Genomic DNA, 288,358 nt, shown 5'->3' on the forward strand with positions numbered 1-288,358 from the left:
TCCTGCAGCACTACTAGATAACTTTAATGTTGACTGCATTCATTTCAGCTTCAGTCCTGCACAAACACCGTGTTCAATATAAGTCTTACTGCGTTTAGGATTGGAATAAATTACAGGTCAGGATTGAAGTGCATTGAAAAGAGCTGTATGAAGAAGCTTGCACTGTGCTAGATATTACAGATATCTCTTTAAGTTGATGTTGCTGTTTTATCATGAATTAATCCAGAGTATTCAAAGTAGAATAAGACATCATAGTCAGGCAATCCTGTATTGCTCACTTGGGCATGCCAAATGCATGTTTCCTATCTCCTAAGTAAAGTCAGTGCTTCCAGATAAAGTCTTCAGTAATTTTCTGTTGTAGTCTAGATAGACTGCAGGTTTTTTTCTTTACGTGGGGTGGAAAAGTGTCACAATTAAGTAATATTACATTTTTTCCCCTCTTAACTCCTATCACTATGTTCACAAAACTCAGCAACAAAGACACAATTTAGCTTCAATGATGGTATTAGAATAGTGTCCCTACTTACAAAGTTATTGATCTTACCGGTCAACAGTCTCAAAATGGTAGAGCATAGCCGTTGATGAAAGTTAGAACATGCTGCCTACTCATATTCAAAAAATAGAGCTGTTGTGGGGTAAGAAAAAATTAAATGTGTGTCCAGCCTGAGTTTTCACAAAGCTTTATATAATACTTGCGTATCATTCTGGCATGTAACTTTACTCAAAGGCAGACAGTTCAGTTTGTTCCAAACACCATGCCATTGATTTTTTTTTTTAAGTCAAACTCTCCCTTGAGATTGACCCTTTTTAAGATGCTCCATAAATATTTTTAGTTGATGTTGAGTTTAATAAAATTGGCTGGTTATGTAATTGGGGGAGACTGTCATGTTCAGGAATGATGACTGAAAGGAACTTGTGAGTGCTGGCTGTTTGAGATTTATCTTTGTGAGCTAAAAGAAAAAGGTGTGTGGGGGTGGGAGGTGGAGAAATGGCCCTCTTCTGATAGATGACATTGTAATAACCTTCATTTGTTCCTTGAGAAATAAGTGTTTAAAGTAGAACGTTGTAATAAATGGTTCACTGCAACTTAATGCTCAGCAGCCTAATTAGTCAAATACCATGTGCTTACCTCTGCATGAAATAACCCATTTCTTTCCAGTTTAAAATTGGAACTTTGGATTCTGGAGCAACCAAAAGAGCTTTTTGTTGTAAATGACCACTGACTTTTTTTAACTCAAAAACAATGAAGGTCAGCATGGTATCCATAGAGATTGCATGTAGTTTCCTCGTTAATCCTGGTTTACCCCTGGAACAGCTAGAGTCACGTACTACTAAAATACTGATTCTCAATTTCAGAAGGAGAGCTTTTTATGTAAACTGAATGTGATTGGGTTTCAGTAACTGAGAGACCTTAAATGTGTCAGATACAAAGAATCTAAATGTGCAGAGGTCATACAAACCAGTTGGTTTGTATTATTTGGTGGGTGCTTATGCTTAGAGCCCTGTGTTTTTTGCAAATGCAAAATAATTTTGAAGTAAAACGCAACATGATTAAAATGACATAACAAAAAACTCACCTCGCAATGACTGCTCCTGTCCTGCAGGGCTGAGCCCAGCTCCCTTCAACAGGCATTTAAATCCTGCTCACAGGGTTGCAGCACTACTTGGGTTCGTTCGGGCTGCTCTACGCTCATGATGGGATGGAGATAGTGAGTGATTGGTGCTGTGATTCTGTGTTAGACAGGAGTCATTGCCAAGAGATGTGTGGGATGGGCTTGTTCTGCACCCCTTCACTCTCCTTGTCGCAGCACCTCTTTTCTTTTCGGGGGGCAACGATGAATGGAGAAAACCAAAGGAGTTATTCCCAAAAAATAAAATGAAGAATTATAAAGAGAATTTCACGGGGCTCTACTTATGCTCCTTTTTGTTTGTATTTTGCTTGTTGGATTGTAGATCTGTTTAGCTGTGTGACTGTCAATCATGCAGAATGAATATACACCAGGCTTGTAAAATACTTTTCTTCAAAATTCTCTTCAGCAGGAGTATGTAATGTGAAGTATCTGAATTGTTTTTTATTGAACACTGCTTTTAAAAGAAAAACATGATTCTAGACTAGATGCTAGACTTAATTTTGTAGCTCAGAGTTAATAGATGGTAGGGCCCGATCATATTCCCATAAGTAAATGGCAAAACTCTCATTGAGTTTTACTGACTGGATCTGGCCCGTCAGTCCTGATTCAACGATAGGTTGTGCATAGACTTGTGTACCTGCATGGAGCCCCATGGAAGTGCATGGGGCTCTGCGTGGGCACAGGAGTCTGCTTAGGTGCAATGCATTGCAGGATTGAGGCCTTAGTGACTCAGTAAAAATAACACCTCCTTATTCAGTATATCTGCTCCCTATGTCCATTGTTTTTTACTTGCTTTGAAAACAGAATTGAATTTTTACTCCTTGGGGAGCTCTTAAAGCTATGTCAGGGTTGGATTCAACACTCCATATCAACATTTTTCAGTTAACTTTTGACTGCACAATCTTGATTTTACAGGTGAAGATGTAAAAAGTAAAAGGACCCACTTGACCTTTCAAATCTCAGTTTCAGTTTGCAGGACAAGCAAATGAAAGTCTTGACTTAAACCAAGCAAATATAGGCTGGATGCGGAGGTTAAATAATACCAAAAGCATGTCTCTTCTTTTTGTATTATTATAATTATTTTATTTATAATCTTCTTAAGGCAGCTACAATTTAAGTTTTCAGTTCTGTCACTTTTTTTTTCCTTTTTTTTTTTTTTTGGTACTTGTTGCAATTAGGAAAATAGTGCAGGTGTTTAAAGGAAGTTGCATTCTTCGGAGAGCTCTGGGGAATGAAGGTATCATGAAGTAAACACTTTAAAGTACAGGGTTCACTTTTAAAAATTCTTTAGTTCACAAGTATTTTTAATTACAGATTTTGCTCCATAACTTAAATTTCAAGTGTTTCTTTTAGATAATTTTGATCAACAGCTGTGGTTTCTTAGCCTACATGAGCTTTCAGCAAATGAGGTGAAGTATGATGATGTAATCAGTGGAGCAATAAATCGGTTGCAATGCCATTTTATAAACTATCTGTTTTTTTCTTTTGAAGGTGATGCCCATTGCTGTGTACCATTACACAGTATAATACCACATATTGTAGTCTGTTGTTGTAAACATCCCCGACTGGAAGCTGTAAGAGAAATTCTAGCTTTCAGTCAGATGTTTGCTGCATCCGGCTATTCATGGACAACATCAGAAGGAAAAGATTAGTTATAAATATATGTAATGTTAAAACTAACTTTTTAATTTATTTATATATATGCTTGTGACTTTCGTCAGAATACATGGAGGAAAGAGCAGAAATCCCAGAAACAGTCTGTATTTTAAATTTTTTTTTAAAGTGGCTTTCAGTATAAAGAATAAGTGACATTTATATTTTGAAAAATGTAGAAATTGCTGTCCATCCCAGAGCCTATTTTAGTAACGTCCACTACCCATCCCAAATATAAGATAAATGTTGTCTTTGGCAAGTGCAGTGAATGCCTGGGTTCTTTTTATTGTCATTGAGTTCCTGCTCTTTTAGCCTTCCATGAAGCCTGTTTGCCATCCTGTCTGCCAGTTTGCATGAAAAAATCCTAAAATGTGAAGTCCATGGTTCTTAAAGGGAAATCCTTACCCCTCTCCAGCACCTTTATGATGGTTAAAATGGCCAAAGTGGTATAAAGGGGTCCTAAAAGCCCTGATTCTGATGGAAAGAATTCTCCCAGTTCAGGCACTGAACACTTTCTGGAGAATCCAGTTTGAACTAGTATATGCAAGCCTCTCCAGGTGGTTTACTTCTCTGGGGTGTTACAACCTGAGTGAAATTGCCTAATTGGCCCTCACTATTTCCAGTTCTGGAGGATCTGTGGTCACCTTACCCTATGGAATTATATACAGTCCTTGGCCCACAATGATACATAAACTTAATACAGTTAAAGATATTGCAGGAAATTTCCATATCTGTCACAGAGGTGTCACCTGCAAAATTCCTAAAAAGAAAAGGGGAGGGGGGACCAGCTTATTTGTGATAACTGGAGAGAGATGACACTCCTATCCATATCTGCAAAAGTGTTTTGAATTATCACTTCGAATACATGAAAATTGCTGTTGACAAAGTAGGAAAGAGCAAGCTGGGTTTTGATCTGGTAGCTGGTGATCAGACCATTTTTTCATCTTGAGAAGCTTAGAGCACCCACAGATTTCTTTTTAACTTTGATTTTATGAAAGTGTTTGATCGTGTTACTTCGAAACCTTCTGGAAGATCCTGAGACATAGAATTCCAGCAAAGATTTTTAATTTGATAAAGGCTTTGTATGAAGAGTCTACCCGCTCCATCAGGAGAGAGCAGAGACATAATGATTGTTACTGGCATAAGACAAAGGTGGATGCTATCCCCATTTCTCCATTGTCATAGACTTTGTGATGAGAAGAGCAATGGTTGCTGCCGAGCACTCTGGTATTGTTTGGGCAAGAGATAAGTTGGGAGACCAAGACCGTGAAAACAGGAGAGAATAGTGTCAATGCTGATGAATGTGTGATTGATGGAGAAGAGTACAAAAGAGCCGATGACTTCATTGAACTTGGAAATACAATATGTGCTAATGGCCGAAGAAGTGAAGGCAAGGATTGATAAAACCAGTGGATCATTTTCCCATTTTGTCAAGCATCTGGAAGAGTAAAAAGCGATATCTGCATGCTAAAGATTATACAGCTGTTGTCCTGCCACCACTTTAATATGCATTGGAGGCGTGGAACACAATAAGAAGCTCAATGCATTACACCAGTGTTGTTTAAGAACTATCTGGGGAATTCATTGGAATGATCATATAAACAACGTAGAAGTGTTGTTCGCATGGGTCAACAGGCTGTGGGCTCAATAATTAGACAGATGGATAGTCATGTTATCAGGCTACCAGATGGCAGAAATACAAGGGATTCCGCCAGGAGGGAAGAGAAGGTGTGAACACAAAAATGACCTATCTTAGGACAAACGAAAGGATGCTGCTGTCAAGGAGATGGCTTACTATGGAGTCAAACATCTTGCTGGGTAGTCAACAGTAGAGGAAAATAGGTTGTCTCATGCCGCTAAGCACAGGGGATTCTAAGTAAGTCGAGGCAAAAGGTAGAAAGTCTTACTTGACATGTATTTTGATATTAGACAAGGTGGACGAGGTAATCAATATTTAAATGTAAAGAACTCTCCTTTAAGCTTTTCCAAGCTTCTAGGTATCCTAACACATCAGCAAAATTCAGGCATGATTAAAATAACAATTTCAACAAACTCAGCTAGCCATCTATTAATAACTACTTTCCCACCTCTTCCCAAGGCTCTGGGAAGGAGGTAGTATTTTGGGTTCCTGGATGATTCTCTCCTTTTTCTTCCATTTACTTATGTGGATTCCTGATTTGAAGGGGGGTGGAGGTGGGAAAGGAGGAGTCCTAAGTGTCTGATTCTGTTACTTCTGCTTTTGTACCAGAGCAGTGTTTTTGGCTAAACTACTTCTTTAGCTCCCTGATTTTTTTGTTGTTGTTTTTTGCAAATTATTTTTTTTATTTCCTGACACTTGAGCAGATAATTCATCCCAGTTTCTCTCATTTTTGATTATTATGAGAGCATCACTCTCCCTCTCCTCAGCCTCTTTAGGTGTTCATAATAGTCCTCATACCTGCATAATGTCATTAGACACTGTCAGTATTACAGAGCTTGTATGATGCTTTTTAGTCACGATAATAAAATTCATAATGGTTTATTCATTGGAGCAAGGCCTATTGGGATCTCTTGTAGCAGTGTTGGGAAATCCAGATTGCAGGCATTGGAGAATTAATGATTTGCTAACATGCACTGAGTGATTAGATGTATCACATGGTTTTATTTCATTTCTGTTAGTTACTCTCAGGTCTCTTGTATCCAGCCATTGGCATGAAACATAAACAATCTAATAACTATACTAAATTGCTATTGATTAAATAGGCTTATTCGTAGTACTTAATGTTTATTCAGAGTTTTTACATCTTCAGAGTATTATGCAAACATAATTAATGAACTTCATTGTAATGATTTATTTAAATGAATAGGATCTGCCCAGGTTGGTAGCTTGTGGATATATTGAAAAATCTTTTGAAGTAATAAGAGTCTTGGTTTTAGGAAAATAAATAAAGGACACAGCAGTAAGGTTGGCAATCAGCTCTGTAGTTTGTTTTGTCCCTGAGTGTTAAGAATTTCAAAACAGTCTTCAGAGTAACAGCCGTGTTAGTCTGTATTCACAAAAAGAAAAGGAGTACTTGTGGCACCTTAGAGACTAACCAATTTATTTGAGCATGAGCTTTCGTGAGCTACAGCTCACTTCATCGGATGCATACTGTGGAAACTGCAGAAGACATTATATACACAGAGACCATGAAACAATACAGTCTGTTACTTAATTTTGCTATAATACTTGTGCCTACTAAGGTGAATTGAAGGCAGGGTTAGTCTTACTCTGAAACTATGCATTTTCTCCTAAGAGCCTTCATCATTTTTTATTTTTCTCTTGAACACAATCTTCTGTGGCCAATGGCATCGTAATCTTTCCAAATTTGAGGTGCTAGTGGTATTTTTGGTAATTTTAGTTGATATGACACTTAACTTCGTGACATATTTGTATGCATTAACAAATTTCATTGCAGCAAATACATCATACGAAATGCATTGAAAACAAGCTATCAGTCTTTAAGTACTTTTTAAACTGTAAAATATTTTTAATATAATCTATAACAAATCTGGCCTGAAAAATTTCATGTTAAAGATGCATTCTGCCGTTACAAAGCATCAAAATCTGGTGTTTGGTCTTGTGAAGAACATTTAAAATACAAAATAATTTGTGTCCCCGTTTGTTACCATGCTAAACAACTGGAAAAATATGGGTAACTGGAAATGCTGACAGGCCTCTCACTAGAGCACTGCTACTATGGGTTGGATAAGGGCAATATTTTTAACAACTGCACTACGAAACATGTTTCCAGGGAGACTAGAGACCCCCAAACTCTGGCTATGTTGATCTGTGGAGGGGGGCTAAGCACTGGAAAGCTATGGGGCTTGAGAGGATGGAGGACCATGAGCAAGCTGAGGCTTCGGTGAGTGATATGGCTGGTCTGTGGTCCCAGTATGTTTGATCACTTGCTTTGCTGACTGGATCTTGTTAGAATTTTATGTGTGACCATAGCACATGATGCAAGCAATGATCTGTGACTGCCTAATGAATAGTGTGCTAAATTAAAGTAAGAGCTGGGGAAGAGGCAGATCAATAATCGTACAGTATTCTGGTGCAGAAACGGCTTGACAAACTGTTAATTCTAGACTGTTGCAATGCGCTCTCCATGGGGATACATTTTAAAATCATTTGAAGACTTAACCTGGTAAGTGGCTTGCTCATTGGATGGGGCATCTCACTGGAAGCACACGACATCCAGTGCTCCAGGATCTGCACTGGTTGCTAGTTGGTCTTCAGGTGGAGGAGTTGGTTATGACCTGTTAGGCTGATCCCAGGCCAAGTAAGGCTTATCTAAGGGATCACTGCTCTCCCTTTTGCTGATTCCAGTTGTGGCAGTATAGTAGAGTGCTTAAGCTGGATCCCCTCCCCCCCACTTTTATTAAAAAAAAAAAAAAAAAACGGGGTGGATCACAGAATGTTCTCTAAGGCTGTGGAGCTTGCTCCTCTCTTCTCTCCCTCCTCCTAATCAGAAATAGCCAAATTTTGGTGTCTTGCTGGGCACACTATAAAAGATGCCTGTTTGAGAGAGGGTTTGGAGAAGTCTGAGAGTATACTTTGTGGATAATGAAAAGTAGGTAGGTAGGTGGCTGGCTGAGTTGCTGTGGAACTGATTGCTGTGGAATGCTGCTGAGACTTGATTTTATTCTATATTCTATATATATAGTGTATATTTAACTGCTGGGGAATTGGTGTCTCTATTTTCAGTCTAAAATAAATAAACCGTGCTGAAGGAGTAGTAATGTCAGTGCGCTCTGCTCCCACCCCCACATAGATTTGTATCAGTTTCTCATTGCTGGACAGCTGAGTGAGTGAGTGTATGCAGAGGAAAAAAATGAAAAGAATATGCAATAGGGAGGAAGAAAACCACACAGGGTGTGGGGGGAGAAAAGGAAGAATTGCCTCAAAAAGGGAGATGTAATGAATGAGAGACCACTAATAGCAGAAGGAAATAAATTGAAATGAAGAACACAGTAAGTTAATTTTTTATTAAATGTTGGATGCTACAGTGTGACAAATACAAATTGCTTCTATAGTGACAATGTTATCTTGTGTAGTCCATAAAATTATTTTAGAATTCCCTTCAGTTTATCAAAACTGCTTATGTATCTTGAAAGCTTGTATCATAACAGAATTTGGTCCAATAAAATGGATTATCTCACCCACCGTGTCTGTCTACTATGCTGGGACTGACATGACTACCACAACACTGTGTATGTACATACCTGACAGAAACTGTTCTGGTAAATTGAGTGAGGTTTTGGGAGAATCTTGAGTTGCCCTTAAAATGCTACCTAGGCCACTTCCAACTACCAGTCCAGGCCTGAGACAGGGGGATTGTAACATGGCAAAGAGGTCTGTCAGTTGGAACATAGAGTTAATTAGGCAGGTGCAGCTGAGCCAATTATACCCCTTTTTGAGAGCTTTCATTCATTGTAGTCCCATAATTTATCTGTATTTCTCACAAATATGGCATCCCCTTGTTTCAGTTTTTGAAAACTAACTGTATCAGAAATAATCATAAAAGTGAGATTATGGAAAGCTATTGAGTATCTGTAGCCTGATCTAGCTCAAAGGAACCTTGCTAGGTAAGTGTGGCAAGAGCATTCATCCCCAAGGGTTGTGAGGATCGCTTCTCCATTTCATGGACCCCTGTAGTCCAACGTGTGTGTGACTTAACATCCAGATGTCAAACGTGTGCTTTCTGATTTCTTAAGGAGTAATAACCCTATTGGATGTGTATTATGCATTCCTCCAAGATGTAGTTTACTTAATGTACTGAAGTTTATGCATCCAAAAGTGTGGCAGTGTATCTTGACTGCCAATGCAGTATTCGTATTGTTACTGATTTTTAGTTCATGTAAACATCCTACACTCAGCTGTAAAACATGGAACGGCTGGGAGGTGGATGTTTACTTCAACTGACTTGGAAAGGCAGCCTTCCTGAATAATCAAGTAACCTATTGGCAAGAAGAGACCTATGCAGTGGTTTGATTCAATAATATTGAAATAAGTTCTTCTACAGTAGTGAAAACCATAAAAGTATTTGTTGTATAAAAGCCTTAGTATTGCAACTCAAATGTTATTTGCCTATATGGTTTCACATATACTAGTCAATTTTTTTTGCAGTAATTGCTGGTTTGATTTTTTTAAAAAAAACATGCAAATAAAATTGAAGTAATCTGCCTCTGTTGTGTTTGGAAAATAGTTGTACCTGAATGTAGTTATTGTAAGGTAGATGAATATGGGTTTAAGTAGTTTAAACTATTACCGTTGTTGTACATCTGGCCTGTGGGAGTATTCCTGTACTGTCTCTCTGAATTATTTATATACCTATTTATTTTATTTTATTAAATACTTTAGTGTCATAGAGTCTAAAGACTACAGCGAGGTTGGGTTCTCTTTTACTGTTCAGAAACAAAAATGATGGTTCCTGTCCCAAAGAACTTAGTCTGAGACAAGATGGCAAGACAAGTAAGTGAGCTGGGAGTAGAGGAGATGGGTAACAAGTCTGATAGGGTGTGTGCAGTTCTGGGCCAGTTAGTAGTACTGGTCACAACTTGTCACCTACCCAATCATTGTCAGCTTTCAGATATACAAGAAAAATGCAAATCAAAAAAGAAACAGTAAGTTTTGTGATGAATTATTCAAATGTAACACATCCTTATCAGCCTTTCCCCTCCCCACCCCATTCCATAGAAACCTACATTTGGTGGCAGTCTGTGAAATGTCTTAGGGTTTGAAAGGAAAAAACAAGTGACTTCAGTTTCTTAAAATATAGGGAGTCCTCGGACTTTGACACAATTCGTTCCTGAGAATTGCGTTAAGTCGAAACCGCTTTTCCCATAGGAATCAGTAGTATGAAGGGGGGATTGGTTCCTGAACCAAGGCTTGATACACTATTTTCACCACAACAATCCAGTTTTTTTGTACTAAATGAATTATAGATGACTAATGTTGCAACATCAATGTATTTACTGTTCACTGTATTTTGTAAACAGCATTCAGATAAACTTACAAACTCACGTATGCTGCTCAGAATACTGGCAACACAGGCTCAGAAAGTCAGGGAGAATGGCGCACATGCTGAGCCTCAGCCAATCACTGTTCAAGCTTTCTGATTGGTTGAGCCTGGGGCTGGGAGCCAATCGGAAGCGACCCCTTACGGCACCGTACCAGTATAACGCAACCATGAAGTGATTTCAAGCAAACTTAATGCAAATTGAGCATCGTGAGGGCAAAACGGGCAGTCAATTGAAAAGCGTCGTAAGTGGCCTCCAATGTAAGTCTGGCGTTGTAAGTCCGAGGACTCCCTGTAATTAATATTTTGCATTATGGCAAGCCTTTTGGAAACCGATGACTGTTACTAAAAGCTGATTTGAAATATAGTTTCATAATTCAGCATTGGGAGAATGAGAGCAAGATGTAACAAGTTAAGAAGAAAAAAAATTACTTAAAATAGGTATAAAATATTTTTAAGATGTTCAGACTGATGGGGTGGGGTGTTGTAATGTAGAGGTAAATTTTTCCTAAAACGACACACATGAAATACTAACATTTAAAACTTGTATGCAGCTAATACAGCGGTTCCTATACTGTACACACATACATTGTGCAAGGATCACTGTTACATCTTTAGAAAGCTGTTAGGAGCCACCAACAAATTGTCACCCTAACAATCTTTCCACTATTTTATTTTTTACTTGTTTATACATATAGAATATTTGTGTGATTTGTGTAACATGCCTTTATTGCTGAGGTGTACAGTATGTCAGGAAACAGCATTAATTTAACTTTAATTTTAAAACCTCAATCTTTTAGGAAAGATCCATGACTTGGGCTCCTAGGTGCTACAGTAATACAAACAAATAAATTAACAGGAAAGTTTTATACATAACACTTTTCTTCCATTAGTGTGAACCAGAAATGAGCAGGGCTACACAACAGGAAGAAGGCATAAAGAGAAATGTATCTGATTCTGCTTGGAACTATATACACACTTTTTGAAGAGTCATAGTAAACACTTGCATTTGTTTAGATTCTCTTACAATCTCCAGTTTACTTCCAAACTGAAGTTTGTTTAAAAAAAAATCAGAAAAGCCTTTGTACACATTTGCTCAAAACATTGAATGTACTTTGTGCATCAGTTCACTCTGTGTGTGTGTGTGTGTGTGTGTGTAAAAAAAATAAAACTCTCTAACAAATACCTTATTAAATATATAAATTCTGGCTTTTTCCGTAGTTTATATTTGAATTAAGTGTATGCATTGGCTACAGAAAACAAAGCAAACTTAAGAGTTTTCTAAATATATGGTAAACTAGTGAAATATCAAGAATGTATATGAATTTCTTTGTTTCATGTCATGTTTGTTGTTGTAGCACATAGGACCCCCCAGTCATGGACCAGAACCCCATTGTGCTTAGCACTTGACAGACACAGAACAAAAAGACAGTCCCTGCCCCCAAAGAGCTTGCTTGTGTTACCAAAAAGTGAACAAATTTCCTTTGCCTATCTGTAGAATCATAGAAATGCAGGTCTGCAAGGGACCTCAAGAAGTCATATCGTCCAGTCCCCTCCTTCCCCCCTACACTGATGCAGGATTAAGTTTTCCTGGACATCATATACGTACTATGCATAATGTATATGTTGTGAACTTGTTTTCTTATGTGCAAGGCATAAAAGAGGTCTTATTCTATTAAGTTAAAAAAGAGACTTTAATTCATTACAAATTTTCCTTCCAGAAGCATAACTACATGCTTAGATTAGATGTGTATATCCAGAAATCTATGGAAGTAAATATTGTCATTCTTGAACAAGCTAGTGTCTGTCTAGTTGTGTTTCTTCCTTTCTGCCACTTGCTGTTTAAAAGAGCTGCCCTTGTGGTAGCTCTCAGTGTCAGAGATGACACCATTTTGCTGAGTTGCTAATGTATCTCTGGTACCCCCAATTTTTTCCTGTGTTAGAAATGTCCTCCAAAGGCTGCAGCACTTTGAAAACTCCAGCTAATAAGCTGGGTGATAGAGGTGACTCCAGAGGTGCTGAGATTGCTTATGCCTCTCACGTTGTTCCTTTGCTGGTTCTACAGAGACACCTGCTCTTGAAATACTTTAGTATCAAGACTCGTGCTCTGTTGTATATGAGGGGATGCTGTCACTACCCAACGTCCTGGGTGCTTGTTGGCTTTGTTACCCAGGCAAGGAACTATCATGACTCTTGGTGTGTATTTCAAAACTGTCTTAAGGGTGTTAAATTGTGATTTTGCCAGTGTTAGCACTTAAATGGAGAGCGGGGGGGGGGGGGGGAGTGATACTATTCAGTAAATATTTGGAGGTCACATTAGTTTCAAAATATTTGCTTCACAAGTCTTTAATTGTGCTTTTTATAGCACATTAATTGAAACAAATTTCTAATGGATCTGAAGGGGCTTAATTGCTGCATTTACATGCAGTCCAGGATCACTAAAAGGTACTGGAGTGAGGATATGCTTATTCATAGCAGCATTGTTAAGTGTAAGGTTCTGATTCAAAAAAGCTTCCTTATTCAGAGCAGCACATAAGTGCCATTGACTTAAGTGGTACTTAAGTACATGTTCAAGTGCTGTCTTGAATAGGGATAATTTTCTGAGTTAGGGTCCTTAGACAATAGGCAGCAGTTAACTTGAAAATGTAATTGGTTAAAGTGATGCTATTTTGTTGTCAGGAAACCCCTTTTGGGTTAGCAGTAAGGTAAGGGGATGAGCCACTTGACAAATGACCAGAACCAGGTGTCTGAGGCTGTGTGACCTTTTTAGTGGCAGGCCAAACATGTTCTCTAATGTGTTGGGGGAGAAGAGGGTTTAATGGGGAAATGAGCACTGCCTCTGATGATGATTTCACTTAGCTGTTATTGTTAGCATTTTAAATCTAAAGATACTCTGTGAATTGTAAACTTTGTTGCTGCTCTCTGCCAAAAACCCTGTTTGAGTATAATAAAATCTAAGAATACGTTATTTGTTATCTCATTCACCCGCCCTTTCATCCAGAATTTTTTTTAAACCACTTTTCACATTTACTGGCTGATGTTTGTTCTACTTGCTTACAATGGTGTACTTGAAACTTAAATAATAAAGGATCAAAATCTGGACTTGTGCATGCATTCTCCATTGATTTGTGGTTGTTGTACATATTTTGGGTCTTTAAAATCTGAAAATCCATAGATGACCATATCTCTTTAGCACACTAGTTATTCACTATTTTCTTTAGGGTCCATGTTGTGCTTCATTCTTTCCAAACAGAAAAGAAGGCACACACAGCTCACAAAATGAAGATGGGCAAATAATGGGAAGGGATACAAAACACATGATTAAGCTTCTTGCTGTCAGTCAATGAGTTTTACATAAGCATCATGGAATAGGTGGGTTTCAGTCATATTGGTTTTAAAACTGATCAAAGCTCTTTTGCCATAATGGTCTGTATATTCTGAGAAAACAGCCCAGTCTAAGCTTGTTTTCAAAAGCACAACTTGGAGAAAAACGCAATGTTAATCTTTATTCTTAGTTTTTCTTACAAAAATACCTGCATCATTGCCTTTTATGCATAATAAAAATCTGTAATGTGTCTGAGGGATTGTAATGTGTAAATCTGTAATGTGTCTCAGTGGCTGAGCTAGGAAATAGTCATAGAGAACATACTTAACTATGTTGTTGCCTCACAACTAGAGTTGGCTGTGTCAAAGTCAGATTCAAGACACTCAAAATTTGTCAGACCACTCTGTTTATTAGCAAAGCGCTTTGCCAGTGCACCCAGATATGTGAGCCTCCTGCAAAAGCTCAAGCTAACTTATTTAAACAGATAAGGGAAAACCAATTTAACATAAGAGACAAAAGGAAGCAGAAACTGACCAATATACATACATATCTTTTTTGCATACTAACGTTTACCGGTCTCTTAACTCAGTAGGAGCTCTAAGTTAATTAGTTTGAGGACCCATTGTCTCACGCTCCTTAATGTTTCTCTTCCTGACAACTATATTTCAACAAACCCTTCAAGCAGCATTTCTGTAATGAATTATAATTTCAATATAATTCATTTTACTTTCACAATCCCTCCTTTTGGTCAAGCTACGCAATGACCAACAATGACTGGGTTCCACATATCAATCGTTCTTTATCTCTTTGTTCATCAGTGATATTTAAAATCATCAAATTAGCACTCTGGTTTGGGGCAGCTATCTGTGTAGCATGCCTGACACAATTTTGGATACAACAGGAAAGTAACTGAAAACATACAAAAATTATTAGGATTCCAAACAGGAGAGTTAGGGCTCCCTGAAACAACCAGTTTCCTATGCCAGAGAAATTGAAAAGGTTACTTAGCCACTTCCATAAAGAACTTGGCTCTTTGTGGGGAAGATATGTGATTTGTTCTAAGTGGCTAGCACTATCTATTACCTCGTTGATGTTGTCTGGTATATATACACAGCAGTCTTTTCCAATGAGAGCACAAGTCCCTCCTTTTGCCGCCAGCACTATGTCCAATGCCTGACGGTTTTGGAGGGCCATCTGTCAGATTGCTCCTCTTTCTTTGGCCAGGACTCTTAAACTTTCTCCGGTTTCATTTGCCATTATTTCAACTACTGCTTGTAACCTTAGGAGCCTTTTTGCATGGTGTATTACTCCCCCTAATGGTATTAAGGAACCGCCAATAGCCTCTTTCCAGGTTAAGGGGCTTATGTTATTTACATACCATTGTGCATCTGTTAAGTCCCTTCTTTTTCGCCTGAAATTGTGGAGGCGTTCTCGAGGGAAGGTTCCTAGCACTTGGAATTGTGGGAAGAGTCAGGCGGGATAACAGATTCCTGACCAATTAGCTGGCAGTGTGGTATAAGCTCTGGTCCCACACACCCAGTGATGGCCTATTAAGGCCGGGAAGGGTTGGTTGCACCAATTTGTCATATAGGTATTTGCAAAGGAGGAGTAGTATCCCCCAAAGGGTACAGGGTAATTCTCTTTATGAGGAGTGGTGTTTGCATGACATTGAAAGATTGTATTGTTTTCACTAAGGTTATTGTAGGGGGAACATGAGATTGATTTCTCTGTTTGATCTCAGGTTGAGAAAAAATTCATATCTCCATGCCTGGCCCGCCACTTTTTAGTTTTGTTTGAATAATCCCATACACCATTGGCCACAATATGCTGAAGGCAATGGCTTTTCCCCAGATCCAGCCCTGTCCCATTACACATCCAACACCAATGACCTTTTCCCTCCACTACACTTATCCATTTAGATGCATTTATTCCCACCGCTTCCCAAGTGTCATTGTTGTTCTATATTTTGTTAAACGGACGAGGCCTCCAGTGAGGTCTGGGAACTTGAGTGGGATAGCCAGGACAGGAACACCAGTTTGAGGGTGGGCTGGGATGTGGCTGCAGACCCAGCAATTAGAAATATTAAGGGTCTGAGCTATCCACACCTGCTGCTGGATAAAAGAATTGTCATCGTGGTCTCCCCAGACCATAAGATACCAGCAGCTGAGGAACAGGCAGAGGCACATGTTGGAGGTAAGGCTCTTCTGGTTCCCTCAGTTGAGGTTGTCAGAACCACAGTCACGGTTTTACCCCCACCAGGCAGTAGGTGCTAGGCTCACTACTGCTTTTTTTTTGTTCGTCGTCTGCTTCTGGCAACCCTTACGAGAGCGTAGATTGTAAGGTATTGCAGACTGTTCCCCTACGTCATCTTCTGGAGTCAAAATTGACTCTGCGTTGTCCTGAGGTGGTGATTGGTTCTCTGGGGATGGTGCCTTCTTACACTGTGAAGCATGTATCCACGTTGCGATGCCAGATAGTTTAACAGCTGTCTGTGTAGTAAGCACTACCTGATGAGGACCCTTCCACCGGGGCTCCAAGGCATGCTTTTGATGATGGCACCGTACGTAGACCCAAGCACCTGGCTCAAGGTTGTGGCAAGCGTCGGAGGTGGGTTCCGTGGGTCAGGCAGCTCGAACCTGTGAATGGAAGTGACTTACAGCTTGCATTAGTCCCTTGCAATACCGGAGGAACGCACTATGAGTCAAGTTCAAATTTGGAACAGGAACAGTAATAGTAGTCATAGGGTGCATAGGGCATCCCATAACAATTTCAAAGGGACTTAATTTATGCCTTTGGGTAGCCAGGGCACTTAACAATAGCTAGGGCAGACGGAAGTAAAACTGCATGCAGGAGGGCAGCGATGTAGGGTCCGTTTTTTAATAGGGGTACTGGCAGAGGTAAGGAAAGCCCGAGTTTGCCAGAGGGTACCAAAGTCATGTACAACCCCAAAAGCGTAGTGGGAGTCAGTGTAAATGGTGGCGGAGCGTCCTCTGCCAAAAAGCAGGCACGGGTGAGGGCAACTAATTCAGCAACTTGTGCTGAGGTTACAGAAGGTAAAGGCGCAGCTTCCAGGGTTTCAGAGAGTGAAACTACAGCGTATCCTGCAAGGAACCATCAGTAAAGAAAACAAGGTCAGAGTTAGGGAGGGGACATCAGAAAGGTTAGAGCACAGGACGGTGACAGCAGACACAGTTGCAAGGCAGTCGTGGGGATCACCGTCATTAGACGAAGGAGCATGGTAGGGTTTAACTGAGAACAACGCTTTATGGTGATATATGAAGCTGATATATCATAAAAGTAAAAGTTCATACCTGGTAAGGCGGGCAGAGGAGAGGTGGCCTGTGTTACGTTGTAGCACAAGAGTTTCTACAGAGTGAGGGACCAGGAGGGTTAGAGGAGAGCGGAGAACAAGGGAATCAGACATTTCGACTAGGTGCGCTGCAGCAGCCACAGCACGCAGGCAGGGGGGTAAGCCTTGGGCAACAGGGTCTAAAGTGGCAGAGATATAAGCCACTGGGCGGTTCTTTTCTCCGTGCATCTGAGTGAGAACTCCAAGTGCACACCCAGATCGTTCGTGGCAGAAAAGGGTAAAAGGCTTAGACTAGTTAGGCAGCCCTAAGGCAGGGGCAGAAGCCAAACCCTGTTTGAGGGAAACAAAGGCAGAATTGGCCTTAGGGGGCCACGGCATGGGGTCAGGCACAGAGAATCGAGTGAGTTCCTGGAGAGGTTTTGCAAGGGAGGCATATTGGGGAATCCATTGTCTGCAAAATCCAGCCATGCCTAAAAACTTCTGGACCTGGCGTGGGGAGCGGGGTCGGGGAAAGCTAAGGATAGCTTGGACGTGGGTGGGAGAAAGTGCACGGGAACCCTGGGAGAGGAGAAAGCCAAGATATGTGACAGAAGCTTGGCAGAGTTGTAGTTTAGAGTGAGAAGCTTTGTGACCCTTATTTGCTAGGGCAATAAGGAGCACTAAAGAGTCAGTTTCAGAGGCAGACAATGAAGGGGACTAGAGGAGTAGATCTTCTACATATTGGACAAGTGTGGACCTGGACGGGAAAACAAGGTCAGCAAGGTCTCGGGCTAATGCTTGGGAAAAATATGACGGGCTTTCAGTATACCCCTGGGAGTTGTTGTGATCGCCTATTGATCCGATGCAAGGATGCCAGGCCAATTAATGCATCTTCCTCATTGTCATCCCCAGAATTTAACAAGGGGTTTTCTTCATCCTTTCCCACAATGAGATGGGAGTATGAAGGGGGATGGGGTCGATCCTGGTTTTCTTGGAGAATGGGATAAAGGGGAGTGCTCGGTCTGGTAGCGGGAGAGGAGGTTTCTAATAAAGCTTTTAACTTATCATTTGAATCTTTGAGAGAGGCAAGTTTTGATTCTGTCCACCTATGATTTGCCTCTTCCCACCACTGCATGAAACAATCAACCTCTCCTTTTGCCAATTTAATTTTAGGTTGGCCGAGTTTGTCTTTTAAGACGTCTACTCTGTCTTTGTCCCAAGATCCTAACAGTGGCCACTGAATTTTGGGATTCTCCTGAATTAGCCTAGACCATTTTTCCAGAAATTTACAGGAGTCTGGACCCTTCCTAAAATACATAAAATGAGCCGGCGTTCCTTTAGGGAACTGTCCTGACTTAGGCGTCTTGTTACCCATACAAAAGGACTTTACACACCAATCACACAAGAAGGAAAGTCGGGTTCGTCAGAGCGATGCCCGGTGCAACACACGAAAGGAGCCCACAGGCTACTGCCTCAATCGCCCTTGCTTTCACACCAAGGGTTTTTACCCAAGGTGCTTTGTGGCTGCGATTGTGCAGATTTCACTCACTCAGACTGTGGGGAGAGGAACTCTTTGGTCAGCCAATCCCCGGACAGAGACGGCACCCAGACTCAAACACACCACAGGGAAGATGGCTAGACACAGAGACAAGACAGTCCTCAGTCCGGACAAAACTCAGGAATAATTACCTGACCAGATTCCTGATGTCAGATCCCGGGATCCCTATCAGAACAGAGTGAGAACCAACAGGTTCGATAGCGTAGACTTCACTGTGGTCATGCACCCTTCCGTTCTGGCGGGAGGACTGCTCGGGCCAAATGCCCAGATGCCGGCTTGCCACGGCCATCCTAAGAACGGTCAGGAGTCACATGGCCCCAGTGAAGACGGTTGCCATCTCGGTTAGTCAGATTCAAGACTCTCAAAATTTGTCAGCTGCTCCTTGTGGACTGAGCCCACAGTAAGAACATTTATCAAAGGAGAGCTTAAATTTAGGCTCCTAAATTGGTTGAATTTCAGAAGTGTTCTGTTACTTCAGTGGAATTCTGCAGGTGCTCAGAAACTGAAAGTCAGAAAACTTATTTAAGTGACTAAAGTTAGGCAGTTTTTTCAAATTTTGTTGCTTTCAGTGATGTGAGCTAAACTGTAAAAAGGCACTTTCCCGGTGTGGACACACTTATTCCAGAAGTAGTTACACAGTTATAGTTTATGCTGGTATATTTTTCCATGTAGACAAGCCTTTAAGCACTATCCTAGTTTGAAATTTTTGACTTCTAATTGCACAGTCACTGGCAGAGCCATGATCAGAAATCCCCCCCCCCCCGCTCCCTTGATTCCAGTTCTCAAGTTAGAACTTTTATAAGTAATGTATAAAGGTGACCTACAGTGTGCAGAAATGGAGAAAAACAGAAAGATTTCCAATCTTAAAAGCTTGGAATTAATTCAGAGATCTATAGAAAGGTCCATATTGACTTCCTATGCAGAGCATGAACAATGTCAGCAGTAAGAAGAAAAGGAGTACTTGTGGCACCTTACAGACTAACCAATTTATTTGAGCATAAGCTTTCGTGAGCTACAGCTCACTTCATTGGATGCTGCTCAAATAAATTAGTTAGTTTCTAAGGTGCCACAAGTCCTGCTTTTCTTTTTGCGAATACAGCCTAACATGGTTGCTACTCTGAAACAATGTCAGCAGTGAAATCTTAAATCTGAGATGCACATCATAAAGCACAGGTGATGTTAATTTAGTGAAGCATTAAAGGAGGATTGATGCCATGTCAGTAACACAACTCATGGATTTGAATTGCAGCAGTACCTTTTTTTCACAAATAAGCTTTCGGTCTAAAATTACCTTAATTGTGTAGCATTCTAAAAGACTGCAGACACTTATGGGAGGAGAGCCAATAATAAGTGTGACTTGAATCTGAAGTGGAAAAGGCAACACTAACAATTATAACCTGAGGATGCTATGCTTTACTTTTTACTGCTGTCGAATGTTACTAGCTCCAACACTTCTCTGAACAGCATCAAGAGAAATGAGTGGTTAAAGGGCCCTGTCAAGGTATCTTGTCATCACTTTATGTTCACTGTTTAGTGCTAGATATGCAGAATTTTTTTTATAAATTCCAAGATGGATTTTTAACCCCTTAGAGTAATAAAAGCATTACTTTCATCCTCCCCACTTGCATACTGCTTTGATGTAAAATGCTTTTTCAATTTATTTTATTTAATTGTAGCACTGGAGTATTTTGCTTTAAGGAAAAGAATCTAGCAGAAGTAAAAAGTAGTGCATGAACTTTTCGTGCATAATTAAGGAAATGTAGTTCTGTCAGTTTGGATCAATCAACCTTTGATAGCATCTTTTTATCAGAGAAATAACTTCCTGTAAGCAATGTTATGTCTTAGAAATTGACCAGTTTAAGAGTTTTTTTAAAAAAAGTATATTTCAATTCTTTAGGAAGATAAGGCACATTTAAAACTGCAAAAAAAAAAAAAAAAAAAAACATTGTGGGAAACTAGGAAACCATGCTAAGAATTTCAAAGATAAATGTGCAATCATTGAGCCCAGTGCATTTTATAAGACCGAAGATCTAGATAATTCTTCACTAAATCTCTCTAATTTCAGAATAAAACACTAGTTGCAGATTTGAAACACTATCTAACAATCAGTGGAAAATTAACTTCCTATCTTATTTGTCTGATAGGAAATACCCAGCATTTATTACCGTAATTAACTTGTAAAAAGGAAGTGGTTCCGTTCTTCAGTTTGACTTCATTTAAGCCTTTAAATAATGTCAGTGGGGAAAGTTACACAGTGTTAAGTGAGATTTCCTAAAAACAAGATCAGGTCACTACTCTTTCCCTCCCTTCTCTGTCATCCCCCCCTTTACCCCTCTCTTTTCAGGGTATACCTGAGAGGTTTTTAAGAAGCTTCACTTTTGGTGAAAAATCCATTAGATGCTATCGCTGGCTGCTTTGTAAACAAAATTGATGTCATTGACAAAGAGCTGATAGTGTCCTTTTTGCTGTATTAAAAAAATGACAGTCCTTATCCTGAAGAGCTTGCAATCTAACAGAAAGAGGAGCTGGATTGTAACAGGAGGGAGCATTTAGAGAAAGTTAGATATGTAATTAATACTTTCACTTACCATGGAGTGTTGAGGATTAGAAATGCATTGACTGGGGTGTGTGCGAAGTATTATTTCTAACACTTCAGTCTAATGGTAGGAGAACATTTCTATTAGTCTGCTCTCTGAGAACAGAGCCTGAAAATTGCATGGGAGAAAAATAACCTTTAATTTTTCTTCCAATGTGTTCTAAAAATGCATAAATGAGTGACTATCTTAGCTTTGGTGTAATCTGTTATACTTCAGAAACTTGATGTTTTGCCTTCTTTGTCCAAGAATTCGTTTCATTTCCTTATCTCCCCCTCCACACACACACTCACTGTAGCAGATACAATCTTGCAAGCTGACCCATTTCTTCTGTCTTGCACAATATTTATCACAAGGTTTCTTAGTTCCTTCTTAACTAAGCAGAAAATTGACTTAATAGAAACAGAAATTAGTCAAAAATTAAAACCTTGAAAAATCAGATTTAAAAATAAATTTTGGACAGAGTGGATGTGCAATCTACATTTAAAATTCTAAAAATACAAAGGTGATGTATTACAAAAGTTGAGACCTGCACTCTTATGACTGAGTAGCTCCTCAATATGACAACTCTCCCCTTTACTAATTTTTACTTTATAATCCAGAGCTTGCACTTTGGGTATCATGTCTGTCTCATAGAATCATAGAATAACAGAGTTGGAAGGGACCTCTGGAGGCCATCTAGTCCAACACCCTGCCCAGAGCAGGACCGATCCCCAACTAAATCATCCCAGCCAGGGCTTTGTCAAGCCTGACCTTAAAAACATCTAAGGAAGGGGATTCCACCACCTCCCTAGGTAATGCATTCCAGTGTTTCACCACCCTCCTAGTGAAAAAGTTTTTCCTAATATCCAACCTAAACCTCCCCCACTGCAACTTGAGACCATTACTCCTTGTCCTGTCATCTGCTATCATTGAGAATAGTCTAGATCCATTCTCTTTGGATCCACCTTTCAGGTAGTTAAAAGCAGCTATCAAATCCCCCCTCATTCTTCTCTTCTGCAGACTAAACAATCCCAGTTCCCTCAGCTTCTCCTCCTAACTCACGTGTTCCAGTCCCCTAATCATTTTTGTTGCCCTTCGCTGGACTCTCTCCAATTTCTCCACATCCTTCTTGTAGTGTGGGGCCCAAAACTGGACACAGTAATGAGGCCTCACCAATGTCGAATAGAGGGGAACGATCACGTCCCTCGGTCTGCTGGCAATGCCCGTACTTATACACCCCAAAATGCCATTGGGCTTCTTGGCAACAAGGGCACACTGTTGACTCATATCCAGCTTCTTGTCCACTGTCACCCCTAAGTCCTTCTCTGCAGAATTGCTGCCTAGCCATTCGGTCCCTAGGCTGTAGCGGTGCATGGGATTCTTCCGTCCTAAGTGCAGGACTCTGCACTTATCCTTATTGAACCTCATCAGATTTCTTTTGGCCCAATCCTCCAATTTGTCTAGGTCCCTCTGTATCCAATCCCTACCCTCCAGCGTATCTACCACTCCTCCCAGTTTAGTGTCATCCGCAAACTTGCTGAGGGTGCAATCCACACCATCCTCCAGATCATTAATGAAGATATTGAACAAAACTGGCCCCAGGACCGACCCTTGGGGTACTCTGCTGGATACCGGCTGCCAACTAGACATGGAGCCATTGATCACTACCCGTTGAGCCCGACAATCTAGCCAACTTACTACCCACCTTGTAGTGCATCCATCCAGCCCATACTTCTTTAACTTGCTGACAAGAATACTGTGGGAGACCGTGTCAAAAGCTTTGCTAAAGTCAAGGAATAACACGTCCACTGCTTTCCCTTCATCCACAGAACCAGTTATCTCATCATAGAAGGCAATTAGATTAGTTAGGCATGACTTTCCCTTGGTGAATCCATGCTGATTGTTCCTGATCACTTTCCTCTCATCTAAGTGCTTCAGAATGGATTCCTTGAGGACATGCTCCATGATTTTTCCGGGGACTGAGGTGAGGCTGCCCGGCCTGTAGTTCCCAGGATCCTCCTTCTTCCCTTTTTTAAAGATGGGCACTACATTAGCCTTTTTCCAGTCGTCCGGGACTTCCCCCGATCGCCATGAGTTTTCAAAGATAATGGCAAATGGCTCTGCAATCACATCCGCCAATTCCTTTAGCACTCTCAGATGCAACGCATCCGGCCCCATGGACTTGTGCATGTCCAGTTTTTCTAAATAGTCCCAAACCACTTCTTCCTTCACAGAGGGCTGGCCACCTCCTCCCCATGCTGTGCTGCCCAGTGCAGCAATCCGGGAGCTGACCTTGTTCGTGAAGACAGAGGCAAAAAAAGCATTGAGTACGTTAGCTTTTTCCACATCCTCTGTCATTAGGTTGCCTCCCTCGTTTAGTAAGGGGCCAACACTTTCCTTGGCTTTCTTCTTATTGCCAACATACCTGAAGAAACCCTTCTTGTTACTCTTGACATCCCTCGCTAGCTGCAACTCCAGGTGTGATTTGGCCTTCCTGATTTCACTCCTGCATGCCTGATCAATATTTGTATACTCTTCCCTGGTCAGTTGTCCAATCTTCCACTTCTCGTAAGCCTCTTTTTTGTGTTTAAGATCAGCAAGGATTTCACTGTTAAGCCAAGCTGGTCGCCTGCCATATTTACTATTCTTTCTACACATCGGGATGGCTGCCCCTGTAACCTCAATAAGGATTCTTTAAAATACAGCCAGCTCTTCTGGACTCCTTTCTCCATCATGTTAGTCTCCCAAGGGATCTTGCCCATCAGTTCCCTGAGGGAGTCAAAGTCTGCTTTTCTGAAGTCCAGGGTCTGTATTCTGCTGCTTTCTTTTCTTCCTGTGTCAGGATCCTGAACTTGACCATCTCATGGTCACTGCCTCCCAGGTTCCCATCCACTTTTGCTTCCCCTACTAATTCTTCCCGGTTTGTGAGCAGCAGGTCAAGAAGAGCTCCGCCCCTAGTTGGTTCCTCCAGCACTTGCACCAGGAAATTGTCCCCTACAGTTTCCAAAAACTTCCTGGATTGTCTGTGCACCGCTGTATTGCTGTCTATGGTAGATAATTACATAGGTCCAATCACCATAGCAACTAGGTGTTAAAGGTATACATTTTAGAAAGTCAAAGTTTTGATCTTCAGTCTTTACCTCTGTCACCCAAATCTGGAATGTGCTCCGTTTCTCTGCAAAAATCAAAAACAAAAAAACCACTGGCCTAATTTTTGGTATCTGCTGTTTAGCCTTTACTTTTTGGAGAATAAAGTGGCTTATATTCAAGTTTTGGACCATTGAACCTTCCAGAGAGGCATGATGTCTAACTCAAATGGGTGTGCATTTCAAAGTCCTACCATCAAAGGTTGAATCCAGCATTAACTCCCATTGTCCTCACTGTGCATGAGCAGGACTACAACATTGTCCATTAGGCCTGATCATGCATCGAGTGAAGCTGGAGAGTTTCAGGTTTCAGTTTTTCAGTTTGCTTGAATGAGAGCGGTATTGGATGTGGAGTTGATATATTCATTAAACCTGTGTATTTAAATTATTTTTGGGATGACATACAGTTGCACAGAGGCTGTTCCTATTTTAATAGATTTACATTAAATATATAGCATTTTCTCTCACCTCCCAAATATCTGTAAAAAGAAACCTATATAGAACTCACCACTGTTTACAATAAACCTCACTACAGAGGAAATGAGTGATATTTTACAAATCCTTATTATTAAGCACAAATGTAGTTTTCAGAAAGCTGAACAATCAGATTCAGCTCTGTCAATGAGCGCGTATTAGTCTCTGCTTTTAGATAAATAAAACATAGTTGAGGTGGTAATTCTTTGTGCTTTATATAGCAAAGTTCGGGAAAATTTAAATGAATGCATTAGTGGTGTGGTATAAACAGTGGTTCTGAAACTTTTCTATACCGGGATGTCCCCTCACTGAGAGGGTTGGGGGTTGTGACTGCCCTATGTCTCTTCAATATGTCACTTGCGATCTTCAGCTTGAGAACTTGACCTATCCCACACCTGGGGAGAAGCATTCTGAGCAAGCCAATTCTGATCAGTGACATTTAGAAAGGGCAGCAGAGCTTCACTGAGCTAAGAAGGTCCTTGTGTTTGAGATTAAATATGCACTTCACAACTGCCATGGGAAAGCCACCAAATCACAGTGTGGAAGAGGAGCTGTCGACATTGAGTGTCTGCCTTTTCCCTTGAAGGGGCGTGCAATGGTATGCTTATGTGATTAACGATCACAACTTTTCAGCCTCATCAAATAACCTTTTTTTTCCTGTTCCCCTGGACTCCTTTTTTCTGCCAAAGCTTTCCTGAGACTAAATGGATTGGGGTGCGATAGACTACATTGTAGTCAGAATTCTGCTTCTGTATTTCCTGTGAGATGTTGGATGCCATCAGTTGCGAATAAACAGGGATGCCAATCAAACCCAGCTGTAAGAACTGATTGATGGACTGCATAAAAGATTCCCTCCCTCCCTCCCCTTCTCCCCCCATATCGTGTCCTGTCAGTGGACAACAGAACAAGTTCTCATGGTCCCACTCATACTGAACAAATGTTAAGTTAGGCAGAAACACAACAGTAGTTTTATCCAGGTACATTGAGAAATACTGGCTCCTGTGAACTCTTCTAAACAGCTGTTTCTCAGTGTTGGCAGCCATGTCATAGATTTGTCAGCTGACCACAACATCAGCGCGCAGAATTGCTTTTAATTGACTGGCGGCAGCAGATCCCAACATAACAGTAACGGCATCCAAGACATGAGATGCAATAAATGTTTCTGTAATGAGATGAGACTTGTCAGCTTTCACTATTCAGAATTATTCAAAGTCTTGATGTTCAAAGGTTTTCTTGTTTATAGCTTTGCCACTCAGTAAAACATTTTGAGTTTGTGAACCCATAAGCTTTCACTCGATGTGTTCAGGGGCATTCATTTGTAAAGATGGATACTTCCTGTCTAAATGACTTGGTACTCTGTCCTTCTAATGTGCATCCAGAATCCTCTGCCAACTACTAAGACAGTTCCTTAGAATCACTGCGGTAGCTGACACCCGTTCTGTTGCAGGCTTTTGTCTGAGACCCTTGAAAGGAAAGTCAAGCTGCAAACAATGGATCTACAAAAGAGGGAAAAATAAGAATGGAAGTGGGCTAATGACTGCCCTGCTGCCTGTGTCTGTAGATCAGTACAGGGAGCATGCACTGTACTCCAGTTAGCTTCCCCTTGGCAGCAAAGCTGGAGAGCAAGAAGCAGCTGTAGGCTGATCCATGGCAGGGAGACAAGATGTTGGGTACCTGCCTACAGCAAAATGGCAAATCCTGTGACAATGGAAAATGCCAAATTCATTGAGTTTCTATGTATGTAGCTCCCACTCCCAGTCCAGGAGTCCAGAAAGTTTTCTCTAGGAGTGTAAGGTTGCACATGCACACTTCATGCCCTCATGCTCCGAGAACATAAAGGGTGGTGCAACCCCTCCCACGCTTCCATTCTTTCTGATTGCCCTTCAGCAGAAATGTAGAACAAGTGTGTCTCACCTACATATCTAACATAGGATAGTTTCTGTAAATATTGGTGGTATTAATATTTAGTTCTTTCAGTATTTTTGTGTTTCAACCCATTTGGTGCTACAACATAAAAGTTCTGGTATAGACATTTTATTTACTTAGATGCCGGTTACTGGGACTATTCTGTTATGTCACAGCCTTGTTCCTCAGTTTTTAAATCTTGTCTCTCATGTGGGTCTGTGATTCCCCTCAAGGACAGACATGAGAAATGTGATACTGTTTAGGAGAGAGCCATGTTTCCTCTAAAAGTGGTGATATTTGAAAGCCTTGCAAGAAATGCACTCGGAAGGAAAGAGTCTAGACTTAAGATTTTCCTTATGGAAAAAGCTATGAGACTTGCCTCAGACTCAGAGCTTGAGAGGTCAGGACAGATCAGCCCCCTTGGAGTCAAGGCACAGTCCATGCTCTGGAAACTAGATAAGTCAGCCTGTGATCCAGAAGCTCAAAAAGACCTAATAAGTCCTTTAAAGACATGGATCCCCAGCTGAAAGTATCATTGGAACAGTCAGATACTGCTGCTGTGTGAGGGAAAAAAGAACATACTCCTCCCCCCTCCCCCCAAGTCAGCTTCTTGGCACCAGCTGGTGTTCTTGGTGATGCACAAAAGAATTCTGGGCAACAAACTCTGAAGGAAGATAAGGTAGCACTATACCAGTTGGCATCAAAAGTACAGCACCAAAGTCTCAACCCTCAGAACTGGCAGCTTCATTGACATTGGTGTATCCTCTGACTCAGGTGGCACCTACAATGCTGTCAGCAATGTTGTAGTCTACTCTTCCATTTCCAGCCCCTCCCCGCTGCTTCCTGGGCATCCAGATTGCTGGCTCTGAAAGCACCAACCTATTCTCCTATTCAGCCTATTCTCTGACAATGATCTCGTCTTCTCCTCTCATGAGGAGATTACTGTAACCCCAGATCTGGAGTCGCCCCTGTTTGGACGCATCTCTTCCTTCCTTAATCGTTTGTGTTAGAACATGGACCCAGGGTTCCAGTGATGAAAATCTCACTTTGCTATTCTGTTTAAAGGTCAGGAAAATCCTGCTATGCTCACACACGTGATTGTCCCTGCTGGGACACTTGCCCCTCCCCGCATTGGAGGACTTTTCATCTTCACCTGTCTCAAGCAGGAAACCATCTCCATCACACACATAACCCTTGCCCCCACTTTCTAGGGAGAGTAGCCAGCATAAGCTCTCATCTCATCTCAGGTCCACCTCAAGATTCCTCTTTTCCTCCCGAGATGCTAGCACCCTGGTCCTCAATGCCTCACCTTTTTGGCAGCCAAGCCTGGCCACACTGGACTTCCTTGGTCTCACCATCCAGGGCATCAGTTTCCTCCTCCCATTGAGATCTAGGGGTAGATCCTCTCAAAGATCCTTCAGAACCTGCCCACGCTCCTCTAAAACAGACAAACTCCGAGATTCAGCAACCACTGATGGAAGAGGTGGAGAAAGTACATCAGTAGGAATCTTTCTTCTCCCCCCCCCCACCCGCCCATCCCCATCTCCCAAATGCTTTTCATTTTTCTCTCCAGAGGAGGCCATGATGTTATTGGTACCTACAACTATAGATGACTTTAAGGCTTTTAATGAGCTTTTAAGGAAGATGGTGGAAATACTAGAAATTCCTCTGGAATAGGCAGGAAAATTCATAAAAAATTTGACATTTTACATCCAGCTACTCAAAACAGAGTGGCCCTAACCATTGATGAATGTATCATTGAACCTGCAAGGGACTTGTAGGCAACATCAGCTTCTATCTAAGCAATCTCCAATGAGCTGGATCGTAAATATAAAATATTACCTCAAGGATTTTAATTCTTCTATACTCCTCTGTCTCCATAATCTCTGGTCATCACTGCTGTTAATGAGAGATCCAGAGAAGCTCTAAGGGCCATACCAAGGGGAAAAAAAAATCACTGAAAGCTGGATCTTTTTGGCAGAAAAATATATTTCTTTGCTTCCCTCTAGGTCAGAATTTCAAACTATACTGGTCCAGTGGTAGGCCAAGTATAATTATATTCAGTGGGATAGAGCAGTGGACTTAATAGACAAACTTCTGGTTTTAAGAGACAAATTTAAATCAATTCAGGGGCAACTGATTGCAGAATCTAAAGTAGCATGCAAAGATGTTTTTGCTGATACAGGAGCAAGAGTGATGGCAAATGGAATTGTCATGAGAGGGGACTCGGCTATCTGCATGTGGTCTGCCCATGGAGGTTCACACAACAATTCAAGACTTTCCTTTTGATGATCAGGACTTGTTCATTACTAAAATGGGTGACGCATTACATTCATTAAAGGATCCTAGCACCACATTCAGAGCCTTGTGCCTGTATACCTCAGAAGAAGACACTACAGGCCGCATGCTCCCACTAGGCAGAGACCTCAACCATCTATCTTGGGCTGTTTCTACCATCAAAGACCTTCTGATCAATTTAGACAAAGATCAAAATTTCAGAAGATGTAGCCCTCTGCTTCATTCTCTGGCACCGTGAAGACAAGCCATGTTCTAAAAAAGCAGTTTTGATGCCACAATCGAGGATACTGTTCCAGCTAATGTGCATCTATATTGCTCTCCCTGTATCCTCCCCCTACACCTCCCTTTGGTTCTTGCCTTTCATTCTTCAAGGCTTGTGCTAGAGTTACTATGGGCCACTGGGTTCTTCAGTTCATCCAGGATGGTTATACCATTCAATTACAGGGTATCCCTCCTCCCAGCCCTCCCTCTTCAGAGATCTATCTCACAAAGTCATTATGTAACCGGAGAAACTCTCTGAATCATGTGTGGGAACAGAGTTGGTACCTTACGAATTCACAAGAATAAGATTATATTCCCCCTATTTCCTTATTCCAAAAAAGAAGGGAGGATGCAGACTCATTTTAAACTTCAGGCTCCTCAATGCATATGTTCATTACGTCGAGTTCCACATGGTGACCCTTACCTCTATTAAACCCTCCTGAAACCCATGGACTGGTTCAGTACCCTAAATTTATGGGATGCATACTTTCATTTACTGATTCATGAAGCACACAACAGATCTTCTACATTTTGTAGAAGCATGTAGTCATTATCAATTCATGTATTTCTCTTTTCCTCTGTACGGCACTTTGAGTTTCTAAAATGTGCCTGTCAGTTGCTGCAGCTGATCTTCACCATTTAGGAATACATGAATACCCTTACCTAGGGGATTGGCTGGTTTGAGGGACATCAGCACAGCAGGTAGAACAGTCAGTTCAACTAATCTTGCACCTAATTTCACGTTCAGGTCTCATAGTCTAAAGAAACCCTACGTAATTCCAATGCAATCAATAGAATTCGCTGGAGCGATCTTGGACTCCCAGAGTAGTGAAAACCTTTCTCGAGAGACTCCAGAACATCTATCACCTAAGTATCACAGATTCAAGCTTGCCCTTAAAAACTCAGTAAGGATCTATCTTCAGCTGTTAAGACGTGTAGCCTTGTTTACCTATGTGATGCCCTTTCCAAGACTCCGCCAAAGATCTCTACAGTCAGATCAAATGAGTACTTTTGTCCAAGTATTCACAGTTTATCTCTTCAATGGTGGCTGAATTCCAGCAACATGTGTCAGGGAAATCCATTTAAAACACCAATCCCTGTCGAGACACTGATCTCTGATGCCTTCAGGAAGGTTGGGTGGCTTACTGATGTAAGCAGAGTCAGAATGAGCTCTACCCTGACGTCGGGTGGTGAGCTGTGGAAAAGGACTTTAGGGACTGATCTCGTTTGCATGGGCACACCCACTCTGCCTAGCATGATGGACTGCTTGCTCAAATGGTCACTTTGGGATCCCCAGTCTCTTTGTTATTTGGGGTAGGAATAATAAAGTGGTGTTATCCTGGTTATGTGAATCAAGGACAGTAGAACTGTAGTTGGCATTTTATGACGGAGGGACTCGCCTTCAACTAAGTAACACTCGCTAGGCGAGGGACATGGGTTCCAAAGCCCAGTGAATTGAGAGAGGCTGGGGACAGGTATGTGTACCTAGCAGTGCGGGCCCTTTCTGAGGGCCCCAAACACTGCTTTGACCCCTCCTCTCTCCACGGTGTAATAATAGAGCTAATTTTGACTTAGGAGTCTTGTTAGGTGCTGCAGAGCTGAAATCACTGATTCCTAGGTTTAAGCAGTAGACCTACTTTGAGCTAGTGGTTCTGAGTGTGCCAGCACTGAGCCGAGCCGCCCGCCCCATTCACAGCTGAAATCAGTAAAGAGCTGAAGTTACTAAGAGCTGAAATCACTGAGAGCTGTGTTGTGTTGGGGGGGAGGGGGGCTGAAGACAAGTTGGTGAGTGGCTAGCAGGACAGCTGGCAGAGCGGATAGCAGGGCGCCTGGCAGAGAGAGTGGACGGCTGGCGAAGTCTGCAGCAGAACCCCACAGAGAGGCATGGCAATTGGCCATCAACCTGAGCAGCAGAGCGTGTAAGATGCTTCCTATACTTCCCCCCACTTCCACCCAGGCTGGAAGGTACTCTGTAGATGAACTTCTGAACTCCTGGGGGCTGCACTGACCAAGGACAGAAACTGTGGGAGGGGTGACTTTTGGGTTGCTGTCCTTACCCTGAGGGGAAAAGGACACTGGCATACTTACTTGGGGGTGGGTTTTTTGCTCATGGGTTGTGTTATGAATCCTGTTTGTGGTGTTCCCCCAGCATAATGCCTCATTGTTTCCCTCCTTTATTAAAAGGCTTTTGCTACACTCGGAGTCTGTGCTTGTGAGAGGGGAAGTATTGCCTCTTAGAGGCGCCCAGGGGGGTGGTATGTAATTGTCCCAGGTCAGTGGGTGGGGCTCAAGTTGCGTTGCATTATTTGCATTGCGTTATTGAAATGGAACCCCTAGATACTGAACCCGGCCCTTGTTGCTGCCAACTCTGGTGGGCAGAAGGGTTACACTTAGATCAGTTTCAGAGTCTCGGTACTTGGTCAATAATGAACTTGGTAGATCTCATAAATGTCTTGGAGGTGAGGGCTGTCCGTTTAACATGCAGCCTCCTTTCTCCAAATTCTAAAGGGTCAGTACAGGTATTAATGGGCAATTCTGCGGACATGTATTACATGACAGACCAGGGGGAGCAAGATCAGATGTCCTTCATCAAAAAGCCATCCTGCTATGGGAATGCTGCACTTTGCATCAAGTCAATATCATCACATTACACCAACTAGAAGAAGTCAGTGCCCTGGTGGATGAGCTAAGTGGGAAGAATGTACTATCTCATGAGTGGATATTAAAAGGCACTGTCCTCCAGCAAGTCTTCCAGAGATGGGGATTTCCTCAGGTAGACCTTTTTGCTACTGAAGATGACAAAAAATCTATAGGACATATACAGGGTCTTCCATCCAAACATTTCCCAAACGTTACTCACTGGTGGCAGCATCAAGAGCAGGACCCCAGATTGGCAGGGCAATTCTCAAGTCCTTATTCAGATCTCCGTGCTCTCGCTTCCAGATTGACCAAACTGCTGGCTAATCTCCATGAGTGAGATCCACATGCACACAATCGCTCATTGAATTGGTTACTATAAAATAAGTGGGGGGGGGAGGGAGGGATAGCTCAGTGGTTTGAGCATTGGCCTGCTAACTCCTTGATTGAGTTCAATCCTTGAAGGGGCCATTTAGGGATCTGGGGCAAAAATCGGGGATTGGTCCCGCTTTGAGCAGGGGGTTGGACTAGATGACCTCCTGAGGTCTGTTCCAACCCTGATATTCTATGATTCTTTCCATGGCTGTAGAATTGTTCAGTCTGCAGGGCCTTTATTTAAATGAATGGGGCAGTTCACATCTTAGGACTATTGTTTCAGCTTGTTTGCAGATTCAGGCAGGCATCACAACATTGGTTTATACTCTTCTCATTTTCAAGGTTATCTCTGCAACCATAAGGGCCTCCTGAAACCTGTACCTGACCCTAGAGGGTGTGACCAACAAGTTGAGAACCCTCTTATAATAGATTTATTTGCAAAAGTTTAGGATAGCTTCATTTTTATGAGGTGAGCAAGTCCTAAACAAAAGTCAATAAAACATTTTTCATTTCACAGCCTTAGCTATTTTATACTGCATAAAAGAAATTTGAGTTCTACCTTTTCAATTGGTACGATTTTTCTTCCCTGGAAAGCCAGTTGCATTAGTTACAATGTACATGACAGTGACAGAAAAATGACAACTAGCAGTTTTTTTAAAAACATTTAAATGTTTGTTTTGTGTTTTAAATGAATGAGATATAGTAACTCCTCACTTAAAGTCGTCCCGGTTAACGTTGTTTCGTTATGTTGCTGATCAATTAGGGAACATTCTTGTTTAAAGTTGTACAATGCTCCACTCTTACATTGTTTGGCTGCCTGCTTTCTCTACAGCTGGCAGACTCCCTAGGCCCCTCTCCCTCCTCCCCACAGTGCCTCCCGCCCACCAGCAGACCCCGTGGATCAGTGCCTTCCCCCTCCTCCACCCCCCCCCCCTGCAGCAATCAGCTGGCTTGTGGCATTTTGGAGGGAGGGGAGAGGAGCGAGGACTTGGTGTGCAGGCTCCCCCTGCCTCCGGAATGCCACAGCCATCTGATTGCCCCAGGCAGGGGGGGAGGGAGGGGGAGCCTGCATGCCAAGTCCTTGCTCCTGCCTCCTAAATGCCGCAAGCCAGCTGATTGCCCCGGGCAGGAGGGAGGGAGGAGGAGCGAGGACTCAGCGTGCCTCCCCCTCCCTCCCCTGCCTCCTGCCCGTGGCAATCAGCTGGCTTATGGCGTTTAGACGGGAGGGGGGAGGAGCGAGGAAGCAGCATGCGAAGTAAAGGGGGAGGAGGTGAGGGGGGAGAAGAGGCGGGTCAAGAATGGGGGCTTGGGGGAAGGGGTGGAGTGGGCGGGCTGAGGGTTGAGTTGCCCCTGGTGCTTGCAGAGTAGGGGAAGCTGCCGCTGTTGGGCAACATGCTTCTCCTAGCCTACACCACCTTAAGCCTCCTTGCCTGCCTCATCTCCAGTGCCAATGGGTGTGCCTGGGTAGGGTAAGGCAGGGGCACCTCTTCTGTTTAAAACTTATACCTCTATTAAATTGCTTGTTTAAAAATGTATATAATGCCTTTTGTCTGGCAAAAAAAATATTTCCCTGGAACCAACCCCCCCTCCACCCCTAGATTTACATTAATGCTTATGGGGAAATTGGATTCACTTAACATCATTTCACTTAGTCGCATTTTTCAGGAACGTAACTACAGCATTAAGTGAGAAGTTACTGTACAGTGTTTAAGGGTTGATGCCTGGAGCTAGAAGCAAATGCTTTAGGGATTCCTAGCTCTCCAGTTTAATATGCTAGGCATTCCTAGCCCTGTTGGTTCACAAAATATTGGGCTTTAAACCTATCACTGATCCAGAATTGACTGTTTCCAACACTGAATATTGTTTAATCCAATTCTAAATGCCTGTTTTTACCCCTACCTTATTTAACAGCAAATAAGACACTTCTTTGGAAAATTTCTCTTTTTGTTTTATTTTAAATGGAAACTATTGCATGCTGCTTGGTCATGCTGGAGGAGTTGGAGAGGAGAAAGACAAAGGTGGAAAATCAGTGCAGTTTATCACATGGTTGCACAAATGAAGAAACTTACAAAGATAGGTAATTATCTCACTTCTGTGAAGTAATTCTGTTTCTGTGAGGATAAAGTCATGAACTCTCACACTTGGGTCACATGACTCCACCATGAGTCATTCTAGGACATGTTCTGAGGGTTTTAAGATTTTTTTTTGAACTATTCAGGAACCTATAAACTGGCTTTAGTGATCTGCCATATTTCAGAGGTCCCAGAAATTCCAGCCAGTTCCCTTCAAAAGTGAGAAGCAAGAACTCCCTTAACTTTGAATTGCACATAAAATAAACAAGCATTTTTCCATCACTCTCTCCCCCCACATAACAAAGGAGTCCAACATCTCCAGAGAGGTAATGGGAACTAGGAGAAGTGAGTGCCCATATGAACCCATTATCTCATTTACATCCCCAAATTGAGGACAGAGGGTTGAGAGAGAATCCTGCACGAGGAGAAAGCAGAGGTACAAAGTAAGTAATTTCCCCTTCTCTGAACTTTCCACAATGCAGGATTCTCTCTGGTGGAGAGTAAGTAATTGAGAAGATTGTCCCATGAACAGTGTAAGAAGCACTGTAACAGGCCACATCCAAATCCAAAGGCCAAATCCAAAAAGCTGTCCCAGGATCTCTCCCTCTCTTGCTTTTTCTTTCAATTAAAGGGAGCTAAGATACTGTTGTTTGTATGAGGGTTAAATGCAACCAATTTGATGTATCTTGAAAACAAAACTGGAGAATTCTGGCCTGCTATAATAAGGAATAGGCTCTATTAAAACAAAGTGAAGCAGATTTCTTCCGAGAGACTAAATCCAAGCCGTAGTCCTTTATGAATGAATGAAGCAAGGACCCTCATGCTGCTTTGCTAGGTGAGGACAGAGTACACATTCCTCACTAGCATGTCTTTTCCTCAGTCATGAAGATGTCTGGTAAGTGGCAAACAGTTTTAGCAATGATATTTCCACCAGAACAAATCTGATCTACCCATCACTCCCTGACCCAGAGACAACTCCTGAAGATCTACCACAGACTGACTCATTGCATGAACATGTTATCCATCCCTGACAGATAAGTTGTGATCACAAATGTGTTGTGGGACAGACCCCACTCTCCACCCTCCAAGGCTTCCTGACATGAGGCACAACCGAATGTCTCCATGTTTGGTATAGAATATGGAAACTTCATTGATCATCTGACTCAAGACCTTTTTTTGAGAAACCAAGGGTAAGATTTTTCAAGCAATGCTACTTGGGTGCCTAAGCCATTGACTTTCAATGAGATGTAGGCGTCTACGTAAATTATTAAAATGGGATTGATGCTCCTAAGTCAGATGAATGCTTTTCGGAAAGTTTTTCTGTATGTCTGTGAAGGCTCTTAATGACTAGATCATCTTTGATATGTCTCCAAAAATTGAGTTGAATAGAGAAAGTACCCTCTGGCAGTGTGTGGTCTGTATTTTCTTCATATAGTTGAAACAAAACATTACACAAATCAGCATTCCTAGCTGGTACTGGCACTCATTATCACCCTGGTATCTGGGTGCATTAGAAGTGTGCAGTCTGACCTTAAATTACCCCATGTCTGACTGGTGAGCTCTAGAGTTTAGGGAAACTTGCTCTTACTGCTACATCAATGTTGTGGTGACATTTGACATTTTAAAATCCCCATAAAATTTTAATGCAAACAGTGTGTCACTTAAACCATCTTCCAGTGGAACTATAATCCCAAGAAGATTGACAAACTAGTAAAACAAGTTTACCACCCTTTGTTTAACATTACTTAGGCTATTAGTTTTATACCAAACAGTACATCACTTCACAATAAACTGGAGCATTAGTTCTTTCCCTTGTTCAAGGTATATAAAAAAGCTATATTTAAATATATTAAAACTCAATCCTGAAAGCAAGTGGAATCAAGAATGGAATCTAAATTTTCTATGTGAAATCTAACAGACAAACTAATCTAAAACACATACACTGGGGGAAAAAGGTGTTTTTTCCGAAGGGCTGTGTACCGTCCTCATTGAGCATGTATGCACAACTGTTTCAGTGGGAGTGCTACCTTAATCCAGAGAAAGTTTAAATTAGTTCTTGGTAAAGCAGAGATTGTTAAAGTTCACTGATTAATTGATTTGCTGTTGTAGATTCTATTATCTATCTACTACAGATAAGACCGTTGTAATCCTGTAATTTGCCATTGGATTCAACTGAACAATAACAAAATACATTTAGCTGAAATTTGCAACAATAATCACCTTGATATGACACATCTGAGCTGTAGACTCCCTGATTTTCTCTGCAAGAGAAGTAACAGGTACCATAAACAGATGGCTTGAACCATCCCATTCTAATCCCTAACACTTTTCCTGCGTGAGCCAAGAAAGAAGCCAACTCACTCTCCCAAGATGTATTGGTTCACCATGCAGGGTTAACTGGTAAATTATCATTCCTATAAGTTTTTACTAGTACAAGTCAGCAGATGGGATAATATATACAAGCAGCAGGTCTGTATAATAAGAGAGCTATTTTTACTTTCATTCTTTTGACCACAGCTGCTGTTTGGAGGAACTCCCTGTAAACATTTGCAAAACTAACTCATCCTCTAAAACTCTCCTTTTCTGTATGCCTACATAAAATTTAACAATGGTGTGGCTGCTGGTAAGCTGAGACCACTGCCTGTCATGCTGACCAATAGGTCTCATTGTTTCCTTTTAACTCGTCCATCTGTCTGTATCCATCTATTGTAGCTTATCTTTTACTTTGATTGTAAGCTCATTGGGGAAAGAGACTGTCTTGTTCTGTGTTCATACAGCACCTAGCACAATGGGATTCTTCATGACTGGGGCTCCTAAGTGTGATGGTAACACAAATAGCTGAGTCAAAAGGGCTAGTCTAAAATACTACTTCTCCTTTTATGCTTATGTAAGTGTCCTTAACACATGCAACACATTAGATATCACGTGGTTTACTTGTACGCTCTGTGTAAAAGCTGTTAACATATGGAAAAATGCTACCCTCCCCAGGGTGGACCTTGACCAGATAATACTTTTATCTGCTGACTCATACTAGTAAAAACTTATGGGAATATTAATTTACTAGTTAACACTGCACGGTGAACCAGTACGGCTTGGGAAAGTGAGTTGGCTTCTTTCTTGGCTCACGCAGGAAAAGTGTTAACTTGCCTACAATGGGGTGATGAGTACAAATGACGCAGAACTAGAGTTGCAGAATCATTGGTGATGTTATGTGATCCACCAAGAACCCAGCTTGACTCTTATCCAGGCTGAATTTGCAGAGCCAGCTGTTAGAAAAGCTCTTTTTAAAATATAGACCCTCACCTTTGAGAGTGGAACTGTACTTTCCATTTTATTCTATCATCTAGATATTTTATTTAAAATGCCCCAATAGAAAACTACAATCAACAAATAAACACAAGCAACCCTGAATACCCTTCCTCCTGTACTTTTCAATTGCCCATTATTCATTTTTTCAGTAAGCCTCCTTATACAGGGGCTTTTTCAGGGGTTGCAGATTTAGCTGTGATGGTTGTACTCGTTAGAATTCTCTTATTATTGGAGCAAAGTGTCCATCAAAATCTTCTTTTTTTTTTTTTTTTTTGGCATACTCCAGCTGGAGATACTGCGTTATATCAAGACTAAATGATGTTCCATTTTTTTATGCCGAATTTTGCCCTTGGAAGCATGAGCCTGATTCCCAGTGAAGTCAAAGGCGTCATTTATGCATCTGAGAACAGAATTTGGTTTCAGCCTGGTCAACATCATTAGAAATCTCATCACGTAACTGAGGCACTTCTTATACCGGCATGTTTATTTGCTAATAATTTTGAGTTAAGGTACATTTAAAAGGAGAACAACAAAATTGCTAATAGTTACAAATTTTAGACGAGATTCCAAACAAGGGAAACTAAAATGTCCTGAAATCATGGGAAACCTGAGCTGCCGACTTCCTGGTTTCTCAGCCAGAATGACATCACAACTACCATAGGCAAAGGAAATACAAATGCATAATTGGTAAGTAATAATGTCAACAATAGGAATTCAGTGGCATGACCACAGTAAGAATTGCTGTAAGCAGCAGAACCTCAGGAAACCCCTTTGCCCATCTGCAGAAGAGAAAGCTCAGCATACTTGGTAGTAACTGAAAAGAGAAATTCTTGTTGCTATTAGTTCATCAGAATGCATGATAATTCTGGAACCACATTCCACAACAGGCCAATACTGCAGAATCTAACAGGGTGCCAGTTATCCTACTCAATACAGATGAAACCCTACTGTTGTAGGTACTCATATGGCCACATGTTTACCTGATTATAAATACCTGCCATTTAAAAATACTGAAGCTTCTGATTCAATATCAGTCAAAACTGACTTCCCACTTATCCCTTTCTTTCTGATCACAAGTTTATTAATAACAATTTGCACAATTCTGATTTCAAAGGTATAAATTATTTGGGATATTTTTCATTTACCAAAGTTTGTTTGTGCATGTATGGAATTGGCGCTGTTGGTTAATTACAGAAGTTATTTGGTGGTGTTTCTGTCTTTGATTGTGTGCTGCTAGATAAATTGGGAATCCAAACTGTAAAGAGTATAAGCAAATAGAATACATTTGCACTGAATTAATATGAAATGTTAGTTTACCATAATAAATGGTTCTTTGAGTATAACATCTGCATAGTCACACTCATCCTACCTCCAGCACAATGAGCTTGAAGAACCTTGTAGAGAATAGTGCCCATTGGGATAGTTTGAGTGGCTAACATTTAGGGTATGTCTGCTCTGCAGAGGCACATGTCATTTTCAGCTCGGGTAGACATATACATACGAGCGTTGAGAAGGCTATTGTCCTAAATATAGTGTAGCAAGGGGAGCGCCACAGGGTAGCCAACTTGGTACAATCTAATCCCAGACCCTAGGCACGTACTCTGGCAGCTAGGCTGTGCAGTAGCCCATACCATAGTGGCTACTGGCTATTTTTAGTGCATTAACGTGTATGTCTACCCAAGATGGAAATTACACCTCCAGCTGCTGTGTAGGTGTATTTGGAGAGCTAAGATTGTAAACAGCCACATACCCTCAGCCTCAGAGCCTTCTGCCGAACCCAGGCATCATATCAAAGAACTTTGAGTAAGAAGGGAAGGTGAAAAGAAAAGGAGTACTTGTGGCACCTTAGAGACTAACCAATTTATTTGAGCATAAGCTTTCGTGAGCTACAGGGAAGGTGAGTGAGTAGTGTGAATATGCAGAGGCAAGACGGTTGAAGAGCCACATTTCATTTGAAGTAACTATTTGTAGTTTTTCAAGGTAGCTTCTGCCTAATTCCATTTGTTAGGACTCTAGCTAGCAGAACACAGAAAGTGGGCTGAGGAATAGTTTAAACAAGGCCTGCAGAACTGGCCTCCCAAAGCAAGTATCATATCTAGATGCCAAGTAGGATGAAAAACGTGTGTACACAACTTTAGGTGGCAGTGTTGCAGACTTCTGTGATGGAAACGTGGAGGTTTGCTACTGGTGCTGCTTTAGCCCTGGAAGTGAGAGCTTTAAGATCATTGGGCGGTACTGACATTCTAGCTAATATTCCAAAGCACTATATGCAGAGAGTAACTAATGTGCACATCTCTTGAGTGTAAATCTCATTCCCTTTACATCAATTCCCAAAGGCTATGATCCTGCCCCCCCCGCCGCCCCCCCCCATGCCTTAGTCCTATCCAAATAAAATCTCAAAGCCCTCTTTATATCTAGGGTATGCAGACTAGTTTGTGGTGGGAATGCGCTTTTGGGAAATGATACCAGGAGATGAATGATTTGATACTAGAGGAACTGTATCAGCATTTTTGGAATACCATTGGGAAGAGGACACAGGGCAAATCTGCAGCTGTGGAATATGGTTACAAAGAGAATTAGTCTTCAAAGCTGGCAATTCTGTGGCACAGCTGAGAATTATAACATCTTCTAAGTCCAAATTTAGGGCCTTAATCACAGGGCCATCTTTACTCCTAAGAAGTGACTATATCTGCAAAAAATTATCAGACAGTGTTTGGATAGCAGAACAGGGTGTATAGGCTCGACTCTAGTGGGAAATGGGGGAGGATTGCTTAGCAAGAACTAACATCAATCGCGAGAGGTAATTTATGCTATATAAACAGGAACTTTTTTTAAAAAAAAAATCAAGTTTTAAAAATTGGACAAAGCAATGCAAAAGGAATTTGAGAGGGCATGGCTTGAAAAGTCAGTCTTAAACTTAAAGTGAATGTTTTGAGTTGAATCAGATAAGAAAATGAAGTGGTTTTCATAATTTATGTAACAAGTTGATGCACATGATCATTTGTATCTTCTACACATCTTCCATTATGCTGTTTCCTTCAAAGGTGATGTGACGTTATTGACATGAATTGTGACCGTATAGATCATTGTTGCAACCAGGGTCTTATGGTTGCACCAGGTCTTCTTCAGAGAAGGTCAAGTGGGGTGACTATGGAAAGGTTGTAGTATGCTGGTTATGATTATGCTGTCTTTATATGTGTATCATTTTTGTATTTGAAGTTATGAATATTAGCTACATACTTGTATCTCAATGTGTTTAATACTAAGTAGCCTTTAGCATTTGGTCAGCTTCTTGAGAAAGGACTATTCTCAGTAAGTGCCCAGTCAAGAAACACTCAACTGATAATGGACTTGGGAGATGCCAATCCACATCTGAGCTTTCCTGGGAATGTTCAAACTAACATGTAAACAATGGCGTCGGCCTGCAAAAACCTGAATTTTTCATGGACATGTGACTTGCCCAGGTGGCTACAAACTCCATCTTGTTGCTGTGACTTTGCACAAAAGAACAAAAGGGTTTCCATCCACAAGAAAGAGAATATAAAAGGCCCTGGAAGCCTCTCCATTTTGTCTTTAGCTGGCTCAATAAATGGCCTCTCCACCCTCAAGAGATGCCTGAAAGAAACTGGAACAAAGGACAGTAACTACAGGGGTGTTAGTGATTGCTGGACCCAGACTAGGAAGGAGTCCAGTCTGTGAAAGAAGCTTATTGGAACATCTCTGGGGGTGAGATTTCATCTGTAATCAGTTTCTTATTGTATTAGGCTTAGACTTACATGTTTTGTTTTATTTTGTTTGGTAATTTACTTTGTTCTGTCTATTACTTGGAACCACTTAAATCCTACTTTTTATATTTAATAAAATTACTTTTGCTTATTAATTAATCCAGTTTTTCCAAAAAACTCAGAACATCTGGGGACAAAACGGGATGTATGGTCCTTAGACCAGGGGTCCCCAAACTTTTTTGGTTGCACCCCCCCTCCAAACCAGTCCGTGCCCTCCCTGGGATCCAGGGCTGGGAATGGAGCTGTGACCAGGAGCAGAGCTACAGCTGGTGCTGGCGTATGAGGCTGAAGCAGAGCTGGAGGCATGGCAGGGCTGGGCCCCGCCACCCCCCTGAATGTTCCTCCATTCCCCCCTAGAGAGCCATGCCTCAAAGTTTGGGGACCACTGCCCTAGGCTGTGATAAGAGCTGCCCAGGGAGCCTCGGCAGCTGTGGAGAGCCCTGGACCCACCACCTACCTTGGGTAGGGGGCCAGGGTGCCCAAGAGCAGCCCCCTGCCTGTACCCCTGCCACCCAGGGCAGATGGAGGATCTAGAGCTCCCCACAGTGGTCCAGGCTCCCTGGGTAGCTCTTACCATGGTCTGGTACCAGGCCTAGGGGCATGGCCTTGCGGAGGAGAAGGGGATGAGTGGAGGAGGGCCCAAATGTTCTCTGGGCCTAGGGCCCCAATAAATCTTAATCCGCCTCTGACCAGATGCATCAGAGGAAAGTGCAATAAAAACCTTACAATAAGCAATTTAGATATACTCTACCCCCAAGGAAATTTTCTCCTAATTTCCAATAGCTAGAGATTAGTATATGCCTTGAAGTATTAGGTTTATATCTCTTCCAAAACTCTTTGTTGTTTCTAAAATCATGTATTACCATATGTCTGGATATCCTGATTATCCATGCAAATGTCTAATACCTTTTTGTTTCCTGCTAAACTCTTGTTCTCAGTGATAGCATGTGGCTGTGGGTTCTAAAGGTTAATTGTGCATTGTGTGAAAATGTATTTCCTTTTATCAACTGTTAAATTCATTCCCTTTCCATTTCATTGAGTGTCCCTTTTGTTCTTGTGTTAAGAGACAGAGTGAATAGCAGTGCCTAACAAAACATAATAATGTCCTTTAAAACATAATAGTGAATGAACCTCAAAGGTTAAGTGTGTGATTTCGCACTGGGTGCTATCTAAATTAGTTGTGCATCTTGGGTATACAAAATTGGACTGGATATCTCAGAAGAAGAGACTTTCTTTTGGCATTTCCCCATTCAACCCTAGATGGAAATACTATAAGAACAGTCTTTCTTGTAGTTTTGTACTTTCATGTCTGTTCCAGCTGGAAATCAGAAACAAGCAGCTTTATTCAAACATTAAACACACTTTAAAAAAAGATTTGATTCCATTTCAGTTCTAAAAAATTATATACATAAACGTTATTCATTGATGTTAAAGCAGATGGGATCATCTAGTCTGATGTACAGATGCACACATCAGTCTTACAAAATATGCAGAGGGAATATCCACAGTACACAAATAGATTTCATTATAAGCACATTTTGTGAAATTAAACACTAAGATATCTTGACAGTAATGATTAATTTATTAGCATTTCCAGCTTCAAAGTACAAATTTGAAAGTTGAACTCATTTATTTTTTACAAAGTCTTTAAGCAATGGTGTCTGTGTTTGTTTGTTTTTTAAAAATGGGTTAATGAAACTAGATTGGTGAGCAGATGGTTTTAAAGGACTGTTTTGCAAATTGTGTAACCATTTGCTTGGTATCTGGTAAGGTACAGTTCTTTCAGTGAAAGAGAAGTGAGGTGAAAAAAATCATCTGAAGCTTTGATTCATCTCCACTAATCATCAAAATAAAACCGAACAAAACATTATGAAGTACATTTCAAAACCAGACTGTAGGTAGGTGAGGTATGGAATTTCAGCTTTGTATCATGGTCTTGGAATAATGACCTCATGGTATCTCAGGCAAAATCAACATATTTGTGTACGAATAAATTATAATTATATTCTTGGGGAAACAGTTCCAGCCTGGCCAAAGGAACAAGTCCAGATGGGACTCTCAACACCTGGGTATTTCGGAATCTTTCACTGAAACCTCAGTGTGCAAGCTTCACTGAAAGAGCTAGAGAGATGGCTCAAACTGGTTGTGCCAGTTCTGGAAAGGAGTGAGTCACTCAAAACTGACTTTATGTAAAGATTATAAGAGGTGGGACATCAGATACCACAAAGTCCCCCATTTTCTACTAGCTTCCCATAGACTACCAGGCCAGTTTCAAGTTCTTGGTCCTTATCTTCAAGGTGCTAAATGGCCTGGACCCAAAGTATCTAAAAGATTGCCTAAAGCTCTAGGAGGAAGACTGTGATTGACTCTCTGGAACAATGAAACTTTTTTCCACAAGGGTCAAAGGTCATCTGTGCAGGAGACAGAGCTTTCTCAGATGTTGGGTTCATCATTTTCAGCTTTTATTGGAGGTTGGAATTGGTTTGGAATTTCTACCTGTTCTTCATGGGTCTCCTTTTGCAAGACTTCCAAATCCTTGGATCATTTTCTTCTTTGAGAGTTTCTTACTTGGAGTTCAGCCTTGTGACTAGCTATTTGCTTATACTCACTTTCCTGTGTTCAGCACAGATAACATCAGACTGTTTTGCTAACTTACTTTTTCCACGGAGGCACTGATTCTTCACTGCCTTTCGCATTGTGTGATTACATACACCATTGTCAAATGAATGCAAAGTACATATAAAGTACAATCACCTGGGTGAAGAATGGCTGGGGTGTGCACTTAAATCATTTTTATTTTACGTTTAATTGAGCAAGCCTATCATTTAGAATTCAGTGTTATTTCCTACCAATTTCTTTTATATCATAAAGCTAACACCATAATCTCTCTTTACTTTGTAGTAGAACAGGTAACAATCCTTACATTCACTATTAATGTCACTTATTTCCATGGCATCCCACTTTGTTCTTCAGTTCTGCTCATTTAACCAAATAGTCAGCCAATAAAATTATATTTTTTCAATGTTCAAGTTGAAAATGTGAGAGTTCTAAGTGTATGGATCTTTAGCACACCATGCTCACTACTACTTTGGGTGGTGCTATATCTAGGGAGTCCTCATGCAACTGGGAAGTCACACTTACCCTTTGTTATGTATTTTATAGTCATAATTTCTATACTGGACAGACAAAATGTCTTGTGCTATTAATTCAATATAAGCAATTGTCATCAACTAACAGTAAACTCTCAGGCTGATATGATCTGCATCTAAAATCTTTATGTTTTGAGGCTTATTTTCACCCATGATGTCACTTGGACAATGTGGCTGAATTACAGTGCTTGAAAACTGTATATCTAACTTTAGTCCATTCTGTTAAATATCTGCTATAGCTACTTAGGGCTGGGCACATGTTTTAAGTAATATGTGTGTATAAACAAAAAGATCAGAGAGAAGGAAAATCTGTTTTGAAAATTAGAGATTACTCTAAAAGCTGTTTAAACTGTTATTGTGAATGTTTCAAGTGCAAAGTGTATTTATCTAAAGAAAGTGTGTGCAGCTTGTAAATAATTCTTGTATAAGAAATCAAATCTCTTTTAAGTAAGTTCCATCTTATTTCTACATCTGTCTTACTCCTGTCTGTCATTTAAACGATATTGTTCAAAAAAAGGTCAGAAAGCATCCACTATAAGCAGAGTTTTTGTATACACTTAAAACCTGAGAAATGTGTTTATTGCCCATTTTTATCTTATAACTTTAATTTTATATAAAGTAGAAGCAATTATTGTACTGGTGGGCTGAGGGAAAAGTTTTGCTATAGCTATTGTTTTCAATTTTGATATGCATGTTTCTATGCAGTTGTTTGAACAGGTACATAAAGTTTAGGATATGTGCATTTTATAAATGCAAATACATTTATGTGGAAAATTGAGCATGTATAATAACTTGCACATATATATATATATATATATATATATATATATATATATATATAGCCAATTTCATCTGAAGAACTAAAGTTCTTTACAAAATGGGTAGTTCTTGTTCCCATTTTGAAGATGGAGAAGCTGATGTACAGAGCGGTTGTGACTTACCAAAGCCAAGGAAAGTCAGAAGTAGAACCCGTCTCCTGAATGCCAATCCCCTGCTGTAATCATTATATTATGCTCTTCCCTCAATCAAAATCTTTCTGGTAAATCTTTTATAAACTGTCAAATGTGCATAGCTTTGCATTTTATGTATATTTTATATTATGGTTGTTAAAATGCCTATTGTACGAGCTTGTAGGCAATCCAAAAAATGGTATGACTGATGCTGCTGTCTCCCCACCCCATCCCACCCCCTGCCCCGTTAACCTATGAATAAGCTCATTGTTCAGTAACAGAATGCCATTGAGGAGGCTGCCATCAATGTGATCTGTTTCCTTCTGCCACACCTGTCTCCATGTTGTCTTCCAGGATCCTTCCTATATACGGTGTGATGATTTGGAGAATGTCTATGTACAGTTTATGAATTCTGGTTGATTTTATGAAATTGCTGTATCGAATGTCTCAGTGGATATGAAATCTGCCATATGCTATCACAGCTGATATTATGTCTCTCCCTGACTATGGATGATGGAGAATCATTAACATTCAAATGTGGGCACCTTAGAACAATGGGATGGTGGCTGAGGCATGACAGCCACACCTGATGCTAACTAAGAGATATTTGTGGAAGAGTTTGTGAGACAATACTTTGCCAGTTCTAGTCTCCTGCTCCTTGAACAATTACTCCTGAGGCTGAGGAGGAAGAGCTGGAACAAGAGACTTTCTTTATGCTCCACATAGGAGTAGCTAGTGCTCTCAAAAACTGCTGGCGATAGAGAATCCAGGGGTCCCAATGTTGCCATTGCAGGGGAACCTAAGATACTGGAAGAGGCATTCAGTGTTGGGCATAGCAATGAGGAGGACCTTGAGGTTGTTTGTCCATAGGCACTTTCCTCTCAGGGTAGGTGACTAGGGAGATGTCTTCTCCATGATAGATGGGAGATCCCTGAAAACAGAACTGGGAATCAGAGGATTCATCCTCAGCATAGTCCAACGGTGGGTTAGAGACAGATAATATGAATGTAGTTGTCTACCTTGTGCAGCAGATATTGGAGAGGTGGGAGGCACCAGGACAAGCCAAGTCTCAGTGACCCAGTAGATCTTGGTATCGGCAAGAGTTTGGAACTGATTAGCAATAAGGACTCCAGTTCTTCAGAAATAAAAAGATGTCTGTAGCATCTGAATTCTTTAAGTACCAGATATATCTGAACTGAGGTCAAGTGAAGCCACATAACAATTGGGGTCAGTATCAGTACTGTTTGATTGCTTCATTGGTGTCTATCTTGAAGATGGGGTCAGTACCGAGGGCACGGATTGTTTCAGAGGCGCATGTTGCGAGTACTAAAGATGATGTCTATTTCTGGTTGTGATAAAATATACCCCAGTATTCACATCTTACACACCATTGTAATAATCGTTGTACAAAATATGCCTTGTAAGGTGGTATCTGCTGGGAGAGCAATACAGCAGTGCACAGACAATCCAGGAAGTTTTTGGCGAGTGTTGGGGACCATAGGTGCTAACTTTTGGTTTTGCCGGTGGGTGCCCCATTCTGGCTCTGCCCCCTTTCCCAAGGCCCCTCCCCTTAGGTCTTCTCCCCTGAGCATCTCCTGCCCACTGCTCACACCTTTCTGCCCCCTCCTGCCTTGAAGGTGAGGTGTGTGTGTTTGGGGGGGGCTCAGCCTCCCCCCAAAACTGGCAATTTTCAGCATATTTATACACTTCTTTCATATTCTGTTATTGAATGTATGTCTATCATTGGCATCTTAACAATGTAATCATTAAAATAGTAATGAAATATATTGTTACATTATCATGAACTATACAGTATCTTAAACTAATTACACTCAGCTACAAGCTGTCTTCACCAGCAGCCCAGTGTAAAGACATTGCGTTTGCTCTGGGCTTCACATGGGCTTAGGGCCTGTTTGGGAGCTGAGGCCACTGATGGCTGTCGGAAGAAGGTGGATGAGAGGGACAAGCAGTGGGGAGCCTTTCCCCTCTCCCTGCCCCTTTCTCCTTTCCCCTCCTTTCGCTCTCCCTGCCCCTTTTTCTTCTCTTGTTTCTTCTCTAAGTCCTTGCTCCCCTTCCAGATGTTTCCTCCTTCTTGCTTCCCACCCATGTCCCTTTTCCCATCTCTCTCTGCTCCCCACCTCCTAGTGGCTCTGGCTAGTGCCTGTTCCCACCCACACACTCAAAGTGGCAGAGGAGGTTCCCCTTCTTTGAATGGGAAGGTTGCCTAGTGATTAAGACACAGGCCTCTGGCTTAGGTGTTCTGAGTTTGATTCTCTGCCCTGCCACAGATTCCCTGCTTAGCCTAGGGAAAGTCACTTCACCACTGTGTGCCCTAGATCCCACCTGCCAAATGGGGCTAATGCTGACCCTGCCTCCTAGGTAAATCTATTCATGACTGTTGATGATGGGGGAAATGGAGATACCAATGTGGGTAGATTTGGGCTGAATATCTCCACAGCCGGAGAGTGACAGCCAGCTCCCCAGGGGGAATGGGAGAAGCGGGTGCTCAGGCCAGCTCCGCACACAGTGAGGTCGGGGCTTCAGCCGTGCAGCTTCTGCCACTAGGGTGGCTGGGGCTCCCGAGCCGGGGACTTCAGCCCCATATGTTCTGCCAGGGTCTGGGGCTTCTCCCCCCACCTCTGAGCATGGCTCCAGCTGGGGCTTCTCCCCCCCCCCCACCACAGCGTGGCTCCTGCTGGGTCCGGGTCTTCTCCTCCCTTCCCCTCCCCCCAGTGTGGCTCCTGCTGGGGTCCAGAGCTTCTCCTCCCCCTAATCTACCACTGCACCCAGCCCTAGCCTAGCTGGGCTACCTTGGGTCACCTGATGCCTGCTGTGGCCAGAGTCGAGCCTGTCTGGCAGGGAGCAACCATACATGTGGACGCCGTGGCTATTAGCCCAAGAGGTGTGGGGTGGCCCTAGGTGTGTAGGGGCTGGCAGTGCTGCTGCTGATAGCCCAGCACGCCTACCCACACCTACCCCTAAGGTTGTTTTTTTTGGTGTGAGATTCACTCAGCCCCTGCTAGAGCAAGGAGGTGGGAAACCGCTGATCTGAGCCTGCGCGCCAAATAGCTGATCGCAGCTGTGCACAGGCTACCCATAGGAAGCAACTCATCTGCCAAGGCACCTGCAAAACAGTTGATCCCTAGCTGCTAACAGCTGGTCAACACAAAAAGGAAGCTTACAAGAAGTGGAAACTTGGACAGGTGACTAGGGAGAAATATAAAAATATTGCTTGACCATGTAAGGGTGTAACCAAGAAGGCCAAAGCACAACTGGAGTTGCAGCTAGCAAGGGATGTGAAGGGTAATAAGAAGGTGATCAGGGAAAGTGTGGGACCCTTACTGAATGGGGGAGGCAACCTAGTGACAGACAATGTGGATAAAGCTGAAGTACTCAGTGCTTTTTTTGCCTTGGTCTTCACACACAAGGTCAGCTCCCAGACTGCTACACTGGGCAGCACAGTATGGGGAGGAGGTGAGCAGCCTTCAGTGATGAAATAATAGGTTAAGGACTATTTAGAAAAGCTGGACATGCACAAGTCCATGGATCCAGATTTAATGTATCCGAGGGTGCTGAAGGAATTGGCTGATGTGATTGCAGAGCCATTGGTCATTATCTTTGAAAACTCATGGCAATCGGAGGAAGTTCTGGACGACTGGAAAAAGACAAATATAGTGCCTATCTCTAAAAAAAGGGAAGAAGGAGAATCTGAGGAACTGCAGACTGGTCAGCCTCACCTCAGTCCCTGGAAAAAATCATGGAGCAGGAATCCATTTTGAAGCACCTGGAGGAGAAGAGGGTGATCAGGAACAGTCAACATGGATTCACTAAGGGCAAATCAAGCCTGACCAACCTGATTGCCTTCTATGATGAGAGAACTGATTCTGTGGATATGGGGAAAGCGGTAGACGTGATATACCTTGACTTTAGCAAAGCTTTTGATATGGTCTCCCATAGTATTCTTGCCAGCAAGTTAAAAAACTATGGTTTGGATGAATGGACTATAAGGTGGATAGAAAGCTGGCTAGATCGTAGGGCTCAACAGGTAGTGATCAACGGCTTGATGTCTAGTTGGCAGTTGGTATCAAGCGGAGTGCCCCAGGGTTTGATCCTGAGGCCGGTTTTGTTCAACATCTTCATCAATGATCTAGATGATGGGAGGGATTGCACCCTCAGCAAGTTCGTGGATGACACTAAGCTGTGGGGAGAGGTAGATACACTGGAGGGTAGGGAAAGGGCCCACAGTGACCTAGACAAATTGGAAGATTGGGCCAAAAGAAATCTAATGAGGTTCAACAAGGACAAGTGCAGAGTCCTGCACTTAGGGAGGAAGAATCCCATGCACTGCTACAGGCTAGGGATTGACTGACTGGCTAAGCAGCAGTTTTGCAGAAAAGGACCTGGGGATTACAGTGGACAAGAAACTGGATATGAGTCAACAGGGTGCCCTTGTTGCCAAGAAGGCTAACAGCATATTGGGCTGCATTAGTAGGAGCATTGCCAGCAGATCGAGGGAAGTGATTATTCCCCTCTGTTCGGCACTGGTGATGCCAGATCTGGACTACTGCATCCAGTTTTCGGCTTCCCATTACAGAAAGGATGTGGACAAATTGGAGAGAGTCCAGCGGAGGGCAACAAAAATTATCAGGGGGCTGGGGCACATGACTTATGAGGAGAGGCTGAGGGAACTGGGCTTATTTAGTCTGCAGAAGAGAAGAATGAGGGGGGATTAGATAATAGCCTTCAACTACCTGAAGGGGGGTTCCAAAGAGGATGGAGCTAGGCTGTTCTCAGTGGTGGCAGATGACAGAACAATGAGTAATGGTCTGAAGTTGCAGTGGGGGAGGTATAGGTTGGATATAAGGAAAAACTATTTCACTTTCTTTGTGTGCTTTGTTTAATTTGCATTTAAGCAGTAAACAGAGTAATCAAGCAGGGAGGAAAACAAAGCTCAAATAGGTGAGAAAAAGCCATCAAGGAACATCCTTCCACTTAGACTCTTGGTCTCCTAGGGCCCACCTGGAAATGTTTTTCAAGAGAGGGACTGAAACTGTAAGAGGAGGGACAAATACCCCAAGACACCCCTCTCTCTCTCTCCCTGCCCTTTGCATTCACTGCACCTGAAGCTACACGGGAAGCATTATGCAGACTCTGTGGGGGGTGTCCTGACTCAGAGTTTGGTCAGTAAGACTGCTGAAAGCATGCAGTGAGAAACTTTGCTTGAATCTGATATAGTTTGTTAAGTTAGGCAGTAGTAAACATTTTATCTTTGTTTTTCTTATAACCATTTCTGATTTGTATAGCTCATTACGTTTACTCCCTTAAAATCTGTTTATAGTTAATAAACTTGTTCTACTGTTTTATCTAATCCAGTGTGTTAAAATTGAAGTTCCTGAGTAACTATTTGAGATAATAAACTGGCATATTATGCCCTTTAAGGAACAGCAGACTTAATATATTTTGTACTGTTCAGGAGAAAGCTGGACAGTACAGGACATACATTTCTGGGAGAAAATCTGGGACTGGGGATGTGTTACGGTCACCCTGCAGTATAATCAAGGCTGGCGAGAGCCAGAGTGTAACCCAAGTGTGGCTGGCAGGCTGCAATTACACACAGACACTCAGTGTCTGGCTTGTATGCTAAAAGACTGTTTGTGAGTGGCCCACATGGGAGCTACTTCAGTAAGGCATTGTAAAGCACCCAAGATTGCAGGGGAGGGGTGACACAGCTGCTCATTAGTCTGGATTGTATCCTGGTATATCTCACTGGCGCACTGGTGTAGCAGATGAGAATATTAATTTGGATATTGAGATTAGCTTTCTGGAGTCAGAATGCTTGGGTTCTGCAGATGGTACCAGCTTCTGAGAAGCATAGCTCTTGGACTCTCTGCTGAGATCATGTTCCGTTGATACCTTGGCTCTTAGAGGAACTTGAAGTCTTTGACAACCTCCTGATACCTGGACTGCTTAGAGCCCCAAAGGTACCTACTCTGAGACCTAAGGTCTTGTGTGGTAACCAAGATCTCTTTGAAGAAGGTTCTCTAGTGGGAGACTCAGAATTTGTCTTCCTTGGAGCCTTATCATTACTTTCGCTTTTATGCTGTGAAGTTCTTGGTGACTGGTTTACAGAGATAGAAGGGCAATTGAAGGCTGGTGTATGGGGGGCGGTGGGCGCCTTGAGCCCAAGTCTAAAACTGGTCTCTGGGCTTGCTCCATCATGAGGATCCAAAATTTAATGTCTCTGTTCTTTCTGGATCTGCTCTTAGAAGTAGTACAAATTTTAGATTTGGATGGTGTATGGGTGTCTCCCTAACCAATGGAGTCACCGAGAATGACCATTGCTTATTGGGGTGGACACCTAGTAGGAAAGGCAAAGCATGAAACTTGAGAAACCTGGCATAACAAGCGACAACTCTTGAAGATGGCCCTCCTTAAAAAAAAAAGTGCATATTTGGAGGAAGGGAAAAAAAGCAGAGATAAGAGGTGTTATCCAGCTAACAATAGCAAACTAGCCTAAACTAACCTAAGCTACAGTGAAGGCAAGCTCCAGGGGAAAAAAATGGGAGCAAAAACACTAAAAGCTCCATCTCAGGCCTTCCGGCAGTGGAGAAAGAACAGTGTCTCTGGTGAAAGGAACTGATGAGCCTGCACTAACAGCTGAAATCACTGAGAGCTGTGTTAAGGGGTGAGACCTCAAGACACAGGGGTGGTCTTAGCAAAGAGGGCAGTGGTGGAGTGAGTGACAGTGGAACAGCTGACAGTGAACGTGCAGTGATGGAGCAGCTGATGGTGGCGTGAGTGTTGGCAGAGCGACCGATGGCAGAATGAGCCAAGGTACCTTACCCCACCCCAGCTGGGGGGTGAATTCACATGAATGCACCTGTGAACTCTGGGTCTTTGCTGACTAGGGACAACAACGGTGAGTGGGGCGCGGTGGTTCTCACCTTACAAGGTGAGAACCTGAGGCAAAGGACACTGCCCACCGTACTCTGGGGTGGGGATTTTGCTTTGGTCATATACTTCTGAATAATGCTTGTGGCATTTTCCCAAATCAATGCTGGATTACTTTCCCCTTTTTATTAAAAGTTTCTTTTCTACACACAGACTCAATTCTTGTGGGAGGGGAAGAATTCCCACTTCGATGCACCCAGGGTGGTCCAATGGAATGGACATGAGCAATAACTCAAACAAGAACTGTTCGAAACATTTTCAATAATGTCTTGACATACATATTTTTGGAAATTATGTATAATGTGCTGTTAATAATTGTTGCCATTGCCTCATGACTGCAGCAGATGTTTGTTGAATGAAAGGAAACATAATCAATATCACCAGGCTATACAATTCTGAGATGGCATGAATTATATCAGGCCTCATATTAAATTCCATACACACTTGGACATATACTATTTGCGCATGAATAGTTGTACTAGCATTTCTATTGTAAAGGTGTTTTTGGCAGGAAGAGTGTTAATGTTCTGTTACAAGAAAATAGCAGATAGGATATAAGTACTGAGGTCAAAAGTCTGCTATAAATATAACAGAGATAAATGGCAGATGCACTGATTCAAAATGAACATAATGAAAAATAAGGCATTTAAAATTAAACCCCTTCTCTCATTTCAGTGAGTACAGTACGAGTCATAGGGTTTAAGGCCAGAAGAGATGACAAACTCATCTAGTGTGACATCCTACGTATCACAAGCCACTAATGTGTCCCACACACTACACCCAACTACCAAAATTAGACCAAAGTCTAATAGCCCACAGGAGACTAAACTATTATGTCCACAGGCAGAGAACAGGAAGGATCAAGGTGCACCAATGCCCAAGGCTCCTGCAATGGCAGGGAAATGATTAAGTGAGATATAACTGGCAAGTGACCCTCACTCGATGCTGCAGAGGAAGGCAAAAAACCTGCCAATCTGACCGAAACCTGCCAATCTGACTGGGGTGGGGGTGGAATTTCTTACAGACCCCACATGCAGCGATCAATTAGACCCTGAACAAGAATCAGCCAACTAAGCACGTGAGACAGAGAGAATGCTTGGTGCCACCTCAGAGCACTGACCAACCCCATCCAGCGTCCCATCTCCAGCCATGGCCATCTCTGATGCTTCAGAGGAAGGAGACAGCAGCAGGTCCGGCTTCTAGGCGGAGGTGCGCAAGCAGCTCCGCACAGCTCTCGCCCGCAGACATGGCCCTGCTTCAGCGGAACCGGTGCTCAAGGCAGGGACAGCGCACGGAGCCCTGTGGCGCCCTGCCTAGGAACCAGGCCAGGTGCTGGCCACTTTCAGGGTGCAGCGCAGCATCAGAACAGGTAGGGACTAGCCTGCCTTAGCTGGGCAGCACCGCCGATAGGACTTTTAATGGCTGTGACCCGCAGTTTGAAAACCGCTGATATATAGTGTACACATTTCAAACATCGAAGCTTCTGTACAAGCTCAAGATCAAAAAGCATGAAGCTTTAAGCATTGACCAAGTATCACCTTACCAGAGCAGAGACCTGAATACCTGAGATAATGAAATGGTTCAGGTAATTAAAACAAATTAACACTGCCAACAGATGTAACAGTGATAAAAAAAAATACTGTTTTATGCAGTATACCCTTAACCAATAGACTGCACAACCAGGGGATATTATTGATGGAAATAGCTTAGTAAATTTTGAAAAAAAGTTTCATTTATGATTAAGAAGAATTTTCATTACCCCTTCTATAACATTAAAATTCCAATGACAGTCAAATCTCATGCTGCAACAAATTACCAGGCAAGGTAAGGGAGAAAACTCCCTACACATTGTTCAGTATTGGGGGAGTTTTTCTACTTCTTGGAAAGCTTGCAACACAGATAGAAACAGGATACCAGAGGAGGGGAACACCTCCTGGAATCATTGGGAGCTGAGGGTGCTAAGTGCCCAGGGCAGGTGTAATCACTAGGTGAACTAGGCGGCTGCTTAGGGTGCCAAGATTTGGGGGTGCCAAAAAGCGGTGCCCCCCAATTTTTTTTACTATTGCTCCCGGCAGGGGGATGGGCCGCTCGCAGTCGCGTTAGCACCTACCTCTGTAGGCATCCTCTGCAACCATGGGCCCCGCTGCCTCCCTCCGCCATGACCCACATCACTGCCTGCTCACATCCCTCTGCCAGCTTGGAGCCACCTCGGGCTGCCACATCGCTCCCTAGCCCAATCCCTCTGGCTCTGGCAGTCCTGGACCCCCTGCCGCAGTAGCGGCTGCTGCTGAAGGGCTGCCAGCTGCAGATCGGAGCAGGTGACATCAGCCCACCTGCAGCTTGCCCTATTGACAGCAATGCAGCGGCAGGAGGAGGGGTGGAGGGTTGGGGAAAGGAAGAGGAGACTGGTCACCAGTCCACCTGCAGGGGTGGATCATGGCCCTGCCAGAGGATACAGGGTTAAAGAGTTGCAAAAGTGTAACCGTCCTCAGCACGTGCCACCTTCCAAGGCTTCATCCCTATCCATCCCTGCAGCCTTGTGGAGCAGGTAAATAGAGCCCCATTTTTGGGGAAACTGAGGCAGAGAACAGGGATGTGACTTGCCCAAGGTCACCCAGGGAGTCATCGTCGGAGTCCTGCTTTAAACACAGCAGACCAAGGCTCCTAGTTCTGTGCTGGTTCACACCACTAGACCAGAGGCCTTCAAACCCTGAGCTCTGCACCTGCCCACACAAGGTATTAATCTGGGATTCAGGGACAGCATGCTGCAAGTTTTCAGTGAAGAAACACGGCTGTCTCGAGCCCATATGGCTACAAGGAAAATCTTCCAAAGGTGCTGGGCGTCTAGCCAACACAGTTCTGCCTGTTTGAGTCTGCAGCCAGCCTGGGACAACAGTTCTAGGAAATGTGGCAGTAACTGTTAAGTCTAATTACAACACCGTCAGAGCCAGATTTTCATGTAACATGGGCGACCAGTTGTGTGGTGCACAAGAACTGCAAGTGTGCGAGCAACTCAGGTTAAGTGCAGCTGACCCCTGGGCAGGCTGCAGCATCCAAGAGATTTTTGGTCTCCCACTAAATGACAGCAGATGCACCAGTAACTTTACTAGGTAGAAGTTTAGTGACCACATTAGGGCCATATTCTCCCCCCTCCCAGCATTGGGCCAATTGCCCCTCATCATTCTCCTGACTGCTTGTATTGTTATTGATGGGAGATTTGCTGCCACATTATGCAGTATTCATTTTTGAACGTTTATAATAAGCGATGCTCCGGGGGGGAGGGGAGGATGGGGGGGGCGCAAGGTGTAAGTTTTGCCTAGGGCACCAAATATCCTTACACCAGCCCTGTCAGCACCTTAGAGGATCAGACCTTAAATTAACCTTACTACACTTTCTCTAGGGCCAAATTGTGCTATTAAATACCAGGTCTGTATTGGGGCACGTGTAGATGTGTACAACCCCAGGACAAAGATGGGGAGGGATTGTGCTTCAGGGGGCCAAAGCTCAGGGTTGTGCCATTCTAACAGATCACTACAGTGGCTGATACAAGGTAGGGGCAATATGCACACCTAGGAGCTCATGGAGGCAGAAGTATCCGTTCTCCCCAAAATGCACGGATTGCATTTGTCCCTAGTCTTGCATGGGATGCACAAATGAGGAAATGTTCCCTCCTCTCTGTACGCTAACACAAGTTCCATTTACAATGAGCCCTTTAAATTGCAGTATGACTCTGAAAAGTCAATGCGTAAAAATGGTAATTTCTTACACAGCAGATCTGCTCCCCTTCTGAATTTGGAGTCATATCTGCTGAGTGACAAGATTTCACTACTAATTCCTGCAGAACCAGCATAGCTATGGAAGAGAGAACTGGATTCAGCTCTGGCTCATGTCTCATCAACACAATTGTTAACCAGTTACCAAACGAAGAACCATCTGTGCCACCTCATTGTCTTCAAGTTTTGCTCTGAATTACTGCTGTACAACCCTCTGAAGGCAATAGGGTTGAGTTGGTGTAATTGAGGATATCTTTATTACTTGTGATAATACAATAAATGAACATAACTTGAGACTTTACTATTCCACACAGAGGTTGCTGGCCTAGTAGTAATAAGAAAAAAAAAGTTCTTTGAAACGGAGAAAAGTTGACTGGGAAATCATTGAGATAAAATGTGGACCTTCCCCCCCCCCCCAACAAAGTCACTTTCCAGAGCAGCACTACTCTTTAGTATACAATTAGGTAAGTGCATCATTACTAATACTTCCATTTTTACAGTATCTATCTTCCAAGGATCTTAGTTCAACTGACAAAGTAATTATTATCCCAGTTTTATAGCTAATGAGAATGAGCAGAAAAGTTTCATAAATCTTTATAGTAAGAAGGATCCATTATGATAATCTAATCCATCTTCTTTTATAACAAAGGCTAATGAAGAGCCCAATCAGATCTTTGAGATAGGAACTAGCTTTACTTTTGTTCTGCATTGATCTTCAACAAATAATAGTGAAAATAATTCTAATCCTGCAATCCTTCACTTCCTTCGTGGTCCTTATTAATGTGAATAGTGTAACTGAAGCAGGCACAGTCAAAGTCCCCACCACAGAAATTGTCCTAACATAAGATTGAGATAGATCGAGTGCCTCATTGCTGAAGCAGCAGTTCCACCAGCTTGGAGCCAGAGGAAAGTTCCAGTCTTAGACATAAAAAATCCAATTCCCATCTTTAGAGGGTGTCAAATCAGACAAAACCCTCCTCCGTGTATGAAAGGGAATGGGGTCCTGATGAACCAAGAACTGATATGACGGTCAAGGTCAAAGGTACATCATCACGAAGAAGGCCTAGAATCAAGAGTGCCTGCCATAAAGGTCTGGTGAGTAGAACAGTGATCTGACAAAAGGAATTTTCCTGTAGAACTCTTGGCGGCAGTATATGTACCTAACACCAATAAAACAGAGGATTATGAAATATACCACTTTCAACCTAGTATTTTCTGAGTTGCAATGGTCCGTAGTTGACAGGATGCCCTGAAACAGAGCCAAAGAAAGCCCAGAAATTGCATGACCTCTTATAACTTTGGTTCCAAATATTAGGTGCTGTGAGAGGACATTTATGTTGGGTCAACAGGCAACGGTTTTCTAGAAGATTCCTAAAGTTCAGCAGCTGTGGGGTGTGTGTGAAGTGTGCATCCCAGAAAGGGGAATATGCAAAGACCACTCTGAAGAACTAGCAGTTATGCTGACGGAGTGTTTATGCAACAGCCTGGAAGCAATCGTAAAAAGAAATCCGTCAAGTACTGCTTATGCCTAAGTAAGATATGTTGTAACTACATGAAAGGGCAAAAACTTTGAATAGCAACATTTTACAGTATATTAATTAAAGAATAACATGACCAAATTATGCCCCAGCCATTAATCAGACTAATTCACGTGCTTATCTAGCAAAGCAAAAAATAGTTCTGTATAAAAATAGTCCCGTTCATTAAGATTTTCCTTCTACATTTATCTGATCTGGATCATAGCTGCTTCACGCTTCAATGCCCTATGTCAAGAAAGCAGATGGAAAAGTCCTAAAATCAAAGCAATAAAGCGTCCATCTCTGTTCAGAAAAGGCACATCTCAGTTCTCAGTAATCTGACCTTCCACCCTGCACCCTCCCCCAAGAATCACAAGGCCTCATTCTGACATTTGAGAGAATTATGCAATTACACCCAAAGAACTGTGTGTTCACAACTGAGTACAGAACATGTTTAGTAGAATTGCTTGGTCTGGGAACTGTAGAAGGCCATCATTCATACATACTTTTTGTCCTTAAACTGTCCAGTAAGCATAGCTCAAACTGATTTGAAGATTTTCTGGTGATTTTTATTCCATCAATTCTTTTGGAAACTCCTTCCATGTTCTAGTTTACTAGTAAAATATATTATATTTGGATATTTAAAACTAATTTTCTCTTACTTCAATTAAAGTAATATGTCTAGTCTTATCTTTGCTAAGTAGTAAGACCAGTTTCTTCCCTTCTTGGTGGTATCCACATATGTAGTAATATGCCAGAATTACCCTTCCTTCCTACCTCAACAGTCTCCAGTTTTCAGGTTATATGTATTTAATTAACTCAATATTTCCCCATAAAACATTCTCTTCAAACTCACTATCTTAGCTGTTTTCCTGGGAACTCTACACAGTATTTTTATATTTTTTATAGAAGAGTGGTCTGCACCGAACACACTTTCTAGTGGCGGTCTAACCAAGAATGTGTAAACAGTAAGAAAATACCCTTGCGATACTTCTTTTAATATGTCCCAGGATTTTATTTGTTTTGGTGTTTTTTTAGCTGCAGTATCAAACTGAATATTCTTTACTTTTTGCTCCTCTTTTGCATCCGAGATCAATTTCTGCATTACTACATTATTGTATTAATATTTATTTGCATATAATTTACATTTGTTAATTTTAATTCCCCTCTGCATATTTCTCTAATTTGACCAGAATAGACTAGATCATTGCTGCTGCTGCAGTATCTTCTGAATGAACAGCTTTCTCTCCAGGTCTTGTATTCGTTGAAAATTTCATAAAAGCATTTTCAACTTCTTCCTCATGACTTCTCATGAAGACTTCTTCTTAGTTTAGTGGTACAAAGAACAGTTGCTTCCATTTATAGGGTGGAAAAGGCTTGCTTTTAAAGATAAGTATTCACACTAATTTGGCTTAGGTTCAAGGTGGGGAAAAACAAACAAAAAAACGAGTCTCTTTCCACTACTGAATATAATCTTTTTAAATTTTCACACACACAGCTGCTGAAGCACTGTCTTTGTTCAGATGTTCACACACTTGTGTTTGGAAACCGCTCTCTCCTCATTCCAGGTCACCCTTTTGACATAACAAACAAATACAGGATTTTTCAATAGCTCTAATACGAGTATCCTTGAGAGCCACATTTTTTAAAAGGATTACTACTCCAAACCTATTTGCCTGCAGAAATGCCTGAAAAATATTAACACTGTGGACCCGCTTATTCATACAACACTCCTATTAAATCAGCAGAACGCTGGACTAGGACTCAGGTGATCTGAGTTCTATTCCTGGGTTGGCCACCAGTCTGCTGATCGATCTTGGGACAAGTCACTTCATCTCCCTATGCCTCAGTTTCCCCATTCCAGGGCAGGATCCCAGGCTTGCTCCAATCACTTCTGTATCTGGGGGCAATTGAGCCAGTTCCCCCGAATTCATCAGAAGAGAGTTCTACTCCAATTACTTCCTGGTTCCCAAAAGAGACAGTGGCTGGAGGACAACAATAGATCTCAGGAACTCTACACCTATGTCCTATTGCAGCACTTCAGAATGGTGATGTTAGCTACCATAATCCCATCCGTAGATCCAGAGGACATCCGGGGGACTGACTCATTTCCCTTAACATCCAAGAAACCTAGTTTCATATTGCTATTCATCCCTCTGCATTTCCACTGGTAGGCTAGAACACTACTAGTAATGTGTCCTTTCCTCTGGGCTCTCCACGGTCCCAAGGGTCTTTACAAAGTTTGTCCTCATCTATGTCAATGGGGCATTGTAGTCTTTCCATATTTGGATGACTGGGTCCTCTGAGGTCACTCTACCCAACAGATGCAGTTAGCAACCACCAGGGCCCTAACCCTATTTCAGTCTCTGGGCCAGTGCATCAATCTAAAAAAGTCTTCATGCCAGTTAACTTAATCAGGACCATGCGATACTCCCTAACCACCAGGGCTTACCTGCCCAAGGACAGGGTTCTCCAATATGTCCAGCCTCATCTCTATTCTCCAGCACAGCTCCCAGACAACTGCAAGAATCTGCCTGCAACTCCAGGACCACAAGTCAGCCCCCACATTCACTATGCCGCATGTGAGACTGCACCTCAGGTGTCTTGGGGCATGGCTAATGACTATGTACAACTCAACAGTTTTTTCCAAACAAATCACTGTGCCTACACAACTCTCAGATGGTGCTAAGACGCACTACAGGTCTGTATGGGAACCCCATTTTCACGTCCACCACCTTCAAAACGTCTCATGACACATGCTTCTCTCTGAGTTAGGGGACACATCTATGAGGTGCCACAGCACAGGGTAAATAGTCCTCACAAGAGACTCTGCGTTCAATATTCTGGAACTAAGGCCAGTCAACTATGTGTTTCAGCACTTTCTTTACAACACAGAGGGCCATTCTGTAAGGGTAATGTTAGACAACAAGGCAGCTATGGACTATAAAGGGTTGGGATCTTACTCCCCCTTGCTGGTTTATGTGAAGAATCATTAAGGCTGCGGCACTGGTGCATTTTCCATCACAGAAATTTGACAAAGTCCTACACTAAAGGGTCTTAAGCAAAGTAAGCAGTCATGAGATAAGAGGGAAGGCCCTCTCATGGATCAGTAAGTGGTTAAAAGATAGGAAATAAAGGTCAGGAATAAATGGTCAGTTTTCACAATGAAGAGAGGCAAAAAGCAGAATCGCCCAGGAATACGTACTGGGCCCTGCGCTATTCAACATATTCATAAATGATCTGCAAGAGGGAGTGAAAAATTAGGTTGCAAAATTTGCAGATGATACAAAATTATTCAAAATAGTTAAATCCAAAGCTGATTGCAAATACTTAAAAAGATATGGGGGACTGGGAGACAAAAATGGTGGGTAAAACACAATGTTGATAAATGCAAGTAATGCATGTTAGGAAAAAAATAATCCCAACTATACATACAAAATTAATTTAAACACCATTTTTGTTATCACTAAAGAAAGATCTTGAAGTCATTGTGGAAAGTTCTCTAAAAACATCTGCTTAACGTGCATCAACAGTCAAAAAAAAGCTAACAATGTTAGAAACCATTAGGAAAAAGGATAGTTAATAAGACATAAAAATACCATAATCCCATTATATAAATCCATGGTATGCCCACTCCTTGAATACAGCATATAGTTCTGATCGCCTTATCCCAAAAGATGTTTTAGAACTGGAAAAAATACAGAGAAGGGCAACAAAAATAATTAGGGGAATGGAACAGCTTCCGTATGAGGAGAGATTAAGGTAACTGGGACTGTTCATTTTAAAAAAGAGACAATTAAAGGAAGAATATGGTAGATGTCTAAGAAGTTATGAATGGTGTGGAGAACGTTAATTATTATTATTTACCCCTTTGCATAACTCAAAAACCCAATGAAATTAATAGGTGCCAGGTTTAAAATAAACATATGGAAATACTTCTTTCCAGAGGATGACTGTGCATTGTGTAATTTGTTGCCAGGAGATGCTGTGAATGCCAAAAGTATAACTGAGTTAAAAAAAGAATTAGATAAGTTCATGGAGGATAGGTCCATCAATGGCTATTAGCCAAGATGGGCAGGGACGCAACCCCATGCTCCAGGTGTGTCTAAGTGTGACAAAAGATTTTGCCTAAATTGTTCAAATTACCTTAAATTGGAGGTTTGCAGAAAAACGTCAAAAGGGGGTTTAAAATTGGAAAATTATAACTTGCTTAATTAAACAGAGTGGTGGTCGTGTCAGGACCCTTTGAGATGCTTAGACTAGTAATTAGTTTTAAGAATAAATATTGAATTAGATAGAAATTAATAGCAGTTTAAATTAGAAAATCAAGTAATGGTAGATATAGCGTGATGTATTGGAAGATTCCATTTCTAAGACACATACAGGTCTATTACTATGACATAATAATTTCACTTCCTGTGACAAAATGGAAAATTCCACTTTCAGTGGGGAATGACTCAGCAAAATCCCATAGTGATACATTATAGCCCATAGGAATACATGGGGCTTCCAAACAGGAAGTAGCTAGGGGTCATCCACAGAGCACCTGGAAACCCCCCCCCCCCACGAATATATTATAGCCCATAAGAATACATGGGACTTCCGGTGAGGAGCCGCCGCCATTTGGTGAGTGTGACAATTAGCATACGCAAATATGAAATTACGCTAATTACTAGAAGCCGATCGGTTGAGCCTGAGCATCATACAGCAGTACACATGCTAATTTCTGAAAGCTGATTGGCTGAATCAGTGAGTGAATTATGTTGATAAGCGGACCAAATCGTATATAAGGGCAACAGCCAGCAGCTAAACCCTGTAGCAGAATTGGGGACCCTGAAGAGAGAAGATGGTACAGGACACTTAGGAAGGAGAAGACACACAATAAGCAGCGACAGTAGCATCGATGAAACCCTGCAAAGCATGAGCTATCTGAAAAGCAGTTACTACAGCAGCAGCTCCTCCAAGGTTGTGTCAAGCAATGGCTGTTCTGCTACTCAGCCAGCAGGGGGGCCCCGCAGCAGCTACCAAGCGGGCCTCCGTCTCTCCAACCTGAGGAGCTGCTTTACCTCAGTAGGCAGCCGTTCAGCACAGCAGCTGATGCAGTCTCCAGTAGCAACAGCCATCGCTCACAAAGTGTGACAGAGCAGAAGGGCCTTTTTGTTGAGACAGTTCAGAGAGATTTTCTAAGAAAATTCTTTAAGTTCAACCTTCTTCTATTTACTATCCAAGAGCATATGGGTTTTGTCCGTAAATAAAGCTGGCTGTCTGTGGTCTGAATGAGATCTTCCCCTACCCATCTAGTAACTGCCCAGCCAGCACTTACTGGATGTTTAGTTTTAAGTATTCAGTATTAATGTTTGAGATATTGTTATATGCTATAGACTAGAGTTAACTAAGTTATTATATTAGTGTGTTTTTTATTTGTTGCACTGCTTCAGTTCCTCCTTAACTGTAACCATTATTCTATTTCTATTCTTTTACTGTAACCACTCATTTCTAAATAAACATTTTTGTTTTCAAACATTTGCTGCTTACTTGTCTATCCTTGATCGGAGGTTTGTATCTTGTGTCCTTTCAAGGGCCAGCAAGGGTAGCTTACTTCCCTGGCAATTCCTTTAGGACGGGCCACAACCTTGGTTACCAGTTTAGAGAAATGAAAAGTTAAGGTTTTAAATTAAAAGCAGTGTTTTCAGGCAGCACCATTGGTATAATATAACTGAATTCAAATCCTCCAGTAACATAAGCTTCTGACTGCCAGATGCTAACTAGATGACAGGGAATAGATCACCTGTAATTGCCCTGTTCATTGCCCCAAAAGCATCTTGAACCGGCTAGCGTCAGAAGATAGCATACTGGACTAGCTGGACCATTGGTCTGACCCATTATGGCCATTCTTATTTTCTTAACACATGCTAATAAGCTCACCAGAGATCACCCCCAACTCCAAATCCGCATGAGGGCTCTGCTCAGCGTCCCTCCTTCCAACTCTACCCTAAGGATTGGCGCCCTCAATGTACACACAGCCTGTCCATTTGTTGGATCAGAACAAAAAGTCCTGAGCCTGTTTAAAGCTAGGTATTTATCCAAAAATTCTTTGTCTGTTGGTGTCTGGGGAATAGAGTCTTTGAACTGTCCTGTAACTGGTGATCAGTGGTGAAAAGCCTTCCCCACTCCCACCCCCACTTCCGTGTGAAGCTTCAAAGATTGAGTCCGTAGGTGGGAGTTTGAAATCACCTCCTCCCCAGTACTTCCTAGGAATTCCACTTCACACGTTGTCCCAAACGATCATATGTGTCTCCTATATGGTTCAACAGAGTCTTATTTCCCAGAGATTTGCATTAAGCCTTCTCCCTCCTCGAGAAATACCATACAATCCCACAACAATACACAAATATTTGAATTTTCAATTAAATGGACCCCAAAGACATTTAACTTAATTCCATAAGATTTAGCCAGGATATTGCAGGATACTGCCAGATCTTTCACATGCACGTCTAGAGCGGATATTACCTTCGGTGACAGTCACACAGACAGCACATGCCTCCATGTTGAGATACTGCTTTGGAGTCTCTTATGTTGAAGTACCCATAGGGACATATACTCAAAAAGGAGATTACTCAGCTGTACAGTGGCTGGATTTCTTTAAGTTGTTTTGTTCATACGGGTGTGCCACCTCCCATTCCCCTCTGCTGCAGTCTTTCAGGCTTCATAGTCAAGAAAAAACTGGAGAGGCAGTAGATATATGCCTCCTGATATGCCCTGACTTGGGAGCACAAGGTGCTACTCTGTGCAAGCCCGGAATCTCAGAAGCTCGTCTTTACAATCTCTGGTAGAGTGACCATGGGCATGTACACATTCTGCCCATAGGACAAAACGTCTTGAAGAACTCAATACTGCACATGTAAGTAACTTTACAATTCGGAATATTCACTGAATGATTTTTGCCGTAGTTGCTCAACTTAATTCCATTTCATGTACCAGAGTTGTGAACTAAGTTTCAACTGTAAGGCCAAATTTTGCCATCATTTACATCTGTGCCATCCTACTTAGTGGCATAAGAGTAAATCAGGGCAGAATATGAAGAGCAGAATCTTTACTACTGATGTTTATGAAACATGTAGGGAAGCACAGTTTGTTATTCACAGGTCAAGTTTACAGAGCTGGCAGTCAGAGAAAACATCCCTTTACTTGTATACTGTGAAAACTGTCCATGAAGGTCATTAAGACACAAACGCAGAACCACTTTTCAGAGTATATCTTCGCTCTAAGGCCCCGATCGTACAAAGATTTGATTGAAAGGGATTAACTGCGTGGTTAAAGTTAAGCACGTGTTTAAGTCTCCGTATGGACCCTTCAGCTGAAGTGGATGCCTGTTTACATAGTCTTATTGCAATCAGTTGTCAAGACAAGTGAAAAAAAAAACGGCGGTCACTTGAAGGCTAACACAAAGGGGTTGACAGTATTGACAAGGAACTGAATGTCTCTTTTTAACTGTATGAACTGTCAATAAAAAGAAAAGGCACCTTAAAGACTAACAAATTTATTAGAGCATAAGCTTTCATGAGTTACAGCTCACTTCATCGGATGCATACAGTGGAAAATATAGTGGGGAGATTTTATATACACAGAGAACATGAAACAGTGGGTGTTACCATACAGACTGTAACAAGAGTGATCAGGAAAGGTGAGCTATTACCAGCAGGAGAGCGCTGGGGGGGGGGGGGGGGGAGGAAGGGGGGACCTTTTGTAGTGATAATCAAGGTGAGCCATTTCCAGCAGTTGAGACAAGAACAGTAGGGGGGTAAATAAATAGTTTTACTTTGTATAATGACACATCCACTCCCAGTCTTTATTCAAGCCTAAGATAATTGTATCCAGTTTGCAAATTAATTCCAATTCAGCAGTCTCTCACTGGAGTCTGTTTCTGAAGTTTTTTTGTTGAAGAATTGCCACTTTTAGGTCTGAAATTGAGTGACCAGAGAGATTGAAGTGTTCTCCGACTGGTTTTTGAGTGTTATAATTCATGACGTCTGATTTGTGTCCATTTATTCTTTTACATAGAGACTGTCCAGTTTGGCCAATGTACATGCCAAAGGGGCATTGCTAGCACGATGGCATATATCACATTGGTAGATGGGCAGGTGAACGAGCCTCTGATAGTGTGGCTGATGTGATTAGGCCCTATGATGGCGTCCCCTGAATAGATATGAGGACACAGTTGACAACGGTGTCAAAGGTGATGGCTAGTGGCGTTCTGTTATTTTCTTTGTTGGGCCTGTAGTAGGTAACTTCTGTGTACTCTTCTGGCTCCCTTCAATCTGTTTCTTCACTTCAGCAGGTGGGTATTGTAGTTGTAAGAACGCTTGATAGAGATCTTGTAGGTGTTTGTCTCTGTCCGAGGGGTTGGGGCACATGCAGTTGTATCTTAGGGCTTGGCTGTAGACAATGGATCATGTGGTGTGGTCTGGATGAAAGCTAGAGGCATGTAGATAAGTATAGTGGTCAGTAGGTTTCTGGGATAGGGTGGTGTTTCTGTGACCATCGCTTAATAGCACCGTAGTGTCCAGGAAGTGGATGTCTTGTGTGGACTGCTCCAGGCTGAGGTTGATGGTGGGATGGAAGTTGTTGAAATCATGGTGGAATTCCTCAAGGGCTTCTTTTCCATGGGTCCAGACGATGAAGATGTCATCAGTGTAGCGCAAGTGGAGTAGGTTCAGCCACCAGGTTTGCCGTGACATTAATCGGTGATAGTGTTCCTGACGGCTTGTAGTCCATCATTGTGTGGAATGTTGGTGTAGAGGGCTTCTACATCCATAGTGGCCAGGATGGTGTTTTCAGGAAGATCACCGATGGACCGTAGTTTCCTCAGGAAGTCAGTGGTGTCTTGAAGGTAGCTGGGAGTGCTGGTAGCGTAGGGCCTGAGGAGGGAGTCTACATAGCCAGACAATCCTGCTGTCAGGGTGCCAATGCCTGAGATGATGGGGCATCCAGGATTTCCAGGTTTATGAATCTTGGGTAGCAGATAGAATACCCCTGGTCAGGGTTCTAGAGGTGTGTCTGTGCGGATTTGTTCTTGTGCTTTTCCAGGGAGTTTCTTGAGCAGATGGTGTAGTTTCTTTTGGTAACCCTCAGTGGGATCAGAGGGTAATGGCTTGTAGAAAGTGGTGTTGGAGAGCTGAATAGCAGCCTCTTGTTCATATTCCGACCTATTCATGATGACGACAGCACCTCCTTTTATCAGCCTTTTTGATTATGATGTCAGAGTTGTTTCTGAAGCTGTGGATGGCATTGTGTTCTGCACAGCTGAGGCTATGGGGCAAGTGATGTTGCTTTTCTACAATTTCAGCCCATGCACGTCGGCAGAAGCACTCCATGCAGAAGTCCAGTCTGTTGTTTCGACCTTCAGGAGGAGTCCACCCAGAATCCTTCTTTTTGTAGTGTTGGTAGGAAGGTCTCTGTGGGTTAGTATGTTGTTCAGAGGTGTGTTGGATATATTCCTTGAGTCAGAGACATTGAAAATAGGATTCTAGGTCACCACAGAACTGTATCATGTTTGTGGCGGTGGAGGGGCAGAAGGAGAGGCCCCGAGTTAGGAAAGATTCTTCTGCTGGGCTAAAGGTATAGTTGGATAGATTAACAATATTGCTGGGTGGGTTAAGGGAACCATTTGTTTGTCTCTAAGGTGCTTTTCTTTTTGCGCATACAGACTAACACGGCTGCTACTCTGAAACCTGAACTTTCAATAGTCAAATTTGAAACCAAATTCAAATAGCTCCCTTAAAAAAAGCTGTCCTTGCTGTATTATCGATAGTATTCACAAAAATATTATGAACCAACCATTCCATCAACTAATCAATAGTGCTTTCTTTGTTTTTGTAAGAAAAAAACAACAGCAGGAGGCAAGCTTTTTCAGCTCCATTGCCTAGTAGTGACTTTCAGATTCAAATCAAACCAAAACAGTACAGTTTTGCTGGAAAATAATCATAGATATATTTCAGGATATTCAATGAAAAGTAATTACGTCAATGCTAATAATTATTTTTGATTTCTTCTGCTTACGATGAAAGAACCAGACAAGATAATTCTAGTAAAGTAATATGGATTGGTACAGATTCCTATGAGTTTATAATAAAAGACTGAAATGACAGTAACCTTAAGTGCTTTGCTAAAAAAGAATGGATTTGAGAACATGCTTATGTATTTTGTTGGAGCCTGAGGCCTAGCTCCTACAATGAGCTCTGTGCAGGTAGATCCCTGTAGCTCACAGAAAGTCCCACTGATGACCCACTGAAGAAATCAGGGTCTGTGTTCATAAGTGTTACCTGCCCTATAGAAAGTACATGCTTTCTCCTGATTGACAACTTATTTGTTCTAAAATGTAGTATTATTTTAACTCTGTGTTATTCTCTTACAAAAAATTAAGAGGTTAGGGGAGAGAGGGATGTGGAGAACAATTAAAGATTCTGCAGCACCATAACTGAAGCCCATGTAAGATCCATCCCCCAGATTCATGCACTGGGGGGAACTTTTACACACAATCCTCTCTCACAAAATTGGGTCTCAGCTTCCTCCATAGCACTGTCCTCATTTGTAGCACTGTATATAGGGCTCCACACAAGACTGGGATCCACAAAGACATAGGGGGTAAAGACAGACAGTGGATGGAGAGTGGAAAGCCCCACTGGCATTCCCTCCCTCCTCAGCATTATGGCGCCAATCGAGAAAGAGTAATATTGCATTTAATATAGTTAGGAATAAATACTTAATATACGTACAGTACTTTGAAAATAAAGGGTAAGCACTATAGATGCTAAGTATTATTAATCTGGTCCTTATAGAGAACATTTTATTACATGTACCTACAACTGTTTTGAACATTATCTAAAAGAGAGGCTAAGTGATTTGCCCAGGGTCACACAGGAAGTATGTGGTACAGCAGGGAACTGAACCTCTATCTCCTGAGCCACAAGCTAATAAATTAACATGAAGATGTTAGCTATGGATGCTCAGTGCCTCTGAAACTCAGGGAATTTTAGTTGAGGCAAAAGAATCCACAGTTATATACCTAACTTTACCATTTCTCTATTTAAGTCTACAGAAAAAAAGAAGTTCCTACCTGAGCGCCAAGGTGCCGTTAACATCATTTTAAAAGTACAACATTTGAGAGCCAGCAGCTTCCTCAAAACTCATGAACTACAACAAGAATCAAATTCAAGCAACATCTTACTACTACAAACACCACCTCCCCCAGAAAATGAGCAGAGACGAACTTTGTGGCATGACCTGAAGATCAGATTCCAGCCCCAGGAGAGAGCCGCAACCTTGCCTTACTCCCGGCTCCCTTCTGTTACAAAGGGGGGCTCCAGCACTTCCCCAGCCTCCCCTACCTCAGTAGGAGGGAAAGGGAAGCAGCGTCTCGGAGGATGTCTACACTGCACCGGGAGGTGTGACTGCAGCCTGGGAATGCCTGTGCGGGCTGTAACCTAGCCCGCCCAGCTACCCACGGCGGTACAGGCTGTACCCGCCCACCCAGGAACCCTTCCCCGGGATATTTAGCAAGCGAGCTAGATTAAAGCTAGCATAGGCGGGCGCAGGGAGGCCGCAATCATACCTCCCACTGCAGTGCGGGCATCCTCTGACGGGCACCGCTGCCCGAGTTCTCTCCCGTCGCTACTGACAGGGAGGGAAACTGAGGCAGGGCCAGCTTCACCCCTCCCCAGCCTCCCCACAGGTACACAGTGAACGCGAGGCTCCCTCCTCCCCGGGGCTTTTTCCGCTCCCGCAGCCCCAGAGCCTGGGAGAAAGGGCCGGAGAGCCCGCCGTTTTATTGCGCAGTCAGGGCGGCTGGGACCCTGACTGTCCCCAGCTAGGGCTGCAGCCTCCCCGCGGCGCCCGGCTGTGACGGCCACGCGGCGCCCCGGCGCTGCACGAGCAAGGAGGAGCGAGCCGTCGAGGCCCAAGGCAGGAAAGAGACGCGCACGCGCCACTCAACGACAGCTCGCACGCCAGCGGTTGGACGGCGCGCGCCTCCCCCTCGTCCCTCCCCACCTTCCCCCCTCCCCTCTGCCCTCGCGTTCTCCATGCGACGTCGCTGAGCAAGAAGCCGCCGTGTCGGACGCGGCAGATTCGCCATAATCCGCCACCTCGCTTTTCTGACCCCCCATTAAAAATAATAATTTCACAAGGAGCGGGGAAGCCCGCGGGTCGCCCGGGTGGCCTCGTCCACTGGGACGGAAGTGCTTTAAAAAACCCCACCGTGGCCTTATTTCACTACTACCCCCCTCCCGCGACCGACTATGGAGGCTCCGGCTGCAGGTGAGCGGGGCGGCCCGGGTCTAAATGTGAGCAGTGGGGGAGGGGAAGGTGCGCGGAGGGATTCTATCCTGGGGAGGGGGAAGCATAAAAAGTAGTTCCGTCATGTAGCCGTTTATTTTATGATCTATCCGCGTATGAAGTAGTTCCCGCACGTCTTATTCCCAGCGCCCGCATGGCCCCTCTTTCCTCAGCCACCGACCCCCCCGGGAACTCCTCCAGTCCCCTGTCCCCTCCCCCACCCTCTGGGCCGGCCTCACGGCAGGTGGGGAGGGAAACAGGCCCCCCCCAGGACCAATTAACCCTTGGGGGAGCTGCTGCTCGCCAGGCCCCCCTCAGCCTGCTCCTGCCCCCCGCTAGTCAGCTGACCTCCTGCGCCGAGCCCCCGAGCCCGCCCCTCCGCGCCAGAGCCTTTGGGGTGACCGACGGGCCTGCTCGCCGCGGGAGGTTTCCCCCCCTTTTTGGGGGGCGGGGGGAACGACGGGCGGAGAGGGGCAGGAAGAGAGTCTCCATGCACCCCCTCCCCGTGCCCCTCTTTGGGGCGGGAAAGGACCGGCCCCTGCCGCGGCACCGGGGCCTTCGCCTTTCCCAGGCAGGGGCCGGGGGAAGGCCCGCCCCCGGGCCGGGTGGGGCTTCTGTCTGCGCTGGGAAGTCCACATCTGGGCCGGGGGAATCCCTGCCATGCGGGGAGGGGAGCGAGCCTTTCCCGTGTGTGACTCCCAAGCCCTGGCTTCGGGTCCCCCGCGCCCCGCTCTGCCTGTCGGAGCGAGCTGGGCCAGGAAGGCTGGGTGGAGCGGGGCGCCGAGTACTCCCCTGCTGCCTGGAGATGGTGGCCAGGAGTCCCTCCGCTCCTCCCCACGGTGTTGTGTGCCCCGCCACATGGTGGGAAGGGGCGGACGGACTCAGGTGGCCCAGGAGGGTTTTTTGGCATATAACTTACTCTTAAGGAAGAAGTGCTGCTAAATCTCTCTCTATAACGAAGCTTCTGTGTTGCTAGAAGTATTTTAGAGACGGCCCAGCATTGCTTACATTGAGATTCCTAAGGGTACCCGTATCTACCAAAGCCAGTGGTCTGAACCAGGGGAGTGCAAACTAGGGCCCATGGACCAGATCTGGCCCGTCAGGGCTTTCAGTCTGGCCCCCTGGGATTGCCAGCCCCGTGGCACAGCAGGGCTAAGGCAGCCTCCCTGGCCCCGCGCTGCAGCTGGTACCACATCCCAGTGGCCCCTGGGGGAGGGGGGGGCAGAGGGCTCCCTGCGCTGCCCTTGCCTGAAAGCACCCCCCCCCCCCGCTCCCATTGGCCAGGAACGGGGAACCGTGGCCAATGGGATCTTCGGGAATGGTACCCGCAGATGAAGGCAGCGCGTGGCGGAGCCATCTGCCCCAGCCCACCCCCAGGAGCCACTGCCGGACATGCTGGCTTCTGGAGTGGCATGGGGCCAGGGCAGGCAGGGAGCCTGTATTAGCCCCGCTGTGTGCTGCTGCCACCCTGGAGCCACTCAAGGTAAGCAGTGCCTGGCCGGAGCCCGCACCCCAAACCCCTCCTGCATCCCAACCCCCTGCCCTGAGCTCCCTAACCCCCTGCCTTGAGCCCCCTGCCACACCCCTTCTGCACCCCCACCCCCTGCCTTGAGCCCCCTCCTGCACTCTGCACCCCCACCCCCTGCCTTGAGCCCCCGCCGCACCCCTCCTGCACCCCATCCCCCTGCCCTGAGCCCCCTCCTGCACATGGCACCCCCTCCCACACCCCACACTTCCTCCCGCACCCTAACCCCCTGCCCCAGCCCTACGTTTATGGCCCTGCATACAGTTTCCCCATCCAGATGTGGCTCTGGGGCCACAAAGTTTGCCCACCCCGGTCTAAACTGCTTAGAAGGGTGCCAGAAAAAAGCAAAAAGTAGTTTCTAATGTTCATGTGTGAAAATAACTTACAAAGGGGAATAACTATAAAATGTCCTGCTAATGTGTACTGAACTGGTGTCATTTTTTGTATTTCAAATGTCTATAAAAAAGCAAATTATGGCTATCTTGTGCAAATAGCAGAATCAATCTACATAATGTTACGTGAGGGCATAGATTAAAATTGGAGATATGCCCTGCATTATGATCGCAGTTCAAGCGTGTTTGGGTGCCTTGAACTTGACTTTCAGACAACTGTTGTGCAGAATGCCTACAGTTCCAGGTGATTTCAGGTAGAATTATGGATACTCTGCACTTCAAAAAGTCAGGTTCAAGGCATCTCAAGTAGGGTAGCCAAAAATCAGTGGCCAGTTTTGAGGATGTTGGTTTATTTTCTTATGAGCGTCTTCAGTGTATTTTGCTTCAGAAGGCAGTACCTTGCAGGATAGGGTCCCTAAAGTGTAGAATGCAGCACCAGTGTTTGACCACAAGAGGTTGCTACTAGAACATGGAATATAACTTTTGTTGTCTTTGAATGTAAGATAACTATAACCTTGTAGAACATTTAGTTAGATGGTGCATGTTTTTAAAAAAATATATGAGAAAAGGTACATATAGTATAAATCAGATATTTATATCCTAGTGTAGATATTTTGTAGGCTCTTTTAGCCAGTTGTTGTAACAATAGGATCTCTACCAACATTATAATCCACTATCCTATATACTAAGAACTTAACTGTTGGTTATGTCCCTTGATAAGTAAATGGATCTCTTTAAACTGTAGCAGTGTGCATACAGACTTGATTTTCTTGTATGAATTTTGTCACTTGTGTCGATTTCAGCCATTTTTAAAAGAATGTTTGCTACATTTGATTCCTACCTAAATTGTTTCATGGTCAGATGAAAGCAAGTACTAAGTATCAATTTGCTTTGCTATCTTGTCAGGCAAAAGCCTCACTTTCTGTATGTGATGAATAGGCCACATAAGTTTTTCATTGTTTAAATTTCCTGGTGACAAGGTGTATTGAATTGCTGATTTTGAGATGTGGCATTGGAGTTTTTAGACTTGAGTCATCCTGTCTAGACTAAACAAGTAATTAAATTTTTTTTCATCCAGTTCTGAAGTCTGTATAGTTCAGGCAGAATGTTTTTTAGGTTTTTTTTTTTTTTATATGAGAGAGAATGTACTAACTATTGGGCTACAAGGTATCTATGGGTTTTTCTTTGTTCCTCCTGTTGAAACTGTTCCACTTTGTATAAAACATTGATTGCAGCAGGGATTGGAACCTAGATATCCCAGGTGAGCATGTTAATCACTGGGTTATAGAATCATTTTCACTTTCTCTGACCCAGACACCTCACCACCTCCTCTCAGGTCTCCCACATTCCAAGGAGGATTAAGCCACAGTGAGCTAAGGTCACTTCAAATGACAGCATCTAGGACTTTTTGTACCTTTAGTTGGTTCGTTTATAATTTTCCTGAGAGTCCGTGTGTAGATAAGCCCTAGGACTCCCAATGTAAATGTAATGTAGACAAGGCTTTTGTAAGAATCAATAGGAAATATGGCACTGTTTAGTGTCCTACAGGATGCGTAGCACCTTTAAACTTCTTGCTGAAGCTTTACTTGTGCGGAGCTTACTGATTAAAAAGAATGAAATGATGATTTTCACCACACCAAAGAAAGAGAACTAAAATTAGTTAATGCCAGTATTTTCCCTCAACTTATAACTCTAAAGTGTTAATGGGTGGTGGTGGGGAAGAAAGGCCTGAAGATCAGATCTTTGGCTAAGTGTCTGCTCTTGAGGCAAATGTATGGGTAACTGAAAATCATAGTTGTTCCAAGCTCCTTTTTTGAAGGATGGAAAAATGCAATTGGCACAATTAGTTGCATTTCATCAAGATTATGAAATACTGCAGATTGTCTGAAGGTATAAAAAAAAGTGCATTAGCATATTTCACAATATTTTGAAGAACGTCTGACTTTTCTTTGTGTATCTATTTTAACCTGCTTATTTTCTATGTGGAATACCCTGAATACACAATGGCTCAGCAGCAAGCCAACAAAACCCACAGCTACATAGTAACACATATTTGAATACAGATTACAAATATGCAGAAAATAGTGCTCCTCTCTGACAAGCCAAGAATGGTTTGCTGCCTTTTTGCTATGTCACTTTTGTTAATGCTTTCGGAGTTGAAAAGGAGTAGCATAATATGTGATACTACATATATTATAATTCTGTATATGTGCAGTTCAAAATATAAGTCTATTTACTTAACACATCACAAAATTGTTCAGTTCTTTTTATGTTCAACTAAAATTATTGGCTTGTTACTTGTTACTCCTGTGTTAAATATTAGTATGAAACTTGGATACTTCTTGTTTGAGCTAAAGTAGTTACACCAAAGAAAAAATTGTTTATATTCATGTGTGAGTCCCCTCTCCCCCTTTTCTGGAAAACCCTGTAACGCTGCCTGCAGTGACTCAAGACTGTGAGCACCAACGTCAGGGTAGATATTAAGAGCAAGGCCACAAACCCCAAAATAGTTATGAGTTCTATACTTAGGCCTTGTCTACATTGCACAGTTTTGTCATCAAAAGGCAGCTTCTGCTGACAGAACAGTGGAGGTGTACACACTACGAAGCTACTATTGGCAGCAAAACTCTGCTGTTTTGCCGACAGAATAAAACCACCTTTAGAAGAGGCATAGAGCTTTCTGCAGCAAAGTTAAAGTGACAAAGCATCAGTGTAGATGCTGCTGTTAGTTATGTCGACATAACTGGCCTCCCCTAGTATCCCACAATGCCCACCACCCTGACCGCTCTGCTCACTGTTTTGAACTTGGCTGCCCTGCAGGCATGCACCCCTCACCTTTCAAAGCTCCAGTAAGCTTTGACATTCCTCAGCATGGAGAGCTCTCAGCGGTGCTGAAGATGCCGGTTATGGTGGCTGAGAAGGCTGTGGGAGAACTCGGAGGGAATCACAGAACCATCAGTATGGAATCAGCAGGCAGGCAGAGCAGACTGTTGCTGCTGGAGTGACAGGTGGGAGAGACTGCTGCGCAGTGCAGAGCCAGGGGATGATGTGAGGGGTGTTCCCTTCCCCCAGGCTTGGTTGCCTAGGCTGCTGTCTGAACTTAGAGACAGCATGCTGACACACTGTCTTTCTCACATACGCTCTCGCCCCACTACAATCTCTCTCATGCTTCTCCAATACATACTCTGTTTCTGTGTCTTCCCTCCCACTCCACACACACACACACTCCTTTCCTCCCTCCACACTTCAGTTGAAAAGCAGCTGGCAATCTAGTAGGATGCCCATGGAACGATGGGATTGAGAAACCTGCATCATGTGACGCCGTACCTGGCGCATGAGGCATTGCAAACCCTTTCCAAAGAACCCTGCAGCCAGCTGCATGGTGGGATAGCTACCCACAGTGCACTGCTCTTTGTGTCAATGCAAGAGCTGCTAGTGTGGATGCGCTCTGCTTACACAAGGAACATAGTGTGGACATGCAACAGCGGTTTAATTAAAGCGGCATACATTTTGTCAACAAAACTCTAGTGTAGACAAGGCCTGAGATGTTCCCAACCAATTATCAAGTGTGAGCTCCTCAGGCACGATAACAGTCTTAATATGGAGTCACAGACAGTCCCCTTGGGTACTCCAATCTATCTTGCCACCCACATGAGCGTACCTTTGTGATAGATGGTCTCTTACACCAAGAATAAGAGAAATAGTCAGGCTACTCCCAGTCCCGAAGGACCAGTCATGCACCCCAAGTCAGTTGCACCTTAGATCTTATCCCAAACACAACACTTGTAGCCAATCCTATAATAAACTATATAAAGATGTATTAAATAGGAAAAGGAAACCAGAGAATTATTTAGAAAGTTAAAACAGGTAAACATAGATACACAAATGTGTTGCAATCTTACATTTAAAAAGGTAGTAAAAGCTGCTATAATCAGATTCTATATGTCCTTTAGGGCTAATTCAGGCTAAACTGCTGGGGATCTTTCTCTTATGCTGAGAAACATTTTGCCCCACAGAGTCCGAGCAGCACACAAATACCAACTTCCTTTTCTTTGTAGTTTTATCCCCCTTCTGCTGAGCTGAGCTGCAAACTCAGCTGATGGGAGGAGTCCACTTGCCTGACTCACTTTCACAGGGAGGAGAGCAGAACAACAGAAGTCTTTTGTCCTCTTGTTGATAGTATGTAGGGAGAGTCCAGTTGCAGAGTGCCACTGTCAAGGTTCCTCCCCCACTCTGAACTCTAGGGTACAGATGTGGGGACCTGCATGAAAAACCTCCTAAGCTTATCTTTACCAGCTTAGGTCAAAACTTCCCCAAGGTACAAAATATTCCACCCGTTGTCCTTGGACTGGCCGCTACCACCACCAAACTAATACTGGTTACTGGGGAAGAGCTGTTTGGACGCGTCCTTCCCCCCAAAATACTTCCCAAAACCTTGCACCCCACTTCCTGGACAAGGTTTGGTAAAAAGCCTCACCAATTTGCCTAGGTGACTACAGACCCAGACCCTTGGATCTTAAGAACAATGAACAATCCTCCCAACACTTGCACACCCCCCCCCCTTTCCTGGGAAATGTTGGATAAAAAGCCTCACCACTTTGCATAGGTGACCACAGGCCCAAACCCTTGGATCTGAGAACAATGAAAAAGCATTCAGTTTCTTACAAGAAGACTTTTAATAAAAATAGAAGTAAATAGAAATGAAGAAATCCCCCCTGTAAAATCAGGATGGTAGATATCTTACAGGGTAATTAGATTCAAAAACATAGAGAACCCCTCTAGGCAAAACCTTAAGTTACAAAAAAGATACACAGACAGAAATAGTTATTCTATTCAGCACAATTCTTTTCTCAGCCATTTAAAGAAATCATAATCTAACACATACCTAGCTAGATTACTTACTAAAAGTTCTAAGACTCCATTCCTGGTCTATCCCCGACAAAGACAGACTGTAGACAGACACACAGACCCCTTGTTTCTCTCCCTCCTCCCAGCTTTTGAAAGTATCTTGTCTCCTCATTGGTCATTTTGGTCAGGTGCCAGCGAGGTTACCTTTAGCTTCTTAACCCTTTACAGGTGAGAGGAGCTTTCCCCTGGCCAGGAGGGATTTCAAAGGGGTTTACCCTTCCCTTTATATTTATGACAGCCACAATAGTCTTTCTGGTATCAAAAAATCTTTTGTTTTGGAAAGGGTGTAACACTTTTTATTGAAGATCAGCCCTTCTTACTAATTAATATCTCTCTCCTGTGTGGTGATTTACCTGGTCACAGAGGCTCACAATATAGCTGTTCAAATATTACCTGAGGGGTACAAATGTTGTGAGATTATAGAATGCCTGTGAGTTGCTGCATGCATCAAAGTCTAAACACATTCTTATAATTCAAATCCTTTTTTTAACTATCTAACATGGAGGTGAGCCAGACTGTTCCAGCTACGTATTTGTCAGTGTTCAGTTGAGACATGGGGAGCTTGGCATGAACTGGCACTGGTCTGCCAGTGTCACAAACCCCAAAATTGTAATTCTAGGTGTTTGGAGCTGAAAAGTCTCCTTTTTGTTTGTAAGTAGTTGTTACTAAAAGCATAATTTTGTAAGGAGAGCTATGTGTTGACCTTTTGATATAATGAAAAGCATCAGTAGTTATACTGCACATGAGTTTTGAACATCAATCCTTTTATGTTTATTTGCTCAGTCAGTGATCCTTATGTTAGTGTATTATCATTTTTTCTGTTACAATACAAAACTTCAATATGAATAATAATTCTAGCCTTGTTATATTGTGTTCAACCAGCTGCAGATTTTAGGTCAGCAGCGGTGGGTGTGTATAGGAAGCAATGCCAAAATAGCAAAGTTTTGTGTTTTTTGTAGCATGATGCAACAAAGTGCAGAAAGAAACTGATCACTTAGGGTGTGTCTACACAGCAAAGAAAAACCCGTGGCTGGCCCATTCCAGAAGACTTGGGCTGTCGGGCTGTTTCATTGCTGCGTAGACTTCTGGGCTTGGCTGGAGCCTGGGCTCTAAGCAACTGTGGGAGGGTCTCAGAGCTCGGGCTCCAGCCTGAGCCTGGAATTCTACACAGCAACGAATCAGCCCCACAGCTCGAGCCCCACAAGCCCGAGTTGGCTGGCATGGGCCAGTCGTGGATTTTTCCTTAGACCCACCCTTAGTGTTTTTACAGCTAGGCTTGCCAGAGGCTGCATTGGCATGCCCTGCTGGTAGATGAGTTATAACTGGACCATGTTGCACAGAGCAGTATTGGTAAAGTATTCATGAGAACACTGATATAGTGGCAGATGTTAATTTGCAGTTAATATATAGGTCTCTGTAGAATATTTAAAATTCCTGCTTAGTTGTCATACAGTGAGTTCTCTGTGCAGTACAGTTCACATGCTAAAATGTATTGTGGTGAAACTCTGTGGGATCTGTTCTTCACTCAGTCCACTATCATAGCTGCTTTTACAGGTGTGAGCACTGAGAGAGATTTGGAGCTGTAGCTCACGTTGAGGAACTTAGACCTGTTGGAGGAGGGATAGCAAGAATATTGCTGCCAAAAAAGTTTTGTTATGTATTTCCAATTATTTTGTGTTTGTGATTAACATTTTATTAAGCTCAGAAGCATCTCTTCTCATTCTTGGCTAATCCCACATTATTTTTAGGCTGTACTCCCTGGATGTGCATGAAAGCAAAAAGGAATTTGCGTGCAGTGGTTTTAAGGGTTTTCAAACAGGAAATCTAAAAGTATTTTTATAGGTCATTTATCTAATGGTTGAATTATTGAGTGTTGTGTTTTATGTCATTTAATATGTGCTCGAAAACGCTGGAATAGAGCAAGTAGGGGTGCTGTGTCCATGCTAGGTAGCACAAGTACTTGCCTGCCTATCTCTGCGGGCTGCTGAAGGAGTGAGGAAACTGGGAGGAGCTGACCTTGGGGAATTAGGGAGGAGTAGAATGGCAGAGGAGTGGGGAGCTAGGAGGAGCTGGAAAGAAGCAAAGGGAAGCTAGGAAACAAGGTATGGGGAACTGAACCAGAGACATGGCTGTGGGATTCATTGGGAAGTTGGGAGATGCTGAACTGGAGAGCTGCCAGCTGTGTTGCTGGAGCAGAGATTGTTGATCCGTGGCTAAGGCCTTGTGTACACTGTGGCTTAGTTTTCACTGCCAAAAAGGTGTATGTTTACAGTGACATAACTATCTCACTGTGAAATCCTAGGGGAGACAAGGCACTGTAGCTTTTACTGTGATGTGGTTAGGCAGGCTCACCTATGAGAGGGGCATAGTGTTGACCTTGCCTGCTTATATCATGGTAAAAACTACCAAGTTGTGTCCACTAAGATTTTCCAGCAAGATAGCTAATACAGGTTAATTATCACACTGTAACATACAAACTGAAAAGCCACCGTTTTTGACACTGAAGACAAAGTCTAAGCTTTTAAGTTGACCTGCTAACTCGTACGAAAACTACAAACTGCTTTGTCTTCAATAAGATTTTAACTTGAATAAAGAACACACTTTTTGCACACTAAAGCCAAGGCATAAATGGAAGAATGGAGAAGCAGGGTTGTGGGAGGTGCAAGAAAACAAGTATCCTGTGGCTGTGTAGGTGAGTGAGCATAGAGGTGTATACATGTAATTTAGGAGTATGTGGCTAGGTATAGAGAGGGAAGAGTAAGAGAACTTAGTAGAGGGTATAAAAGACATTGGGGAGGGGAAAGAAAGGGAAATACTGAAATGGCACATATATATGCTAGGATGCAAACAAAACAGTGGAACTGAAGAATGGTGTAAATTAAGGAAGGAAAGAATTACTAAAGAGAGAAGAAAATATGAACTGAAGGAACTACAGTAGAACCTCAAAGATATGAAAAACAGAGTTACAGACTGACTGGTCAACCGGACACCATGTGGAATGGGAAGTAAGCAATCAGGCAGCAGCAGAGACAAACAAACAGTAAATACTATATTGTGCCTGTATTGCATCTTAAAGGTAGGTACATCTGCGCTGCCTGTCCCCGCCCACTACTCGCCACATGGAGGGCAGCCACTTACAGGTAGGAGGTGAGGATGCTGAATTTCACAGGCACAGCTGTGAGCCCTGGAGCAGGCAGAGGAGGATTAGTGCTGGGGATGGGTCTGCAGCTTTCCTGTAATCCGGGGCGCAGTTCCCTCCTGGGAAAGAAACTTCATGAGCTTCTGCTGGAACCTGGCCTGGAATGTTTGCTGCTGGAGCCCAAGTTCCTGCCTGCATGCTCCACTCTGGAGGAGCAGCTCAGTTTTAAAGGGCCCCAGCCTGCACCGGGTGCCCACTGATGCCATGGTGTCCCAGGGTGCCTCACTCATTACCCTTGCAGCCAGGGGGTAGAACCAGCTGCCTGTGCACACCCCCCATCACCGGGCAGCCACTTACAGGTAAGAGGTGAAGATGCTGAAGTTCGCAGGCACAGCAGTGAGCCCCCACTCTGAGCAGCCCTCCCTGAGGAGCATAAACGTCTTGTTCAGAGTTACGAACATTTCAGAGTCATGAACAATCTCCATTTCTGAGGCGTCCATAACTCTGAGGTTCTACTGTATACAATACAATTGGGAGGAAAGACACAAAGGTGTAATGTGATCTTGGGCATATGCCTAAGTTTAAGCATGTGCCTAAGTGCATGTAGGATCAGGGTCTTAATCCTGAGGTTAACTTTGCATTTAATTATGGAGTTAGAGTTGCTTTTGACTCCTACAGAACTGCAAGAAGTGTTGTTAGATATATACCTTTTAAAATATTGGCTGTGTTGATAATTTTAGGTAATTGCTTGGGATACATATTACCAGGATTTGTTTGATGTATTGGTATGTGTGCAGGTCCAGCCTTCTGTAAAATGGCACCCTGGGCGAGGCTGTACGTGGAGCAGGGTTGGGTGGTGGAGCTTGGCTGGGGGCAGAGTGAGGCGGGGAAGCGGGGGCTAGGAGCAGGCGGGCGGAGTGGAGGTGCAGGTAGAGTGGGTGATGGGGGTGGACTGGGGCTGGAGGTGGTGCTGGGGGTGAAGCTGCAGGGAGGGGGATGGAGCAGAGATGCAAGCCGCGCAGAGAATGGGGGCGGAGTGGGGCTGGAGATGGACTGTGGCTGTGAGCTGAACGTGCCTCAGGGGCGGAGCCAGACAAGGGCAGCAGGGAGGGGGGATAGTTATTGTAATACCCTCTTGACAGCACAACCCCCCCCCCTCATGGCGCCCACGTTGACTACTAAGGCTGGCCTTGTATGTATGTGTAAGTATATATAGAGATAATATACCTCTTTCTTTCTGCCAAGCAACAGCCCTGGACAAGTTTAATTTCAGTGAGTTTTTTCCCATATAAAATATTTTAAAATGGTTACAATTTGGTTAAAAAAAAAATTCTGGACTGTTCCCATTGTATAATCACCGTGGCAGTCTAAAAGCATATTTTGTGATCTTATCTCAACCATGTTTTTTAAAATGAAGCTCTGTTGTAGCTTTGAAAAGTGTTGAGTGTTACGTGTTTGAGACAATTTTTTTGTGGTGCTTTAAATCAAAAGGTAGGGAAGTTGTCTTGTGATTAATGGAAGGGACTGGGAGACAGGAAACCTGGGTTCTGTGCCAGGGTATTCAACTTGCTGTATAACCTTGGGAAGTCACTTAATCTACCCATGCCTTATGCTTGATCAGTAAAATGGAGATATTTTTCAGACATTAGCTAATTAAGCCTTACCACATCTCTGGGAGTTAGGAAAGTGCTTGAGATATTTGGAAGAATAATATGAAGACAAAGTATAGAAACAGCTTGTTTATAAATTGTATTTGTTACTTGCTTAGTTTGTAATGTTGGGTTTTTTGGAGGAAGGTTGTTTTTTGTTTTTGTTTTTGTTAATTCATTTTGGCAGTTTTTTCATTTAAAATTTGATTAAAATTTAGGTTTACGTCACTTGAAGCTTTTTGATTATTAAAATAACACAGCTATCAAATATATTTAGCAAACTGAATACTTTTTAATATTTTTGGCTGATAGTCATATTATTTGTTTACCGACATAATTAATTTACGGTTTCTTTGATTCTCTGCATACTTAATTTCTGTCTAATTGCTCTGTTGACTTCCCACCTAATTAATTATCCACTGCTTAATCATTGATTCTGTGCAGACTTAATTGACTTATTGCTTATTTGATGCATTACACTTAATTGACTATTTAATTAATCTCCCTGTTTCTTCGCCACCTAATTAGCACCTGGTTGATCAACTGTCAGTTGCTTACTCATCACCTAATTGTTTAAGAACTATGATCAGCACGCTTATTCTCCTGCTGCCTGGACCGCGCCCTCCACCCTCTGCCCATTCTTCCTAACATTCTCCTTGTTTTCACTTCTCTACTCCAGTTTTATTGCCTTATATTTCCCTTCTTAATTCACATCCAGCCTCTGCATTCTACTCTCCTGGATATTCTGTATCCACAAAAAGAACAAGGACTCCAGTGGCACCTTAAAGACTAGCACATTTATTTAGGCATAAGCTTTCGTGGGTAAAAAACCCAGATGCATCTGAAGAAGTGGGTTTTTTACCCACGAAAGCTTATGCCCAAATAAATTTGTTTGTCTCTAAGGTGCCACTGGACTCCTCATCATTCTACTCTGTGACATTTCCCCATTACCACAATCCACACTCTTCATTGCCACCCTTTCTGTCCTTTGGCTCCATATATTCCAACTTTTCCTTTACTTTATGGTGTTGGTACCCTTTTTATTATACCATGTCTGATATCATCTTGTAAGCTCCTTGGGAGAGACCCTGTTTTTTATTATTATTGCCAGACACTTATTTCACTTTTGGGTTTCTGTAAAATATATATATAATTTGACTGTTTGTTTATGCACTCATTAGTCTTCTGCTAGCAGCTGGTCACTCTTCCTCTAGCACTCTTGCTGTTAAGAGTGAGAGGGAAAAAAGATGACCCTAAAGACACTTACCAGGAAAATGTAAGAAGGGATGAGGAGGCAGTGGAAAGTGGGCCAATCAGTCAGTTTTTCCTTTCCCCAAAGATTCAGGAAGGGGAGAGCAGACCAAATGGAATCTGAATATCAACTAGAAGATAAGACTCCAGAAAGTGAATGTCATCTGAATACTGGGGCATTCGTCTCTCTCTGGTAGCCACTGCATATTAACTTTTTCATTTTTGCTTAATGTTCATAGGTATTTTTACTCTGCATAGCACGAATCTTAAATACATATTTACATTTAGGAAGAACAGTTTTGACCTACTGAGTAAATAATATGCTTCATCGTATAAAATGAATACATATTAAGCAAGTAGAGTGGAATCTATTCAAGGAGCGTTTCTGTCACGTACGTAATATGCATTTTTAAAAATTGCCATAATATGTATGTGCCCAAGGCTGCAGAATGGCTGGGAAGGAGCCATACTGATCTTTTGAGAACACATTATGTACTTTAAATAACAGCTTACATACATAATTTAATGAAACATAATTTTAAGAGTTTTCCTGCAACATATGATGTTAAAGGAGCTGTAGATGTATGCTCTGTGCATTAGTTTGAGAATAATACAACTATCTCCAAAGACAAAACGAGAGGATGCTGTCATTAAAAAAAAAAAAACAAAAAAACCAAAAACCCAACCCCAAAAACAAACAAAAATACCCCCACAAGAGTAAAAATAATGCACACAAGTCCAGCAGCAGAGGGGAGGCTATCAAGTTTATTGCACTGAATGCAGCATGTATGATACTCCTGGGGGAATTTTGTGCCACTGCACAATGCAGAATTTTACAGAAATTAATGTTTTTGGCCCACCATTTCCTTTCCGTGACATAAATGGGCTGCAGTGCTACTGGCTACCACTAGGGTCCGCTGGACCCAGGAGAGTGCAGCTTGCACATAGAAGACATTGCCGGGGGGAGGGGGGGGAGATGGCGTGAGAGTAGAGAGTTCCTGGTAGCTGCAGTTACCCACATGCCCTGAGGGAAGGGAGATGGTGGTGGGCAGGAAACTCCACACAAGCCTGGGACCCAGCAACAGGCTGTTTCTCCCTCTGGATCCCTTTGTGGTAGGGGAATGGGTGTCTGGGATGGGGGTGGGGGTCATGGCTGGGGTCGGGGGGGCAGAAGGGGGTTGTTGTCTGGCCTGGGGAGCCAAGGGGGGGAGGGAGGCTGGTGTCTGGGCTGGGGGACCACAGCTGGGCTTGGGGAGAGAGGGGGGTGGCTGTCTGGCCTGGGGGGTCTACGTCTGGGCTCTGGAGGGGTGGGGGCTGCTTGTCTGGTCGGGGGGGGGGGGCTGTGGCTAGACTCAGGTGGAGGGGTTGTGGGTGTTTGACCCCCTGGCTGAGCTCAAAGGGCGGGGGGGGGGGAGGAGGGAGAGAAACAAGAACTAGGTTGTCGTAGGGGTTTCTTTAACTCTCTACTCCTGGGGGAGTTTTTCTATTTGTATTGTTACAGACATACTTGCTAACAGGAATTTTGAAATAAATTACCAAAATAATTGAAACTGACGTGATTATGTAGTGTTATTTTGACAAATAAAATTTGCAGAATTTTAAAATATTGGGTACAGAATTTTTAATTTTTTGGCACAGAATTCCCCCAGGAGTAGTACAATTATTTGCCTTGTGGGCAGGTGTCATACGTGTGCATTTGTGCACGTAGCTCATGGCCCTAAGAGACTGAGTATGGACTCCTGAGACCAAAGTGATGGAACTGGCAGAGTTAAGGGAGACAGAGAAATACATAGGGGAGACTTTCTGGGACACAGCAGAGCAGTCCCACCCCAATCTGATGTTCTCTATGCTTTTGAAAAGGATGAAAGTCTTGGGGAAGGAGAACATCAAACTAGAGTGGAGGGAAATGATCCCATAGTTGGGACCCTCCTTCCAGATGATTTTGTGGTATCCTCTCACACTGAGGATATCCCTCCAGGGGAGGGAACTCCTGTTATTAGGAAGAGCCAGGTAATAGTAATGTGGGATTCAGTTGTTAGAAATATGTATAGATGGGTTTTTGATGACCAGGAGAAGCACATGGTGAATTGCCTGCTGGGTGCAAAGGTTGCAGACCTCTTGAGACATCTAGACAGGCTTATGTACAGTGTTGGGAAGGAACTGGTGGTCGTGGTACATGTAGGACCAGTGACATAGAGAGAGGTAGGAGAGCGGTCCTGGAAATCAATTTGAGGCTGCTAGATAAGAGATTAAAGTCCAGGACCTCCATGATAGCATTCTCTGAAATGCTTCCATTTCCATGCGCTGGGCCAGTTAGATAGGCAGAACTGCAGGTCTCAATGTGTGGATGAGACGATGGTGATCAGAGGAGGGATTTATGTTGATTAGGAAGTGGGAAACCTTTTGGGAAAGAGGAGCCGATACAGGAAGGCTGGGCTCCACCTAAACCAACATAGAACCAGATTGCTGGCATGTAAAGTTTAAAAGGTCATAGCTAGGTCCTTACCAAATTCAGGGTCCATTTTGGTCAATTTCATGGTCATAGGATTTTAAAAATAGTAAATTTCATGATTTCAGCTATTTAAATCTGAAATTTCCCGGTGTTGTAGTTTTAGGGGTCCTGACCCACAAAGGAGTTGTCAGGGAGGTTGCAAGGTTATTGTATGGGGAATTGTGGCACTGCTTCCCTTACTTCTGTGCTGCTTCTGGCGGTGGTGCTGCCTTCAGAGTTGGGCAGCTGGAGAGCGGCGACTACTGGCCAGGAGCCCAGCTCTGAAGGCAGAGCCGCTGCCAGCAGCAGTGCAGAAGTAAAGACAGCGTGGTATGGTATTGCCACCTTTACTTCTGAGCTGCTGCTTGCAGCCAACACTCTTCGGCCGCCCAGCCCTGAAGGCAGAAGCGCAGAAATAAGGGTGGCATGGTATGGCATTGCCATGCTTACTTCTGCTCTTCTAATGGCGGGCACTGCCTTCAGAGCTGGGCACCTGGCCAACAGTCGCCACTCTCCGGCCACCCAGCTCTGAAGGCAGTGTAGAAGTAAGGGTGACAATACCACAATTCCCTCTAAAATAACATTGTGACCCCCTGCAACTCCATTTTGGGTCAGGACCCCCAATTTGAGAAACTCTGGTCTCCCCCGAGAAATCAGTATAGTACAGGGTAAAAGCACACAAAAGACCAGATTTCACTGGGGGAGACTAGATTTCATGGTCCGTGATGTGTTTTTCATGGCCGTGAATTTGGTAGGGCCCTAGTCATAGAGGAATTTTTAAAATAACAGCTAGGGGAAAGCTGAGTGGTATGGAGAAGCTCATGAGATGATCAGTGGGACATGATAATACTAGGGTACAAAATATATAGGAATGACAGAGTAGGTCTCATGGGAGGTGGATGGGGAGTGACAACTGTATGTGAAAGAAAACAGAGTCAAATATGGTAAAAATCTGAAATGAATCACACAATACCATAGAGCTTGAAAAATGTACTGAACACCTACCAGTTGGAAGGTGAGATTTACTAGTTAGAGGCAGATACAAAGGATAAGTGAGTGGGAGATGAGGTCCAGGTGCATAAACCTGGTGTGACGCTCAGCTTCCCTTGCCATACAGAGCTGTTAACTGAGGGTAAAATGCTGGGATATTTATCAGGGTGCTGTTGCTGGAATCTGTTCAGGACGCCATCTTGTATCATCTTTTGACTAGTCGGTGTCTGATAAGCTTGAAGTGGAATCCCACAGTGATACTGAAAAAGAAAAGGAGCTTTTAATTCTTTTGCCCCTTGGAAAGTGTGTGTGTGTGTGTCCATCCATATCTCTCTCCTGGCTGTGAGGAGATGGAGGGGAGGAAGTGTTCTCCTTTACTTTGCTCTTGACTTACCTAATGTTGTTTTCTATAAAAAATACTAATTTAAAACTATAATGTAGTCCTCCTCGCAGTTGATGATTAGCTGGTTTGGGTAAAAAAAAATAATCTGCGTGACTAGTAGGTTTTTAAGTAAACTGTTGATGTCAGAAATGTTAATGATTCTCTCTCTATTTTTTTAGGAATCAATTCCATCTTCATGTGTAAACTTTGTAACTTATTTTCACCGAATCAGTCAGAACTGTTGTCTCATGTCTCTGAGAAGCATGCAGAAGATGGGATTAATGTGGATGACATTGTTATTCCTCTCAGACCACTTACAGCACCCGCAAATACAAGCAAAAGTGGAGAAGGTACTGGCACAAACTGACGGGGATGCAATTTCCAATTACCAATTTAATTTAAAAAAAAATGTGCTGTGATGACTAAACTGTGTATAATTACATGATTTGTTTCTGTAGAGATCAGTTTTCATTACTTAAAACTGAGTTTTGTTCAGTACAAAATGGATAGGAAAAGGGACTTGGAAAAACTCAGCATGTGCTACAGGATGATTATATTGGTTTATTGATTTTAAATGTCAAGTGTTTCTCAGCCTTCTTCCTGAAGCTTTAATTTGGAGCTTTGTGACTAACATTGTCTAGCACTAACGGTGGAAACAGTTAAGTTTGCCTAGACAATCAGCCAGCACATCAGGAAAAAAGCATCTGCAGACTTTGCCAAGGTAGCTGATTGAATGTTGCCTCAAGATGTCTGTCTAACTCTGTGTGATTTCCATTTCAGATATCATCACTCTATGCAAAGATGGAAATAGCATGATTCATAATTTATAATTGTGCATAGACACTAGTGCTATTAAATTAAGCCATCCAATAGTCAAAGGTTGAATTAGTTACACAAAATAATTATCATCAGCTACCCATGGTAATAAATGTAATTTCCTCCACTGCTGAGAGTAATTGCAAATCTTTGTGATAATGTGGGGGTTAAAATAATTCAGATTTCATGATAGCACGTTCTTTCTTGAGCCCTAGCGGACAACTGTTTTATATTTTTGGCTAATCCTTTATTTTACAGAACTACCAAGATTTTGTGAATACCTGGTCATGTGACTGCTAAATTCTATCCAGAGTATATAAAAACATATTTTTTAAAAAACATACTGAAGCCAGTTTAAATAATACTTTTCATATCTATAGCATATGCATATGGTAGGTCTTCATTTACTAACTAGCAGTCTGGATTGATGGCTTTATAATTGGGTTAAATCTACACAGAATGAAGATCTCAGGCATGCGGAATACATCTTCCTTCGTCATAGTTTTGTTCCCAGTAACTCTTCACAAATTGTAGATAGTATCTCTGAACACAGTGAAACTTACTTCCATTTTACAATATATATGTATTTTTTAGTATTTAGTTTTGTGAACTTTTTTTTGCATGTGTGGCAGGGACTGTCTGCATTTTGTGTCTTGTAAGGAGCTAAACACACTGTCAGTGCTTAACAAATAATAAATAAATAAAGAGGTATCAGACTTATGCAGCTTTACTTAAGAAATGTTGCCATCACTACTTTGCATATCTAATTATGATGAAAAGTAACAGCTGTGCTATTTTTTAAAGTTGTCTTCTCATAAAGCTGTCTGAATAATTCTTTTCTGTTAGCCTTAATTTGCTTTGTCTAGACCATATGGCTGCAGCTTTTTCAAATTACATATAACAACTCCTACCACCCATAAGAATATTTCAGTCTTATTAACTGAGTTCCCCACAACTTAAAGATTTTCAACCCATATAAGTATTTGCTCCTCTACTGTAGATAGCACAAGCTTTTTGTTGTAGTTTTCAGTAGTCTGTTGGAAAATGTAGGATATTTATTGCACTCTTCACTGGAGTGAGGTAAGGGATTTTGTGGGAAATATTCCTTCATGACATTACATTTTCCTTTCCTGTAGTGAAATCTACAGTGGACAAGGGAGTGAACGTCTTTTTTCTTATAAAATTCTGCTCAGTCAGGCCTGATGTGCTTCTCTTCTGTGTACTTCAGCCAGGTTAATACTATAACAGATGTGACTGGGTATGACTGAGTGCTGGTCATCTAGAAATAACAATCTCTTTTAAGTGCTTGTTGAGTGATATACAACAAAATTGTACTTTGCTAGACAGCGTGGTCTGCATTGTAAGAATAGGAAAAAGCCAAGGTTATTACAGGTGCCTGAGTTGGTGAATGTTGAGGTTTTATTGGAGCCCTCTCTGGAATATGTACCTTTTAGGAGTTCTATCTGAGGAATAATTAATGTTTTTGTAGCATTATGAAACTGTAAAATACTAGGTAAGTACTAAATATTATTATTATTGTTACTCCTTATCTCAAGTTTATAAGATCTATATGCTTTCAGTAGTTAGATCATGCTGCCTTCAACAATTAGTTTTATCTTAACCATTTTTATCTTCAGTAATACTGATTTTACATTTTTATATCATTTCTTGTTCAAATGGGTCCCAATACCCTTTGACAAATGTTGCTACTGATAATACAGATTACTCATAAATATTGCTATGTCCAACACTGAAGTACAGACATCTCTGATGTGGAAAGTGGCAGCCATTTAAGTAAGCCTGCATGACAGATTAGGATACACTGCTTCTTTTGAATGCAACATCCTCTCTAAACTTACCTTTAAGGCCACCATCTTCTAGCTCAGTAGTTCTCAAACTTTTGTATTGGTGACCCCTTTCACGTAGCAAGCCTCCGAGTGCGACCCCCCCCCCTTTAAATTAAAAACAATTTTTTATATATTTAACACCATTATAAATGCTGGTTGCAAAGCGGAGTTTGGGTTGGAGGCTGACAGCTCATGACCCCCCCATGTAATAACCTCATGACACCCTGAGGGGTCCCAACCCCCAGTTTGAGAACCCTTGTCTAGCTCTATGGGAGAGGTATCATGTATGTATTTGCTGGTGCTGTGGGGCCTCTGTTCTTCTGCAAATATAAATATTAAGTTATAAGAACAAGACAAGCTTTTCCAATTGAAACTCCAGGGGAAATTTAGATGAGGCAGAACACATACTGCCCACGTTGGAATTTGGCCGGGATTCTTGAGTTAACACTAATAAACTTACAAAAAGTGCAGTGCAATCTTCTTCTAGCAAAAGGTCAGGGCCTCTTATTTTTTGTCTCATTTGAAAGACACCCTCTGCCCTTCTAACACCATGCTAAGGTGTTTGTTCATACCAACTCAAGAAAGAATGCCATCTCATGAATCACCAGGATCGTTTTCTACTCTACCTAACCCTGGTTAGGCTGAGATCCTTGAACTGCCACTGCATCAGCATGGTTGGTGGTATAGGGGGATGCAGGTTCAGATTGTCACTACATAATCTACATATTACATAGGATTGAAAGAGGGGTGAGAGGTAGAGAGACAGAAGGAATGAAGAATAAACTGATGCACCTAAAATGTACAATCTTTTCATCCATTCATTAAACTGTCCCCCACAGAATAAAAAAACAAACCCAAATCTTTTCTCCCAAGACTTGTGCTCTCTGATGCACAACTGATTTTTCATTAAACTTTTCTGTTAAGTTGTATGGTACCATGTCATTCTGTGCTAAAATACATGTCTATGTACAAATTTGCCACATATATTTAGTCAGCCGCATAGCCAGGTGGAGGGAACAGGGGGAGCAATCCAAAAAAGAGGAGCCACCCGCTGCAGCGCTTTTACTCACCCAGCGGCAGGTCCTCACTTGCTCTGGGTGTCTTTGGCGGCACTGAAGGTCCTGCTGCTGAGGTGCCGCCGAAGACCTGGAGCGCTGCCGGGTGAGTACATCCAAAATATTTCACTATTGAGTGGGTTGGGGGTGGGGGCAGGGCTAGTCTTGGAGGTAGTCAGGAGGTCATGTTGGTGTCTCTGGATTATTTATTGCAATACAACACAAATAATTCCTGGACTTTTTACAGTGCTCTGTATAATATGAGTCTGTACTAGGGAAACTTCAAGGGAATAATTCTAAAAATAATTTTTCTGAACAATAACACAAGGGGATCATCAATAGACATATTTTGGACAGCACTGTACACATGTTCTGAATTTTTTCAGGTTTCAGAGTAGCAGCCGTGTTAGTCTGTATTCACAAAAAGAAAAGGAGGACTTGTGGCACCTTAGAGACTAACAAATTTATTTGAGCATAAGCTTTCGTGAGCTACAGCTCACTTCATCGGATGCATTCATTCAATTTTTTCAGACAGTTGATGATCATTAAATTGACTCATTTTAAGAAGCCTGTGTGAATAATTTCTGGAAAACAGCAGTCTAAAAATAGTTTTATGTAGTTTATTCCATTAGTCTCTTTTTAAGTGTCGTCATTTTTTTTTTTTTTTTTTTGGTCTGTGGGGATTTAATTATATATCATGGAATGTCTTCCCAACATGTTCTCGTCTGCATCCAATACTGATCAGCATGAAGATTGCTATGGAGAAGCTTGTGGTGCAGGGTAGAAATAATCAGAAATAGCTATGGATTTTTAATGAGATATTATTGGGGGTATTTTAAGGGATGCCATTGTCTTGATTTTTTTTAAAAAATTACTAATTTAAAAATGTTCCAATTTCTCATTGAACACCCTTTAAATAATATGTCCTGATTTTAAACAAATAAAATGTTAAATGATCTCTCTGTTCCCCTGTTGATGTTAAGTATCTTTTATGGCAAGGGTTAAAACTTGACTGACCTTTATGCTGTTGGTAGAATGCAACTGACTCTACATAAAGTGATGTCAAATGCACAGAGGAAAAAGAAGATTTTCTATTTTTGTTTTTATTTGTTATAGCAATGTCGATGTAGGTTCAATATTATGAATGGTAGAGGGCCAGTGTGGTCAGAGAGGCATTTGGAATTTTTGTCTAAGTGACTGCAGCATTATTAAACATCACACTTAGAAAAAATAACTCATACTGCGTAACTGTTTGAAATACAGCCTTTTCAGGCAACAGTAAAGTGGAAAGGGAGAAGAGGAAAGCTTTTACAGACATCTAAAGCCTCTCAGAATTTCCAGGTCATGATTAATTCATTTAAACCAAAATTTGTGTGAGCTCTCATGTTCCAGGGTATTCTGCTACCAAGAAATTATCAACAAGCCCCATAAAAATATTTGGGAATCTCTGCAAATCAAGCCCTTGATGGGGAAGGGACGTTGAAGCGTCATTTTGAGGGAGAGTGCTTGACCTTACCCACAAACTCCTTGACTCATGTATCAAATCATTACCTTGAAGGCAGTCCTGCATTCCAGAGGCAGGAACTACCAGACCTCTAAAGAGTTAGACTACTTAGTATCTTAACTGTTATTTCATTTTTTTAAAGTAAATGTAAATTTAAAGAAAGCAGAGAGAATAAAATACATCTCTTAAAATGTTAGTCATCCAAGAAGAGTTGTTCCTCTTCTACCTACTGCTTGTCTCACTTGATTTCTTTTTGGATAACATGCTTAATAAGGTTTTGTATAGTATCCTGAAGGTGGTGACTGTTATGGAAGAACAGTAAAAGCCTTATGGAAAGAGAGAAATGTAGCTTTATTAACATATTAAATCTCTGGACTTACTTATTTCATAGTAACCTGAGCTTTATCCAAATCTATACTTGGTGTGTTAGGTTTGACACATTAGGCCCATGAAGACCTTTTTATCAATAGATACAAGGAGAAATCTCTCTCTTTTTTTTTTGGCGGCATGTTAACGTGTTTAACTCAAGGGGCCAAATATTGATTGCTACACTTGTCTCAACTGACATGACCATTAAAGGTTGTGTGTGGAGGTACATGGAAAATTTTGAGGGCCTCCAAACTGCCTGTCTTTTCTTGACGTCATTTTTAATTATTGGAAAAGCTATATTTTCACTTGATTTGGATAACCTAAACCTTCAGAACACAGATGGTCAAGGGCTGCTGAAGGTAATGTGCAAGAGTAATTTTTTGTCCTATTTACAAGGAGGTTTTCTGGGCTGTGCTTAACATCTAATGCTTGAGGTACTCAGTGAAAACTTTACTGTATTCCTTAAACAGTCAAAACTGCAACTAGACACAATGTTTTCCTCTTCCCTTGAAAATAGTAAAATGATTACTGCTACCCTGTATTTCCTTCCTGCTCATTTGGATTTTGAATAAGATGCCTCCTTTTCCTTCCATAATTTCTTGTTCTTTCTTTCCCTCTTCTCTTCCCCCACTCTCTCCCATTCTATGTGACTTCATTTATTAATTATTTTTCATACGGCCTAGATTAACCTACTTCATGAGATTTTTGCCCCATGTGTTTGAAAATCATCATGACTGTCCTTTTAGCATCTCCTTTTTATGTCATTTAAGAATTTTACATTTACATGTCAGTCTCAATTTTTCACAAAGAGGATGGGCTTTGGCTTAAACAAATACTTGATAAAGAGCTTTAGACAATCATTTTAGTTATTAATACCACTTTGTGAAAGTTCTTGGAAGGAGAGCAGTGGAAATCGAAATTTCTCTGTAATGAGCTCAGTTCAGATTTAACTTTTGGAATGTATTTTAGCTTGACTGATACTCAAAATGTCCTAATTAAAACCATTGGAATGGCAGTAACTGATTGACTACTTTGCACTTCTCCTTCTGCAACCACAAAACTTCTATTTTATGGCTTTTCCCTCTGTTTTGATCATGTACAGCTTCAAAGAAGAGGTGGAAAGAGAAATAGCAGTAGATGTGTAAAATTCCAAGCAGAATAATCTAATAGATTATTCCTCTTTTTTCACAACAGCATGAAGAGAATAGCAAGGTTTTGAAACGTATCTAATTTAGACACTTAGAATTAAAGGACCTCTCCAGTATTGCCTCCATAAATGTATCTTAAAATCCTGCATGCATCTTTTTTGTTTGCTTGCTTTCCCTGAACACTTAAGTAAGATTATTGGCAGAATATAAGATTTTTTGGGTGCTGGTTCATTGTTCTCTTCTCTGTGATATTTTAAAGATCACTGGCTGTGCTTTTATGCCGCCTTCATTGCATTTGTCGCAAGTCAAAGTTACTGTGTGCTATAATAAAACTCCGAATAGTCTTTTAACCCTTCCGTTAATTCCAAAGTGCTGAAGAAGGCTCCACCTGTTGTAATGTTGATTCTAAATGGGACATGGTGAACTCTTCCAGACACATGCACTGATTTTTCTATAACTCCCAAGAACCTTTCTTATCTGGTCCATGAATCCTGCTGAGAAGTACAGTAGATTGAGGGTTTTTTGAGTCTGATTCTTCTCCAGATGCTCCTGCCCTTATATCCAGAGTCCTCTGAAGATCCAGATGGGATATAACACCCTATCATATGCCCCTCCTCTCTGTTAGCATCAATGTGGGTAATCTCACTTAGTGTCAAGCTAGCCCCACTATTCTGGGAAAAGAAATCGACAACCTAAAAATATAAGTGCTGCCATACTGGGTCAGATCATGGTCTATCTTGCCCTGTATCCTGTCTCTGGCAGTGGTCTGTACCAGAGCTTCAGCAGGAGTATACAGAACAGGATAATAATGGAATGCTTCACCACTGTCTTCTACTCCTTCAGGGAGTCAGAGGTTTAGAGTTGCCCTGAGAATGGGGTGGCTTTGCTGACCATCTTGGGTAATTGACCTATCCTCCGTGAATTTAGCTATGCTTAGTTTTTTAACCCAGTTATACTTTTGGCCATCACAACATCCCATGGCAATGAGTTCCACAGGTTAGTTGTGTGTTGTGTGAAAAAGTACTTCCTCTTGTTTCTATTAAACCTGCTTCCTGTTAATTTCATTGGGTGACCCCTGGTTTTTGTGTTGTGGGAAAAAAGGGTAAATAACATTTCTATATTCACTTTTTCCACACCATTCATGATTTTACAGAACTCTGTCGTATCCACCCTTAGTTGTGTCTTTTCTAAGATGAACAGCACTAATCCTTTTAGTATCTCTTTGTATGGAAGCCTTTTCTTAACTTTAACCATCTTTGTTGCCCTTCTGTGAACCTTTTCCAGTTCCACAACATCCTTTTTGAGATGGGGTGTCCAGAACTGGACACAATATTCAAGGTATGGGTGCACTGTGGATTTATATAGTGGCATTATGATATTTTGTTTTCTACGTATCCCTTTCCTAGTAGTTCCTAGAATTCTGTTAGCTTTTTTGACTGCCGCTTTTTTGACATTGTGGATATGTAGTCAGAGAACTGTTCACGATGACTTCAAGATCTTTCTTGAGTGGCAACAGCTAATTTAGACCCCATTGTTTTGTATGTATAGTTGGGATTATTTTGTCCAACATGCATTACTTGCACTTATCAACATTGCATTTCATCTGCATTTTGTTGCCCAGCCACCCAGTTTTGTTAGATCCTTTTTAACTCTTTTCAATGAGTTTTGGACTTAACTATCTTGAATGATTTTGTACTGCGGCAAGCTTTGCCAATTCACTGTTTACGCACATTTCCAGACCATTAGTGAATCTGTTGAACAGGACTGGTCCCAGCATAGATTCTTGGGGGACCTCATTGTTCACCTCTCTCCGTTGTGAAAGCCAGTCATTTATTCCTACCCTTTGTTTCCTATCTTTCATCCTCAAGAGGAGCTTCCCTGTTATCCCATGACTGCTTAGTTTGCTTAAGAGTCTTTGGTGAGGGACGGTGTCAAAGGCTTTCTTAAAATCCGAGTTCGCTGTATCAACTGTATCACCCTGATCCACATGCTTGTTGACATCTTCAAATAATTTTAATAGATTGATGAGGCATAGCTTCCCTTTACAGAGGCCATGTTGACTCTCTTTCAATAAATTGTGTTGATCTATGTGTCTGATAATTCTTTTCTTTACTATAGTTTCAGCTAATTTCCCTGGTACTGAAGGTAAGCTCACCAGCCTGCAATCACCAGGATCTCCTCTGGACACCTTTTAAAAAAAAATTGGTGTTACACTAACTACCTTCCAGTCATTTGGTACAGAGGCTGAGTTCAGTGATAGGTCACATATTACAGCTAGTAGTTCTACAATTTCATATTTGAGTTCCTTTAGAGCTCTTGAGTGAATACCTTCTGGTCCTGGTGACTTATTACTGTTCAGTTTATTAATTTGTTCAAAAATGTCTTGTATTGACAGATCAATTTGGCACAGTACTTTGGATTTATTGCCCAAAAAGAATAGCTCTGATCTGTGTATCTCCCACACATCCCCTACAGAGAAGACGGATGCAAAGAATTCTTTCAGCTTCTCTGCAGTGGCCTTGTCTTTCTTGAGTGTTCCCCTAACACCTTTGTCATCTAGTAGCCACACTGCCTGTTTGGCAGGCTTCCTGCTTGTGATATACTTAAAAAATTCTTATTGTTAATTTTTGTGTCTTCAGCAAGTTGTTTCTCAGATTCTTTTTAGGCCTGCCTTACAATAGTTTTACATGTTAGTTGCCAGAGTTTGTGCTGCTTTCTATTTTCCTCATTAGGATTTGACTTCCAAATTTTAAAGGATGCCTTTTTACCTCTAATGGCCTCTATTACTCTGCTGTTTAACTATGGTGGTGGTCTTTTGGTCTTCCCACTATCTTTTTTGATTTGGGGTCTACTTTTAATTTGAGCCTCTGTTATGGTGTTTTTAGTAGTCCCTGTGCTGCTTGCAGGCATTTTACTCTTGTGACTGCTCTTTTTAACTTCCATCTCACTAGCATCTTCATTCTTGTATATTTCCCCTTTTTAAAGTTAAATGCTACTGTGGTGGACCCTTTTGGTATTATCCCCTCTACAAGGATGCTAACTTAAATTACATTATGGTCACTATTACTGAGCATTTCAGTTATAGTTACCTCTTGGACGAGATCCTGTGGTTCACTTAGGACTAAATCAAGAATTGCCTCTCCCCCTTGTGGGTTCCAGGACTAGGTGCTCCAAGAAGCAGTCATTTATGGTGTCTAGAAATTTTATCTTTGCATCACATCTTGCAGTGGCATTTACTCGATCAATATGGGGATAGTTGAAATCACACATTATTATTTTGGTTTCTGGTTGTGTAGCCTCTCTAACCTCCCTTAGCATTTCACAATCACTGTCACCATCCTGGTCAAGTGGTCGGTAGTATATTCCTGCTGCTATATCTTCTTATTCAAGCATGGAATTTCTGTCCATAGGGATTTTGTGCTTCAGTTTGATTCATTTAAGTTTTTCACCTTATTTGACTATTCTTTTTTAAACATATAGTGCCACTCTCCCACCAGCATGATGGACTCCGTCAGTCCGATATACTTTGTACCCTGGTATTACCATGTCCCATTGATTATCCTCATTCCACCAAGTTCCTGTGATGCCTATTATAACAATATCCTGCCTATTATTCCCCAGATAGTACTGTATGTAGAACTGGTAGGGCTATAAGACCATATCCAGCAGGGGAGACATAGATCCATGTCTTTTATAGTGTGAAAGAGGGGATATGATGGGTGGCTAGCATGAAAGAAATCCCCTTAAAGTAGAACCTGAGTGCCCCCAGCACCCAATGGATTACCACACATTTTCCCCTCACAGTGGAGTACCTAGTTTCGCTAGACAAAATTTCTTATTGAGGATATGGGTGCTTCTGGTCTGCTCAGACTATAAGAGGATGGCTCCAAATGTCCTCTTGAGGTGACCAGAATGGTGAATAAAGAAATCTAAGCAGTAAACATGATTTCAGTGAGAGGAGGGGTTCCTTTTATATCTCGCTCTTTTTCCAGTGCTAATACTTCTCATTCATGTATCTAACTTAAAAAATAAAAGGGTACTCAGGAAGCCTAAATTATATAGTAGTTATTTAGCTTTGTGAAAGGCTTCTGGTTTTAACACTTTCCAGTGTTCGCTAAGAAAAGCGTATTTGGGGGGAGGAAATACATTTTAATCTCATTGCCAACAAGATTTTTTTTTCACTTCTTCCCTGCAAGTTTGGTAATAATTATGAATCATGAGAGTAATTAAAGAATAGTTGTTATAAAGCAACTTGTTATATTTTCTACAATTTGTTATAAAGCAATAAGCTTTTGATAAAAAAAAATGACTTACAGTTAAGCTGCCTTTCTTTTTCTCAGCACTTTTCAAAGAAATACTTCAGCAATTTCTTTGAACTAATCTAAATTAAAATGAGATTTAGGCAAGGACTAGAACTTGTGATCTGTGAAGTGCCAGTCAGAAAACACAGAGCAGAACAACTTTCTAGAAGGAATGCACACACTGATAAAATAACATGCTGTAATTTTAAAAGAATGCCTACATTTTAATTTTTGATGAATGTATAATAATTTGAATTTGGTATCAATAATACAAAGTGTTATTGCTTTGCAGCTGGCAGAAATACCATCAAATGTCACTCCTAAAAAAGAAAAGTCTGAGAGTGAAACTTTAACAGTACTTTCACATTTCAAAAGGAGAAGCTCTTGAACTTTATTTAGCATTTTCCATTTTCAAGAAGCTGTATATACATTAATTAATCCTCCCAATAACCAGCAAAATTGCATTACAGCTTCTTTTTAATTTTCCTATATAGAACTTCTTGTAGTGAAGAGAAAAAGGGGCAGACCAAAAGGGTCAACTAAGAAGTTCTGTGCAGACGAAGAATCAGCAGAAAACAATAACTGCATTCCAAGCGAGGAAACACAGCAAGGGCCAGAGGAAGGAACAGAATTGGCTGAAGTTTTACCAGGCAACTTGGAATGCCGGAAATGTAGTCGGAAGTTCTCTAACCCACGTCAGCTAAGAAAACACATCTGCATTATTGTTTCAAATGAAGGAGAGGAAGAAGGAGATCCAGGTAAGCAAATGTCTTACAAAAGGACATGTAACCGTGTGGACCAATCTTCTTCCCTTTGAATATGATATGGTAGATAAAACTCCTAATACTAGACTGTATTGTTTTTAAATTAGAGTGGAATACTGGATGTAGATTTTGTTTTACGTTTAGATATATATCTATTTAAAATGACAGCTTGATAATCCCTTCAAGTCATAGTGTGGTGGGCACGTGCTGATGATGACCGAAGCAAAGATTCTTCTTCAAGTGCTTGCACATGTCCATTCCACCTTAGGTGTATGCTCCAGTGCACTGGGTAACTGGGTGGTAACTATCACGGTGGCACCTGTGCCCTCTGCATGCTCGTGCTGCTAGCTGAGGACGAAAAGGGGCAGAGCCATCCTGATTCCCTCAGCTCCTTCTCATCTCCCATGATTGGAGTGCATGTGTATGTTTGCTGCACTCTTTTGTCTTTCTTCTTTTAAAGAAAGTTTTTTTCTACTCCTCATTGTACATAGTTTGTTAGTCAGTGAATTATTGTGATAGCAGTACTCATTTTAGACATTTGTTTCATTTTATATATATATTTCTTTGGGCTTTAAGTTTGGTACCAGGGCATGTCTTTGTCCCTGGGATTTAAGTGCTGTTCTGGTGTAACAAATTTATGCCAGTCATTCTAGCTATTTAAAGTGTTTAGGAGAGGTCACGTAAGGCATAAGTACCCTATCTATAGAGGGTTTAAGACCAGGTCTAAGAAGTTGAGGGAAATTTGACTTTGGCATATCCTGATGGAGGCAGCTTTGCATCCCCACTTGGAACCCAGCCGCTCAGTAGCAGGGGTTCAGACTCCATCTCAGAGTGAACTATCAGACTTGGTGGGTTCCGCTCATCAGAAGGAACTAGGGAGAAGGTGTGATCCTTTTCCAGTTTCATGAAATGCCAGAAGTCAGGTATTTAGAGTTCCTCTAGCCAGAAGTCTACTTCTTCTTTGAGAGTGAGGTCCCTAATGGAGACCCATAGAAAGAAGTCTGGTACTGAGGTTAGAACTAAATCAGACCCAGCTAGCTGCTCCCTGGTATCATAGAATCATAGAATATCAGGGTTGGAAGGGACCCCTGAAGGTCATCTAGTCCAACCCCCTGCTCGAAGCAGGACCAATTCCCAGTTAAATCATCCCAGCCAGGGCTTTGTCAAGCCTGACCTTAAAAACCTCTAAGGAAGGAGATTCTACCACCTCCCTAGGTAACGCATTCCAGTGTTTCACCACCCTCTTAGTGAAAAAGTTTTTCCTAATATCCAATCTAAACCTCCCCCACTGCAACTTGAGACCATCACTCCTCGTTCTATCATCTGCTACCATTGAGAACAGTCTAGAGCCATCCTCTTTGGAACCCCCTTTCAAGTAGTTGAAAGAAGCTATCAAATCCCCCCTCATTCTTCTCTTCTGCAGGCTAAACAATCCCAGCTCCCTCAGCCACTCCTCATAAGTCATGTGTTCCAGACCCCTAATCATTTTTGTTGCCCTTCGCTGGACTCTCTCCAATTTATCCACATCCTTCTTGTAGTGTGGGGCCCAAAACTGGACACAGTACTCCAGATGAGGCCTCACCAATGTCGAATAGAGGGGAACGATCACGTCCCTCGATCTGCTCGCTATGCCCCTACTTATACATCCCAAAATGCCATTGGCCTTCTTGGCAACAAGGGCACACTGCTGACTCATATCCAGCTTCTCATCCACTGTCACCCCTAGGTCCTTTTCCGCAGAACTGCTGCCTAGCCATTCGGTCCCTAGTCTGTAGCGGTACATTGGGTTCTTCCATCCTAAGTGCAGGACCCTGCACTTATCCTTATTGAACCTCATCAGATTTCTTTTGGCCCAATCCTCCAATTTGTCTAGGTCCCTCTGTATCCTATCCCTCCCCTCCAGTGTATCTACCACTCCTCCCAGTTTAGTATCATCCGCAAATTTACTGAGAGTGCAATCCACACCATCCTCCAGATCATTTATGAAGATATTGAACAAAACCGGCCCCAGGACCGACCCTTGGGGCACTCCACTTGATACCGGCTGCCAACTAGACATGGAGCCATTGATCACTACCCGTTGAGCCCGACAATCTAGCCAGCTTTCTACCCACCTTATAGTGCATTCATCCAGCCCATACTTCCTTAACTTGCTGACAAGAATACTGTGGGAGACCGTGTCAAAAGCTTTGCTAAAGTCAAGAAACAATACATCCACTGCTTTCCCTTCATCCACAGAACCAGTAATCTCATCATAAAAGACGATTAGATTAGTCAGGCATGACCTTCCCTTGGTGAATCCATGTTGGCTGTTCCTGATCACTTTCCTCTCATGCAAGTGCTTCAGGATTGATTCTTTGAGGACCTGTTCCATGATTTTTCCAGGGACTGAGGTGAGGCTGACTGGCCTGTAGTTCCCAGGATCCTCCTCCTTCCCTTTTTTAAAGATTGGCACTACATTAGCCTTTTTCCAGTCATCCGGGACTTCCCCGGTTCGCCACGAGTTTTCAAAGATAATGACCAATGGCTCTGCAATCACAGCCGCCAATTCCTTCAGCACTCTCGGATGCAACTCATCCGGCCCCATGGACTTGCATCCGAGAGTGCATGGTACTATATTCATCATCTAGCAATGTAGAGGTGTAGATTCTGGCACCTCTTTCGATATTGTTGAGACAGACTCTATTGCCAGAACCTTCTACAGCTTCAGCTTAGTCTGTGGTACACTGTATGCTCTCGGTACCAACAACACCTGAGTCTTACGTGGTGACTGGGGACCATCTTTGACTCTTGGTTCTGGATTCATTGCTGATGCAGGAGGAGGTTCAGGCGCCTGTCCCTGTTGTACAAGCCCCGGTACTGGGATAATCTTTGGTACCCACACTTTCAGTGCCATGAGGGTCTGGACACTAGCTGGATGCTCAGTGGTGCAGCAAGGCTTCTGTGAAAAGCCTCCAGTAATGTCCACATCTCGTTGGTCTGTTTAAGTCCTGGTCCCTTGCCACTCCACCGTACCACCTTGGCCTTTGGACTATGCTTACTCCTCTTCAGAGTTAGAGGTGGGATTCATGCATCAGGAGCCCATTAAAGAAGGTCTACATCCTCTCCTGTTTATGCAAGTCAAGATCTCAGTAGCGTCATTCTTATAGGAGCAAGTCCAGGAACAGGATGCATTGGTGTTAGGACCTGGTACTACATCAAGTCCAACAGTGACCCTTTTGGACTCCTTGGAGATTTTCTCTGGACTTCTAGGTCCTCATTGCGTAGACTGCAGACATTTTATAGAACAAAGTATGGAATGCGAAGTACCTCTTGTGATAATTTTGTACAGATTTCCAGAAGGCTTTTGACAGTGTACTAAGAGAAAGTCCTGGAAGAATTGTGGCATATTATGGAATACTTGCAAAAATAATTAGCATAATCAAGGATATATGATAATGCTGCATGTGCAGTCAGAGATGGTGACAGCATCACCTAATGGTTTTCAGTGACAAGTGAACTAAGACAAGGGTGTATTATGTCCCACATATTGTTTGGACTAGTCCTTGACTATATCATGAGAAGAATAACTACAGAAGGCAACCAAGGAATGTTATGGACAAATGATAAAGCACAATTGGATGACTTGATTTTTGCTGATGACATTGTCTTGCTTAGTTCAACATATTGCTTAATGGAAGAAAAGACACAGCATATACAGCAAAATAAATAGGTTTCTTCATCAACAAGAGAAGGACAAAATGTGTGGCTATCAATGTCCCAAAAGTAACCATTAGTGTGGCTGAAGAAACATTCGACGAAGTAAGTCATTTTCTCTATGTAGGGAGTGAGATGTGCAATGATAATGACATCATGCTAGAGTCAGGCAATGAACATAAAAAGCAGCAAACAACTTCCATAAACTTGAGAAGATTTGGAAAAGTAGCATGATTGGCACTAGCATAAAAATATGTATTTTTAACACCAGAGTCAAGAAAATCTGCACCAGAAATTGATGAGAAGATCAACTCACTTCAAAGTAAATGCCCACGGAAGATCTTCAGAGACTATTGGAAAGAGTTCAACATCAGAAACTGTCAGTTGAACAAACCTATCTAAAACATCAAAGGTGGTAAGAAGACGACAGTGGGTTTTTAAGAGTGCTACCAACACGACTTCTACCACAAGTAATTATATAGACACCACCTGGAAACAAAAAAAGGAGGGTGACCTAGAGAAACATTACACAGAACAATAGAGAAAGAAGCCAGATCCATCAACATGACACTCAGAAGCCTGAACAGACTGGCACAGGATGAAAATAAATGGCAGAAACTGGTGGACACCCTATGCACGTGTGGTATGGGAGGGTAAAGAGGAAGGTGCAGCAGTCCTAATTAGCATGCAGTAGTTTAGTATGTGTCAATTCTATGTGCAACCATTTCAATTTTATATGGCAGTTCAAAATTTCACTATTTTAGTCTTAAAAAATAAAAGCACCAAGAAACTTAAAAAGCCCAAAACAGTAGTTGAGAACTTACACGCACACAAAAGCCAGGAAATTCAGTTATGGTTTCCATAGCAACTGTAACTCCACCACATTGTGTCATTTATTAAGGCTTAAATTAAAAAGTGTATTCAGTAATATTAAAAAACCCTACATACACTCTCCGGTGCCAAATTATGATTGCTGTGGCAACCATGTTTTTGAACTTCCTTATTTCTGTGTATGGAATGGCATAATGCTATTCTACTTTTAGTTGATAATTTCAGCTGTTCTTTCTATGAAAATAAGCTCATGATTATAAAGTGCACTTACTGGTTAAAAGAGTGGTAAAGCTAATATATACCTTTTTGTGTGATTCCTGGGTTGAAACTAGGTAATAAAAACACATTATTCACTTGCTCACTGAGGAAAAATTAGTTTGGTTAAGATACGATTAAGGGGGTTATGATAAATTTACAAATATTTAAAATGTGTAAACTCAACTGTGATGGGCATTATTGAAGTAAAAGGGAAAATATCAAGAAACTTCTAGACAGTAAGATGCATTAGGCTGTGGAGCAGTCTCTTCAGTGAAGTGTCTGAAGCCCTTTCATATGGGACATTTAAAACTAAACTGGACAAAACACTGCCATATTGTACTGGAGACAGTTCTATGCATTGTTCACAAGGAAATGAACTGAGAGACCTAACAGGTCTCTCTCATTTCTCACATCTATCATTCTGTGACCCAGATGGACCTCTCAAAAATCTCTTGATGCCCTGCTGTTGTTTCACAGCTGATGATCACGTGGTCACCAGAAGCTGTGGTGGAGCAATAACATTGCCAACAATGGACATAGATTGAATATCCAGCCAGACCACCTTAAAGCCTAGCTAGAGATTGATCTGGGTGGTGCTTTATCTGCAAGGAGGCTACATTCCTTTGCATTTGTGATGATGATGATTGTTTCAGATGTGAACAGCCACTCTCCTCTCTCCCCCAAGCAGGAACACAGCTGCAGAGGCAGGCTCCAACTCCATGTGGCCCTGTCCATGGACAGCACCAGCAGCAAAATAGCAGAGAATCCCGCAAGTCCTTAAAGGAGCTGAGTCCCTGCTCCCCCAGCCACTTCTCTCACCCCTTGGCAGGGACACAGCTCCAGCACAGCAGCTGGGTCCAGCTCCAACTGGCCCTTCATGCAGCCCACACTTGGGGGAGAGACAGGGGAGAACCTTCGGGCATTCTTCACCTTCAGCCACTTCTCACTTTTCAGAAAATTTGTGTCAATTCTCAGAAGGTTCAGTGAGGCTGTGATTCCCCTCTCTGTCCCTCTCTCAGCTCAAAAACCACTACTGGGAAGGAAGCTTCCCAAGGGCTCTGTTCTTCTACAAGGAAGTAGTCCCAGCCCTGCACCTCCAGTCTTCACTGCCACTCACTTTTTAGCTCTGGCTCAGACAAGACTAAATGGTAAGTGCTACTTCTCTTCCTCTCTCCTTTCCACCTCCCCCACAAAGCAGGTAAGAATAACGGGGACATCATGACAACAGAGACAGCTTATTTCAAGGAAGTGGATGTGTGAAGCCATTTACACATCCTCTTGAGGGGTTCAGACCTACATTTATTACTATTTCTATTGCTGTTCCATCATGCTTCCAGAACACACTGTTCCAGGTCCACCCATTCCCAGGACTCAGCCAGGTTACGGCTCCAAAAGATTTCCAACCAGACCTGCCTTTCCCAGGGCATACGGCAAACTAGGTAACTGTTCTTCCACTTGGAACATCTAATGGCAACATTTACTTCATCTCCTGTCACAGTTCAAATTGAGAGGAACTGTCCAAGGAAACAGAAAAAGTAGAAATAGGAAACTAGATTCTGACACTTTGGTTTACTTCCCCAGAACTGAAGATCTCTCTGAGGCTTGAAAACTTGTGCCTTCCACCAGCAGAAGTTGGTCCAATAAAAGATATTACCTCACCTTCCTTGTGTGTCTCAGACCAGATTCTAGACATCTAACATCTGTACACACTGCACAGGTCCACTGGGTAGGCACAGGTCAGAAGCAGACAGCAGAAAGTATCACAAACTAAAGCTGATGCTGATTAATGCAAGATCTGCTGCTAAGAAACAACACACAACATTATCAGTTATGAAGTACCTGATATATTCTGCATTCCTGAGACCTGGCTAGATCCTGCAAACGCTATGCTAGCCCACCTCATCTCCCCAAGGGTACTCAGCACACCAGAGATACAGAGAAGCAGGTGGTACTGTATTTATCTTCTCTGCAAACATCAAAGACAAGAGAGATGCCTCAGGTAAGACAACTTCATTCTGCTGACAGTAGAAACCAGAGCCAATGCCAACATAGATTTTTATGATTATTTACAGGCCAATACAGACATAAGGATACAGAGAAGTGCTCACTGACACTTTGTCAGTAATGGTGGTGAAATACCCCAGACTCGTTGTCCTGGGAGATTTCACCATTCAAATTGATGTGGCTACAGATGCAAAAACCCATCTCTTCACTTTCTTCCCTGGGACTTTCACAAATTATCTCTGGTCCACCCACCACAGCTGGTGATTGCTTGGTCCTGATTTTAGGCCTAGATATCAAGATAGAGAACATTATAACATAGTCACTGTCTTGTCAGACCATCACTTCATTAAGGCAGTGGTCAGAAACCTTCCAGCACTCAGGCAACAATAAAGACCAATGATCCTGATTTGACCATGAAGGCTCCAACAAATTCCAAAGCCTGCTAAAAGGACAACAGCACGCCACCCAGAGGATGAGGAGTCTGTGAATGAGTGGATCATTGCCATTCTACACTGGCCTCGGCCATTGGCACACTTGCCCCTAAACAGTCCCTTCCTTCCCATCACCCACACAGAACTTCTTGGTTTTCCGACAGTCTGCACTGGATGAAGAGAGAGCATGGAAACTTGAGTGCTGATGGCAGAAAACAAAGGCCAATTTAGACAGGATGAAACATAATACGTTCTTCAAAGCCTATGGTCAAGCTGTACTACCAAACAAAATACCTTCCTATGAGCCTCCACTGAGATTGCCAAATCCTGCCTCAAGGAGCTGTCGAGGGTGGTAAATTGCTTCATCAGTCCCAAGTGCCTACAACCTGCATCAGAGCCAAGCACCATGGGCTGTGAAGAACTATCCTACTTCGCTGAAAAGATTACACATTTGGGAAGCCTTCTCAAACAGCATGGATCTGCTCCACCTGTACCCACCAACCCACAGCTCACCTGCATTTCCCAGAGTTCACTCATCAAGAAATTTTGAATACCCAAAAAGAGTCCCAACCCAAAATTTATGAATCTAACTCATGCCCTTCTTTGCTTGTGAGAGAGAGTCATGAATACCTGGTGCCACTTCTGACCAAAGTAAGCTGCTATTAAGCCAAAATACGTGTCTATGCAGGAGGCTGTACCAGTTTAAATAAAACAGATTAAAATTCAATTTAAATTAAACAGGTACAATTTTCTTATGTAGACAAGGGATAACATTTTCAAAGATTCTGAGTCACTTAGGAGCCTAAATCATTTCTGAAAACTACTTGCTGTCTTAAGCCACTTCGGTGCTTTAGAAAATTTTACTTATGACTGTTAATAGATAATTCTCACTTCTCACTCAAAAAGTGTTTTATGCAAGTGTAATCCCGTTGGTGTTTAGAGAGCCCGGCTCCTTTAAAACCTCATCCTGGGGCAGAGGAAGTGTTGGTTGCTCCAGGAAGAGGAAGTGCTGGTCGTTTCTGGGGGAGGAGAGTTGAGGTAGGGAGACTGACAAGGACAGGTATGTGTCTGTAGCTCCAAACAAGAGGCCTACAGCAAACAGGCCCTTCTGTGGCGAAGCAGCTGAGCCAGCCCAAAGCCTAGGAAGGGCAGAGTGGTTGACCCGGGACTTCCTGGGACAGCAGCCAGGAGGAGCACTGAGCCAGGAAGGAATCACCTGAGATGAACAAACTGGAGCCGGACCCAGTATCACATTTACCCAGAGCTGTATGGGGCTGTGAGTACTGGGTCTTGTGACTGCATTGGGAATAAGGAGGGAGGCTGTAGTTAGCTAAGTGGGGAGGTTGTTGCTCTCTGAGGGTTTGCAGATTGTGGCAGAAGAGGGCACCCAAGGGGTTTGCTGGGGAAAGTATCTTGGCACCGAAGACGACTAGGAGTGCCAAAGACTCACTGCCAGATGGGAAATCTCCAGGATTCCTGAACTTTGAGTCTAGATGCATTGCTCATTGTCTCTCCTTTTATATTGTGTTAAATTGATCTACTGTATGCTGGTCTAAAGTTAATTCTTTACTTCTGCACACCCATTTTTAACATTGTCCTAATTTACGGAGGTTCAGAGGTGAACTGTCACCTTGATCACCTTGACTGATCTGTCCTTCAGCCCTCATATAGATTGAGCGGATCACAACACTTTTTCCATTCTTCTTGTATCCTGGCCTTCCTTCTCCATGCGTGGCCATGTGTTTTCATGATAAAATCTTCTTGTCTCTTTGGAGGTCGGCCGAATGGTTGTTTCAGTTCCTGTGGGTACCACTCATTGACAGCTGCAGTCCATCGATTGTCAGTTTCACTGTATGCTTGGCCCATTGCATTTTACTATGCTTGCTCTCACCATGTCCTGCACTCCACTCTGCTGTCTGATCACTTCACTGTGGATTCGCTCACAGATTGAAATTCCCAGAATTCTTTTTTACATTGCCCTCTCTGTGACAGACAGTAGCTGCTCATCTGTCTTCGTCAGGACCCATGTTTTGCTGCCGTACAACATTGCTGGTAGTACTGTTGAAAAGGCTGGTGCATGTTGCCTTGTTCATTTTTTCCTCGGAGGACATCCTTGATAGAATTGAATGCACACCAACCTGCTTTCTTTCTTCGTAAGAGTTCACCTTCCTGATCATGGCACATGTTAATTTCTTGGTCCAAATAGACCTATTACTCAGCTTCTTCTGTTTGTTCTCCCTTGATTGTTATTTGGGCTTCTGGGAAGGTTTCAGACTGCATAAATGACCGCAGGTGAACGGTATGTAACGTAATGCATATATTCTCATTTGATCTTTTCTTGTGTATGAACTGAAGGAACTGCTGAGTCTCTTTAGACTACAGTTATTGTATTTTTCCAATTAAAAACCTCTTTGAAGACATCATTGCTTTCTTTTCCAAATAGTGTTTGTTCACCTTCCTCACTTCCTATTTATTGATTGGAGCTCTATTGAATTTTGTACTGTCTTGGCAAGCTATTTTAAATTCCTAACAGATTTCTGGTCACTGACTGACTGACTGAATCTGTCAGTATTGTCCCATCTGTTAATTAATATTTTTTCTGGTTAGAAGACTAATTTTTTCACTCTTATGTTAGCCATAGCCCACATTAACGCGTTGTGCTAGCTTTCTCCACCCTTTGCATCTAGCCCTGAGTAGGAGCCCAGGGAAGGATTTGTGCCTCAGAGAGGAGAATGCATTTACTATATGAGCCTTTAACAGGGTGCAGCCTCTGTTCTCCATGCTCCCCAGCCTCCGGGGATTCTATTGACAGATGTTTGACAGTTGTGCTCAGCCCTTCCATGAACAGGATGGATCCTTACGCCCTCCCTTAGGGAGAGTTTTATGTAATGAATTTAGCTCTATAAAATGAGACCAAAATCGTGCCTCGCCTGAAAACCGAACCAGACAGATCAAATCAATATGAAACCCCACCATATGTAGCAGTAACTAATCAGATTTCACAGCATATGGAAAAGTTTCACCTTTCCTGAAAGTTACCCAATCAAGCGACATTACTTCTGTAAAAGCCCCCATAAGATGAAAGTACAGTGACTTTGCATTGAATTGCAATGTGTCCAAAGATCTGAGGGCATTTCAGCCCTACCCAGGCTTACTCCTACTGTTCTCTGACTCTATGGAGGGGTGTAGGAATGAAGGGACCCTCTGCCCCAAACTTAGTAACAGCAGTGGCTCTGCAGCTGTGTTAGAGTAAGGGATAATTTGTGAATATCTTTGACCCTGTGTACAAGTGAGCTCCTCTCAGAGCAATGTGTGATGATATTCTGCTATTGCATGAGACAAAAAGAGCATCTGACTGTAATAATAATAATTAATAATAAAAAGAGATGCCAATGACATCTACATATATTGAAAAATAGGGGGGAACAATCACCTCTTTCAGTTATAATTATCTTAGGTATTACTTGTTGGCTGTGTATCCCTGTGAACTTTTGTGATTTTATAGTAACATTTTCACTTTTTTTTTATTCCTTCCCCCGGCCACTCTCCATAGCTGTGTGAAAAGTGCGGAGGAAAACTGACTATACCAGCAGAGGCCAGTGAAAATGACTATATACAAATGGTTTAAAATGCACAAAGTAGGGCTGTCAAGCTATTAAAAAAATAAATCACGATGTTAAACAATAATGGAATACCATTTATTTAAATATTTTTGGATGTTTTCTACATTTTGAAATCTATTGATTTCAATTACAACACAGAATACAAAGTGTACAGTGCTCACTTTATATTTATTTTTTATTACAAATATTTGCATTATAAAAAAAACAAAAGTAGTATTTTTCAATTTACCTAATACAAGTACTGTAGTACAGTCTCTTTATCATGAAAGTTGAACTTACAAATGTAGAATTATGTACAAAAAAATAACTGTTTTATTTTTGAATGCAATGTAAAACTTTAGAGCCTACAACTCCACTCAGTTCTACTTCAGCTAATCTCTCAGACAAACAACTCTGGTTACAATTTGCGGGAGATAATACTGCCTGCTTCTTGTTTATAGTGTCCCTTGAAAGTGAGAACAGGCGTTTGCATGGCACTGTTGTAGCTGGTGTCTCAAGATATTTACATGCCAGATGCACTAAAAGATTCATATGTCCCTTCATGCTTCGACCACAATTCCAGAGGACATGCATCCATGCTGATGACAGGTTCTGCTCGATAATGATCCAAAGCAGAGTGGACTGACGCATGGGCATTTTTATCAACTGAGTCAGATGCTGGCAGCAGAAGGTTGATTTTCTTTTCGTTCGGGTTCTCTAGTGGAAGAATGCTGCTCTCTTAAGACTTCTGAAAGTATGCTCCACACCTTGTCCCTCTCAGGTTTGGACAGCACTTCAGATTCTTAAACCTTGGGTTGAGTGCTGTAGCTATTTTTAGAAATCTTACATTGGTACCTTCTTTGTGTTTTGTCAAATCTGCTGTGAAAGTGTTCTTAGATGATGATCCAGCACATGTTCATTTTGAGTTTGCTATAACATGAAATATATGTCAAAATGCCGGTAAAACAGAACAGGAGATATACAATTCTGCCCCAAGGAGTTCAGTCACAAATTTAATTAACACATTTTTTTAACGAGCATCATCAGCATGGAAGCATGTCCCCTGGAAAGGTGGCCAAAGCATGAAGGGGCATACAAATGTTTAGCATATCTGGCAGATACATATCTTGCAATGCCGGCTACAAAAATGCCATGAGAATGCCTGTTCTCACTTCCAGGTGACATTGAAATAAGAAGCAGGCACCATTATCTCCCATAAATGTAAACAAACTTGTTTGTCTTAAGCAATTGGCTGAACAAGAAGTAGGACTGAGTGGACTTGTAGGCTTTTTCAAGTTTTACATTGTTTTGTTTTTGAGTGCAGTTTTGTAACAAAAAAAAATCTACATTTGTAGGTAACACTTTCACTATATAGAGATTACACTACAGTACTTGTAGGAGGTGAATTGAAAAATACTATTTCTTTTTTTATCATTTTTACAGTGCAAATATTTGGGATAAAAAAAATATGAAGTGAGCACTGTACACTTTGTATTCTGTGTTGTAATAGAAATCAATATATCTGAAAATGTAGAAAGATATCCATATACATTTAATAAATTTAAATTGGTATTCTATTGTATAACAGTGCGATTAATTGCGATTAATTTTTTTAATTAATCGCGTGAGTTAACTGTGATTAATCAACAGCCCTAGCACAAAGTAAATTTTAAAATGAAGACTTACCTTTCAGTTATCATAATCTTAGTTGTTATTTGTAACCATAGTTTGTGCTGCATGTGTGTCTATCATCGTGGGGTCCTGGTCCAGGGCTAGGGCTCCTAAGTGCTACTGCAATACAAATAATAATAATAATAAAAATTTCACAGAGAAGCCTGAATTTTAACTTGATGTCCCTTTAAATGTTTACTTTGCTTTCAATAATAATAATAATTGTTTGGGTCACTTACCTTTTTGTGTCTGGCTATCCGCTTCTTTAAATGCCTTTTGATAAATAAAGTAAAGTATCCTAAATTGCCAGAGAAGCATGAGTGTTCTTGTGTAATCTTACGTCTTGAGGTGTGGTTTAGGTTTCTTTATGCATTTTTAAAATAAAATCTTTTCATAAAATGAATGCAGTGAAATAAACTGTCAGGGTTCCTTCCCCACTCTGAACTCTGGGGTACGGATGCAAGACCCCCTAAGCTTATTTTTACCAGCTTAGGTTAAAAACTTTCCCAAGGCACAAATTCCACCTTGTCCTTGAACAGTATGCTGCCACCACCAAGTGATTTAGACAAAGAATCAGGGAAAGAACCACTTGGAATCCTATTCCCCCAAAATATTCCCCCAAGCCCTATATCCCCTTTCCTGGGGAAGGCTTGCGAATAATATCCTCACCAATTGGTACAGGTGAACAGAGACCCACACTTTGATTTTTCATTGTTCTGAAGATCCATCAGGTTATTAAAAGAAGAATTTATTTAAAAAAAGATAAAAGAATCATCTCTGTAAAATCAGGATGGAAGATAACTTTACAAGGTAACAAAAAGATTCAAAACACAGAGGATTTTCCCTCCAGGCAAAACTTTAAAGTTACAAAAACAGGGATAAACCTCCCTCTTAGCACAGGGAAAATTCACAAGTTAAAACAAAAGATACTCTAACGCATTTCCTTGCTATACTTACTATTTCTGTAATATTAGATGTATCATTTCAGTGGGAGCTGGATTACTTGCTTGGTCTCTCCCTTTGTCTCTGGGGAGAACACACACCGAGCACCAAACAAAGCCTCCCCCCTTCCCCCAGATTTGAAAGTGTCTTCTTTTCCCATTGGTCCTTCTGGTCAGGTGCCAACCAGGTTATCTGAGCTTCTTAACCCTTTACAGGTAAGGAGGGATTTTATGCTACCCTTAGCTGTATATTTATGACATAAACGTTTGACTGTTCTGGGTCCAATATAAATAATACCTGAAGAACCCATATTCCCTGGTAACCAATAAAGCTCTTCACTTCTTTCAGTGTATTTTCTAAAACAAACAAGTTAGCAGTGGAGGAGGACTTTTTTATACTGGCTGCTGACTGAACAGATAATATCATGGCCAATAAGGGCCTGATCCAATAAGGGCTTGACTTTGATGGATTATGGATCAAGCCCTAAAGAAATTAAGCAAAGGTCATCAAGATAGTTATGCACAGAAAGGGAGAAATGGTCTTCAGCACCAATGAAAAAAACACATCAAGTTGCACAAACCTTTTGGTGGGATTTTCAAAAGTGCCTGTGTGATTTAAGAATACACATGATTCCAAGAGGGACTTGTGCTCCTAAATCACTCATGTGCTTTTGAAAATCCACCTCTTATTTTTAAATCTACTTTCCCTAATACATATATTCCTTATGCCACTCTACATATATTTTTATGCTGCCTGTTTTTTTTTGTTTTTGTTTTTTTTTTGCATTAGAATTGGCTCATGCATTGGGGAGGGGGGAAGATTGTCTTGAGGACTGATGCAACGTTGCCCCATTTTTACAATTTTTTTTTCTTCTACGAAGGCATTAAGTATCTCCCCATTCTTTTCAAGGTGTAAATATATAACAGCATTTCACTTGTACATAGTTATGTTCTTTTTGATGTTTGCTCTTTAGGTAATGATTCTGACGTTGACCTTGACAGGAAGGAAGATGAGCGAGAAAAAACTCCGAAGAGGCCACGGATACAGAAAACTGAGAAGACACTATCCGCAAAGGAAGGCGACCAGATTTCAGGAGCTAAAAATCCTATTATAAGTGTGGTTTTGACAGCACATGAAGCTATTCCAGGTAACCATAATTATTTACTACTATATAATCAGATTTGTTTTTAGTTCCTGGGTATTTATTTAATGCTCACAAAATATAAATAAAGTAATTGGAATAAGATAAATAAATGTTCAGAATATTTATGATCTGAATATCAGCAATATTTAGCATCCTTTGGTCATCTCCTTATAAAGGCTCTCTGCTCATCTGGTAGTTACATAACATTCAAAGCTGTCCTCAAATTTCTTTAAAGGTCTGATGTAAAGGTATGAAAGCGAGTTTGGAGACTTAGGAAAAATAGCTGAGTTTATATAGAGTAATAAAAGCACATAAAGGATACAAAAAGAAGGAACTGAAGATATGAATGATAAATCAATGGAAGAGTAGAAAACCACTCTTTTTCTCCCCCCACTCAAATCAGGTCCTAAAAATATGATGCTGCTATTAATGTGTACAGCTACCTTAAACGACAGGTTTCAGAGTAGCAGCCGTGTTAATCTGTATCCACAAAAAGAACAGGAATACTTGTGGCACCTTAGAGACTAACAAATTTATTGGAGCGTAAGCTTTCGTGAGCTACAGCTCACTTCATCGGATGCATAGAATGGAATATATATTAATATATATTTTTATATATATATATATATATACACATACACACACACACATACAGATAAGTTAGACGTTACCATACAAACTATGAGAGGCTAATTAGTTAAGATGAGCTATTATCAGCAGGAGAAAAAAACTTTTGTAGTGATAATCAAGATGGCCCATTTAGACAGTTGACAAGAAGGTGTGAGGATACTTAACTTAAGGAAATAGATTCAATATGTGTAATGACCCAGCCACTCCCAGTCTCTATTCAAACCGAAGTTAATGGTATCTAGTTTGCATATTAATTCAAGCTCAGCAGTTTCTCCTTGGAGTCTGGTTTTGAAGCTTTTCTGTTGCAAAATTGCCACCCTTAGATCTTTTACTGAGTGGCCACAGAGGTTGAAGTGTTCTCCTACTGGTTTTTGAATATTATGATTCCTGATGTCAGATTTGTGTCCATTTATTCTTTTGTGTAGAGACTGTCTGGTTTGGCCAATGTACATGGCAGAGGGGCATTTCTGGCACATGATGGCATATATCACATTGGTAGATATGCAGGTGAATAAGCCCCTGATGGCGTGGCTAATGTGATTAGGGCCTATGACGGTGTCACTTGAATAAATATGTAGACAGACTTGGCATCAGGCTTTGTTGCAAGGATAGGTTCCTGGGTTAGTGTTTTTGTTGTGTGGTGTGTGGTTGCTGGTGAGTATTTGCTTCAGGTTGTGGGGCTGGCTGTAAGACTGGACTGGTCTGTCTCCCAAGATCTGTGAGAGTGAGGGATCATTTTTCAGGTTAGGTTGTAAATCTTTGATGATGTGCTGGAGAGGTTTTAGTTGGGGGCTGAAGGTGACTGGGAGTGGCTGGGTCATTACACATATTGAATCTATTTCCTTAAGTATCCTCACACCTTCTTGTCAACTGTCTAAATGGGCCACCTTGATTATCACTACAGAAGTTTTTTTTCTCCTGCTGATAATAGTTCATCTTAACTAATTAGCCTCTCACAGTTTGTATGGTAACTTAGATTCATAGATACTAAGGTCAGAAATGATCATTATGATCATCTAGTCTGACCTCCTGCACAACGCAGGCCACAGAATCTCACCCATCCACTCCTGCGAAAAACCTCTCACCTATGTTTGAGCTATTGAAGTCCTCAAATCGTGGTTTAAAGACTTCAAGGAGCAGAGAATCCTCCAGCAAGTGACCCATGCCCCATGCTACAGAGGAAGGCGAAAAACCTCCAGGGCCTCTTCCAATCTGCCCTGAAGGAAAATTCCTTCCCGACCCCAAATATAGCGATCAGCTAAACCCTGAGCATATGGGCAAGATTCAACAGCTAGATACCCAGGAAAGAATTTTTTTGTAGTAACTCAGATCCCACCCCATCTAACATCCCATCACAGGCCATTAGGCCTATTTACCATGAATATTTAAAGATCAATTAACTTATCTGAATGTGTGTGTATATGTATATATGTATATATAGATAATATATATATATCTTACTATATGTTCCATTCTGTGCATCCAATGAAGTGGGCTATAGCTCACGGAAGCTTATGCTCTAATAAATTTGTTAGTCTCTAAGGTGCCCCAAGTACTCCTGTTCTTTTTGCAGCTCCCTTAAATGTGAGTGCAAATCCAGATATTTTCAAGCACATATGGTTAGTTAGGTATCTAATTGGACATTTATGCATACAGATAATGTACACATGCAGTATTTGAGTATACAAATTAGGAGTGCAATAACAAGTATGTTTATGACCCTCAGTCAGCAGCCGCCGCTCTCCAGCTGCCCAGCTCTGAAGGCAGTGCAGAAGTAAGGGTGGCAATATTGCAACCCCCCTTAAATAAGCTTGTGACCCCCCCCAACTGCAACTCCATTTTTGGATCAGGACCCCCTATTTGAGAAACCCTGGTCTCCCCCATGAAAACCGTATAGTACAGGGTAAAAGTACACAAAAGACCAGAATTCACGGTGGGAGACCAGATTTCACGGTCCGTGACACATTTTTCATAGCCGTGAATTTGGTAGAGCTCTAGATATGAATGTTAGGATTGTCTGCATATGAGGCTCTGTGTACATTCTTCGGGTTGTGTGAGAGTATAGGACGTATAGGAGGGAGAGAATGTAGGGATAAGGAAGAATAGGAAGGGAAAGTAGAGTGTTGCTGAATTGTGATTTTTATTGCACATATTGTCATTTTTCTTCACAACCCAGCTACTATAGTGAAGTGATTTTTGTGAGAGTTTCGGGGGAGGGGAGTGTGTGTTTGTTTGTTTAAAGTAAGTTTTAGACTTCATATTTGCAGAGAAAACCCTGAAAAGGTGACACGAATATACCCTAATGGCTCAGGAGCCAGAGGCAATATTTTAAGTATGAAAAAGTATGAAAAAATTAGGAAGAATGCAGAGGTAAAGAGAAGTGAAAGGAGAAGAAATTAGACTAAGGGAAAACATACTTTAAAAAGATGGAAGCAATGGTACCCAATATAGAAGGAAAGAAAAGAGGGACGGAAAAGGTAAGTAAGAAAAGCAAGAGTGACTGACTGTTACTTTATTTTTATATGATAATCTTTAATGCCAAAATTTTACAATAAATAAAAAGGCAAATGTTTGTGATACACATACATGATCCTTTGAATGATCCATAAAATTTTAACATAACTTGCTTCAGCTTATCCGAGATGTTTGTGTATAATATCCCCTAGATAGAAAGAGCTCAATAAATTGAAAGGAGTTATGGTAACATATTATTCTTCAGATAGATTTGAAGGTATCCTTTACATGAATGAAAATTAGCATTTGCATCAACCTGAAGGTCCTAGCTATGATATATGTAATAAAAGTAGAATCACTGCCATTGGAGGCAATTATGGATTATTGTCCTCGCTCGTGATCCTTACTCGTTATTAAACCTCACTCGTGATCTCACGATAGAGCTCTCAAATGTCTCTCAAACATTTGAGAGTTCTATCCCGAGATCATGAGTGTGGCTTAATTTAATTTAGAAATTGCTGTCAGCACTGGGCAGCGGGACTCTGGCTGTCAGCATTGAGTTTTGGCAGGTATTAGAAAGGTATTACATCTGTAACATTCACAGGAAAAATATTTCATTTGATAAAATTGTTTTACTTTTTTTTTTTTTTTTTTACAGTGCATTACATTTATGGTCTTTCCTTCTATATTTTACTCCTGAGGGAATTATGCACCAAAAATTAAAAATTATGCGCCAAAAAATTATGCACACAATATTGTAAAATTCTGCAAATTTATTTGTCAATAAATAAATGTGGCTCCAGCATGGCAGTGGGGAACACAGGCCACTGGCTGCATTGAGGTGGGAGATCACCCTAAAGCCCCCCACCCCCAGTGCAGGGACTCGGCAGTGAGCCTGCACCTGACAAGTGCAAGGGCTGGGCCTGCCCCAGAAACACCCCAGGGCCCTGCCCCTCTGTGCCAGGCGCACCAGGTGTGGGTAGGCAGGCTCAGCCCAGCAGGGATCCGAGTGTGGAGGGTCTTAATGTGGTGGGATCCATATGTGGAGTGAGAGGTTTCTGTGTGAGGCAATCTGGGTGTGAGCAGCTCAGGGGAGATCTGGATGCACAGAGGCTCTTTGGGGGGTTCTGGGTGCAGGGGCAATGGGACTCTGCAAGGAATACGGGTGATGGTGGTTGGGTTCAGTGGGGTGGGGGGGGGTCTGGGTGTGGGGAGATGGGGCTTGGCGGGGGGGTCTGGGTGTGAGGATTTGGGGGGGGATCCGGGTGCTGGGGGAGTGGGGCTTGATGGGGTGGGGGGGTGCAGGTGCAGCTGGTTGGGGCTCAGTTGGGTGGGGGTCTGGGTGTGGGGGGCTTGTTGGATGGGTCCAGGTGTAGGGGGTAGGGCTTGTCAGGGTGAAGGTTTGATGCGCCTGCTTATTGGGGGAACCCCAGCAGCTGCCGAGGGGATGCCGCATGCCAGGATCCCACTTCCCCTGCTCCTCTCCTTCCCGCCCCCCCCCACCCCCCAGCTTCCCTGCTGTTTTCTGCAGGGAAAAGCAGAAAATGTGTGGGGGTGTTTTCTCCTGCAGGCGTGGAGTCCCACAGAATCCCCCCAGTTGCCCAGCTCACCTCCCTCATCTCTGAGGCTGCTCCAGGCATGCTGGAACAGATGCACTGCTGGGGAAGATGCACGTGTCCCCAGGCAGCTCTTTTTTTGCTTTTCTGCACAGGGGGCCTGTCAAGGTTCCTCCCCCACTCTGAACTCTAGGGTACAGATGTGGGGACCTGCATGAAAAACCTCCTAAGCTTATCTTTACCAGCTTAGGTCAAAACTTCCCCAAGGTACAAAATATTCCCTCCCGTTGTCCTTGGACTGGCCGCTACCACCACCAAACTAATACTGGTTACTGGGGAAGAGCTGTTTGGACGCGTCCTTCCCCCCAAAATACTTCCCAAAACCCTGCACCCCACTTCCTGGACAAGGTTTGGTAAAAAGCCTCACCAATTTGCCTAGGTGACTACAGACCCAGACCCTTGGATCTTAAGAACAATGAACAATCCTCCCAACACTTGCACCCCCCCTTTCCTGGGAAATGTTGGATAAAAAGCCTCACCAATTTGCATAGGTGACCACAGACCCAAACCCTTGGATCTTAAGAACAATGAACAATTCTCCCAACACTTGCACCCCCGCTTTCCTGGGAAATGTTGGATAAAAAGCCTCACCAATTTGCATAGGTGACCACAGACCCAAACCCTTGGATCTGAGAAAAATGAAAAAAACATTCAGTTTTCTTACAAGAAGACTTTTAATAGAAATAGAAGTAAATAGAAGTAAAGAAATCCCCCCTGTAAAATCAGGATGGTAGATATCTTACAGGGTAATTAGATTCAAAACATAGAGAATCCCTCTAGGCAAAACCTTAAGTTACAAAAAAGATACACAGACAGAAATAGTTATTCTATTCAGCACAATTCTTTTCTCAGCCATTTAAAGAAATCATAATCTAACGCATACCTAGCTAGATTACTTACTAAAAGTTCTAAGACTCCATTCCTGGTCTATCCCCGGCCAAGACGACTACAGACAGACCCAGACCCTTTGTTTCTCTCCCTCCTCCCAGCTTTTGAAAGTATCTTGTCTCCTCATTGGTCATTTTGGTCAGGTGCCAGCGAGGTTACCTTTAGCTTCTTAACCCTTTACAGGTGAGAGGAGCTTTCCCCTGGCCAGGAGGGATTTCAAAGGGGTTTACCCTTCCCTTTATATTTATGACAGGGCCATATGAATCCCCTCATGAGTAATAGTTGTCATTTATGTTTTTCAGCTATTTTGATGTCTCTGGAAATTCTTAGGTCATTCCTTTTCTCATAAATGCTTTTATGTGTACAATATCATAAAGATGGCTTTTAAAGCCTTTCCTTTCATTCCTGGAGATCTTTCTTTAGCAGAAAGTTAGTTTATTGCTGCAGACTGTTGCTGAAGAATTAAAAAAAAAATGTTTTTCCCCTTCTGCCTACATTAGATCAGTGGTTCTCAACCTTTCCAGACTACTGTACCCCTTTCAGGAGTCAGATTTGTCTTATGTACCCCAAGTTCCATCTCACTTAAAAACTACTTACTTACAAAATCAGACATAAAAATACAAAAGTATCACAGCACGGTATTACTGGAAAATTGTTTACTTTCTCATTTTTACCATATAATCATACAATAAATTGATTGGAAAGTAAATATTGTACTTACATATCAGTGTGATACTTCAGCTTATTTTTCACTTGTGAGCCTTGTCTAAAGCCTGAGCCCCAGGCAGCGGGGCTGAATCATGTAATGTAGCTTTGCTGGGCCCCTGTGGTGTGGAACCTCAGACATTTGCCCTACTTGCCATCCCCTAATGCTGGCCCTGCACTTGCGACCCCCCCAACCTGTCCCATGACCCCACTTGGGACTGCAACCCCCAGGTTGAGAAACACTATCTAGATGAGTTGATGTACCCCCTGGAAGATCTCTGAGTACCCCCAGGGGTACAGATACCCCTGGTTGAGAAACACTGAATTAGATCATGTCAAATTCAAGACTGTTTAAGTGCTGTCACTGCAGCATTTTCATCAAGCATTAGCACTCTATAGCCACCTGTCATCTAAGCTGAGAACTTTGTACAGATACCCCTTTTTTCTTAATGTGCAGTGTTATAAAATCCTTGTTGAAGATGCTAGATAACCTTTCTACCAGTTAGAAAAATGGAAACTCAAGAATTAGTAGGTTTCAGAGTAGCAGCCGTGTTAGTCTCTATTCGCAAAAAGAAAAGGAGTACTTGTGGCACCTTAGAGACTAACCAATTTATTTGAGCATAAGCTTTCGTGAGCTACATCCGATGAAGTGAGCTGTAGCTTACGAAAGCTTATGCTCAAATAAATTGGTTAGTCTCTAAGGTGCCACAAGTATTCCTTTTCTTTTTTCAAGAATTAGTAGGATTTCATCTATAGTTTTGAGAAAGTGATCATACTCATGGCTTTTCTACCCTTGAAATGCTACAGTGGCACAGCTACATCTTGTTACCCGGGGTTCTCTCAACCGAAAGCTCTTGGTAACTTTTACTCTGTGCAAGGTGGCGGCAGGAAATAAATCAGGGGAGACACGGCCGTCCAACCGATAGATGGCTGGCGGAAACAGGACAACACAAGAGTGCTTTTACTTCAAGCTAAACTTTACTTAGTCTCAAGCACTTACACACGTGCGCAAAAGGTTAGTAAAACACCCCCCAACCCTCAATAATTACCGAAGCTGAGTGTGGCTCTCGAGTGGCACAGTGGCAGCCCGTCTGCCGGTGGGGAACACAAGATGCATCCAGAGGGGAGACCAGTCCTGAAGAGTCCCACTACCTCAAACTTTTCCCCCTTATTTATACATTAGTAATAGAATGACATGTCCCTTAAAGAAAACTTGTTAAGCAAGCAGTTTCAATGGTCAAGCAAGAGGTTCCTTCTGATTATCGATTAACCAGGTGTGTGTTTTTCCAGAGTTTGCAGCCTTGAGGTCCCAACAGACATTCCTGGGGCACATCCTGCTCTTCTAAAATGCATGTATCAGCAACTTTGGCACAATTCTTATCAGGAAGGACACAGGGTCAAGCTGCCCTTTCTGTGGCACCCAAAATGCCCTCCCCTCCTTCCTTGGTCAAGCTGAGTTTTGTACATGGACACTTTATGGCCTGCTAGCTTGGCTGCTTTTAGCAATAAACTATAGTGGTTTCAGGCACTTTACTGGTTTGCTGACATCTCCCCGTACAATCTCTGCAGCTGTGTCACTGTAATTCCTCAGTATAGACACTACTTACAGTAGTGGGGAGGAGTTCTCTTGTCAACATAAGTAATTGCACCTCTCTCAGAGTTCCATCAACTTAGCACTGTCTACGCCGGGGTTAGGTTGGCTTAATACATTGCTCAGGGATGTGGATTTTTCACACCCCTGAGTGACGTAGCTGTGTCAGCCTAACCTTTTAGTGTAGACCAGGCCTCAAACGGCATGTCTCCTTTTTCTAATGCAAGATGCTTTCAAAATGGTTATATTAGCTGTTCAATAAACTTTTATTCTGCACTATTTAGGACGCTGTTTTATATCGTGTACACTGTAGATTATAGCTCAACTGATCTTTGAAAATCCCTTTAGAACAGATTAGGGGGATTCTAATTTTCCTACAGGGACAGCTAGACAAGGTTTGATTAATTTTTCTTTCATAGAATGAATTTAGAGCTCAGGAAAGGTAATGGATTGACAGCCTTAGAAACTTTGAAAGCTTATATTAACCCACAGAATAAGTTTAGCTTGAGCAGCAGCACTGCAAACGCCTCTTCCCATGGCACTTGTCAAGGTTCCTTTCCCACTCTGAACTCTAGGGTACAGATGTGGGGACCTGCATGAAAACTTCCTAAACTTACTTTTACCAGCTTAGGTTTAAACTTCCCCAAGGTACAAACTATTTTACCTTTGTCCTTGGACTTCCACTGCCACCACCAAACGTTTATCTGGGTTTATTTTATTAGGAGAGCGTTGTTTGGAAATGTCTTTCCCCTCAAAATCCTCCCAACCCTTGCACCCCACTTCCTGGGGAAGGTTTGATAAAAATCCTCACCAATTTGCATACGTGACCACAGACCCAAACCCTTGGATCTTAAGAACAATGAAAAAAAGCATTCAGTTCTTGAAAAGAAGAATTTTAATAGAAGTAACAGTAAAAAAGAAGTAATAAAAAGAATCACCTCTGTAAAATCAGGATGGTAAATACCTTACAGGGTAATTATATTTAAAACACAGAGAATCCCTCTAGGCAAAACCTTAAGTTAGAAAAAGACACACAGACAGGAATGTCCATTCTATTCAGCACAGCTTAATTTCTCAGCCATTTAAAGAAATCATAATCTAACGCATATCTAGCTACATTACTTACTAAATTCTAAGACTCCATTCCTGTTCTTTCCCCGGCAAAAGCATCACACAGACAGACTCTTTGTTTTTCTCTTCCCCCAGCTTTTGAAAGTATCTTGTCTCCTCATTGGTCATTTTGGTCAGGTGCCAGCGAAATTATTCTAGCTTCTTAACCCTTTACAGGTGAGAGGATTTTTCATCTGGCCAGGAGGGATTTTAAAAGGGTTTACCCTTTCCTTTATATTTATGACAGCACTGAAGGATCTTATTCATTAGTAGGAGGGACCCCATGTTCCCAGAGGTGAGAGGGAAGATTAATCAGTCCTTGACCTCTGATTAAATTGACTAGTAGGCGTTTGTTGTTGTTAACATTTCTCCACTAGAAATTGCACTGACCACACACAGTTTTGCTTTCAGTTAAAAGTATTTACTCTTAAATGTGACTGACTGGTGTTTTTCTTTGATAGTGTATTTGAATGTGTTAATGGCCACCACTGGGTAAAGTAAATGTCATATCCTCAGTCTTCTAATTTATGTTAATTTTATTTTCCCCTGTGTAATTCCTCCAGCGTGAAGGGGCATTTATAGTTCCTCTGGCCACTGCTAATGCTGGGCCCTGTAGGCTTAAGGTACGTCTACAGTACAAAATTATTTTGAAATTATTCTATTTGAATTTTCAGAAGCTATTTTATACATTCAGTCTTCTGTGTCCCCACTAAAATGCATGAATTGGCACATTGCGTCCGCAGTACCAAGGCTAGCATCGAATGTCGGAGTGGTGCACTGTGGGTAGCTATCCCGCAGTCCCCGCCGCCCATTGGAATTCTGGGTTAAGCTCCTTGTGCATGATGGGGCAAAAACATTCTCACGGGTGTTTCTGGGTTTGTATTGTCAGAAAGCTATGGCAGACAATCGTTTTGCACCTTTTTGGCGTACAGACACCATACTGCTTTCAGCAGATGGTGCATCACTGCTCTTCTGCTACTATGAATCCACCTCTCCAACTCAGCTCTGCTCGGCCATCGTGAACCGAGCAGCACAGCTTCCGCCGCCCACTCTGCTCTCCCGCTATTGCCACACTTCCGAGCTTCTCCATGTTGTCTGTCCTGGGCTCCCACCTCCGTGAAAGGCACAGAAGACAACCCTTTTCCGCCATTGTTCGGCTACCGTGAACCGAACAGCACAGCTTCCGGCGCCAACTCTGCTCTCCCGCTATTGCCACGCTTCCGAGCTTCTCCATGTTGTCTGTCCTGGGCACCCGCCTCTGTGAAAGCCACAGAAGACAAACGTTTTCAGCCTTTGTTCGGCTACTGTGAGCCAAACAGCACAGCTTCCTCTGCCACTCTGCTCTCCTATGTTTCACGCCCTTTTTTCAGGATTACTCGTGCAGGCGCCATAGCCATGGAGCCCGATCAGATCTCCGCTGCAGCTTTGACCATTGTAAATACCTCGCACATTATCCAGAAGAATGTGCAGTACCTGCAAAACCGGGCAGGAATCGACAACAGCGCCATTACTTTAGTGATGAGGACATGGACACAGATGGCATGGCATATGGCGATTGAGAGATCATGGTGCTGTTGGGCCAGGTTCGTGCTGTGGAACACTGATTCTGGGCCCAGGAAACAGGCACAGACTGGTGGGACCGCATCGTGTTGCAGGTATGGGATGATTCCCAGTGACTGAGAAACTTTCGTATGCGTAGGGCCACTTTCATGGAACTTTGTGACTTGCTGTCCCCTGCCTTGAAGTGCAAAGACACCAAAATGAGAGCAGCTCTCACAGTTGAGAAGCAAGTGGCCATTGCCCTGTGAAAGCTTGCAACACCCGACAGCTACCGGTCAGTCGGGAAATAGTGTGGAGTGGGGAAATCTACTGTGGGGGCTGCTGTGCTGCAAGTAGCCAACACAATCATTGACCAGCTGCTATCAACTAGTGACTTTGGGAAATGTGCAGACCATTGTGGATGACTTCAATGTGCTGGGATTCCCTAACTGCGGCGGGGTGATAGACAGAACGTATATCCCTATCTTGGCCCTGGAACACCGGGGCGGCTAGTACATAAACCACAAGGGGTACTTTTCCGTGGTGCTGCAAGCACTGGTGGATCACAAGGGACTTTCACCGATATCAACATGGGATGGCTGGGAAAGATGCTTGATACTCACATCTTCAGGAACTCTGGTCTGTTTGAACAGCTGCAGAAAGGAACTTACTTCACAGACCAGAAAATTGTTGTTGGGGATGTTGAAATGCCTATAGTTATCCTCGGGGACCAAGCCTACCCCTTAATGCCATGGCTCATGAAGCCGTACACAGGCATCCTGGACGGTACTAAGGAGCAGTTCAACTATAGGCTGAGCAAGTGCAGAATGGTGGTAGAATGTGTGTTTGGACGTTTGAAAGCGCGCTGGTGTAGTTTACTGACTCGGTTAGATCTCAGCACAACCAGTATTCAAATTGTAATTGCTGCTTGTTGTGTGCTCCACAATATCTGTGGGAGGTTGAGGCAACTTGCCAGTTTCGCACAGCCAGACAACAGGGCGATTAGAAGAGCGCAGCAGGGCACACTGCACATCAGAGAAGCTTTGAAAGCCAGTTTCATGACTGGCCAGGGTACAGTGTGAGAGTTGTGAGCAGGGATGAGCCCTTTAAAATAAACGCGAACAGCCCAGTGTGGCTCCGATGAGGTTCTGAGAAGGGATGAGCCCTTTAAACTAAACGTGAACAGCCCAGCATGGCTGGGTTTCTCCCCACCTCCACCGTATGGCTCCGATCAAGCTCTCACTCACTAGAAGTGCCTTCTCCAGGGTCATGGTCCAGGAGCATGCTTTGGGAGTAGGGGGAGGCTATTGGCTCCAGCATTAAGAATAGTTCCTGGCTGGGGGGAAAACAGATTCCCCACTTGCTGCCTGTGCACTGTCCTCTTTGTCCTCCAAAAATTCATCTTCCTCGCTCCATGCTACTCCGCCCTTGTAGGTGTCCATGGACAGTGGTGGGGTAGTGGTGTCGTCACCCCTCATAATTGCATGCAGCTCATGGTAGAAGTGGCATGTATGGGGCTGTGACCCAGAGCGCCTGTTCACCTCCCTGGCTTTTTGGTATGCTTTCCTGAGCTCCTTGATTTTTGTACGACACTGTTCTGTGTCCCTGGAGTAGCGTCTTTCCATCATGGCCCTGGAGACTTTAGCGTATGTATTTGTGTTCCTTTTTTTTGGAACGTAGTTCTGCCATAACAGATTCGTCTCCCCAACACGCAATGAGATCCAGTACCTCCTGTTAGGACCATGCTGGAGCTCATCTGCAAATCTTGGACTGCGTGGTCTCTTGAGATAGTGGACTCTGCATGGTCGCCTGTGATGGTGGACTGTGCTGTAGTGACCAAACAGGAAATTCAAAAGTTCCCGGGGCTTTTACTGCCTACTTGGCTAGTGCATCAGAGTTCAGAGTGTTGTCCAGAGCAGTCACAAGGAAGCATTCTGGGATAGCTCCTGGAGGACAATGTCATCGAATTGTGTCCACAGTACCTGTAACCTGGAACTGCAATCTTGATTTTAGCACTACTCCACTTGCCGAGGTGGAGTACAGAATTCATAGTAAAGAGCCCTTTAAATCGAGAAAACTGGTTTGGTCGTGTGGACGGTATCAGTTTTATTTCAAGGTTAACTCGGCTAATTCTGAAATAACCATGTACTGTAGACCAGGCCTGACTGTTTCCATCTTCCACACCCATGGGTTGGTTTGGTTTCTTTTTAGTAATCTGGCCCTGAAACTGACATCATAGTTTATCCCTGCTAGTCTGATGGTAGAAAGCACCTTCAGCACAAGGGACTGTCTGACTTACAGGTCACAGGAAAGCTGTCTAAACAGGGAAGGAAGCTTTCATGCTTGGCAACTTATTGGACTACCACAGACTATCCAAAAGTCTCCTTCACCATTGAAAACAAGAACTGCTAGCCAAACGAAAAGGTAATGTAGTACACAAGAAATTGGCTATAGTAGATAAATACCATGTCAGGAATTACAATATTAGTAACAGCATATCCCAGCAGAGAGAATCTGTCTAGAACCAAGAATATGATATCCCACAGAAACTATCTATAAAGTAAAAAGATAACAAATTCACACCTTTTATTCCCTACTTGATCCCCGTTGCAATTGGTTTGAGAAGCCACAAGACAAAAAAATCCCAAATCAGGAAAGGCCACAGCCACTTGTTTAGAGGTTTGCTACATAACCATACAATACCAATCCTTCACACCCACCCAGGCAAAGGAAACAGGGACCAACCTCAGCAGTCTGTTTGAAATTACAAAACATGTTGGAGCCATAGCTGAGTCATTTTAGGTGAAGGATGCCTGTGGAATTTTCTACCACAGAAGATCAAGATGAACTCAGATCTTGTCTCTCTTAGAGACCAGTCCACACACTTGCTATTTAGTGTTAGACTTTTTTCAATAGACCTTGTGATACTTGCTGGCAAGAAGAAGGGATAAAATCTAAGAATCTAAAATCTTTTCTGAGGTTGAAGCAGAGAATATAGCCCTACTAGGCTTACAATGAAAATTAAACTTCCTGTATTTGGAATCAAGATACTATACTGATTAGTGCAGTTAACCAGCATCTGCTCAGTAAATGCAAGAAATCAGCCAATATGTGATGGTTCAACTGAGAGACAGGAATGTTGAAATTTCATTTATGTAATGCCAATTTTTTTCTTAAATGGTAAACATATATAAAATATGTTGGTTGTCTGTCATTCTACTTTCCTTCATATACTGCTTTTCTTCTTTGATCGTAAGGTTTTTGGGACTGTGGCAAACATGGAGCTGCTATATAATAATCTAAAAGAGTACTGAGATACAATCATTTTATGACAAGGAGTCTGAAGAAGTGGAGTTTTTACCCCCGAAAGCTTATGCTCAAATAAATCTGTTAGTCTTTAAGGTGCCACCAGACTCCTTGTTGTTTTTGTGAATACAGTCTAGCATGGCTACCCTCTGATACTTGAAATCATTTTATGAACACTGTATGTGACCTGGTCAATGTGGTGAAGTTCTTGTATAGCTGGTTATAGACTTTTCTATATGAATTTATTGATCTAGCTCAATAGACGGCTGTCAGAAAAAAACAAGCAGAAAAGCAACATGACAGCTATAAATAAACAAACCTCCCAACAAATGCTGGGGGGAAATAACAGGACAGTGACATACTGCCAGGTTCCAACATGAAGTGGCTGGAGCCTAGAGATCATAAGAACACTAAACCGTTATAAAGCCCTCTCAAAAGAGGAAGGGGGATCAGTTCCCAGGGGCTCTCCAGGGAGACAAGCCGACAGAGAGACGCTCTGGAGCAGGAGTCTGGGGAAGTTGGGTCTTTCCCAGATCCAGGGAATGGTAATGGTAAGAAGAACCCTGCACAGATACAAAATTTGGATCCGCATCTATCCTCAAACATGGTCCACAGATGTCCGCATCCATGGATAGAAAGCATATATCCGCAGATTTGTAAGGCTCTAATGGTAAGCCTTGATATCACAGTCCTGGCAAAGCTCCCTCTACTGGACGCTAACCAGGCTGCTGTGTTTAGGTCCCACCGCAATGAGCCCTATGCACGTTAAGCTTGCTGAATGAGTAGGCTTCAGCATTGTCTCATTTTAGGCCTCTCTGGCACACTCTCTGGGCACAAGCTCTCTATTTGTTACCCCTTCAAGAAAATGGAACCTGGCAGTCCAGCTGCCCTATGCCCTGAGGAGCTGTGATGATCTTCTTCACATTAAGACACACCTATACACCATTCCCTGCCTCAGTTTCTTCACTATTCTGGAGCATTCTCTGGGCTTAGGTTAGGCTACTTTAGGGTGTCGAGGATCCTCCTCCTGCAGCTAATGGTTCTTCTCTGCATCATGGATGTATGTCTCTTCTCTCCCCCGCCCCCACCCAGCCAGCTTCCTTTGACCTTTGCTGGTCCTGCAGTCAGAAATCCCCTCTGCTACAAAAGCATGCCTCTTGTACCTCTCCCTTGCCCTAATTTTCCTCTCTCCCGCTAACTGACCCAGTCTCTGTTTTAAAGAGCTCATCTTTTTGTTCCTCCTTCTGGGGAAATACTACTGCTTCAAACCCCAGCCCTCTACAGAGAAATTGGGGGTGGGGGATGGGAAATGGTTCTCCTAGCTTCAACCAACCCATTGTGCTAACGTGCTACCATTTCAATTGGGCAACCATCAAGATAAAGTAAGAAGAATGAATGGTCTGGGAGATGTGTGGCACAGCTCTGATAGCAGATGGTGGATTCTTCATATACTGAGGCATTCAGTGAAGCAGCAATTTAAGAAAATCAACTCAAATTCATAGGTTGGTTACATATAGATTGATTCCCCAAGTTGTCACAGTTGGGGATAGTAAGATATGTTTTCTCTTTGGTTCTAAATAAGTAGTACTTTGCTTAAAGAAGGCTATTTAGCCACTGTATTAACCATTGGTCACTGCTTCCCAGGCAACAGAACTGCAGGGTCTGAGTCCAAGTCAGACCTGCTGAGATAATCATGGTTAGTACCAGGGGATGTCAGCTCAAACCCAGGTCTGAGAGTGGGAGAATCATATAATTCCTCCCAGGCCTGAGACCTGAGTGGGTTGCACTTGAGATCAAGAGGGAGTCCGAGATACAGATAGCCTACTAACTGTCCAAGGACTGTGTCTACTGGGAACATATACTATCTGGCACAATGGGGCCCCTATTCTGATCAGGGCCTTTGAGTGTACTATTCTCTAAATGTGGTGTGCATTGCAGGTATTAGTTGTAGAGCTGATCAGAAATTTTTGTTATTTTCTGGGCTCCCTGGCTAAACTACTTCTCTCATGATGCACTACCATCTCACCTCTTCGTGAGCAACCTCAGTGCATCATAGGAGAGTTTCTGGCCACAATACATCATGGAACATGTAGTCTTGCTGGGAAACCTGGCCCATAGAAGAGACTATGGGTAGAGCCTGCAAATCTGCGGATATCTACTGTGATACAGCATGGCCAGAGGGCAGCAGGAGAGTGTTAGAAGGGAGCCTTATTCCCTGTAGAGGGAAGAAAGTTTGCTATAAATTAATTAAAGCACTTGAAGCCAGTCACATGATAAACCCCCCCTGCTTCTATCAGAGAAGAGGAGTTGAAGCAGAGTGGATTGGTGCTGGAACAGAGAGCAGTTTGGAGGGAAGCAGAGGAGAGTTTGAAGAAGTGCTGTGGTGGGCTAAGAAGACCAAGACCCTACGTAAAGGGACACCTGGTTTGTGCAGAGGGAGAGGGCAGGAAGCCCCACAAGCTGAAGGGCAGGAGAGGGAAGTAGCCCAGGAGAAGGAACCGCTAGTTCTAGTGGTTTACTGCTATCCCTAGGGCCCCTGGGCTGGGACCCGGAGTAGAGGGCGGGCCCAGGTCCCTCCATCTCCACTCCCCTCCTCTAGGACACTAGTGGGGCAGTTAGTACCCCAGTTCAGGCCAAGAAATGGTGCCCTGAACCCCCACCCAAGAAGAGAAAGCGCGAGACCCATCATAGTAAGTTGGCAATTTGCCACACTACTTTATATCTGCAGATATCCTCATCCAAATTCTGTATCCGCGCAGGGCTCTAAGTATGGGCATAAGGATCTTGATTTCATACTCCTAGGAATTGGTGTGGTGGTATTTGAAATCAAAATTTATATTTTTGGAAGTTTGTTTTTTCAGTTAAAAGTCAAAATTTTTCCTGTGGAAAGCAAACACTGCAAAAAACCCAAAACCAAACAAAAAAACCCAAACCCTCCCTCCATTAAAAAACATTTTTTGATGGAAAATTTTTGACCAGCCCTAGTTATTTGCCTACAGACTAGCTTTCCTTCACTCATAGAGTATCTAAGGTTTAATCTTGGGCTTTTTAGTTTATTTTTCAACTAAGTCCGTCCCCCCCCCCCCCCTTTTTTTTTTTTTTTAAGTATTGCTTATTTTTTGTAAAGGATAATTTCTTTAAATTGATCGGTGGGAAGATAATTACCTTAATTTTGTTCCTTCATGATGAAAGGAATAGTTCATATGCATCATTTTGTTTCTCTCTCTCTCTCTCTCTCTCTCTCTCATATAACATAGTGGGAGTCTAGGTTTACAAAAAAAATCGTTCTTACTTTATCTAAACTGTCCTATGTGACTTTACCTTTTAATTTTGTTCTCTGTGCTCTATTCTATTATTTCCAAAGTATATTCATATTTCATTTCATCTATGTTCTTTCTTTTGCCACAAAAAGAAACAAGCTTCTGTCGTCTTTCCCAGTTAGATCTTTCTTAGTTTCTAATGCTGTAAACCGAAATGTGATCAAATGCTGACATAAACAAACAAAAAAACTTTGAGACTTAATGCAGCCAACTGTGCTTGAAGTAACTTATTTCAGCTAAGCTGTTTTAGGTCTAAGGTTACACACACACACACACACACACACACAAAATATATGTTAAAAGGATATTAAGTTTGCAAAGTCAAGCACTCAAAAGTTAGGAAATGTCAGACTTAAGGTTGAACAGGTAACCTTAATTTGTCCCTCTTTTGCATATGCATTATGATACAGTCTTTAATTATATGATCATATTCTACTTTTTTTCATAGGACCACTACCTTATTCAGTGCATGGAATGGACAGGACTCACCGAATAAGCAACTATTCAATATTTGTTTTCTCCTTATTGTGCATTGTATGTCTCCATGCTTTATTTACTGCCCACTATTCAAACCCACTAAAGACAGAATTATTAGATTGCTCATGGGCTTTTCTGTGGTCCTCATCACTATTGTTTCTGAGTTCTTCACAAACACTTTTTTTGTCTTCCCAATGCCCCTGTGAAGTGAGGAGGTGGTATTGTCCCAATTTACAGATGGGGAGCTGAGGCAAAGAGATTGTCTTCATGCAATCCCCCACCTCATTCACTGCACAGCTTCCAACTTCTGCAACAAATGTGTTGCATACAGACAACTGCCTCCTTTACTGTGCAATCCTGATTCATTCACAGAGCAGGTCCATCCAGTGCACTGAATGAGTTAAAACAGAATGTGATCGTTTCCCGCTCCAGCTTCCAATCCTGGTCAACTTGCGCAGCCAGTCCGAGGCTCCTCTTTCTATTCTTTCCCTCATTCCTGGTCCAGCTTTTGTCCCCTCTGCATTTTATTTATTTTTAATATTATTTTTATTTCCCCGCCTCCTTGCTGACTGTTATCCCTCTGCTGGCACCAGAGCACTGGAGACACAGGCTCCCTGCTCATAGTTTCAGTGCCCAACCCTACCCCATTTGAGAAGTTATTACAGGGAAAGTCCAGCTTTGCTTCTGTAGCATTGAGCTGGAGCATTCTCAGTTGCACTGTGGGGGTGGGGTATATGCAATCTGATCAGATATTGGATCTGTAAGAGGCTGGAGCATGTTCAGCAAGTATGGGATATTCAGAGGTCTCAGCTGCTAAACTCAGTCTCCACTGAGCATGTGCAAAATATGATCTTTAAAAAGGTTTACAACTTGGCCAAATTTGGGCTGATTTTTGCCCAAAGGTACATCTCTGACAAAAACAAAAAAACAAAAAAAAAACCACTTTTCCTCCTTCAGCCCCACATTTTAATTGCGTTAAAAGCAGGAGGGGTCTAGAGCTTTTTTTTTCTTTAAAAAGATGTTTGTTTGTTTTTTATTTTTGTTTTTTAATACTGGTAAAAGTTGTTTTTTCTCTAGCCTCGTTCTTGGAAATGGCTGAATCATTTTGTCTGAAATTCTCCCAAAAACTTCAACCTGAGGCAGATACCCTGTCATGTAAAATTTCAGTTCAAATGGTTAAAGTCTAGCAAAGATCTAAGCAATTGAAAACAGGATCTTATAATGGAAGTGTCAGGCAACCTTAACTGGCATCACTTATGCCCACCTACAATACAACAAAGATCTGCAATGTTTTACTGTAAGTCTTTCTACTATTACATGCAAATAAGTAGAACAAACCAAAGTAGAATAGCATAATAGTCACAGGGCAACTGCATTTTAATATCACTATTTTCATAAGCATTATTATGTTTTATTTTATGTTTTATTTTAATTTTAGGAGCTACAAAAATTGTTCCAGTTGAGGCTGCTCCCCCAGAAACTGAATCAGCAACAAATCCTGAGACAGCAGTACCAGACACAGCTCAACGAAGAGGGTATCAAGAATATGCCATTCAACAAACTCCATATGAGCAGCCAATGAAATCAAGCAGGTATTTTAAAGTACTTGGGTTCATGTTAAACTTGGGAGTGAAATGTTTCCTTATCCAGCATCATGTAAATGGAAATTCCTCCATTTGTTTCCCTTATTTCAGCAGGCAGAAACAGATTATACATCAGGTGAGTCAGAGTAGCTAGACCATTAGAGTCTGTCAAATATTAAGAGTTACAACAGTATAAAAAGTTAAAAATAGGTAGACAATCATCATAACCTAAAATAGCACCTTTGTCTATTGGAATTTACCCCTTTCTTTCATTATCCTTGAATGGTTTAATATCTTATCCTTCAGCAACTTTGTGAGGCAGATGTTAGCTTTCTCTCAAGAGAACCAATCTTGTCGTTATAAATTGAAGAGCTACAAGTTCAATGAAGTTAACTATTACTGCTACCAAAACTGAGTCTCCCGAATGTCATATTTCCACAAGTGCTGAGACTGTAAAATTTAACTGAGTTTCTGCAAATATGTTTACAGCATTTTCCCCCTTAATTTGTCTAATAGCAATAGTTCAGCACAATAAGGTTGGAAACGTAAACTTTAGAATGGGTTAGTCCTGAATTTAAAAAAAAATAGATACAAGGGTTTAAAAAAAAATTAGATGTGCAACATATGACAGTTAGTTTGTCTGAGTCGTGGGGGGGGGAGGGGAGAGCAGGTGGAGTGTGAGAGGCATATCCACTAATTAAAAAATTAGTTTCTCCCCCATCCATAAAATGAAGATTTTTATATGCCCTTAGTCCATAATACACAACAAGGCTGCTTTGGCATATTTTGCAACTATATATCAGAATTCTAAAGATAACTATATTCTGGTTGTTTGGCTTCTTTCTAGGTTAGGTCCTACTCAGCTAAAAATTTTTACATGTGAATACTGCAACAAGGTGTTCAAATTTAAACACTCTCTTCAGGCTCATTTGAGGATTCACACAAACGAAAAGCCTTACAAATGTTCATACTGCAGCTATGCCAGTGCTATAAAAGCCAACCTCAATGTCCACATGAGGAAACACACAGGAGAGAAGTTTAGTTGTGATTACTGTGCATTCACCTGTCTCAGCAAAGGCCATCTCAAAGTCCATATTGAGAGAGTCCACAAGAAAATTAAGCAGCATTGCCGCTTCTGCAAAAAGAAATACTCAGATGTCAAAAATCTAATTAAACATATCAAGGAAACACATGACTTGCAAGACAAAAAAGTGAAAGATGTATTTGATGAGCTCCGCTTGATGACCCGAGAAGGCAAGAGACAACTGCTCTATGACTGCCATATTTGCGAACGTAAATTCAAAAATGAACTGGATCGAGACCGACACATGCTAGTCCACGGTGATGAAAGGCCCTTTGCTTGTGAACTTTGCGGCCATGGAGCCACAAAGTATCAAGCACTCGAACTTCATGTCCGAAAACATCCATTTGTGTATGTTTGTTCTGTGTGTTCGAAGAAATTTGTCAGTTCTGTAAGGCTTCGTGCACATATCAAAGAACTGCATGGACATTTACAAGAAACTTCTGTTTTTAACAGTTCTATCAATCAAAGTTTCTGCCTTCTGGAACCAGGAGGTGATATCCAGCAGGAAGCACTTGGAGAACAGTTATCACAGAGTGCAGATGAGTTCACTCCCCTAGGTGCTAATGCTCTTAGCGTACCAAAGCAATCTACTTGTAAAGGTGAATCAAATACCATAGATGGAAGCCATAATGATCTGCCTGGTAGTCTTCTGAAGATTGAGACTGCCCCTTCTTTAGAATTTGAAAACTTGCCGGTGGAGAATGTACCAGAAACACCACATCAACCATCAACAGACCTAGCAGCACCAGACCCTCAATCAGACCTGGCTTCAGATTGTTTCTTATTGAAAAATGATACCTGTGCTTCCAATGAGCTAAAGGCTTCTCATGAAAATGTGCAGAAAGTCAGTCGTGATAGTTCAGTGAATATGCAGGGTGAGGAAATTCCGCTGTTGTCTGGAGGCAAAAGCTCTAATATAAGTCAGAAAAATATAGACATAGAGAACCTTTCAGCTTCCAAAGAGAAAGTTCAACCCTTTTGTCTTAATGAATTAGAAACTAGCAAGTCACCAAATCAAAACACAGATGAGTCCACAAACCCTGCTACAGCATCAGATTCAGTCATCAGTCCACAGCTGGACTCTCATAATATGACTTCTGATAATCGAAGTGGAGCTGTTGCCTTTATGCAGATATTGGACAGTTTACAAAAGAGACAAATGAACACAGACTTGTGTGAGAAGATCAGGAAGGTGTATGGAGACTTGGAATGTGAATACTGTGGTAAGGAGCAGTGGAATACTGTGAGTTAGTTCAAATAAGTCACATAGCCATACTTTTTTCATTGCATTCTGGTTTATAGTTTGGTGCATTTGTCCATCTCTTCATTTGTAGCAATAGTAATTTCTGACTTAAGTACAAAGGTTCTGGGCTGGGTTCTGGTCCTCTGAAAATATTTTGTGCTGCATAAACAGTGCAAAATGAACTTAAATCTACCAAGGAAACCTTGGAAAATGGAGAAGGCCTGGCAAAGTGAGGTTCTGATATGCCTGATTCTCTGCTGGGGTAACATCCGTCTGGGATGGTATGCTTGCAACGTAAGTTAAAGCTGCTGTTTTCTCTTCCTTTCCCGTGCCCCTTGCTGCTTTAACTTTTGCTGGGGCCAGGCAGAGCAGAACCAAGGAGTTGCAATCAGCTCACCATCAGCCCATGCTCTCCATAGTGCTCAAGCTCTGTATGGACCATAGTGGAGAATTCAGCCTTTCATGTTTCTGCAGTATGTAGAGATGTGTATATATACACCAGACATGTCTGATGACTTCTTCTGATAGCAAATAATGTAATGTTAAATTACTGATGTGGTTTCCCTTTGACATAACTTTCTCAAATAAATTCCTTTGGGGTGGAAATTTTCAATACTTAGTTTGAGACCAAAGTTATTGTTGTTTTGGTGAAAGTTACAAAAGTGGGGAGTAGCATACACTTGTCACCGATGTTCTGACGGAAAGTTTTGTGCTTGCATAATTCAAAAATGGAGAAAGTAAGAAACTCTGAACTTGTCTTGTTATAGTGTTCATCGCTGAGAAGGGAAAGGAATTCAAGTTTGAAGACATTCAGTAATTAAATGTAGAGTTATTCTTTAAAGTCAGCATATTTGTACAGGCATGTTCAAAGATTTTCTAATCACTTTTTTTCCTGGAGTCCTTATTTTAGAACAGTTTGGAACAGAGGGGCAAGTGTCAACAAGGCCTCCTGACTTATGGTTGGTTCAGCTAAACCATATTTACTACGAATTCCTGCATTTTCATGTTTTAATTAGGGGCACACCTTTTAAAGAACTTCCTCATTAGGAATACATTTGTTATGATATCCTCCATGAAGGGGTCCCTTGTTAAGATCTCTTTCTTTAGTACATGTCAATTAAGGAGGTGCCACAATTGTTGTTTCTAAATATATTTGCATCAGTGAGGTGTATTAAGATAATTTTGACAGCTAACCTTTCACTAAACACAGAAGGAAAGGATTCAGATGTTGTGGTTTGAATTGAAATTAAATATGTATTTGAATTCTTTATAATATCAATTTAAAAAAATTCTTCAGAAAAAAAACTTGTTTTCATGTTTGATTGTTTAATCTTATTTTTAGGCAAGTTGTTTTGGTACCAGGTGCATTATGACATGCATGTTCGTACTCACACTCGAGAGCATTTGTATTACTGTTCCCAGTGCAATTATTCCTCCATCACCAAAAACTGCCTTAAGCGTCATGTCATTCAGAAGCACAGTAACATTTTGCTGAAATGTCCCACCAAAGACTGTGACTACTCCACTCCAGATAAATACAAGCTCCAGGCACATCTTAAAGTTCACACCGAGCTGGTAAGTACAAATGAAATAGTATTTTTTTTAATCTAAGTTTTATGTCATCACCATAATTTTCAAAATCAAGTGACAATATTACATGACGTGGATAGTTTATTTCAAGTGCAATTGGCTATAATAATAATACGATACCTGTATCTGGACCCACATTTGTAAAATATTATTTATGCTTGAGAAATGATGCATGTATTAAATAAATACTGATATAATTCAGGGTAATGCCATTGAGACTGGTTTGGCAGTCAGCAGTCAGTCTTCTGGAATATGCTACCTCCAAGTTTGGGTTCCTTCAGTTGTGGTCATGGAGTTTCTTTTTGAAATTTTTAGTAACTTTAGAAAACTTTTTAAAATGTTAGTTTCTTGTTCCCTTTGAAGAGTCAGTGTAGATACCCACTCTTGGATTCTACAGGTACCCGGTTTGTTGAGATGGAACCTTCTAGTAAGCCGTAGTTATTAGGGCAGAATGCAACTCCCTTGTGGTGCCAAACATCAGACATGAAACTGTAAAAGGGATTGTAATCCTAATGGTCCCATAGTGTATTTTTATTGTTATTAGCATTTAGAAAGACACCACACAATTGTGAAGTTTCCAGGATCTATATCTTATTGATTTACATAGTTCTTATCACTTATGGCACATCTATGTCCAATTCAGTGCAGGCTTGTCAGCCCTATTCTTTGGCTTCATTGGGTATGAATATGCCATTGAGCATGGTGGATCCCATGAGAAGTTCCCATATTTGTGAGAAGTGGGTATTGAAGCTTAGAGTTCTCTTGCTTGCAAAGGCATTTCAGGCACCTGCTTCATAAGGACCTGGCATTTCAGAGCCTGGAATGTCATTTGTGTGAAGGTTGAAGTCTGGCTCCAAAAAGTCTTCAGATTCCAAGAATTGAGTTTGACACAGACTACTTCCTCCTCTGCATCAAAGAAGAAGGAAGCGGAGATGTGACTGTTCCCCTCACCTTCACCTATAGCCCCATAAGAAATTAGCGATGAAGCTTGCATGAGGTGTAGATTGGTATAGGAGGGAATTTCATTGTCATGGGAATTGGCACTTAGAGATTCTTTCTTGTCAGGGGATACTTTTATATTGTCTGATTCCCTTTTGGTTACCTTATCACCTTCCTCAGAGTTGGTTGGGTTTACAGCTCCAGTGCTGCTGAGTAGCCAAAGAGAGCTTAATCTAGCATTGTCTTCTCTCCAGTTTTATCTTTTTTAGACTGTAGTCAGGATCCATTCCTGATCATGTCTCCATTTGATATCAGGCATTTAGAAGCTACTTTGGTTCTGAGGCTTAAAGCCTGAGAGCTTTGCCATGTTGCCAATGGGATGGAATTGTAGGCCCATTCCAGGGAGTCCTTAGGCCTTCAAATCTCCTATACAGTATACTTGTTGCTTGCAGCTTCTTTTTAAAAGGCTGAGGCATTCAGAAAGTGCCTTTGTCCTGCAGGTCATGTGGTTATTCCTCCTTTGGCTTCATATTCTTCCTGATGGGTTCTATGATGGGTCTCTTATATGGAGTATAGTCTTGCTGGCCTGTGTAACTAACACATAATTGAATTTGCTGTTTCAATGAAAAATTCCCCAGAGGGACCTTGAGTAGTTTTTTTTTCCCCTCCCCAACTGAATCAGTCTGTTAACATCCTTCTGTTTCCGGGAGACTTGAATCTCCGGTACTTCACATCTGTCCTAGGGAAAATAAAAAGATAAGGATTAAGTTGAAGAGGATTCTTTGAATCAGTTGGCTGCTTCTTCCTCCTCTGATGAGGCTATGGGTGCTTCATATCCTTTTCCTGAAGGATTTCAGAAGCTTTAAACTTGACCACCAGAATGGAAGAAGCTCCAAGTACAGAGTTATTCAAAAGTACGTGAGACGTCCCTTTACTTACTTGATATTTTAGAATAGCAGAGGAAGGGCAGCTAGCTTTTTCTATGAATCTTCTGAAGCTGATTAGATACGTTTTGGGAACAGAGGCAGAGGTCAGCAAGAAGTATCTTATCTGTCTAACCTCTGTTCTTATATGACACCCATATAAGATGGTTCTTCAAGTGTTGGTCCCTCGGTGTATTCCCCTGATGGTGTGCATGCGCTCTGCTAATGAGATTAGAAGATTTTTACAGGCAGCTGTTAGGGGGTTTATTCCTTCACCCACTTACTTTCCTGGTCCTTCTCACATGAACAGAGAGCAACAATACCCGAAGTCCAAAGGTGCAAACAATTCGATGTTTATTGGGTCAACTTCCAGCAAGCATGATTCCAGTTTCCTTCCTTAGCGTCCCCCTTCCCAGCTCTGACACTACAGAGCCTTACACCTGTGTCCCTGTTCCCATTCCTGCCCTTAGCAAAACATGATTCCAATTTCCCCAACCCCATTTCCCCACCCACCCACTTCCTGATTGACTACAGACTATATAGTAAAACTTGAATTCTGCTTAGCTATACCTTAACCAATCATTTTACTGAAATTTAACTAACCAATCCTAACATATTGTAACATGATTATGTAACCAATTATTTCCCACCGCCTTAATTAGTTTACACCCAGCAAAATTAATTATACAGCACACAGAAACAATCACAGAACCAGACAGAGATTATACAGACAAACAATGGGGAAATGGGGACTACAGTGATAGAACAAATGCAGAAATGAGGATTTCACATCCCAGCTATTGATAAGTGAGTTCTTGCCAGACAGGATGCTATCAAACTAAGTTTCCTTTTACATCTTCTAGGCACTTCCCTTTCTCTGGAGGCGATAGGCATTATCAGGATAGGATTGTATTCCTAACAGCCCAATAGCATCTTATTTCCATGTGACTAGTTTGGGATGTGAGGCTGTGATCGTTCGCTTCCCAACTTATGGTTGCCTCTGCTGCTTAGCCAAAGGCCTTAGCCTAAGCACAGGGCCTCAGACTGTCACGGTAAGAGAAGGCCCTTACACCGGCAGACAGTGATTTTGATTCTTTCTTGTATACTTCTATAACTACCCAAGTGATAAGAATACACCTAAATTCTTAGAGTATAGGTCTTTACAGACAGGTCTGAATATTTATATCCTAAGAGCAGCATCCATTGTTCCATGCCTGGGCCCTTTTCCTCTTTGTGCTCCAAATCGAAGGTATAAGGGACAGGATGGATTGGCTTCCTCTCCACTTCCTTTCTACCATCCTTAGTTTGTGACAGAACTTCTTCAATGACTGCAGTGATATCTCACTCGGCAGGCCTCAGTCGATGTGGTGGATATGGCCTTCTGCTCGATGGTGACAGCTATAGTCATATGGAGGGCTTTATGGCTCCTATCCTCTGGGTTCCCTGGGAAGGTACAAGTTACAGTTGAAGATTAATCCTGTGAGGGAGACAACCTCTTCTGTGAAAAGACACATAACTCATTAGATTCACTGAAAAACTCAAGGGCAACCCTTGGTCCACTGGGAGTCTCCACTTCAGCACCAAAAAGTAAGTACCACAGGCCTCAGCCCTATAGATGGAGACCAACACCTCAAACATTTTAACCAAAGGGGATATGAACCACCAAGAAAACAGCCTACTGTACAATGTAGCAAACCTAACATTCCCCCTCTTCCTCCTTCCAGCCCTCACCTCCACATAAGAAACTTCTGACACGACCTTTGAGGGCTGCCGAGTTGTAATCTATCCAGATGTGCCTGTGAATTAAACTTCATAACTCGGCTAGACACCAAAACCAAGCTCTGAACAGAGAGACTGGTTTTATGGCTCATTACAACAATTTTAAAACACCCTGCTACTGCTAACCCTCCTTTGTCCTATGACTGTAAAGGTGTTAATTGCCCATTTCATTTTAAGTGGTCCCCTACAACATGTGTTAATTCCTTGTACTTAACAATCAGTCCTGCCTTGTATTTAGCTGTGACACACTGGTTACCTTCTACAGACTGGAGGAAGAACTCTGTGAAGCTCGAAAGCTTGTCCCTTCCAGTCCACCAACAGAAGTTAGTCTAATAAAATATATTACCTCATCCACCTTGTCTCTCTAAATACAAAAAAGTCCATTTTAGCTCCCACAGAGTTTATTGGGACAACATGCATTTTTTTCCTCAGGACAGGTTCCAGCCAATAAAGGAATGTGTCACTTAACTCCAACTGAGCCCACAGATATCAGTCCATTCATGTCTCATCCTTCTAGGTTACATCTCTTCCTGTAGATATGTGACATCCTTTGTGAAACTTCATCTTCATTGCCTGCCGGCTTGGCTTCAGGTGGTTTACTTGCTGAGCAGACAGTGTGGACAAACTAGTCTTGCTTCCCCCCAGAGTTTGAGCTTCTCTGACTTGGTGGGGAGCAAGTGTGTGTGTGTGATTCCCTTCATTCCCCACCCCAGCCGAGAAGACCTTAATCATGGATGCCTGCTTATTAGGATTCAGAGTAACAGCAGTGTTAGTCTGTATTCGCAAAAAGAAAAGGAGTACTTGTGGCACCTTAGAGACTAACCAATTTATTTGAGCATAAGCTTTCATGAGCTACAGCTCACTTTCATCAGATGCATACTGTGGAAAGTGTAGAAAATCTTTTAATACACACAAAGCATGAAAAAATACCTCCCCCACCCCACTCTCCTGCTGGTAATAGCTTATCTAAAGTGATCACTCTCCTTACAATGTGTCTGATAATCAAACTGGGCCATTTCCAGCACAAATCCAGGATTTAACAAGAACGTCTGAGGAGGGGGGTTAGGAAAAAACAAGGGGAAATAGGTTACCTTGCATAATGACTTAGCCACTCCCAGTCTCTATTCAAGCCTAAGTTAATTGTATCCAATTTGCAAATGAATTCCAATTCAGCAGTCTCTCGCTGGAGTCTGGATTTGAAGATTTTTTGTTGTAATATCGCAACTTTCATGTCTGTAATCGTGTGACCAGAGAGATTGAAGTGTTCTCCGACTGGTTTATGAATTTTATAATTCTTGACATCTGATTTGTGTCCATTTATTCTTTTACGTAGAGACTGTCCAGTTTGACCAATGTACATAGCAGAGGGGCATTGCTGGCACATGATGGCATAGATCACATTGGTGGATGTGCAGGTGAACGAGCCTCTGATAGTGTGGCTGATGTTATTAGGCCCTGTGATGGTGTCCCCTGAATAGATATGTGGGCACAGTTGGCAACGGGCTTTGTTGCAAGGATAGGTTCCTGGGTTAGTGGTTCTGTTGTGTGGTATGTGGTTGCTGGTGAGTATTTGTTTCAGATTGGGGGGCTGTCTGTAGGCAAGGATGGCCTGTCTCCCAAGATTTGTGAGAGTGTTGGGTCATCCTTCAGGATAGGTTGGAGATCCTTAATAATGCGTTGGAGGGGTTTTAGTTGGGGGCTGAAGGTGACGGCTAGTGGCGTTCTGTTATTTTCTTTGTTAGGCCTGTCCTATAGTAGGTGACTTCTGGGTACTCTTCTGGCTCTGTCAATCTGTTTCTTCACTTCAGCAGGTGGGTATTGTAGTTGTAAGAACGCTTGATAGAGATCTTGTAGGTGTTTCTCTCTGAGGAATTGGAGCAAATGCGGTTGTATCGTAGAGCTTGGCTGTAGACAATGGATCGTGTGGTGTGGTCTGGATGAAAGCAGGAGGCATGTAGGTAAGTACAGCGGTCAGTAGGTTTCCGGGATAGGGTGGTGTTTATGTGACCATCGTTTATTAGCACCGTAGTGTCCAGAAAGCGGATGTCTTGTGTGGACTGGTCCAGGCTGAGGTTGATGGTGGGATGGAAATTGTTGAAATCATGGTGGAATTCCTCAAGGGCTTCTTTTCCATGGGTCCAGATGATGAAGATGTCATCAATGTAGCACAAGTAGAGTAGGGGCATTAGGGGACGAGAGCTGAGGAAGCATTGTTCTAAGTCAGCCATAAAGATGTTGGCATACTGTGGGGCCATGCGGATACCCATAGCAGTGCCGCTGATTTGAAGGTATACATTGTCCCCAAATGTGAAATAGTTATGGGTGAGGACAAAGTCACAAACTTCAGCCACCAGGTTTGCTGTGACATTATTGGGGATACTGTTCCTAACGGCTTGTAGTCCATCTTTGTGTGGAAGAACACTTCAACCTCCTTGGTCACTCAATTTCAGACCTAAAAGTGGCAATTCTTCAACAAAAAAACTTCAAAAATAGACTCAAACGAGAGACGGCTGAATTGGAATTAATTTGCAAACTGGATACAATTAACTTAGGCTTGAATACAGACTGGGAGTGGATGTGTCATTACACAAAGTAAAACTATTTCCCCATGTTTATTTCCCCCCCTGCTGTTCCTCACATGTTCTTGTCAACTGCTGGAAATGGCCCACCTTGATTATCACTACAAAAGGTTTCCTCCCCCCACCCCTTCCACTTTCCTGCGTGTAATAGCTCACCTTACCTGATCACTCTGGTTACAGTGTGTATGGTAACACCCATTGTTTCATGTTCTCTGTGTATATAAAATCTCCCCACTGTATTTTCCACTGCATGCGTCCGATGAAGTGAGCTGTAGCTCACAAAAGCTTATCCTCAAATAAATGTGTTAGTCTCTAAGGTGCCACAAGTACTCCTTTTCTTTTTAAAGAAATCTCAGATTTCCATCTAAATCAAACAATTCACTTACCTGTGTTCTTCCCAAAACTGCACCAGTGAGAATAGGAGACTTCATTCTCTAGATCAGTGGTTCTCAAAGCCAGTCCGCTGCTTGTTCAGGGAAAGCCCCTGGCGGGCCAGAGCAGTTTGTTTACCTGCTGCATCCGCAGGTTCGGCCGATCGCGGCTCCCACTGGCCGCGGTTCACCGCTCCAAGTCAATGGGGCCTGCGGGAAGGGCTGCCAGCACATCCCTTGGTCCGCACCGCTTCCCACAGCCCCCATTGGCCTGGAGCAGCGAACTACGGCCAGTGGGTGCCACAATCTGCTGAACATGCGGATGCGGTAGGTAAACCAACTGCTCTGGCCCGCCAGGGGCTTTCCCTGAACAAGCGGCGGACCAGCTTTGAGAACCACTGCTCTAGATGTCCCTCAAGCTTTGGCATTCTACCTACAAAGAACAAAATCTTTTAGGAAATTGCCTAGACTGTTTATATCCTTTGCTGAATGGATGAGAGGGGAAGCAGTCTCTTCCCAGAGACCTTCAAAGTGGATTCCAGGCTTCATTCTGCTGTGTTATGAGTTAACAGACAACCATCCGCCAAGGCCTCTTCGATAGCCTTCCTTCAAGATGTTCTGTTACTGACATCTGTAAAGCAGCAAAATGGGGTTCTATCCATACCTTCGCATGACATTACACCCTGGTGCAAGCTTCTGCAGCTGACACATCTTTCACCACATCAGTCCTCCAGGTATTGATACCATAGAGGTCTGTGCATCCTCCTCTGCAATTAATACTGCTTCACAGTCACCCACAGAGGAATACAATAAGGATCATCATGTGAAGAAGGAGAAGTTACTTACCTTGTACAGGTTTCAGAGTAACAGCCATGTTAGTCTGTATTCGCAAAAAGAAAAGGAGTACTTGTGGCACCTTAGAGACTAACCAATTTATTTGAGCATGAGCTTTCGTGAGCTACAGCTCACTTCATCGGATGCATTCCATGGTATGCATCCGATGAAGTGAGCTGTAGCTCACGAAAGCTCATGCTCAAATAAATTGGTTAGTCTCTAAGGTGCCACAAGTACTCCTTTTCTTTTTACCTTGTACAGTAGCTGGAGTTCTTCGAGATGTGTGGTTCCTACCCACCTACCTGTATTCCATGACCAGCCCTCTTCCCCTCTGCTTCAGAGCCTTGCATATTATACACAGTAGAGAAGGAACTGGCAAGGTGGTCAGTCTGCACCGCCCCTGATATCTTCGGTTCAGAGTGTGAGGAGAGGAAGGGCTCAGGCACAAACCAACAGACACTGCTAGCAAAAGTCTTCTGGTCTCAAACACGTGGAGTGCACATGCTCCCACAGTGGAATACAGATAGGGACCACACATCTTGAAGAACTCTAGTTACTATATAAAGTAAGCAACTTCTCTTGTTCATTCCCTTGTGGTGGCACCTGCTGCATCTAGCCAGGCTGCCATTATCTACCAGGTAACATCTCAAGGCTTCAAATGTATTTCTTTTACTTGCCTGGTAACTGATTTTTTTTTGTAGTTCCTGCAGCTAAGGAGAGATCAGAGAGGAAAAGGATGTTGAGATAAGGAGTCTAGAAGGATGACCTGCTTGTTGGTAAAACGTGATTTCTTCTCCTGAGGTGGAGGATTGGTACTAGAAAAATACCTTTCATCAGGGCTAAAGCAGCTTCTGTGGCATGTGAGAGAGAGGTTTCCATGTATGAGACCCACAAGGCTGCTACCTTCAGTTAACTTCAGACATTTGTACAACGTTCGTCTCTTGATTTGACAGCTTCAGGAGAGGCCTACTTCAGAACAGTCGTGCCCTCCTCAGATCCACCTTGTTAGATGGTGGTTGTTGCTAGCAACAAGTGTGCAGGTTTATATTGACAATTCTTGAAAGTTCCAGTGATATCTGCCTCCTCGAGGATTCAGATTTGACACCAACTGTGCGTGTGCACCCAAGTAGTGTAGATCAGTGCTGGCGATCTTTTTCAAGTGCCAGCATTAGCAGAAAGCAGGTTTTCTTTGTTCATGCCAGTTTGCCAAGATTCATACTTTTACTTGAATTCTTTACTATACACTGAACAATATTTTCTACATAAGGTTGTTCCTATTTGTATACCAAGCATGAGTTCAAAGTGTATTTCAATATCATGAGCTAGGGTTTTAAATTACATAAGAAATATTTGATGAGCATCTAAGGAATATAGGATTTTTCTTATTGACAAGGTGCAGAATTTGTAATAAGACCATTACTAGTACTCACGTGACATATGCATCTTTATATCTAATTGGTTTAATACAGTATTTTACAAATATCAGTATTTTTTTACAAGGGTAAAAATACCAGTTCTTATTAATTCCTTGAGATGAATATGTTTAGTAAAACTCGTTCTGAATAAAGCACAATTTCTAATTGCATTGAACATCTGCAGGCATTGCTGCCTAAGGGGAACACTCACTCTCACATACCTTTAAAAACAAGTAAATATCCAGTTAATGGGTCCTTCCAGAAAGTGAGGGGGACACAATTAATAGCTAGATGTGAAAATTTTGGTTACAGTAACTTGCCTAGCATTATATGGGAAATCTGTGACAGAGGCAGACATAGAATTCTTCTGTCAACCTAGTGCTGTCAACACTGGGGTTAGGTCAGTTTAACTAGGTCATTCAGGGGTGTGGATTTTTCACACCCCTAAGCAATGTAGCTGGGTTGACCTATTTTTTTAGTGTAGACCTGGTCTAAGTCTCAGGAACTGTTGTAATTTTGAAATTGAAGTAGCTGGCTGGATTGTGCTGCCAATCTAGAACAAAGGTAGAGCTATCTCTCAGAACACGTCGCCTTTTTGTGTCCTTCAGAAAATCTTCAAAGGCATTTAAAAGGCAGGTATACTGATAAGGCATAGGATAAATTACTTCTATTCTTACAAAAGGGGGAAAAAAATCAGATGTTGTGAATATGGTAGGGGCTTTATTACAGCCTCCATCCAAGTCCTTTTATCAGCTTTGTCATCATCCATGACAAGGGCACTCAGAAGAGCAAGAGCTGTGATGGGGACCCTCTTTGGGACCCTGCATTTGTGACCTGGGTAGGCTCTGAAATGCTTGATTTTGTAACAGAGGAATTCTTAAGGGCTGGCTCTGAGAGTGATGGGGTTACTCTGAAGGACTAGTGCTGTAACAAGCTCTCAGAAGGAGAATGACAGGAATATTCTTAGACTCAGAACTAGATGATGCAACCCTGTGAAACTCTGTGGACGAAAGACTCTGAAAGGTTCAGCTTCAGCTGGATGCACTCCATAGGATTATGGAGGTTGACAAGCCGTACTTTGAAGGCACTGTGTTCTGAGAAGTGCAATCTCTGTGTGAGACTACAAAGAACACGGTTTTTGAAGAGCATATATTATAGAACTTAGTAAAGATGACTTTCTAACTGCCCAAGGAAATAGATTTTGACTACATCTTTTTTGAAAGGCTTTGATGTTAAAATCAGTCATCCTGAAAAATAATCTTGTTGGTACTGAAGCTCTGCATGTATTTACTGGTCATTTGAAAATAAGATTCTCTGTCAGATATATAGGTGTGTATTTGTAAACTTGTGTAAAGTATATGTGTCTCTGTATGTTCTGTACAAACACCTCTGTGTTTATAGGCCCAGAAATATCTATATGAGTTCATATAACTCAATTTAATACAGTATTTACCTACCAAAAACTACATCAGAAGAATGTTCCCTTTGTGACACAAAGCAAAACAAGAGTGAAATGTGCCGTGGCCGCCATTTTCAAACTTGGGGCCTAAATTTAGATACCTAAATTTAATGGGAGCTGCGGGTGCCCAACACCTCTTATAAATCAGAGTACTTATTTACGTGCCTAACTTTAGGCAACCAGTTTTGATAATTTTGGACTCATATGTTCCTCAGACCTGGAAAAACAGATATGAGTACAACCATTTGTGCGCTGATATTAGTGGGTATGTTTTCCCACTTAACTTTAATATCTTTATTATTTCTTTCTGTTATGAATATAACATTTCTTTGAAAGTAATTCCTGATGAGTTTTTCAATTTATTTAGGCTTATTTTAGAAGTCTATCTAAATGCTCCAGACACCTCTGAAAATACTTAACAGTACAATGAACCGGAAAAAAAGCTCAACAGCCCTATGCTGTTAATTAATATATATATTTTATTTTTTTGTTTAAACATTATGTCTGATAGGATATTGTGGTGAGATTCAGGAATAAATTGAGATCCACCAATTCATTTAATATAGGCCACTGAACAACCACTAGATCAGAATAATCTTAGCATTGCATATGTTTTAAAAACTCTAAATACAAACACTGAAAAGCAGGGGGTTCTCAAACTTTTTTTGCTGGGACCCCCCCCTTGAAAATGTTTCAGGCTATTACAACCCCCCTCAAAAAGTGAGAATCCCCTCCCTCCCCCCATACCACCCCATCTTTACTTCTGCACTGCTGCTGGCGGTGGTACTGCTTTCATAGCTGGGCACCTGGCCAGAAGCCACCGCTCTCATGATTCCTCTACGATAGTCCTCCTTTTGGATTGGAACCCCCAGTTTGAAAAACACTGCTGAAAAGGAATCCAGCATTTGGAAAGGTACAATTCCACACTAATATTTGTATTAAAAGTTAACATACTAATGTCTATCATTTTAGATCATGTGAAGTCTGGTGTTGCAAAGTCATTTGTGGCAGATTGGGGTCTAATGGGGCTATGTCACTCCCTCTTGCTCTCATCTCCAACCCTCAAATTAATAGTTCTTTGAGGTGCCTCTGCATATTCTCCATTTGTGAAATCACGTCACCTTCGCTGCAAGTCTCCAACATCTTCTAGTGAACATTGTCCACTGGGGCCATTCACTCCTCCCTCCTTTTCCTCTTATGGAAGCTTTTGATGATGTAAAAGTGTGAGTGTTGCCAGCCACCTTTAGTTTCTAACTACCAGAGGTACAGCATGCTCAGATTGTATGCAGTATCCTTAATGCTTTCTTTTGCCATTTGGGGAATATTTGTGGTTTTCTTCGATTGTCAGTTAATTAGCTTTTCTTAAGTTGAAGAAAAAGAAAAGAGGATGCCTGTTCAGCATGGGCATTGCCTGAACTCACGAAGGTAGGAAGGCTGTCTAATGCCCCTATCCCTGGAGAAGGCTTTTCAGGTTCAGTCAACTAAGTCTGGCATTCAAGACATTCCAAAAGAAAGGAGGAAATCATCCACCAGACTCCTTTCTAGGGTGAAATAGGAAAGATTCTCCATCTTGTATACTTAGCAGGCCTTATCCTTCATATCCTGGACTAGTTTCTTCATTTGAAGCTAACAGGAAGACCGTCTGTTCAATTAAGTGTTAGTTCTGTGTGCAGTGTTGGTATGTTATCTTTCCAGGCTTCACGCTATTTTCACTCCCCACAATCAAAGGCCTGATCCATGCTTACCCACCAGTTCGAGAGTCACCTCCATCATGACTGGCATCTCTCTTGGAACCCACAAAGGACTGCTCATTTTACTATTTTTATTCTTTCTCAAACCTGCTTTCCTGGTGACCATCACTTCAGCAAGAAGGGTTAGCGAGTTTCCAGCTCTGCTTGCGGATCCACTTTATAGAGCGTTCCATGGGGATAAAGTGCAGCTAAGATCCCTTCCAAAATTCCTCTCCACCTCACAGATGAAAAATGCTATGCAACTATTGACAGCTAAGGGTTGTCCAACAATTTGTTTATAATGGTGTATGTTTTTATTAGTGAAGATAAACTCATGATATGTACCCTGATTTATTAAAGCACTTAAGCATTTGTTTATGTCCCCTGGAACATGGGCAAGAACAATCTCTTACTGTGTGTTTATGCAATACCTAGCACAAAAGGGTCCCAGTCTTAGTTGGGGTGTCTAGTGTTACAGTAATAAAAAATAATAATAATGTTACTTATGTAAAAGACAACATAGATCTTGCTAGCACTCTTCCTAATTCCATTTGACCTATAGCATCAATAATGTTTTTATAAGTAACACTTATGAAACTCTGACAATTTTTTAAAATTTGAAACAGTTCAATAATAATCATGTATTTGTATTTAGTGCTGAATATTTATCTGGCATTTAGAAACCATAGACCCTGGTTTTCTAATGAAATCTGCCATAATCACCTTATGTTCTAGCAAAGTCCCACGGAACTGTGGTAGAAAGGATGGCTTGATCAAATGATGAAAAAATTGAATACTCCTCCTCACATCAAACCCTTCATCTTTCCTTCTGATTTGTGACTTGTACAGTAATATTTCACCTCCCAATTCTGTAAAGAGCTAGGTAGATCATAATGCTTTAATTTATTTAACATTTTCCCCATGTGCTACAAATCAAAGCACTAAATCATCCCAGGATTAACGACATAGGGTTTTTAAAATACTTTTATATTACCCCTTCATTATATTTCATTATAATAACGGCATTAGCTTTTCATAATGCTCAGTGAGATTCACATCTGAGCATTTTGGTTGTAACTTTGTTGGGAGCCATATATGATTCAATGTGTAATGAGTGTAGTAATCAGCCCAGTGAACTCCTAATGTAATCTCTTCCTTTTCTTTAAGGACAAAAAGAGTTATTCCTGTCCTGTGTGTGAGAAGTCGTTTTCTGAAGATCGACTTATAAAATCACATATCAAGACAAATCACCCTGGTAAGACACACCACAATAACATTTCTATATCTAGTACAACAGAGGAAGACTGTCCTGGAGTAAGCAATATAACACGATTGCTCTGTGTAAAAAAATTACATCTTATTCTAAATTAGTTCAGTTAGAACTTCAGTAGAGTTTTCAGATCTTTAGGGATTGGATTGTAAACATACAATACACTAGTTTGTGGAGTGGGGACACAGTAAAAGGGCATGTTATGTGATATTTATGGACTTTACACTGCAACATGCTGAGTCCTTTGTCCCTGATTCAGCATAGCACTTAAGCATCTGAATTGTCCCATCAAAGTAAATTAAACCATTTGTGTGCTTAAATGCCACTGTTGGATTGGGTTCTGAGTGCTCACCACCTTGCAGGATCCAGCCCTTCTTGTCTGTTAAATAAAAATCTAGCTTTTCATGGTGATACGCTTTGACAATTCTGCATGTTAGTGTCTATTCTATTTATACATCAAGGGATATTTATTATTCAGTAATATCTACTGTTCAAGCCAAAAAGGGCCCTGATATAAAAAAGGATGAATCACAGTGGCCCTGTCTAAACTTGGTAAATAGGTACATTTAAAAAAAAAAAATCTTCGCTGACACATTTTTATTTACACATCTTTAAACACTGCTTAGCACCCCAGCATAGACATTGTTGAACACCTTTTAATAACATGTTAGCTGGTCATGGCCGAGCCTCTAGTGTGTGTGTGGTTGGGGGAACCAGCTAGTTTAAGCATAACTGTCTGAAATACAGCACAACAGGTCAGGCCATAGTCCAGTGTAATCCTACTGATAGTAGTCAATACGGGATGCTTACTTTCAACAATAATCACTGCAAGATTTTCCCTACCTCTGAGTCATATCAGCACCACATGCTCTGTATTACTGTTGTTAATTTGTATTGTGGATGGTGCCCAGAAGCTCCCAATCAGAAATGGGGACCAAATGTGCTAACTGGTGCAAACATGTGATGAGACATGGAGTGGGTAACATTTTCAAAAGCACCCAGGTCCCACTGAATGTCAGTTTGACCCATCATTCCTACCCTGATGCGGTCATGGTGAAAAGAAAGACAAAGAAGCATGAAGGGTGAGGGAAAAGGGTATAACAAATATATATACAAATTATTGTAGACAAATATACAATTGTTTTCTTAAGTAGTATACTATATACATTAGTACAAGCCATCCCAATTGCTTGAAAACATAGTCATTGTTTATTTTCTGAATCGTTTTGCTTATGTGTGTACTGGAGGATGAGCTGGTTGGGTCAGGAAACATTCTGTAAACGGCTAGCCCAGTGCTGCATACTTAACTAATAAAAATCTTAGTATTTTAAGGCCTATAATTTTTTTCCTTAGATGAAGAGTGTATTCTATCAGAACTTTGCAAAAATTACAGCATGTTTAATAGAGACACTTCAGTGATATATTTAAAGAAACGTTATGTCTAAGATACACAGAACCTTTGCAAGCTAATATACAATAAAAGGCTATTTGTAATTAGATTTTAAAAGAAAAATATTTGAATAACACTTTCCCAGGTATCCTCTCTTTGTGGTCATCAGGGATTATTATTATTCTTTTATCGCAAGCATATTACCATTCAAAACAAAATTGACATTAAGGGGTGTTAAATGTCCTGATAGCATAAAGTGACAAGTGCTGGAACTGAGTGAATGCAATTGTTTTTAAAAATGCAGAGGCAAGAGAATAAAGATGACAAGCAAAACAAGATAATGTTCAGAGAATTTGAGTTTTAGAAGAACTTATCAAAAATTAATTTAAACCAAAACCATTTCTTATTTATCATAAAGTAATATTTCTGACCGCTTCTCCCTCCCCTATGACTCTGATGTCAGCCAACCTGCTCTCAGTCTTCACTGTTTTTCTTGTTCAGCAAGCAGAAAACCTGATGCTTTTGCTTCACCAGCCAGCACTTCTGCTTGTTCCACGTTTCTGGACAAGAGGTGTAAAATCCAGGCCCGACTGACGTCACTGAGGCTAGGATTCCATTTTAGATTCTTTAGGATTCCACCTGTTCTCAATGCTTAAAGTTTCTGGTCACAATAAGAGTCATATACACACAACATTTAACTATTATAATTTAGTGCCATGTAGTAGGAAAGTATTGAAAGTCCAGCATTGATAATTGGAACTTTTAAAGAACATTAGGTAATGTCTCTTAGCATGTGCGGTTAGGTAATTTTTTAAATCATAAAGCCTAACTATTTAAAGCTATTTTGACATTTCTAGAGTATTAGGCTATTCGTTTTTTCCTTTTAAATGAAAGACCAGATTTTCAGAGGGGTTGAATGACCACAACTCAAACTTAAGTATAGAGAAGCTGCAGGTGATCAGCACTTCTGAAAATCTTAAGTGAACCCTTTGACAAATGTTGTAAACCTGTTCAAAGACATTGAAAATTATAAATATTTGCATATAAATGTTGCCTTGTTACTTATTGGTGTGCTGAGAATATTCATAGCTGGAAAATGACTTCTGACCTAGTGGCGCACGCAGGCTCTAATTTGACAATGAAGCAGTAAGTCATTGCGGGGATACACAGTGAATAAGTCCGTGTTTAATGCAGGAAACATACATAAATTAATAAGGCTGTTTTCTTTGAGCTGGCCTTGTCATGTGGAAAGTTTAAAAAAAAAAAAAAGGTACAAGTAGGAACAATCTAGATCTGCAATATTTTATTTTATATAATATGTCTCAGAGCAAATTCTGTGCATGCCTGTCTGGAATGCCTTGTTTTTGTGCATATTTTTTCCAGAGGTCTCAATGAGCACCATCTCAGAGATTCTAGGCAGGAGGGTTCAGTTGAAAGGATTAATTGGAAAACGAGCTGTGAAATGTCCCTATTGTGATTTCTATTTTATGAAGAATGGATCAGACCTTCAGCGTCATATTTGGGCTCATGAAGGTAATGATGTTCAATTTTAAACTTTAATCCACATTATTTATTTATATATTTTATATTCCTTGCTTGGTCCCTTAATTAATATAGTAAATAATAAATTGAAAGCGAATGACATTTCCATCCTCATAGAATATCAGGGTTGGAAGGGACCTCAGGAGATCATCTAATCCAACCCCTTGCTCAAAGCAGGACCAATCGCCAATTTTTGGCCCAGATTCCTAAATGACTCTTTCAAGGATTGAACTCACAAGCCTGGGTTTAGCAGGCCAATGCTCAAACCACTGAGCTATCCCTCCCTCCAAAACTGGTGCTCCAGGTGAGGCTTGAACTCACAACCTCAGCATTGCTCCCCCAGCACTGCTCTGTAAGTACTGTGCACTAACCAATTGCGCCACTGGAGTCCACAAAAAATAAGTTTAACCACGAACACTGTAATAGACTATCAGGGTTGGAAGGGACCAGGAGGTCTTTTAGTCCAATCCCCTGCTCAAAGCAGGGCCAATCCCCAATTTTTGCCCCAGATCCCTGAATGACTCCCTCAAGGATTGAACTCACAATCCTGGGTTTAGCAGGCCAATGCTCAAACCACTGAGCTATCCCTCCCCTTTTCATATTTGTCTAGTGCTCTGTACACAAGCCAGTGCTGTAGGAGAATTTGAAGTTTCCTGCTGTCTCTTAATAAAGTTTTTCTATTTTAAGTTAAAGTAAAAGTTCAATAAACCTGTTTGTTGGGTTCCAGGTCCTACTGAACTACTTGTCTTGTGATTTCCCGTGTCAATAAACAAGTCATAAGTAATGCAGAACTTGTTTCTGATCCCTCTTTGTTTATGAATGAATGAATTGCTGTAAATCCATAAAGTGTTGCCTACTCAAATAAATCTGAATAAGGAAGGATGAACTAAATTCATATTATAGTCAAAATAAAGCCAATGATTTGCAGTCATTCTTCAAGAATAAATTCACTCCATTCACATGTCCAGAAAAACATGAAATGAAAATGTATGAATAAAACAATTGAAATTCATTTGCATTTGTGAATGTTAATCACTTACATAAGTCAATGAATAAGATGTCGAGTGTGTAAGATGAGTACAGTGAAGAAGGAAAATGATGAAAAAATGCTGCTGGTGTGTCCACATTACAAATCTTAAGACTGCGGATAGAGGTGGGTCTGGAGAAAGCTGGCTCATCCTCAGACTGATAAGTTAATTCACTAAGTGGAGGATGGTAGCCATTCTACGCTTTTAGTGTCTTCAGTCTGTTAATAAATCATGTGTCAGCATCTGATTGTGACCTAGAAGTGGAGTGTTTTTCCTATACTATATTCGTTACTTCCTGTATAAAGGGTATAATGCGCTGAATACTGGCTGACCAGCTAGTATGCTGGTTCCCAAATACTAGACTCATAACAGTATTTCAGGCATTTATACTAGCACTGTAGGTCCCCATCCCTGCCTTAATGATGAGCTGATATGCCTGGTCCTTGTGAACTGCAGTTCCTACCTCTCATCAGCCTAGTGTGCTTTAACCCACAAAGGCTCTGTCTGCCAGAAGGTTGGAAACCATCCACCCTAACTTGTGGAAGAAGAGGGTGTGTGGGAGAAATCCATCTTGAAATAACAAAGTGAGCAGAAAATAAGTCTCCAGGCCAAAATGTTCAAACTCTCATGCGTATATTAGGCACCTGAATCCACACATAGACACCTAAATAAGTGGTCTGTAAATTTCTGAGATACTGAGCACCCAGTACTTCCAGTTAAGTCAATAGGTGTTGTATGGACTCAGCATCTCTGAAAATCAGGCCACTTATCCGCTTACTGAATCTAACTATAAATTTAGCTTCCTAAATGTAGGCATCCAAATTTGAAAATGTTAGCCTTATTGTCTAGGTAGCTTATACAGTTGGAACAATTCTTCTCTCTAGTAATCGCCCACTCCCTTTCCCCCACTAGCTCCAGCCCAAATATGCAGTTTAGAAATTTTATAACATAAGTGATGTATTTTTTTAAACTTTATTGGTAGGTGTCAAACCATTCAAATGTTCTCTTTGCGAATATGCCACTCGCAGCAAGAGTAATCTGAAAGCTCATATGAATCGCCACAGCACCGAGAAAACGCACCTGTGTGATATGTGTGGAAAAAAATTCAAATCAAAAGGCACTTTGAAGAGTCATAAACTCCTCCATACTGCTGATGGTGAGTGGATGTTTGACAGATTGAAGCTTATGCATTTGGGTGCTAGATATTGTCTAAATTTTAGCACATTAGTGGAAATGCAATTTTTCTGTGATCAGTGAGCCTGAATATATCAGATTTTCTTTACTCACAAGTAAAATTTTGAAATATGGAGTGTCACGGTTTAGGGCAACTACACCTGTATTTCTCCTCCGTAGTTCCTTAAGGGCATCCACTCTAGGCTCCCAGTTCCTCAGCCATCACCTCTCTTGAGCACAGACCTTTGTCTCTGTCCTTCCTGACTGGGGCTTTTCCAGTTTGCAGAGTTCCCAGCCTACATGACAATATTCTCAACAATCCAGACTGTCTAACAGGCAAGTATCTGTGCTTTGCTTTCCCTCCCGAGGCTACGAACAATGTAATTTCCAACAGTTATAAGTTACCATACAGCTCTTTCTAAGCTAGCACATATATTCTTAAGGTGAAAAACATTACAGAGAAGACATATTAAAAACAATCAAAGAATGTAATGCTTTCTAAAAAACTTTCCAGAGGTCACCCAACTCTAACCTAAAGCTCTGGTACATCAGTCCTTCAAAACCATAACTGGGTTTCCCTGTGGTTATAAGTTCATAACTGTCTCAGATTCAGAACCAGACCCACCATGAATAGTTCAGTCTTTCCTTTATACAGCTTGGGTTTTTGATCTTGGTCTCATGTAACAGGTGATGAGACAAAGGCCCACTCCTGAGGGCATAGCTTCAAAAGGCTGGGTTTTTACCTAACCCGACATGGGAAATTTGCATTCACCTCCCACTAGATATTCTCCAGGAAAAACACATAACACTTTTTGTTCCAGGAGTCCATTCTTCTCTGGCACATGGTTCAATATAGTCCTCTGAATTCCCAGGTCTCCCATGTGTTGCATCTCCCCCCTTGAGAGGTTACGTAAAATCCCAGTCCACACTGATATATAAACCATTCGCTTAATACAGTAGATCGCAAAGATACTTAAACTGAATTCAATAAGATCTCCCAAGGATATGGCAGGAAATTGCCATGTCTGTTGCATGAAGCCATTGAAGATGTCTCATGATTAATTTGTATAAATGGAGAGACAGCTAACTACCAAAGATTCGATCTTCTAAAATGCTCGTTTGGCTTCTTATCCTTTAGATATAAAATTCCATATGCAGAGCTCCTGCTGATATCAGTGGGAGTTTGGCAAATGGAAGAATTGCAGGATCAGAACCATAAGCTTTCTTTATATGAAGTTACGTTCTTCTCTTGCATTTGCATACATTTTTGTTAATGCACTAACATTGTCTTCTAATACTTCTACTCTTTTGCGATCTCCCTTTCCATCACATTTTGATGATTTATTTTGAAATTAGATTTTCATTTCACTGTATACTTCACAATAGAGGATTTATATTTCAAATTATGGTTTATCCCAATGTCCCAATGAAACCAAAATAAGAAGATGTAAACAGAAATGTTGTGGGCACATGTAATTATTGTAATATTCACTAGAATCACTAAATCACTCCCAATTGCTATTTTCCTAAAATAATAATAATTCAATAAATAATTGTACTTTCCAGTAGTCCCAATGTAATTTGATCCAGAGGACCTACTTTTCAAGCCTGAATCATAGAATCATAGAATATCAGGGTTGGAAGGGACCCCAGAAGGTCATCTAGTCCAACCCCCTGCTCGAAGCAGGACCAATTCCCAGTTAAATCATCCCAGCCAGGGCTTTGTCAAGCCTGACCTTAAAAACCTCTAAGGAAGGAGATTCTACCACTTCCCTAGGTAACGCATTCCAGTGTTTCACCACCCTCTTAGTGAAAAAGTTTTTCCTAATATCCAATCTAAACCTCCCCCACTGCAACTTGAGACCATTACTCCTCGTTCTGTCATCTGCTACCATTGAGAACAGTCTAGAGCCATCCTCTTTGGAACCCCCTTTCAGGTAGTTGAAAGCAGCTATCAAATCCCCCCTCATTCTTCTCTTCTACAGGCTAAACAATCCCAGCTCCCTCAGCCTCTCCTCATAACTCATGTGTTCCAGTCCCCTAATCATTTTTGTTGCCCTTCGCTGGACTCTCTCCAATTTATCCACATCCTTCTTGAAGTGTGGGGCCCAAAACTGGACACAGTACTCCAGATGAGGCCTCACCAATGTCGAATAGAGGGGAACGATCACGTCCCTCGATCTGCTCGCTATGCCCCTACTTATACATCCCAAAATGCCATTGGCCTTCTTGGCAACAAGGGCACACTGCTGACTCATATCCAGCTTCTCGTTCACTGTCACCCCTAGGTCCTTTTCCGCAGAACTGCTGCCTAGCCATTCGCTCCCTAGTCTGTAGCTGTGCATTGGGTTCTTCCGTCCTAAGTGCAGGACCCTGCACTTATCCTTATTGAACCTCATCAGATTTCTTTTGGCCCAATCCTCCAATTTGTCTAGGTCCTTCTGTATCCTATCCCTCCCCTCCAGCGTATCTACCACTCCTCCCAGTTTAGTATCATCCGCAAATTTGCTGAGAGTGCAATCCACACCATCCTCCAGATCATTTATGAAGATATTGAACAAAACCGGCCCCAGGACCGACCCTTGGGGTACTCCACTTGATACCGGCTGCCAACTAGACATGGAGCCATTGATCACTACACGTTGAGCCCGACAATCTAGCCAGCTTTCTACCCACCTTATAGTGCATTCATCCAGCCCATACTTCCTTAACTTGCTGACAAGAATACTGTGGGAGACCGTGTCAAAAGCTTTGCTAAAGTCAAGAAACAATACATCCACTGCATTCCCTTCATCCACAGAACCAGTAATCTCATCATAAAAGGCGATTAGATTAGTCAGGCATGACCTTCCCTTGGTGAATCCATGCTGGCTGTTCCTGATCACTTTCCTCTCATGCAAGTGCTTCAGGATTGATTCTTTGAGGACCTGCTCCATGATTTTTCCAGGGACTGAGGTGAGGCTGACTGGCCTGTAGTTCCCAGGATCCTCCTTCTTCCCTTTTTTAAAGATTGGCACTACATTAGCCTTTTTCCAGTCATCCGGGACTTCCCCGGTTCGCCACGAGTTTTCAAAGATAATGGCCAATGGCTCTGCAATCACAGCCGCCAATTCCTTCAGCACTCTCGGATGCAACTCGTCCGGCCCCATGGACTTGTGCATGTCCAGCTTTTCTAAATAGTCCCTAACCACCTCTATCTCCACAGAGGGCTGGCCATCTCTTCCCCATTTTGTGATGCCCAGCGCAGCAGTCTGGGAGCTGACCTTGTTAGTGAAAACAGAGGCAAAAAAAGCATTGAGTACATTAGCTTTTTCCACATCCTCTGTCACTAGGTTGCCTCCCTCATTCAGTAAGGGGCCCACACATTCCTTGGCTTTCTTCTTGTTGCCAACATACCTGAAGAAACCCTTCTTGTTACTCTTGACATCTCTGGCTAGCTGCAGCTCCAGGTGCGATTTGGCCCTCCTGATATCATTCCTACATGCCCGAGCAATATTTTTATACTCTTCCCTGGTCATATGTCCAACCTTCCACTTCTTGTAAGCTTCTTTTTTATGTTTAAGATCCGCTAGGATTTCACCATTAAGCCAAGCTGGTCGCCTGCCATATTTACTATTCTTTCGACTCATCGGGATGGTTTGTCCCTGTAACCTCAACAGGGATTCCAGGGTCCGTATCTTGCTGCTTACCTTTCTTCCCTGTGTCAGGATCCTGAACTCAACCAACCCATGGTCACTGCCTCCCAGATTCCCATCCACTTTTGCTTCCCCCACTAATTCTACCCGGTTTGTGAGCAGCAGGTCAAGAAAAGCGCCCCCCCTAGTTGGCTCCTCTAGCACTTGCGCCAGGAAATTATCCCCTACGTTTTCCAAAAACTTCCTGGATTGTCTGTGCACCGCTGTATTGCTCTCCCAGCAGATATCAGGAAAATTAAAGTCACCCATGAGAATCAGGGCATGCGATCTAGTAGCTTCCGTGAGCTGCCGGAAGAAAGCCTCATCTACCTCATCCCCCTGGTCCGGTGGTCTATAGCAGACTCCCACCACTACAGCACTCTTGTTGCACACACTTCTAAACTTAATCCAGAGACACTCAGGTTTTTCTGCAGTTTCATACCGGAGCTCTGAGCAGTCATACTGCTCCCTTACATACAGTGCTACTCCCCCACCTTTTCTGCCCTGCCTATCCTTCCTGAACAGTTTATAACCATCCATGACAGTACTCCAGTCATGTGAGTTATCCCACCAAGTCTCTGTTATTCCGATCACGTCTTAGTTCCTTGACATCACCAGGACCTCCAGTTCTCCCTGCTTGTTTCCAAGGCTTTGTGCATTTGTATATAAGCACTTGAGATAACCTGTTGATCGCCCCTCATTCCCAGTATGAGGCAGGAGCCCTCCCCTCACAGACATTCCTGCCTGTGCTTCCTCCCGGTATCCCGCTTTCCCACTTACCTCAGGGCTTTGGTCTCCTTCCCCCGGTGAACCTAGTTTAAAGCCCTCCTCACTAGGTTAGCCAGCCTGCTGGCAAAGATGCTCTTCCCTCTCTTCGTAAGATGGAGCCCGTCTCTGCCCAGCACTCCTCCTTCATGGAACACCATCCCATGGTCAAAGAAACCAAAGCCTTCTCTCCGACACCACCTGCGTAGCCATTCGTTGACTTCCACGATTCGACGCTCCCTACCTAGGCCTTTTCCTTCCACGGGGAGGATGGACGAGAACACCACTTGCGCCTCCAACTCCTTTATCCTTCTTCCTAGAGCCACATAGTCCGCAGTGATCCACTCAAGGTCATTCTTGGCAGTATCATTGGTGCCCACGTGGAGAAGCAGGAAGGGGTAGCGATCCGAGGGCTTGATGAGTCTCGGCAGTCTCTCCGTCACATCGCGAATCTTAGCCCCTGGCAAGCAGCAGACTTCTCGGTTTTCCCGGTCAGGGCGGCAGATAGATGACTCAGTCCCCCGGAGGAGAGAGTCCCCGACCACCACCACCCGCCTTCTCCTCTTGGGAGTGGTGGTCGTGGAACTCCCAACCTCAGGACATAGCATCTCATGCCTTCCAACCAGCGGAGTCTCCTCCTGCTTTCTCGCCCCAGACATATTATCTGGTCCACTCTCCGCAACGATACCTGTGGAGAGAACATGAAAGCGGTTAGTTACCTGTATCTGTGTTACTGGAACCCGGACATTCCGCTTACCTCTTCTGGAGGTCACATGTTGCCAATCTTCTTCACTGGCCTCTTGGCTCCTCTGTGCAACCTGCTCTATATCTGTAGAGCTTTGTGCCCCTAGAAGCCTATCCTGAGTTTTGTCCAGAAAATCCTCAGTTTCTCGTATGCAACGCAGGGTTGTTATCTGTTGCTCCTGACCCAAATCCAAGCACAGCCAACCTGACCTGAGAATGCCAAGTCGTTTTGGAACTGACCCGACCCAAACCTGCCACTTGCCCCGCAAACTTGGTCAGCGCCACGACCTCGTTCTGGGGCTCATCCTGGTAGGGCCCCAAGCCTGTGATCCATCTCTGATTGCCTCCTGCCTGTGGGGTCAGTGCAGCGGTGGTTCTGTGCTCCGTTCCTGCCAGCCACCGTCACTGCCTCTCTGCACTGTGTGCACTGCAGAGTGAGAGGTTCTATCACTCGTTGGCGCACACATTTTGCAGTGCATACAGCATAGCAAGATGGTGGTAGCAAGCAGGAGCGGGGCATGCCAACTCCGCACCAACACCGCAGGATAATAGGAGGTGTTCAGAGGTTACTCAACCTGAGAGGGTTAGGTTGTTTTCATACCTGATCTGAACCCAACACTTGTAGTCAGGTCCAGTTGAGTTGGAGTCAGGTTGCAGGGCTCTAACCGGATTAACACTAGCACAATAATGAGTCATTCTAAATGATGTAGTATGGCTGTATTTTGAAATAAAATGAATAACTAATACATTAACTGTCCTATGCTGAATTGTGTTTCTTTGATTTTTTGTTTATATAATTGAGTCAAAAGGAAATTTTGGGATGTCATTTACAAAGAAGCATCTTATGTTTTTGACTGCATGCTCATACTTAGTATTACCAGCTATTAGGTAAGGGTAGGTTTTACTATGAAAATCTAGTAAAATCTTATTTTGTCTTTTGCTCTTACGGCTTAATTTTAAAAAAACTACCGTTTGCGTTTTCATTCACAGATTTTCATGTACAATTATTTTCATGTGGAGATAAAATTTGGACATGAAAACATTATTTGTGTTTGTAAATCAGGCAGTTCAATGTCTGATCTATTTCATGTGTGCAAATAAGTGATTGTTGTGCTACTTTATAGACTGGGAGGACCTTAACTTGACTCAAACTTGACCATAATGAGAATAGGCCTATAATCGCACAGGCTTTGCCTAGACTAATTTATAAAGGTGTGGTTGGTTTTAGGACACGTTAGCTAAGGTGTTTTTACTAACATCTTCCAAAATTGTAGCATAGACTAGGTGATGTGTACTTTTAACACACGAGCTGGTTGAGTTGAAGCCTTGGCTACAGGTAGGGTTGCCAACTCTCCAGGATTACTCTCCAGGAATTAAAGATTATGTCATGTGAGGAAACCTCTAGGAATATGTCCAACCAAAATTAGCAACCCTAGGTACAGGAAAAACAAATATGTGCCCAGTAGCCTTTATTGTTAGGGCTCAGACTGCCATCTTCCTCTGGAGTATATGAGATGACTTTGCTCTTCCAGCTGCTGCTGTTTCTCAGTGATGTAAATAGATCTGGGTCTCCTCCCTTTCCATTGCCTGCTTTTTCCTCTTTAGTTCCTTTCCAAAATTCTATGTGTGAAATCCTGCCCCATTGAAATCAGGTGGGAGTGTGAAAATTGCTTCACTGTTTCTGTCTTCCTGGATTATGAAATCAGGCATTTTTTTGTTCAAACTACAGCCCTGCAGGGTCAGTTTAACCCACTAGAAAATAAAGTGTTTTTTTTTTCTCTGCTTTATTCCTCTCAAGAGTGCTATGACAGAAAACAATTCAATCATCTAGACTGATTACAGTTTATGACTAGAAATGAAGCATAGAACCTGACTTTCATTATTTTAATTAGGTAGCAAAAAATTATTTCAAGATTTTTCTTAGCTGTTTTTATTGGAGCTGTCACTTTCAGTACAAAAAATTTAAAGAAACTGCCCTGTTTCGTGACCAGCAGGAGTGAATCTGCCTTTTCCACTTTTGCCTTGGTTCTTTTAGTTTTGACGCTTTTCTAACAAGCATTTAAAATTGTTTGGACAAATAAAGCTCTGTGGTATGGAAATCCTGGAAGTAGGAAGATCTCTCCGTCGCTCTCGCTCCGCATTTTAATATTCCCCATACTTATGGTGTCTGAACTCATAACTAAGGGAGGAAGATGAAGAATGGAGGAATAGAGAAGAACATGAGAAGAGAGAATGAGAGGAAAGAAGGAGAATATTTGTTTTCAAATCAAGAGGAAGGAGAGCATAAAAAAAGAGAGAAAACAAGCAAATGTTTTTTGGGGGGGGAAGTGAATGGTGGGGAGATAGGGTTGAGATAGAATGAGTTTGAGAGTTCCAGCATAGCACTTCCTAGCTTTAAAAAGCCTCAAACAAGAGATCCTCTCCTTGAAATGTAAGAGAGATTTCAGTCCCATTGGTGAATAGGGTCATCATGAAATACATTGTTCCCACATTTGACTATCTCGATCCCCTTCAGAATGCCCCTACTTCGTAGACTCATAGATTCAATATTTTCATTAATGATTTGGATAGTGGAGTGGAGAGTGTGCTTATAAAATTTGTGGATGATGCCAAGATGGGAAGGGTTGCAAGCACTTTGGAGAACAGGATTGAAATTCGAATTGACCATCATGTTCCTAACTAAATAATTCCAATACTGTTGTTAATTACAGCTACTGTTAAAAATGTTGTGCCTGATTTGTAGTCTGAATTTGCGTTACTTCAGCTTACAATCATTGAAATTCAGGCTACGTCAATCCATGACTACATTCTCCAGTGTTCCAAATGGGTGACAGCGAAATTTATATCTTTTTGGTCACTAGAAACACAAGTACATGGTAGATGCCTCCAAGATAACTCACTTGTTTTCTAGGCATCAGCAATAGCTTGAAGTTGCTGTCATCTAAGTGACTAGGTAATATGGTGACCAGATAACACTTTTACATGTCCCTAGTTTCTAGGTAATAGATATTTTTCCAGTCTTCCTACAACACTCCTAGTCTTTTAGTTATGGGCTCCTTTTGAACACAGACTGGCAAGGTAAGGTTAAAAAAATCACATTCACTATAGTTTTTTTCCTCAGTCACACATTGAACCCGGGTGTACAGAAGTGAAAGGTCTGAGCACAAAGTCTCAGTACCGCTTGGCATGTTAACATACTATTTTATATTTATTTTGCTTATTTCTGTTTGGCCGCTTTTGGGGTTTTTTGTCTTTATTTACAAGGATCCCTTTCAAGACTGTTTGAGTCATTATTTTAAGATCGTAGTAAACATGCCAATAAAAATCATTTGTCGAAGACCAGCCGCAATAATTTATAGTATTCTAAAAATAAATCCAGTGAATGTCAAAAATATAAAAATGTACATGAGTCATAACATTTGGAAGATTGGGACAGAGATGGAACATACACCTGCAACAGGCATGTCTGAACATCTGTCTTTTAAGAACTACGTTATTTATAACCAAATAAATGTGCTTGCAGCTATATTTTTTGCAAAGCCGCAATGATGTGCACTGGCCATTTACGATAAAGCGTGTTCTTTCCTCAATGGCTATCCCAAGTAATATATCCACTGTTTAACACTTGTAATTAAAAATAGCACGCAAAGGCTCATTCTGTCCTATTCTGTTCAGCCCTATTTGACCAGAATTTTGCAAAACTTGGCTCTCTATTGATACTAAATTCTAATAGATAAGTTTACAATATTTGGTTGTCCTTACTCTGTTGAGAATCATCTTTATAATGAAATATCATTGATAGATTGCCTCTTCATATTTAAATACAGAAAGCTATTTGAACACATTTTCCATTTCTGTTTTAGGAAAGCAGTTTAAATGTACAGTGTGTGACTATACTGCAGCTCAAAAGCCACAGCTCCTACGTCACATGGAACAACATGTCTCTTTCAAGGTAAGAGGCAAATAAGCCATGATTAATTAATACTCATGGAGTGCAATAATCATTCAAACTAAAGTACACCTGGAATAAAAAGGGTTCAAATCAGTTAATGATTTGTGCTGGCCAAAGTAGAATAGATATAAATAACTGTTGTTTTAGTGTATCATATCATTGTATGATATTATGCTGTCAGGTTGTTCGTAATGTACTTACTGTTTTTACTTGTCACAATTTTTGGACTTATTTACAAATTATTTTTGTATATTACTCCTTGTATCCTTTGTAATAGAGCGTATTTCCCCCAGCCCATCCTTGAACACTGCAAAAACAGCTCAGACTCTCTTCTTTTAGTGTCCACTTCCTATAATTTATTCAAGTCCCCTGCACTGCCATTTGTACAATACTACACAACTATTCTAATACTTATGATCCTTTTATTTTCAGCCCCTGTTTGTCACAGTCCTGTGAGGAAAAGAGATCTCTCCTCCTTGAAATTTCTTTCAGTCTGGGCACAGCTAGCCCTGTTCTCCCCCCCTTCCTAACACTGCTTTCCTTCCTTTTATCAAACTAGTCAGCTGATGGCCAATTAGTTCCTTAACTCACCCAGCCGCCCTCTCTGATTAGCTAATTCCTCCCTATTTCCTCAATCAACCATCACTGGGGAAACTAATTGAGGCTACGGAGATCAGAGTGCTGACCCATGTATTAGACCTCAGTATTTTATCACACACCTCACCAACGTGTGTTTTTTTCCCTTGCTCGCTCCCTCCCTCCTTGTAGGAGGCACTTGCTTCTTTATACTCTAGTTTGCACCCAGAGTGGTCTTGTAGGGTCCCCTTTCTGGGTCCTTCCATCCTCCACCCATAAATCATGTTTTAAGGGTGGAGGACATCCCCATAATTCAATCTCAGCTCACAGATCTTCACACCACTGAAAACCTGTAGGCCCATTCTCCTTATCGTCTTCCCCCTTGTCTTGGGGTAGGAACTGCTGTGGTCCCTTGTTCTCCTCCTCCCTAAGGCCTCTGGTTCTCCCAGTCCCACAAACTGACCTCTGGGTTCCGACCATCCTCACCCTTCCTGCAGCATAGGTTCTCGGAATCATCCAACTGCTGGGACTGAGCTTGGGCTGCTCTTCTCCCCCAAGCCTAGTTCTACCTTTTCCCTTTTTCTCCTTGTCTTTCCCTGGAGTGGTTCTGTTTTCCTCCTGACTTGTATCATTCCATCTTGGGTGTCTGATTCTATTAACTCGGGCCCTTCTTCCTCATTTGCTCTTGTTTTACCCATATAGAGCCCCAGCTGCCTGCTTTCTTTCTATAGGTGAAAGGGCTCCAATCCGCACCTACTATGACCAAATGGGGTAGCCTCTCCATTACTCCCACCTGCTTCTGCCTAAACTTGCCCTTTACCTATAGGGTTACCTCTGCTATTGGATAGAGACTCTTCTCCCCATGGATGCATTCTAGCTCTGCTTTTTCTTCCAGGAGTCTCCAGTGGGACTTCAATGAATATCCCAAGATAGTATTCACAATCCCCCTTAGGCACCTCCTTCCCACTTTTATAGGGACAGTAGGTGATTTTATTTTTATCCTGCCCCCAAGAGTACCATCTATTTGCAGAATTCTGCAAACTCGCATTCCATCTTAGGGCAGTGGTGTTTTACATGTCTCGGCCTTCAACGCTGATAGCGGGCTATTACCTACAAGAGTTCCTTTCACCTCCTCCCTTTTCTTCTTGTGGCTTTTCAGTTCACAGCCCCTCCCTCACTCTGCACCCTAGGTGACTGGACCTCTTTTCTCAGAAAATTGGCTTCTTAGGAACTCTTCGGAGCGTTTAATGGCAGTCTCCAGAAGTTAGAGTGGTGCCCCCTCACCCAGTCTCTGTTATTTTCCTGTTATTTGTGTCTATGTATCTCAGGAGAGCTCCTTCCTGCTTAGATAGAAAAGCTTCCTTTGCTTGCTTTCTTTTTCTGAATGTTGTCCCAGAGAGGCATTTTCTTCTTTCACTCATGACTGCTGTTCTGTGCCAGCTATAGTGGCTCTCAATACTCAATTGAAGGGGACAAATAAGCAGGCTGGTAGCAGGGCCTGAGTGACGGAAGATATCAGCATCTTAAGGGCCTTACTGGCTCCTGTTATTTCAGTTGACTTCCTGTTCTCCTCAGGTAGGTTCAGGGAAGCAGCAGGAAACAGGAAGCTCCTTGAGAAGCTGGTGTTAATCAGCCCAGGCTCCTCGGGGTGCTAGAGAGGTACATAAGAACATAAGAATGGCCATACTGGTCCATCCAGCCCAGTATCCTGTCTACTAACAGTGGCCAAGGCCAGGTGCCCCAGAGGGAGTGAACCTAACAGGTAATGAATGATCTAGTGATCTCTCTCCTGCCATCCATCTCCACCCTCTGACAAACAGAGGCTATGGACACCATTCCTTACCCATCCTGGCTAATAGCCATTAATGGACTTAACCTCCATGAATTTATCCAGTTCTCTTTTTTAAACTCTGTGATAGTCCTAGCCTTCACAACCTCCTCAGGCAAGGAGTTCCACAGGTTGACTGTGCGCTGAGTGAAGAAGAACTTCCTTTTATTTGTTTTAAACCTGCTACCCATTAATTTCATTTGGTGTCCCCTAGTTCTTATATTATGGGAACAAGTAAATAACTTTTCCTTATTCACTTTCTTCACACCACTCATGATTTTATATACCTCTATCATATCCCCCCTTAGTCTCCTCTTTAAGGAGAAGCTGAAAAGTCCTAACTTCTTTAATCTCTCCTCATATGGGACTGTTCCAAACCTCTATTCATTTTAGTTGCCCTTTTCTGAACATTTTCTAATGCCAGTATATCTTTTTTGAGATGAGAGGATCATATCTGTACGCAATATACAAGATATGGGCGTACCATGGATTTATATAAGGGCAATAAGATATTCTCCGTTTTATTCTCTATCCCTTTTTTAATGATTTGCAACATCCCATTTGCTTTTTTGACTGTTGCTGCACATTGCGTGGACGTCTTCAGAGAACTATCCACAATAACGCCAAGATCTTTCTCCTGAGTAGTTGTAGCTAAATTAGTCCCCATGATATTGTATGTATAATTGGGGTTATTTTTTCCAATGTGCGTTACTTTACATTTACTCACATTAAATTTCATTTGCCATTTTATTGCCCAATCACTTAGTTTTGTGAGATCTTTTTGAAGTTCTTTACAGTCTGCTTTGGTCTTAACTATCTTGAGCAGTTCAGTATCATCTACAAACTTTGCCACCTTGCTATTTACCCCTTTCTCCAGATCATTTATGAATAGGTTGAATAGGATTGGTTCTAGGACTGACCTCTGGGGAACACTGCTAGTTACCCCTCTCCATTCTGAAAATTTACCATTTATTCCTACCCATTGTTCCCTGTCTTCTAACCAGTTCTCAATCCATGAAAGGATCTTCCCTCTTATCCCATGACAACTTAATTTACGTAAGAGCCTTTGGTGAGGGACCTTGTTGAAGGCTTTCTGGAAATCTAAGTACACTGTGTCCACTGGATCCCCCTTGTCCACATGTTTGTTGACCCCCTCAAAGAACTCTAATAAATTACAGAAACCATGTTGACTTTTGCGCAACAATTTATGTTCTTCTATGTGTCTGACAATTTTATTCTTTACTATTGTTTCAACTAATTTGCCTGGTACTGATGTTCGACTTACCAGTCAGTAATTGCCAGGATCACCTCTAGAGCCCTTCTTAAATATTGGCGTTACATTAGCTAACTCTAACTCAGGAACCAATCCATGCAACAAATCTCGATGCCAACTCTGCCCACATATCTACACCAGCGACACCATCACAGGACCTAACCAGATTGGCCACACCATCACTAGTTCATTCACCTGAACGTCCACAAATGTAATCTACACCATCATGTGCCAGCAATGCCCCTCTGCTATATACGTCAGCCAAACTGGACAGTCCCTATGTAAAAGGATAAATGGACACAAATCAGATATTAGGAATGGCAATATAGAAAAACCTGTAGGAGAACACTTCAACCTCGCTGGACACACAATAGCAGATTTAAAGGTAGCCATCCTGCAGCAAAAAAACGTCAGGACCAGACTTCAAAGAGAAACTGCTGAGCTTCAATTCATTTGCAAATTTGACACCATCAGCTCAGGATTAAACAAAGACTGTGAATGGCTCGCCAACTACAAAAGCAGTGTCTCCTCCCTTGGTGCTCACATCTCAACTGCTAGAAGAGGGCCTCATACTCCTTGATTGAACTAACCTCGTTATCCCTAGCCTGATTCTTGCTTGCGTGTTTATACCTGCCTCTGGAAATTTCCACTACATGCATCCGACAAAGTGGGTATTCACCAACGAAAGCTTATGCTCCAGTATGTCTGTTAGTCTATATAAGGTGCCACAGGACTCTTTGCCGCTTTTACAGATCCAGACTAACACCGCTACCCTTCTGATAACTAATAGATTAGTAAAACATGATCTCCCTTTACAGAAACCATGTTGACTTTTGTGCAGCAATTTATGTTCTTCTGTGTGTCTGACAATTTTATTCTTTACTATTGTTTCAACTAATTTCCCCAGCACTGATGTTAGACTTACCAAGATCACCTCTAGAGCCCTTCTTAAATATTAGCGTTGCATTAGCTAACTTCCAGTCATTGGGTACAGTAGCTGATTTAAAGGACAGGTTACAAACCATAGTTAATAGTTCCACAATTTCACATTTGAGTTCTTTCAGAACTCTTGGGTGAATGCCATCTGGTCCTGGTGACTTGTTACTGTTAAGTTTCTCAATTAATTCCAAAACCTCCTCTAGTGTCACTACAGTCTGTGACAATTCCTCGGATTTGTCACCTACAAAAGACAACTCAGGTTTGGGATAATCCCTAACATTCTCAGCCGTGAAGACTGAAGCAAAGAATTCATTTAGTTTCTCTGTGAGGACTTTATCATCTTTAAGTGCTCCTTTTGTATCTCGATCGTCCAGGGGCCCCACTGATTGTTTAGCTGGCTTCCTGCTTCTGATGTACTTAAAAAACATTTTGTTATTACCTTTTCCATTTTTGGCTAGCTGTTCTTCAAATTCCTTTTTGGCTTTTCTTATTACATTTTTACATTTAATTTGGCAGTGTTTATGCTCCTTTCTATTTACCTCACTAGTATTTGACTTCCACTTTTTAAAAGATGGCTTTTTATCTCTCACTGCTTCTTGTACATGGTTGTTAAGCCACGGTGGCTCTTTTTTAGTTCTTTTACTGTGTTTTTTAATTTGGGGTATACGTTTAAGTTGAGCCTCTATTATGGTGTCTTTGAAAAGTGTCCATGCAGCTTGCAGGGATTTCACTCTAGTCACTGTACCTTTTAATTTATTTTTAACTAACCTCCTCATTTTTGCACAGTTCCCCTTTCTGAAATTAAATGCCACAATGTTGGGCTGTTGAGGTGTTCTTCCTACCATAGGAATGTTAAATGTTGTTATATTATGGTCGCTATTTCCGAGCAGTCCTGTTATAGTTTCCTCTTGGACCAGATCCTGCGCTTGACTCAGGACTAGATCGAGAGTTGCTTCTCCCCTTGTGGGTTCCTGTACCAGCTGCTCTAAAAAGCAGTCATTTAAAGTATCGAGTAATTTTGTTTCTGCATTTTGTCCTGAGGTGACATGTACCCAGTCAATATGGGGATAATTGAAATCCCCCACTATTATTGAGTTCTTTATTTTGATAGCCTCTCTAATCTCCCTTAGGATTTCATCGTCACTATCGCTGTCCTGGTCAGGTGGTCGATAACAGATCCCTACTGTTATATTCTTATTAGAGTATGGAATTACTATCCATTAGCGATTCTATGGAACATGCGGATTCATTTAAGATTTTTATTTCATTTGATTCTATGTTTTCTTTCACATATAGTGCCACCCCCCTCCCCCACCTCCTCACGACCTGTTCTGTCCTTCCAATATATTTTGTACCCTGGAATGATTGTGTCCCATTGATTGTCCTCACTCCACCAGGTTTCTGTGATGCCTATTATATCAATATCCTCCTTTAACACGAGGCACTCTAATTCACCTATCTTATTATTTAGACTTCTAGCATTTGTGTACAAGCACTTTAAAACTTGTCACTGTTTATTTGTATGCCCTTTTCTGATGTGTCAGATTCTTTATGTGAATGTTTCTTGTCTGATCTGGCCCATATTTTGTCCTCTTTCATCCCCTCATCCTTACTAAAACCTAGAGAATTTCTATCAATAGACTCTCCTCTAAGAGAGGGAAGTCTTTGTCCGATCCACGTGCACCTCTGCAGCAGTCGGCTTTCCCCCATCTCTTTGTTTAAAAACTGCTCTGCAACCTTTTTAATGTGAAGTGCCAGCTGTCCTTCCTGTATAGGCTTCCCCTATCCCAAAAGTTTCTCCAGTTCCTAATAAATCTAAACCCCTCCTCTCGACACCATTGTCTCATCCACGCATTGAGACTCTGAAGTTTTGCCTGCCAACCTGGCCCTGCGCGTGGAACTGGTAGCATTTCTGAGAATGCCACCATAGAGGTCCTGGATTTCAGTCTCTTTCCTAGCAGCCTAAATTTGGCCTTCAGGACGTCTCTCCTACCCTTCCCTATGTCATTGGTACCTACATGTACCACAACCACCGGCTCCTGCCAGCACTACACAGAAGTCTGGCAGGCAAGTCACCATACAGTTCTCCCAGTCATCACAAACCCAGCTATCTATGTTTCTAATGATCGAATCTCCCATTACTAACACCTGCCTTTTCCTAATGAGTGGAGTTCCCTCCTCCAGAGAGGTAACCTCAGTGTGAGAGGATACCCCAACATCATCTGGAAGGAGGGTCCCAACTATGGGAAGGTTTCCCTCTGTTTCCATTGACTGGACTCTCCTTCTCTGGGCCTTTCCTCCTCCTTAACAGCGCAGGGGCTGTCTGACCAGAGGTGGGACAAATCTACAGTGTCCCAGAAAGCCTCATCAAAATACCTCTCTGCATCCCTTAGCTCCTCCAGTTCCACCACCCTGGCCTCCAAAACCCGTACATGGTCTCTGAGGGCCAGGAGCTCCTTGCACCGAATGCACACGTACTCCACCCACCCACAGGGCAGGTAATCATACGTGCTACACTGAGTGCAATAAACAGGATAGCCCCCACTCTGCTGCTGGGCTTCTGCCTGCATTTTCTCCTACAGTTACCTAGGTTAATGATGGGGTATTTGTTTAAATCAAGAAGTTTTGATTATAGTTTAGTATAAAGGTTTTAAAAAATGGCAAGTGTACCTCGCCCCCTTCCCACTCCCCTTCCCAACTCCCTGTTAGCGGCCCCTGTTCACAAAGAGGCTCCTCCTCCGCTCTCTCCCTGCAGCTCCTGTTGCTTTCCGTTATTCCCGCTCACCTTTTCTCCTGCCTGCCTGTTATGTCTCTTGTGCCCTCCTTCCTCCAGCACAGCACTCCACCATCTCTGTGCATCTAGAGCAGAGAGAATACATATGCACCAACAGCAGACACAATTTTCTACACTCTGGGTCCTAGTGGAGCCTCCCCACAGTCTGGCACCTGAGGTGGCTGCCTCAGTTTGCCTCATGGTAAAGCCAGCCCTGTTCCCTGGTGAGATAGGGTACCACCTGGATGGCCCACATTTCCTTACTCCACACGGTTCCCATGGCTACTTTCTCGGATATTACCAGGAACACAGCCAAGTCATCAGTTGGGCCTCACGTTGCATAGAATCACTCCCTGTATATGATTCCTGGTCTCCGCACTGGGACTCATCAACTTCTGTATCAGCGGTCATTGCACCTTCTCCCTGATGACTTCCTGCAGGTTCTGCTGCTCCGACTGCCACACCAGAAGGGGTTGTCTTTCAGGTTGGTGTGATTCTGGAAGGTATGCATCATCTTTTGCTGCTTCTTCTGCCACCACTGCAGAGTCTGCTCTGTGTCCAGGCACTGAATCTTCATACCGCCCCCTCCCACTCTCCCTCAACAAATTTTCAAGTACCCTGTGCATAGGAATCAAGATCCTGGACAATGCCCCACTTGTAATAGGACATATGTCTGCCCTGTCCTTGATCACCATAGAAACCACTCAAACTCCCTTCTTTTAGTGTTCACTTTGTATAATTTATTCAAGTCCTATCCACCAACACTGTACAATGCAATACAACTATTTAATACTTGTGACCTTCAGCCCCTGTTCATCAGGGCTATAGGAGGAAAAGAGACCTTTCTTTCTTAGGTTTCAGGGTAACAGCCGTGTTAGTCTGTATCCACAAAAAGAAAAGGAGTACTTGTGGCACCTTAGAGACCAACAAATTTATTTGAGCATAAGCTTTCGTGAGCTACATCTGATGAAGTGAGCTGTAGCTCACGAAAGCTTATGCTCAAATAAAGTTGTTTTCTTCCTTAGTATCTTCTTCAGTCAGGGTATAGGTAGCCCCCTCTCCCCTTCTTCCCCCCCCCCCCCCCCGCAACACTTCAAGGTAGTCAGCTTAAGTAGCAGTTGGTTCCATAACTCTAACCCAGCCTTCGCCTCTGAGTAGCTAATTCCTCCCTATTTCCTCAATTAGCTGTTGCTGGAGAAACTAATTGAAGCTACTGTGATCAGAGTGCTGACCCTGCTATTTGGCTTCAGCAGTTTGTCACAACCCTTCTCTAATATTTTTGTTATTTTTTTGGAGCTAATTTTGGTAGAGTCAAATATCTCTTTTGGAAGCAGCAAAACAGTAGTTTAAAAATGGGGGAAAAAAACTATTAGTTTGTATGTTTTAAAGAATTTTTAGGGCACATTTACAGCATTTCAAAAGAAAAGATATGACATTTACATTAAGTATTCCTTGGCTATTCACTCCTTCCTCCATTCTCAGGAAATACTGTATATGCCAGTAAAATAACAGGAAAATCCCCGAGTTGAAAATATCCTTTTTGAAGTTTTCATGCCAAATCTTTTAGAATAGATTGATTTACTGCCACGTAGCATGCCTAAGTGCTGGACAGTTTTGTGATTATAGGAGACATTCAGGCATTAATAGGCACATAAATATACATAGGTTCCTGTTTTTTATCATCTGTTCACGCAGAACTAAACATACAATTAGATCTTTTAAAAAAAAAAATAGTGGATTTTCCCTGTTGGTCACATTAGTGTTTGGTTAGCTCAGCCATTGACATATTTTGAGGGCTACCTGGGATATCTGCACAGGCCACTATCCAAAGTCTGTGTTATACCGAATAGTTCCTTTTTTGCAAAATTAAGGACTAAAATTAATGCTAACAGTGTATTTGTCCAGGGGCTCTGTAATCTTTTAATGCTTCTCTTAATTAAAGGAACAGTAATATTAATTACTAGTTCCTGCAGGATTTTCCCCCCAACAAATCTTTATTAAAATTACAGAATAACAGAATATTTTCACTGAAGTCTAGAGGACTGTTAGAAAAAATTTCCACACCTTTTTCACTTCACAGAAGATACTCTGTGCATCCAGTTGCAGAGCCGTACTCAGTTTCTTCTGTTGTTCATGTGGATTTTTCACACAGCAAATGGAGAGCAAAAAGCATTTAAAACGGTAGAAAAATGTGACTGTAAAACTCAAACAATTAGCAAAGGACTTGGGTGCAAATGTACCAGAAACTACTTTTAACTCATGTTTGGATATATTAGATTTTAAGTTGATGGTGACCCTTTAACCAGTCAATCCATATGTGTCACCATGATTGTCTCAAAATGGTTCTGTGAATTTATTCGGTCTCTTATAACATGCAAGTCAGATTTACCCAATTGATTAGAATTATTTTGCATAGGTTTACTAATCTGCTGTCATACAGATATTGTACTCTGGTGAACAGTCAGGCTCTCGGATGCACATACAGCACTGATTCTTAAAGATCAAGATTTCTTGGTCTTTTGTCACAGTCAGCAAAATTCATCTTATTCCAGCTATACTGCAGCCTTCTGTCTATCTCTGGTCCTTTCTAGGGTAAAGAAATAGTAAATTTCCCACCATTGCTCACTCTTACCAGAGCTTCCAGTGTTGGGAGCCATAGCATAGCAGGGCTTCTGGTGTTATAACAATGTTATGAAACCTTGCCTAGAGCACATAGATCGACACTGTATTCAGAAACTCCTGCAGCAACCAGCCGCCCTTCTTTCTATATTTGGGCTTCTAATGTTGCTAACACTGGTGAAGCTGTGTACAGATATTGACAACAGGAGGAAGTTTTTAGAAAAATTCCCTACTGTGGATAGGGCTTCTGTGTGTGTCTTTCTTCCTTGCACTCCTACCCCTTCAGAAACCTAGCTTTCATATTCCCTACTGAGTTGAATACTGTAATTTATTATAATTAATTGCTTATCAAGTTTCAGAAGATGACATCACATTCTATCCATACTATTGGTTACCCTTAGACAAATGTGGAATAATGGACCCAAATTTAAAGAGGCGGTTGTTTACTCTGAATACTTTTGACAGGCTAATTAGCACAGCAAACACACAATTGAAATCATTAACTGCAGAGAGCAGACTGTTCAGAGAGCTCTCTTTAATTACCTGAAAAAATACAGGTGAAAGATCTGCTCTTTGTGTGCCATTAAGTTACAGATCAAATAGATTTGATCCACTGCTGATTAATATGTAATGACAAATTAACTTTTTGAAGCTTGTATCCTGTGTTACAGTTGGAGAATGACTTTAATTTGTCTTACTTTCAAAATAACATGAAATATTCATGGTGGAGCTGGTAATGATGCCCATTAGAAGACCGTCTTGAGCATAAATATATTTGTGTTGTAAGCACTATTTAAAATTTTTAAATGTTGGCAGAAAGTTCAGGCAGTGTGCTAAATCAGCTGGATTCCCCATATATTTTTTACTCTGCATCTTCATAGAAACAGAGGATGCATTCAGAAATTGTTTGCCTTTGTTTAAATTTTTTTTTAAAAAATGAGGTATACAGTACAGTTTAGTATTTCTGTTTTCTTACAAGGTTTACTGACATTTCTCCACCTGTTTTGTAAATGTATAGGTGTAATGGTAGTTTGTTACTGGCATCCTTCTACCCTTCACATATATTGTCTTTGTGAACATGTAAGGTTAATATTTAATATCAAGCACCATGGTGCACATGTACAAAATAATGGGTCTAATTTTCAAAATTGTGTGTCTAATATTTGGCACATAAATAGAGATTTGGATGCCTAATAAAATTTTAGCTGCTTAACTTTAGGGTACTATAATTGAATGTTGGGATAAATACTACTTCTGTAGAGTCTTTCTTTTGTGGCTCTTTAATGGGGTTTACAAACCCTCACTATGGCCAAGATAGTGGGAAACCTGGAGCAGTACTGGCCAGGAAAGCTCCACCCCATAGTCACTGCTGAGCATACTCCTGGGGAAAGGAGCTGTATAAAGAGAGCTCCAGAAATCCAGGCAGTGAGGCGGAGAGAAGCCATTTCCTGGAGGACACTGCTCTGCAACAGTAGAAGAAGAAGCTCTTATCAAGGAGGTCCAGCTGTGATCTTTCCCCCTACTTTTTGATATCACACCAGAGTAGGGAGTACTTTGTGCAGGGGCACCAGAGGGTCACCTGCATTCATTCTGAGACTCTGGGGTTTGAGAAAATTACTATAACAAAACTGTAGCCATGCACCACACTGCGGCATCCGGTGTGGTAGGAAGTGTCGCAAGGGAATGTGAGCAGGAGGTGGGTTGAACATAAGCCTTGCCACACTATCACACTTCCAAGGCCGTGGGCCAAGTCCTGGTGAATAGGGAGAGCCCACGTCCCCCTATCCACTCCAGATTCCTCTATGCTTATCCGTTGGGCAGAACTTGGGGGTTACTGTCAAGGAGGTTGACCCAACTGAATCCTGTTCAGGACACATTGACCTAAAATAGATCCTGGAGTAGGAGGCCCTACCAGTAGACCTGCTGACCAAACAGTCCCTGCTATAGGCTCTGAAAACACATAGCAAGAATTAAGCCTCACAACATACCTCTGGTGTAGGTAAAAGCACAGCGGCTCTTAGTTGAGGATGAGAAGAGAAGAATACTGCATCTGATTGGAAGTTCAGGGGTACTGCAGGTAGAAAAATGTATCCAGTGAATTTGCTAGAACATTGGGCGTAATGCTCTTTCCCTTGCATAAAGCACTGTGGGAATACAATACTTCTATACTCATCTGTCATTACACCTCAAAGCACTTTGTAAACATTAATTAGTTTAGCCTCACAAAACCACTGTGTGATAGTAATATCCCCCTTTTACAGATGAGAAAACAAGACACAGAAGGCCAGATCCTGAGCCCCACTGCGGCCTAATGTACATTTAAAAGTATTGCTAGCATAGTTTACCAGCAACACCCTCCTAGTACAGATACAGTTTATGCTGTCAAAAAAGCACTTTCTTGCCAATACTTTTTACGCCGGTTGAGCAAGCAAAATAGTCTATATTAGCAAAAGAACTTCTGTACTGATCTAACTGTGTCCACGCTAGGGCTTTTTCCAGTATAGAAATGTTGGAAAGAATTGATCCCCTAATAGCCATTTCTATACCGGCAAAAACTTCATGTCGACCTTGGCATAAGGCTGTTTTGCACCAGGGGTGGTGGTACTATGGGTGCGGGGGGTGAAGCAGCACCCCCTGGCTTGATGTGGTTTCCATCATATACAAGGCTGAGAGTTTTGTTCAGTGGCTTTCAGCACCCCCACTATAAAAAGTATTCCAATATTCCAACTGTTTTGCACTACTCTGGAAGCTCTTAACCTGTCTCATCTGGGTAGTTGGGGATTCAGCTAATCTGCAGGAATCGCCCTGTGAATTAGAACTGCCATAGCAGCTCATACATCGCCCACTATCCAGACATGAACAGACATGAGGTGTAAAGCAGTACAAGACAGAATACATTAAATTTACATTCAAGAAATATGCCATTAAATTTTCAGAGCATTCATTTCACTGCTATATAATTTAATAATACTAAAAATGCCAACATTGTGACTTTCTTAATGCTTTCAACCTGTTTTACCCTGCGCTTGTAATTTTGTGATCATTACCAAAACAAAACCCCAAAAATTTATTTATACATACAAATAATTTTTATTTACTGTCCTCCTCCTTTCCCCTTTCAAATCAAGATTATATATTGCCTACAGAGGTGAGAGACCCTGATCCTACTCAAGGTGGCAAGCAGTATGTTTGATAGCGTGACTTTGCTTGATGAGACCCGTAATTACCAATTGTGGAAAACAATTACTTATAAACACAGTGTAGCTGTTTGTACTTGTGAAACAGTGTTGTGAGGATACATAGTTTAGAGTAAATGATTAAAAAAGCAACACATTTTCTGTAAGTTAGCTAAAACATACTTGTGTGTTGGTTTGAAAGCTCCTGGAATAAATGAGACAGATATATGCCCTAACCAATGTGAACCCTCTTGAATTTTGGGGAAGTTTGTGTCTGAATACTGCAGCTTGGACCCATCTCTACAGAAAGCAGACGTGCATGACAAGTTGTAACTCTCCTTTTTTTTTTTTTCTCTCTAGCCTTTCCGTTGTGCACACTGTCATTATTCCTGCAATATATCTGGCTCCCTGAAGAGGCATTACAACAGGAAGCATCCCAATGAAGAGTATGTTAATGTAGGTACTGGTGAACTTGCTGCAGAAGCCCTTATCCAACAAGGTAAATTTCCAGTTAAAAGCAGCACATCTGTCTGTTTGTTTTCACTGTTGAAGCAAAGTCGATTTGAAGGTGAACATTGAGGAGTGAATTGAACAGTTTAATTATCTGTGTGAAAAAAGTATTTTCTTTTCTAGCTTCTGAAATGGCAACATTATGATTTCATTCACTGTCCCCTATTCTTAGGTTATGTGACAGGATGAACAGAAGTTCTCAATCTGTCTTCTCTACAGCATTCATTATTTTATATACTTTTATCAGGTCTCCTCTTATTCATCTCCTGTCTAAGGTAAACAGTCCCAATCTTTTCAGTTTCTTTTCAAATGAGTGATCAGCTGATAAATTTCCATGATAGTTTTGAAAGATTGAGCTAATCCTGAAATGAGAACTGAGACTGAATGGCACCAAGTTAATCCCCCAATAAATAAGTCAAGATAAGTAAACCAGTGCAGATCTGTTGTAAATGGAAACTGCTTTGGCCTCACACTTAAGGATAATTATTCAAAGCATTGAATGGGGTTTTTAACCATTCAGCTCCCATTGATTTAGGGGGAGATATTAAAAGACACAAATTGAAGTTAGGTTCCTAACTGACCATGAGTGACCATGAGTTGGTTGAGTTCAGGATCCTGACACAGGGAAGAAAGGTAAGCAGCAGGATACGGACCCTGGACTTCAGGAAAGCAGATTTCGACTCCCTCAGGGAGCAGATGGGTAGGATCCCCTGGGGGACTAACATGAAGGGGAAAGGAGTCCAGGAGAGCTGGCTGTATTTCAAGGAATCTCTGTTGAGGTTACAGGGATAAACCATCCCGATGTGTCGAAAGAATAGTAAATATGGCAGGCGACCAGCTTGGCTTAACGGTGAAATCCTAGCAGATCTTAAACATAAAAAAGAAGCTTACAAGAGGTGGAAGGTTGGACATATGACCAGGAAAGAGTATAAAAATATTGCTCGGGCATGTAGGAATGAGATCAGGAGGGCCAAATCGCATCTGGAGCTGCAGCTAGTGAGAGACGTTAAGAGTAACAAGAAGGGTTTCTTCAGGTATGTTGGCAACAAGAAGAAAGCCAAGGAAAGTGTGGGCCCCTTAATGAATGAGGGAGGCAACCTAGTGACAGAAGATGTGGAAAAAGCTAATGTACTCAATGCTTTTTTTGCCTCTGTCTTCACGAACAAGGTCAGCTCCCAGACTGCTGCGCTGGGCATCACAACATGGGGAATAGATGGCCAGCCCTCTGTGGAGAAAGAGGTGGTTAGGGACTATTTAGAAAAGCTGGACGTGCACAAGTCTATGGGGCCGGACGAGTTGCATCCGAGAGCGCTAAAGGAATTGGCGGCTGTGATTGCAGAGCCATTGGCCATTATTTTTGAAAACTCGTGACAAACGGGGGAAGTCCCGGATGACTGGAAAAAGGCTAATGTAGTGCCCATCTTTAAAAAAGGGAAGAAGGAGGATCCTGGGAACTACAGGCCAGTCAGCCTCACCTCAGTCCCCGGAAAAATCATGGAGCAGGTCCTCAAAGAATCAATCCTGAAGCACTTACATGAGAGGAAAGTGATCAGGAACAGTCAGCATGGATTCACCAAGGGAAGGTCATGCCTGACTAATCTAATCGCCTTCTATGATGAGATTACTGGTTCTGTGGATGAAGGGAAAGCAGTGGATGTATTGTTTCTTGACTTTAGCAAAGCTTTTGACACGGTCTCCCACAGTATTCTTGTCAGCAAGTTAAAGAAGTATGGGCTGGATGAATGCACTATAAGGTGGGTAGAAAGTTGGCTAGATTGTCGGGCTCAACGGGTAGTGATCAATGGCTCCATGTCTAGTTGGCAGCCGGTGTCAAGTGGAGTGCGCCAGGGGTCGGTCCTGGAGCCGGTTTTGTTCAATATCTTCATAAATGATCTGGAGGATGGTGTGGATTGCACTCTCAGCAAATTTGTGGATGATACTAAACTGGGAGGAGTGGTAGATACGCTGGAGGGCAGGGATAGGATACAGAGGGACCTAGACAAATTGGAGGATTGGGCCAAAAGAAATCTGATGAGGTTCAATAAGGATAAGTGCAGGGTCCTGCACTTAGGATGGAAGAACCCAATGCACAGCTACAGACTAGGGACCGAATGGCTAGGCAGCAGTTCTGCGGAAAAGGACCTAGGGGTGACAGTGGACGAGAAGCTGGATATGAGTCAGCAGTGTGCCCTTCTTGCCAAGAAGGCCAATGGCATTTTGGGATGTATAAGTAGGGGCATAGCGAGCAGATTGAGGAACGCAATTGTCCCCCTCTATTCGACATTGGTGAGGCCTCATCTGGAGTACTGTGTCCAGTTTTGGGCCCCACACTACAAGAAGGATGTGGATAAATTGGAAAGAGTCCAACGAAGGGCAACAAAAATGATTAGGGGTCTGGAACACATGACTTATGAGGAGAGGCTGAGGGAACTGGGATTGTTTAGTCTGCAGAAGAGAAGAATGAGGGGGGATTTGATGGCTGCTTTCAACTACCTGAGAGGTGGTTCCAGAGAGGATGGTTCTAGACTATTCTCAGTGGTAGAAGAGGACAGGACAAGAAGTAATGGTCTCAAGTTGCAGTGGGGGAGGTTTAGGTTGGATATTAGGAAAAACTTTTTCACTAGGAGGGTGGTGAAACATTGGAATGTGTTACCTAGGGAGGTGGTAGAATCTCCTTCCTTAGAAGTTTTTAAGGTCAGGCTTGACAAAGCCCTGGCTGGGATGATTTAATTGGGGATTGGTCCTGCTTTGAGCAGGGGGTTGGACTAGATGACCTCCTGAGGTCCCTTCCAACCCTGATATTCTATGATTCTATGATTCCTATGGCCCATTCACTTTGTGATAGACCCAGGCCAGTTGGGAACAGCAGAGTAGCCTTATTGGGATCCAGGAAGCTAAAGGATCCCCCCCAGCCTAAGGGCGGGGTCCACAGGACCTGGAAAACCAAGTAATTACGGGGGACAACTAATGAACAAAAGGGACAGGAATGCGGTTACAGCAGAGTAGCAGAAGGCAGATATACTGGCCACTGGATTAACAGTTTTCTGTTCCCTGCCTGACCAGAGCAGGGGCTGCTCCAGGCTAATGAGAACACTTGACTTCAATTAACCTGCAGAGTCAGGTGAGGCCATTAAGCTAATGTGACCATCTGACTCTAATTAAGGCCCCTCTGATAATATAAAAGGGCTGTCTGCAGTCAGGCAGAGAGGAACCAGGGGAGAGGAAGTGCGGCTGAAGGTCCGGTTAATGAAGACACTCTCAAGTCATTGGTAAGGAAGCCCAAAGGTAAGGGTGAAGAAGGGAGAATCAGGAAAGCTGTGGGAAAGTGGCTCAGGGAAATGTAGCAACTCTGGCAGTAAAAGGTTGGCTGCCAACAGCTGCTACAATTAAGGTCCCTGGGCCAGAACCCGGAGTAGAGGGCGGGCCTGGGTTTCCCCCAATTCACCACTACAGAAACATCTCCTGGGAGGGGAAAACAGGCCCATTTCAGGACAGGAGGCTAAACTGTTTTAGCATGAGGCGTAGGAGCAACTGAGACTGTGGGAATTCTCTCACCAACCTCCATTGCTGGCTTATGATGAAAAGGGCTCAGAAGACTGTTTCCATGGCCCTCGAGAGAGAAGGGCTATGTGGAGGGTTGCAGTGAGCCTCTGAAGCTAGCATAAACCGCCTGGAAGCGTGGTACCCATGGGGACAAGGTTGGAGCTCTGCCACAACTTTCAATTGGAGTTGAGTGCCTCATTGCCCTTTATGCTGTTGAATATCTTTCCCTTTAATGGCCATTTCATTGCTAAAGCCCAGTACGTTACTTTGAAATTGTTGGAACTTTAGAATTTCTCTTTTTGTTACAGAATAGATACCAGAATAATGCAAAAATATTAGATAATGAATAAATTACAATTCTCCCAAGCATGTCATTATTTCTAAACAGCATTTCCAAATTATTCTTTTTACAAAGAATCCTTGTCCATCAGAAATGCTAAACCACTTTTAAATAACACTGTTTTTCCTTGTGTCACAATTTCATTCAGAATTAAAAGTTGAGACTCCATCTTTTAAATTGTATAAATACCTTAATTGAAAATGTTATTTTCATGTAGACTATTAAACTCTTCCCAAAGCCTTCTGAAAGTGCATGTATAGTACAAGAGGTGCTATGCTAATCATCCAAGCAATTACACAGCCAAGTGACACACAGCAGTATTTTATTTTTAGACTGCTATTAGAAATTCATAGCAGCAGTGAATGCAGAAAAGCAGATGCTTTCATACACCTCAGCTTTATAGAATTATGTAACTTACAACAAAATTGATTTTTAAAAAGTGTTTAACAGTGGAAAATTAATATTCTAACAGTATGGGCTCAGCTGGCATATGGCTCAAAAATATCTTGTGATACACTGTGCACACTTCAGAGTGGTAGCCATGTTAGTCTGTATCAGGAAGAACAACAAGGAGTCCTTGTGGCACCTTAGAGACTAACAGATTTATTTGGGCATAAGCTTTCGTTGCATCTGATGAAGTGGGTTCTAGCCCATGAAAGCTGATGCCCAAATAAATTTGTTAGTCTCTAAGGTGCCACAAGGACTCCTCATTGTTTTTACTGTACACAGTTTTTAATGGGTTTCTTTTGTTTTTTTTTAATTGCTTTTGGAACCTTGGTCACTTGCCTGGTTAGGTAATCAAACAGGAAAGCATGGTATGGAGATAATCTCCTGATCTTGGGAGTCAGGAAGCATGGATTCTGTCCCCAGTTCTGCCTCAGACTTTCTTTGTGATCTAGGACAAATCACTTATCCCTTCTTTGTCTAAACTACAGATGACCCACTTACCTTCTCTTCACCCTGTTTCCCTCATATCCATAGTCTGTCTTCTTCATGTGGCTTACAGACTTTATAGGACAGGAACTTTCTATTTCTGTGTTTGTAGAGCATCTTGCAATCACAGCTTGATCCTGTTGGTGCTACTGCAATACAAATAATAATACCGATCTCATGGGGATGTTGTGTTAGTAAATTAATTGTTTTAAAAGTGCATTGAGATCCTATGATGGAAGGTGCTTTGGAAGTATATAAGACATTATTTTATAGACACAAATATTGGTGTCAAAAGTGGATAAGGTATGTCATTCACTGACGTTTTCTATATCTGTCCCAAGTATTTAATGAATTGAGTAGAAATTAATTTTCCTGAGCTTTGATGCCAATTAACTGGCACAGTTGTACATCAGCAATTTGTGTATTTCCATTTGTTGTTCTTTAATTAGTCACAATGACAAAGGTTGCAGCTTTAATTAATGTGGTGTAGTGTTCTAGTAATTTTAATTTAGAAGTAATATAAAAAGGTCTTTCTCCTAGATGATTTTTTATTAAAGTGTGATGTAGAATGAATATTTGATTTCCCTTTTTTGCAATGGAGAGTATCTTTGTCCTAACCTGAACTAAAGATAGTTTTCTTTTGTACTCTGTTTCATATTATGCCCATTAATAGAGAAGCAATTTCACTTTAGTTATAAAGACATAGCAGTGAGCCTCTGCTGTAATCGGGAGGTTTGGTAAAGATTATAATATCTAGGGAGAGGGAGAGAGTGGCATCCTTGAGGATTAATAAGTGTCAGTGAAAGAGCCTGGCAGCTAAACTAAATTTTGTTCTGTTTTATCAGAATATAAAGTTTAATTTCACTCCATCTGCGGAATACCATATGCTAGCTTTCCATTGCTGTACAAATGAATGTTCTAGCTAATCACTTTATTCATGCAATACTGTGTGCAATGAGAACTTGACTTGTAATCAGCCTACCAGAGTACACATCAAGCATTTAATTAGCACTAGCTGGAGCCATCGTTTGCCAGGGGAATGGATGATGATGTCTAGAGGGCCATCTGGTGGCATAGTACTTAAGAAGGCACAAGGAGCTCCCCTAATATTTATATTTATTTAATTTAGTGTGGTCTAGTCATCTGATACAACACACCGTTGTATTCAATCTATTTGTAGTTTGGTTTAGTGATGAAAAAAAATCCAGTGAAAACAAATACTAATTTGCATAACTGCATGCATCTAAGTTCTGATATTTGGCCAAATTATTTTCATAAAAAAACTGTTAAAAAATTGGTGAAATCTAATGTAGAAATTGGAAGTTTATGATTTTGTCATACTGTACTAGTTTTTTTAATTATGCTGCTGTGAAGACACTGTAAACAACGTACCATATCCGTTTAAAGACCATAATGAAAAGATACCTGTATTTACACTTTAAAAATGTTAAAATAAATCTATAGTTCAAACTCACAAAAGCAAAGATATTTAGGGTAAGGTGCAGTTTCCATTTTATGTTACCAAAGTAAAACAAGGATATTGCAGAAGTCCCAGAAAAGTGAATAATCTTACTGGATGTACTGCTATGAAGTCTGATAACACTGAACAACAGCATTAAAGGAGTTTTGTTTTTGTTTTTATTAACAAAACATGGACCCAACTTTGGAAACATTTACAATATTAAGAGTATGACAGTATTTTAAAAAAATGGTCAAACATCTACTTGACAGAGAACTCCACCACTCACAAAAGCACTTCACCCCACTAAGGCCTTGCTTCGTACTTCAAGGGCCAACAAACTGGAGCTGTATCAAGAAAAAGGGGAAACAAAATTCAGAGACAAAGGCTGCCATGGCTCCAGTCCTGCAAGATGTTGGGTTGAGCATCTAAATTGCTTTTATCTGCTGGGATTATACATAATGGGGAGGTTCTCAGATACCTTGTTGATGAGTTCATTAAAAAAAAAAATAGTCTCTAACTGATCATCCTTTGAAGAGATGGGAGATCTAATAGCCTTTCCCCCTCCCTAAATATTGTGATTCACATACAAGGCTTTATATTACAGATGGGCCTAAATCAAAACTCAGAATATGGATACCCCCAAACTTGGAGGAATTTTGGGTGTGAATCTAGATGTAAACTTTTGGCTCATGCCTATCTCTGCTTTTTAGATTTAAAATCTTGGCACAAATTCCATCTAAAAACAAATTGCTAGCCAGTACAGTCTACAAAGTATAATTGTATAAGTGGAACCAATGCATTCTGCATTTTTTCCCTAGTAGTGTTTTGGTGGTTGGTTTTGTTTTTTTTTTTTTTTTTTTTTGGCCTAGCAGTGGGATGTGAAGGTCAGGATCAGTGTAGTCCTCTTTGGTGGAGAGGTTCATCTCTCACACGTGTACTCACCGTCCTTCAAAGGGTTTCCAGTTGTGCAGCAAACAAAAAACACAGGTCCTTGCCAGTCAATAGTTTGTTTACATTCTACCCTGGGGCTCACATGCCCCTCACAGAAACACAAACTGGGTGAGGAGAAGATCCACTCAAAATTGTATCATACACATTGTAGTGGTTCAGCTAGTCTGATTATACTTAAAATAGTAAGTGTTTAATACATGGAGAAAGCAAAATCTTGTGAGTTATTGCTGCTTAAGTTGACAGAAAAAGGCACAAACTTGAATAGGCTTGAATAGCTTTCTTGTATCCCAAAAATGTAAGGGTAGTAAGAGGATACTCTCTGGGATCATTGAAGTTTAAGGGAAATTATACCAAAAATATCTTCTTTTGTTTTTGTTTTTTCCCCAGGTGGCATTAAATGCCCAGTTTGCAGTTTTGTGTATGGTACAAAATGGGAGTTCAACAGACATCTTAAGAACAAGCATGGCCTGAAATTAGTGGAACATGACGGGGAAGCAAAGTGGGAGGTAAATACAAAATTGCTACATCTTTGCCCCAAAATTTCCAAATTCTCTAGAAAATACAAGATATGATCTAGAATGTGTGTAAAAAGTGTATCATGGACTTTCTTACATGGTCGAAAGTTGTCTTCTATCCATTATCTCTGGCTTGAATGCATACAGTTACTCCTGGGGGAATTCTGCACTAAAATATTAAAAATTCTGCATATATTATTTGTCAAAATAACATTATATAATCATGCCAGTTTCCATTATTTTGCTAATTTATTTCAAAATACCTGTCGGCAAGTATGTCTGTAACAATACAGAGATGCACAAAATTTCCCCCAGGAGTAGAGAGTTAAAGAAACCCCTATAACAACCCAATTCTGTTTCTCTGCCCCCTCCCCACCAGAGTCCGGATGCGGGTTGCCCCCAGCCCAGACACCTGCACCCCTTCCCCTCCAGAACCCAGCTGTGGACCCCGCAACCCAAACACCTGCACCCCCTCCTTCTCCCCACTCCCCCACCCCAAGCTCAGGAGAGGTGGACCCCCCCCCCCCAAGCTAAAACCTGCACCCCCTCCTTCTCCCCAAGGAGAAACAACCTGATGCTGGGTCCTGAGCTTGTATGGCGTTTCCAGCACACCACCTCCTTCCTTCAGGGCATGCTGAGAATTGCAGTTCCCAGGAACGCTCCAGCTCCCTCTCCCTCCCCCGGCAGTGTCTTCTATTTGCGAGCTGGGCTCTGCTGGGTCCAGCAGCCCCTACTGGCGGCCAGCAGCTCTGCAGCCCATTTCTGTGGGGGGTGCGGGGGGGAAATTCTGTGTGCACAACATTAATTTCTGCTCAAATTCTGCATGTGCAGCAGTGCAGAATTCCTCCAGGAGTAATACAGTGCTAAGGTTAACTACTGTAATGTCTAGCAGGATTAACAAAATAATAGTTGGTGGTTCTTCAAATACTGTCCCTGTGGGTGCTCCAGTTCAGGTATGCCTGTACTCTACATCTTTGATCAGAGATTTTTGGTGGCTGTGCCTGTTTGGTCCACACATGCAAGCTCACCTCATGCCCTCACCTCATTGCCTCATGCCCTGTACCAAAGATATAAAGGGCCATGGATGAACAGCCCTCAGTCCCTTGTCAACGTCCTTTGGCCTGAGATGGAGTCTGCTGTGTGCCTGTTCTCTTTAGTACTGTATTTAGCAGTTAGTTAGTATGTAGTTAGTTCTTTGATAGTGTTTATAGTTGTTGGAATAGTTTTTCCCTTTTTATCTTTCCTTTAAAAAATTATAGATTGACATAGATTGATTTAAAATCTTTCCCTATTAAGGGGTAATCTTTTGTTATTTTGCTTGGAGATGCTGGGCTCTTGGGATTTAAAAGGTGTCTCTCCTGCTGTGAGACTATCCTGATAAGTGATGGGCATTTTCAGTACCTCCACTCTTTGGGAGATACTCATGTTCCCAGTGAGTGTAGGATCTGCACTTCTTTCAAAGGTAGATCCCGAAAAAATAGGGAGATCAAGTTTTAATTCCTGATGATGAAGTAAGCCTTACGACCAGCTTCAGGGGCAGAGGACAACCCGCACCACATACACAGACCTCCCAGTACGGTTAGTGCCCTGTCTACCTCAAGATCTCGGTCATTGGCAACTACTTGAGACGTAGGCAGTACTGGTTACATCTACAGCACTGAAGACCTCAGCAAAGGTAGCATCGACATCTGCTGCCTGGATGCAGAAAGAGATAAAGACTAAATCTCTGAGAAAGTCTGACTCCGATGCCCGAGAATGCTATGGAGACCTCGGTCCCAAAGGGAATTCAGTGCAGGCTCTGAGTGCTTTCTGTACTGCAAGGACAGTGAAGACAGATTCAAGAAGTCAATTGTCATAGACAGACTTGGTACCGAGCTCAGGTACCCATACCCAGAGCTGCAGAGCCACTTCCAGGAGTATTCTATGCGTGTCCCCAAACAACAGTCGGTACTGATAACATGGAAGTGTATGATACCGAAGACTGTTCAACTGCCTATGTTACTGATGTAATCGCAGTCGACTCTTTCCAATGCCAAGCCCTGGGTGCCAGCTACCTTGGTACCAAAGCCATCCTCTACAGGTTCTTGCTCGACCCATTCTTTGATGCCATTGGTACCTCAAGAATTTTGATACTTCAAGGACCTTCTAGTATTTTTGGAGCTGGAGTCTCCTCTGTTAACTGGTACCGCGGGTTTATCCACACCAAGACTTACTCAGTTACCACCCCCCATTAGTTAAAGTACCATACTCGCTGTTGTCTACCGTACAAGTTGAACAGTTATCCTCCCCCACACCTTGGAGTATGTTTAGAAGGACTCCTCAGACTCTCAGATATTGGTACATGGTTTCCCTGTCTACTCTAAAACACATAACTGTGTCTCTTACACTGATTAATTGGCAGAGGATAGACCTCAAACGACACCCACATGACAAGAACACAGATGGATGCCTCCACCAATATCCTTGTTGGGACCTTTGGGCATTCTGTTGTCAACAATTTGCAGCAATTCTTCACACCATCGGAGGGAGCAAAGAAGGGCTTATTCTCCTCTAGCATAGCTTGTGGCAGAGGTGGTTGAGGGGGAGACCTTGGTGGTGCAAAAATCAAGGGTAGACAAGGAGTTGATGCCTTTTACAAATATTTCCTCCTCATTGCCTGGTGAAGCTGTGATGCCTCCACTGCCTTCTGTGGCAGATAACTTCAGGCAGTTCTAAGAACTGATTAAGCGAATTGCTGAAATGCTTCAGATTCCTTTAGAAGAGGTTTAAGTATCCAACCATAAACTCCTGAATATTTTATAGTTTAGCATCCATTCTGGTCAGTGAAACTCTTATGGAACCCACTAAATCTATTTGACAAACCCCAGCTACCACACCACCTACCTACAAAAGGGCAGATAAAAAGTATCCTGTCCCTGCCAGGGAATCAGAGTTTTAATTTTCTCACCTGGATCCAGATTCCCTGTAGTGGAGGCTGTTAATGAACAAAGCAGATAACATACCTCAAAGTCCACCCTGTACAGCAAGGACCACAGGAGGCTTAATATTTTTGGCTGAAAATCTTACTCTTCAGCCACACTTCACTTTAGAACAACGAACCATCAGGTGCTCATGGCCAAATTTGACTGTTTGAATGGCAACAAATTCTATTTCTTTATGGATCATCTGCAAGAGGAACATAACCAATTTAAGGCCATTATTCAAGAGGGTCAGCTCCTGGCAAGAACATCACTCCAGGCCTTCTGGGATGCTGCTGACACTGCATCGTGTTCAATGTGGTGTTCATGAGAAGAGCATCTTAGCTTTTGGGCTTCCCAAGTGAGGATCAGAGCACCACTGAGGACCTTGCCTTTGACAGTCACACTCTCTTTCAAGATTTGACAGGTACATCTCTCCACATTCTAAAGTACTTGAGCTATGTTAAGATCCTTGGAAATTTATACTGCTGTAAATTAAAGGAGATTTAGCTGGTCTCAGACAGCACAAAGAGCATGCCCAACCCCGTATTCAACTTATTGTGGAACAGCTGAGCCCTGAGCCAAGAGACCAAAATACTCTAAAAAGAAACCTCCTTCAGCTACAGCTACATCTTCTCAGCCATCCACAACCTCTAAGTGACAGTTCTGATGACTTGGTCGAGAGTCTCAACCCCCCGATTGACTAGGACTTACAGCTGCAATATCAAACCCCATCCCCTCCTTTTGGATGTCACCTCTCCCATTTTCAAGCTGCATGGGAGAATATAACATGGAGCAAATGGGGTTTGGAAGCCATAACATTTGGCTGCACAGTCCATTTCAGTTCTGTTCCCTCCTATCCATTCTCCCTCCCCTTCCCTGTTCAGGGAACCATCTCATGATTAATTGCTGACATGAGGTTGCCTCACTTCTGTGTGTTGGGGCTATAGAACCAGTTCTTGTGCAGCACAGGGGAAGGGTATTCTATTCAACATACTTCCTGATTCCAAGTGGAATGGAGGTTGAAGGCCAATTTTAGATCCCAATATCTAAACAGATATGTGGAACAGCACAAATTCAGGTTGGTGACCCTTTCAGCAGTAATTCCCTTGTTAGATTCAGGAGATTGGTTTGTGATTCTCGACCTACAAGATGCATATTTTCATGTGGCTATTCACCCTTCACACAAGAGGTTTCTTTTATTTTCTAATCAACAATGATATCTACCAATACCAGGTGCTTCTTTTCACCCTATCTTCTGCCTCCAAGATATTCTGGCAGTAGTTGCCATCCACCTACATCGTTGGGATATAAATGTTTTACCGTTTCTGGATGATTGGTTGATTGGGGCAGATCTTATCAGGAAGTGGTGGTGGCCATAAATGTGACACATTCTCTCCAGAAGACATCCCTACAAGTAATTGACATTGGGAGTCTCAGGAAGAGTACGCTTCTTCATCATAACCATTCCCTATTCAGGGCATCCTGGGGGATGCAGTACAGCAGAAAATATCATCTCTGCTCCTGCTTCCAAAATCAGGTCTTCTTTCCCTCACAGACCACCTCAGGAAGAGAAAATGGTCCACTGGGACATTGAACAGGATGACATGCAAGAACCAGATTGCCATTAGAAGAGACTGGACATATCTACATCTTCCCTGGATGAAGCCATCGCTCCAGTGGTCCCAACCCAGCCAGACAATTAACACATCTTTCAGGAGTTCACTGGAACAAACAGTTGACACACTGGAGATTCAAGTACAGGAGGAGTCTCAGAACCAATTGGTCATCCTGCACTCCTTGATCCCTGGCAGGTGTGCAATGCCAATAAATGAGAATGTATTGGAGCCGGCCAAAGAGCTCTGGTCATCCCAGCTACCATCTCCCCTCAAAGGGGCTTGAGTATTTTTATAACTATCCAACAACTGGGTCCCTAGTTCATGAGAAGTCTAAACTGCAGAGTCCACCCAAAATGACACTGGGGTAAAGATCCAAAGGAACTGGACTACTTTGGCAAAAGGCTTATTCCTGAGCCACCTTTTAGATGTCTGTTGAATTACCATGTGTTCCAGGTTAAATAAAACTTCTTGATTTGGAGCCGGATGTTGCAGTTCATTGAGAGACTCCCTCACAGCAGAGAGAGGAGTTAAACTTCTTGATAATGGAGGGACAACTAGCAGTTCACTCTTCTCTGCAGGCTTCTCTCAATGTCTGACACAGCAGCGTGTTGTATAGCAGCTGCTGTTACAATGTGCAGGGCTTCATGGTTGCAGTCTTCGGGAATATGGAAGGAGGTTCAAATGACCATGGGGGGACCTTCTCTTCAAAGGCTGTGACCTATTTCATACACACACTGTCAAAGCCCTGCACACTTTGAAGGACTTAAGGATCACTTTGCAATCCCTAGAAAGGTATACCCAAACCCTAAGGAGGGAACTCTACAAGCCTCACCTATCAGAGGCAACCCTCCCCTAATATTATGGATAACTAAGATCTTTAGAGCCCCTGAGGAAAAGAGAGGTTGCAGAGGAGAAGACCCTTCTGCCACACACTCTGCACTGACGTCATGCCAGAAAATTTGACAGGATGGTTGAGAGTCTGCATAGAATAGCAGGATCTACTTTTTCCCCCACTTGGAACTATCTTTTATTTTTAGGAGGCCTGAAACCAGATTATCTCAAAAAAGTGGGTCATGGAAATTGTGGATAAGAGGTACTCTGTCCAGTTCCAGTCCCTCCCTCTCTGACACTTCCCTCTCTCATTCTCTTCAGGGACACCCTTGATAAGATACTGTTAAAGGAAGAGGAAGCCTTTATGCAATTCAGAGCAGTGGAAGAAGTCCCTATAGAATTCCAAGGTGAGGAGGGTTATTCAGATTATTTCCTAATTCCAAAGAAGAAAGGGAACTGGCATCCCATCCTGGACTTCCAATGACTCAACCAATTCATACATTGCTTCAAGTTCAGGATGGTGACCTTCACTTCTATAGTTCCTACCCTACATCTTCAATATTAGTTTGCACTCAATTTACAGGACACCTGTTTCCAGATAGCAATTCACCCAGCCCATAAGAAATACCTTAAATTGGCTGGTTGCTAGTCACATTACCAATACAGCATGACTTCTTTTGGTCTCTCCACTGGTCCCAGAGTATTCATAAAGTGCCAAGCATTCATGGTGGCTCCCTTAGGGAGGAAGGACGTGCATGTCTACCTATACTTCAACAACTGGTTAATTCAAGGACAGTCTCCTCAGCAAGTGAGCAATTCATCAAAGGTAGCCTTCATGCTCTTCGCTGCTTTGGGTTTCAGAGAGAACAAGGAGAAATACAGTCTGACCCTCACTGAATAGATTTCATAGGGGCAATATTGGACTCCGCAGTACCAAAAAGCCTACTTGTCACAAGACAGATTCCTCACTCTTCTGAACTTCATCAGTCAACTCCAGGCTTGCCCAGTATGAATAGTTAGAGCATGTCTCAGACTAATGGAAAACATGGTTTACTGCTCCTACATGTCGCAGTTTGCCAGACTCCACCTACACGCCACGCAGACTGGTTGAGATCAGTGTAGCTACCTGGAAGACCCCATATAATCATGATATTTATGGTCCCACAAAAGTTGTCCCCTCGTTAGATTGGTGGAAGGACCCTCCTGCAGGTGTACAGCAGAGGATCATTATCACCGTTCCTATCAACAAAGACACTGGTGATGGATGTAGCCACTCTTAAGGCTTGCCTAAGCAGTGTGCTAAGGTGCACCACTGGGGTGTGAATTCTTGTGTGCACCAGAGTGCACTCACTAAATACCCACGTGGGCCCTGCTGGCGCTCACTAAAAATTCCTTTGTGTGCGTTTATGTCGTGCAGTACTGTGTCAATGCACCGTAGGACTCTTCTAATGTGTGCCAGCAGGGTCCACACAGATAGTTACAGTTAATGCAGGACATGCTGGTGTGTACTAGAATTCACACCCCAGCTGGTGAGGATTAGGTTATTGTGTAGACAAGCTCTTGTAAGGCGATCTCCTCTAGACCAAATTCAGACACAAGGCCTCCCCAAGAACTAAATCTCCACATAAATATGCTAGAGCTAAGAGCCTTTTGCCTAGCATACATGGTATTTCTACTCACACTCTGAGGAACCACTATCCAAATACTGATGGACATCACTATGTACTACGTCAACAGGCATCGACAGGCTCAATCACTGCCTCTTTGCCAGGAATCAGTCCATTTCTGGGAATGGTGTGTTTATCATCACCTCACTCTAATGGCCCTACATATTTCAGATTTTAAAAACACGCAGGTGGACCAGCTTAACAGACACTACTCACACGCTCATGAATGTTCTGTCAGTGATTCAATTCTGTGAAGTATCTTCTGTAATGTGAATAGACCTGTTTGCCATGGACAAGAACAGCAAATGCTAACTATCCACTCTGGGAGTGAGCGGGAGGCTGGGGGAGGGGGAGAATCAAGCCCAGTCTCCCTGTCAGCTGCCTTACTCATCCCCTGAGCACTGGGACTTGTGTACGTTTATCCATCCATTTCATTCATACTTAGGATCCTGACGAAACTTGATGAAGGTGGGATGCAGCCCATAATATGCTGCTAGCCCCAGCATGTAACAGTTTTGGCTACATAGTTTTCACACACCCTATAGTTGGTAGGTTCTTCAAAGGACTCATCCATTTCTTTCCTCCAATCATACGGACCCTAACCTCCTGGGACCTCGACATTATGTAATAAGGCTGATGGGGCTCCCTTTGAACATTTAGCGACCTGTTCCTTATACCAGCTGTCTATGAATATTGCTTCATAGTGATAGTAAACTCAGCCTGAAGAGTAGGAGAGATCCAAGCTGTCACAATAAGACCACCATATACAGTATTCCATAAGGACAAGATAACATTGAGGCTTCACCTAACATTCTTGCCCAAAGTTGTTACTGACTTTTTCCTGAATCAAGTGATTTGCAAGTTTTATTTCCCAAGCCTCATAACGGTTAAAGGGAAGCTTTCACACCTTAGGCGTAGTCAAGATTGACTGTTCAGGAATTTTCCGTTACATTCCTGGCCTTTGTTGACAGGATGAAGAATCAAATGATATCTATAAGAAGTTCCTGATTGTAACTGATTTACAATAGCTCAGTTGGACCCATTTTCACAGATAAGAGCCCATTCCACCACACTGTAAGCAGCTTATCTTAAAGCTTAAAGGGCTTTTCAGTATGACATTTGTAGAGAAACTACCTGGAGTTCAGTTCACACCTTCACTCGACATGACTCCTGACAGAGGACTCCAGGTCAAATGCCTGATTTGGCTGCATTGTCCTGCAGTCCTTGTGTCAGCAGATTCTGAATACCACCTCCATGAAAAGAGAGTATTGCTTGCGAGTGAACAGAAATGGGATCTGTGTGGACAGTCAGTTGAAGAAGAGTGGTTTCTCACTCTGTAGTAACTGTGGTTCTTCAAAATGTGTTATCCACTTGTGTTCTACAACCCACCCTCCTGCCCTGCTACTGCAAAATCCTATATCACTTGGATTCTGCTTTAGGGAAGGAACTGAAATGTCGTTGTGACTGACCCAACGACTATGCCCTTGGCTATTAGGAGCAAGTATGGTCCCAGCAAGCACTGCTCTTTAAAAGAATCTGATCTCATGTGATTAGGGCACATGCAAACCAGAAGCTGGAATACTTGTGGACAACATAACTTTTTTTGCAAGGTAAGTAGCCAATCTTCTTGACACAAAGGGTCATTTTCTGGCTTCAAAGGAATTTGTCCAGATTTATATTGGCAGTGTAGGTAAGAGGAGAATTTGGCCCAAAATGTCTTCCTTAGAATCTAACAAGTGTGTAATTAGGTTATTAATTATAAATTACATGCACAATAAAAATAAAGTCAAATTAACGTGGCATTTTGTAAACGAATTTGATGCAACTATCTGGACGTCTAATAGAAGTATAAATAAGCTTATGGGGTGAAATCATGGCTTCCATTGAAATCAATGGCAAAATTTCCATGAACTTCAATGGGGCCAGGATTTCTCATGTTCTTCCATAAAATATGTTGTTATAAATCTGTCATCCAGTTTTTCCTTATTTAAATTTGGGGCACCAAGTGCCCTCTGTAATTCTCAAGAGTTAAAATGAGATCATTGACCTGTTTTTTAGCTAACAACTGAAATTTCTGAGGAAGCATCCACTCAGTATCTGCACATCACAGAGGCTGAAGACGTTCAAGGAACTCAAGCTGCTGTAGCTGCATTACAGGACCTAAGATATACCTCAGAGAATGGTAACGGATATTTTTAGTTTGAAAGGGTAGACTAGATCTTCTTTTCATCAGAGTTCCCAACTCCTGTGAATACAGTGGGAAACTTGAAAAGGAAATATTTATTCTTCTGTGTTGATTTTTAAAAAGGTATTTTCTATATGGTAGTGAGGTACTAATACTGTAGTGTGGTAAACATTTCTTTGTAAGGTCATCTGTAATCGTTTTTAAAAGGACAATGTCAAGTTTTTGGACCCACAGTGTGGTTTACCAGAGGAGTTCTCAACCTCTTTCTTTCTGAGCTGCCCCCAACATGCTATAAAAACTCCATGGCCCACCTGTACCACAACAACTGGGCCTGCATTGGGTGCGGGCGGGGAGAGCAAGCAGGGCAATTGCCTGGGTCCCCATGCCACAGGGGCCCCTGTGAAGCTAAGCTGCTCAGGTGGTGGGGCTCAAAGCCTTGGGCTTCAGCTTTCTGACCTAGGCCCCAGCAAGTCTAATGCTAGCTGTGCTTGGCGGACCCCCTGAAACCTGCTCGCTGACCCCCAGGGGTCCCAGATCCCTGGTTGAGAACTGCTGGTCTACCATAAAGCGGTTAGAAACTGATTAGGCATGTCAACCAAAAAATTTTTTTTTCATTTTTCATTCATATTACTGTTTATAAGAAATTAAAAATAATTACCACTGCACACCCAAATAATTACCAATGCACACTCATCTATATATACAGTGATCATCAATAAATCATCAACATTTATTACACCACTGTTTTTGACCTTACTACAGTATTTGTGGAATTTCCTGTATGAAATATAGAAAATATCATAGTACAGACAAATAGCATGACAGAATAAATGTTGAATGTTTAATTGCGATCCTCTAGATAACATTTGTGCCTTGCTGCAAGAGTCAACCAGCCAGCAGAAGATATACAGTTGAATAGTTAATCTACCGTGTTCTCAGTTAATTATGATGGTATGCAAACGAGGAAATAAGCCCACCAGAGCTGTATTGGCTTGTGTTTGACAAGAAACGGGAGCACTAATTTAATATTTGCTAAATGGAAAATGACAAAATCGGGAGGGAAAGAAGAAATTATTTTCAAGCTTCTGAGAGTACTAAAACAGAAGAACAAAGTGTGTGGGTATGAGTTTGATGAAGAAATAAACAAGGGTCTCTGTGATGCTGCCTAGCAGACTACTTATCACAGGATCCCACTTTTGTAATGGATCCATTACTATGACTTAGTATAGTCATTCTTGAAATGTATATTGTTCACCCTTGATCCCTGACCTGAATTCGGAGGGATTATAATTTTGGGTAACACACATTTCCTTTGCTAAGCATGTTAATTTGGTAGCAGAATGGAATTTTCAAGCATATTAAATGAGGAGGTATCACTGACAATTTATATATATATATACACATATATATATTTTTGCATTTTCCCCCAGTGGGAATTCTGAATACATCGGAGGAATCCTTTGCAATCTTTGCCCAGTCATGCATACATTTAAATTTAAAATAAGCATAATATGGGTTAAGTTTAAGCATAAAGCTTTCAAAACATATTTTGTTAGTTTAGTGTTTCAGACTTTTTTGTTTAGAATATTTTTTTGACATATTTCCTTTGGAAAAACTTGAAGAGAAGTAACATCTTGTCCAGAGGCAGAGTTATACAGTCACACACCAGAACAAATTAAAACATACATTAAAACAAGCAGAAATAAAATAATGTTGACTCATACAAATAACAGCATGTCAACTTCTTCATATTTGAAACTTAAGTTATATCGGCCATGTTCTCCCCGGAGTGGAGTTTGGGGTTAGGGACCCAGTTATGGCCCGCTTAGTTCTGTGGGCTGCTCTGTCCCTGTCCCAGCATGAGCTAAAGGAGCTTAGTGGCTGCTCTAACATATGCAAACTGAGTATCAACATAACGTAGCTCTGCCAGGTTCTTTTCTTCCAGAGACATCTAAAACACAGATAGGTGGGCAGAAGGGATAGGAGTTCCTTACAACAAAAGGAATTTTTCACTGACTAGCTATGGCCATGTTCTGTCCCCTTCATGCTGCTGTAGGGTCATAATCTCAGTTCTGTATATTCTGTAAACTGACTATTCCTCTGTCAGAGCCCCACACACTCAGAAAATGAAAAAGTGTGGCAAAAACTGCTATACAAATAAAATGATCAGGCATGATCTTTCTAAAGAGAATTCATTTTCCCCTTCAGCGCATTACTGACAAGGGTGGTTGTTCTGGGTTGAGAGGAACTGCAGATGGTCAAACAGATGGCAATGGTAGACAAACAATATACTAAATAGCTGTCCTGATTATTATAACTTTAGAGTTCAGATTCTGTTAAAGCTGAACCGTTAGCAAATACTCATTTGGAGTCATAAATCTTTGCAGCTTTGTAGTTTACAGTTACTGCTGTAAGTTCTGCCTATTGATTGTTTAATCAATTAGTTCTTCTAGATCACTTTCAGATATGGATAAAAATGAACTATGCAAATGCCCGTCCTGTTCCTGAGGACACTTATTTTGTGAATACTTTCTCCCATTGATCCACTATTAAAATGTCATGTTATTGAGCTGCTTCTATATATAGGAGGAGTTCTACATGTGAGGGTGGAGGCCAGAGAGAGAAGAGCATTTTGATTCACGGAGCCTTAGAGCTGTCTTGGCTATAATTGTCTTGTGCCCATTATCTTTCTAATAAGGTGAAAGACTTGACTCTACCGCTGTAAACATCCTTCAGCAAATCATTGAATTGGGGTCAGAGACCCATGATGCTGCTGCTGTTGCTTCTGTGGTTACCATGGCACCTGGAACTGTTACAGTGGTAAAGCAGGTAAGAGCTCTTCTGTTCCTTAGAAAATACACATTTTATTCTCATTAATTTTTTCATAAAATATTTATTTATTTCACAAAGGAACTTTTATCTCTTTAAATGAGAGTACAGTGAAGGCCAACTTTTGAATAAGAATTAAAGGATTGACTCATTCAGTATAATTCCATCTTCTGCCGCAGGCGGGTGGAATTTTTTACTTGTGTGCATAAAGGTTGGATATTTGCGCATAATAGTTGTTGATTACTTTCTCTGTGTGTGAGCTTCCAGCTTTTTCAACATAAGATGTCAAAGAACTTACTTTCAGGATTTTTAGAACAAAACTGAAAGTAGTTTTGTTAGTAAATTTATTCAGCATGTCTTTATTTTGCATTAAGCTAAGGTAGCATTAGCTCTTAAACAGCAATTTTTTTCTGAAAAATGACTGTAAACTTTACTGTAAAAGGAGCATATTTTGTATTCCCCATGTAGTCAGCTCTACTGATATTTGTAATAAAAATAAGGTTTTTGTTTTCACTTGATTGACTACTTTTCAGACTCTTAGTGCTACAGAACCAACACCACTCAGGGTTTGTCTTCATTGAACAGTTAACTCAAGCTCTAGCTCAAGAGTTACCCCTAACTCGAGTCCTGTCCACACACAAAACCGCTTAACTCGAATGTGGTGGTAACTCAAGATGACTGACCCCTCTGGCCCTCACCAGCTGTTAACAGTGTCACTGTTAACAGTAATCCAATACTTCTTTGTATCTGGAGTATTATTTCACAGCAGGCTGCTTTCTTCTAAGGTGAGCTGACCTAACTCAACAGGATTTACTTGAGTATAGATAATTCGAATTTACGCTGTAGTGAAGACATAGTCACAGAGAATTAAGATGGATTCTGATCTTCCTTGTGCATCATTAAGATAATTGCTTACCAAGTTCCAATCAGATATACCTGTGCAATCCACTGAAGACAACGAGATTACATAGGTGTCACTAAGAGCATATTTGGACTGAAAAATTTGATTGCTGGTGATAAATATGAGGAAAAGAAGTCAAGCATGACTTTCAGAACCATGTGAAATTAGCAAGGTAGCTATGGTCGGTTTCCTTTTTTCATGTGTGTTGTCTGGTGGTACGGAAGTCTAGAATTCAGGTGCCTGTAATCTGATGCTACAGCGTCTTTATATGTATAACAAGGTACATGCACTAAAAATGTAATATACTTTACATTGCTGTCTACATCAAGAAGCCATTTGGATAAAGCAGAAGTGGTTTCACTAACCTCTTTCCACTTCTTTTTCTTTCCATTAGAGGCATGGCAGCCCTCAGCTGAGGACTAAACTGAATTTGGACTCAGCTCCCCTTGCCGCAAGCTCTTAATGGCTGTTGCTATTGTTGAAGTCAAACTGTAGTTGATTAGGTGACAGCAGAATTCCCTTTCTGGACTAATACACTGTGCAGAGTTGCCATTAGTTTGAGAGGTAACTGCAGAAGCAAGGAGACAAAAACTAATTACCAGCCAAGTTTAGAATGCGGCTTGGTGTTTTAAAGAGCTTCATTTTTTTTTATTTTTTTTTTTTTACGGTAGATGTAATCAAATCCACACTCTGCCAACATGCCTTGGTTACCTGTTCTCAGCAACTGCACATAAGTCCTCGCTGTTAAAGTCTTTAATGACATACAACTACAATATTTGATGGGCTTTCTGTTGCCCTATTTCTCATTGCAAAGACTTCAAATGAAAATTTGGGATTCTTTAAGAAGAGTTTATTAGATGGCCAAAAAGCCATGATTCTGCATTCAAGAAAGAGGACAACTTGGGCTAAAAACCTGTCCTGGTTCAATGGAGAAGTGAAGGCAACGATTAGAAATAAACACATTATATATAACAAATATAAGAAGAGAGAAAATAGATAGTAATTGCTATAAATTAGTCAAAAGTTATGAAGAGTAGAAAATTGATAAAGTAATTTAAGACAAGTAAAATCTATAGCTGACAGAGCTAAGGACAACAAGGAGTTTTTAAAAGTATATTAGAAACAAAAGAAAACCTAGCAATGGTAGAGGCCTGTTACTAGAGGAGGATGGTAAAATTATTAATAATGATGCAAAAAAGACATTAATGTTCTATAAATACTTCTGCTCTGTACTTGAGGAAAAGCTGAATGGTGTGTTCAAATCACTTGAGGATAATAGAGTACTTATCAGTCCATTAGTAACTAAGGAGGATGTTAAACAACATCTACTAGTGATAAATATTTTTAAAGCAGAAGGTCCAGATAACTTGCATCCAACAGTCCTGAGAGTTGATCCTGTAAGAAATCTCTGGCCTGCTGATATTACTTTTTAATAAATCTTGGAATATTGAGAAAATTCCAAAACACTGGAAGAGTAATAATGTTGTGCCAATATTCAGATTAACAAATGGGATGACTTGGGTAACTACAGGCCAGAGATTGACATAGGGTCTTGGTGGCTGCTATCTAGGTCTGTTGGGCGGAGTGGTCCTTGAAGAGCCAGACATCCAAATATGGAAAGAGACCATGATGTCCCACTGACATAGGTGGGCTGCTGATGCTGAGTGGGCTTCCTTAAGACCCTCAGGGCCATGGAGAGCCCAAAGGGAAGGACACATTATTGGTAATGATCCGAGCCTATGACAAAATGCAGAATGCATTTGTGGGAGGGATAAAATAGTCACATGAAAGTAGGTGTCTTGAAGGTGAAGTGCGATGAACCAGTCCCCTGGATCCTGGGATAGGATTATGATAGCTAGCATCACCATCCTGAAGTGCTACGATAGGATGTAGTTGTTCAGGTTCCTGAGGTCTAATGTCAGCCTTTAGTCACTGCCTGGTTTGGGAATCAGGGAAAATAAACAAGGTAGGAAGCGGCTGGAAACAATAGACACCACAATTGCTGCATCTCAAGCTGTGGGTGGGTGAGAAGGAACTAGAGCGGTGGTGGGTCTGCACCGCTTTGAATGCCCTCACTTGGGAGCATGAGACTCTGTTTTGTGCAGGTGCAGACCCTGCTATTTATAATCTCCAATCAAGGGTGCATGGGCGCACACACATCCTGTGGCGGAGCATCCATAGGGACATATATTCAAAGGAGGAGGAGAAGTTGTTTATCTAGACAGTAATTTGTGTTCTTTGAGACGTTTTGTCTCCATGGGTGCTCCACCTCCCATTGTCCTTCCCCCCTGCTGTGGAGTCTTCTTTGCTGTATGGCCAAAAAAGTACTGGAGCTGTGGTGGGGGTTGCAACTCCTAATCTGCCCTCAACTTGGGAGCACGATGCACTGCTCTGTGCAGGCACAAATCCACAAACATTGCTGTTTACAATCTCCGGTCAAGAGTGTACTGGCACTCAGTTTAGCACCCGTAGGGGCAAAACATCTTGAAGAACTCAAGTTACTGCCCAGTTCAGCAATGTCTCCTAGCTAATCTAGTAATCTTTACTCAGCTTGGCATAGGAGCACTAAGCTCCTCCTCACCCTGTGCCCCTGCAGAGGTGCCACCCCACTCCCAGTACTGTGACCTCAAATCTTGGTTCCTCATAGCCCCAACACATCCCTGTTAACCTTCTCCTGGTTTCCCAAAGCCCTATGCAATCTCTCATGCCTTCCAGGGTTACGTCTACACAGCAATATAAGCCTAGGGTTAGTGGAACTCGAGTCAGCTGACCTGTGTCAGGGAGCCCTGGGCTTGAGAGTCTACCTTGCATTTTAACCACAAGTTAAGGATTTTCTGATCCATGCTCAAATTTAGTGCTCTGGCATCCACACTGCAGTGCACAGACATGAGTCACAGTAACCCTATCCTGGAGTGGCTAACGCTGACCTCCCTCCCCTCAAAGTGTTGACACTCTAGCCCTAAGAATGTGTTGCACTGTGGGAAAACTCTACTGCCCACTCTGTTTCCTAACAGTGAGGGTGTTATTGATGGGACTCAGGTGCCCATAAGTAGCTCTTGAGTACATACACCACATAATTAGCTTCTCTGGTGGCTGGCTCAGTAGAATAACTGCAGTTTGAGAAGGCTTTATGCTGAACTACCACCTAATCTGAGAATTGGGCTCTCCACCTCTAAGATGAGTCACATTGGCAGGAAAATGCCCATGTGCCTCTGTCCTGAGGATAATTAGGACATCAGTCCCCAGGGCTGTCAAACTAGGTAAAATGAAATTTTGCAATTCTTAATTTTTAAAATGGGACATTCAGTGAAGGTGTTTTTGTTTGTTTGGTTGTTTTTGTCTGTCTGTTTTGAAGTTTGACATAAAATGTAGGTTTCAGAGAAAAACACACACATACACCAACCTGGCTGCAGTGTGGATTCAAGTGTCTGCTCCCAACACATTCCCTGGGTCACTTCCTACCCTTGAGCCCACTTCAGGTCTGTCTTCCACAGGCAGCAGCTTGGCATCTCCATCTATCCCTGTAGCTGGTGGACTTTCCATAGCATAGTCCGGGATACCCTCCTCAGCAGTCTGGAGAGCTGACAGTCCTTCAGCAGGAGCCTGCAGCACACATCCATCCTCTTCCTCAGCTAGCCACAACTGAGATGATGAGTTTGTTTTTATCTGTTCCCTCCACAGAGAGCATGGGCAGCAGGGACAAGGGGGTAGGGCCTCTTGGGCCTAAAGTGATTGGTAAACCCCACTTGACAAGTGCAAGGTTGAGACACCCCATCACAATCAGTATTAATGAAAATTATTTTGTTTTAAGTAATGGGACCTTTTTTTCAATGAAAGAGTGAGAAGGAGAATTAACCTTGTACTGAAATGATGCCAATAAGAAACTGCAACTGTAAACCACAAAACTTAAAAAAAATATTATTTCAATTACTTTCTCCCTCCAAGTATTAAATCAAATCAATTTCTTTCTTATCTTAAACACAAACATCTAGTGCTTTGGACACTCCTACTTTCTTGCTATCTTTGTAAAGAAAGGCAGCTTGTATTAAAAAGGAATTCACTCCTTCACTTTTCAACCTACGGCCCCTTGCCACTGAGTTTACAATTGTAAACAGCTTGACACCAATCGGTTCTTTTCCCTTCCCTTTTACACTTCAGTGTGATCTCTTTCTTTTTCTGCTAGCCCTGATGCCAGATTAGTATAAGCACTGATCCTGTATCAAATCCTAGAATCCTTTTGCTCCCCTTTCCTGCATCTTTTTCAATATTTCCATTGTCCTACAAACATACAAACAATTGTGTCCTGAATTGAGGTCGCATAGAGGCAGAATTGGCCCATGAAGAAAAATGGACCTGAAACTGAGTCATGGTAAATTACCTCATTCTATCCTTGGAAAGTACAAATACCAATTTTTGATGCTTAAAGCAGCATTTATGTGCATTCTTCTGTAACAGATTTATTCATTCTGATGTAATTTGTGTTGTAGATTCACAGTCTTTTCCTAGACCTACTGTGAAGCCTACTTTTTTTGTGTACCAATTCAACTACCTGCTTGTCCGCAAGCTTACTCTTTATTCCCTGTATTCATGCTGATAATCTTTTACCAAATTCCGTATATTCCGTGTAGGCATATTATCTGGCCTCTTGTTTGTCTTCCCTCCAGAGGACTGCTTTTAAGATTATAATCCAGTCCATTCTTCTTGATCTTTTAAAAACTTTAAACAGCATTAACATGACTCTGCTGAGTCATCTGCTACTTGCCTTACCATGGACAACAGAAAAGCCTTGGACAGCAATTTTTTTTTATAGCTGGCTTGAGCCTGATGCTATGTCAACTTTTAATTACTCTGAATTCCTAACTGTTCTCCCTGTTGTGATTTTAAGACATGGTCATATTTCACTTTCCCACTGAAAATTTTATTTCACTTTCTATCCTATAACCTTGAGTTTCTCCTGTGGATTGTGGGACAAAAAAAATCACTCCAAGTATCAGCAGTATATCAGCATCATCTGTCATTAAGTTCCCACTTTGGTCCTTTAATGGCCTGACTGAGTCCTTGCTTAGAAGTTTGGTTCTTGTTTTTCTAAAACAACATTTATTTCAGATACTTCTATTTCTTGTATTATTTTTATGTAATTTTTTCATTAGAAACCCACTTGTCTTAGGAGTATATTGATATCTAAACTGGGAAAAATTGATTGCATGACAGCTATGAAAATGTACAGCTGCTACAAGGAAATATGCATCAAATGCCTGAGAAGAAACAAAGATGTCAGTCTGGAGCATTACCAGTATGGTCTGAAACTGACAAGACTCTGTGCTGCAGGTCTGACAGCACTGGGGGAACAGAAGCTTAATCTTGTCAGTTTCAAGCCACTTCAGCACTAATGCTCCTATCAGAATCTTATCCAGGAGAAGATCTGATGAGGAGCTTTCTTTGTGGTACAGTATTTGAGTTATTCTGGATCTGTTAAAGGGAAGGTAGAGAGATAGTAGTGAAGCAGAGAAACAGATTGAAGAAAGAGGGAGATTTAGAACTAAAGAGTGATTGGGAAATAAACAAGGTTAGAGAGATTAAGAAGTAGTTAATAAAGGATGGTAGAAATAGACAAGAAACAACGTGGGGTGGGGGGAAGAATCCCAATTCAGTGTGAACAGAGGCTGTGACGAAAAAAGTGGGACAGGATGGACAGAAAATAAAGAATGGAGAACACAACCCCCTACTGTTTAAGGTTTTTGTTTGTTTGTTTTTGGTTTGTTTTTAATTCAAAATTTTTTTGCTTGACCCATTTTAAAAGCGCATGGAACAAAACAAGGAGATTGTACGCCAGGAATCAACCGTGAACTGGCCACTCTTAATAATCTGGTGCCATTTGCAGTTCAAGGATGGATATATATTCTTTTCTTTTACATGTTTGTAGTTTCTTGTATATATTTTCTTTATTATTGTGTTTTGAGACTTATTTAAGTGACTATGTGGGTACTATTCTGTCTGTTTAGCCCAGTGTTAGGTCTGGAATTAATTGATTCAGTCTGCTTAAACATGCTCCTCTCCCTTAAATTGAGGGGGGCCTGATTGAAAGCCCACTGAAGTCAATAGAAAGACTCCCATTGACCGCTGTAGCCTTTGGATCAGGTCTTTAGATGTTGAGCAACCACAAGTCCTGCTGACTACAGTGGAAGCTTTTGGATGTTCATTACTTCTTCGGGTCAGGGCCTCCCATCAGAAGAAGACAACATTACTGTTTTGTTGTTAGCATTTCCTTTCTCCCTTCTATAGTGGTGGGGCTTTCATGTCTATTGTTAAATAGCTTTTTTACTCAAATTAAAGCAAAATAGACTTCCTTGGTGTATGATTGCCTAGTGTTTGAGGCTGTTGTTTCTTTAATAGCTATCCATACTTGTATGTTATTTATAGGTACATACAAACAGTTTTTTTAGATATTTGCACTTAAAGTCAAATCCTGGTCCTATTGAGGCCAATGGTTTTGCCTTTGAGATTGGGACTTAAAGCATATCTGTGCAGGTACTGAATTGATTTAATATGCCAGCAGGGCATATTGTCAAATTCCTGTTGCCATTCTTTAAGGAGAGATAAAGGACCAGATGCCTTTCAGCTGCCTCTCAAAACAGAAAAGAGGTCATGGTTGGTAGCCTTGGAAAAAATGGAGATGCCAATAAAAAGAATTGAAAGTGGCATCTCCATTCATTTTGATGGCAGGAGCCCCACTGTCTTTCCCATTTTAGGGATGTAAATTAACAATTTGAGAAGATTATACCCTGTGGAACAATCTTAATAGGGACCAAGTAGAATGCCTGTAAACACTGAGTTGATTTGAAATGTAAATACCCCAAGTAACACAGCAATTTTTCAAACAAAGGATTACCGATAGCTGTCCCAAAGAGCTACCAAAAGCGAGGAACACAAGAAATAAGGGCAATAAGTCATCTTTACTCTATAAGCCTAGGGCAATAAAAACACATGAATAAAGGCAGGCGGGGTGGTCAATTTAACTTTCTTTATGCGCCATTTTCATTTCCAAAGAATATAATTGAATAAGTATTAGATTGCTGCCATTGAATTGAATGAGATTCTGTGTTCTTTTCATTTTCATGTCAACTGTGCTATATTTATGTACACACAGAAGACTATGTTAAAACTTATGTATGGGTTTTGATTTAGGATGACTAAAACAAGGCAATCCATTCAAATTGCATTATGCTTGCTTGCAGCTGTCAATGAATGTAATGCCGCTCTCCTGAGCTGAACCCCATTGTTAGAAGACTGTGTGTCCTGCAATGACAAAGCAAAGTTAGAATGAACTAGAGTCCTTTCCTAAATACTACTAGTGTCAAGCATTGCTGTTTGTGTGCAGGTTTCACAGCCAGATGTGGGATTTTAATTGCCCTGCAAATTCAGCTCCCTATCCGAATCCTCTAGTGATTAGAGGTTTGTCTGGCCTTTTATAGTTTTGAATAGTGCATTTTGTGTGGAGGCCTTCCTTTCACACTGGATCAGCTACTGGAGCAATTAGTCTCATGAGAGGAGGTGATGATCATGCGAATGGAGATTTCTGTCTGGATTCACTTCTGTCTTCAAAATTTAAGCATTCATCTTTTTAAAATAAAGTCAGCCTTTTCTGTTTGTGTAGATATCCTTCCAAACATAAACAAAAGTGGTGTTGGAGGTGCTGAACGTAGGTGAACAATGGTGTGCATGTTTTTGCAAGTGGACTTGGCCTTCTACCTTTCAAAAACGTAGGCCAAGATTTTCAGTAGTGACCAGTGCCTCTGTCCTGAGACACCTTAAATAGGCCTGATTTTCAGACAGCAGGTGCAGAGCCTTTAAACATGTTTCAAGCAGGGCATCCAAAATCACTTCCCATTCTTTAAAATTTTTGCCTTAGCTCTCGGTTTCAACTATTTTAGAGCTGAATATTTTAGCAGTAACACTCAGCTATTCTGGTAATGTGAACAGAACCTGGGTACAGTAGAAGCACTTCTCTGCATCCCTGTCATAAATATAAAGGGAAGGGTAACTACCTTTCTGTATACAGTGCTATAAAATCCCTCCTGGCCAGAGGCAACATCCTGTTACCTGTAAAAGGTTAAGAAGCTCAGCTAACCTGGCTGGCACCTGACCCAAAGGACCAACAAGGGAACAAGATACTTTCAAATCTTGGGAGGGGGGAAGGCTCTTTGTTTACGTGGTGGTTCTCTCTTGGGACTGAGAGAGGCCAGACAGAAATCCATCTTCTCCATCCCATCCTAATCCAAGTCTCCAATATTGCAACCAGTATAGGTAAGCCAGGCAAGGCGGATTAGTTTATCTTTTGTTTTATGTGAATTTTCCCTGTGTCAAGAGGGAGGTTTATTCCTGTTTTCTGTAACTTTAAGGTTTTGCCCAGAGAGGGATCCTCTGTATTTTGAATCTGAATACCCTGTAAATTATTTTCCATCCTGATTTTACAGCAGTGATTCTTTTACCTTTTCTTTAATTAAAATTGTTCTTTTAAGAACCGGATTGATTTTTCATTGTTCTTAAGATCCAAGGGTTTGGGTCTATGTTCACCTGTACAAATTGGTGAGGATTATTATCCAGCCTTCCCCAGGAAAGGGGGTGTAGGGCTTGGGGGGATGTTTTGGGGAAAGATGTCTCCAAGTGGGCTCTTTCTCTGTTCTTTGTTTAAAATGCTTGGTGGTGGCAGCATACTGTTCAAGGCCAAGGCAAAGCTTGTACCTTGGAGAAGTTTTTAACCTAAGCTGGTAAGAATAAGCTTAGGGGGTCTTTCATGCAGGTCCCCACATCTGTACCCTAGAGTTCAGAGTGGGGAAGGAACCCTGACAATCCCCAACTCTGCAGTCTAACCCAACTTGTCGTCCTTACTCAGGCGAAACTTCAACTGAACTCGTAGAACCAAATTCTGCTCTGTTACCTTGTGCTATTCCATTAAGGTAAATGACAATAGCAAGAATTTTCAGGAGTTAAATCCTTTACCAGATGGAGCCCCATGTATTCCCACCAGTATGTCACAGACATACTGACAGTGGGCCGCCTCTGGATAATTTAACACCTGAACTTCCTTGTTATTGTTTGACCAAGGGCTTTGTGTAGCTTGCTGAACTGAGTGCAAGTTTAAAGGGGTGTGAATTTAAGTCCTAAGAGATTGTGGGTCTCTAGAAATGGTCTGACCAAAAGGATTTTAATATCGAATAAAAAGTCAAAGGAAAAGTCAGTGTATAAAGAGAAGGATGAATAGTTAGAAAAACCATCAAATTAGAAAAGATTGTCAAGAAAACATGATGCATGTAGAACTTCTTCTATCCTTGCCAACCTCTACCACCCAGGACTCATAAACACATGTTTCAAATCTTCATTGTAGAGTTTTTCCCCCCAACTAGTGGGGATAAGAGTATTGACCTTCAAGTGTTTCCTTGAACTTGAGTGTTTAATATTTAATACTTATATAACAGTGTGATAGAAATGAGAGTTGGAAAAACCATATTGGGTCACCACCTCTCTGCTAATTTAAATAACAAGCCCTTTTTCAAATCTGCCTAATTTTGTAGAGGACATGCTTACTATCTGGCTGACCCCTTTTCTTTTTCTAAGTTGCTGTTGTTTTGTATATGTTCAATGTTGCCATCGGATATGGGGTCAGACTCTATCATCAGAGAAAGAAGAGTCTCCTGACTTTGTGCTATAGTACAAAATGGGATACAAGATAATGTATCAATCATTTGTTATCTACTCTTTTATTATGCTTTGTGTATTTGCCTGAAATGCTGTGGACTTTTGCTCTCTATCCTGGGATCTAGCTGAGCAAGCATTATTCCCATTTTTCCATGTTCTTGTTATAAGTAGGGGATTTATAGATATAGTTGGAGATATGAGACTAGCATTCACTGTAGAATATCACTTTGTATAAATTCTGTCAGTTACCTTCTTCCAGTATGAAATAAATCATTGTTTATCGGGGTGGGGGGTCATTTCACAAAACATTTGTTCAGGTTAAATGAAACCGTTTTTATTCAAGCTTGTTTCTAATTTTTTTTTTTTTAAAAGACAATCTAAATTAGTGACATGGAGCAGCAGACTTGTCATTTATGATCCTGCTTCCAAATGAAACTGTCCCTTTATTGAGCACAGCAATATTATCTAGAAAACATTTTTAAAAACCCTGCACTTTTCTTTTATCCAGAAAAATGACAGTTCCAGCCTCTTGCTGTCCCCTGTACTTTTTTTTTTTTCAATTGTTACTGTGTGTGAGAGATTGTGCTTGTTGTAAATGACTGAAGCATCATGGCATTCTTTTACTTTCAACTGTGGACTGGAGCACTGTGTTCAGGACTATAGATGAGCTCTGCATGTTGTATGGATCTGGTGGTGAATGAAGATCTCTTCAGTGAGCTGTAGCTCACGAAAGCTTATGCTCAAATAAATTTGTTAGTCTCTAAGGTGCCACAAGTCCTCCTTTTCTTTTTGTGAATATGTGCAGTGTTACTGATGTGATTTTGTGACCGACTCCCAAACAGAGCTGGTTGATGTACTCTGAATTTTTATTTGTCAATGAATTTTTTGTCAAAACTCTGACAAAAAAAAAAAGTGAGGTTTTGCAAAAATGTTAAATTTTCAACATTTCTAGTCCCAAGCATTTTGTGTGTAGTATTGTACAGGCTATTCTGATGCACACCATAGATAGAGCATTATGGGACAGATCCTTATTTAAATTATGCCACTGGGAATCATGAATAACTCCAATGATTTCAACTGAATTATTCCAGATTTACTGTAAATGTATAACTTAAAGAATTGTGATAAATTCATGTAGTCAAAGGTACTTAGTATAAATTTACAGTATACATCTGACAGATTCTTTCAAGAAATACCTGTTTGGTTTCTAGCTTGTTCATCTAATACAAGTGCTTTGATCACCACAGGACCATTTATTTATTTTAAAGTTGGAGCTTGTATAAACTCTTTATTTCCTTTTAGGTGAAAGAAGAGGAACAATCAGCCAATCACACTGTAATGATTCAAGAGACTTTGCAGCAGGCATCAGTGGAGCTGGCTGAACAGCATCACCTGGTAGTCTCATCAGATGAAGTGGAGGGAATTGAGACCGTGACAGTATACACACAGGGTGGAGAGGCCTCTGAGTTCATAGTTTATGTGCAGGAAGCTATGCAGCCCGTAGAAGAACAGACAGTGGAACAATCTGTTCAGGAAATCTAGACAAAATATTTGTAAGCAATGGCTACACAGTACTGCTGAAGCCAAACTCTGAATTTTCAATGAAGACTTAAGGACCGATACGAGCTGGGTGCTAGCAAAACTTTCAGCTGCTCCCTAGTCCTCTGGTTATTGATCAGGCTGCTGGCATTTTGCCAATCAATAACACATTCTATACATTGAGCCTCATATAGGCTGCTGAAAAAATGCTCATGTTTTTATATTTTCAAGAGGAAATATTCTGACACTTCTAAAAAATTATATCCTGCAAATCCTCAGAAATAGTTGGTGAGTTAAAAGCCATTTCCCCGCAGGGTAACAAAACAATATCTATGTCATCCTGCAACAAAAGGTAAGCCAGAATGCAAAAGAAAAGTGGGCTGATGGAGACTTTAGATAGCTTCCTAGGAAAACTTCCAGGTTTTGGTTTTTTAGTTTGATACCTGCCTTTAGTTTCATATGCAGTTCAAGAAGATGGTACACCTGAACTCAGCCACATGGATTTAGAGGTCGTTCAACCCTTTTGCTGGGATTTTTTCAGCACCTTTATCTTTCGAGAGTGTTCTTTTCCCCACTCATGTTTACTCAGCTATGAATTGTCAAAGAAAGAAGTGCATTACGTGTACAGTAATGTTCCTATTCTAGATCTAGATGTGAAATTACAGCATGCAAGCCCGTGAACCTGCAAACATTTCCACACGTGCTTAACTTTATTCAGAAGAGTAGTCCCCTTCAAGTCAATGGGACTACTCACATGCATACTGCTAACCATCTGCTTGCGTGTTTGCAGAATCAGGGCCTAAATAGCCGTAAAAAACCACAGTACACACATGAAAAGCAGTTGTCTGAATTGTTGTCCCTGCTGAATTAGTGTAGATCTGGTGTAATGACTTTTTTTCAGCCACAAATTGGGATTTTTCTTTTCCTCCTGGAGCCTGGTGCATTGTTTCAAGGAATGAAAATTATACTCTCTTTCAAAGCAACAGTAATCAAATGAGAAATACAAAAATGGTTTGATGGTTTGGATTCTTTAAAGTTCTAGATGACTTTAATCGCACTTCTGTGCTCTGCCTCCCCTTACGTACGGGGGGCACAGCAATGAAGGAGAGCTGTGGCACCTCTAATAATTCTGCGCCATATTGTCCTCCCTTTGCTCACACTGAGTAGTGCCTTACTTCTTGAGTAATCCCATTTATTTCAATGGAGACTAAGCTTGAGTGAGGGTGGCTGAATATTGGCCTTGGTAATTATAAAGAACTCATGTCTGATGGCAGGATACAACGTAATTATGGAACTGTATAAAAAGGCATTAAAGGGGCATAATAAATTCTGAAATGTTGGTGAAATGGGAAAATAGACCACTCCCACCTTCCAAATATACTAGAATAAAACTGCTACCAAAATTAGACTCCAGTCTTATAAATATATCGGCACATGCTTCACCTTACATATGAATACTTTCACTGAAGTCAATGGGACTACTCATATGTAATGCATGTGCTTACGTGTTTGTAGGATTGTGGCCCTGGCAATCAAATTGAAACCCTTGAGCTGTAATCAGAAGACTGTCACAGACTGACACTGGTATATGCATGTGAGATGATGCTTTGGTACTGTGAGGTACTGCCAGCAATATACATTAATTCTGAATGGCAGTGAACTGGTTATGATTTAAATACTTAGATAATAAGAACTATCAGCATCTCCTTGAATAATGACTGTCAAGTACCATGCAGTGAAATCAAACCAGTGTGTCAACTCAATGAAATATTGTTTTGTTTTAAATGGTCAAATACCCAGTATATGCCATAAAAGATTTTTGTTAATATGTATTAAAATAGACATGTTTGTAAATATACTGCTATGATGGTGTAAAAGAAGTTGTACAAAAAATATGAAGTGTATACTGAAAGAGTTTAAAGATTCTTAGTCACTACCTGTACATAGCTTCAGATTTTCATCTTGGGCCTTGCAGTTATTTCTGACAAAATGTTTTTGTATCTAAGCTATAAAACTATTAATAATGCAGAATTGTCATGTTCCATTTGTCACCGTGCCTCAGTGGGTCACAGCTGAGAATACCAGATTCAGGACAAACTGCTGACAAACAGGGCAGACTCACCCCAAACTGGGAGTTATTCTATCATGAGTTATATCAAGCCAGTAACAAAAGTAAACTTAAAAAGAAAAGGAGTACTTGTGGCACCTTAGAGACTAACCAATTTATTTGAGCATGAGCTTTCGTGAGCTACAGCTCACTTCATCAGATGCATGCCGTGGAAACTGCAGCAGACTTTATATATACACAGAGAATGTGAAAAAATACCTCCTCCCACCCCACTGTCCTGCTGGTAATAGCTTATCTAAAGTGATCATCAGGTGGGCCATTTCCAGCACAAATCCAGGTTTTCTCACCCTCCACCCCCCCACACAAATTCACTCTGGGGTGGAGGGTGAGAGAACCTGGATTTGTGCTGGAAATGACCCACCTGATGATCACTTTAGATAAGCTATTACCAGCAGGACAGTGGGGTGGGAGGAGGTATTTTTTCATATTCTCTGTGTATATATAAAGTCTGCTGCAGTTTCCACGGCATGCATCTGATGAAGTGAGCTGTAGCTCACGAAAGCTCATGCTCAAATAAATTGGTTAGTCTCTAAGGTGCCACAAGTACTCCTTTTCTTTTTGAGAATACAGACTAACACGGCTGTTACTCTGAAAAGTAAACTTCTGTCTCACCACACTGGTTAACAAGAAGTCAAAAATGCAGTTTCCTTAGGCATTCTGGCCCCTATTTCACCACCCAGACTCTAGACTTTATGATGAGTAGTTACTGAAAACCAATTTCATCAAAGGGTTCTCCTGATCTCAAGAAATCAGTCACATACCCAGGTTAATATATAACTCATATCTTACCCAATAATCATGCTGCTGTCAAACCTTTAGTAGCTAAAATCTAAAGGTATATTAATAAAAGAAAAAGGAGAGTTAAAATGGTTAATAGATCCTATACATACATTAATGGCAATGCTCTTATAGCAGGTTTGTAGCGGTGACGGTATAGACTTCTGGCTTGTAAAGTCTCTGCTAACTTCCAAAAGGCTGGAAGATCCTCAGTCAATAGTCCAGTATCCTCCTTTTAGTTGTAAGTCCAGAGAATCAGCAGGAAAGAGGCAAAAGGGAGTTATTTCAGGGATCTTTTATACCCTTTGCCACGTACCTGGAAATGTACTGGTTCAAAACACAGCTCACTGCCTCTGTTTGTGGACAGTTACTGGCACAAGATGGAGTCCAGGTCACATGAGCATATCACATGTCCTTACATGGCTTGCTCACTCACAGGGGGTAACCATTGGTGCCCTGGAGGCTGAGGCTTCAGCAGGAAGAGGTAGCTGGGCTATGGCCCATTGTGAGAGTGAAGTGTCTTTGATGGGTCCTCAAGCTTGAATAGTGCATTCACAATGGCTAAGTAGACTGGATATAAACTACCTTATGGGTGTTACCCCCGGAGCAAACACATTTGAGATACAGGTATATAGTCAATATTCATAACTTCAGCTACAGTGGATTTAAACAGGATACATGGATTTAAACAGGATAATCTTATTTAGCAAATCATAACAATTCCATTGACACCTTACAGGACATACTTTGTACAAGATTTGTTACAATTGTCTTAACAGTAGCAATATCAAGGATACACATGGTCATATTTCAATCATACAGCATCACACCATTCTTTTGTTTAAATGCGGCTAATTTCTGTATGTGTTTTACGAGAAATGCTTCCTTTTTGCAGTAAACTGGAGGGTGCTGCTTTGTGCCGATGGGGTAAAAAGTCTGCTCCTGCTCCTAATCCTTACTCAAAGAAGTAGCCACGGAAGTCAGTGTGACCACTTCCTTGAGTTAGAGGGATTCCCCACCTTTCTGGTTGGAAAGCAGCACTTGAATATGGCTGAGTCAGAGAGACAGATGGCACACTAAGTTAGCACCTGCACTTTGCTACTACTGTCCTGTCTCGTTTGCCCTAAATTATATTAAATTGCAAATGTTCAATGGCTGCTTCTGTCTGGGAGTCAAACCCTGACCTTGCCACTGAGGGATGCTCCTTATGACCCACATAACATTTGTTGGAATTTAGACCCAGATGCATTTCCAGTAGCTTCTTAATTTCAAGTGGAATAAAAATCCTGCATTTTGGAGCTAGCTATAGTTGCTGTGGACCCAATCTTGCAAACGCTTACACATGTGCTTCCCTTTAAGGACACAAGTAGTTCCCATTGACTTCATGTTTACAGGACTGAGGTCTGTCTGCTAGATAGTGTAACTGTACCAGCTACATGTGATGCTTGGTTAAACTAAACCTAATAAAAAATGTGTTTTTTCCTTAAGAAACATCTATCTAACTTTAAATGGAAGTAGCAATGAATTGCTTGGTAGCCATTTAACATAATATAAAAGGAACTGATGCATTTAGTATATGGACTAGGGTAATCTATCAAATTAATGTGTATTGTGGTTTACAATTAAAATTCATTGTTAATTTGCAAATACGACTCTTGCCATTACATGAAGGGCAGGAAACACAGCTGCAAAAATATTTTTTTTTTTAAATTTTCAACTACTAACTTTCGTGGCCTATTTGCCATTAAAACCACATTTGGAGGAGCATCAACATCTTAAATGGTAACAGATTCACACTATTAGCATGAACCCTTTCTGAATTAATTAAGCCATTGCTTGCAGTAATATCTGGCTGTGGGAAAAAATGGAAAAACTAATTTGCCATGCATCACTTACAAATTCTTAAGCAAATTATTTTCAAATAGACTTTGCACATCTACTGTCCATGACACATTTTTTTAAAAATTCTAATATATCACTGTCAGGCAAACCTACAGCAATGTAAAGGTTGAATTGCTTTGTATTAGATAACAGTATTTGTACTTCCTGCAGCTTGGGGAAGGAAATTACTGTTTATCTTACTAAATATGATGAATTCTACAGCAGAAAAATAAATGGATAAATATGGCTAAAGGTTACACTATAACCTGAATGCAGCATGGCTAGTGTTTATTGACTTCTCTTCTCTCTTGTTTTAAAAACATTGTGCCTGAGTGTTTTCTTTACTAGAATTCCAGTGTTCTTTGTAGATATATGTATAGATAATTTGGCCCTGAACTGAAGTTGTTGGAGTTGTATGGGATTTAATCTCAGGAAAGAATTTGACCTATCATAGGTATTACACACTGATTTGCACCACATTCTTCCCTCTCTAAATTACTGTATATTCTTATTTCTAGAATGTGCAGCATTATCATGGTGCTCTCATGATGTAAGTGCTTCCTTTTTAATGTAAACCATTGTACGTGAAGTGAATGTCTCGAGACTTTTATTATAGAAACATGTTATTAAAAGGAAAGCAAATGGACAGAATTTCATATACGCAAGGCACCAGCTCTGAAAGACCCCAGCTGGGGATCAGGTCCCGAATGTCTTCCACCTGGTTCCCTGAACCTCAGAAAGGTAAGAATCCACTTCTTTCTCTAGCCGGTTCTTCCTCTGTGGTGTCCTAATCATCACCAACCTTTTCAGTGTGGGTTTGTGATAAATGAAGGGGTAGGGGAAGCTCCTTTTTATGAACACCCAGCCAGCCAGTTGCTATAAAATCCTTCTTAGTAGCTGTTCTCTAATTTCTCTACCTGTAAAGGGTTAAAAAGTCTCACTGTTATGCATAGGTAAAAGGAAGTGAGTGGGCACCTGGCCAAAAGAGCCAATGGGAAGGGTAGAACTTTTTCAAATTGAAAAAAGACTCCCCTATTGTCTGTCTGTCTGTCTGTTCTCCCGGGGAGAGGTGGACAGGGCAGCAGTTATGCTGTACGAAGCTTGGGCCACATATGAAAAAATCATCAGTATCATACCTAGAAACTACTCATTTAAAACCCCAGATATGTAAGTAGATCAGGAAATGTCGAGAAAGACGCAATTCGGTTTATCCCTTTTATTTCGTTATGGCTTGTGGATTCCTCTGTGCTAGCCCCAGGTGCTTTTGTTTTGCTTGTAACCTTTAAACTGGACCTCAAGAAAGCGATTCTTAGTGCTTAATTCTTGTAGTTGCTCTTTTAAAATCTAGCAATAGCCTGAGTTCCCAGATGTATTTTCTTTCTTTTTTTTTATTAATAAAATTTACCTTTTTTAAGAACAGGATTGGATTTCTGTGTGCTAAGAGGTTTGTGCACCTGTTGTTTCATTACTTGGTTGCAGCAGCTGATTTCCTTTGTTTTCTTTCTCAGCTCTTTCCCTGGAGGGGGAGTGAGAGGGTTTGAGGGTACCCCACAGGAAGGAATTCCCAAGTGCTCCTTCCTGGGCTCTCAAAGGGGTTCTGCACTTGGGTGGTGGCAGCATCTACCCATCCAAGGTCAGAGAAAAGCTGTAACCTTGGGAGTTTAATACAAGCCTGGAGTGGCCAGTATTAATTTTTAGAATCCTTGCGGGCCCCCACCTTCTGCACTCGAAGTGCCAGAGTGGGGAAGCAGCCTTGACAGGGTTCAACCCCTTTTATCCCATTATACTTTTTTAATGTGGAAGAGACAAGCCACTGTAGCTCTAATATGGCCATAAGGCACCTGATTTCTGCAGATTGCGCCTTCCTCCCTACCAGCTTGTAACTTTTCTGAACTCCTCCTCTAGTACACTGTTCCCAGGTTTTCTCTTTTCTCTTATATCTGAGGAGATGATGCATCCTCACAGGGCACCATTAAATATTCAGCATTTACTAACAGTTACCATATATTGGTATCTGAAATTATAATTTCTATGGTTTTTCCCTTGATTAAGGAGGTATCCGTTCTATGTGGAAATAGTTGGCAAAAGCTGGCCCTTTAGGGCTTCTACTATATGCATGAATTGTGTAACTGATATCCAAGGCTAAAAAACACAGCCAGGGGCTCTGATGACTTGAAAAGCACAAGGGTGAAAAATGAGTGGTGAGTAATGTCCTGGGAACCCCAGAAGTATTTTAGGATCGACTGAAAAAAAGCTGCATTGGTAAATGCATGTGACCCAAGTGTGACCCCCTTACTTTGACAATGCTGAAGATCCCCACACATACACACCATCCTGGCAGGGACACAGGGTTTTTACACACACACACACACTCTCTCTCTCCCCACCCCGCCCCTTCCTGGCAGGGACACAGGGTTTGCCTCTTCCCAGTGGAAGAGGGTGTGGGGCCTGCCCTCAAACCTGGTGCATTCTAGGGACGCGTGAGAAACCACCAGGTCTATCTATGCTGTGTCCTGCACCAACCCTGGGCCCCCCTAATCTTGGCTCCTGCTGAGCTGCACTACTAGGGACTCCCTTTTGGCTACAGTGGTTTGTGGACCTGCATTACCTTTCCTGGGAAAGGTGGGTGGGCCAAAAGACTCCTTCCCCCACGTGACTCATGTCCTGTATGAGGGTGTTAGGGGCCACAGATCCATGGGGCTTTTAGGAGCTAGAAAATGCCAGCCTGCCACCCAGTGACTAGTTAAGTTGCCAGAACTACAAGCTCAGCACTGACAGAGGACTCCAGTCCTGGGATGTGATAGGAACCCTGGGGATCCTAACTGTGTCCCTGCTTCTATTTAAACCAAGCAGAGGAACAGGAAGGAAGTTGTTTGTGTATGTGGGTTTTTCCTACTTAGGACAGCCTCCCTGCTCCTGCTGCCTGATGATGACCTCCTAGTAACCTGATCCTACCTGCTTCCTGACACCTGCCTTGTCCTCTGGCCTGTCTCAGACTCTGATCTCCTGGTAACCTGACCCTTCCAGTCTCCTGACATCTGACTTATGCTCTGACCACTACACCAGACTGGCCCCATCCCGGTGATGACTGAGGGCCCCTCCAGGTCACAAAAGGGGAAGGAGATGGCTCATGGGTGGCATGATCTGACCGATCATTCTTAATCAAATACGGTTCTGTTCTTAGGATATAGGCATTTAAAGAGACATTTTTAAAGCCTCAGTTAATTAAAACTACAGAAGTGACAGACTTACTGTTCTGCAAATTTCTTATAGGGAGCTAGTTTTTGAAAAAAAAAAAACATGACAGGAAGTTTAACATCTCTCTCAAGTCCTTTATTTCCTAAATCATTATAAAGTCACTTACTAAATGTTAGGAACGGCTGAAAATCCACAAGTCGTATTTTACTAGTGCTACATAAAATAGGGGCCTGAGCCTTAAGTTCTTACGGCATCAAAATAACAACACTTCACTCTCCTATGAATTCTCCCATCTGAGTACCTCCTTGTGGGGAGAATGAAGAACCAGGAAGAAAGTAGCCAGATTTTCAGACAGAATCTAAAGCCATAACCTTGCAAAGAGCTAAGTACTTGAGGATAAACAAAAATAGATCTGTGACTAGGGTTTTTTATTTCAAAAGGGCTAACTTTAAAAAATTAAGGAAATTAGTCAGGGAAGTGGACTGGACTGAGGAACTTGTGGATCTAAAGGCGGAGGAGGCCTGGAATTACTTCAAGTCAAAGTTGCAGAATCTATAAGAAACCTGCATACCAAGAAAGGGGGGAAAATTCATAGGCAGGAGTTGTAGACCAAGCTGGATGAGCAAGCATCTCAGAGAGGTGATTAAGAAAAAGCAGAAACCCTACAACTAGTGGAAGATGGGAGGGATTAGCAAGGAAAGCTATCTTATTGAGGTCAGAACATGTAGGAAAAAAGTCAGAAAGGCCAAAAGTTATGTAGAGTTGGACCTTGCAAAGGGAATTAAAACCAATAGTAAAAGATTCTATAGCCATATAAATAAGAAGAAAACAAAGAAGAAGTGGGATCGCTAAACGCTGAGGATGGAGTGGAGGTTAAGGATAATCTAGGCTTGGCCCAATATCTAAACAAATACTTTGCCTCAGTCTTTAATGAGGCTAATGAAGAGCTTAGGGATAATGGTAGCATGACAAATGGGAATGAGGATATGGAGGTAGATATTACCACATCTGAGGTAGAAGCTAAACTCAAACAGCTTACTGGAACTAAATCGGAGGGCCCAAATAACCTGCTCTCCTTCTTTTAGAAGGTAACAGATTTTTTTAGACAAAGGAAACGCAGTGGGTCTAATTTACCTGGATTTCAGTAAGGCATTTGATACAGTTCCACATGGGGAATTATTAGCTAAATTGGAAAAGATGGGAATCAATATGAAAATTGAAAGATGGATAAAGAACTGGTTAAAGGGGAGACTACAATGGGTCACACTGAAAGGTGAACTGTCAGGCTGGAAGGAGGGTTACTAGTGGAGTTCCTCAGGGATCAGTTTTGGGGCCAATCTTATTTAATCTTTTTATTACTGACCTCGGCACAAAAAGTGGGAGTGTGCTAATAACATTTGCGGATGACACAAAGCTGGGAGGTATTGCCAATACAGAGAGAGACCGGGATATCATACAGGAAGATCTGGGTGACCTTGTAAACTGGAGTAATAGTAATAGGATGAAATTAATAGTGAAAAGTGCAAAGTCATGCATTTAGGGATTAATAACAAGAATTTTTGTTATAAACTGGGGACGCATCAGTTGGAAGTAACAGAGGAGGAGAAGGACCTCGGAGTATTGGTTGATCACAGGATAACTATGAGCCGCCAATGTGATATCGCCGTGAAAAAAGCTAATGCGGTCTTGGGATGCATCAGGCGAGGTATTTCCAGTAGAGATAAGGAGGTTTTAGTACAGTTATACAGGGCACTGGTGAGACCTCACCTGGAATACTGTGTGCAGGTCTGGTCTCCCATGTTTAAGAAGGATGAATTCAAACTGGAACAAGTACAGAGAACGGCTACTAGGATGATCCGAGGAATGGAAAACCTGTCTTATGAAAGGAGACTCAAAGAGCTTGGCTTGTTTAGCCTAACCAAAAGAAGGCTGAGGGGAGATATGATTGCTCTCTATAAATATATCAGAGGGATAAATACCAGGGAGGGAGAGGAATTATTTAAGCTCGGTACCAATGTGTACCTAAGAACAAATGGATATAAACTGGCCATCAGGAAGTTTAGACTTGAAATTAGAGGAAGGTTTCTAACCATCAGAGTGAAGTTCTGGAACAGCCTTCCAAGGGGAGCAGTGGGGGCAAAAGACATATCTGGCTTCAAGACTAAGCTTGATAAGTTTATGGAGGGGATGATATGATGGGATAGCCTAATTCTGGCAATTAATTGATCTTCAACTATTAGCAGTAGATGCCCAGCGGCCTGTGATGGGATGTTAGATTGGGTGGGATCTAAGTTACTACAGAGAATTCTTTCCTGGGTGTCTGGCTGGTGAGTCTTGCCCACATGCTCAGGGTTTAGCTCGTCGCCATATTTGGGGTTGGGAAGGAATTTTCCTCCAGGACAGATTATCAGAGGCCCTGGGGGGTTTTTACCTTTCTCTGCAGCATGGGGCACGGGTCACTTGCTGGAGGATTCTCTGCACTGGAAGTCTTTAAACCATGATTTGAGGACTTCAATAGCTCACACAGAGGTTAGGGGTTTGTTACAGGAGTGGGTGGGTGAGATTCTGTGGCCTGCATTGTGCAGGTGGTCAGACTGGACTATCATAATGGTCCCTTCTGACCTTAAAGTCTATGATTCTATGAAATTATGTTTAAACTGTTTGCAGATTCAGGACCTGCCACACTCAGAAAGTATCTGAAGGATTTAACCACAGGAGAAATGGGGATTGTTTGTGTAGGTCAAGAAGCTGTCAGTTGGAATGAAGGGGTCCAGTTGAGCGATTGAAATATGCTGAGTATCCTGTTGGGAAGATCTCTTGTATCATGGGATAGTCACCCAAATCAAATAAGAGAAGCTCCTCTGTTTGCATCATTTCACAGATTTCAGGACAACGTACAGGAGAACACACGGACAAGTCTTGCACTAGGGCAGAGATGGGCTAGAGGACCTCCCAGGTCCGTCTTACATCTCTAATTTATATGAGTTTAATAATAAGCAAAAGGCAGGGGAAGCAAAACAACAGGAGAGGTGATCTATATTCAGAACTGTGCCTACAGAAGATGCTTGTCAAAGTTTGTTCCCTGGCGTATTGATAAGGTCTTAAATGAGGGTAAGATTGTCACTTACATTTTGTTTTTCCTGTTCAAAAATTCTTGCAGAACTTGAAGTGAACGAAGCCTGCCAATAATTTAAGAGCACAGGAAAATAAACAAGTCAGACAGTGTTGTAAATGGCCATTTTACTTTCCATAATAATTACTTTTTGGTCTTATTTACAATGGCAAATATGGACAGAGAAGGAAATTGCTTTCTAAGCACTGCACCAAGGTCTGATTTACTTTTAGCAATGCTGTAAATTCTTCTTTAATTCTGGAAATAGCTTTATGAACCTAGGTAAATTCATGGGGACCAAAGGGCCTTTGGTGTTTTGGAAGGAAATCAATCTCCTTCCGTGAATTTATAGAACAGCTATTCTTTTCTTCTTCAGTTCAAAGAATAATATCCTCTTGAAAACAGTGGTTCTTTTTGGGTCCAAACCCAGATGAAGGATGGGATAATTGACACTGGAAGTTTATTTTAAAGCCACATGCAAGATATATATAATAATCTCCTGGAAAGCTGGCAGCAGAAGAATTCCCATCTATAATGCCACCTCTAGATTTGCAGCACAAGACAGGGGACTATTTATTACAATGGCTCATACAGCAGTTGAAATTTTTCAAAATCTTCCATGAACATGTTCCCCTTATTTTGATCAGTCTGCACAGCCTTCAAAATGTCATATCAAAGCCCAGCCCAGAACTAGTGTGACAGGTATGGCAAATTTCCTGCAATAGCCAAAAAAGATCATATTGAATTAAGTATAAGTATTTTAGGAGTTTGTGTTAAAAATGCAAATGTTTATCTATTATTGTGGGATTATGTGGAATATCTCCAGGGGGAGGCATAACTAATGTGAACCCTGGTAAATTCTATGAGCTTCAAAGGACTAATTGAAACAATGCAGTGTAGTTGTAGCCTGGTTGGTCCCAGGATGTTAGAGAGGTTTATTGGACCAACTTGTCTCTCTCAACAGAAGTTGATCCAATAAAAGATATTACCTCACCCACCTCGTCTCTCTAGCTGAAACCATGTTGGGAGATGTATCCAAGTGTAAACCCTTTGGTTATGCAAGAAGTCAGTCTTTTGAAGCGTGGTATGAGGACCTCTTGTTTGCTGATCATCTGGTACATGAGGACAAATCAAAGACCCAAATGGTATAAAGAAGTGACTATCAGATTCATGGCTCTGCTTGTTCTGAGCCCAGGTGGTTATGACCTTGTAAGTAACCACAGAAAAAAACCCTTGGTGTGGGGTTTGAAGGACTGCTCACCTGCCAGAGCCCTGGCTGGAGATGGGGTGATCTCTGGTAAGCTTATCAGCATGGGTATAGGTTCTTTTATTGTTCATTTTAACCTTAAGAATAAATGTGCTTGGTAGAAGGGAGCTGTGTGGTCACTTAATTGTGGGCAATTACACTGTGTATAGCCTCTGAGGAAGGAAGGCAAAGCAGGCCTGCTGAGGCCATCTGACTTGCTGGGGAATTCACAATGTAGGCAGGGACCCTGTGCAGCCTGGAAATACCCCTGTCACAAGAGGGAGAGATGCAGGTCTCCACCCAAGAGAAGTGGTGGCTGGGGAGCTGGACATTGAAATGTGAGTGCCCTGTGGATCACAGAGGGAGAATACAGGTGCAGTTGCCCTGAACGGTGACAGCTAGCTTGTAATTTAATTGCTATTCCCCGACTAAGCCAAAATCCAGCTGAATTGCACATTCTACTGATTTATTGGTGCAACAGAATGTGCTTGTCACTATCTCAATGCTTTCACATTTCTTAAACATATTTTGTTCAGGTGGCCGCTTAGCTTCTAGGCTGCTCCTTTTCTAAATCACATTTCATTGATAATTCACTTTTCCCAGAAAAAAACTAGCCATTAGGTTAAAAGATGGAGGATAACTGAAAGATTTGGTCCTGTCTCTAAGACAGTAGATCCTGCCTTGTAAAACAAAAGGATCTAAGATTGGGGGATTGTCATGCTTAAGGCTAAGATTTTTGTCATCCATATTTTTAGTGAAAATCGCAGACCGGTCACAGGCAATAAAGAAATATTCATGGAAGCCCATGACCTATCCATGACTTTAACTAAAAATATGCATGACAAAATGGGGAGCTGTGGGGTCCCCACACCACCCCTGAGGGCCTGGCTGCTAGCTGCAGGTCATCCCCGCCGCCTGTGGCTCCCAGCTGTGGAACACCTCCATTACCCCTCTGGGGCACCCTGGCCGCCCGCAGAGGCTCCCAGCCACCCCAGGCCCCCGCAATTCCCAGCCATCACGGGCGATGGGGGCTCAAGTCACGGAGATCTCTGGAAATCACAGAATCCGTGACCTCTGTGACAAAATCGTAGCCGTTGTCATGAGTACCAGACCTACAAACCAACACTGTCTTAGTTCATATTAAATCACCCTCCTGGTAATTTAAGGAAGAAAAACACTTTTTGAAAAAAAACAAAAACAATGTCAGCTGTAGAAAGGAATCACTGAGCCTGTGCAAGAAGGAAGTTATACGTGCAGTAATTGCCACATGCTAGCAATATGTAACATTAAAGATGGGAGCTAAACGGATTACGTTACTTCTCAGGAGATTTTGCAAGTTTATTAGAAGATCAGCTCATTAGGTTAAAAGTACCATGTGTGGCTGGAGTTAATAAAGCAACTAGATATATAGAAAAGAACTAATTCTACAGGGTGCTGAGCAACAGCAATGCTCTTGAGCAGAGGGTGCTCAGCATCTGAGTGGATTGAGTCATGAGCCTGGTGGTCAACACCAGACTTGTCACAGATAGGGAGGACTGTCACTGGGTCAGGGATGCAAGATGAAGCCATTATAAAGAGGTTGAGGAAGTGCAGTAGGGAGCTCAGAATTTGCCTCACAGAGCTGCCCTGGCGATTTCTCAGGTATGACCTTATCTGCACAAAATGGAACATGGCCACTGCCCTCGTCATGTGATTCAGAAAGACTACAGATACCAGCATGTAATACTGCTTTTTGAGCTAACTGGTCATAGGTGAACGGACTGGCCTGGTAAATGTTTTTCTTTTTGGTGGTGGTTGTAAGCAGCAGCTCCGCACCTAAGAAATCACTCTTGTCAGAGACTGAAGCAGTGATAAATTGCTCCTAGTGAAATGCACAAGTTCTAAAAAGAACTGCACCACCACTTTCAATGCGACATTTTCCCCATGGGCTAACGGACTATATAGTCTATTGAACAGAACTTCTAAGGCGGTCTCAGGAGTGCCATCTGCTGACTGTCAGGAATATTGCAACCTTCCTTGGTTGCTCTTGCTATCAGTTTTTTTGCTTTGAAGGAAGGGGGACTGTAGAATTTCATGGAGGTGGAACCAATATGGTTCTAGGATTGGCCAGCAAGTAGCTGCAAAATGATTTCTGTTTATAATGGAATTTTCAGCCCTCCTGACAGGGAAATGGATCAGGTTTTGTTTTGAAAACAGTCCATTAATATTAGGCATCTAGCTTGAGATGCCTAGGAGTTGATTTTTAGAGGTGGTACCTAGGACTCCCATTGAATTCTCTGCAAATCAAGCTGTAAGTGATACAAAATGGGCACACACAAATTAACGCATCCAACATCAGTGGACATGTCAACATGTTGGCTCACAACCTCTTCGTGCCTCAGTTTTCCCATTCTTAAAATGGGAATAATAATACTTATTTACATTTTGTAAACGCATTGAGATCAATGGGTGGAAAGTGTGATATTATAACTTATTATCAAGTGACAGATTTTTCAAAAGTCCAGTATATTTATTTAGCTGTTTGGGACATGGACTATCTTGTGTTCTGTGTTTGTACAGAGCCTAACACAATGGGGTTATGATCCATGACTGGGGCTCCTAGGTGCTACTGCTACTAATAAAAATAATTAGCTTTAGCAGTTTAGCATATCTATTGTACCTAATTGAAAACTACAAACATAAACCAAATCAAATGTACACAACACTAGCTTCTTTCATCTCTCGCATTAAGTCATTTGAACAATCAAGTTATCACTAATTCCTTTTAAACCTCTTATTGCAAAACTGGAACTTTAATTTTGGAACCCACACTAAACTCTTTGGAAATTAAAAAGAATGCCTAACAAATACTCAGTTTCCTAATGCTTAAGTATATTAAGGAAAAGATAACCCAATCTATAATTATTTGTAGATGGGCACGAAGACTTGAAATGTCACTGGCATTTTGAAAGAAAATACTTGCCTTACTGCAAAATCTACTACTCTGTTTTTTTTTCTAAACTGCATATTAATTACTATTAAACAACTGATATGGTATGTTCAGGCTAAAGTCATTTTAATTAAGTCCGTTTAATCCTCTGCAAGCTTGCAAAAGTAATTATGCTGCAACTCCATCTAACCCTGTCTAATCAAGATTTCATTTTGTTCATCTGCTGCTCCTGAGCTGGGTGACCTTTCTTCTTGCATACCGGCCACACTAAGTAGAATGAGTTTCTTTGTTAGCCAGAAGGAACCTTTGCCGCTTTGATCAGCTCTTCATGACAGACTGTGAACTCTTATCACCTGGATTAGCCCAGTTAAAATAAATTAATAAAACCCAACAGCATTGGCTGTGCCTTGAATTTGATAGCAGGGTTTTACTGAATTGGAAGCAATGAAGGCGCAGGCCATATTTATATGTATTTATGGATATGTTTCTTAGCTTTGACCTATGGGGCCTCACAAAGGCAGAAACGTCTCTGTGTACCGTAATATCCCTGTGTCTATATTCTGAATAGAATTTGCTGCCATGTGCTCTTGTACACTCCATGATGCTTAATCCCATCCTGTACTGTATCTGAACAGATCCAATCTATTTTTATTTGAGCTATGTAATTTAGGTAGCATGGTCCAGTGGATAGGGGACTGGGGTGGGAGTCAGCCAAACTTAGTATAAATCAAGTGGCTGAAACCTCTGCTTTGGAGTAAAAGGTTTGAGTTCCATTCCACTTATGATAATGAAATCCTTAGCTAATCACACTAAATCACTCCCTTCTTGAATCTCTATCTCTATTTGTTCCGAGTCCTTCTTGCAAAATCCCTTCCCAAGACAAATGTCCATTCGATCCTCAGCCTTTCTGCCGTAGCTGCCATTGCAGGTGGCTAGTCTCCTGTCCGAGGATTAATATCTATCTTACTTATGGGAATGGGGAGACAGGAACAAAAAACTGTGGGATGGTGTCATATATTTGCATGGCATCCTTGCAACCCTGGAGGAAACTTACCTGTGGCACTGTTGTTAGTAGGTCGCCCAGCCAAGAAGTTGGGATTGTAATATTCTGGTAACCCTCCTTCTGGGGAACAGATAAAGTCAATTTGTTTTTCTAAGCAACGAAGATGGATGGATGTTTAGAAAATATGTAACTTCATAAAGGATGGCAAATTACGAATCTTTCAACCTTAACAGAGTGATCTTTGTGATAGTTTACTGCAGGTTTTGTCTCAATCTTAATATTCGGTTTCAGAGTAACAGCCGTGTTAATCTGTATTCGCAAAAAGAAAAGGAGTACTTGTGGCACCTTAGAGACTAACCAATTTATTTGAGCATGAGCTTTCGTGAGCTACAGCTCACTTCATCGGATGCATACCGTGGAAACTGCAGCAGACTTTATATACACACAGAGATCATGAAACAATACCTCCTCCTACCCCACTGTCCTGCTGGTAATAGCTTATCTAAAGTGATCATCAAGTTGGGCCATTTCCAGCACAAATCCAGGTTTTCTCACCCTCCACCCCCCCACACACAAACTCACTCTCCTGCTGGTGATAGCCCATCCAAAGTGACAACTCTCTACACAATGTGCATGATAATCAAGGTGGGCCATTTCCTGCACAAATCCAGGTTCTCTCACCCCCTCACCCCCCTCCAAAAAACACACACACAAACTCACTCTCCTGCTGGTAATAGCTCATCCAAAGTGACCACTCTCCCTACAATGTGCATGGTAATCAAGGTGGGCCATGTCCAGCACAAATCCAGGCTCCCCCCCCCCCCTTTTTTTTTTTCCCGGGGACACACACACACACACAAACTCACTCTCCTGCTGGCAATACCTCATCCAAACTGACCACTCTCCAAGTTTAAATCCAAGTTTAACCAGAACGTCTGGGGGGGGGGGTAGGAAAAAACAAGGGGAAATAGGCTACCTTGCATAATGACTTAGCCACTCCCAGTCTCTATTTAAGCCTAAATTAATAGTATCCAATTTGCAAATGAATTCCAATTCAGCAGTTTCTCGCTGGAGTCTGGATTTGAAGTTTTTTTGTTTTAAGATAGCGACCTTCATGTCTGTGATTGCGTGACCAGAGAGATTGAAGTGTTCTCTGACTGGTTTATGAATGTTATAATTCTTGACATCTGATTTGTGTCCATTTATTCTTTTACGTAGAGACTGTCCAGTTTGACCAATGTACATGGCAGAGGGGCATTGCTGGCACATGATGGCATAGATCACATTGGTGGATGTGCAGGTGAACGAGCCTCTGATAGTGTGGCCCATAAAGCTAGCTTTAGCATTATTTTTATTTAGCAGTAACACAATGAACCTACAGGTTTGTCTCCTGTCAGACATTCAGCAGTCATAGATATTTAGGTCAGAAGGGACCATTATGATCATCTAGTCAGCATAAGGAGGCCTATTAACTTTGGCACAGATAAGTGGCCCAACAGTCACCCCAAAGTTTTGGGGAACTGGAATAGAGTGTTGTCAGGGTTCCCTCCCCACCCTGAACTCTAGGGTACAGATGTGGGGACCCACATGAAAGAACCCCTAAGCTTATTTTTACCAGCTTAGGTTAAAAACTTCCCCAAGGTACAAATTTCGTCTTGTCCTTGAACCATATGCTGTCACCACCACATGATTTAGACAAAGAACAGGGAAAGGACCACTTGGAGTTCCTATTTCCCCAAAATATCCCCCCAAGCCCTTACACCCCCTTTCCTGGGGAGGTTGAGAATAAAGAAGGTGAGCACAAACCAGCCTTGGATTTTTAAGACCCAGAAAACCCAATCAGATTCTTAAAAAACAGAACTTTATTAGAAGAATAAAAAAAGATAAGAGAACAACTCTGCAAGATCAGAATGGAAGATAATCTTACAGGCAGTCAGATTCAAAACATAGAGACTCTCTCTAGGCAAAACCTTAAGTTACAAAAAGACACGGAAACAGGAATACACTTTTCCTCCAGCACAGTGAATTTCACAAGCCAAAAAAAAGAAAACCTAACACATTTTCTAGCTAGATTACTTAGTAACTTTACAGGAGTTGAAGGGCGTGCATCCTTGATCTGTTCCCATCACAGGTATCACACAGACAGACCAAAGCCTTTTTCCCCCCCTCCAGATTTGAAAGTATCTTGCCCCCTCATTGGTCATTTTGGGTCAGGTGCCAGCCAGGTTACCCGAGCTTCTTAACTCTTTCCAGGTGAAAGGACGTTGCCTCTGGCCAGGAGGGATTTCATAGTACTGTGGACAGAAGGGTGGTTCCCCGTCCCTTTATATTTGTGACAAGTGTGTAAGGGGGGAGTTTATTCATAACGACACCAGTCAATCACAGGAACTTGAACTAATACCAGCGTTTGGATATTGTAGGATAGAACATTTGCAGATGTCTGACATGTGTGCACCACGGCAACAAATTGACACATACAATAATAAGCTGAGATCGTTAATATACTAACCTAGAGGAGAGGAGCACCCCAACCCTAGTAGGGTGATGAAATACAAATAAGGAAGAGGGGAGAAACCTCCACTGAATATGCATTAGACATAGTGGTGTCAGCATAACATATTATGAAAGTTGTATCTCAGCCTGTGTGCGGGAGGAAAGAGAGGTGAGGAAGATGGTGGTTAACATTTCAGGTTGTTCTGCGAGGGACGGTGTATGTATATGGATGTTCAGATGTACATCCTGTAGTATCTCTATCTGCCTTGGTGGGTTACAGTATTTGTAACTTTGCTAAATGTATTAATAAACTATTGTAAATACAGAAGAGTTCCTAAAGTGTGAGTGATGCAACTCTGCACTTTGGGGTTCACAACTGAACAGCACTTTTAATAATACTGGGACTGATTTTGGGACAAGAACCTGTCAAACCTCAGAGTGATTACTTGGAATTCTTAAATTGTCAATACAATTAATACATAATCTATATATCAGGCTACAATATTTTCTTATATTTCTCTTTTCTTTGTATATTTAATTTCTTCCTTTGTACAAACGAGGATCTTTGAAAACTTTTTGTAACCCAGATTAAACAACCTATCTGCACTAACACAGAAACGATTGTTTTTTAAAAGGGCCACCTTCAATTTACTTCATGGCTGTCTTTGTAATCTGTTAATAGATGGCATAGGGATTGAATCATAGAATAACAGAGTTGGAAGGGACCTCTGGAGGCCATCTAGTCCAACCCCCTGCCCAGAGCAGGACCAATTCCAACTAAATCATCCCAGCCAGGGCTTTGTCAAGCCTGACCTTAAAAACTTCTAAGGAAGGGGATTCCACCACCTCCCTGGGTAACGCATTCCAGTGTTTCACCACCCTCCTAGTGAAAAAGTTTTTCCTAATATCCAACCTAAACCTCCCGCACTGCAACTTGAGACCATTACTCCTTGTCCTGTCATCTGCTATCACTGAGAATAGTCTAGATCCATCCTCTTTGGATCCACCTTTCAGGTAGTTAAAAGCAGCTATCAAATCCCCCCTCATTCTTCTCTTCCGTAGACTAAACAATCCCAGTTCCCTCAGCCTCTCCTCATAACTCATGTGTTCCAGTCCCCTAATCACTTTTGTTGCCCTCCGCTGGACTCTCTCCAATTTATCCACATCCTTCTTGTAGTGTGGGGCCCAAAACTGGACACAGTACTCCAGATGAGGCCTCACCAATGTCGAATAGAGGGGAACGATCACATCCCTCGATCTGCTGGCAATGCCCCTACTTATACACCCCAAAATGCTATTGGCCTTCTTGGCAACAAGGGCACAGTGTTGACTCATATCCAGCTTCTCGTCCACTATCACCCCTAGGTCCTTCTCTGCAGAACTGCTGCCGAGCCATTCGGTCCATAGTCTGTAGCGGTGCATGGGATTCTTCCATCCTAAGTGCAGGACTCTGCACTTGTCCTTGTTGAAGCTCATCAGATTTCTTTTGGCCCAATCCTCCAATTTGTCTAGGTCCCTCTGGATCCTATCCCTACTCTCCAGCATATCTACCACTTGTCCCAGTTTAGTGTCATCCGCAAACTTGCTGAGGGTGCAATCCACACCATCCTCCAGATCATTAATGAAGATATTGAACAAAACCGGCCCCAGGACCAACCCTTGGGGCACTCCGCTAGATACCGGCTGCCAACTAGACATGGAGCGATTGATCACTACCCGTTGAGCCTGACAATCTAGCCAACTTTCTACCCACCTTGTAGTGCATCCATCCAGCCCATACTTCTTTAACTTGCTGACAAGAATACTGTGGGAGACCGTGTCAAAAGCTTTGCTAAAGTCGAGGAATAACACGTCCACTGCTTTCCCTTCATCCACAGAACCAGTTATCTCATCACAGAAGGCAATTAGATTAGTCAGGCATGACCTTCCCTTGGTGAATCCATGCTGACTGTTCCTGATCACTTTCCTCTCCTCTAAGTGCTTCAGAATTGATTCCTTGAGGACATGCTCCATGATTTTTCCGGGTACTGAGGTGAGGCTGACCAGCCTGTAGTTCCCAGGATCATCATTCTTCCCTTTTTTAAAGATGGGCACTACATTAGCCTTTTTCCAATCTTCTGGGACTTCCCCCGATCGCCATGAGTTTTCAAAGATAATGGCCAATGGCTCTGCAATCACATCCGCCAATTCCTTTAGCACTCTCGGATGCAGTGCATCCGGCCCCATGGACTTGTGCTCGTCCTTGCATTGTTCCTACCTTAGGGAAGGGTTACATTTTTATTGACTTTATGTGCAGCACATATATTATGTCCTAATGAAATACTGCAATGCTTTGTATACCCCATTCTAGCCAAAGAAAGCAAATCACTTTAAAAATATTGATGACATCACCCCAGGGAGCTGGCCGGTTTGGCCGTTCAAAGAAGGCTAAACAAAGGCATGGAGAGGTGAAGGCCCAAACTTTCAAAAGTGGTGTCTAATGTTGGTTGCCCAAGTTTAAAGCACCAGACCAGGGGTTCTCAAACTGCGGGTCAGGACCCCTCAGGGGGTTGCAAGGTTATGACATGGGGGGGGTCGCAAGCTGTCAACCTTCACCCCAAACCCCACTTTGCCTCCAGCATTTATATTGGTGTTAAATATAAAAAACACATGTTTTTAATTTATAAGGGGGGGGGTCGCACTCAGAGGCTTGCTATGTGAAAGGGGTCACCAGTACAAAAGTTTGAGAACCACTGCACCAGACTGTGATTTCCACAGGTGCTGAGCACTCACAATGGGAATTGCAGGTGCCCAGTACTTAGGCCATTTATATTGAGGTGCCTAATTTCAGAGACCTACATTTGAAAATGCTGGACTTAGTCCCTTTGTCCTTAAGTGAAGTTCACATACAAACAAGGCTCCTGTGCCAACCAAGCACTTAGACGTGCTCACCTTAAAGAATGTGATTAGTCCCAGTGAAGTCACTGAAGCCAAAGGAACTACTTATGTGCTTAACGTTGAGCACATACCTAAGTACTTTGTTGGGCCAGATTCTGTGATCTTTGGGCAACAGTGAAAGGAAGAGGGCATAAAGAACCTCCGCCCTATTCTCCTGTGCTCTGCCAGTGCAGGGACAGTGCTCTCTGCAACCTGGTGATGGGAAAAGAGAAAGAATACTGGCTAGAACCATGGTAAACTGAGCTGGTTGGCAGGTGACCCTTGACCACATCAATGATAATCATAGAAATGTAGGACTGGAAGGGACCTTGAGACCATCTAGGAAGGGACCATCTAGTCCTGTCCCCTGCACTCAAGGCAGGACTAAGTAATAACTAGACCATGCCCGACATGTGCTTGCCTAACCTGTTCTGAAAAATCTCCAATGTTGGAGATTCCCCAACCTCCCTAGGCAATTTATTCCAATAATCTAAATTTTCTGTGATACAATAAATAATCCAAAATCAAAGGAATTGTGAAACAGCAGCAGTCTTTTCAGTATTAAGCACAAGTCTTCCTTGTGGAGGGTTTTCATTTCTCCAGAAAGATTTGCTTTACCTCCCAGGGAGCAGTCAAATTCCAAACCAATTAAGAAGACACAGACTGTGTCTCAGATTTGGATAGAAAATGAGCCTGATCTTGTGATCAGTGTGGGAGAACTGGCAATTGGGCTATAGGTTCCACTCTTAGTGCCAGAAGATCTGAAAATGAAAACTGACATGTCCAAGATGGAGCATTAGTATCACCTGGGCCTTGTCTGGTTTGATCTTCCTTATGAAACTTGGAATAAGAGGATATGGAGGGAACACCATGCAGGAACATATGAGTCCAGTCTCAGAGGAACACCTCTATGTTATTTTGAGGCTGAGACATTACAGAAGTTATTGATTTCTGAATTTCCTAGAATTTGTTGTTTGAACAATAGGCAACTCGGCTCTAAGTGATTCAGTGGCAGAACCAGAAAAAGGACCTAGTCACCTGTTCTCCTGACACCCCCATCTCCCATATGTGCTTAATAATACAAACCTTGGTGTATGTACAGTGCCCTTCATGCCAATGATGTCAAAGTGAATCACAATCAGTCAGAGAGATGGTCCTGAATCAAAACTCCAGAACTGAACACTCTTGACCTTGGGGAAGTTTGTATCTGATTGGAACTGTGCAATATGGAACCTCTTTCTATCTATACTGTCTAGGCCACAAAACGTCTTTGCAAGGTAGGCAGAATAGTTTTTGTTATGATCCAATTTAAATTACAGAAAGGTTAAGTGATTTAACCAGAATCAGTATCAGAGCTGGGATTAGATAATACATTATTGTCTGTTATTGCTATTTATTATATTTACTGTACCCAACAGTAAGCACTTTGCAGAGCAAACAGGCCCTGCCCCAGAAAGCTCACAATCTGAGACTTAATGTGATGAATGGGGGTTAACAACTGTACAAAAAGGATGGGGAATGGAAAAATGGGGGTTACTAAAATAAAACCACACTACTGGTGAGTAGGGAAGACCTTGCAGAAGAACTGGTTGTAGGGGGCAACCTTGGTTTGAGTGATCATGAGCTAATTCAGTTTAAACTAAAAGGAAGGATAAACAAAAATAACTCTGCAACTAGGGTCCTTGATTTCAGAAGGGTAAACATAAAAAAAATTAAGGCAACTAGTTAGAGAAGTAGACTGGACTGAAGAATTCAATGATCTGAATGCAGAGGAGATTGGAATTACTTTAAGTCGAAGTTGCAGGAACTATCTGAAGCCTGCATCCCAGAAAATCATAGGGAAGGATTGCAGACCAAGATGGATGAGCAAGCATCTCAAATAGGTTATTAAGAGAAAGCAGAAATCCTACCAGGCATGGAAGATGGGATGGATCAGCAAGGAAAGCTACTGTTTGGAGGTCAGAAAGTGTAGGGGAAAAGAACTGCCAAAAGCCAAGCAGAGCTGGACTTTGCAAAGGAAATTAAAACCAATAGTAGAGGGTTCTACGGCCATATAAATAGAAAATAAGGAAAGAAGATGCTGGACTTCTAAATGCTGAGGATCAGGTGGATATTAAAGATGACATAGGCATGGCCCAACACCTAAACAAATACCTTCTCTCAGTTTGTAATAAGCGTAATGAGAAGTTTAGGGGTAGTGGCAGGGTGGCTAATGGAAATGAGGATATGGAAATTTACCGATGTGGAAGTCAAACTCAAACAGCTTAATGGAACGAAATGGGCCAGGATAATCTCCATCCAAGAATATTAAAAAAACTGGCACATGAAATTGGAAGCCCAATACCAAGGGTTTTTAATGAATCCATAAACTTTAGGTTCATACCCTATGACTGGAGAATTGCTAAGATAGTGCCTACTTTTAAGAAAGGGGGAAAATGTGATTCAGAAAACTAGAAGTCTGTTAGTTTGACCTCAATTGTCTGCAAGGCTTTGTAACAAATGTTTAAAGAGAAAGTAGTTAAACTCATAGGTAAATGGTAACTGGAATAAAATACATTATGGTTTTACAAAAGGTAGATTGTGCCAGGCTAGCCTGATCTTTCTTTGAGAAGATAACTGATTTTTAGACAAAGGGACATGCAGTAGATCTAATCTACCTGGATTTCAGTAAAGCATTTGATACAGTTCCACATGGGAAATTATTAGTTAAATTGGAGAAGATGGAGATTAATATGAGAATTGAAAGGTGGCTCAGGAACTAGTTAAAGGGGAGACTACAACGGGTCATACTGAAAGGTGAACTCTCAGGCTGGAGGGCGGTTACTAGAGGAGTTCCTCAGGGATCAGTCTTGGGACCTATCTTATTTAACATTTGTATTAATGATCTTGGCACAAAAAGTTGGAGTGTGCTAATAAAATTGGCGGATGACACAAAATTGGGAGGTATTGCCAATATAGAGGAGGACCAGAATATCATACAAGAAGATCTGGATGATCTTGAAAACTGGAATAATAGAAATGGGATGAAATGCAACAGTGCAAAGTGCAAGGTCACACACTTAGGGACTAACAAGAATTTTTGCTATAAACTGCAGACTTAACAGTTGGAAGTGGCAGAGGAGGAGAAAGACCTGGGTGTATTGGTTGATCACAGGATGAGTATGAGCTGCTAATGTGGTGCAGCAGTGAAAAAGACTAATGCAGTTCTAGGATGCATCAGGCGAAGTGTTTCCAGCAGAGATAAGGAAGTTTTAGTACCGTTATACAAGGCTCTGGTGAGACCTCATCTGGAATAGTGTGTGCAGTTCTGGTCTCCCATGTTTAAGAAAGATGAATTTGGACAGGAACAGATGCAGAGAAGGGTTAGTAGGATGATCTGAGGCATGGAAAACCTACCTTATGAAAGGAGACTCAAGGAGCTTGGCTTGCTGAGCCTCTATAAATACATCAGAGGGATAATTACCAGGGTGGGGGAGGAGTTATTTAAGTTAAGCACCAAAGCTGACACAGGAACAAATGGATATAAACTGGCCATCAACAAGTTTAGGTTGAAATTAGGCGAAGGTTTCGAACCATCAGAGGAGTGAAGTTCTGGAACAGCCTTCCAAGGGGAGAAGTGGGGGCAAAAACATCTAACTGACTTCAAGACTGAGCTTGATTAGTTTATGGAGGGGATGGTATGATGAAACTGCCTACCATGGCATGTAGCTGATCTGTGACTGCTGGCAGCAAATATCTCCAATGGATGATGATGGGACACTAGATGGGGAGAGCTCTGAGAATTCTTTCCCAGGTGTCTGGCTGTTGGGTTTTGCCAAAATGCTCAGGGTCAACTGACTGCATATTTGGCATTGGGAAGGAATTTCCCCTGGATCAGACTGGCAGAGACCCTGGGGTTTTTTCACTTTTCTCAGCAGCATGGGGTCACTTGCAGGTTTAAACAAGCATAAATGATGGATTCTCTGTAACTTGCAGTCTTTGAATCCTGATTTGAGGACTTCAGTAACTCAGCCAGAGGTTATGGGTCTATTTACAGGAGTGGGCAAGGTTCTGTGGCCTGCAATGTGCAGGAGCTCAGACTAGATGATCATGATATCTTAAAGGCCTTAAAGTCTCTGAGTCTGAATTTGAGTTGCTCCATTTAGCCACATGCATATCTGGGAGGATTAATTAACAAATATAATTCCACTGCCTCACTTCTTTGGGGCATTGTAGGAGGAATGATCAAAACATATTTATTTAATGTTTGTATAGCTAGAGCTGCCCAAACTCAGATTGGGATCCTTTGTAGTATGTGCTGTATAGACATACAGGAAACCATAGTCCCTGTCTTAAAAAGCTTTCTATCTTAGCCCTGGTCTACACTGGGGGAGGCGGGGAATTGGTCTAAGTTATGCAACTTCAGCTATGTGAATAACGTAGCTGAAGTCAACGTACTTAGATCGACTTACCGTGGTGTCTTCACCACGGTGAGTCAACTGCTGCTGCTCCCCCGTTGACTCCACCTGTGCCTCTCTCGGCGGTGGAGTACAGGAGTCGACGGGAGAGCGCTGGGGGGTTGATTTATCACGTCTAGGATAAATGCGATAAATCAATCCCCGCTGGATTGATCGCTGCTCTCCGATCTGGCGGGTAGTGTAGACATACCCTAAGAGTTAGATTCCAATATGCTTACTCCCTCTGAAGAAGTCCAAGGTTACATTCCCACTGAAGTCACTGGGACCATTTGTACAATAGGGTGCTACCCAATATGAATAAGGGTATCAGAATCTGGTCCTAAATAGACAACACAGAAAATATCGATAGACACCAGATTTTTCAGAAGCTCTCAGTGTTGGTCTAATTTGGTTGTCAGTGGGAGTTTTACCAATGACTTCAGTAGGAGCAGAGTTAGACCAACTCTGAACTCCTTTAAAAATTGCAGCTTAAATCTATAGCACTGTAAAACAGAGCAATGCAGAAAAGCTAACTGGAGTGTGTTACATCAATTAAGCACATCAACAACTGGTTTCACTGAACTTTCTGTATAAGAAAGAAATCCATTTAGCATCCGAGGCTGACTCACGATGTCAAAGGTTATTTAGTAATTGACTCTTTTGCTTGGAGATTGCTTATTACCTTTCAGCATGGCCCTCCTGTGAGACTACGGGAGCTTAGAGCAGTACGCGGAACTGCCATTTGGGAATTCTAATGGAAAAATCATTCTTTTCAAAGGACATCAAAGGGTCACTCTTGTTTTCTGTTTTACCTTCTTCTGGTCCCTTTTAATTTCGAAAAGCTCCAGGCCTGACATGCAGCCATTTAATTTACAAATTTAATTTTGTAAACTGACTCGGCTGAGAGTGACCCAAGCCAAGAGGGCATGTCCCAACTTTGTCTCTGGAAGCAGTGCTGGGAGATAACAGGCTTTCTAGTCACCAACACACGACAACTGAGCAAGAAGAGGAGGAGGAGAAAAGACTTCTGAAAAACCTTAGGGCCTCTTAGGGCCTGACCCAATGCCCAATTGAGATCAAGGAGGTTCTTCCCATTGACTTCAGTGGGCTTTGGATCACACAGTTTTCTCTAATAAGCTTCTATGCAATATAGTATAGCTGTCTCAGGATATTAAAGAGACAAGGTGGGTGAGATAATATCTTTTACTGGGACAACTTCTGCTGGTGAAGGAGACAAGCTTTTGAGCCACACAGAGCTCTTCTTTGAGTCAGGACCTGTGTGGCTCAAAAGCTTGACTCTCTCACCACCAGAAGTCAGTCACACACATAGTCTCTCTATTTAGCTTCGGCAGTTCTCCTCTAGTTATTGTAACTGGTAACAGCACTGCTACGGGTAGGGATAAAGGCAGCAGCATTGTATGGGGCCATGGGGAAGAGAAGGCCCACATAGAAGTATTTGCTTAAACCCTTGTAACATCTTTGCCCCCTTAGGTTTTATCATGCAAATATCTACCATGTGCCGTTTCAGTTGAGTACGGGATGTGCCTCCTGCAAGGGTACCATGGCCTGCACTTGTGGTAGGATGGATTCAGTAATCTGGTAGGGCTTTTCCAAATCTAACATGATGTGATACTATTTAGCACCTACAGAGAGCATTTCAGTTGAGATCAAAATACTGAACAACCATTAACACTTATGATACTGCTGGGAGCCAACTACGGGAATGGGTATTTGGATAGCACTATGATGGGCACTGCATAGTAAGAGGATAGATTAACTATGTCCCGGTGACTGAATTGATAAGGTATCCACTCCCAGTTTACTGGCAGACGCAGGCAGAGAGTAGAATTGCTAGCAAATCAGTGTCAGAGCCAGGAAGAGAACTCCGGAATCTCCAGTGCTCTCCCCACTTTCAAAGAGTTTATTTTTTACAAACCCAAGCAGAAACCTTTTCGGCAGCTCACAGTGCATGAGCATAGAGGGCCTGACCTTGCAAGGTTGCATCCTGCACAGATGCCTGAATGTCCTCAGCATTTGTGGGAAGTGAGGGTGCCCAGTACCTTCCAGGATTGGGCTCAGAGTCAGATACCATGATGGAAACAAGTACAATGCTTTTTGTCTGTATCTGTCCATAATAATTCCTTGTTCCAACATTTTGAATCCAGTTCTATTTCTTTGGCTAAAAGAGTAACCCGGAGCTCCTGGGGGAGACCATTATCACACAGGTTTTAGCTCAATCTTTCTCCCCAAAGCAGCCATTAAAGGCTGCTGCTTTTCAAAGCGTGTTTGCTGCAGATAGGTAGCCATGGGGAAAAATGCCCAATAGAAACAGCACTGTAGCTCACGGAGAAGCATTAACATGCAGCGTCACCTTTGGGAGACAGGAGTGCAGTGCTCAGATTGAAATGTGGCAGGTTTCTTTCATCCATGAAAAGAATTGCAAAGGGATGTCAGCATTTGTCACAGCTATGTCTGGGGCTGTGTTTAGTCTTTTAAAGCGAATCAGAGATTTGTAACCTATTATTTCATACAATTGCCACTTCAAAGCCTATGCTGGCTATATAATTTCTTTTTGAATTGATGAGGCACTCTGCTTTTGCCAGCCTTTACTTTTTCACAGTTGCTTCTGGGTCTGATTTGTCTCACAGAGATATGAGACGTTGGCTTTGACAGCATCAAATCATACCTGGGTTAAAACTAGTCCCTTTTCTTCCTTCTTTATGTAAGCAGGGTCTGAATGAGCTCTCTCCTGGCATCTAGTGGTACACTGGGGGAACAGACTTCAGGAACAGACTATGTTTGCATAGACACGTCTACTTTGCCTAGGTGTGCAGCATGATTGAGCAGTTTTGCCAAAATGATCAGTTTTAGTTGATGTTAGGTTACAAATTGTTCTAGTATTTGAGTGCAAGGGTAGTGAAATGTTATCCTTATTGTACGAGGAAAGGGCAGCAGAACTGGGCCTAGCATGCCCTGATTGACGGGGTTGCCCTAAACTCAGCCTCACTTGCTAAGCAGCAGGTAGGGATGCCTAATCCCAGTGAAGATGAGCAAGTGAACTCAGGGGACAGGTGTTCTTATCTGGTGGTGTGAACTCTGCCTAAACAGTCTCATTTCTTCTGTACCAGAAGGGACACTGCATGGTTAGACCTGAAATACTATTGTGAATCAAAACCAATATTTTTCATACAGAAGTGTAGCACTTCTGAGACTCTGGACACCAAGAGGGGCATAAAAATGAAAGCTTATTTGGGGCTAGGGGGAGATGAATCTAACTGAATACTTAGCATCTTCATAGTTCTGGAAATGGTCATAGGTTCAAGGGGGGGTGTGAGGGTTGTGCTTATTTTTTCCAAACCTAGTTCACTTATCTGATCCAGAATAGCTAATCTATCAACCTGCTGATCACAGTGCAGCTGGTAAGGGATCCCTTCTCACCATACTTATGTCTATGGGCTATGTCTAACTAAACTTCTTTATAACTGTATGATAAATAAATAAGTAAAAGTTACTCATGCTCTGTAGGAGAGAGATGAGGAATTGATTCATCTTCAGTTTTATTTTTTATTTTATAGAGGTGTCTTCCAAAAACAGTTTCCTTACCACCGAACCTGCCAGGAAACCTGCCAGTGGAGTCTTGAATCTCTCCAGCTCTGCCATCAATAATTTCTAAAGAGAAAAAGCAAACTCACCTGCACTGTATTTGTGATATCTCTACCCTGCAAGGGCACACATCTGCAAACTGCGCAGCTGTGCCTTTGTAATTCAACAGTATGCTTTCCTGTACCACCTAGATATGAGGCGGTATGTGTTAATGATCCAGTAATACAAGCCTTGGGTGTCTGGGGCACACGGCTGAGACACGTATTAATGAATCTATCAAACACACCATGGAGACTGGAATCTTAACAGTATGTTGGTTCCATGTCTATTATGGCAATTACATTTGTATGTGGTAGGTGGAGGGAGTATAGCTGAGCAGCAAGAGGTACATAGTGGGAGCGTTTGTCAATCCAAAGCATGGGCTGTGTCCACTGGCACATGTGTAGGTCCACAGCGCAGAAAGGGAGATTCAGCCCTGTCCAGATCCAGGCCTGCTGTATATATCCACTATTCTGTGCTGCTTATACAGAAGACAATTAATCTGAGCAGGCGTGAACTTTTTAATCTCTTCTGAAACTGCGGTATGCAGGGAACACTGCTTCCTGACCCTGAAGAATGGAACCTTCTCACTCATCCCAGATCAAATCTTGTGATGTTCCTGCCCTGCTCAGTTCTGTCTCTGGGCTTAATTATACAAGCCAGTAAGAAAATTAGTTGAAACAGTGTCTTTTTGTTAGGTCTCAGTTACTTCAAGCCAGCAGAAACATAGGGAAGGTCTACACCAGAGCTGGAATTGTAATGTCCAGCATTGGCAGACATACCTGTGCTAGCTCTGATGAAGCTAGTATGCTAAAAACAAGAGAGTAGCTGTGGTGGTTGTAGCCACCCAAGTATCTACCTAATGTTTCTGATGGGATTGTATGCGGGCAACCAGCCCATCCCACCCACCATAGCTACACTTTTATTTTTAATATGCTAACTTGATCAAAGCTAGTACAGGTATGTCTACCCGAGCTGGAGTTTATACCTTCTGCTCCAGAATAGACATATCCAACAAACTCAAGGGCAAGCACCTGCAGGGGTAACTCACTCCTTAGTTATACACTAACTGGGTAAAGCAAGTTTATAATGTTTAAACATAAGAACAACCATGCTGGGTCAGACCAAAGGTCCATATAGCCCAGTATCCTGTCTTCTGATAGTGGACAATTCTAGGTGTCCCAGAGGGAATGAACAGAACAGGTAATCATCAAGTGATCCATCCCCTGTCACCCATTCCCAGCTTCTGGCAAACAGAGGCTAGGGACACCATCTCTGCCCATCCTGGCTAATAGCCATTGATTTTTAGGTTTTATAAGACCTCATGTGAAAAGATTTTTTTCAGGAGGCAAACTTCTCCTCCTCCCTTATATTTTGTTTGAATTTAAACATCCTATAGCAATATTGGAAACCCAGACAGAATCATATGTATGGAATCACAGACCTCAAGCAAGAGGCATTTATTATTTGAAAAAGAATAAACTAAAAAAGGCTCTGAACCATAGATGAGCAAACAGGTTTCTGCACAGATTGAATTCCAGTTTTGTGTCTGAGCTTTATTTGAGATAACGTCCTGTCTGGAGCTCTATACAGAATACAGAGACTGTATTTAGGAGCTGAATAGTATAATGCAAATATCACCATCATTGGCGATCCCTCGATTCGAGGATGACCACAGATTTACATATGGGTCCTGAGATGACTCAGGAGTCTGATCCTAGAACCACAGATGCACTCGCAGTAGGTGCTGACATTTCCTGGCATTAATTAAATTCAAGGCCTTGTGCTCATATAGAAGAGCCTGTTAAGTCTAGCTTCACTGTCACAAGTGAATGAAATGCAAAAAAAGGGTGCGGGGGAGAGTATAAATGGTAAATTAGATTTTAAAAGAAATTACTCGTTTTGTTAATCTATAGAGTTACTTTCTTTAAAGTCAAGAGATAAGTAGTTCAGAGCCGCTATATAAATTCATTTGTAATACTTTGGATACATCCCCGTTCCTTGAATATGTTAATCAGAAACACATAAACACAATGTTGGTGGAGCTCCCTTGTCCCCCTGATCTCAGATCCTGCTAAGGATACAATGTATGTGAAAAATCAAACTCTATCCTTTCTGCTTGAGACAACATCATTTAGAATCACAACAATACTGATTTGAAGAGAGGAACTTGATTTCCATTATCTAACTCTGACTGTTGCTGTTTGAAATGAAGAAGAAATTCTTTCGCTTCTGGTTCTTGTAAGCTGCAGTACCTCCCTACTGCTGGGCTCAATGTAGCAAAAACTTGATTTGTCAAGTGATCTGGAGAAACTTTGACATGAAGCTTTTAAAGAGAATACTTAAAGAGGTGTCGATCCATAACATATGGAGCTGAGAGACTAAAGTGGCACTGGAGTTTTGAACAGTTGTCTACTTTTCAGCCCTATTCCTAAAGTGATTTATTTTTAGAGGCGGGAATGGAGCCTCCAACTCATGCTTAGTAGGGTGACTATAACATTCAAGCTTGTTACTTTTATGCGTGCTAGTGAGGACTAATGGCTTTCAGAAGGCAGGTGCTCAGTGCTGTCTGAAAAACAGGCCCTTTCAAGGCTTCTTAAATTGAAGCACCCCAAATCACTAGATCCTGTTTTAAAACATAGGCTTACATAATTGTTAAGTTTCAGAGTAACAGCCGTGTTAGTCTGTATTCTCAAAAAGAAAAGGAGGACTTGTGGCACCTTAGAGACTAACCAATTTATTTAAGCATAAGCTTTCGTGAGCTCCAGCTCACTTCATCGGATGCATACTGTGGAAAGTGTAGAAGATCTTTTTATATACACACAAAGCATGAAAAAATACCTCCTCCCACCCCACTCTTCTGCTGGTAATAGCTTATCTAAAGTGACCACTCTCCTTACAATGTGTATGATAATCAAGGTGGGCCATTTCCAGCACAAATCCAGAGTTTAACAAGAACGTCTGGGGGCGGAGGGGGTAGGAAAAAACAAGGGGAAATAGGTTACCTGACATAATGAGTTAGCCACTCCCAGTCTCTATTCAAGCCTAAGTTAATTGTATCCAATTTGCAAATGAATTCCAATTCAGCAGTCTCTTTCTGGAGTCTGGATTTGAAGCTTTTTTGTTGTAATATAGCAACTTTCATGTCTGTAATCGCGTGACCAGAGAGATTGAAGTGTTCTCCGACTGGTTTATGAATGTTATAATTCTTGACATCTGATTTGTGTCCATTTATTCTTTTACGTAGAGACTGTCCAGTTTGACCAATGTACATGGCAGAGGGGCATTGCTGGCACATGATGGCATAGATCACATTGGTGGATGTGCAGGTGAACGAGCCTCTGATAGTGGGGCTGATGTTATTAGGCTCTGTGATGGTGTCCCCTGAATAGATATGTGGGCACAGTTGGCAACGGGCTTTGTTGCAAGGATAGGTTCCTGGGTTAGTGGTTCTGTTGTGTGGTATGTGGTTGCTGGTGAGTATTTGCTTCAGGTTGGGGGGCTGTCTGTAGGCAAGGACTGGCCTGTCTCCCAAGATTTGTGAGAGAGTTGGGTCATCCTTCAGGATAGGTTGGAGATCCTTAATAATGCGTTGGAGGGGTTTTAGTTGGGGGCTGAAGGTGACGGCTGGTGGCGTTCTGTTATTTTCTTTGTTGGGCCTGTCCTGTAGTACGTGACTTCTGGGAACTCTTCTGGCTCTATCAATCTGTTTCTTCACTTCCGCAGGTGCATATTGTAGTTGTAAGAATGCTTGATAGAGATCTTGTAGGTGCTTGTCTCTGTCTGAGGGGTTGGAGCAAATGCAGTTGTAACACAAATCAGATGTCAAGAATTATAACATTCATAAACCAGTCGGAGAACACTTCAATCTCTCTGGTCATGTGATTACAGACATGAAAGTTGCTATATTACAACATAATATTATATTATGCAAGGTAACCTATTTCCCCTTGTTTTTTCCTCCCCCCCACCCCAGACGTTCTTGTTAAACCCTGGATTTGTGCTGGAAATGGCCCACCTTGATTATCATACACATTGTAAGGAGAGTGATCACTTTAGATAAGCTATTACCAGCAGGAGAGTGGGGTGGGAGGAGGTATTTTTTCATGCTTTGTGTGAGTATAAAAAGATCTTCTACACTTTCCACAGTATGCATCTGATGAAGTGAGCTGTAGCTCACGAAAGCTTATGCTCAGATAAATTGGTTAGTCTCTAAGGTGCCACAAGTACTCCTTTTCTTTTTGCATAATTGTTAAGGGGCCTAGCAATACTCAGATGGGCCCCCAAGTACATATGCAAAGTGGGTGCCCCATCGCCTGAATTCTGAATTGGTCCCTTCCAATGACCGACCTCTTAGACATAAAAATATTCAGTACCTGTAATGTGGATGGGTTAATGCTAGCTACTATTACAATATTTCCTGAGAAAATATGTGCCCCCCAGAGAGTCATGTGACCCCTGGGCCGTAAAATAGTTTCCCCCCTTGAATCTAATTCCTTGAACCCAGAGAATCTTATACACATTAATACTTACAGGGCCAAATTCACCATTGATGTTGACTTCCCTGGAGTCCCACCAGCGAATCTGACCTAATGCCTCTAATTAAAAATAAAGGTATTTTGCTTACAGAAACATTTATCTAACAGGCACTCTAGAAAATAAATGTCTAATTTACAGGTGACTTGACTCCCTCCAGCTTTAAGACTCAATCAAGTAAATAGAAATGTAGTCTGTACATCAGCTTAAATTAATAGGAGATTAAACCTCTAGCTTAGTGCTGGGCAAAAAAAAATGTCCTTACTCATGTTATTAACAACATCTTAGATTACTAGAAGTGTACAGATGATTAAAAATATAATTTACTTTTCATCCTTTATGTTGCTTGTTTACTATTTCCATTCCCCTCAGGTTGGACAATGAAAAAAGAGGAGAAACTTTCACTTTTTAGTTGCTGCTAGGCTTTTTCTAGTTAGGTTCACTTCCTGGTTCTCATGCACTACCACTGAGGGTAGGTCTACACTTGAGCTGGTGTGTAGAGGACAGACACTGCATGCCCAGCTAGCCTGGGTAAAAATAGCACTGTAGAAGGCAAGGCAATGCTTAGGGGAATAAAAGCAGAGGCATGCCAGAACCCTAGGGTATATAGCCTACATGGCTCTCAATATGCCCAAGTAGTGCCACCCATGTCCACACTGCTATTTGTAGCAGTGTAGTGTCCTACTGCCGCCCATGATTTTGGAGCCTTTCCCTGCCTCAGTGAAACACTCCGGCTGTGGGGAAAGGCTCTGGCAGCTTTCTGCTGCCTCGCGGCTGCCAGAACCTTTCACTGTAGCATGTAGCTACACACTGCAGTGTGGACAGTCTGCCTTCCATGGCGGCACATAGCGACATGTTCCCTACGCCCAACCACAAGTGTAGACAAGGCCAATGTGTTGAGTCTGGCTTTAGCAGGCTCCAGAAGAATGGAATTAACTTTTAATTGAAAATGAATTAAGTATTAAAATGGAATTAACTTTTCATTGAAAAATTAAAAATGTATTTTTTAAGCAGAGGCAGGATGGTGTTTTGGTTAAGGCATTGGATGGGAATCCGTGAGATCTGGGTTCAGTTCTTCCCTCTGCCACACCTTGTGTGGCTTTAGGCAAATTGCTTAATCTCTGTGACTTGGTTCCTCAGCTGTACCATAGGGATAATAATCCTTTCCTTGTCCGTGTTGTCTATTTTAAAGACTGTAAACTTTTCAGGAGAGGAGGTTTTGGAACAAATTGATAAATGGATCAATAAGAAGTCACCAGGACCAGAGGTATTCACTCAAGAGTTCTGAAGGAATTCAAATATGAAATTGCAGAGCAACTAATTGTGGCATGTAACCTATCGCTTAAATCAGCCTCTGTACCAGATGACTGGTGGATAGCTAATGTAATCACAATTTTTTTAAATGCTACAGAGGTGATCCTGGCAATTACAGGCCAATAAGCCAAACTTCAGTACCAGACAATTGGTTGAAACTATAGTAAAGAACAGAATTATCAGACACATATGTAAACATAATACGCTGGGGAAGAGTCAACATGGCTTTTATAAAGGGAAATCATACCTCACCAATCTAGTAGAATTCTCTGAGGGAGACAACAAACGTGGACAAGGGTGATCCAGTTGATATAGGTTACTTGAACTTTCAGAAAGCCTTTGACAAGGCTGTCCAGCAAAGTAAGCAGTAATTGGAAAAGGGGGAAGGTCCTGTCATGGTCAATAATGTATTAAAAGGTAGGAAACAAAGGGTGGGAATAAATGATCAGTTTTTCCAATGGAGAGAGTTAAATAATGGGGACCCCATTGAGTATGTTCAACATACTCAAATGCTCTGGAAACGGGGGTGAACAGTGAGGTGGCAAAATTTGCAAACAATACAAAATTACTATCATTAAGTCCAAAGCTGACTGAAAAGAGTTACCATGGGATCTCCCTAAACTGGGTGACAAAATGGCTGATGATGGTCAGGGGTCAACTCCATGCTCCATGTGTCTCTAAACCTCCAACTGCCAGAAGCATCTACCACTGTGCAGTGTTAGAGACAGTATACTGGACTAGAAAGACCATTGGTCGGACATGGTATGGCTGTTCTTAAGTCAGTTGAAAGATTCCCATTGTCTTCAATCAGCTTTGGACCAGGCCCATGGTCCTCCTTACTTAAAATGGTGAAGGTTTTCTCATCTTAGGCTATCAACATAATTATCACACGCACACCCCTATAGAGATTCGACATACTACTAAATACATATATGTTTAGTAATACACCCAATCTCTACAAGCCCTTTTCTTTTATATGAGAGGACAATCCCTTCCTCTCCAGAATTCAAAGCCTGAAGTTCAGGTTTGATTACATCTTTGAAGTTCATGTATCTGTTTCCAGCAAGAGAGAGGTAAGTTTAGTATATAAAAAGAGTTGATACTGTTCAAGCCTGCCCAAAGATTTTATTTTATTAATATTACTGCTCCTGCCCCTATGTCCATGTCTTTGAGGTTGCTCTTGAGATCTTTCTGCTTCTAAGGTCTAAGTTGAAAGAAAAGTGGGATTCTCTAGTCCTTAGAAGTGGAAAATGCTCTGAAAAAAAAGGCCTATTCTTTGTAGGGATTAGAATCTGCTGCCCTGGCATTTAATACATCTTCCTACATGCCCTTTTAATTCTAGACGAAAAGCCATAGTTGTCTCAATATATTCTGAGTTGAACTGCTGCAATTTCCCTATAATTTTGTTCTTTCATATTTAGCTATAGGAGCTTAAATAATAAATTCCACCGGAAATGGAACTGATGGAATGTATTACCCCACATCAAACATTATTTTCCTATCAGTGTGCTTTTGAGCTAATAAATCCATCACAGCTGTTACCAAGTTTTAAAATGATATCTCCTCTACCCGAGATGGTTGGCATTGATTTTCAAAAGCACTTGATGTGCATGAAATATGGCTTTGTATATTACAAGGTTTAAACTTTAGAGACTCCTGTTTTAATTTACTGGAGTTCTCAAATGCTTTTGGCAAAGGAAGCAATCTGCCATATGAATAGTTTAGCGTCTGAAGCCAAACGTAATTAGAAATGTGTCCCCATCAGGATTCAGTCGTGGCTCTTTTACCGACTTTTTTTCTACAGTAGTAGTGTTTTTCTTTGTTTCACCGTTTTCCTGTGAAATAACATTTAAATTAATTGGCTTGCTCTCGATTTCTTGGCCTTCCCTAAACTGCCACTGAACAGGAGTCTCATGCCGTTCAGTGGGAGGTGACGACTATGAAGACAAAATGATTCCAAATGATGCTGATTAACTTTGATATATGTATATATGTATATATGTGTATATATATATATATTGGTCCTGCAATAGAAATACTTGATTAACTCACTGTTGTATGGCATGCTAACTGACCAGTAAATACAATATTACCATGAGAATGTTAGGAGTAGAGAAAGGCAAAATAGGGCTGAATTTCTGCTAACATGGCTGTAAATCTAAAGTAACTCCCATACATGTAAAGGGTGACGGTCTCGCAATTTGAAGATTATATGCAAATGATATGTCTTTATTTGCACATTCGATTAATATTCAACTTTCTTATTTACATAAATAACACCAACATGCGTATTGCTACCTTATCCCCATCACCTGGATCAATAACACCCACCCCTCTCAGACTTGCCTCGTTTTGAGGAACCATTTCACCTCACAGGCCTTTCCCACATATAAAATTCAGATGAGGACGTGGGGTAGAATTAACTTTGGATGAGGTTCAGGCTGGGGACTTAGGGTATTTAGTAGGAAGGAGAGAGCTAGAATGGATGGGTAAAGTGGGGGCATGTGACTTGAGGGCTGGAATGGGCTAGGATTATGGTGTGGGGAGAACAGAAGGGCTGGATGGGGTTAGAGCTGGCATGTGTGACCGAGGGTGCTGGGATGGGGCTAAGAGGCATCAGATGGGGTGGGTTAGGCTGGAAGGCTTGGGAAAACAGTTGTCATGCGTCTGGAAGTGGTGAGGCCTTGGGTGTTGTGAAGGGGAAGTGGGAATACAGCTTTGGACTGAAGTGCCTTCTCAGCCTCCTGAGCGATCCTTCCCCCAAGAGAGCTGATTCTTATGGCGGATCTGGTGTGGGAAAGACAAGGGTGGGAGCCAAAAACACTTGGGTTGGCAGGTCTCCCTCATGGAACTAATGGCAGTTGTGAGCAACTGCCTAAATCTACCAGATAACAGAGGGATACCCGGGGCCTAGAGTGGTGACTACAGAACTGAGAGATGTACGCAGCTGTCTACAGTACTGCTGTCCACGTGGGAAATTCCGTAGGGTGACACTTCTAGGGAAAAGGTTCTCTCTTGACTGAGCAGTGGCACTCTAGGCATCTCACTGAATCTCTATGGTCCCTGCAGTACTTTGGTTTCTGCCATGGGTGCGAGATTCAGGCAGCCATGTGGAAGCCCAAGTGGAGGAGCCTTAAACGGGAATCTCCCAGGGAAAAGCAGGAGACTGCACCAAGAGCAAGTCAAAAGTAATAAATGAAGGGTGTGGGTCAAAATCTTTCTTTCTGAACGTTTTTCTTCCTGCCAAAACTCATATCCCTCTGATATCAGCACCTGTATCTCTCCAGCTAAACCTTTGACAGCCAGTGTCTCCACAGCACTGGCGGAAGTTATTTGTCAACCATTTGTAAGCAAATCATAAAAATGAAGCATCAAAAATTATTGGCGCACAGCTGTTCAGATATTATTGAATGTAATTGGTTACTAGAGAATATCTGAGCATATCCAATATTTAAACCTAATTTACGTTCCCAGCTCTTACCTGTTAACTATTGTGAAACATAAACTGGGTTTCATCGTATTTCCAAAATGCTGAACCACAGTTCTTTATAAAATATTCATTGCTTTAACTTGACTGCACTTGCCTATAAGAAATAACTACAATAACTGTAGGAATGCAGCCATGCAAAACAGCACGATACTGAAAATCTTTAATTCTTTCAAGACCTTCTTTTAATCATGAAGTTAATAACTTTATAGACTAACTGTACAGTCCATGTTTTAAAAAAGGAAAGAATCTGCTTAGTTGGTGAACTGAGTGAAATCAGAATGCTTTTTCTCTCTTTCATTTGTTGTCTTTTTGGCACATCACATATACAGGGAATAAGGCATTTGACAAAGAGCTACAGTTGTTTGTTTTCCATTCCGATTAGAAAACTATGGTCAGTAGTGACTATGCATGGGCAAAGCCTCTGCTAGATCAGCCAGAGTGAGAAGCTCACTAGCCCTGCAGAAGACTTTAAACGATATTTAATCCCATGGAAGTTCAATCAATTTGTAGGTTGTGTCGGTAAATTATTTCCCCCCCACCCAGATATTTTGAAGGGTCCTTGTTAGGTGGGGTAGCTGGTGTAGCTCTTTATCACTCTGGTACTATATTCCATCCAATCTTGAACCTATCAAAGGGCCAAATCTTGCTCATCTTATTCACGAAATACTCAAACCTGAAGACATGGGGACAGCATAAAGTAAATCAGATCTAAGATCAAAATGAGTAACGCAGGGCCTACTGTCCTTTTCATTTTGTTCTGTTTCATATTTAATTAACTAACCCCCCTTTTTTTTGACAATTTACATGAAGCTGCCGCAGAACTTCTAATCGAAACAATACAACTGGTACTATAGCCTTTGTGTTGCTTTTTTGGGTCTTAAATTCAATTTATTTCATGCTGTTCCCATATTTTCAGCATTAGAATAATAGAATCATAGAAGATTAGGGTTGGAAGAGACCTCAGGAGGTCATCTAGTCCAACTCCTTGCTCAAAGCAGGGCCAACCCCAACTAAATCATCCCAGCCAGGACTTTGTCACGCTGGGCCTTAAAAACCTCTAGGGATGGAGATTCCACCACCTCCCTAGGTAACCCATTCCAGTGCTTCACCACCCTCCTAGTGAAATAGTGTTTCCTAATATCCAACCTAGACCTCCCCCACTGCAACTTGAGACCATTGCTTCTTGTTCTGTCATCTGCCACCACTGAGAACAGCCGAGCTCCATCCTCTTTGGAACCCCGCTTCAGATAGTTGAAGGCTGCTATCAAATCCCCCCTTACGTGCACAAGTCCATGCGGCCGGACGAGTTGCATCCGAGAGTGCTAAAGGAATTGGCGACTGTGATTGCAGAGCCATTGGTCATTATCTTTGAAAACTCGTGGTGATCGGGGGAAGTCCCAGATGACTGGAAAAAGGCTAATGTAGTGCCAATCTTTAAAAAAGGGAAGGAGGAGGATCCTGGGAACTACAGGCCAGTCAGCCTCACCTTAGTCCCTGCAAAAATCATGGAGCAGGTCCTCAAGGAATCAATCCTGAAGCACTTAGAGGAGAGGAAAGTGATCAGGAACAGTCAGCATGGATTCACCAAGGGAAGATCATGCCTGACTAATCTAATCACCTTCTATGATGAGATTATTGGTTCTGTGGATGAAGGGAAAGCAGTGGATGTATTGTTTCTTGACTTTAGCAAAGCTTTTGACACGGTCTCCCACAGTATTCTTGTCAGCAAGTTAAAGAAGTATGGGCTGCATGAATGCACTATAAGGTGGGTAGAAAGTTGGCTAGATTGTTGGGCTCAATAGGTAGTGATCAATGGCTCCATGTCTAGTTGGCAGCCGGTGTCAAGTGGAGTGCGCCAGGGGTCGGTCCTGGGGCCGGTTTTGTTCAATATCTTCATAAATGATCTGGAGGATGGTGTGGATTGCACTCTCAGCAAATTTGCAGATGATACTAAACTAGGAGGAGTGGTAGATATGCTGGAGGGCAGGAATAGGATACAGAGGGACCTAGACAAATTGGAGGATTGGGCCAAAAGAAATCTGATGAGGTTCAATAAGGATAAGTGCAGGGTCCTGCACTTAGGACGGAAGAACCCAATGCACAGCTCCAGACTAGGGAGTGAATGACTAGGCAGCAGTTCTGCGGAAAAGGACCTAGGGGTGACAGTGGACGAGAAGCTGGATATGAGTCAGCAGTGTGCCCTTGTTGCCAAGAAGGCCAATGGCATTTTGGGATGTATAAGTAGGGGCATAGCAAGCAGATCGAGGAACGTGATCGTCCCCCTCTATTCGGCATTGGTGAGGCCTCATCTGGAGTACTGTGTCCAGTTTTGGGCCTCACAGTACAAGAAGGATGTGGATAAATTGGAGAGAGTCCAGCGAAGGGCAACAAAAATGATTAGGGGTCTGGAACACATGACTTATGAGGAGAGGCTGAGGGAACTGGGATTGTTTAGTCTGCAGAAGAGAAGAATGAGGGGGGATTTGATAGCTACTTTCAACTACCTAAGAGGTGGTTCCAGAGAGGATGGTTCTAGACTATTCTCAGTGGTAGAAGAGGACAGGACAAGGAGTAATGGTCTCAAGTTGCAGTGGGGGAGGTTTAGGTTGGATATTAGGAAAAACTTTTTCACTAGGAGGGTGGTGAAACACTGGAATGTGTTACCTAGGGAGGTGGTAGAATCTCCTTCCTTAGAAGTTTTTAAGGACAGGCTTGACAAAGCCCTGGCTGGGATGATTTAATTGGGGATTGGTCCTGCTTTGAGCAGGGGGTTGGACTAGATGACCTCCTGAGGTACCTTCCAACCCTGATATTCTATGATTCTATGATTCTTACTCGTCTCTTCTGCAGACGAAACATGCCCAATTCCCTCAGCCTCTCCCCAGAAGTTATGTGCCCCAGCCCCCTAATCATTTTCATTGCCCTCTGCTGGACTCTCCAATTTGTCCACATCCTTTCTTAGTGGGGGGCCCAAAACAGGGCGCAGTACTCCAGATGTAGCCTCACCAGTGCTGAATAGAGGGGAATAATCACTTCTCTCGATCTGCTGGCAATGCTCCTAGTAATGCAGCCCAATATGCCATTAGCCGCCTTGGCAACAAGGACACACTGTTGTCTCATATCCAGCTTCTCATCCACTGTAATCCCCAGATCCTTTTCTGCAGAACTGCCGCTTAGCCAGTAGTTCCCCAGCCTGTAGCAGTGCATGGGATTCTTCCATCCTAAGTGCAAGACTCTTCAGCTGTCCTTATTGATCAGATTTCTCATCAGATTTCTTTTGGCCCAATCCTCCAATTTGTCTAGCTCACTCTGCACTCTATCCTTACCCTCCAGCGCATTTACCTCTCCCCCCAGCTTAGTGTCATCCGCGAATTTGCTGAGATCATTATCCAGATCGTTTATGAAGATGTTGAACAAAACCGGCCCCAGAACCGACTCCTGGGGCACTCTGCTTAATACCAGCTGCCAACTAAATATTGAGCTGTTGATCACTACCCGTTGAGCCCGACAATCTAGTCAGCTTTCTATCCACCTTATAGTCCATTCATCCAATCCATACTTCTTTAACTTTCTGGCAAAAATCAAACCCTATCAAAAGCTTTGCTAAAGTCAAGGCATATCACATCCACTGCTTTCCCCATATCCACAGAACCAATTATCTCATCATAGAAGGCAATCAGGTTGGTCTGGCATGCCTTGCCCTTGGTGAATCCTTGTTGACTATTCTTGATCACGTGTTCCTGATCACCATTCAATATGTCAAAGATTTTTGTATAAACACAATGCTGCATTGTAAAAGTTAATTTTTTTAATTAAGTAGATTAGCCTAAAATCTGCCTCAGTCACCACTAAGGCTCGAGTTCAGGCAGCCCTTAAGGATATGCATATATTAAGCACCTGCTTAAGTGCAGTCCTGAAGAAAGGATGCTTTCCTAAACTATGGCCAAGTACTATATTTGGTACCTCCAAGGATCATGCCCTAATTGTGTTTTACCTAGCCTTGGTTACCATGCTCAGCAAATTATTCCAGTGTCTAATTGCCTGTATTGTTAAATTCCACTGATTCCCTCCCAGGTAGAGCTGGGCAAATAACTGATGTTTTGGTTCATTGGCTGTTCTGAAACAACCAAAAAACAGGTTCAGGTTGAACCAAATCTAAAATGTTTTGGAATTTTCAGTGAATCAGAGAAGTCTGCTTTGGGTGTGTTCCAGAACAGGTATTTGAACCTGGGTCTCCCGTACCCCAGATGAGTGCCCGTACCATGGCACTAAAAGTTATAAAGTGGGCAGGGGAAGGTGTCAGCAGCACCACTGCCATCTCCATCTCCTCTTCTAGACATTTTGTGAAAGGACAAAATGATTCACCTCAAATTTGCAAATAGTTTTGGGTTGACCGAAACTGCATTTTTTGTCCAATAAACTATTTTTCTGAAAAGCTTTGTCCAGCTCTACTTCCAATATTTCACTTACTATATCCTTTCTTAATATCATTATTTTATCATGGCCTTCCCTTATCTGCTGTACACTACTGCATATTCTGTCTTTTTTCTAGACTCTACATGTTAATCTCCCTTATAATTTTTCATGTCTTACTTGCTAATCATATCACATTTGTGGCCCTTCTTTGGATTCCTTCCAGTTTCATTCTCTCTCATTTTACAGTGAGAAGCCTGGCTCTGTGTTTGAATTTGTCCGTGAGGGTCAACAAGAACCACTGCACTGTGTAGTGTCCTACCCTATGCTCCATGTTAGCCCCAATCAAGACTGTATTAGAAGGCTGAGTTTTGGAGGGTCAGGTAATTTCAGGTGAGTACCTAACAGTTCAGCTATTTCACTAAACTTTATTTGAATCCTTGGGCCAATGTATGGAAGCATGAAACCTAAACTGAAGGCTGCGACAGCCATCCCATCTTTTCAATAAGTGGCCTTTTTCCCACAATGGACTGTGTTAAACTGGTGCCTTTTAGGAACCCCAAATTCCACTTCAAAATATACTTTGATGCTTCCTGTGGGTGCCAGGGTTGTGAGGAAGCTTGATATTGCCTGCCCATAATGTGAGGAAGCCTTGTCTATGCCTGCTGGAGGTCAGCTCCCCAACTCTGCTGGCCACAGGCAACACAAGCTCTCCCCTCTAGGCTTCACGGGCCCTGGTCTCGCTCTACAGGTTAGCAAATGTCCCACTCCAACTCTCGAGCTCTCCAAGCAATTTCCTGCAATATCCAGCCCCTAGTCCATGGAAACTTGCAGTATTCACAGATTCTCTGCTTCCAAAGAAACTCTACACCCAGTTTACCAGTTCCACCTCAGATCACTGCTCCCCTGAACACACAGCACTGAGATATGTTTATAGTGAAATCAAGTTTAAGTTTATTTAATAAAGCATAAAGATTCAAGTGGTAGAAAGAAGAAGTGTTGGAAACAAATTGTTACATATAAAATACAATCATAACACGCATTCTAGAGCTTAGACTTAATTAACAAAACCCAATTAAAATAGATGTCTAGTAGAATATTGCTCACCCCAAATCCTTGCAGCCCTTTATAGCCAGGTTGGCTGTGACCCTCTTTTCATGACACAAGCCCACTGTCAGCTTTCCTCCTAGATGAAGGACCCAGTGTGTTCCTTTGCACTTAAAGATATACCAGAATGATCCTTTCTCTTTATTTGTAAACAGGACACCCTCTTGCTGACTGGTGCATCCTGTAGATTTTCTCTCTTGTATATTTTACTATCTCTTATTTAGCCTGGCTCAGTATACAACAGACATACATTGTGAGTCATACAGTATACACATGGCCAGACAGGGGAGAGATGTCTGTTACCTTCTGCCTGAAAGAAACATCTCAGAGGTATGTCACCTCCTGATGACCTGCCTTAACTCAAAGACCTCAAGAACATAATTTTCAGTACAGATACATAACTCCTTAACTATTATCTGTACATACATTTTACAATGGTTATGACGAGCAGTGCACTACAGGCTCCCAGTAGAGACCTCACATGCTACCCTTCGGTAAACTATTATACATACAGCTGACCCAGGGGATCCCTGTGCAACCCTATGCACCCCTGTGCCCCCTGCCAACCAGCATCCAGGGATCCCTCTGTCACATATACATCGATGAAAAAAATCACCAAATGAAAGAAGTCCCCAAGACACATTAAGCACCAGTTTCTTAAGGCCCATAAAATAATTTTGTAGTGGTAGAAAATAGGATGAAGATGCTCCCTTCTTTGTGAAATATTGTGCTCATTCCAATGAACTATCCTTTTACAGAAGTGATCCCATAAGAGGATAATTATCACACGTCTGAAATTACATCAGCAAAACGAATCCATTTTAATTGTTTCTGTATCAGTGACCTGCAGCACAAGTTTTCTTTTTCCCTAGCCACAAAACAAATTTAATCAACTGCCCAGTAAGTAATTTGTGGCCTGAAAAATGAAATGGTTTATTTGTATTGTCAGTGGAAAAGGAGATTTACCATATGTCTGCATGTAGAAGTCTATAAAATACACCCTTAACGCAGTCAAGGGAAAATAGATTTAAAAAAACATTCACATATACTCACGAAATCCACTTGTACTGGGGACTCGCTCATCTCAGAAACTGTGCCTGTACGGTTGTTCCTGAAAGCCACGTATGCTTTCGCCCCTCGTCTTTCTCAGGAGAAACAGATGTTGTTAACTGGATCGAACTCCTGCAAATTTGAGGAGCTTTATGTTAATGAAATTCACCTCTGTGCCAAGGAAGACCTAGGCCATCTTTTGGTGTCTTCATTGGCTTCCACTCACCTCCACACCAAATACAAACATCTTATTTTTATTTTAAGGCCCTTTATAACTGAGCCCCACTGTACCTAGATGGCCTGGTAACCTACTGTGATGTGAACATCACCTTTGCTCTGTTAACTTTTACTACCCCCCTTTCTCCTTTAAACACCTCTGTGCTTTTTACTATGCTGCCCCTTACAAGAACATAAGAACGGCCATACTGGATCAGACCAAAGGTCCATCTAGCCCAGTATCCTGTCTTCTGACAGTGGCCAATGCTAGGTGTCCCAAAGGAAATGAACAGAACAGGTAATCATCAAGTGCTCCATTCCCTGTCACCCATTCCCAGCTTCGGCAGACAGAGGCTAGGGACTCCATCCTTGCCCATCCTGGCTAATAGCCATTGATGGACCTATCCTCCATGAACTTATCTAGTTCTTTTTTGAACCCTGTTATAGTCTTGGCTTTCACAAAATCCTCTGGTAAGGCATTCCACAGGTTGACTATGCATTGTGTGAAAAAATACTTTATTTTGTTTGCTTTAAACCTGATGCCTATTAATTTCATTTGGTGAGCTCTTGTTCTTGTGTTATGAGAAGGAGTAAATAACACTTCCTTACTTACTTTCTCCACACCAGTCATGATTTTATAGACCTCTATCATATCCCCCCTTAGTTGTCTCTTTTCCAAGCTGAAAAGTCCCAGTCTTATTAATCTCTCCCCATATGGAAGCCTGGGGAAATCTCCCCAGTGAAATCTGAGCCACCACTTCCTTACCCTCTTTCAAATCCCCCCTAAAGTCTCATCTCTGCCTTGATGCCCACAAAAACCCAGCCTTCTGATCATGATTATATAAACAGAGGAATACTAGGTAGGATTAGGGAGGTTATTTTTACCTCTGTATTTGTCCTGTTGTGACTGCTGCTGGAGCACTGTGTCGAGTTCTGGTGTCCACAGTTCAAAGAAGATGTTGATAAATTGGAGAGGGTTCAGCAAAGAGCCATGAAAATGATTAAAGGATTAGAAAACCTGCCTTATAGTGAAAAACTCCAAGAGCTAATCTATTTATTTTATGAAAGAGAAGATTAAGGAGTGACTTGATCACAGTCCTATAAATACCTACACAGGAACAGAAATATGGTAATCAAGGGCTTTTCAGTCTAGTGGACAAAAGTATAACAAGATCCAGTGGCTCAAAGTTGAAGCTAGACAAATTTAGTCTACAAATAAGGCAAAAATTATCCTTTGGAACAATGTACCAAGGGTTGTGGGGGATTCTGCATCTTTAGACATTTTTAAATCAAGGTTAGAGCTTTTCCTAGAAGATCTTCTCTAGTTCAAAGAGAAGTTAACTCAGGGAAGTTCTCTGGCCGGCGTCATACAGGTCAGACTAGCCGATCACAATGGTCCCTTCTGCCTTATAATCTTTGAATCATGGTTAGAAAAGTGATAAGCTGTGACTCCTCCTTCCCGTTCCTCTCCCTTTTCTCTTCCTCTCCTCTCTTCAACAGTAATAAAAACAAACACAACACAACACCCTACAATGCAGGTAGCTAACCAAGTTATGCCAGTTCTCCATCAGGTTCATTCATTTGCATATTGTATCCCCATCCCCCATTCTTGTATATTTGTATTGAACTAGAAGCTATTGTCACTGCTTCCAGGACAAGATGTAGCTTTGGAAGATCTTTATTTATTCTGGGAATCCAAAACCATTTTTGGAAGCGTCTTGTAGGTTGAGACCTCCCCAGCGCCCAGCTACAAGACAACCTCCTGGCGCAGCAGCACACGCGCAGATACATCTGCTCGCTGGGCCCTACAAGAGCTGCCTCCGAGTGCTCCACCCTATCTTAAAGGGACATCCCTCATTTCTCTGATTACAGAATTTATTTAGCTATTCACAAAAATAGCAAATACATATAATACAAATATAATACTAAATATTCACAATTGTTACTATTGTAAACAGCAATAACTGATTTCTAAAGGCTCTCTTTCAGGGACCTCCTACTACCAAAATATAATTATTAATAATAATTAATAATAATAACAATAACAGATTATTAATTGATAATATAATGTAATAATAAAAGTGACAGGACAGCTGGACTAGCACTGTAAAATCACCCCCTCCTCTTTTATCCTTTCAACTCATGGTCACAGGCCTGGAGTGTGGGGTTTGGGGCTGGGAAGCATAACTCTGGATTCTGCTTGTAGCCTGGTAATTTGGCCATTAGTAGACTTCATCCATTTTCTTTCTGTCCAGTCACTGTAGTAAGTTGGAGATGCCTATGTAGAGACCTCATTGCATCTTGCAGCAAGGAGTTGGAAGAGCTTGTCTCCATACAACTCTGGTGAGACCCCCTCTACAACCTAGAATGCTATGTCATGGTCTGGTAACTTTGGTAGCATAAATTTTAAGAGCTGGAAGAAGTACAGATGGGAGTAAGTTCTCAGAAACACAGAACAAATATTATGAAGCTGTTAGGGCCAAATTATGAGGAAAATTACGGACTCAAACTTGTTCACAATGCCCCAAAATGGTAAATAAATAGAGCTTGGTCAATGATGACTAACAGCTAGATTCTGCATTTCGTACATTGTGTTGTACCTTACTCTACGAGGTAATCCCACTGAAACTAAGGGATTACTTGTGGTGTAAGGTAATATTCAGTGTGAGCAAGAGTGTCAGAATCTGCCTCTAAATGGGGCAATAACAGTCAACGCATTTGCAGGGTGTAAAACCAAAGAGGAGGTATATTTGTAGCATGACAACAGGGTGTGTGTATGTAACTGCTGTAGGAGTAAAGGGATGAAATTAAGAACAGTGAAATTTAGGATGACTATTGAGAAAAGAGAAATGTAGGCGTAAAGCTTGTGTTAACCTGTGAAATAATTTCCCAAGGGAAACGTGGGAAACCATGTCACATGGGCTATTTAAAACAAGACTAAAGAAAGCACTAACCCATATATTGTCAAGAATGCTACTGCACTGGAGAATGAGCCTGGTAATCTAATAGGTCTCTTCTACTGCTCATCTACAGTTTACTGTGCCACATTATTACATGGCTGTACCTAACCAGAACCTCCCTGATTTACCACTACGTCACTCCAGTATTACACTGGTTATGCCACTGAAATAATGAAGCTATTCTTGCATAAAACTGGGGTCAGAGTGGTGAATCCAGCCGCACTACAAAGAATAATTCTGCATTGGCGTAAGATAAATCTTCTCCATTTCCAGTTATTCTTATTTACAGCTGTGCACCAGCTCAAAGTGACTTGCACAGACCAACTGCTGCCATGGTCACTGTCTTAAGAGGCTTCTTTACTGAAAGACCCAGACACCTGCTTCATCCTCGATTAGCACACGCTGACAGCCGCTTGTCATACGTGCCGAATAGCGGTTTGAATCTCAACCAAGGCACAGCCACAATTTGCCAGCATCTTAACTGCCAGATTCTGCTCAGCCTCTGTTCAGGCACATAATAGTAATCAACAATCAGATGCACATTGGGAAAACACTTGAACGGTTTGGGGAGGGGGCTCTGTTTCCTGCTTTCCACAAACGTTCTAGGCCAGGTCTTCAGCTAGTGTGAAATTAGCAAAACATGTTTTTGTTGGGTCTCTCTAAATTCTGTCTAATTTGTGAATCTTTTTCTGGCTCAGAAAAAATAAGCAAATAGGTTCTACAGAAATGTAGGTCATGATTAGAACCGGTCAGTTTGTCTTTTAGACAAATGTTGTCATTTCAACATTAAACAGCATTTCCATATTGTTCACATATTGCTTTATGGGATTTGTAGTTCTGGTCTCCATTCTCCCTTATGGGCCAGGATCCTTGGAGGATACATTTCCCAGATGTAACATGGGGATCGAGCTAGGTGGTGCACCATGGAGGTCATGTGACTCTGATGCATTATGAGAAGTGTAGGGCAGCCAGGAAGCCTGACCCATAGGGAGAGTTGGCACTGGAACTGCAGTTCCCATAAGACACTGTGTGAATGATAAGAAAATGAAGTGTTTCAGGTCATTTCAACAAATGAAAACAAAACATTTCAATTTTGGTAGTGTTCAGCTGTTTCATTGCATTCAAAACATTATGACATTTGCAAAATTTTGAAGTTTGTACTTTTTGGCCCAAGTTGGAATGAAAACAAATTTTGAAATGTCAGAATTTCCTAGGGGACAGAAATTCTGTTTTCCGACCAGCTCTAATCATTACCAAAATTATGTTTACCTGCTTTTGAAGTGCAGCCTGTTCTTCAAGCATTAGCCCAGCGAACAAGATGAGTGTGGTGTCTGTATGTGGATTCAGCCACACATCTTTACAATACCTGCACATTTATCTCTCTCTCCTCTTTCCAGTTTGCTGTCCAACCATTGCAAGGTTTGCTGATTATAGCAGGAGGAATGGCAGCTAGGACTCTTGGCTTCCAAGTCCCAGTTTTGCTACAGAAATTTTAAGTCCCCTTGGGCCAAAATTTTGTTTATGTCGCCACATCAGGGCGATGCATTATGATTTGTACTGCTATGCTTGTACTGCAGGGCCTATCCTGACTATTTATCAGTTCCAGGGTCTTAGGTCAGCTTCCACTGGTTCACTTATCCTCCATTCATTTTCTATTATGGTCTTCCCCTTGTCCCTGAGATACTTGTCTATTTGTAATGAGGCGGCTACACCCTTGGTTATACTTCAGGGTGGTCACTCCCTGATCCTCCTGGGTTATGACTGGCATATCCTTCCCCTGAGCCAAATGATCCTATCCCAATCATGCTGGGTACGGAGCCCTTCCTTGCCTAGCTATTGCAAGGGAGGACCTTACATTATGGAATACTTTGTTAAGTAAAAGTACTGAAACAAGACCATCTATTTATTTAGGGATTGGTCCTGCTTTGAGCAGGGGGTTGGACTAGATGACCTCCTGAGGCCCATTCCAACCCTGATACTCTATGATTCTATGCGCTCAAGGAGACATACATGTTAGTCCTGGTTTAGGTCATGAGGTGTGGGGAGTACATAGACAAATAGATGGGGAGGAGCAGTCAGGGCAGTCAGATGTACAAAGTGGCCCTTCTTGTCACCAAAGGTTTCTTCCATTGTACAGGCTCATTTAAAAACGACTTTCTCCTTCAGTGCGCTCATTAAGTTTTCTCTCTGGAAAAAACGTAATTTGACTTGTGCACATATTGTATTCAGTGGCTTCCTCATTGTTTGTAACGATTTCCTGGCAGGAGGCTCACACATTTTTGAATCAATGGCATTCTATTTGCTAGTTATGATGTGCCATCAGCCCACCTAGGGATTGCTGAAGCTAGAACAGTTGGTTTGCTACAGAATTTCAAAGGTAATTTAAAAAATAACTTTACAGAGAGAAGACTATGGAAGATGCATCTTCTCGACTGCTTTGGGAGTAAACAATGCACTAATGATATACATAGCCTACAATAACTACCATAAAATCTGTCCAGCCAACAATATCTACCTGTCCACCTTCAAACCTCAGCCTGTCTCTTGGACATCCTCAAGGATGTCTAGCTATCACATCAAGCTCAACATGGATAAAGCCGAGCTCTTAATCGTCCTCCCTACCTCCTTTCTTGATCACTGTGGACACCACCATCCTGGGCGTCATCTTAAAGTTGGACTTCTCTTTAGGTCCTGACATGCAGTTGATGTCAATATCCTGCTGATTCTTTCTGCATAACATCTCTAAGGGTGTGCCTGCACCCAAGCTGGGGGTGCAATTTCCAGCTCATGTAGATGTGTGTGCGCTAGCTTGGATTGAACTAGCATGATAAAAAACAGAAGTGTAGCCACTGTGCGGACGGCAGCATGGGCTAGATGCCCAAGTAACTGTCCCAGGCGAGGTTGTATTCACTGTGGCTAGCCTATCCTGCTACCCACACTGCTGCGGTTGCACCTAAAGTACTAGTATGATCAAAGCAAGTGCACGTTTGTCTAAGCAAGCTGGAAATTACACCTCCAGCTCGAGTGTAGACATACCCTGAGAAACAACCATTCCTGTCCAGACACATAGACTCTTGTCCAGGGTCTCATCATCTCATCTCGATTACTGAAACATCCCTTTCTCTAGCCCTGACTAATGCAGCCTTGTCTCGCTCATGTCCATTCCGAGTGCTGCTATAAAGATCCATCTCCTCTCCTGTCACTTTGATCATGTCCCCCCTCTCTTTGATCCCTTCTCTGTTGCGTGAAATGTGAGCTGCTTCTCTTCACTTTCAAGATCCTTCACAGCCTCTCCCCACCCTACCTATCCTCTCTTTTATTCTGTACTTAGATGTCAACTCCACCTCTGATTGACCCTGATTCCAGGCTCCATTGCCTGCTTGTTTAATTTTCAAACAGGCACTTTGGGGCTTTCTGCCAGGCTGCTCCTGTCATTTGGAAGGAGCTCTCTGGAAACATCCACACACTGAAAGCTTTATCTTCAGAACCCTTCTTTGCTGTGAGACCTACAAAAAACTTGAGGTAGGCTGCTGGAGGGAGTGGTGTGAAACCCCACTGCTGATCACATGGAGCAATGTCATTTCCTTGTGCTACCCCATCTGTCTGTATCCACCTCTTGTCTCCTTGTCCTACTTAGCTCTTTGTAAGCTCTTTGGAGTGGGGACTGTTGTTTTGTTCTGTGTTTGTACCGCACCTAGTGCAATGGTGCATTGGGCTGTGACTGGGATTCCCAGGTGCTACAGTAATAGAAATGAATAAATTAAATTAAATAAATACCATCTGATGTGCAACCATTTTGATTTGTAAATAATGCCAGCATTGCTGCTTCCCTTTTTCTCTTTTCCTTTCCAGTTTGTGCCTTCTGCTGTGAAGTCTGTGTGCAGATTGCCACCCCCTACCCTGTCCCATTGTGGCAGGTTCCCCTCCCCATTTCACTCTCCCCTAAAGACTCACTTCCTTTGTGAGATCTTCTTGGCCTTCTAGATTGAAGCTCTCTGGGCAGGGACTGTCCAGAAGGGATCACTATGTTTACACAGTTTTACCTCCTGAGTAACACAGATGAGTAGGACAACACTTGCAATGGAGAGAGGTATTGTTCCTCTTTGTGTAAATGAAAGAAGTCAGGCTCAATAATTTGTGGTTGCACGGGAGCATGTCATTTAGGAAGGCATCCAGTCTTGATTTAAAGAATCAAGATAGAGATGAATCAACCCCTTCTCTTGGCAAGGTGTTCCACTGGTTAATTGCTCCCACTGTTAAAAAGTTGCATCCTATTTCCAATCTGAATTTTTCAAGCTTCAGACATCTGCTCTTATCATGACCCCTTCTCTCTTTTACCTGCAGTCTGCCCTATCTTTCCTGTGATAGCCGTCTCGGATGATGACTCAGCACATTGTTCATTTTAAGAACACTTTCACTGCAGATTTGACAAAACACAAAGAAAGTACCGATGTGAAATCTCTAAAGATAGCTACAGCACTCAACCCAAGGTTTAAGAATCTGAAGTGCCTTCCAAAATCTGAGAGGGACGAGGTGTGGAGCCTGCTCTGAGAAGTCTTAAAAGAGCAACACTCCGATGCGGAAACTACAGAACCCAAACCACCAAAAAAGAAAATCAACCGTCTGCTGGTGGCATCTGACTCAGATGATGAAAATGAACGTGCATTGGTGCTCACTGCTTTGGATCGTTATCGAGCAGAACCCGTCATCACGGACATGGAGGCATGTCCTCTGGAATGGTGGTTGAAGCATGAAGGGACATATGAATCTTTAGCATGTAAATCTCATGGCACTGTTGTAGCAGGAGTAGCAAGATAACACCTGTTCTCACTTTCAGGTGACATTGTAAACAAGAAGCAGGCGGCATTATCTCCTTCAAATGTAAACAAACTTGTTTGTCTGAGCAATTGGTTGAACAGGAAGTAGGACTGAGTTGGCTAGCAGGCTCTAAAATTTTACATTGTTTTATTTTTGAATGCAGGTTTTTTAGTACATAATTCTACATTTGTAAGTTCACCTTTCATGATAAAGAGATTGCACTACAGTACTTGTATTAGGTGAATTGAAAAATACTATTTCTTTTGTTTTTTGTCTTTTGTGCAAACACTTGTAATCAAAAATAAATATAAAGTGAGCACAGTACACTTTGTATTTTGTGTTTTAATTGAAATCAATATAACTTAAAATGTAGGAAACATCCAAAAATATTTAAATAAATGGTATTCTATTATTGCTTAACAGTGAGATTAATCGCACAATTAATTGCGATTAATTTTTTTAATCACGTGATTAATAGTGATTAATTTTTTTAATCGCTGGACAGCCCTAATAATAATAAGTAATAATGCCAGTGGGATTCATTATTCATGGACGAGACAATGCACAGTAGAATCAAACTGTACAGAATTGAAAGTGAAGGTTTGAGCACAGCCCAAGCCACATCATAAGCTAGGACTTAATTGCTCTTAATGTCCCTTATCAGTACTTTTTTATCTTGAAGAGGCCAGAAGATGAAGTGCCAAATGATTTATCATGGTTCTTTTGTGTTTGGTTCCCCTACAACACACACACACACACACACACACACACACACACACACACTTTGGATTGTTTCTCTATTTTAATATTTGCAAGTCTACACACTTTTAAATAGTGAAGCAGTCAAACCATGGGAACCACAGGTCCCTACACTCTGCTGTTGTCTGGACTAATTATTAGTATTATCTATATTTTTGTAGCACCTGGAGTGCCTATTGGTGCTAGGTGCTGTACAAACACATAGTTCCTGCCCTGTGGAGCTTACACTGAATAGCTCTGACCAGACAAATGGTGGGAAAGAAAACAGAAGCGGTGGCTTGCCCAAGGCTGTGCCAGAAAATGGGGGAGAGCTGGGAATAGAACTCCCTCTCCTCAGATGCCTTAGCTGCCTTTCCTCTGCTCACTTTCTTTCTTTACACCCTGAATACCAAAGCTGAAAAACCCTATCCTGCCTGTGCCCAATCACATTGGGTTATGTCACATCACATTTGCAATCAACGTGACACGGTTGCGTTGACACAACATGGAGGTCCAAATCCCTTATGTGTTTTAGACGAATGGCCCAAATCACTACACTTTAGTATTGCTGCAGTGTGTTGTGCCATCACTGTCAAACTCTGCAGCATTTTAAATAAGGGCTGATACAGCCCTTTCAAATTTATCCTGTCTGCATTCAAAAAAAAAAAGGAATTCAGTGTTATTCAATTGAATTCACCCTGCAGGACAGGAACAATTGTAAAGGTCTAGGACTGTCTGTCATGAAATGAAAGACATATGATACAGCAGCTGAATGGCTATTTACTACGAGGGCAAATTTTGATTAATGATTCCTATTAACTTTTAGTCCCTTCTGTCATATTCCATATCTATCATGGTGTGCTGAAAACCTAAAGAAAATAGCTTTCTTTTCTTCTCTTCAGAGCTGTCATTTGCTTTACAAGGCTGAGGATATGCTGGAGTTCTAATTAAAACAGAATAAATGTATTTTGCATTTCTCACCCGAGAGGATACTTCAGATCACAATCAATAGAATGAATTCAGCGTGTGTCTCCAACTGAATTCCTAGGCACTAATCAAAAGGCATACTCCAAACAAAGACAAACTATTTGTTCAAATGAAGAGTTAACAGTGATCTTACTAGAACAGATATGAAAATATATGTCCTTAGAACAAAACCTCCTAGTCTTGATTTTGCTGCACCCTCCCTCTAAATAAACCTGTGGAACCCTCAGGCATACATAGATCTAATCACAGTATTTGTAAAATCTAAAAGCTAAATAGTCTGCTTTATAACAATACTAACGAGGGAGCTTTTAGTATTGATATATATATATATATATATATATATATATATATATATATATCCCACCATTGTGCTAAAATGTTATGTTGTTTGGTTATTTTGGGGAATGCTATACTATTCATTTTCCTTCATTATTTCTCCTGCAGAAACTTCTCAGTGGGCATTAGAACAACCCACCTGTGATGTTCCCCTCTGGTGTTATCTGGACCGGTGATCTTCTAGGTCACTCCAATCCTTGATTCTGGGAGCCAGCCTTACCCTGCTCTGCTGTGAGAACCCTCACTCCTGGGCTGTTCATGTACAGCCTCTGGCATGTAAGCTGCTCCTTGGATTGTGCAACCAAATAACACTAGCCAATATCTCTGGTCCCAGACACAACCCTAGGAACCTCACTGTAGTCCCAAACTGACCGCAGGAAGGGGGGTGATTCACTCGGGAGTCCAACGATCCTTTGTTGCTGCCTAGGCCAGTGTCCTTTGTTCCTGTGAGGCTGGGCTGGTTTTGTCCCATGTATGCCCTGATGAGGTGTGAACTGCCCCCTGCTCCTGGAGAGTTTTTGCCTGGGCTTGTTTTAAGCCATGAGGACACATTTTCAGCCTCATAAATATGTACATGAAATGACAACCTATAACATTACTATAACAACCATGCTCAGTACATCATGAGCCTTCCGAAGACACCCGACATGACAAACTTTGCATTAGATACCACACAATCATATTGTAAGGATGAACATGGGGGTGCAGGGTGTTCCCTCGAGGTACAGAACATCACACCATCCTTCTAGCCAAGAAAATCTGGCTCAGTTCACACCAACACATACTGAAATACAAATAATGATAATGCCCAGAGGCTACCATCAGATTGGGCGCTTACACATAACCAGTAAGAAACGGTCCCGGCCCCGGAGAGTTTACATTGTAAGACGGGAGGCAGCCAGTGGGTATAGCAAAAAAGCAGAGGGAGTGGGGGATGAAAGACAAAAGTAATGGAGACAGGAATTCATAGTTATACAGGCTAGCTAGGTATAAATTTGCACGCTGATTTGGGTTTGCTTCTAAAGATGCAAATGAACAATAGATCTTCCCCCATGACTGAGCACAGCATGTGAACGTTTATCCTAGGCAACTGTCAGCGCTCTCCTGTGTCATTATTTTATTAACACATTAGCTTGGCAACTGTCGGGCTGAGCATTTAGACATGCTGGCATCATACTCACAAACAGGAACTTTAAATTGCACATAAAAATCAGGTTTGTTATACTGTGTATGTCTGAATAAATATGACATCTTTTTAAACACATTCCTCTAGGGGTTTTATAGAAAAAGACTGCATCGACCATCCTGGGAAGGCTGTTCTTAGAGGATTAGTGCAGGGGAGTGACCATCACAGGACCTGGAATGCTAGTATCCAAAGCAAAGCTAAGGAAAGGAACAAAACAAGTTAAGGAAATGGGATGAAATGATGTGCTGGATTTTCGTGACATGCAAATAGTTTTGTAACTTGTAAAACCATCCTATCAATACTCCAACCTGAAATGTGTCAGTCTGGAAGCACACCATCTATGCAAGGTAAATGTAACAAATGTAAATGCACAAGACGGATTCCTGGAAACTAGTATCATATTGAACCTTTCCCCTGTACTATACTATAATTGGCTTATAGCAATGAACCAGACTGATACTGGTTATTTGGTCTCTTGGATTTATTTCATAATGAACCAAAGCATGGGTGAGCAATGGACTATACAATTTATCAACAGACGTGAACAGAAATGTGTTTCTGAAACTCCTTTGTGTGTAATTTTTCACTGTGGTTACCCAGTGGCACTGGATTCTGTATCTTAGGCTTGTGTAACTCAAAAGCGTGATTGGAAGGACATTTCCGATTTGATATTACTAAAAATTGTTTGCAGTGCTGTTGTAGTCATGCTGGCCCCAGGATATGCGAGAGACAAGGTGGTCACGGTAATAGCTTGTATTGTACCAACTTTAGTTGGTGGAAGGTACCAGCTTTCGAGCTATGCAAAACTCTTCTTCAGGTCTGAGGAAGGAATCAGAGTGTCTGCAGACACTGCAAGATAAAAATAACTTACTTCTTGCCAGCTACCTCATGTCTGTGTATCTAGGTTGTTGTAGCTGATTAACAAGAATATCCCAACATCAAATGTCTTTTCAGCAGTAAAAGATGAGCTTTGTCTTTTTTTTTAAATTTAGCTGAAATTAAACTCTGTCTTGATCTGTAGGGCTTTAACATTATTCTGCTTAACAGCTTGCTGTGAAATGAAAACTGGCTGCACCTAGTTTATCCCTCGTCAACAAACACCAGGCATATACTTTATACAAGGAGCGCAACATCTGGCATGATCATTGCTGTTGAGAATAGAGGAAACTGCAAATCCCGTCAAAGCTTCTGTTCAAACTAGAGGTATCCCCATTTACCCAATCAGCCTAACTTTGCTAAGCTCATTTTAATGAAGCACAGAAAGACGTCTGCTCATTTTGCCCCTCCTTCTGTGAGTATATTGTATGGTACTGTGAGATGGCATTAAGTGATGTGACTTTGCTGATATTACTCATATTAAAAATGATTTTTGAGATTGGAAAGTAAGATTTGATTGCCTTTTATGGCAATGTCTAACGCATAAAGGCGATCTGACACATGAAGGGGAAAAAAAACCTTTGGAAGCTTTACGTCAGCAATCTGTGAAGCACATCTGGAAGCTTGATAGCTATAACCTAACCTTTACAGTTATTTCAGTCCCACCATTTATTCTCACATTTTTTGGTCTTCAAATGTTGTTTAATCTTCATTCTGAATGTTAATATCAACTCCAAGGGGGAAAAATGCCAACGCACAGCATCAGTTGATATCATTATTGCAAGAAATGGAAATGCATCAAATCATTTTCCTGACAAATCAACACCAAGAGTTTTATGGCTAACCTGAAAAAAAATGCAGACTAAGACTAATAAAATGTTTTATTAAAAATCAGCTAATAAAGCTAATCTTACTGGCAACTAAAATGTCTAAAAGCAACCGTGAGAACAGTAAAATTCCAAGAGAAATATTAGTAACACATCACCTTCAAATAGAAGCTTCTATATGCAGCCTTTAAACATAATCATTTGTCTGGATCATTGACTTTGCTCAGAATTTTTTGGAATTATGTATTTTAACTGTCACACTGAGCATAGGAGCCCCATCTTTGGTGTCTAAAAGTTGATTTCTAAGCCTGAAGGTTAAACAAATTGGTATCTAAAGTAGTCTACTAAATCCACATACAAGCAGATAAATAAGTGCACCCATTTTTAGAAGTGCTGAATACCCAGCAGCTCTCCTTGAAGGTAGCACATGCCCATCCTGTTTGGAAAAATGGCTGCTTATTTAGGCACCCAAATATGAAATTATGGCCAGGATTTCAGAAGTTAGTAGTGATTTTGGGTGTCTTAAAGGAGCCTGATTTGCTGAACACTTTTTGAAAATCAGGCTCCTTCTAAGGTATCTTAAGTTTGGCACCCAAAATCATGAGGCACTTAGGCTCTTAGTCCAAGAGTTTCCAAAACAATAGGCACTACTTTTATTTTTTTTTTTTTTAAGTATAGATGCTTCAGATTCAGCTAAATGAATGTTGAATGTTTCCCTTTTTGTTTTTAAACAAGACAGAAAATTACCACATGTACTGGGAGGATTTAACCCTTTTACATTCCATTATAGCTATTTTAAGGGTTTAGCCATGACTTGTGAGGGATTCATGCAAACTGACCACCCTTCTCCAGCTTTTTAGTAAGGAGAGATTTGTGGGACAAAAGATATCAAGCAAGGTGCAATGTATACTGCTACCTAGTCGTGTTCGATATCCAGACCCAGCACAGAAACCCACTTGGTGGCTGTTTTAGGGACAAAGTATTTGGCTACACATTTTGGCATATGGGTCGTTAGTACTAACAAGGACAATTAACAAAGAGATGTTACTGGAGGAGAAGAGGGGAAGTACTTTGCCTGGTTCTCAAGCGTATGCCAAGGCCTGCAAAGGTGGCCAGGGTGGGTAGCCTAGAAAGAAGAGAGAAAGAGTTCTGAAAACCCAAGCCCAAGTTGAGTAGGGTTGTCCCTGTGTTCCATCCTGACAGCTGAGCTCAGTAGAGATGTGTAAATTAATAATCCTACCACTCTTAAAATCTGGAGGAAGGGAAATTCTTGGTGCAAGTTCCAGAGCTGAGGACTTTTCTTTTGCATAAGGCCCAACCGAGCTTGAGTTTGTAGGCCTTTGTGATCAATACAAGGAGAGAGGCAATTTCTGAGGCTGACTTCCATAGAGCTATGCCAATCTACACCAGCTTTGGATCTAGTCTGTTGATCAAGAGTTTCATAGATCAAGATCAATACTTTGCATCGCACCCAAAAACTTCACATAAATCAGGGCAAGGGACTGAGGAGAGGAGTAATCACAGATGAGTAAGTGGGCATCTTCTCTGTCCTCCGTATGAAGTTTCTGAGTGAGTTCAGGGATTGGCTCATGTAGAATAGGTTGCAGTTATCTAATCTGGAGGGATAATGGCATGGATAACTGTGGCAAAGTCCACATGCAAACAGAAAGGTCATAGCCTCTTGGATATTGCTGGTACCTCATCGTCCAAAAATCACATGAGGACCAGGATTCGAGCTGTGCTGGAATGCTCAGGAACACCTTTTTCGGGAGGGGATCTGTAATGGCATTCTGATACTTCTGGTACTATCACTTAATGGACGTGTATTCCGGCACTTCTTCTTTTAAGACTGGAATACTGATGAGGACCCATTAGTCTCCTAGGTTACAAATCTTAATAACTAAAGTTATATGCAACACAACTCCCACTGACTTCATTGGCAGTTTCATGACTGTAATCTGAAGTCAGAAATGGGCCTTCAGTATGTATTCAGCTGTAAGCCACACAGTGTATTGAAAATGTCAAATGTACGAGTCCATTACTTTTAAACAGACATGGGGGAAATAAATGTTCCCATTTTTTTCTTGTTAGCAAGAACCATATTTGAAACATAAGTGAGTAAAACAGCCATTGGGAAAAGTAAGACATAAATGTACATGCTGTCCATCAAAGATATCTATGTTATTTATGCCATTCCAGTAAAAAGCAAGGGATTCTCATTTGTTAGGAAATGCTTTTGTGCTCTGTAGTGGAGGTACGTGTATATGCGTAATGTCAGTTCATTAGGTTTTGTACTGGTCAGAATTTCTGGAAATGGTTAGCATTTGTTCTGCTTTGCACGCTGGTGAATAGGAAATAGTCCTGTTTGAAAGCAAGTGCACCATTAAAGAGTATTCCTTGTGTAGGTGTTGGTTAGATTTGTTGCACACTGTAGCAGACTATCTAGCTAAATTTGATTAAAAGAGTTAAATATATGGTAGGTACTGTATGCTCATTCTATTTCACTGAAAATAGAATCACACACACATGTCCTAGATGCAGTAAATATATTATAAAGAGCATCTTTTTCATATTTCTTCAAAATGGTTCATTGTCTCATCTGTTGCAAGCCCCTTACCTGATCTCCAAAACATTAAAACCAAAAAAACTACTGAAGCATTCCAGCTAATATGTTCACAGCACACTCTGGGTCAAATACTGCCTTCATTTAAAACAAAGGAAGCTCCCACTGAAATCAATTATGATTGTGCATTTAATTAAGTGGCATATTACCTGTGATCAGACCTGCTGCCTCTGACTGGCCCATGCTAAGGACAGAGTCAGCTGCTAATGCAGAGCAAAGAGAGTTACTGCATTACTGGATTAAGTTTAGAAGTGTGAGCAACAAGGGTGATGTCGTGGTTGGAGTCTGCTATAGACCACCAGACTGGGGGACTAAGGTGAAAGTAAGCCGGTACGGCCCAGGACAGCATACCGGCAAGAGCCAGTGTGCCGTACCGGGACCGGCTTTTCCAGACGGCAATTTAAAGCCCTGGGGTAGCAGCAGCGGGACTCCGGCGGGGATTTAAAGGGCTGGGGTAGTATCGGGGGCTGGAGCCCTGGGGCCCTTTAAATCCCTGAGGGAGCCTGGCTGCCGCCACCCCAGGGCTCGGGCAGCAGGGCTCAGGCGGGGATTTAAAGGGCTCGGGGCTCTGGCAGCCACAACCACAGCGGAGCCCCAGGCCCTTTAAAGCTCTGCCAGAGCCCCGGGGTAGCGACGGCAGCCGGGAGCCCCCAGGGTTTCTCAGTAATTTAAAGGGCCTGGGGCTTCATGGCAGTAGTGGCAGCTGGAGCCCTGGGCCCTTTAAATCACCCCCGAACTCCGGAACTTCCAGCCGCCTCTGCAGCTGGTAGCTCAGGGGTGATTTAAAGGGCCCAGGGCTCCCAGCTGCCACTACCGCCATGAAGCCCCAGGCCCTTTAAATCAAGATTTAAAGGGCCTGAGCATTTAAGGCCCTGCCTCTTCTGGTTGAGGCCACGCCTCCTGCTCAGGACTCCGGCATACCGGTAAATCCTCTAACTTACTTTCACCCCTGCTGGGGGATGAGGTGGGCAAGGCTTTCTTCAGAAAACTAACAGAAGTTACTAGATCGCAGGCCCTGGTTCTCATGGGGGACTTCAATCACCCTGATATCTGCTGGGAGAGCAATACAGCGGTGCACAGACAATCCAGGAAGTTTTTGGAAAGGGTAGGGGACAATTTCCTGGTGCAAGTGCTGGAGGAACCAACTAGGGGCAGAGCTCTTCTTGACCTGCTGCTCACAAACTGGGAAGAATTAGTAGGAGAAGTAAAAGTGGATGGGCACCTGGGAGGCAGTGATCATGAGATGGTCGAGTTCAGGATCCTGACACAAGGTAGAAAGGAGAGCAGCAAAATACAGACCCTGGACTTCAAAAAAGCAGACTTTGACTCCCTCAGGGAACTGATGGGCAGGATCCCCTGGGAGAAAAACATGAGGGGGAAAAGAGTCCAGGAGAGCTGGCTCTATTTTAAAGAATCCTTATTGAGGTTGCAGGAACAAACCATCCTGATGTGTAGAAAGAATAGTAAATATGGCAGGTAACCAGCTTAGCTTAACAGTGAAATCCTTGCTGATCTTAAACACAAAAAAGAAGCTTACAGAAGTGGAAGATTGGACAAATGACCAGGGAAGAGTATACAAATATTGATCAGGCATGCAGGAGTGAAATCAGGAAGGCCAAATCACACCTGGAGATGCAGCTAGCAAGAGATGTTAAGAGTAACAAGAAGCGTTTCTTTAGGTATGTGAGCAACAAGAAGAAAGTCAAGGAAAGTGTGGGCCCCTTACTGAATGGGGGAGGCAACCTAGTGACAGAGGATGTGGAAAAAGCTAATGTACTCAATCCTTTTTTTGCCTCTGTCTTCATGAACAAGGTCAGCTCCCAGACTGCTGCACTGGGCAGCACAGCATGGGGAGGAGGTGACCAGCCCTCTGTGGAGAAAGATGTGGTTTGGGACTATTTAGAAAAGCTGGACCAGCACAAGTCTATGGTGCCAGGTTCGCTGCATCTGAGAGTGCTAAAGGAGTTGGCGGATGTGATTGCAGAGCCATTGGCCATTATCTTTGAATACTCATGGTGATCGTGGGAGGTCCCGGATGACTGGAAAAAGGCTAATGTAGTGCCCATCTTTAAAAAAGGGAAGAAGGAGGATCCTGGGAACTACAGGCCAGTCAGCCTCACCTCAGTCCCTGGAAAAATCATGGAACGGGTCCTCAAGAAATCAATTCTGATCAATTGCAAGAGGAATCCTAGGAATAGATGCTTTACAGGAATTGAAATTGCAACCTCAGTGTCACCCTGGGACAAGAAGTGTGCTCCCATGACCAACAGATGGTTGAGCTGATTTTTAAACTCCCAGCCCCTACAGATGTAATTGTCCTTAGATCCTTCCTTGGAATGGTTAATTTCTCCCAAGATTTTATTCAGTGGAACTGGGGCCCCAGCAGTAGGAAGCTATGATCCAGTTAAAACAAGCCTTAGCCCAAGTCCCAGCCCTGTCCTACCCCCTGGGTGGGAGAGCCATTCCTGTTACAATTGGCACCTACTGACAGCCATATGGGGGCTGTGTTGAGTCAGAACCATGGGACTGGGATACGAGCCGTGGCTTATGCCTCCAAGATTTTAAGTAAAGCAGAGAGGGGATTCACTCCATGTGAGAAGGAGATCTTTGCACTTGTTTGGGCTTTCCAACATAGAGAATACTTGGTGGGCTTGTTCACCGTGTTGCTGAAAACGACCCACTCCCTGGTAAAATATGTAGTCACGGGCGAGATCAACAATGGTCATGTATTTAGCTCCCGGTTGGCAAAATGGGCCCTTGCCTTGTTAAACAAAAATGTTGACATGGAAAAAATTGCAGTGTTATTCCCAGTTCCTTATGGGCTCATGATAGAGGGAGAAAAGCATGAATGCCCTGTGCTGGAGCCACTAACTCAGGAGCCACTGCTCTTTGAGGGAGGGGCAGTGCTAAGTGAAATGCAGGAAAGGGCAGATGTTATAAGGCTTGTAGATGGCTCTTGCTATTATGAGAAAGGAAAACCATACAGAGGGTATGCTATGTGAAAGTGCCCACGGATTATGTACTCAGGGGCAGTGCAGCTGCACTCTGCCTAGGCTGCCGAGAGTATATCAATCGCAGTAGCCCTTGACAATACCCCTATTACACAGAAGGGGTAGCCATTTTCATGGACTCAGATTGGGTCCACCAATCCCTGCTGGACTGGGTTCTCGAGTGGTAAAAGAGAAGTGTGAGGTCACCAGATGGAAAACCTGTAGTTCACACCGACAAGCTGGCATACGTGTGGGCATGGGATACTGTGGTACATTTGGGGGAAATGAGGGCACACAAGAAGGGAACTGAGGAGGTAAAATGAAGCAATCAGGCTGATGAGGAAGCAAAAAGGGGGACCAGGGAAGGAGGATTGTGGCATCCAAAAGATGAGGATGATATAGCTCCTATAGCAGCAGCAAGAAAAGGAGATCCGGAGCAAATATATTTGATTACCTTCCAAGGCCAGGAATCTAGTCTGGTCAAGCTAGTGGAAAAAGGAAAGCACAGAGAGTGGAGAGTGTGGCAGACTGAATCCAAGTTAAAGGAGAACAAGAAGCAGTTTGGGTGGTGCCCACAGCTTTAAGAACAGAAATGATCTCTCTAGTTCATGATGGTGGACACGTGGGGTTAGAGAAAACTTTAACAACCCAATTGCAGGATGCCAACTGGTGGACACACATGAGCAGTGATGTGGAACAGTTTGTAAATAACTGTCTAGCATGTGCAGACAGCAATGCTGATCCCAAAATAATCAAAGGGTTTCTGGGATGCCAAAGAACAGGGGGACCCTGGGCGAGTCTGCAATTTGATTATATTGGTCCTCTACCCAGGACAAAAAGGGGTAATCACTATTGTTTGGTAATTTAGACCCATTTACTAAGGGGTTGAGGCTTTCCCTACTCAAAATAATACAGCCCAAACTGCAGCTTGGATGCTCACTGAACAAGTGATAACCAGATAGGGTATCCCAAGATAAACTGATTCAGACCAAGGACCCCACTTTATTGGGGAAATCACAGAAGGAATCTGTTAAGTATTTGGAATTAAGCAAAGGCTACATACCCAAGTGGAACGGAGTAACAGCACTCTGAAAAAAGAAAAGTAGCGAACCAGCGGGGGAAGGATTGGGACCAGAGATTACCATTTATTCTCATGGCTATTGGGATCTGTGGCATCTCATGGAGAAACTTAATTCAAAGCGATGACTAGGAGGGATATGCGTCTTCCAGAACAATGGTGGGTAGTTGGAACACCTACTGACAACCTGCAGCCCCAAGTCTTTATGGATTAATGGATGCAGCAGCTGTTAAAAGCTGTCACCAGCACCCACTGGCAGGTTGCGTGGCCTTGGGAGCCAATATTCTGAAAATGGATAAAAGAATCGTTTTGATCCTAAACCCCCAGGAATGGCAAGTAGGGGATATGGTTATGTATCAATTGGTTAGGGGAAAAGCACACACTCTCAGTCCAACATGGGTGGGACCTATTAGAATTTGTAACAAGGCAAGGCCCACTGTCTATCAGCTAGAAATCCAGTCTGGGGGAAAGAATATACTGAAGTGGTTTCCCTTCTCACAGCTAAAACAATGGAAGGGAAACAGTCCCAGCCAGCCCTAAGTGAAATGATTGCCTGTTTATGATTAATTGATTAGGATGGTATAATTATACCAACCCTCCCTCTCGAAGGGTGTGTGTGTGTCACAATCTACATCAGTTTTGTGTTGCACAGTTCTCTATGAGTAAAGGTTTGATAGCCTTGTCAACGATGTGATCCTCTGGGTGGTCCTACTCGTGTCTACTGCTGTCTGGGGTCTTGTATTTGCAAGTCTATTCTTCTGGTTTTGGTGTACCAAATGCTGCCATAATCAAGACATGGGAGAACGATGAATGGAAGACAATGCAGTGTAAAGTGGACAATATCCCTTGAAAATACTCCAAATCCCAGCTTTCCCTCGAAAGAAGGTCTTACTCTTCTAGATTTCTTGGATGGATATAACCCCACCTACATAACATTAAAAGGCTTGGATAGAATAAACATCAGTGTGGGAATGAAAGGGACCTCAAAGTGTATTATGGTTTGGACTGTAAATGGTAATATACTTTGGCAACTACAGAATCCTAGAATGATCAGCGGAAACATCACCATCCTCATACATTCACTGCACCCCAAGACTCAGGACAGCAGATAGGAAATTAGGTTGCTACTGGCTGGGAATGGACAGGCTGTTATATGATTGTAGCCAACGTAAGCGTACTCAGTTGTGGACTAATTTGCCTGAGAAAACAACCCCTGGAAACAAAACTGTCAGATTTAAATTAGACTATGCTGCTACCATAACTGAGAAGCAATAAATTTGGAAAAGATAAAACTGAAAATAGTCACACCATGAGGGGAATGGCAGATCCTCTTGCCCTGTTCCAGTGGCCTCCTGAGATGGATCTCCTGTCTCCATGATGCAGGGAGCAACATCAGTTGGGCTGGTGTGCTAGTAAGGAAGTTATTAACTCGTGGGCTAACATGATGGGAGAATGGCTCCTACTCAGTTCCCATGGGGTAAAAACTTACAATGTTTGGGTCACTGAACCTGCATTCACCAAGTTAATTAGGCCCTATGTTGTCCGAACCAACATAAAAAAACAATTGGTAATTGACCCCCTACACTCCCATTCTGAACCTAAGCTTAACAAATAGCTCAGCAATATCTTATTTGAAGGTTGGAAAAATGGATGAATCTACATGATATTCCCAAATCTGGCAAGGGACAGGTAAAAAGGGATGTATAGGGAGCACTTGAAATAGGTGGAGCAATCCTTAGCAGCATTAATGAGGAGGTGCTAGCGAATAAAACAAATGCACTGAGAGCTCACATAAAAGACTCAGTGACACATATCAAGGTCTCATTCAACCATTTAAGCTCCCTACAGTACCGGGTGGCACATATCCTAGAGGAGTGGAGGCAATCCCAAAAGGAAGATCACCATTGCCTCTTGCAGGCTGTTGGCACCCTTCAGGCTAATGCCTCTTTGGCTATGGCATGTATGTAAATACAAATGTGGATAATTGATGTGGTAAAAGATATGGTGGTATGAGTGGGGTACTCCCAGTAGAAATCAGGAGCTGTCAAGGTTCCTTCCCCACTCTGAACACTAGGGTACAGATGTGGGGACCTGCATGAAAACCGCCTAAGCTTATCTTTACCAGCTTAGGTCAAAACTTTCCCAAGGTACAAAATATTCCACCCTTTGTCCTTGGATTGGCCGCTACCACCACCAAACAAATACTGGTTACTGGGGAAGAGCTGTTTGGAAACGTTTTTCCCCCCAAATACTTCCCAAAACCTTGCACCCCACTTCCTGGAAAAGGTTTGGTAAAAAGCCTCACCAATTTGCATAGGTGACCACAGACCCAAACCCTTGGATCTGAGAACAATGAAAAAGCATTCAGTTTTCTTACAAGAAAACTTTTAATAGAAATAGGAGTAAATAGAAGTAAAGAAATCCCCTCTGTAAAATCAGGATGGTAGATACCTTACAGGGTAATTAGATTCAAAATACAGAGAATCCCTCTAGGCAAAACCTTAAGTTACAAAAAAGATACACAGACAGAAATAGTTATTCTATTCAGCACAATTCTTTTCTCAGCCATTTAAAGAAATCATAATCTAACGCATACCTAGCTAGATTACTTACTAAAAGTTCTGAGACTCCATTCCTGTTCTATCCCCGACAAAAGCAGCATATAGACAGACACAGACCCTTTGTTTCTCTCCTTCCTCCCAACTTTTGAAAGTATCTTGTCTCCTCATTGGTCATTTTGGTCAGGTGCTAGCGAGGTTACCTTTAGCTTCTTAACCCTTTACAGGTGAGAGGACTTTTCCTCTGGCCAGGAGGGATTTTAAAGGGGTTTACCCTTCCCTTTATATTTATGACAGGAGCATTATTTGGAAAAAATCCACCCAAACAGAAAAGGAGTTACAGCCCTGGTGGCAAATGGTGAATTTCAAGGAGTCAGAAATAATCACAGTCTTTGTTTTGCTAATGTCAGAGGCAGAAATAAAATGGGTCTCCCCCATTATGGCTTTAGGCCTCAAAATTAATCAGACCATGATGGAGCCCATAGATTATAGAGTATGGGTAGTAAAAGAGGAACAAGAGTGGAAAACAGTGGAATTAGGAGCCTGTTTAGAGCGGGCGGGGGGGGGCTCGACTTTGGTTTCAGTTTCGGTACCGGGTGGTGGGGCTCAGGCTTTGGCTTCGGCTTCGACCCCAGGCTCCAGCAAGTCTAATGCCAGCCTTGGCGACCCCATTAATATGGGGTCGTGAACCACGTTGGGGTCCTGACCCACAGTTTGAGAACCACTGGTTTAGAGGAACCTGGAAATGGATATTGTTAGGATATAAATAAAGGCCTGTACTCTACGAATTTAGGTGTATTCTTATCACTTGGCTAGTTATAGAGGTATAAAAGAAAGAATCAAAATCACTGTCTGCTGGTGTAAGGGCCTTTTCTTACTGTGACAGTCTGAGGCCCTGTTCTTAGGCTAAGGCCTTTGGCTAAGCAGCAGAAGCAGCCATAAGCTGGGAAGCGAACAGTCACCTCCTCACATTCCAAACTAGTCACATTGAAAGAAGGTGCTGTTGGGCTGTTAGGAACACAATCCTGTCCTGATAATGCCTATCACCTCCAGAGAAAGGGAAATGCCTAGAAAATGTAAAAGGAAACTTCGTTTGATAGCATCCTGTCTGGCAAGAACTCACTTATCAATAGCTGGGATGTGAAATCCTCACTTCTGTATTGTCTTGTCATTATAGTTCCCACTTTGCTATTGTTTGTCTGTATAATCTCTGTCTGGTTCTGTGATTGTTTCTGTCTGCTGTATAATTAATTTTGCTGGGTGTAAACTAATTAAGGTGGTGGGATATAATTGGTTACATAATCATGTTACAATATGTTAGGATTGGTTAGTTAAATTTCAGGAAAATGATTGGTGAAGATATAGCTAAGCAGAACTCAAGTTTTACTATATAGTCTGCAGTCAGTCAGGAAGTGAGTGGGTGGGGGAAATGGGAACAGAGAATGGGGGTGGGAAAATGGGAACAGGGAATGGGGTGGTGAAATTGGAATCATGTTTGGCTAAGGGTAGGAATGGGAACAAGGACACAGGTGTAAGGCTCTGTGGTGTCAGAGCTGGGAAGGGGGACACTAAGGAAGGAAACTGGAATCATGCTTGCTGGAAGTTCATCCCAATAAACATCAAATTGTTTGCACCTTTGGATTTCGGGTATTGTTGCACTCTGTTCATGCGAGAAGGACCAGGGAAGTTAGTGGGTGAAGGAATAAGCCCCCTAACAGATATGAATGTAACAAAAATGCCATCCAGCCACATGATGTGCGCTTGGAAACAACTGAAGGGAAATGACACTCTGCTGTTAACCCATTCGCAAATAATGAGTCTATGCTTGCGTATGTAGGTGAGCATTGTGTGTGTCTTAGAAGCTGGTGTCTTACGCGTCTTGTTAACTATGTGCATAAAATAGATCATAATCCTCATGAGAATAAATGTTTTTGTCATGCAACCATTAGGGGATGTGATTTTGAATTTCAAGTGCCTGAGCTTAAATATAATCAGTTAAAAGTGACATATACTTTATATTCTGCTGTCAAACCTGTACACTTTGGAATGAATTTAATTGTTTTACAAAATTTGCCTGTACACTCTGATTTTCAGAACCAGTTGCACACTGCCAAACAGGAGAGGAACAGTGTCATGGCTACTGTGTATCATAATGCCAACAAAATTAAAGGGGTATTTGAGAGAATTGGCCAGGGACCTAACATTCCACTGGTGGGAAGAATTATTTTGATGGTCCCCAACTGGCACGGGAATCTTGCATTTGGCCCTACACTCCTTTGTAGAGATTTTGGTGTTCCAAATAGTAGTGGTTTTCTTTTCCGGTCTAATGACATGCTGGACCTGGTGCAAAATTCGGCAACCACAAATCCTCTGAGAGATGAGCTACTGACACCATTGCTCCTATCCCCAGGAAGGGAATATATTGATCTTGCCGCCCCTCCCTCAAATGAGATTTAGTTAAAGATTGCTGCTCCTCTGTTATCCCCAGCTAATCTGGTGTGCTGAATTTGGGATCCCAACAAGAAGATCATTTGGCTAAGAGCCTTGACCTTCGTTGGATCACAGATTTTGTGCATCGAGAATAAGTATGACGTTGGTGGTTATGTAAAGGCCCCCTTGTATAAAAAGGTGACCTTTAAGGAGGGGAACTGGACAAGGAAATCTTGGTGGATCAGTAAATTGCCTGGACCACTACCACTAGTTGGAATATTGATTGTCATGCTTATTGCCAAACCACCCAAGTCAGTAGGCTTTAGTGGGTCTGTGCATCAGCCATAGCCTATCTCAGCCAGGAGGGAAGGAGGGTTTGAGTGACCACAAGAAGGGAGCCTTTCTCTGCATCCTTCCTGATAAGATCTCTGTTGAAATTGCTGAGGAATGTGTTTTTAGAAAACAGGAAGATTATCTCTATTTGACCTCTGGGATGTGTTTATCAGGACCATCAAACATGCAGACTTTGCAAAAACACATCTGTCTAATTAATGGTCTGAGGAAACCGCTTGCTTAACAAGCCTTTTTGCTTGACATGTTATTGTCGTACTAACACAATAAATAAGGAGGGAGCAGTTTGGGCTAGTTGGATCATATCTGGGGCTCCCCACTGGCAGACAGAAAACTAGCTATTGGAAGTTTGCTGCTGTACCACTCAAGAACCACACCGAGACTTCGATAATTATTGAGGGTTGGGGGTGTTTTAGTAACCTGTTGTGGACGTGTGTAAGTGCTTGAGACTAAATAGAGAGTAGCTTTAAGGTTAGAGCACTCTTGCATTGTACTGCTTGTGTCAATCGTCTATCAGTCAGATAGCCATGTCTCCACTGATTTATTTCCTGCCATCACCTCGCCAAGAGTAAAAGTTACCAAGAGCTTTGGGGTCAGAAAACCGCAGGTAACAATGTATCTGACTAAAACATATCCTCCAGAAGCATCAAGTCTTGATTTAAAGACTTCAAGAGATGGAGATTCCACCACTTTCCTTGGTAGTTTGTTCCAATCATTAATTACTCTGATTGTTTAAAAAAAATCTGCCTTATTTTTAATTTGAATTTGTCTATCATAGAAAGGCATAACAAAAACCAATGGCTGAAAGTTAACAAGCCCTTTTGTGCCTGGTTTTATGTCCCTGTGAAGGTACTTATACACCATAATCTAGTCATTCTGTTCAAGATCTTTTTGTTATAATAAGCAGAGTGATCTTTAATCTTTCACTGTAATGCATATTTTCCAGAGCTTGAATGATTTTTGTGAATCTTTTCTTCACCCTCTCCAATTTTTCAACTTCCTTTTTAAAATATGGATGCCAGAACTAGTATTCCAATACTGGTTTCTCCAGTGCCATGTACAATAGTAAAACCACCACCCTACTCCTACTCACTACTTCCCTGTTTGTACTAGGATCGTGTTAGTGCTTTTGTCACAGCATTGAACTGGGAGCTCAGATTGAATTGCTTGTCTACCCGGACCCTTAAATCCTTTTCAGGATACAGTCCCCCATTCTGAAGGTATGGCCTGGTATTCTTTGTTTCTTGATATTTGACCTCGCATTTGGCTGAATTAAAATGTGTTTTGTTTGAATGGCCACATTTACCAAGCATTCCAGATTGCTCTGTGTAACTACCCTGTCCTCCTCATATTCACCACTGAATCGATCTTTGTGTTATCCTCAATTTTTATCAGAAATGATTTTATATTTACTTCCAGATCATTGATAATACTATTGAACAGCACGGAGCCTGGGACCGATTCTTGTGGAATGCCACTAGAAACACCCCTATTTGATGAAGATTCCCCTTGACTTGTTAAGATGTGTCAGTTAGCCAGTTCTTAATCCTTTTCACATGGTCCTTTTCTGACTGAATAGTGCTAATGCTTTGGTGAGAATATCGTGCAATATTAAGTCAAACACATTACGGAATGTAAGTATATTACATCTACAGGTTATCAGGACCTACTGACTGAAAAATGTTCATCCCTAGTAGATGCTGTTAAACACCCTCCTTAGTTACCAATGGACTGGGGATATTAGTTCTTAGCCCTATTATTCTTCCTGCTTTGGAAGATGTTAGTCGTTACAACATATCTCACAAGGATAAGAAAACCTGTCTGTGTTCAGAATATCAGCATCAGTCAGTGCTTTTCAACATGATTTTACTGTCTTCTTTTTAACATTTTGATGGTTGTATAATCGGACATGATAAGTAGTAAATGTGCTATCAAAAGACATGCGGTATAGAGAACATTAGCAGCCTCACTGCTCCTAGTTTAAAAAAAAAACCTCTTAGATGATTAGAGCTGTTTTCTTAAGTAATTAAACCAACCAGCTCATTAGCATTAGCCACACTATGCATTCTAATGGCGCAATTTATTTCAAACTACAAATCCGAGCAGATCTAAGTCAGACAAGGCCATGGTATGATAATTCTAAAATAACTTCCAATTTATACCAGCCTTCTAGGCACTAGCTGTCATATCAGATCATATGCTATTACAAATAGACTTAGTCAGCAGACTGAACCAGTCAAAAGGTGTGGAATTCAGAGTGACAGTGAGAATTTGGAAGCATTTGTTTCCATAACAGGTCTTTATGGACATTCACTAGAATTTCTTTTAATTTAAATATAGATAAGGAACAGGCAGTAAAACTATTATAGAAAATGAACGTTTTGCTTTATGCTGTAGTTTCTCTCTCTCCCAGGGGCAATGGCTGGCAGATGGCACAACACGTCCAGCTGGAGTACAACTCCTTTAATTTAATAGTCAAATTGTAATTACAAACGTAAAGTTTATTGGACGATTTTTTTTTCTTTTTGACTCAGCATTTCAATAGCAAAAAATAGCCAGCCTGCTTGAATATGCTACAGAACAGGAGATGGGAATCCTAGATGAGTTCCCATGATTTACATATCTTGTATTACTTGTGGCACCTTAGAGACTAACCAATTTATTTGAGCATAAGCTTTCGTGAGCTACAGCTCACTTCATCGGATGCATTCAGTGGAATGAAGTGAGCTATAGCTCACGAAAGCTTATGCTCAAATAAATTGGTTAGTCTCTACGGTGCCACAAGTCCTCCTTTTCTTTTTGCGAATACAGACTAACACGGCTGTTACTCTGAAACATATCTTGTATTGCAGAAGGTTGCTATAAGCTTATACTCTAGCGGCCAGCCCAGGGGAGTGGATTCCAAAGATGGCTTCCCTCATTTGCAAAAGCCTGGCCACCAGACAAGTTGTGCTTAGACATCTCTTCACTCTGGGCACTAAAGCAGTGCAGCTCCAGCGCTGTGGCTACACCTTTGTAGTGTCATGGTGTAGACTCTTCCTACATCAGTGGGAAGGGGTTTTTTATGTCGATGTAGTTAATCCACCTTCCCAAGGGGCAGCAGCTAAATTGATGGAGGAATTCTTCTGTTAACCTAGCGCAGCTACCTTGTGGATTATGTTGGCTTAACTATGGTGCTCAGGGGTGTGAAAAATTAGCGACATATCTTGGCTGAGCAGAATTTTAAGTGGAGACCGTGCCTTAGTGTCTGTTGCACCTCTTTGACCCACGTGGCTAGTCAAAGTCATAGACCTGGGGATGTTGCAGTCAGAAGTCTAAATGGATGGAGTCTGATATTTTCTTTGATGCAATTCTGTTTATTTACAAAGTGGGTACAAAGTCCAGTGTCTCTGTACACAGAAGGAATCAAATGTAAAAGGAGCAGCTTCTTAGCTTGCAGTCCCCAGCCTCTTTAGCCAACACCAGATCCAAAGGTCACACTGTGCTCACCAGCTATTGCTTGGCTTACTTGCTTTTTGCCTCAGCCTGTCTCTCTGTTTTTTTGTCTGTTCTCTAACTCCTCTGCCTATTCAGTCCAAATTCCTGGGTGGGTTCACAACCCCTTTTGTCTCAGGTAGGGGGGCTTCTAATTAACTCATCCTGACAGTTATGTTATTTGAAGGGTGCATTCACATCCAGTCTACAAGAGGCTGGTGATTAAAGCAGTCTCAGTATAACATGTGCAATAACAAGAGCTTCCCAACGCATCTTATAAGCTATTATGGGTTATTGGCTGGCAGGCATACTATGTCCTAGAAATATCATTCCAGGCATTACACACCATCACCAGTAGAGCCTTGGAACCCAATCCAAACCTGAGGGGACCTGACTACAAGTGTTGTGAGGTGGGAAAACAACCAGACCCTCTTGATCTTGGGTTGGGTTGGCTCTCCTCCTCCAGCCTGTGGGGTTGGCAGTGACAGCATACCCTACCTTTGCTGAATGGCACCGCTTTGCTGTGTGGTGAATGTGCAGAGGATGGAACCACAGTGGTTCTCTCTCTGCAGTGCCCAGGAGAGGGTGGTAGATGGCAGGAGCAGGGCATGCAGACGCCGTGGTGCTGACCCCATGGGTAGAAGGTGTCTGGACATACATTTATGTCAGACAAATGATAACCAGCAAGACAGAACTGATAAATGGGCCCAAGTTACCACATTCCAGATGTGACAGTCTATATCCCCATGTTCACCCCTTTTTCAAGACTATGATACATTTTGAACAAGATATGCCTTATAAGGTATCATCTGAAAACTCATGATTTACTGATCTTTATTGTCCTGGTAAAATATGTGTGGCAACATTGTATGTAAAATTATAATATTCTACTGTATGAGGTTATTAAGGCATATTCCAAATCTGGGGAAGCAGCCACAGACCACTCCTCAGAGTCAAAAGGCTAACCAATGCCTTGGCCATGTGTCAACAAAATCAGATGGACTATCACCTGGTTAAGTGGCCATTCCTTGGCAGGAAAAAGAGTGTGTGTGAGAAAGTTACATCTTGGCAATGAAACAGCTGGAGGTTCCCGTTCCCCACAGACTTTCTGTCTCCTGAACCCAAGTTGGAGATAATGCTGAAAGAAGAAGAAAAGGAATAAGAATGGGAAACAGACTCCCCACAATATCCCTCCCTTCATCTCTACTCATGGCATCAACAACACTTGAATGACAAAGGAAGCATCACTGGGCTGGGGAGGGATCCTGACAGAAAGGAATTCAGCCGGTAAGAAGGCTAGAACACATGCTGAGAGACACCTTTGCTTTGAATTCACTCTAAGTTGTGGTTAGGTATTAGTTGCCTTTTACCTTTTATTTACTTGTAACCAATTGTGATTTTTATGCCTTAATCACTTAAAATCTCTTTTTCTGAAGTTGTTAAACTTATTTTATTGTTTATCTAAACCAGTGTGTTTGGAGTGAAATGTTTGGGAAACTCCATTTGAGATAACAGGATTTGTGCATATAATTTTCTATTAGCAAATGATGGCCTTTATATGAGCTTGTGTTGCCCAGGAAAGGGCTGGGGAGTACAAGATGTACATTTCTGGGGGAAAGGCTGGAACTGGGAATTTATTGGTGTTACTCTGCAGTATAATTCACGAGTGGCTGGTCCTAGCACTCATAAAGTATAGCTGGGAGTAATTTACATGCTGCAGGCTCTGTGTGAGCAGACCAGGGGTGGTTGCTCTCACAGTGTAAAAAACACTCCAGCTTGCAGAAATGAGGGGACACAGCTGTTCAACAGTCCAGATTGTACTGTGGGTAACATCACACTGGGGCACTGGGAAGTTCTTTCACCTTCCATGACAGTCATCGCCTTCTCTGATCCCTTGGTCTGCTCCTTCAGTCAGTTCTTCAGTTTCTGGTCTAGTGTTGCTCCAGTTTTGGCCTATCTTCCCTTAGGTCTTTTATACATTTCTACTTTACAGATTACTTCATTTTTATCTAATTGGCTTTTAGCACATCAACCCTTTGGATTGTAGGTAACCCATACAGATGTATGAATGCATTTTGAGGGGGTGTCTCAATTTTAGGGCCTTGATATTTAGTTGCTTTTAATAGTACTCCAATGGGGTTGTATTACTTTACTGATACCAGTAATCTTTCTAGTGTAGACAAGCCCTTAATTACACACAAACTTCACCTAAATTACTTTTAATTAACACCTTTTTTCATTTCAGTGCAATTCTCTGTGTGGACACTTTTATTTAGAAAACATGTCCTAGTTCAATTTTGCTTAGTCACCAGCTTGTGCTATGTGGCCTCACCGTCTGCTTTGCCACAGTGTCTCACATCACAAGGTGACTTGTACCTTTGTCAAGTGTCTTCTTCTAGCATTATTAAGAGGGGATTCTGAATTAAACACTGTCAGATCAAATACAAAGGGAAGGTCAGTTTGCCATGCTCATGGCAAGCAGTTGCCTTTCAGAAGAGTTGAATTGAAATGAAAAAATAAGCTTCTCATTAGGGAAGAATATGGCTCAATATGCTAAAACTCTACACCCAGGTATTGGTTCTAGACACACTTGATAGACAGAGTAATTTAAATGTTTACAGTATCTAATCTTTCATTAAGTGCATTTGGGTGTTTCATAAGCTAATTTACCTTTAGGTATGGGACGATCAATCAGGAAAGATGCAAACCATGTAAAGTATTATGAGCAAAAGCATCAGATCATGACATTAATCTCCTTTCTAATTTTCTACATTCCCATTTTTGTCATATAAGGTGACATCCCTCATAGCAACAAGATGATTTATACCATGGAGGGTAATTCTTAACTATCTTTAATATCACTGCAGTAGCTCATCAACTGAAAGACAAGAGATATAGTCAAGATTATTTATTCAGGCATTGAATCATTAAAAAGAAGGCTTATTCATGCATGAATCTAGTCAATCTGTATTTGCTGCCCTGGTCTCAAGCAAATATTGTTTGTGCTGTATGGAAGGGAGCAAACCTGCATGCTAAAATCCTATGGGGAAACACTACTCAGAATAAAATAAGGGGTTAGGAATAAAACTCAAAGGAAATAGCCCTCCATTTTCTGGAGAAATAATACATTCTTCAACTTGTAAATGTTACCATGACACCAGGGAGGGGGGAAAAGATGAATAAATCAACTCTCTTTAAAATTTGTAGTGGTGTTGTAGCCGTGTTGGTCCCAGGATATTAGAGAGACAATGGGGGTGAAGTAATATCTTTTATTAGACCAACTTCTATTGGTGAGAGAGACAAGTTTTAGCTTGAAAGCTTGTCTCTTTCACCAACAGAAGTTGAGTGAATTTGTGTGGGGGGGTGGAGGGTGAGAAAACCTGGATTTGTGCTGGAAATGGCCCACCTGATGATCACTTTAGATAAGCTATTACCAGCAGGACAGTGGGGTGGGAGGAGGTATTTTTTCATATTCTCTGTGTATAAATAAAGTCTGCTGCAGTTTCCACGGCATGCATCCGATGAAGTGAGCTGTAGCTCACGAAAGCTCATGCTCAAATAAATTGGTTAGTCTCTAAGGTGCCACAAGTACTCCTTTTCTTTTTCCAATAAAAGAGAGTACCTCAGCCACCTCGTCTCTCTTTCTCTGTCTTTAAAAATCAGTGTAATCTAATCTGGGTCCACAGATTTTTTATGTGTATAAATCCTAATTGCATGGGCACTGCATGGCATCACTAAAGGGCAGAGTTAAGGTCATTTGTGCATATCAATTCCTTAACAAGTTTGGATTACTTTTAAATGTAACCTTAACTCTGAATTTTCCGGGTAATGCTTGTTTATGGGGGGAGAAAATTACAACATTCCTGCAATGTTTTGTACCCTTCCAGGGGCGGGAAGAGGTGGGGTGGAGTGAAGCAGGGCAGGCTGGGGCTGGGTCACTCACTGATGTCGGTGCCAGGCTCCCCACTAACCTTGGAAGGCTGCCCTGGATCCCTTGTCCCCCTGCAGTGTGGGACCCCCAAAAGCGTGGGGCCCAGGGCAGTTGTCCCAGTCCGTCTTATGGATGGGATGGCTCTGAAACTATAAGCCCAAACATTGGTGAAACTGGGCCCACATTCCTGAATAGTGATGGAGCATGGGCACCACGGGCCCATATAACTTGCCACCTATGCTCTGCACATAAAGGAGAGCTCTTCCTAGGGAGAGCCCACATGGGAGAGAAGATCTGCTCCCCTTCCCAAGACAAGCATGGCAAGAGGGGAGAAGTCCCCTAGCCCAGGTCTCACTGTGAAGGAGTTGTGGAGGCCGAAGCAAAATCACACAGGGTCACTCGACCCAGAGGGGAGTGGGCAGGAGAGAGCCCTGCAAAGAGGGAGAGTCAGGCCTAACTCTGTCCCTTTTCCAGTCCTGCTGCAAAGGTCACAGCGAGGTGAGGCTAGCAGAGGATACACATTCTTTAAAGGGCAACATCAGCCCTAAATCATAGGACATCAGAACTGGGAGCTGTGCAAGGGTAATGGTAGGGGCACTAGCAGCAGGGCTTCTTGTGCACCCTCCAACCCTATGGCTTCAGAGCAGGTGCTTTGAGCAAAGGGCTGAGGGAAGATTTCCTGGGGTGAAATGTGATCTCCCAGAACTGGAGCCCTGTCACCTTGTCCCCTCAGTCCTCCAGCTGGCTGAGGAACTTGGAGCAGGAGGACTCTAACAGGGATTCTTCAGCATTGCAAGACCTGGTGGGGACAGTGGTGTGTATGAAG

At 42.1% G+C, this 288,358-nt stretch overlaps 1 protein-coding gene and 1 non-coding gene across 5 annotated transcripts; one reads left to right on the forward strand and one right to left on the reverse strand.

Moving 5' to 3' along the window:
• The first annotated feature begins 69,738 nt into the window (after positions 1 to 69,738).
• Positions 69,739 to 210,375, forward strand: ZFAT (zinc finger and AT-hook domain containing). Of its 4 annotated transcripts, none has more exons than XM_073330062.1 (16): positions 69,739 to 69,989; positions 86,914 to 87,084; positions 98,269 to 98,532; positions 112,947 to 113,120; positions 132,192 to 132,345; positions 133,184 to 134,643; positions 136,006 to 136,238; positions 149,450 to 149,537; positions 152,326 to 152,475; positions 154,495 to 154,668; positions 163,732 to 163,820; positions 177,365 to 177,503; positions 185,131 to 185,249; positions 194,391 to 194,514; positions 197,216 to 197,346; positions 209,246 to 210,375. In XM_073330062.1, the coding sequence occupies exons 1-16, from the start codon at positions 69,971 to 69,973 to the stop codon at positions 209,483 to 209,485; spliced, it is 3,729 nt and encodes a 1,242-aa protein (XP_073186163.1). In that variant the 5' UTR covers positions 69,739 to 69,970; the 3' UTR covers positions 209,486 to 210,375. The 4 variants fall into 4 exon arrangements, 3 of the variants coding, with proteins under 3 accessions (XP_073186163.1, XP_073186161.1, XP_073186164.1); XM_073330060.1 differs by lacking the exon at positions 69,739 to 69,989 and adding an exon at positions 71,294 to 71,490; XM_073330063.1 differs by lacking the exon at positions 69,739 to 69,989 and adding an exon at positions 82,843 to 83,064.
• Positions 152,781 to 152,873, reverse strand: TRNAV-UAC (transfer RNA valine (anticodon UAC)). The gene is given in 2 exon segments: positions 152,781 to 152,816; positions 152,836 to 152,873. It is a non-coding gene; the product is annotated as a tRNA-Val (tRNA).
• Positions 210,376 to 288,358: the final 77,983 nt, after the last annotated feature.

This window comes from Lepidochelys kempii, chromosome 2, assembly GCF_965140265.1.
Source record: "Lepidochelys kempii isolate rLepKem1 chromosome 2, rLepKem1.hap2, whole genome shotgun sequence".
Taxonomy (NCBI): domain Eukaryota; kingdom Metazoa; phylum Chordata; order Testudines; family Cheloniidae; genus Lepidochelys; species Lepidochelys kempii.

Excerpts from the sequence above, each read along its gene's own strand:
- ZFAT (XM_073330060.1), top strand. The coding sequence starts at position 71,400 with ATGCTGGCTTCTGGAGTGGCATGGGGCCAGGGCAGGCAGGGAGCCTGT. Across the intron at positions 149,538-152,325 it reads TATCAAGACAAATCACCCTG|AGGTCTCAATGAGCACCATC; the intron begins GTAAGACACACC and ends TATTTTTTCCAG. Across the intron at positions 152,476-154,494 it reads TCATATTTGGGCTCATGAAG|GTGTCAAACCATTCAAATGT; the intron begins GTAATGATGTTC and ends CTTTATTGGTAG.